Genomic DNA, 260941 nt, shown 5'->3' with positions numbered 1-260941 from the left:
TTGGATATAGGTAACTTATTTAAAAAGAATAACAAAGAATCAAGGGGAAGGCCTGGGGAGCCGGTAGAGGTATAGATGAGAGATGGATTTGGATTGGCAGAAGGGTGGATACTGCTGAAGCTGGGTGATGGGTATAGGAGGGATTTATACTTTTCTGTTTACTTTGTATATATTTGAAATTTTCTGTAATAAAAAGTTAAAGAAACGGGTGGCCACCAGATGTCTCCCTACCCTAGCCAAATGGAGCTAGAATAAACACCTGCTCTCTAAAGTGGAAAGTAATGCATTTTGATCAAAGAATAGTTTAGTGATTCCAATATTCCCATTTAAAAGGATTTTTCTTTCTTTTTTTTTTTTTTGCATTTGTCTTGCATAAGATTGCATAAGAGGCAGGATAGCATACAGATTAAGCACAACTTGGAACACGAGCCATCCAAGTTCAAATCCCATCTCTGTCTCTTCCTGGCAGTACAACCTTGAGAAAGCCTCTTAATCTCTCCGAGTCCCCGTCTGTTTCATGTCTGTAAAATGGAATAATCACTGTACCTACTCCATGGGGCTGTTGGTTTGGACAGACCCATGGAGAGCCCTTGGAACAGTGCCAGACGCAATGTCAGCGCTGTGAATACTTGCTTGTATCCACCGTTAGAAACAAGAACAAGAGAAAAAAAAATCTGCTGGGCAGTCGTCAGAGAGGCCCTGTGAAGTTGGGAGCAGGCGCGAATCCTAAATAATGTCTGGAGCTGTACCCACAAATACGACTGCAGTCAGATCTCTGCAGGTGGAGGTGCAGAGCATTACAGAGCTCCCTTCTAGCCCCATCCCCATGGGTCTATCAGCAGCCCAGCGAGGCTTCTGCCTTCCCTAATCAGAAAGTCTCTGCTTTCTTAATTTCATATATTGAGGTTTCTTATGATTTCCCTCAAAGAAAGGGTTATGAGGCATAAAATAAAATTCAAAAGCTACGACTCTTAAGACTTAACTTCTCTTAAAAAAAAAAAAATCCCTTTTCTCATCTTGCCTGCTTTAGAGAAGTAGCCGAAACAGCTTGCTGCGTCTAACGTTCAAGAACCATGATCCAAGTTCAAATGGTCTTTCTCCCAGTGGAAATCCCGTGTGAGCATCTGTTTGGAGACTAGGCATCCATCTGCCACTGTAACAAACAGTCCCAACTCTCGGGAGCTTGCCATACAGGAGTTCACGTCTTGCTTATACAAAGTCTACTGTGAGTCTGGATGATTCTTTAGGACATCGTCCCTCGATGTGATGGCTCAGGAACCTAGGCTGCTTTGATCTTGTGGCTCATCCATCCAACAGGAGAAATTTTCAGTCACTGCAGCGTTGAAGGGGTCCTAATGACCCACTGGAAGGTGCTGGCACAAATGTCAGTCTATTTACATAGCGGTGACAATGACACCACCTAACTCACTGCAAGGAGAAATGTGGGGGAGCCCATGGAATATTAGTGTCTCTGCCACATTACATAACTTGTACTCCCTCCCCCCACCCCTACACTAGGTCAAGCTCTAGGTTATCTAGAAGGTGGTACGGTCATGTCATCATTGAGTGTACAGTGCTTCCAAAATAATGGTCCTGATGGGAGCATCTTGTGGAATTCCTTGTTATTAGATGAGTGAATTAGCTAAGCCATCCACGACAAGCAGTGACTTGCTTTATTTTGGAGTGTCTGCTGCAAAGGTTGTATTTCAACTAATGTTTGAAAAGGCTAAATATATGGTCTACAAGACTTCATATAAAACCCCAAATTTCTGATTTTTCTTAAATGGGGAGGTCTGGCAACATAGGTCCCATGTTGCCTGGTGTATTCATGCCTGGTGTCAACTGGCTGGAGCCAAGTAGTGGCTACACCTCTTAGATAGTCATTCATACCCTAGTCTAAATGAGCTCCTACCATTCAGCAGTTTGACTCTATTCCAGTCCCTCCCAGGAACCCTGTAGGGGCAGAGTTTGTGATTCTTGCTCTACCCATGTGCCTTGTGGTATCTTATCACCCCACAAGTGTCATTCTTTCTTAGGAGTAGTAAAGACATCTCTCTAATTCCCCCCCCTTTTATTTGGTCATCTCTGAATTTCTTTTGATGACACTGTCTCTAAATCATCTTTTTAGTCAAAATGGAGCCATTTCAATGTATTACTCTCTTCCCTTCTGTTCCCACATTCATCCCTTTGACATTGTCAGTGTCATTAAGACACTAGTTTTCCCATGTCCTTTCAAAGATATTTTGAGGCGCTTCTAGGGTGCTGAACAGGTGGAGATTTGGGGGAAAGTGGTGTGCCTGGGGAAAGTGTGGAAACTATGTCCTTTGCCCCTCCCTTGCCCGGTGCATCTCTTCCACCTGGCTGTTCCTGAGTCCTAGCCTTTTAGAACCTGTAATCCAATCTAAAAAACACATTGTGAAATGAACGATATAAGGAAAAACAGATGTTAGAATTGGGATATCGCTACAAATAAAACCCTACTCTGAAGTACACAGAGCTTACTTTGGCCTTTGCAAGTTAAAAATCGTAGTCATTTTGCTTCATCTGCAAGATTTTGTCAAATCTCTTTAGGCTGCAAGTTGACTGTGGGGGGTCAGCCCTCTAAGCTCTCACCCGCTCAGACCAAGCAGCTTCATTCCCGAGTTGACTTGCACTGGCCGACAGACACAAGGGGCTCATGTGCACACACTCCTGGTAACACCCTCCAGTCCCACCAATTCAGAGCACACCCCCATCACCCTCCCACAGGGGTGTCACATGCCAGTTCCACAGATCTGACAGGGCACCAAGCACAAGCCTCAGTGCATCTCATCGATGAGGTCATCGAGCCTATGAGGTAAGAGGCATTTTACTTCCAACTTTACAGATGGGGAAACTGAGGCACAAGGAGGTTAAATAACATCATGTGTGAACCAGTGTTCAAAGGGAAACATTCTGACTCTGGAATCACTGCTGTTTATTTGTTTAACTCTAGAAGGACATAAAAGAAGACTTCAAGAAATGAGATACATGCGGAACCAGGCTAGGAAGATTCAACAAATAGGTTTCACTCAACCAACATTTTGGGCCCAAGAGGGTTTTTCTTTTTCCTACTGTGATGCCAGATACCTGCTCTTACCCTCCCAACATCACACCTCCTCCGCTGAGCCCCCGGGGTGTGCTCTCTCTCCTGAGGTCTCAGCTGGGACAGTCCAGCTGGATGCTCCCACCAACTCCAGCAAGTGGTGGCCGGAAGACATAGCTCAGCCTTGCAGACGTCTCCCGTGGGGAACTTAGATCTCGAGTGTATGGGTAGAAAGAAGGAAGAGGGCCACTGCTTACAACTCAATTTGGAGGCAGTTGGGTAGTCCTTGGGGGACTGAGTGAGTATAGGAGACTTGCCCTGGGGTCTGGGGGATGTTCTTATTGCATCGTGGAAAAATCCTAAGTGCATTATGAAAAGAGAAACATGTACCATGTAACTAACGCGTGGAGCACAGCTACATGCTATCCATGGAGGTGACCAATCTAAGGCTGCATACCCAATGCACTAACAGGGGAAAGTGCTCCTAACTGGGGAGGTGGACGGGAGGGAGATGAAGGGACCAAGTGGAGCGCAGAGAGAAGGTTTACAGGAACCAAAACGCTGGGCCGAGCAGCCTGGGAGAAGAACTCCCTCCCACGGCCTGCATCTGCAGGCCCAAGAGAAGAACCATAATTCTTACTGGGCGTAAGGGCAGGGCTGGTTATATTGCTTGCACCAATGAAACAAAACAAGACATACCGGACAGATTTAAGATAATAAATCTTACATTCAGGAGAGCAGCTTTGGGGTCCCACTGGCGCTCAGAATGCAAAAGCATTCACGGAGCACAGAGCTATGTCCTTCCCCTCAACCTCACAGTCGGTGGAGGCCCGCCCTTCCTCAACACAATAATACGGTCCCATAGTGCGCCTCAATATCCCCCAATAATTATTTGGGGACTTTATTTTAGGAATAAAAACTCATTTTTGCTGACAGGACCACAGAGCCTTTGGCGGTTGGGCAATAAACACTGTTGGGTGTCTACTTTGTCTTTCCAATCTCAGACAGAGGCACTCCCTCCCATCCCGAAAGACAGTCATGAATGAGTCCCATGGCGCCCTATTTCAGCTGTGATTTTTGCCTGTCCCTGTCTCAGCTTTCCTGCTCGTCACTTTCCTTGCATTGAGGCAGGATTAACAAGAGCATCTACTTTCACCTAGTTCTAAGTAACAGTATCAGGAGAGTGGCGCATTGGATTTGCCAGTTATTTTTCCTGATACACACTAAGACATATCTCCATGCTAATGTGTGGACGAGCTAAACTCATCTAGATGTTTCCACTTTGTGAAATTAGTGTAATTTTTTTTAAAAAAGACTACTTTTTGTTGGCAAATGCTCAGGAAGTGATCAAAACCAGATCATGAAAATCCAAATAAAGGTTATCTGAGGTGGGTATGAAGATGTTGCATGAAAGAGGCACTATAAAGGGTTTCTGGAGCACCAGTATGTTATATGCCCCCAGCTAGATGATGGTTACAGACTGTGAGGTTTATGGCTGCAGCATTTCCATCCGGACCAAAGACACCTTTTTCAGGGAAAAAAATCACATCTACCCCCCTACTGCACAAAAGCGGAAGACCAGAGAGTTGGAAAGTTAGGTCTTTTATGAAAGTTTAGCCTACAAACCTCAGCAAACCACAGCTATTCTTGTCTCCAGCTCCCTAATATTAATGGGGGTGGAGGAGGAGGAAAGAGAGCAGGAAGAGAAAGAGACAGACACACGCACACACACTCTTGGTTGTGGCAGGTGTCAAATCAGCAGCAAAACAGCATTGACACCTCAAAGCCACACTAATTCAAGAAACACAGAAAGTCTCATTAGTTTTGTCATAAACCTATGTGAGCTGGTGCGCAAACCACGGGGCCTTGGTCCTTAGAGAAACACTGAACAGCCTCTCAAATCCCAACAGTTCCATGAAGCCCATTGGAAAATTCTTAAGTTCACTACACGGTGACAGTGGAAAATCCCCGCCATTTCATCTTCACCCACACACACCCAGAGTAAACGTGAAGTTTAGCCAAGAGAAAATGCCCACCGTCTACTCCTGGGACCTCTTGCTTCTTGCTAAGAAATAGACGCCAAGAGTCTTGTAGAGGCGACCGTCCGGCCGCCAGGACAGGACAGGGGTCGGGGGGAGCTGCTTCACTTTCCCAAATCAAAAGGGGGGAAAGTAAGTGAGAAAATCTCCCGGGTTCAAACATTCCTTTAAGACCCACAACTCTAAATACTAAATGTGTTTCATGGCTGCCATCTTGAAAAACATTCGTTTGCCAAAGGCGCCCTTTGATTCCCATTTGGGATGGAAACGCTTGCAGATAATCCATTGAAACAGGCCCTGCACAAAGGCTTTCTTGCAACAATCATGGCGCTTGTGAAGGACAACATTTTTGTGCGCAAAATAAAACATTTTAACGCGCTACAATCCATTACACATATAGTCCTCCATTTCCTTTCAGTAATTATTCATTAGAAAACATTTAACGTCACTGTGGATTTCACACTGGGCAGTCTGGACACAAAGAACAAGAGATGGCCCATTTATAAGGGGCTGGGGGCCTTCTTTTCTAATCTGAGAAACTCCAAGGAGGTGGGGCCCACAGGACACAACAGGCTGGCTAAATTGTGCGGTTAACGGTCAAAGGCCCCCTGCCTACTTTGACACTCATTTAAAGATGACAGGGAACAAAAGAGATTTGTTCTGTGCGACCCTTTCTTGTTACACAGTCCACACCAGCTCCGCACATGAAACTGCCCGATATTTATTCCACCTGCCATCTCCCTTGGGCCTTCACCGACTCTCTCCTCTGCTACTCTGCTTGTCCCCACTTTAACACAAAGAGACAGGTAAAGAATATCGTGAAAAGGGGCCCATTCAGCATGTCAGCTTTCATAATACAATTGCCTGTCAGGTTCCCTATGCGCTCCGAGCCGCTCAAACTTTTGGGCTCAGGCCAGAAATCCGGCCCGCAGTTCGGTTAGTGAGGGGGCAGCTTCCCAGCCACCTCCCAGCCTCCTGGAGCAAAAGGCCATCTCCCGGGCCCAGACACCAAAAACCATCTTTCAGAACAACAGCTTGGGACATCTGCTACATCGGCAAGGGACCACATGCCGACACCGCCCCCGGCCCGCCCCGCTACGGCTGGTCCCTTCAAGCCTGCACGTTAAAATTTAGATGAACACTCAGGCCAAAGACCCAGGAGGCCTAAGAGGAAAATTTCTCATAGCCATTTTCTAAGACGTTCTCAATGGGGTAAAATGTTCGACACCAGAGGCTTCTTCATATACTGGTGGGGGAAAAAAATCTTGAAAGTCTCCCCAGCTGGACACACGGAGCTGATCACACACAGACAGGTGCAGACCTAAAACACTTCCAGGGTGCTCTCTACCTTGCACAGTGTGCAGGGCACATACGGCTAGCGATGCTCCCAGAAGACACGGATACGAAGCCAGTGAGCACAAACGGGCGCTGGTGTTCACCGATCCTCAAAGATGTGTCACGTCCCTAGGACGGCTATTGTTTCTGTCACAGCGATTCTCAAGTTCACATGTGAACTAATTATCATGATGAGTCACAGAAAATGGCCTGGGTCTTGGAGCAAAGCCACAGAAACATACTAGATGAGAGCAGTAGGCACTTAAGGAGAAAGCAAGATTTTTAATAAAGCCAGTGGAAGCAGCTTGGCCAGCGCTCAGTGAAGTCCTAAAAGCAAGTGTTAATGCTCAACCAGGGCTGCAAATCGTGACCAGGGACCAGTCTGAGTCTGCAGGTTTTTGTCTCATGCTAAGGATGGCTTTTACATTTTTCAGTGGGGGTGGGGTGGGGTGGAGGGGCGAGGCAAAGAATTAATATCTCATCATGCATGCAAAAATTAAATGAGATTCAAATTTCCATGTCCAGACTAAAGTTTTACAGGATCGTAGCCACACGGCTTGTTTAGGGACGTCTGTGGCTGCCCACGCTCCACAGCAGAAACAAGTGGTGGAAACAGGCTGGAGGGTCCACAAGGCCTAAAATATCAACCATCTGGTCCGTTCCAGAAAAATTGTGCTGATCCCTGCTCTGTCTCTTGTTTAGCACACGTTTCTCTTTTCCTGAGAAAGCAGATTTCTGAATGACTGGTATTTCAGAACTGCATGCAGCAAGCGAAGCAGAGTGCCGTTTCAAACATTACCCTTGCCTAGTAAACACTGACGGGTTATGATCCATCCCTCAAAGAAGGAGTTGCTGTCGTCCTTAATTAAGATTTTCCTTATTGCCATCCACTCAACATTATGTCATAAAATAATGTCTGCAGTGGAGATGTCCTCTCCCTAGCGCCACTGTTGCTCGCTCGCCTGCAAAACGCAAACTAAAAATTAGCTAACGGCAGGGTGCAGTTTCTCACATAGAATGTAATCTATGTTTGTTCCAGGAACAGACGGGCATGTCCAGCTCTCAAGAAGCCACATTTTAAATTTTTTTTTAAGATTTATTTATTTATACAAGAACCGGGGTACAGGCCAGATGTGCGGGAGGGCGAGAGGATTCACCAGAGACAGAGCAGGGAACAGAACAGGCAGACTGACGAAATACACTGCTGAGGGGAGCAGTGGGTGAGACAGGAGAGGTCTGCTGAGCCATGTAGGTTTCTCCTGGCAGGCTGGGATTGAACCCATGCTGCAGAGGCTGTGGACAACTTCACAGTGCAGCGCTCAACTGCCTGCACCACCCGGGAGGCCCACACACATTTTAAATTTTAACTGAGGTGCTGTCCCCAATTCAGAATGGAGTACTCTGCAGCAGCTAAAATTTAAGCCAAATAGCAAGCCAGACAGCCTGTCTTGTATGTTGGTTCAAGGAGGTCTTATCTGAGGAATTGGCAAGGATCAAATCTGAGTGATGAAAGAATTGTAACACTGCACGTTTTCATGCGTTCGATTTGCTCGATACTGATGGCCCAACCATTCAAATGAAGGATGATCTTTTCAGCTAACGACAAGAAAGCTGTTGGTGTTTTATTATCCACTGCAGCCTTTTAATCACTGCTGAATGAGAATAATTATAAAAATCAGCAAACAGAATAATGCCTCTAAATTACCTTAGGGATTAGATGGTCTCCTGGTAAAAATTAGAACAGTTCAGAGTCTTAATTGACCCATGGGAGTTACAGGTAGAGAAAAATATGCAATTACAAGGCCATAGTCTTCAGTATACAGGATTAAAACACATCAGCTCAGGCCTGGACTTCCCAACAATAAATACCATTAGAAAAAAGATCTTTGGTGTTTATAGATTTTCTTCTTCATACCTTCTTTTTAAAAAAAGCTCAAATATAATTGAAATAAATTTTTTTTAGTTTCAGGTATACAACAGTTCAAACCGTCTATATCGTGAAATGATCAACATATTAAATCTAGTTCACATCCATCACTACTCACATTTTTTGTGTGTGATGAGAGCTCTTTGAGGTCTACTCTTGCAACTTTCTAGTATGTAACATGGTATTAACTACAGTCATCATGCTATTTATCACATCCCTTTAACTTATCACTGAATGTTTGTCCTTCTGGCCCACCCCCCCCGTCATTTCACTCACCCCTCGCCTCACAGCCCTCCCCCTGGTCATTTGAATTCCCAGAGTTGGTCATTTGAACAGTGACTGCACTGACCACCAATCTGTTCTTTTTAAACAATGATCTGGGCCTTTTTTTTTTTTTTAAAGAATCCACACATGAGATTATACAGTATTTGTCTTTCTCTAACTTATTTCACTTAGCATAATACTTTCAAGGGCCATCCCATGTTGCTGAATAATAGCTTTTTCATAGCTGAATAATACTCCACAACACATATACCATTGACCACATTCATCCATTGACCACTACTTCAGTTGCATGCACGTATTGTCTCAGGTAAACGATACTGCAATGAACACAGGGGTGCAATATAGCAGTAGTAAATGGAGGGTATCTAGTCTAACTTTCAGCCTCTCATCAAATCCATGAAAATTCCCTGAAATCCTGTTTCCCTGAGTTTGCAAATGAATTTATAAAAGAGGCATTTTCTTGCCTTAATGGGAAATCTCATGGGCATCCTCAGCTTTCTGTCCCTAGAACAAAAGACATTTCATGGTCTGGGAGCCTAGCAAAACACCCAGTATACATTGGATATACCATGGATTATACGAAAACCTCTTTGGATCAACAAATGCAAAATGTGGCTTGGAATCTTCCCAGCATTTCCACCACACTTCTGTCCAGCCCATGCCCTTCTGGGGCAGGAAAGAAATTAACAGACTGCACACAACAGACAAGTTTCAACATGACTTTTTAACTCTTCCCCATCCTCAAAGGCATGTTTAAATAACTGACTTCTGGCACATTTAGAAATTACTTAACCTAAGACTCTGGTTCTCAAACTTTCACCTGGAGAAGAATCACGTGTGACACCTGGGAAAATGCAGAGGGTGGGCCCAGGAAGCTGGGGATCATGCTGATGAGGGCAACTCAGGGCCTGATTGCTAATCCTGCTCCTCAAAGTGTGATCCATGCTCCTGCAGGGTGAGCATCACCCAGGAGCTGGTTATAAATGCAGAGTCTCAGGCCCAGCCCCAGAATTGCTGATCTAGAACCCACACTTTTTTTTTAACAAGGTCCTCAGGTGATTGGTATACACTTTATTGTTTGAAGAACACAAATACAGGTAAGGTCTTACCTAGTGATTTTGGGGAAATTTTAAAGTTAGGTTATGGAAAGGTCAATATTAGCAGGGAAATGTCACTCCCCAGAAGCAGGATGCAAATAAGAATAGGACAGAAAGCTCCATCAAACACCATTAGGTTGAAAAAGGGGTTCACAGAGGCTGTAAGAGAAGACTACCAGGGTTGGTTCCACCAAGCCCACCAGCCAGGGGCTCAGCCCCTGCTGGTTATACAACTGGCAAGACCAACTTTTCTTTCTTTTCCTCTAACAAATTCTAGTTACAGATTTTCCAACCTCTTTTCCTCCATCTCAAATGCTAGACACACTATTTGTCTTTTGTGACATTGAAGCTTAGGACAGGCCCTCTTTTTTTTTTTTCTTCTGGGGACATGGGCCCAAAATGCCTAGTCTCTGATCAATAAAAGCCAAGATGTTACAGATTTTTGGAGACATCAAAATCAAAAAGATACTGACAGTCTTCATGACTTCTTCCTATAAAAACATGTTTTCTGTCCCAATTTTTCATTGAAGGGCAAAATGTAGGGGCCTCCCTGATGGCCTGGGGGTTAATTCTCAGCACTGTCACTGCCATGACCCGAGTTCAATCCCTAGCCAGGGAGGTGACCCACATGGCACAGCAGACCTCTCCTGTCTCGCCCACTGCTCCCCTCAGCAGTGTATTTCAGTCAATCTGCCTGTTCTGTTCCCTACTCTGCCTCTGGTGAATCCTCTCACCCCCCACACCTCTGACCTATACCTCATTTCTTGGATGCATAAATAAATCTTTAAAAAAAAAAAATCCCACAGGTGACCCTGCTTGGGACAGGCTTGTTGCATTTGCTCTAAATGATCTGTTCCACAGTGACTACTTCTTCCTACCAATTAACCAAATTATTTCTCCCACTGAATGTTGCTTCTGAGAGATTTCAGACACAAAGCAGGAATGACATTAAGACCTCAGGGTAATCAAAACATTTTTGGTTACCAGTTGTCATTCTGCGTTACCAGTTGCCAACACAGGGTATTAGGTGCTGTAGAAATGGATAACTAATGGATCGATGACAGGGGGTAGCTAGAGTTTCCCCATTGTGCTTGAGGCTTCTGTGACAGCTACTAAATTATTCTCACTGCAGACATAAATGCTTCTGTGACTCTTTTGGCCATCTAGAGGAGAAATAATACTTTAACAAATAAGGTTTTCCAGCTAGACAACATACGAGATGGCTATTTAAAAGAGATAGGAAAATTTGCCCTAAATCTTTAAACCTTCTATTAACTCCAAGAAAAAGGCAACAAGTTTGATAGGCAAGTTCAATCTCTCATGTCTTCAGGAGAATTTTCCTGTTATCTATGTGCTGATAGAAAAAACCCTCAGTTTTATCTTCTTAAGGTGAGCTTTACGTGGGCAATTTAGTGTTACCATCTTTAAAGGTAAACACAACACATGTGGGATAACAAAAGAAAATGTATGCATAGTCTTCCAGGGATGGGTAATTATTATCTAGGATATTCAGCAGGAAGTCACCATCTATTATGCAGTGATAATTACCTGTGTTGCCCATGGTCCACATGTGGCTATTTAAATTGGCAATTCAGTGCCCCAGTCACACAAGTCACAGGTGCCCACACAAGCTACCGCACTGGACACGGAGGACGCAAAGCATTTCTATAATCACAGGACGCGTGACCGACAGCACTGTTCTAGAACAGCCTACATGATTCGGCAACACCCCCCACATCAGTTGAAGTGATCACACCTCCCCCAACCAACAAAGCGGGTGTGTAGGAGGTGGATCTTATATCAAATCTTTACCAAACAAATTCAAAATCTTATCGGGGGCCCAGAGTATTGGCCTTTAGCTGGCTCCTGGCAGAAGAGAGTGCCAGGCTGAAGCCCCCTCTGTCACTTTACCTTGGATTCCATCCTGCACCGAGGAGGAGCTGGCTGTTATTCCACCTGAGCCCTTCACACCTGCTTCCCTCTGGCTTATGATCCTGGGGCACGCAGGGCCCTCAGCAGCATGGTCAGAGGCTCTGGCCCAGTGGGTGGAGCGGCATTAATCATTCATGATGCCAGCAGGGACTGTACCCTATGGCCACTCACCTGTGGGTGCGAGGGACGCTGGGGACCGATAAGAACTGGAAACCCAACCTCCCTGGAGATTACCTTACAGCCACTGCTGATCTCTGATTAGTCGCTTACATTCCTAACCAGTTGCTGACTGTTACACAGTCAGGACCCTCTCTGAGCTCCGCTGGAAAAAATGTAAATTCTCCCCACTTCTCTGCCTAGATCCTGCTGAATGGAAATCCTCTTGGAGTCTCTTGACTGTTTGGAAAACTTTATATCCTCAAACTTCAGGGGAGCAAGTGGACAGGACACCACAGGTTTAGAATATGGAGGCTCTCGCCTTTCCCAGGCCTTTATTTTATTTTTAGGTGTTTAACATTTAGGTGCAACAATGGCAGGTGTGCCTTCCCATTAAAAAAATGATAGTATGAAGGCGACTGGAGGCTATAAAATTGTAGGTGGTTTTACAGTGAGGCTTCTGTGCCAGCTTGTTTCTAAAGCAAAGGACAAAATAATGAGAGTGTCATGAGAGATAGAATATACAAGTGGACAATGGCCAGACAACATGTAAAAAACAGAACCGTGACCCAGAACCTGAGTAATCTGTCCAGGAACCAATGTCTTAATCATAACACCACAACGAACAGCCCAGGAAGTCAGCCTGCTATCAATCTCCAGACACACTCCAGTAAAGTCAAAGAGTAACCTCTACAGTAATTAGCTCAAATGGCAAGGAACTGACTAGCAACCACCAACTTCCCTAACTTTTGTCCCCACTCCCAACTTTGGGCCAGTTTGAGAATACCAAAGCAGCTTGCCTGACCACACACCGTGCTCTGCTTCTAGATGGCTCCCTCATGCCAACAGTCTCAAATTAGGGCAAGCTGAAGTCCTTCCTCCTCACCCGACCCCCGCCCCCCAACGCTAACGTTTTCCACTTCTCTGCCTGTCTGAGTTTCTGCCAAAATGCAAGTGACTGTGCTGACTCCCTTGTGAAATCACATTCTGGAGAAATGACCTTTCACTGTTCTTACGCCGTCTTCATGTATTTCCACAGTCAATGTCATTCAAGCATTCTCTGACTTTTGCAGAAGAAAAACAACAGAAGTTATTAGGAAAAAATTTAATGAATTATGTAGTGAAATTGCTGTAGTAGGAATTTTCAACTCTGGAGACACTGGAAAGCTGCAAGAGCTAATCTGAACAAATAAGATGCGGATGATATTGCCATTTCTGGGATATATTATGAAAGGGCATGTTTATGAATCTATCAAACTTACCCTTATGCTTAAGACTTTTAAAAAGTGCTATTTAAAAAACAGACACACAGCCCAATAGAATCAAACTGAAAACCCAGACGTAAAGCAGCACATATATGGATTACTAATCTATGACAAAGCAGCAAAGAATATACATTGGAGCATGGACAGTCTCTTCAGTGAATGGTGCTGGGAGATCTGGAACGGCTATATACAAAAGAATGAAACTGGACCATTACCTCACACCGTACACAACGATCAACTCAAAATGGATGAAAGATCTGAATGTGAGACCTGAAACCACACAATACACAGAAAAAAACCCAGTCCAAACACTCCATCACATACATCTCAGAAACATCTTTAAAGACTCATCCCCCGAAAGAAAATGAAGGGAAAGATAAACAGCTGGGACATGTGATGTCGTGTTATTGCAGAAAGTGCTGGGAGTGTGAGCACAGGGTGTGCAGACTCCTGGGCCCAGAAGCCAGGGAGATGGCTGGGCTGGGAGCCTTGGTGGCTGCCTGCCTGTGGATCCAGCCCCCTGCTTCAGCATTAAGGGCTTGTCGGAGATACAGAAGGGTCCAAGTTCTCTTCCACTTGCCAGAATCAACAATGAACCTGCCCAGCCTGGGATGGCTGCACAACAGTGCCATTAAGGGTCCTGGCACCCCCTCAAGCACACGCTCCTCCTCAACATCCACGAGACAGGTCACCTCTTCACAGACACCCAGGGCCTTGCTCGAATATCGAGCCATGAATACAGCGGACGTGCGTGGTGACCCATCCATGTCCCATCTCCCTCTTCCTCACCCTAACAATGTCCCAAGAGGGAGGCGGGTCCGTTCCTCCTGCTCTTGGACTAGATTCTGTCCCTGCACTTGACTCTCTCATGGGGAGATGACTCAAACAGGGCCAATCAGGAATAAGGGAATGTTATTACATACTTTTAGAAAGGAAAAATTCCATCTCTTCCACAGAAACAGGGAGCAGTGATTCCTTCCTTCTTTTGGTTAATAGGGACTCAGGGGCACCCCTGCAGCCACTAATGCCACCATGAGGGGAAACAGCCTGAGAGCAGAGCAGAGACAACCACCTTGGAACTGGACAAGGGGACTTGCCACACTATGATATGCTGAGTCAAACTGTGCCTGAAGTCCATCCCATCGCTGAATTTTCAATTACATAAACCTGACAGCAACCAAAAGACTTCTGATAAAATGGGCCGTATCTCATGCTCCTGATAAACTGATTTCATCTCAGCTGAAACTTGATTTCAATAGATCTATTTAAGAATAGAGAAGACACTGTGTCTTGGACTATGAAAATTAAACCACCTTTGCAGCTTGAGGACAGAGAAACCTAAGTACAAGAGGGTGAAGTACGGCACGGGAACCAAGGGATTGGCCCCAGCCACACCCACAGAAAGCCTGCCCAGCATTTTCCCTTTCCTGAAAGGTCCAATAAGTATCCCTAGGGAGAAGCAGCAAAGCACGTAAAAGCTGCTCTAAACATTCTCCTTCCAGGGGTCTGCCTTCCTCTCAGGAAGCATTTGGCTCTGAGGGAGCCCAGATGATGTGCCTGCATGCTTGGCAAGGCTTCTGGGGTCTCCCCCACCCAATGTGCCCACCAGCCCACGTCCCCACCGGCCCATGTCCATGCTGTCGCAAGGGGTAGAACCCAGGCCGAGCCTCAGAACCTCTCCCTACGGAGGAACAAGGCCTCGGGAAGCCTTTGGAAGCCATTTGAACTTGTCAGAGAAGGAAGTCTTAGCATTTTGGATTGCTAAACCATTATGAAGGCTGGAAGAACTGAAAGTTAAAAAATAAATGGTGGCGGCAGATGCTCCTGTGAATTTTCTGCAGTGCATTTCCAGTTTCAAGAAAGTAGGAAATTGATTGATGATTTAGCAACAGGGTAACAATCAAGAAGCACAGCAGCACGTGATATGTGAAGTTATCTATTTTATAGTGACTTAGAGGAATTAGCAAAAAGGGGTCCCTTTAAATAAGGAAAATGGAGCCAAGGCATCATGCCATGCCCAAAGCAGCATTTAAATGATCCTAAAATGAGCAGTCAAATTATTTCCAGTATTGTAATATTCATTAATTTTGAAAGAAAAACTTATACCCCTACTACCCAGATGCTGAAAAAAAAAAAATCTTTGACATCAATGTGGATGGTTCCAAGTCAATTGTTGTCTTTAGTTTAGCAACCCAAGACTACAACTATAAAGCTAGGTGAAGCAAAAGGATAAATATAATGTGATTTCCTGGAAATCCTGCAATGCAATTTCACTTTGAACTTGCAAATATCAAGGCATGATCTGCATGAAGCTGGTGTGTTTCATTCTAGAGTGATGGGCCCCAATTAAAAATAATGAGGCCTGTCTCTGGCCGCCAGACCCAATTAGAGATAATGAGGACTGATAGCTCCTGAAATAGATTCATTTTTCTCTGATAGACGAATTGGGACAGGGGTCTCGGTAGGGTCACAGGGATAGGCCCGGCCACAAAGATGGGTCATTCAGGCTGAAGAAGCCCTTACGAATCCAGCTATTAAATAAGGAAGTAGAACTAACCCTGTTAGACATTCTTCCGTCAGCCACTTACCCTGCCAACTCAAATCCACATCGTTAGCCAAATGATGCCTCGACATTCAAAACTTTTCAGTAATGCTCATACGACTTAAATGACTGTTTAAAATATACTGAAAACGGGCCTCCCTGGTGGCACAGCAGGTTGAGCTCAGCGCTGTAACGATGTCCACAATCTCTGCAGCGTGGGTTCAATTCCTGGCTGGCCAGGGAGATACCCACACGGCACAGCAGACCTCTCCTGTCTCTCCCGCTGCTCCCCTCAGCGGTGCTTTCGGTCCTTCTGCCTGTTCTGCTCCCTGCTCTGTCTCTGGTGAATTCTCTCACCCTCCTGTGCCTCTGGCCTGTACCCCAGCTCTTGTATAAATAAATCTTTTTAAAAAAAAAAACTGAAAATGTTGTGTGACTGATCTCATGCATGTACACACACGTGTTTATATGTCCGTGTATAAACACATGGGCATGTAGAAATATGCAAGCAGAACACCATTTGGAATAATCTCAGATGCACAGAAAAGTTGCAGACAGTACAGAGTCTCCATATATCTCTTCCCCAGTTTCCCCAACATTAGCATCCTACATAATCTGGCCCATTTGTCACAGCTCAGAAGGGAAATTAACGTTCTGTCAACCAGACTCATTAGCCTGAGATTGGAAGAAAAGCAATGGCGCTAGCGTGATGGGACTGAGGGTGGGGTGGAGGGGGACTCAGCAGGAAGGAATCCAGAAACCCAAACTGCTGAGGCCCTGAGAAACTGGGCTAATGATGGCGTCAACAACTCACTGTTGTTATTATAGAGGAGAACACCTGGACAGGTTCAGACAGGCCAGCGCGTGTGTCCAACAAGTCTGATTAGTCTCCTCAGCAAGGGCCCTGGTAAACTGACAGGACCTTGGACAATGCAGAAATGCTCCCTAGACGGTGCCTTTAGCCAGGAGAGAAGAATCCTTACGATGCAGTTGTCTCTCATGTAAGCCTTCAAGAAAGGAGAGCCGAGTTTCTCGAATAGGGCAGTAAATTTGATCTGCTCCCTAGATCCTACTGGGGAGTGGTGGGGACTGACCAGGAGGTCCAGAATCGGAAGGTAGAGCTAACCAGGACTGTTTTCAGCTGAAAGGGGCGCTTATAATTTCCAAGAAAGGAGCTCTCCGGCTGACGTTTGCTAGGACTGTTGACAGTGGGTAAGATGAGCTCACATGTTCTCTAACTTTTGGTTCTCAGTCCCTCTGCCCAGAGCGGTGAGGTTGGTCACAGTTACCGGCGTGGCTGTTGGGCAACCCGCTCTATTGCTCACCATCAACAACCCACACGGGGACAGGCTGGAAGGCGCACACCCCCCAAAAATGAGAAATACAGGGAAGAGCTAAGCGTGTAGATGGGGGCTGCCCATCGAACTTTCTGCCATGGTCGGAAACCTTCTCAATCCCATTAGTGTGGAATGTGTCTACTAACTAGACTCCAGGCTTGATTCAGGTTTTACCTATTTTCCCATCAATGTCCTTTCTTCTCCCAGGATCCTACCCCAGGACACCACACTGCCTCCAGCGAGCATGCCCTGCCCAGCCCCCTCTCGGCTGAGACACTTTCTCACTGTGTCCTTGCTCTTCATTAACCTTGAGAGTTTGGGAGGGTATTTTGTGGGATGCCTCAATCTGGATTTCTCCAGTGTTCTTACAAGCAGACTGGGGGGTGGTCTTTTGGAAGGAATACCACAGAGGTGGGGTGCTTGGGACAGAGTCCCAAGCACACACTGGCTGCTCTGCTATAAAGTTAGACGCCCCCCTCGCTATACTATTATTTGAGTCATTAAAACCAGCCCAACTGTGAAGGGGGAGGGAGGCGGGGACCAGATTTAAATTCTGCCTCCCGGAGGAGAAAATATGGACACGTTATTTGGGATTGGTGGGTAAGGAATATTTGTCTCTTCTCTCCCACTTGTCTCTCTCCAGTCATTTATATCAGGATTTAGGTTCTAATCCTAAATAAACTTAGATACCTATACACTTTAGGTTGTGATCCATTTTCAGCTTTGGCCATTTTCTGGCCTTTATTTTTTTAAACAGGGTCTCAACAAGCATGTGTTTTGCATTTGACACTTTAGTGCACGTTTCAAGCCAGACAGAAGCAGACTTTTTCCAAGAAATGAACCTAGACTCAGTCATTGATAAGTGCCAGTAAAGGTCCCTTGTGGTCATTCTGAGTAAGATGCTATCCAACTTAGCACCCAAAGGGCAGGGTTGTGATAAGAACCAGTTGCAAAGTACTTCTAGAATAATCCTGAGAAGCTTGCAAACATCCCTTCAAGATAGGACGATAAAGTCCCATTTGGGAAGGTAATTAATAAACTGCTCCCAGAGAGAAGACGTGCCCACAATCACTCAGTAGGCCCATCGCTGTCGAGAGTCCCTGTGCCAAGGCAAAGCAGTCAAACCAGCGTGGGGTGTATATGCCTAAAATCAAAACATAGCAGTTTCCACAGTCTGTCCTACACAGCACCCATTTATACTTCTATTTTGCTCTGAGCTCTATAAATAAAACAGAGTTTGGAAAAAGAACATCTAGGATAAACAACAGCTCATTTGGACAATGAGTTCATTCGATGGCACTATATTCTTTTCAGCATTCCGGCTCTTCGGTTTTCTTCTGACACAACTTTTTCTCCTGATAGGGAAGTTATTCCTCACCTTATCAGCTGAAGTCAAACCAGAGCTTCAGGGAGAGTACGGATTTGGCTATTGCATGCGAGTATGAAACCATCAAAATGGTCATTCTCCGATTTTTAAAAATTGTGAACAATGCTTTTCAAATACAAATGGCTTAATTCAGAGTCCCAAGCACACACTGGCTGGCCACTGGAATGTGGCCTATACTCCAGACTGTGTCCAAGTATGTTATTTTCACCCTAAATGTCAAGCACGTCAGTAGGTTTTCAGTGTGGGGATCAGCCAGATGAGTTTCAAAACCAGGAGTATTATACTTACAAGTCCTTTTTGTGTCAGATGCAGATTAATTTCTGAAGCTTTGTATCATCCCAAGTGTCTAGCGCATGCAGGATGCGAGGACTTTCTTCCCGGAAATTAGCAACCAGCAGGTATTGGTTTTGATAATGAGCACATCTGGGCACATCTGCCAAATTCCCACTGCATGCCCCACGGTGAAGATGCCCTTTAAACAAATTCTAGTGGAACTGAGGCTTCAAGTCAAGCACCCCGAGCACACATCAGCACACATGCCACAGGCTTCAAGGCACACAGGCAGCACTACCCACTCTCCTACAGGCTAGGTGAGGTATCACAGGCGTGCTTGGACCCGAGTGTCCCAAACAAGTCAGGCACTAGGACCTCCACTGTCTGCTCCCAGCTGAAGTTGGAGGTCTTTTTGTCCGTTACACCCATGCATGTAATCAGCGATTGTTCCTATTGTAAATCCCAGATTCACCATCTGTATGCCGCAAAGAGCTGGGTGATTGTTAATACCCCGTCCCCATGGGATTAATCTGCAATTTCACACTAAATGATTTTTAAGTATAATTTGTTACAATGATACAACATTACCATTTCTAAAACAAACAGCCTGGATTGTTATCTTGCCATAAAAAGCTGAAAGTGCCCACCGACTGCTGTATTAGAACGTGTGTATGTGCCGCACCTAGTTTACAATCACTTCACTTTAAGCATAGATGGAAAATAACCTCAGTTCCAGAACCTTGAGATGGGGTTTTTAGTAAATGAATTCACTGCTTTTTGTTACTGGGGAAAAGGATCTGAATGTGCAGTAGTGATAAGACTGAAGGAGTCCTCCAAGCAGTCTCTTCAAGTCACTCTGGGCTGTCTGGCATCTGCAGGATAAAGCTGCTCATGGTAGAAGAAAAATAATCTGAGTTTGGATTCTCATTGAGCAAAGAACTGTTAAAGGCTTTTTTTTTTTTTTTGCCCTGTGGACAAAGGGGGACCCCCTAAATCAGCCTGTGATAGCAAAGAGAGCAGCTTGAAGCATGCAGAGTTTTTATTCCCTTTTCACTTTTTTTTCCATGTCTTAAACTAAGACTTAGCCATAAACTATTACAAAAAAGGTATTACTCCAATCAAAAGTTGCAACTTATTTCAAAATACATGATTCAAAAATATGTATTTATTTGAAATCAAGCCGGAGAGTTTTGTCTATTTACTGAGAATGAAGCCTTTCCATTAGATTGAGACAAACACAGCTCCTTTACTTCCTTGCATGTTTGATGATGGGTTCAAATGCGCTAGGTTTTTTGTTGTTTTGGTTTTAATTGAGGTAATGTTGTTTTCCACATTATATGATTTCGGGGTACAGGTTCACAGCTGCTCAGATGTGTGCCCACACTCTCAGCCACGGTCTGTGGGAATGTAGACTAGTCCTGTCTGCTCCAGTAAGGAAGTTCTCTGCATATCCAATGTTCCTTTTTTTATGGATTAGGTGGTTATACATGGCCTGCACATTTCTATTTTTTAATCCTAATTTATCCCATCAACTAAATGTTTGACCTCTAAGGAGTTATTGGGGAAGGGGCAGCAATCCCCTAGGAGATGGTCACACCCCCCAAAAGTGGGACCTGCCTCTCCTAAGCTACGTATCATAAAATCTCTCAAATATGCTGCTCATGGGAAACCACGTGGTTCAGGAAAGTAGGAGGGAGGGGATCCTGCATATCACTTTCCCCTCCACCAACGTGGTCAGGTAGAACAGAAAAGGCAAGCCAAATGCTTTCCTCACCTGTCCTCTGGTGCCACAACACCCACCTGACACCGCTGGAAGGACTGAGCAAGATGTGCAAAGCGCTTAGCATGTTGTGGAACAGAATAAGCTGTTCAAAAAGGATAGTTTGTTATTTTTATTAGCTGCTGACAATCTGAGGTTTTGATAGCAACATTGGCACAAAAAAAAAAACTGTCTTCACTCTAAGAAAAATAAAGACTGATGTCGGGTGCTTTCAATGACAAATGGCAAAGACCTAGGCATCGAGGTGGGGTAATAAGGAAAGGTGGAGCCTGTGGCAAACTGGAAAGCATCCGATGACCATTCCACTAACTAGGGGCAGCCAGCATTCAGTACCCGCTGATGGCAACATCTTTGGATTGTAGGGCTAGTATGGCCAATGTTTCAGATTTTTTCAAGGAAAGCTGGAAATCACCTTGAGGGATTTTAAAATGCTGGGTTCTCATTCAAGTTTGTAGAAAGGAAACCTCTGACCCATCCAGAGGCTGCCTGTGGCTGACTGTGGCCTGTGGACCTCTGGTTCTGGGTCCCTGATAGAAATCAACAGAAAATGGCACACAAAGAAATCAGCAAGCCACAGCGTGACAGTCACTCTTCCGTCTAAGGCAGACTCCATTAGACGTGGAGCTGCAGTGGTGTCTGTCACACAGAGAGAGGCAGGGGCCATATACTCTGTGCGATAGGAACAAACAATTCTACGAGAGAGACACAAGATGCCAGATTAAATCAATTCTAGAATTCAGGTGCAATGCAGCCTTTCCCAAATGATGGGGGCTTAATGGAACATTCTAGGGAACAAATGAAGATAAAGGCTTAGGTAGGATAAGGTTATGGGTGGGGAGCAGAAGGACCTTGACTATAATATTGAGGCATTATCTGGAGCAAGTATAAGCAGACTTCTCCCCGGATGTCAAAAGGTGGTATTACACCTTTTAGGTCACTGGAGACCCATGGTAAATCCAAACTATTGGTTTAGAAAGTGGAGTTCGGGGCCTCCCTGGTGGCCCACGGGTTAAGTCTCAGCTATCACCGCCTGAGTTTGATGCCCAGCCAGGGAGCTGACCCACATATGGCATAGCAGACCTCTCCTGTCTCGCCCCTTGGCAGTGTGTTTCAATAGATCTGCCTGCTCTGCTCCCCACGCTGTCTCTGGTGAATCCTCTCACCCCCAAACCTCCGGCCTACACCCTAGTTCTTCTATGCAAGGGAAAAAAAATGCATTAAAAAAAAAAGCAGAGTTCACTTCCCAAAATAACTGGACTGATTCCTTACTTTCTCCAGGAAAATCTAGCTAGAGAATAAGAGCCTTCTGAAAATCCTAAGCACCTGGAGACACAGTCTTTGGCAGGTGAGGACTTGGTACGCACCAGGTACAATCTCCTAGCCTCACACGCCCTGAAAGAGCAGTGTTGTTGTTCCATCTTTACAGATGGGAAAGCAAAAGCTCGAGGACTAACTCACCCAAGGTCACTCAGCCAGGAGGGAGGGTCAGCGGGGACTTGAACTCTGGTGGGTCTCACTGCTCAGCCACCACGAGTTCCTCTACCTAGCGGTCACCTCATTTGAAGAGTCACCTCATGTGGCAGGTGAAGGGTGGTCCTGAGGAAATAGTCTTTCATCTGGAATTGCTATGTTTACATGCCAGATTATCCACTTTCCAAAAATAAAATATGCTTAGGGTTAAGATGGTGCCTAACAATTTAATATTTCTTGATTCAGAATGAAGCGAGTAAATGTCAGCATTATAACAACGATGCAGCTATTGGGTAATGCTGCCAAGAGACAGCCCAGCTTTGTAAGCATTTTTACAGTAGGAAAAATGTTTTACTCTCTCAATTATTTGCTTTGTGCTTTTAAACGTAAGTCAAATAGAATGATAACTGCCCGGCAGTTTCAGTGTGGTCACTATCAAGATACATGAAATTGATACATTATTATTTTATGTTTTTCCCTCAAAGCATTTATTTTTGTCTGCCTCTGCATTATCACAATTTGATGTAAATATCTTAAAGCAGCAGAAATTTAACCACATTCAATACAGTTTGCTATTTATGTGCACTGACTTGGCATTGAACTTCCAGGATGAGGTTTAGACGAGCACGGAATGTCAGCACTGGCTGGACCTCGGAGATCTAATTCTACTCAAGCTTGGGCCGGGAATACTCCTCCACCTGTTCCCCATCAACAGCATCAGCGGAACCAAGCGGCCTGGGTCCGTTATTGTTAGAAAGTGACCCCTTACATTGATTAAAATAAGCTTATAACCTGGTGCTCTTAATTCTGTTTTGTGGAGCCACTGAGGCAAGAGTCTGAGTTTCTATTCTTTTTGACACACAAATTCTCAAAAGTGAAAAGAAAAACACTCCCCAAAAAGTCACTTTTTCATAACAGAGTCCCTGGGTATATTGCAAAAATGACAACATGAGATTATTACAGTGGGAAAGAGGAAAACAAATTGATAAAAAAAAAATATGCTCTTGCCACTTCCTGGAGCAAGACAGGCGTGACTTAGTAAGGACTGAACACCTTCCTCAGGAGTAAGACTGGCCAGTGGTTGAACTGGCTGGGGGGATCAGCGGGGGTGGGGTGGGGTGGGTTCCCTTTCTGGAAACAACCAAGGGCTTAGCATCTTTGTATTCAATAAGACCTGTGACAGCAATTGTTGTCATAGGGCCACAGCACACACAGGACCACAGCACACCCAGGGCCACAGCACACCCAAGGGCCACAGCACACACAGGACAGTGTATCACAGCGATAGAGAATCAGGCAGTCTTAAGAGATCAGAGTCAATCACTTGTCGAGGTGGCGTACACCATGGAAAGCGAACCTGAGATCTTTCTTATAAGAAAATATCATCCAATTCATTTTTAGCAATGGACAAATTTTTTTTTTTAAATAGAGGCATGTTTTATTTATTTATTTGCTTTGTTTGTTTTTTGTTTATACATGCACTGGGTACAGTCAGAAGTGCGGGAGGGTGAGAGAATTCACCAGAGCCAGAGCGGGGAGCAGAGCAGGCAGAGGGACCGAAGTACACTGCTGAGGGGAGCAGCGGGCGGCAGGAGAGGTCTGCGCGCCATTCGGGACCCTCCTCTGGTGGCTGGGGAGCAGCCGGGGATCGAACCGGTGCCACAGAGGCCGTGGGCAGCTTTGCAACCCAGCGCTCAACCGCTGCGCCACCGGGGAGGCCCAATGGACAAATTTTTTTTTTGGAGGACTATCTCTCCACAGCACCTAATACGTGCCGGACATGGCCTGAGGTGCTGTGGCCTGGGGGTTGTTCTAGCACCATATTTAGTGGAAAACACTTTGAGATTGCTGCTTCACAGACACACCTGCAGTCCACCACCCCAGCCTATGGTCAGAATGAAGAGACGGATTATTTTTTGCTAGAAATTAAGGGTTCCTGACCACGCTTCCTCTTCCCTCCTAGCAGAAAATCAGGTGGGGGAGGGGAGAAACAGTGATGACTTGTAATAAAATTGAGCTGCTTTCTGATAAGCTAAAACCTGCACCGAACTTGCTAAGTTTTTTACCCTTCAAGACAAACCCTGCACCCACACAGGGCACGCGAGGAACTGGCTTTCCCAGGGATGACCAAGGCAGCTCCCCATTAACATGATGACCTAGTGTTTCTTCCACAGCTCTGAAAACCAAGCAGAAACCGCGACTGCTCCACTACCAAAACTTGAAAAACCCAGATAAGAACATTTCCCACCGCAGCAAACCAGAGAATAAGCAGAAAAGCCAAATACCTGTTGTTTTCTCTCCTTCTACGGATTCCCGTGTGATCGGAGGTCTGGTGAACAGGATTCTCTGTCGAGCCTTGTGGCGCTCTTGCTGGCAGTGAAGCAGGTATGTCAGCAAACTCAGGAACCAAACTCAGACTGTTCCTACAGAGGCAAATACAGCCCTTGCAGAGCTGTGGACACAGGTGAGACTGCTTGTGATTGGAAAACGAAATCCTATTGGCCACTCTCTGAAGAAGGGCCTCATGGGATACAGGTGCCCATCCTTAGTGATCACAGACTCACCCAAAACACTTGTGGATAAATAAGAGTTCTCGTGCCCTGGAGGGTTCCAGTTCACTCCAGGTGACTGCTATTGACCAGGCTCGAGAAACGCCAGGCATTTGTAAAAGGGGAAAAAATACTTTCATCTAACAGAAAGAAGGGTTTCTGCTAAGTTACCTTGGTTTTTGGAATAACTCTAACAGTAGGTGTTCGGGCACAGTATTTTCAGCAGCCATTCCTAAAGCAAGGCACTCAAGATCACAGTTCTTGAGTAAAGTGACCACTGCCGCCAGCCAAAAATCCAGGGGCGCGTGCGCTCACACACACACACACACACACACACACACACACACACACACACGTTTTGTGTATGTTTAATGAAAAGGTTCTTGTTCTTTTTCCACAGCGCCTGAGTCTACAGAAGTCATGGACTAGATACCTTTTACTTAAAACCCTGTACTGAGGGCACCAGCTCTCAGGAGAGATTTTCTTTTCAAAGTTGCTGAAGACATAAATGATACCTTAATGCAAATGACTGGCACCTCAAAAGGCAGTTGTCAAGTCACCCTGTTCCTTACAACTCCATTAAGGATGAACCGACACAAACCCACATGCATTGACTTCGAAACACTTAACCTGTAATTTCATTGCAGGTCATTGGGGACATTCCGCGCAACCTAAACTACTTTCAGAACCGGCCATAATACAAAATTTACCTAGATGCAGATTGGAGAGATGAGAACTGACCGAGGTTTATGTCCATAACCTTAACCAACATCTGTAAACTACCTCCCCCACCCCTAGAGACTGCAAGCTGATCTATTTACTCCTGGCAGAGAAGAAAGAACACGGGCGCCCAGGTGCTGACAAGGAAACCACTCAGGAGGACGTGGACGAGCGCCAAGGTCACAACCCACCTGGATGGAAAATAAAATGCAGGTACATCCAGCCCAAGGAGTCCGGGCTCCTCCCTGAACTTCAGCAGGGGCTATGAAAGGCCTCCCCTCCCCGCAGGTGCGGACATGCAGCACCTGAGCGGCTGCGGGGTGCACAGCGCGAGCAGGGCCTCGAGAAACCCAAGACGCGCAGGATGGCGGCGCGGCCGCCCCGCGGGGGCCTGGAGGAGCCTGGAGGAGCCTGGAGGAGCCTGGAGGAGCCTGGAGGAGCCTGGCGCGCGGGCGGGGGCTGCGAGCTGCGCGGCCTGGGGGCCTGGGCTCGAACCCGGTGCCCTGGGGCCGCGCGTCACCGCTCAGAGCTTCAGTACCCCCCGGGCCCAAAGGGGCCCCCAAATCCTAAAGGCTCGTGTTTAGGACCAACGCGGAGGTGGAAATAAAAACTCATGGGTCGCTGTGACTATTATTGCTGCTCCGGGCAGGGGAGGTTCAAGAGATGGGGCGCCGGAGACCCGACTTTGTCGGGGGGACGAGCTAACCCGAGTCCCCTGGAGGGGCTGGGGAGACCTTTGTCCGCCCGGGCCGCGCGCCGCCCGCGGGCCGCGCCACCTTTCCCGCGGCGGGCGCAGGGCGGGCCGGGCGGCGGGCGGGCGGGAGCGCGGGCGCACGGGCGGGCCCGGCCCCCAACGGCCGCGCGGGGGGACCCCGAGCGCCGCCGCCCGCGCAGCCCCGGCCGGCCCGGGCGACCCCACCGCGCCCCGCGCTCGCCCCGGGCGGCTCCCCCTGCACGCGGGACGGGGGCGCGCGGCCCCGGGGCGCCCCCCGCACCCCCCGCCCCGCCCCACCCGCGGCCCGGCAGGTGGAGGCGCCCGGCGCGGGGCTCCCCGCCCCGCAGCCCCCCCAGCCGCGCGCCAGCCCGCGCGGGAGCAACTTTCTTAAAGGGACAGGTGGCCGGCCCCGGGTCCACCTGGGGGCGCGACTCGGCCTCCTGGCCCGCCCCCTCTTTGGGGAGCCAGGGGGTTGCCACAGATCCCTCCACCCGCCCACCTCCTCCCCCCCGGGCGCGGACGGGGCTGCACGTTTTCATGCACCCAGTTTCCTTCTGCAACTTAATTCTTCAGGCCCCACCACCCGCCCCTGCTGCTCCACGCAGGCCCGCGAGCGCGCAGCTCCCGCCGCTGCGGGCGAAGTTTAAAGCGGGGTGCGCGCCCCCCCCCCCCCGAGCCCCGGGGCCGGCCGGGCGCGCGGCGCGGGGAGCGCCCCGCAGTCCCCTTGACCTGCCCCGCGGCTGACCCTGGGGACGAGCCCGCACCGCTCTCTGCGCATGCTCCGGGCTGGACAGCTCCGGGAGGGAAATTTAAAAACGGTTCGAGCAGCGACAGCGGCCAAATTGCGGAGCGCGAGGGGTGAGCGCGAGGGAGCCCCCCTGCGAGCCCCCCGCGCCCCAGGAGCGCCCGCGGCGGCCCCGGCGAGAATCGGCTCCAGGTACCGCCTTGCGGGGTCGGCGCGGCTCCAGGGTCTCCAGGGGAGCCCCGGCTCGGGGTCTGGGGTGCCTCTCTCGGGGCCCCCCTTTTCTCCCTCCCGGGAATCCTTAAATGACTTTTGGGGCAGATCTGAGAGTCTTCGGGGGGCCTCTGTGTTCGCTTCGGACCTGGAGTTTGAGAAATTCAGCAAAGTTTTGTTTTGTTTTTGTTTTAAGGCTGTGTCTGGGGTGGGGTGGGGTGGGGTGCGGTGGGGTGGGGTGGGGTGGGGTGGGGTGATTTTCCAGCCAGGGGATGTGGCATTTCTCATTTCTAGGACGGGGATTATTCCCTTTGCAAGTGGAATTTGGCTTCCCAGAGAAACATGTGACCCATCAAGCTGTCCTTTTTTGTTTTCTATTTTCAAAGTGATGCTATCAGAACTGCAGTTGGAAACGTAAGCGTTGGAAGTGAATAAGATTTTTTTCTGATTCCTATTTTGTGAGTCTACATTTCCCAAGACTTGACATTTGGATTCTAGAGCCTTCCTCGACCCTTCCCCCATTCATTCGGAAGAACCTGGAATGTCATTCCGTTCTCTTCATTTGCTTCTAAAACCCTGTAGAATTGCCCTGGGAGGGTGACCTGGGATGCCCAGGAATCCTCTAGTATTTTCCCCCCTTCTTTTTTAAAAAGTGTTGTCAGTTGTTTGAGCTCCCTCCTTCCGAGCTGTGGGAAAACTGTGGGTTTCTGCCCTGGCCACATTGATACTGATGGGTGCTTTGTTTTCTGCTTGTCTTTCCCCCAAGGAGATGCTAGAAAGTGACATCCCATCTATAATGTCAGGAATTATTCGAAACTCAGGGCCAACTCACCACCCCTCGCCACGGGAATACAGGTGAGGGCCTCAACAATAACAAACAATACTTTTTTTTTTTTTTTAACTGTTTCGAGTGTCAATGCGCTGTTTGTGGTATCTGAAACTGCCTGAGAACTCTTGTTGTTCCATTATATTCTGTGATTTTGCAGGAGAGCTAGAAGATCTTGATTTCAAAGTTGATCTTTCTGAGGGTGTGGGGTTCATGACCTGGGGCAACTCTGTGCCTGCAGCCTCTTGTCCTGTCCAAAAGACCCCACCTGGGCTGGAGACTGGGCATCCTGATGAATGTAAAGATGACAATAGCAGCTCTTGTTTCCCCTCCAGTGACCCTAACGGGTTCCAGAAAACGCCCCCAAAAGCTTTCTGGGGGTGGGGAGTGGGGGTGGGGGCGGAATTAACTTCCATCCTCCTTGGATGTTGGGCAATGTGTGAGCTCAAACTTCTGGGTTCTTATCTGGGTGACTTTCAGCAAGCCCCTTGTCCTCTCTGCGCCTCATTTCCTCATCACTGAAATGATGTTCTAGAATGAGAGGGCTTCAAGGTCTCTTCCAGGTCTCACATGTCTGAGGGATACATTAGATAGAGACTGAGGCCAAAATAATTTCTTGAGGCAGGATGAAGGGAGAGACAAGTAGGGAGAGACAACGTCAAACGGCAGAGCTGGGAAGACCCTGGTGGGAGAGGTCAACTAGTCCAGCCCCTTCCTTTACAGATGGGGAAACTGAGGCCAAGAAAGAGAAGGGGTTTGTTCAAGGTCACACAGGAAACTGGGAAAAGACCTGGAGACCCTTCCGCTCTGTGCCTTGAACCCAGGGAAGCCTGATCTGGTTTTCAGTGCCCCAGCCCCAAAGGCCCCCAAGGCAACTGCAAGCTGGTGGATTAAGGGGGCACAGCCAGATTATGGAGTGGGGACAGGATGGGGCTGGCCTGGGAAGAGCTGTCTGTCACCTTAGATCAGCCCTGTTTACACGGGGACTCTCTGCTCACCCCCCTTCCTGGGACAAACCACGGTCCCCAATTAGCAGGGGGCTGGTGGCTCCTCCTGCGACCCAGTGAGACCACATTTCCAATAGATATTTGATGAGAACGTGCTGGTTTTTTTTTGGGGGGTGGCCTAGATGTGGACTAGGTGGCAGTATGCAGGCACCCTCCCCAACCACTCACCTCTGTTGGGGGGCGGTGCTTGCTCTTAGGAGCCTCATTGCACAGGTGAGGAAACCAAGGTTCAGAGAAACAAAATGGCTTTTCCCAGGACTGCACAGCCAAAGACCCCGGGGTTTCCTTCATCTCTAAAAGGGCTCCAGTAATGGCCAGTGGAGCAAGAGCTCTGGAGCCCAGAACCTGCCCAGCTTCTCTGGCTGTGTGCACCTCCCTGAGCCTCAGTTTCCTCATCCATAAAATGGGGATAGAAGTGCACACCGTGGAGCTGTCCTAAAGATGAACAATTGTATGCACCTTGGAACCTTCATTGGTGCCACTGAGACAATAACAACCGCCTTATGAGGATTAATGACATCTCCATGAGACGGTCCGGCCCCCAGCAGACCCTGTTTGTTCTGGTTACCCCTCCGCCCTCCCAGCTGGAAACCTGTGGCAGATCTGGCCCTCCCCTGGGCCTGTTGGAAGAGTTCAAAGCCAGGGATTCTTGTACCCCCTTGCTGCCCACAGTTCTCCATAAAGCCCCTAAAAGCACGGGGGCCAAGGGAGGCCAGTGGTTAGACGAGCTCCATGGAGTCAAGCGCTGGCGGGCTCCAAGCCCAGCTCTGGACGAGCTGCGAGCCTCGCGGCAGTTTCCTCATCTTTAAAATGGGCACAGCCGGTCGTGGCCCCGTGGTTGCCGGGAGCGCTGTGTCAATACAGCTGGTGCAGCAAGAGCCGCAGGACCAGTAATTGCTGTTGCTTGACCACGATTACACTGCAGAGGCCAGCTTCCTGGAGGGCTTGGATGGGGGGTGGGGGGCGCGGTGGGAGAGCGTGGTGGGAACAGGCCCCTGAGTCCAGACACCCAGGTGCTGCCCCGCCAGGGCTCCCACCAGCTCCAAGGGGTCTTGTTCGGCCCAGTTCACACACTCCTGGGGGTGCTGGGAAGCTCCTTTCCAGAAACAGGGCAGGGTTGCTGGTGAGCTCACTTGGGGGGCCTGGCAATACCTAACCAGCTCCCCCCACAGCTGTAGGGACAGGGGGTGTGGGGGAGCGCCGCATCAACGTGGATCCAGAGTTGCTTAGATGCCTGGCCTTTCTTACGCTCGTGGATTTGGGGCTGCCTTGCTGTGATAAACGCGTCCTATCCGGGAGGCAGAATGCCGTCCTCACCCTCCCCATGGCAGCCGGGGACTTCTTAACTCTCTGCCACCTGCCTGCGCCACAGCCACCCGGGAGAGTAGAGCTCTTGTGCCCGTTTGGTGGAGGAGGAAATCGAGGCTCAGATGAAACGACTTAACAAAACAAAGTGCTGGTTATGGGTGAAGCGGGGGTTCGAGGGAAGCTGCCCCACCACGGGCGAAGGGCCGAGTCACTGGCCCCACCACCTGGCAGCTGTGTGACCCTAGACAAGTCACTGTCCCTCTCTGTGCTTCACTTTCTTCACCTACGAAGTGGCGCAATAAGAGAACAACTTGCAGTTACTGGGAGATTCTGTGCTTTCATCTAGAGGCGGTTTCCAGCCAGACCGGGGGGCGGCGCGCATTCTGATGCAGGGGGGGCTTCTGGGGTTGTGCAGCGACTCCCCACCCCTGCTGCCAACCACTCCCATTTTTCTGCTCGCATGAGAGCCCCAGAGAAGTTTATGGGCTTCTCTTTCTCCGTCCCATGTCTCCGGAGAAAGACACTCGGGCAGCTGGCCCAGCCTGGTTCCAGGCCCCAGACCGCCCCCCACAGCAAGCTGCCCCTCCATTCCCAGGGGCCGAGTTTGGCCGTTAACTTTCTATGGCTGTGCGCTGGGAGGGCAGGGGGGGGCGGCAGCTGGAGGCGGCTGCCGGGTCCTCCTCCCCAGGGAGCTGTCAGGAGTCAGCGGCCCAGCCTAGAGAGCAAATTGGCAGCAACCTCCCTGCCGGCATTGCTGAGGCCAGGGCCCGGGGTGGGGGCAGCCTGACCTCCTGGGCAACGGCAAACAGAGCTCAGGCTCAGCACAGGCAGCCCGTGGGTTGGCCGTTCCCTGGGCCCGGAGGCGGGGAGGGAAGCCCGCGCTGACAGGTGCTGAGGACCCTTATGATGCAGCTCCATGCGCCAGGCACCTGCTAGCTCCTTAGCAAAAGCACGACCCGTCCCATCTGCCTAGTGACAAGGTGAGCAAGGGGCTGGTGGTGTCTCGATTGCCCCTGAGCCCTAGGGGCAAGGCTTGGAAGGCAAGAACTGCCGCTTGTAACCACTGGCCCCAACTTTTACAACTTATTCTAGAGATCAGCTCCAACAGAGAAGCTGTTGGAGAAGCTTTTTCAGGGAAACTGAGGCCCCAGTGAGAGAAGGCAGACTGCTGGCTCCTTGGACCCAGCCCTTCTCCTGGGGCCACGTGGCTCATTGGTTCTCTTTTGGGATTCTTGAGCTGGGCATTCACCCCCCAAGCCCTCAGTTCCTCCTTCAAGACACGAGGTGACCTTGAGCAAAATCATTCCCTTTCTGGATGGTTTTCTCATCTGGGAACCACAGAGCCATGTGCTCAGTAGATACCGAATAGATACGCATTGAGTGGCCAGCTGGCTGGCTCAGCGTCACAGCCCTGAAAACCCAGCAGGCTTCCTGCTCTAGTTGGGCAGATTGCGCTGTGTGGGCAAACACCGCCTGCTGGGCACGGCTCCATCTTTCACGGGCAATGACCATTTGAACATCTTTGTACCCCTTCACCCTCAGGGTGGCAGGAGCAGCCTCTCGGGCTACCTTTTGGGGAAGGAAGCCTTCCTGGGGTACAGTCCTCCTGTGGGGTCTTGCACCTCCGTTGCACCACCACGTAGGCACACACACACACATCCCAGGTCATGCATCTCATTCTAGAAAAGAAAAATTCTCTTTTCCAAATTCCTAACCCAATCATTTTACATTACACTCACTCCTGGCCCTACTAGGAACTTCTATTTGCTAAATTGCCCTTGATTGGATTTTCTTTTTCCTGTAAACGGTTACAAAAGATATTACAAAAGGTATGTTAGCTAAATAAACACCTCCATGAAATGCTTAATCCCTTTTGTGTAAAGGTTGTTTGGAAACAAGAAGGGTTTGTAGCAATGAAGAGTTTCTTACTAACCACATCTCCAGAAGGCAGGTGAAAGTTTCTGGTTGTGATCAGAGTGGAAGTGACGTCCCAGGTAGGGCCGGACATGCCCCTGCCTCCCTTGGGTGGTGACCTGACCCTCAGGGACAATACTGTCTGGGCAGACCCATCCCAGAGGCCACATAAGCACGAGGACAGAAGGCAGTGGGCAGGAGGAGAGAAAAGTAGTTTGAGCACCTGTCTTACAGGTTATTTGATCTTAGCTCCACAGCTGCCCTCTGGGCTGGGATTGTTTTATTTTGCAGATGGGAAAACTGAGGCACAGAAAGGTAAAGTGACTTGACCAAGGTCGCACAGCTCCAAGGGGATTGATAGGGGATTTGACCCCAACATGGACATTCTTTCCACTGCACAGTTGCTGTATTAACTTTAAAGAAACTTAAGATAGGAAATAAAGGGTTAAATGTGGACTCTCGACTTCATGTCCGTAGGCAAAGATCCTCACAGATAATCTATCCAGAAATGTGTGTGGCTCGGTACAGGAGCCTCCCAAGCTCCCTATCAAGAGCAAAATTACATTTCTCCTTTATAGCAACAAAGGGCAGTGGTCATGGGCTCCAAATCACTTTGGGTGGACAAATATTGGTTAAGTAAAAGAATAAAAGCCTGAATTTGTTGCTCTGGGTTTATAATCAAGTGTAAGACAAAGTCAAGTCATCTTCCATCCAGTAGTTCAGCATTTAGAAGGCAGGAATAGATAAGAGAGTCCCAAGTGAAATTAGTCTCAGGAGATGCTGGACTGGTCTGGGAGGGCTTCCTGGAGGAGGAGGTATCTAAGCTAGGCAGGAAATGGATAGTGACTGGGGAAGCAAGGCATGCTGGATCTGGGTTGGGCTGGGAGATGGCTCTTCATTTTCCTATTTCAGCAGGTATGTAATAAATGCCCACAGAGTACCAGCCCCTATGTGGGTGCTGAACAAAATAGAAGTCCTCTCAGGCCTTGCCCTTCTAGAGTGGGAAGACTAGAAACAAGTGTAAATGAATATCTCATTACAAAATGCTTCATGTTCTTCAGACTCACACAGGAAGGACCACCAGAAATTAGGATGGCCAGGGATAGCCTATCAGAGAAGGGAACATTTAGCCTGAAACCAGAAACATGGGGGAAAAACAAACATGAATGAGTGCATGGAACAGCATTCCAGGAAGAGGGAATAGCATGTGCAAAGAGAACTTAGAATATTTGAATAACTTGGAAGATGTACAGGTCTGCTAGAGCAGAGGGGGTGGGCGGTAAAGAGGCAAAGGGCTAAAGCCCAGAATAAGGAGCTGGATTCTTAGTTTCCTAATGGGTTTTAAGAACAGTCCCTTTGAAAGGGTCATTTTGGCTGCTGGGTGTTAAATCTATTCATTCCACAAACACTAACACTTGAGCCAAACACCACAACACTCTCCCTGTAGGTTACCCACTTTGAACCAAGCGGTAGGCTCTGTTATCTTCTCTATTCAACACATGGAACAGAGGCTTAAAGGCATTGAGCCACCTGCCCAAGAACCCCCATTATGAATGGAGCCACTGGGATCCAGGACTCCCTGGGCTCACCCCTTCAGGGCCCTGCTCTGCAGCCCCCCCTTCCATCCCTCCGGCCACTGATTAAGTATTTGCTAACTAATGCTGGCCATGCCGGCCCCGTAGTCAGTGGAGGGCGGCAGCCATGGGCTTCAGGGGTGTCTCACTTTGCCCAGGGCACAGCAGGGTCCGGCGCCCAGTGGCCTTGTCACCATGGAGACACCTAGAGGTCCTTCCAAAACCCATACGACGGTGGTCTGCTCTTCCTCCCACAGCTTCATTTATTTTGGCCACGCTGGCAGAATAGCTGAGCGAAGAGGCTCCAGGGTGGTGGTTTAAATCCCGGCCCCTTTGCTGATGTGCTGTGTGGTTCAGGGGCTTTGCTCCCCGTCTTGGGGCCTCACTTGTCCATCTTGGGGTGATGAATCACCACCCCACAGGCTGTCGCGAGACTGGGGGGGTGCAGATCTAAGAGGGCTGTTTGAAAGGGAGCCCACCTTGGGGCAGATCTCCCTCTGCCTCCTTTGTAAAGCTCACAGGGGCACGAGGTTAACAGCTAGAAAATGATCAGCACATAGTAGGCGTTCAGAAAATAGTGGCCGATGATCACACAGATGACAGTGCAGTCCTGATCCTCATTTTCTCAGGGGACTGCCTTGCCCCTAACTAGGTGTGTCCTCCTCAGACCCCCCATGCTCCCATCCCCCAGAATGAGACCGCACCCTACAGCACCCCCCCCCCACTTCCTGGCAGAGCTGGGCTGCCCATCTCCTCTCCTTTCCTTCCCCTCCCCGCGACCCCTTGGGGTGTCCCAGTGGCAACCTGAGAGGTAGAAAGGGCTCAGATTCCTTTTGTTCTAGATGGGGAAATTGAGGCGCAGGAGCTCAGGCAGGAGGTGCCAGGAAGGGACCTTAGGCTACTGTCAGGAGGCTGCTGAGGTGGGTGCAAATTTCTATGAAATCAGGTCCTGCAGTTTCCAAACCTAAATTAATTTCCAGTTATTTTAGGGCAATGTAAAAAACACTCCAGATTTTCCCAGCAAGAGGGAAAAGAATGCTCCAGACCACCGCTGCCCAGTGGAATTTACTGCGACCACAGGTGGCCATGGAGCATTTCGATGTGGCTGGTGTGGCAGAGCAGCTCAACCTGTCATTTACCTTTAGGGGATTAAACTGAACTAGGCACGTGCGGCTAGTGACTGGGCCTATTGGACAGCCCGGGGCTGAGTTTCCAGAAGACACAGAACACATTTTTTCCAAGAGTTCCTTGTCAGGCAGGAGAAAGGGGCAGTGGAGCTGGAACCAACCCCATCTCTGACTGGGGCGCTCTAAACAGGCCCCTCTCTCCCCGGCCTCAGTGTCCCCATCTAGCAAAGGGGAGGAAACACAAGTGTTCGCCCGCCCCAAGCTGTGTCCACAGCTTTGATGTAATTAACTTATTTAAGTATAAAATTAAGCTGGGCCTCTTACCCCTGCTTGGCCCAGGGAGGGAGGGGCCGGGACATCTGGAAAGTTCGTTTGTTTGTTCACTTGTCCAATCTGTATTTATTGAGTACCTACTGTGTGCCCGGCCCTTTGCTAGCTCTGGGGTGCAGCACCTCCCTCAGGGGTGCAGGTCTCCCTGCTTCAGAGTCAAAGTGCCCTGCACCCACCAGTGGACGCAGTCTCTGTCCTGGCCTCCTCCTTGCCAGACCTTGGGGCCCCCGAGACCGGAGGTTGCAGCCCCTGCCTTCCCTGTAACACCAGCTTGACTCAAAAGGTGGAGGATTGTGGCCAACTGGGGGGCTGCCTGAGGCTCAGGTGTGGGGGGAGCTGCAAGGGGCAGAGAGGGAGAAGGCACCCTTTGTGAGGGCACAGAGGTGGCCAGCTGCTGGTACCCCGCCTCATGCCCAGAAAGCCTGACTCGGTGGCTCTGGCCAGCCCTGGCGGGGGTGATGCAAACACAGTGAAGTGATGGGCATGTGGGGAGGGGACAGGTCTGGGGGATATTGAGGGGCCCCGGATCCCACGTCAGAACGAGAAGGGAAGAGGAGATGGAGCACCACTAAGAGCCTCTTGGGGGTGCTCTGCCTCCATCTTCATTACCCCTGTTCTGCAGCTGAGGCAACTGAGGCTCAGGAAGTGTTGGAAGCACATCTGGTGTCACCAGGAGAAGAGGGGGGTCAGGACCTCACCTCAGGGCCCCGCCGTCCCGGCGGCCGGAACAGAGCCCCCACACCGGGCAGACACAGACACGGTCCCAGGGCACAGAGGAGACAGTCCCGGGAAGGGGGAGAATGGGAGATGCCGAGCAGAGGAAGAAATGGGGGCCTGGGGGAGAAAGTGGGGGGACAGGGGAAGGAGCTGGGTCTTTGAAATGTGATTCTTCTTGTAGCTCCTGTGAGGTGACCCCAGGCTGGTGGGGGGAGCGCGTCTCCCCCTCACCTCCTCAGAGATTGCTGGGAAACAGGACAGGTCTTGGGGGACCCCAGGGCCATGGCTTGGATTTTGCCTTTTCCTCTGAGTTGCCAATGCGCCGTCATTTTCTGGCAGAGAAACCGCTGGGGGCGCTGAGAGGGACACACTCCCCAGGTAGCTCCGGGGGTAACTCCGGACAGCCCTGGGGGTGGAGCGCGGTGCTGCTGCTTATCATTCCTGCCCACTGTCCAGGTGGGCAAGCTGAGGAGGGGTTTGAGTGCCCTTGTGAGAGCCACGGCCGGCAGGGGGGGACTCTGGTTCACACCACCCGGGATGCAGTGCTAGGGGGGAGCAAGAATGGGCCCCCGAGGGCAGACCTAGTGAGGGCCCATCCTGGTGAGGGGGAGGGTTAGGGGTTCACACGCCACCAGGGACAGGGCTGCGTGCACGCGCCTCTTTGCAGGGAGGCAGAGCAGAGAGAAGGAGAGAGAAGGTCAAGGGTCCAGACTGGACAGCGGGGATGAGCCGCTCCCATTAGGCCCTGGGCATCACTGGGTCCCCACGATGTGTGGTGAAGGGGTGTCTGAAAGCCAGAGGACCCTCTGAGGTCATGGGAGGGCAGCCAGGTCCTCCACGGAGCTCCTGGGCACCCCCATGCGCCACAGGAGACCCGCCCCGCTGAGGCGGGCAGGCACAGCTGTAGGGACCAGACACATCTGGGATGCCTGAGGCAGCAAAGCAGCAGGGCCGTGCCCCCAGAGGAGCAGCAAATCCCCGAGAAGGGAAAATGGGGTGAGGCCTGTGCCAAAAGCTGAATATACACTGGCTCACTGGGTCCTCACAATGCGGACAGATACAGTCTCCCAGTTTCCAGAGCAGATAGTGGAGGTTCAAGGTCCTGAACTGACTGGTCTGAGGTTACCCAGTCACAGGGGACCTGACGCAGCTCTGTCCAGTCAAAGCCTGGGGCCTGCTCTCCCCCCAGAACTTTGCCGGAAGGCTCCAGAGCGGCTGCTGGAATCCGCTGCCTGAGGGCGGGACTCAAGGGTCTGGGCTGGGTCTTGGTCTCTGCACTTGACCCTGCTCCTGGGAGCTGCTAGTGCATGCAGCTCCCCCCCCCCCCGCCCCCCGAGAGCCCTGGACTCAAGCGGGGCCCTCTGCCCCCAAGTGCTGGTGCCGCAAGGGCAGCTGAGACCAGAGCCGACAGCCGGCTCCAGTCCCAGTCGCCTCACGTACAGGCGAAGGGATTTTGCCTTCACTGGTGTGGCCTTGGCGTCCCCATCCCTGTCCCGAGCTGCTGCGGAACAAGGAGGCAGAGGACCCCTGACTCTGACGAGACAGGCTTTGTCAGTCCTTCCTTGTGCTGCTGGCCCGGCGGGTGTTGGAGGGACACCTCTGTGCACGAGACAGGTGTGTGGTGGGGCTCGGAGCCAGCCCTACGGAGCCCCAGGCAGGGCGAGGGCGGAGAGGTGACGTGAGGACTCACTGCCCTGGTGACAAGCCCGGCCCAGGCAGAGGCGGCCCTGAGTTTGGGGCATGGGTGGCAGAGTCCTCCCAGCAGGGGGAGCCCACCCCAGAGCCAGCAGCCCCAGCCCTGGTCCTTTCCTGGACTATGAAATGGGGACCCAACTGCTTCCCTTCTTGCAGCCACAGTTTCCCCCCTGGGTAAAATGGGGGGTGCTGTCTGAGGGGACTTTGGTGTTAAGAGGCCAGAAGTCAGAAGAGAAAAAAATCATGAAGACACACCCTGTCCTCAGCCCCCGCGACCTCCTGTGCACTTTCTCGCTCTGCCGGGAAGTGACTCCAGGCCGGATTCTCCACCCGCACGGCGGAGCTAGCGTGTTGCCCCGGGCCTGCGTATAAGCAGCTCTCAGTGCTCGGAAGCTGCTCGTGGTTGCAGCTGCAGGGGCTGTGTGGCCCCAGAGTCCAAAGCGTCCAAGCGCTTCCCCTGGGGTGTGGCTGAGATCATCGTGCAGATTAACATTGTCCGCTCAGACACTGTTCCAAAGGCTTTGTGTGCGAGAACATTTATTCCCTTGCCACATGCTCGGAGGTAGGAACTGTTATTATTCCCATTTTACAGAGGAAGAGCTGAGGTTCAGAGAGGTTTAGTGGCCCAAGGGCACACGGGTGAGTGCAGATTAGGATTAGAACCCAGAGCCCAAGTTATAACCAACTGTACCGCCCTACCAGGCTCGCCCACCCCAGGGGTGCTGTGCACTGTGGAGGCCAGGAAGCTGGCTGGTTTTCAAGCCCCCTCACCACCCCCACTGAGGAGCTCTGCTGGGGTCCTCTGCCTGGGAAACATTCCCCCAGAGGCTGCCTCTCTCCTCCCGCAGCCCTAGGACAGGCAGAGGCGGGGCAGTGGGGAGCTACAGCAGGCTGCTGAGCAGGAGTGGAGCTGGCACCGCCAGATGTGGGGAGCTGGGTCAGTCATGGATGGGGTGAGGAAGCAGGTACCCCCAACAGGGGGCAGCACACCCGGCCCTGCCCTAGGCCTCACCCCATGGTCTCCAAGGGCCGAGAAGACAGATGGGGTGGGGGGCCAGGGCGGGCATGGCTCTCACTCAGGCAGATGAGTCATGAGCGGCCCGGGGCGGCCTGGGGCGGCCTGGGGAGGCGGGGCTGCAGAAACAATTGAGTGGAGACCCCGGGACAAAGGGGGCCACGTGCCACGGGGGCAACAGTCGGTTATCACACAAAGGGCCACAGAGGGACAGCAGCCGGGCCAACCGCTGCCTCTGATGAGGCCGAGTTTTCAAATCGTTTCCAGGCTGTTTTCCTACAAGGCAGCCAATCGCGGGGCAGTCGGGTGTCACCTGATGCCAGCTTGGTGGGCCCAGGCCGGGCCCTGCTACAAGGAGCCGTGGCCATGGCAACGCTAATTGTGGCCCTAAAACACAAGGAAAGAGAGGGCAGCAGAGAGGGGAGGGCGGGCAGGAGAAAGATGCCTGGCTTGAGGTGGCCACACCATGGCCAAGTGTGGAGGCCAGTGTCCCACCTGGATCCCCTGTCAGCTGCGAGGGAAAACCACGTCCCCCTGCCCGCCTCCCCCTCCCATGAGGCCCGAGACACCTGATTGTGAACTTGGAGTTTGGGGTCTGGATGGGTGACCCCTGGGCGGCAAAGCAGAAAGGCCCGCAGGGTGGGGGCGCTGCAGGTGCAGCATGGCCCTTACAGCGGGGAGGAGCCTCTGCGGTAGGGTCCCGTGCCCTTGGAGCCACCCATAGAGAGCAAGACTTTGGGGGTGCCTGGGAACCATGGTGACCCCCTCATTGGGGCACTGCCTGCTCTAGTGATGGTGACCTTTCTCCTTCCACATGTAGGGGCACGGCACCCGTGCCTTCCATGGTAAGGGGCTCCAGCTTCAGGCCACAGACTGGGGTTCCAGCCCTGTGCCTTCTGTTCCTTGGAGCCTTGGGCAAGTGACTTAGTGCTCAGAGCTTCAGTTTCCCCTTCTGTAAAAGGGGGAGGGGGCATATCCTATACTTCAGGGCTGCTGTGGGGATTAAATGGAACTGTGCCTATTGAGCACTGAGCCTAGTGCCTCAGTTACCCCATCTGTAAATTGGGAATAGTAACGATTATGGTAATAAATAACAGGGGTGATGTGGGAGTGTTAAATGGGTTTTTAAAAACCTGTGAAGGATGTGGTATGGTGCCCAACACATAGTAAGTGCTCAGCAAACATCAGCGTTCATTGCCCTGGTCAGGGCTACGTAAGATATGCTAAATGTCAGGGAAGGAATAATTTGAGGGTGGATGACCTGGGACCTGGTTGCCATGCCTAGGCCTGTGGATGGACAGATTGCAGGGTTGGGTAGCTTGTACAGGTGAGGGCATCAGGGAGTGATTCTGGACATAGGGGAACTCCCCAGGAAAGGGCCTGAGCTCCCCACCCTGCCTGAGCCCCCACCCCTCCCTGCAGGCTCTTAAGCTCCTCCAGCGATGCGGACATCCTCGGGGACCTGCAGTCTCTGTCCTGGCTCACGGCCGTGGATGTGCCACGGCTGCAGCAGATGGCGAGTGGCCGTCTGGACCTGGGTGGCCCCAGCGCACCACCCCCACACCCAGGTAGCGTCAGAGGCAAAGTGGGGGGCATGTGGGATGGGAGGCAGGGCTTGCCACCCAGCTCCTGACTGTTGTGGCTAGGTCACTCTCTCTGGATCTTTGATTTTGCCATTACACGTCTGTAAAATGTGACTGATCCTACTTTCCTTGGAGGGACTGGTTCATTCTCTGGTCCTCCACGGCACCAGGCCGGGTGTGACCAAGGTTTCAACAAAGAGTCAACAGTCGGGCACATCCTGAACATTTTGGGCAGTCTGTGGGCACAGTGCAGCCTTGGCTTGTCTTGCTGCATTCTTCATGTTAAGAATAATTTTTATCTTTTTCAAGGGTTATAAAAACACAGAGACTTTGCAGCTAGTGTAACCTAAAATATTTGCAACCTCGCCCTTTGCAGAAAGTTTGCTGACCCTAATCTTCAAGAGATAATAATACATGGGAAGTGCTGGCACATAGTAAATGCCCAATAAAAAGCAGCTAGTTGTAGTCATGGCAGTGGATTCAGAGCTAGGGATGCGGAAAGCACTGAAGAAAAACAGTCAACAAAAACCACTACTGTGCACTGCAGTAGATTAAAAGCACCAGTAGTTGAAACTTAGTATTTAGGAGTATTTCTTTCATTGGACAAATTGCTCTTGGCAGATACAGCTATTGCAGGAATCAGCAAACTCTGTAAAATGATAGGTAGTAAATATGTCAGAAACTGTTGAACTATTCATCTAAAGTTAAAGCAGCCTTAAATATATAAACAATGGGTGTGGTTTTGTGCCAATAAAACTTTATTTACAAAAAAAGCCGTCTGTGGGCCAGATTTGGCCTGCTGACCGGAATTTGCCAGGCCCTGATCTAACACTGCCCAGGGGACAACTGTGTGACCTTGCAGAAGAACATTCCCTCTGAGCTATTTCACCTGCAATGAAAGATAATAGAACTATCCTCATGGGATATTACGAGGCTTTGATGCAGAAAGTACATTGCACGTAGTATGTGTTCAATAAATGGTTCCTGTGCAATAAAGTAGCTCCTTTTTTCTCCACTGTCATCACACACGTCCTATGTGCCTGTCACTATGCCAGGTACTTGAAGCCCTAAGCCATTTGTGGTTGTAGCTCTCAGGGAGTTGAGGATCTGATCAGAGAGAGAAGGACAAGACAGACCAAGACACAAAGGCTGAGCCCACGTGGGAGCCAGAAGGCTTTCTGGAAAACATGAGTTCAGGGCAGGCTCATCTTGCAGGTCACCTAGGCTAGATTAGAGGTGGCTGCCTGCAATCAGGTGGTGCAGATTCTATGATAGATTAGTAATGTCTGTTACAGGCCCAGTGTAAGGTAAGGTGGACATGTGTGCACCTGCTATTCCCAAGATAATTCTTGGCAGAGGGGTAGGACTTGGCAAAGGGGAGAGGAGGCACGAAGGCAATTGGACCTAAACTCAAAGCAGAGGGGAATTAGGGCCTATTTTCAAGGAGGAGAGATGGACAATGAATTTTAGTTTCATGAAGGATAGGAACCAAGGCATTAATGTCATCATCATTACTTATTATTGACTCCTATTTATCAGGATAACATCATGTGCCCAGCTATGTGCTAAGTCCTTGATACACGTGATTTCACTTAACTCTCACAACAAATTTATAGGCAGGTAATATCAGTAACTTCATTGTACAGGTGAGAAAACTGAGGCCAATGGGAGCCCACACTTTAAGGGGCCTCACATGTGGGGGGGCCTCTCTATACCCCAGGGAGGTGACTTGCCCCCAACAGCAGTAGGTGACTCCATCCTCTGGACAGGCCCACCGTCACCCTGTGCTTCCTCCTGCAGGTGCTGTGGCTGGCGCTGCTGACCTGCATGTGGGAGCCACTCCAGGCCCCGTGCTCCACAGCCCAGCTGGCCTGGCCCCCCCAGGAGTGCTGGGCCTGGGCCGCATGGCCACCCACGGAACCAGTGTAAGTGCCCCGCTTGGGTCAGGGCATAGGAGGTGTATCCCCCAGCCTGGGGTGCCCTGTCCTCACCCTGACCTGTGTCTCCTCCTCTCCTGCCATCAGCAGATGAACCAGTTCCCTGTAGGGGGGAAGCCCACGTCTGGCCTGCAGGATCCGCCACAGCTGTATTCTCCCACCTCTCAACCCCAGTTCCCGCTGCCCCCAGGGGTCCAGCAGGTACTGGGGGCGAAGCAACCCTGCACTCAGAGGCAGACACCCCTGGCTTGGGCTGGCCAGGGGGCTCTCTGAGCCTCAGTTTATTTACCCAGAGCATGGGGATAACATTCCACACCATGCGCCCATCACGGTCATTCAGTTCCCCCCAAATCCATGGGGTAGAGATGAGATTGTCTCCTGGAGTTACAAACCCCCATCTTGCTTTCCAGACTGGGGTGGGAATGGAGTTTTTGTGAGTCACTTATGCTCTCTCTCTCTCTCTCTCTCTCTCTCTCTCTCTCTGTGCCCCTGCCTGTGGGCAGTGCCCTCCTGTGGGCCTATATGGCTCCCCATTTGGGGCACGGCCTCCCTATCCCCAGCCCCACATGGCTGCACATTCATCTCAGGAACTGCACCCCAAACACTACCCCAAGCCCATCTACTCATACAGGTGAGGACTGGGCTGGGGTTGGCAGGCCTGAGGGGGGAGGAGGTTAAAGGCTCCCGGATATCATCTTGGACAATTGAGTGGGGTGGGCCAGACATTTAATGCTGAAGTTTTGGGGCTTGGAGAGATCCCAGGTAGATCCCACTCTCAGGAAATGCAGTCAGCAAGCACCAAGGTTGAGGACCCACTTCTACTCTGAGCCTAGCACCCCTCCATGCACCAGCTGTGTGGCCTTCAGTAGTGGCTTGAACTCTCTGAGCCTCAGTTCCCTCTAATGTAGAAAGTCATCAAAAAACTCGCAGGAGGCTGGGGAGGGAGGAAACAGCCTAAAGTCTCAAGCCCATAGACATTAATCATGGGGAGGTGATGAAGAGAAAAGGGGACAAGATTTCTCAGATCAGTACCCACGGATGAGTTCAGGGTCAAGAGCAAGGGCAGGGCGTGGGAAAGATGGAGGACTACATTAAGGAGTGGAGCTAACACCTGAGTCTGGCGGGCTGCTACTGGTGGGGTCAAGCAGGGCAGGCTTCCAGGTAGAGGGGACCTTGGGCGGAGACCCCCGCATGCCTGGCCTGCCCCCCTTCTTGCTGCAGCTGTCTGATCGCCATGGCCCTGAAGAACAGCAAGACAGGCAGCCTGCCTGTGAGTGAGATCTACAGCTTCATGAAGGAGCACTTCCCCTACTTCAAGGTGAGGGGCCCCGCCCACAGCAGAGAAACTCAGTTCCTGGGCCCCTTCCTGCGCTGCCCCTAGCCAGACTGGACCGCCAGTGTAGGTGGGCTGCAGACCTGGTAGTAAGGATACCACCCGTGTGCCTTTACTTAGACAGGGGCAAAAAAATAAACCCAGAAAGAGAAGGGGGCATTTGAGCTGGGCTCTGGCAGATGAAGAGAAGTTCATCAAGCATCCCAGGGAACAAAGGGGAAAAGAACCAACATCGCTGTTCAGGACAAGCTCAGTAAAACATGATACAACACAGCTGATGAGAACCTTCACCTCAGTTTCCACCTCTGTATGATGGGGAGAATAAAACCCAGCTGGCGAGCTTCGTAAGGACCCCATATGGAAAGGGCCTACCAGTTTCTGGCACATGGTTGTCCATTAGTAATGCTATCCTTATTGACTTTGTAGCCAAAAAAAACAATAGGAGGTCAGAGGGTACTGAGCTGTGGGATCCCTGGCCTGGACAGTATCCTTGGCACGTATTTAAAAATTTTCAGCATTTAGCAGTTGGCCAGTTACATATGTGTCAACATGATCTCAATTGCCTGCTTCCTCAGTGGGAGAGAAAGATGGACAGTCAGGCAGCCCTGGGCCTTATTTTCATATCTAATAGTTGGCAGCACCTGAAGTGCAGCTGCCCCTTTTAATCAGAGCACAGTCCCCAAGTTTGCCACAGTCCCCACCCCGCCCTTTTGTCCTTCAGGTTGAGGGCTGCATGCTGTCATTTTATCCCACCACCGGTGGGCAGTGAGTTTGAGATGCCCCTGAAGAGGGAGGTCTCGGGAAGTCTCTAAAGGGGTCTCCTGCCTGCCCATTTCTCCCCACAGACGGCTCCCGATGGCTGGAAGAACTCGGTGAGGCACAACCTGTCCTTGAACAAGTGCTTTGAAAAAGTGGAAAACAAGATGAGTGGCTCCTCGCGCAAGGGCTGCCTGTGGGCCCTGAACCTCGCCCGCATCGACAAGATGGAGGAGGAGATGCACAAGTGGAAGAGGAAGGACCTGGCCGCCATCCACCGGAGCATGGCCAACCCCGGTGAGGCCCGGACCTGCACCCACACACACCTGGGCCAGCCCACCAGCACTGCACCCGAGCCCTGTGGGGGGCCTGTGAACTTTCCTCCTTCCTTCCTGTAAAATCCACCTTGCCTCCTCCCCCTGGTAAATTGAGGGGCCTGGTCAGGAACATGACAAGCTGCTGAATCCTATGAGTGATCCCTGATTTCTTACACAGATGAGCCAAACCAAACCACCGTAGGATAACACTGCTTTCCTACTTGCTCTGCCACTCTGGTGCAGATTGTTAAAAAAAAATCACAAAACAATAACACCAGGTGTGGGCTAGGATGTAGAGAAATAGGCCCCTTCACATACAATTGATGGGAGATGGAAGAGGTTAAACTTTTCTGGGGCAAAGTAATAAACCCAAGCCCTGTGAACTCTACCCATTTGGACCAGTTTGACCCAAGTAGTCTACTTCTGGAATTTATGCTGAGGAAATCAAAGCTTTGATCAAACATTTAATGAACAAAGTTACCCATCACAACATTTCTTTTTTTAAGGGTTAAACATCCCACAAGAGTAGATTAAATAAATATAATAATACCATACTGTACAACTATTAGAGATAAAAGTATTTTTGAAATAAAAAGAAATGCTACCAATATAACAAGTGAAGAGACAGGTTATGACTCAATATACACAAAATGATCAGATTTAAAAATGCATATTCATCCCCATTCTTATATTTGTATATATATATGTATATTAGTAGAGTGGGAGAGTTAAAGGGGGAGAGAGAAATAGAACAAACTCCTTACTGTGAATGGAGAGTACATATAATTGTGATATGCTCAAGCTTCATGTTTCTGTATTTTCCAAATCTAAGCTGTTTGTGAAAAAAAAAAAAATTGCATCTGCCCCCTCCCCCCATTTTTTAATTAAGCGATGTGGAAGGGAGGGGCATATGAGAGGGGTAAACATGAAGTGGAGGTTAATCCCACCCAGCCTTAGGAATATTCTGCCTGGCCCTGTGGATATCATATGCTCCAGGTCTGATCTGGAAGGGACAGGGAGAGAGGAACGATTCAATAAAGGGCCATAGCAAGATTCAGCAGGCCCTCGGCTGAGAGCTGTCACATGATAAGAGGTAGCTGTGCCCGCCCCGCACAGAGCTCTGGGGTTTGCCTGGAAACCCAGGGCCAGGCCTCACACATACTTAGTGTGAGATCTTGGGCAGGTGATTTCACCTTCTAGATTCCAAATGTTCTCGTTTCTAAAATGGGTGCAACCCGGATAGAGATCAGGATCCTAGTGGTCCAGTCTTGAAATTGTCTTCCAGTCAATGAAACATTACTCAACAACCTAAAGTTACTTGAGTCATTTCAGTTTTGTGTCTATTTGAGCTTTTTAAGGAGGATCCAATTTTTAACCCATCGCTACACTTAATGTCACTTTAGTAGCAGGAACTGGTTAGGACCCTTGCATGTTAATTTTGTCCCAATTGATGGGATTTGTAACCTCTGCCTTCCATGCCTCTTTCAGGGCTGTTAGGAAATTCAAGAGAGGTTCCAGAGTTACAGGACTGCCCTATAAGCCTCTGTCCCAATGAGAGGATCTAAAGTTAGGGCCTCTCACCCCTCAGAGTCCCTACACAGTTCGTGATTCCATTGTTTCCACCACCGTGTGTGATGTGTGTGATGCTACCTTAAAAGCCATCTCTAAGAGACTTGCTAAAAAAGGTCACATGGGTAATGCTGGGATTTGAACCCAAGCCTGGGCTGGGTCCCCTGGAGCTGCAGGATGGCTTCTGAGTGACCTCTCCACTTGCCTACAGAAGAGCTGGACAAGCTGATCTCAGATCGACCGGAAAGCTGCCGGCGCCCTGGCAAAGTGCGGGAGTCTGAGGCCCCCGTGCTGACCACAGTGGCCATGGCCCACAGCTGCCTGGCTGTCTCTCAGCTCCCGCCCCAGCCACTGATGACCCTGTCCCTGCAGTCAGTGCCCCTGCACCACCAGGTCCAGCCCCAGGCACATCTCTCCCCAGACTCTCCTGCCCCAGCCCAGACCCCACCCCTGCATGCCCTCCCAGACCTGAGCCCCAGCCCCCTGCCCCACCCCGGCTTGGGAAGGGGTCCTGGGGACTTCATCAACATCAGCACTGACATGAACACCGAGGTGGATGCCCTGGACCCCAGCATCATGGATTTCGCTCTGCAGGGTGAGCCTGGAGGAATGGGGGAGGGGAGCAAGGGAAGGGGTGAGGCGGGGGGAGCAGAAAGACAGGGGAGGGCGAAGGAGAGGAGGGCTGCCTGTGCGTTCCCCGCAGCTTCCTTCGGCCAACACTTCCCTGCCACCTAGTAACAGTGAGTCGCAGTAAGCCACACATGTCCCTCGATGTCGGGCTCCATGCCAAGTGCTTCCTGCCACCCCGCACGGCCCAGGAGGCCACTGCCCTTGCACACCCCCCGTCTGCCCTTGAGGAAGCAGCAAAGAGAAGTGCAGTCACTGGCAGAGGCCACCTGCCAGGAAGTGGTGGAGCCGAGATCTCAACCCAGTTGGTCTGACCCCAGGCTTTTTGTGGATCATCACTGATACAAGTGGCAGGTGCCAAACGCACGCCAGGTCACTCCCTGACCCAGGCCTGCCGCGCGGGCACCCTGATGAGGGGTGGCTCTATGCATCAAAGAAGGTACCAACTAGCCCATGAAGTTCAGGCTTCAGGGGGAGCCCCTTCTTTGCCCGCTCGCCGCCGCGGGTGCTGCTGCCAGTCAGTGTCGCAGGCACGTGTGCCCTGAAGGGCCCCCATCTGGTGAAGCAAATGGGCAGGCTAGTGGGCTCGTTAGTGAGTTAGTTATAGCTGCGAACAGGGTCCATCTGAACCCCTGGCCTTTCCCCCGATGGCTGTGCAAGAAAAGTGTGAAGCAAAGAAACCACCACCCGTCCTGGCTTTGGCCACGATGGTTCCTCCTCGCAAGGGCTTCCATACTCCCCCTCAGATGTGGGTCCTCTGAGCTCCCCGCAGGATCTGGGGCTCCAGTGGGAGCGACATTCCCAAGCAGGTGCTGTGGGCTGTGAAGGCCGGGCCAGAGCACTGGCTCCTTCGTCCCCCTTTCCATAACGTAACACAGGGTCTTACGAGCCCCCCCAACCCCCAGCCACGTGTCCTGTCTCCTCCCTAAGGCGGGGCTGGAACTCGGGTCTGGCAGGAAGCCGGCCCACGACTCACGCAGACGTTCTTATCTTTGCAAGGAAACCTCTGGGAGGAAATGAAGGAGGAGGGCTTCAGCCTGGACACGCTGGGGGCCTTCGCAGACCCCCCGCTTGGCTGTGAGCTGGGCGCCTCCGGCCTCACCCCCATCTCCGGCGGCAGCGACCAGTCCTTCCCAGACTTGCAAGTGACGGGTCTCTACGCTGCCTACTCGACCCCGGACAGTGCGGCCTCATCGACCCCCAGCTCCTCCGCACAGTACCTGGGTGCCCCGGGGAACAAGCCCATAGCCCTGCTTTGAGCTGAGCTGAGCTGACGCCTCGCCGGCCCCAGACCCGGGCCAGGGCAGAGAGCAGGCTCTTAAGCCTTTGGAGGGGCGCTGGCTGACAGAGAAGCAGTTCCTCTCCACACCCCCTGGCCCTTTCACATCCACAGGAAGCCCTGGGCCTCCCCAAGTCCAAAGGACACAGGAGAATGGACAAGCGTCCCGGCCTCCGCCACTCCCTGACGTTCCTTCAAGACCGGCGATGGGCGAGCTGATGGTGGCAAGAGCGAGCTTCTCCAGCCCGGACCCTCCTCGGGACTCACTCCAGCCCGCTTGGGGACGCACCGGTGCGCCGTGGAAACACAGTGGCGGCCGGGCCTTTTAATTTATTCTTCTGGGATGAGACGTCTGGGTCAGCCTCCAGCAGACAGGCCCTGAGGCCCGCGTGGAGCCGGCCGCTGTCCCCCTGTTCCAGGACAGAACTCTGAAACGAGCGCCCGCCCTGGCGGCCTCAGACCCCTTTCTCCTATCGTGTTTAGGAGTCATGGAGCCGGTCCCTGGCCGCGCCAGGCACTCTCACTGTGTGTACATTTATTTATTTTTATTGGGGCGCACCTGCACCAACTCTTCCCATCCAGCCGAGACCCCTGTGACGAGACTCCCTGGATCCTCCCGCCATGGTCTCTCCCCGCGTCCTGGCCACACCGATGCCCAAATCATGCAAGAATCACCCCACCAACTGGCTTTTAGTCCCTCTGCAGCCTTGAGCAGTTTTTTTAGAACAAACAAGCACTTTTGAGACTGTGAAACATCCTATTTTTTTAAAGTAGAGACCAGCTATTTTTCTGTAGGGTCATGATTCAAAATTTCATGTGCCCCCAAGAGAGGAGGTGCCATAGTTTTGGGGGGCTTTCTGAAGGCACATCGGGATGGAGTTGGGGGGTTTGTACTGGAATTTAGCCATCCCTGATGGAGAGAAGCAAACGAGCCCGCATAGCGAGTGGGCTGAGATGCTGCAAATGCGCAATGTCTGAGGGCCCGTTTGCCTGCTTCATGGCCTAGAACAACTTGTTTCTATTTTCCCTCTTGTTGCTCTTGCTGACTTTCCAAGTACCGGGTTCTATAGACACTGGGCTAGAGGGGAGCCAGGGGAGGGGCCTGGGAGAAGAGAAGGTACCTAGGGGTCCCGGGTATGAGGCAGTGCAGCCACTGTCCCAACCGTCCCCTCCTGACCAACTGGAGGTTTGGCTCCTGTGTCTGGGAGCACCTCAACTCCAGAGCCAGAATTTTCCAATTAATCAACAGGTCAGCCAGGCACCTGAGAGGTCAAGTGTTCAGTCCTGTCCTGAAGGACCTTCTCTAAGTCGTTCCCAGTTCTGGAACTTTCCGCCAAGCCTCCACCATCTTTAGAGAGAGCGGCGCTGCCATCTGACCAGCACTGCTCCACTGCTTTGTTTGACATGAACCCTGATGAGTGGTGGTTAACAAGGACCCCGTGTTCAGACGACCCCAAGACCATGTTAGCCCCATGTTGAGTGACTCTTCTGTCAATAAAGGTGGAATGGCAGCCCTGAGGCCCGGGGAGGCGTGAACTGACAGTCGTTATTACAGGCAGGGATGTGAACCCTGTTTGCTGCTCAGAAAGCAGAGGCTCAGAGAGGTTGGTTGGGATCCTGGTCAACAGAGGAGGCAGGACTGGGTCTGTGTGTGCCAGAGCCTGGGGCTGGAGCTCAGCAGCGCTGCCCCCTGGTGCCTCCCTGGGGCTCAGGGGAGGTGGTGACGCAGAAGGAGACCACCCTCTGCAGCAGGCTCTGTGCTCATCGCTCCCATAGATTAGCTCCTTCACGCTTTATAGCCCCAGCAGGCAGGCAGATTCCTTATTACACCCATTGTGCAAAGGAAGAAACAGAGGCTCGGAGGGCTAGATAGCCCTCCAGCCAAGATAGCCACAACAGAGTACATTAACTAGGAGACTGACTCGTAAACCACCCAGAAGTGGCCTGCAGCCTCACTCAGGAGACAGCATTTGGGGGTGTGTGATGATTAGTAAGGAGGGGCAGGGTCGCAGGGCAGTGGCTGGGGCTGGACTGCCCCACTCGGTGAGAGCAGTAGGCGGGCAGCAGAGGCTGCGCAGCCCTCAGCAGTCCTGTCTCCATCACCCTCCTTCTGGACTTGGCTCCAGGGTGGCCTGGTGACCCAGGCCTGGCCAACTAGGGCATCCCAGCTCCCACTGATTGGTTAGTGTTGGGGGACAAGTGACGCAGTCATGTTGGTCACAGTCAATGTGCATCACCTGAGGGTGCCCCCTCCTGGGTGAGCATGTGGAGAGGGCTGGGGAGGCCCTGCTTGAGGCTGATGCCATTCCTTGCACAGTCAGGGCAAAGACACCGGGGTCACACACTTGGGGTATGACCCTACCAGAGACTCCCCGCGTGGCCCATGTGTCACCAGAGGGAGAGCAGAGGACTGGGGTCTTTGCTGAGGCTCTCTCTGGAGCTGGGCAGCTGAGGCACAGAAAGGCTGGCCACCACCATTTCAGCACCTGCCGGGAGCGGCCTCGAGTGCCACACTTGGGAGGCGGCATCTCCCCGAAACAGCACAACATCCCACACAGTGTGAGGGTCCCAATACCCAGATGAGAAACTGAGGCTCAGAGCTCACGGGGGTGGAGGCAGCTTTTCTTCCCTCCCCACAAGAAGTCAGCCACGTACTAACAGCAAAAACAGTGACCACACTGGCCAGCGGGCATAGGGGCGTCCTCCACTGCACCCACCCGGCCTGGACTCACTCACCGTCCCCTTGCCCCCCAGGGGAGAGCTGTTACCTCCTGACTGCAGGCAAAGCGCAGCCACCACTGCAGACCATGCGCAACCGCGGCACCTGGGACCACGTTAGATTCCTGGCGAGGGGTGAGAAGTCTACGGGTGGAACGAAGTTTGCTCATCAGCTGCCCTTGGAGAGCGAGAGTCGCCTGGGTGAGCCAGGTGGGCCCAATGTAATCACAGGAAGAGGGGTGCAGGGAGGTTAGCGTCGGCTCTGAAGATGGAATGGGGCTCCCCCAAGGGCCACAGCCCTGCCAACACCTTAACTTTAGCCCAGAGAGGCCCATTTAGGACTCCTGACCTCTGGCGCTATAATATTTTGTTGCCTTAAAATGTATTAAATGTGTGGTCACTGTCACAGCCACACTGGAAAACAAACATTCCCATTTCACCAAAAACCACGGCTCCGAGAGGCTGAGCAGCTTACCTGTGGCGAGTCGGGGTGGACACATGTTTGCAACCATCCCAGGCCGGGTAGGTTCATCGTCGGTTCTGGAGATTTGAAGAATTTTGGCGCCCTTGGCATCATTTTCACAGGTTTTAACGGTAAGCAGGGGAAACAAGCCAGCAGGAAGATAATACCTTCAGCCCCCTGTGAAACTCTTTTCCCCGGGCTTTCTCTGGCGTCGTTCGTCCTCTCCTAACCGCGCCATCCCTGAGTATCGCCGCCGCTAATATCCCTGACTTCTAGGCGCAGGTGTGCACACTCGCACATGCGCACACACCCACGCTCAGGTGTCTAGAGCCAGGCACACGTGCCCTCCACAGGAACAGGATCAAGGCCACAGGCGATAGCCACAGAGGCCAATGGCGTAAAAGCCTGATCAACTTCGTTTACCCTGCAACAAAGGACTCCAGTGTCACCGTGTCTTCCTGCCATCTTTTCTCAACTTTAGAGGGCCTGGCTCACACCCTCTAAAGCCTGCTGGTTTAAAGAGGAGCAAAAATTCCCTGAGTTTACACAGCTGGGATTCACTGTTGATCTGCGGGTGCTCCTTCTATGCTAGACACCACCAGCCTCGCTCCTGAAGAGCAGTTGGTGGAGGTTTAGGGGAAGGAATACAAGGTCTGGTCAGAATTAGGAGATGAGGTGGTGGGGTCAGAGGTCACCTCCCGTGGACACTGCAAGTCATGCCAACTCTGCTTTTCCTGTGGGAATGCGTGCTGGAACTTCCACCTCACAAGTCACAGCCCCGAGTCCAGCTGGAACAGGACAAAAGCCAAACTGGCAGTGGAAACACAGACAACTTCTAAGCCAAAAGGAGGAAGGCTTGGCCACCAGGGCAGGAACAGCAGGGCGGGCAAGGTGGAGGTGGAGGAATCACCCACCATGTTGGAAGGATGCAAGTCAAAATGTTCAATGACTTTTGAGTTAAAGTTACTTCTAGGCTCCACCCATTAGCTATTATAAAAGAATAAAATAAAAACAAATGTTGGTAAGAATGTAAAGTCAGAATGCTTGTGTACTGTTGGTGGGATGTATAATGGCACAGCCACCGTGGACATTATAGAACTTCCTTGAAAATCAAAACAGAAATGCCATATGACCCAGCAAACCCACTTCCAAAATTAGTACGGCAGGGACTTCAACAGATATCTGTACACCCATGTTCATAGCAGCACTACTCATAATATCAAAATGTAGACACAACCCAAGTGCCACTGACAGATGAATGGATCAATAAAAAGTAGTATATCCACACAGTGGAATATTATGCAGCCTTACAAAGGAAGGAAATTCTGACACATGCTATTACGTGTATGAACCTTAAGAACCTGAGTGAAATATGCCTGTCACAGAAAGACAAACACTTATTATTCCCCTTACATGAGCTACTTTGAGCAGTCAAATCCATAGAGACAGAGAGTAGGTGGTGTTATCAGGGGCTAATGAAAGGGAGAAATGGGGAATGTTTCGTGGGCCCAGAGTTTCAGCTTGAGGTGATGAAAATGCTCTGCAGATGGTGGTGACAGCTGCTCACTGTAAATGCACTTAATGCCGTTGAACTGTACACTTCACAATGGTTAAAATGGTCAATTTTATGTATATTTTACCATAATAAAAAAACCTAAAAATTACTCCTAGGCCCTTGGCTTGTCTTCTGCAAAAGGCTGGAGACATACCACAGCATTAGTGCCTCATAAGGCAGAGAACATCATTAGAAGTGACCCTCACCTCACCTTCCAGAAAGGGGCCTCCTCTGCCAGATGGTTGCTCTCCAACTCCCTGCTTGGCTCAGCAACCAGAGGGATGGAGGGATCCCTAGGAATATAAGTGCTTATGACTGTATATATGCACAAAAGGGGGGAACACTGGGACTATGGAACCACAGAGGGGCATCCTCCAACCCACCAGAGGCAGCCAGGGAAGGTTGCCCAGAGGACGAACCATTTAAGCTGTGTTTTTTTGTTTTTCTTTTAAATATTTTATGTTTCCACTTTTTTTTTTAAGATTTATTTATTTATTTATACAAGCACTGGGTACAGTCAGAAGTGCGGGAGGGTGAGAGAATTCACCAGAGCCAGAACAGAACAGGCAGACTGACGAAGTACACAGCTGAGGGGAGCAGCGGGCGGCAGGAGAGGTCTGAGCGCCATGTGGGACCCTCGCCGGCAGCCGGGGATCGAACCGGCACTGCAGAGGCTGTGGGCAGCTTCGCAACCCAGGGGTCAACCGCTGCGCCACCAGGGAGACCCGTAAACTGTGCTTTGAGGGGTGTGTAGGAGTCAGCTAGGCAAAGGCCTGGGGCAGCATGGTTCTGGCAGAATAGCCTGTGCTCATCGAGAGGTGAGAGATGAATGGATAGTTCAGTCTGGCTGGTGTGTGATGATAACAGACTGGGTAGGAGATGGGTGGGGGTAAGTTCTGGAATCACATGTCAAAATAAGATGGATTGACAGCTTGAGAGAGGGCTGGATGGACAGATGGACAGATAAGAGGTATGGGTTTCCCCTGCTCCATGAAAGTGGACTGTTCCTACTTGGTATGATTTGGTAGGTTATTTTTGGGGAGTTTGAGAGCGCTCAAAAATGTTTCCAAATAAATGGTAATAGTGTTCCCAGACCCAAAAATAATCTACCAAATCATAGCAAATGGGAACAGTCCACTGTTGGAGAACAGAGAAAATCTGGGAAGCAGCTGTACACGCAGGCAAGCATGCATGATGACACCAAGTGTGGGTAGCTGGGAGTTTTCTGTGAATTAACTTTTTGGTGTTTGGAAATTTTTCATAACAAAAAGTCACCCCAAAAATGACCCTGGAGGGAAAAAGATCCATTGGCTTTTCGAACTGAGGCAGAAATAAAGTGTGTGTGCAGGGGAAAGGGAGAGAAGCTGGAAGGAGTCAAACAGAATGCCAGGTTTGGGCACCTCACATTCATAAGGTGGATAAGCCTGAGGTTTCATGCAGGAAGACAGGGTTCATCCAGAGGTTTTAGAAGTCCCCAGAATCTACCCATCCTGTGAGGGATTGGTTTCAATGATGATGTGAGGACTGGGGTTCATGAGTATCCTCGTGATGCCCTTTGGCTGAATTAGCCAGGGAAGGAAAAAAGGAGCCCATTTGGGGCAGTGTTTTCACCTTGCAGGAGAAAATCCACACAGGGGTTCCGGAAGCAAGAAGGAATACACAGTGGACTGGGTGAGGTCAGACTTCCTGGCTGTGTGACCTCTGCTCAGCTGTTAGCTCCTCTCTGAGCTAGGCTTTCTCATCTATAAAAATGAGAGCGGAGCCACATCTCAAAGGCTCATGGGAGCTGCATGGGTGAGGCCAGCATGGCAAGGAGCCAGGGACCACCATCTTGAGCCTTCCGCTTGCACCTGCCCTGCCTACGTGGGCCTCCATCTACAGTCAGTCCTCCCCAGAGTAGGGATATGCCAAGTCCCCAGAGAGAGGAAAGCTGGTGGCACAGGGAAGCTACTTCCAGCTGACTGTCAATGGGCAGAGCTTGGCCTTGGCTACCCACCCATAGCAGCCCGTGTCCATTTTGGAAATCTAGGGGAAAAGACTCTGCACCCCACCTGCAGCCTTGGGGATAATACTCCAATCAGAGCTGTGTCCGCCTGCGAGGGGAGCTGGCTTGGGAAGATGAGAACTCCAGGGAATGGTCCAGGGAGGCAGCCTGCCTCTTCGGGTCCCAGTAATAAGTCAAGGCCAAAGTGCTTCCTTCAAAAAATAATTTATTCCACATATTTCCTGGTAGGTTCCTCTGCCCCCATTCCTGGGGAGCAGTTAGTCATCAAACTGTCTCGCCCTTCAAAACCAAGGGGGCCTCCCCCACCCAGGAAACACTCAGTTCCCAAAGCAATGTGGATCCTGTCCACCCACCTTGAGGGGTCAACGGACAGTTTGTCCTGCTCCCGCCCTCCGCGGCCCCGGCACCACCTGCACTTCCAGGGCCGTCACTGCTGGTGGCAGACGAGGAGACATTCTCAGGCAACCCCGCGGTGGGGCTTCCCCGGTCGTTGGCCTCCAAGTTGGCATAACATTTGCTCTCCTCAAACTGCCCAACACAGGAGTGGGGGTAGCCAACTCCTTCCTTGGCCAACACCCTGGGGCACAGCGATGGGCCAGACCGAACGTGGGCCCGGGTGTTGCGCCGCCTTCAGAGCCCAGTTCTTGCGGGCTCTGTGCAGAGACCCCCCTGTGCAATGGTGTGGTCCCTGTGATCCAGTGCTTGGGGTCCAAAAGCTCTGCCCCCTCCGGCTTGATCCCGCCAGAGACTTCATGGCAACTGGTGAGGGGGTGACAGTGACTTCCAGGGGCTGTCCGAGGAGGGCGGCAGCAATCACAGTGGTGACACTGGTGAGCAAGCTGGCTTCCCAGGGCCTCTGTCCTCCCGGCCCTGGCCAGGGGGTCAGGCCAGGGGTCCCGGCTAGTCCTGTAGTTGGGGAGGGACTAGTCCTTGTTCTTTCTGGAGGGGACAGGCAGGCAAATGCCCCAGAGCAGTGGCCACACAGCTCTTTTGCTTTCCCGGCTCAAAAAAAGGTCTGCTAGTAAGCAAGGCCGGCCAATGGGGAGTGCCTGGGACTCATAGGTGCCCTTTGGGGAACAAAATACCATTTTCTTCTCAATATAAAATCACCCCTACTCTTTCCTGGGCAACTTGATAGAAGTGGAATAAGCATCGTTACAAAAATAGATTTTCTCCTGTCTTGTCTTTACATTTCTTTCCTTCATATACTTATTCTGCTGGGATACAGAAGATGCTAATACCAGGAGCTGGTCTCAGATTAAAAAAATAAAAGATTCCATGATCTGATATAAAAGGAGCCTAAAAGAACACCTGGGTCCCACCTGCCAGGTCCCAGAAAGCAAAAGGAAGCTGGGGTGTTTGGGTTCAATTCATTGATGCAGCAAAAATTTTGTCTCAAGAGACAAAACAAAGAGAACTTTCTGACACGGAGCAGAGGCTACTTCTGCTTGGAAGGGACACTCCTGAGCCTTTTATTGAGATAGGAGTGAGTTTTGGGCTCACAGCCCTGCAGAAATGCCCAGGATTGTTTTAAAGCAAACCCCCAAATTCCTGGGGAGAGCCTGTAGTTGGTGGATCAGCCTGTGGTCCTGGGAGAGGCGGCTGGGCTGGGGTCAGGTGGAGGCCGGGTTATCCATGGTGGACAGGAGGTGGGCCACCTGGGCCCGCTCGGCCGGGCTGATGTGCTGGCTCATGTGCATCATGCAGTCGACGGCCACGTCAGGGTTTTCTTGAATCAGGCTGCAGGGGAGGGGCAGGAGGGGGGATTCATTCCCGTCATGTAGTTCAGTGAGCCCCAGGCAGTGAGTGCCTGGAGTTACTGGGCAGGGCTGGGCCACGTGGCTGAGCAGGGACAACCCAGGGCTCCCATGTCACTTCCCAACGTGGTCACCATGCGAAGGACAGACCCCTGGGGCAGGAGGGAATGGGGCTTGGGGGCTGGGGTGCCTGGAGGAGCAACAGCTGACCTAGCTGTTACGAGCTGTGTGACCTGAGCCGTGGCACTTGCCCTGAAACTCAGCTTCATCCTCCAAAGGGGGATGTACTCCACTACCTACTTCACAGGGGACCCCAGGGGACTAGGGGGAAGCAAATCCTCCAGAAAGACTGGCAGAGAATGGGACCCAGCAGCCCAAGGCCTAGTAGTTCAGAATGTGGGTTTCCTACCAAACATGCTCTCGCTGTGACCCTGGACTAGTCACCCTACATATGCCAGCAAGAATCCTGAATCACAACCATCCCACACCCTCCTCATAGCATCCCAGGCCCTATGCTGGGGAGCAGCCGCCTCAGCACCTGTGGTTGTGCCGAGGCCGGGGAACCATGGGGTGCAGTGGATCCAGCAGCTACTCTGGGGTCAGGCAGCTGGTGGCCTATCCTGGCCCCAGCCTTGGAGGTGCCCAGCGGATGGGTAGGCACGGGTGGGCAGCCACTCACCTGCGGATGGTCTTGAGGACAGAGTCACGCTTCAGGTACTTGATATTCTCGTGGATGGCGGAGCGCAGGCCGTCCTCCACCTGCCAGTGCTGCTCCAGCCACTGCACCACCATCTGGTTGTTGTCCCACAGGTAGGCCTGGGGAGTGGCAGACGCTGCTTCAGAGAGGGACCCGCTGCTGGGTGGGCTGGCACCCTGTCCCACGGTCCCTGCTGCCCCCCACCCCCGCCCTGTCCCGGGCCCACCTTGACGGCACCCTCTGTCTCCACAAACCAGCGACGCAGCATGGACTGGATGTGCACGTGGCTCAGGTCGCTGCTGACCCGCAGGATCTCCTGCTTGACCTGGTCCTCTAGCAGGAGGCGGCGCAGGCGCCAGTACAGGAAGGTGCGGGCTGTCTTCCACTCCAGGATGTCCTGCGGACACACCCAGGTCTGAGTCTGAGTCCCTCGGGAAGGGCCAGCAGGGTGGCCCTCTGCTGGACATAGACTTTGTGATCATCCCATCTGACAGCCAGGAAGCTGTGGTTCAGGGAGGTGGGGGCACCTGCCCAGGGGAGGCAGGGCCAGGATTCACCAGGGCTCTGGACTGGCTGGCCAGAGGCAGCTGAGGCAGGCTGAGGCCAACTGGGAAGCAGCACAGGACACAGGCAGGGGTGGGAGTGGGGGAGTAGGTGACTGTGGGGTGTCTTTTTGGGGGAAGGGTTGATAGAGTGGGGATGCAATGGTCAGTGGTGGGTGAATACTGGTTCCCAAATCTGCCCTAGCAGTTAAAAACACATGCAGAGATTAGACTGCTGGTCCCCGACCTTCCCTGCTTATAGGACTCTCCTGGGGATGTGAAAAAACACCGATGCCTGCCATTTACCCCAGATATTCTGATTTAATTGGTCTGGAGAGCCACCAGGGCACTGGGGTCTTTTGAAGCTCCCCAGCTGATTCGACCCATCCTGAGGCCACATCCCCCCACTTGTTGGAAACCTGGCGACCTCAGGGTGGGTCATTCACACCCAGGTGGGCAGCTGCAGGCACTTACAGAGATGACACCCTTCTCCAGCATCCGGCCTGGGGTGTCGTGCAGGTCGGCAAACTGCACCGCCACCTGGTGGTAGATGGGCAGCAGCAGCTCCTCCCGGGCCTTCACCCGGCCCTCCAGGTCCTTGCGGTCCATGTCTGAGAGCTCCGATGATGATGCTGATCCTGCGGGCAGCATACAAGCAGGTCAGGCCTTTGCGAGGGTGGAAGTAGGGGTGCTTTTTTTTAAAGGGGGCACAAAGCACAGTTTTCAGGACAGCCTCGGCTTCAACTCTAATAGTACCCCTGAATCAAGCTGCAATTTCAGCAAGAAACTGTGCTCACAGTTGCAAGACAGCATTCAACATGCGACTTTAAATCTTCCCCCTTTGGCTAGACCCCCGCCTGTGCCAGTAGACGACCGGTTACTATTGTCAATACGTATTTTGAAATATAATGAGGGAGACTGAGACCAAATATAAGTGTGCCTCATTTTAGTGCGTGTGGCAGATACTGCTTTTTTTTTTTTTTTTTTTAAACTGAAGGTTTGAGGCAGCCCTGCCTTGAACAGGGGATAGGCTTCACTTTCCAACAGCACACGCTCACTCTGTCTCTGTGCCTCATTTAAAGTCTGTGCATTGTTGTTCTTTTTATTCACATAATGCTACTGCGCGCTTAGACTACACAACAGTGTAAACACAATATTTATATGCACTGGAAGCCAGAAACTTCACATGACTCTCTTTATTGCAGGGCTCTTCAACCGAACTTGCAATCTCTGTTGTGCTGATAGACAAATTCATTCAAATACGCAAACTAGCAAAGCTCACCCAAGAGGAAGCAGATAGCTTGAATAGTCCTATATATATTAAAGACTAGATATTATTTGGTCCTGTATGCACTATTTGTAGTTAGGAACCTTCTATCAAAGATTCAGAGAAATCAGGCATTATCTTGACACCAAATGAGGTAAAGAAATTGCACACCTACACCCACCCACCCATCCCCTCCACAGACATAGTAATAAATCTAGTGAATGATATAGTAACAAAGACTTTGCTACCTAATATGGACATTTAAAGAGAATTACATCTAAGGTCATAATCGTGAAACAAAGCCATCCCTCAAAATTGATAAAATAAAAAAAAAACTTATCTCTGGAAACTCTAAAGTGACATTTTGCTACCAAGATTTTGAAGTTCCTTATCAGCCCTAAATACCTCAATTGTCATGCCTTGTGTGTGCTGAGAGGAATTCACTGTTGTATAAATATTTTAATGCTAACGGGGTGAACGTTTAAAATATCTCACAGTTCTTACAGCTGTGTTTGCTTGGTATGCATTTATTTTTTATTTATTTTTTTTTTAAGTATTTTTTTTTAAATTTTTTTTTTTTTATAGAGGCATGCTTTATTTATTTGTTTGCTGGTTTGTTTGTTTGTTTTGTTCATACATGCACTGGGTACAGTCAGAAGCGCGGGAGGGTGAGAGAATTCACCAGAGCCAGAGCGGGGAGCAGAGCAGGCAGAAGGACCAAAGTACACTGCTGAGGGGAGCAGCGGGCGGCAGGAGAGGTCTGCACGCCATGCGGGACCCTCCTCTGGTGGCCGGGGAGCAGCCGGGGATCGAACCGGCGCCGCAGAGGCCGCGCGCAGTTTCGCAACCCAGCGCTCAACCGCTGCGCCACCGGGGAGGCCCTTGGTATGCATTTATTTGTAACACACTGGAGCTCCCCAGGATGGAGAGGCTGGTCTCATTTGACCCCTGAGAGGTGATACTATTTGGACCTTCTCACCTAGCTGTTCCACGAGCTTCTTGTAAACTGGGTCGATCCTTCTCATGGCCTTCATCAGGTCTTTCTTTCGGAACTTAATCTCCACTGTTCCCTCAGGCTCCAGAACACCCCCCCTAAAACAAAGAAGAGGCAGGGGTGGGGTTGGTGAGGTATCTCCCAACAAGCAATAGCCAGGAAATGTGGGGTAGAGGCAAGAGAGCCAGGAAATCTGGGATTCAGTTATCAGCTCTTTCACAGACTCACTGTGTAACCTTGGACAAGTCACTGGCCCTCTAGTCATCTGGTTCTGTATACATCACGAGAGGGACTGAATCAACTTTTTAAAAGTGGATGCTCATCTCAGATTAGTAAAACTGTAGGCTCTCTATCCTTCACCACACCCCTATAACCCCGGTCAGTGGCTCAAAGTTGAGGGGGCCTCAGGATTGGGAGTGAGAACAAGAAAGGCTAAGCCAGATGAGGGGGAGACACACACCTGCTCTCTTTGTCTGCATACATCTCGATGCACAGGGGGTTGATGGTGGAGTCCACCACCACCCAGGAGCCACCCCGGAGCTCCGCATAGGGTGGGATATAGATCAGGATGGGTTGCTTGTACTGCCTCAGGCCATCCACAATGTAGGCTCCGAACTTCAGCACCTGGTCGTACATGTCTGAAAAGCAAAGCAGCCACCAGAGAGTCCACCAGTGACTTTATACCCAGCACGCGCCCATGCAAACCCCACAGTCTTCATGTCCTGGGTCCCGAGAGCGTGCTCAGCTGGGAGCCTTCCCAGCACCGAGGAAAGAGGACTGGGCTGTGAGGCAGGAGCCAGTCTGGGCTCCGACCATTCCCTAAGTGTCTGTGTGACCTTGGACAAGTGACCGTCCCTGCCTGGGCCTCAGCGTCATAGCGCACAAGCAATCTCAAAGATTCCTTCCAGCTCTGACTCTGAGATGCCATCACTCATGACTGCACCCACCCTACTGTTCCTACCTCACAAACCTTCCCCTCCCAGCAACACCACGGCCCTTCCCTCCGGCCCAGAGGCAGTGTGCCCCTCATTTTCCACCAAGACGCAACCCTCCAAGCACCGGACACCCTTGGTGGTAACAATAAAGGAAAATCAACCACGATCACACGAGAGCTAATGCCAGCAGCACACGAATGGCTCATAGAATCCTTCCCTCGGTCCTCTGAGGCCTGTTTGGTAGCCTTAATCCCTTCACAAAGGAGGGAAACTGAGGCTGGGAGAGGTCACCTGGCTAACAAGGGTCCCCACAGAGGGCCAGCCTCTTGAAATGTGCTAGGCAGCTTGAGTAGCACTTGGACGAGGTCAGGTCACAGCAGCCTCTAGGAAGGCAGGGCACGTGCGCCCTCTCGTCTCACCATAGGGAGGTGGCCACATGGGAACCGGCTGTGTCCTGGGGTGCCCCTGCTCTCCCTGCCCCTTGTGATGTGACCTCCAGCAAGTCACCCCAGGAGCCCTCAGTTCCTCTTTTATAAAATGTGCCATTACCTGAACTCCTGGCTGTTGGGAGCTCAGCTAAGACAGTGGGATCCTATATTTGCCTGAAGCTTCAGGCACCATGGAGAGGTGGCCTTACCTTTCATGCCACCAGAGAAGCCCCTCCAGTTGGCAAAGATCATCAAGGGTAACTTCTCGCGGTTGAAATCCTTAATGGCCTGGGCTGTCTTGTAGGCTGAATCTGGGAACCACACCTGGCCTGCCTGCTGGATTATCTGGAACACAGAGCCACCCGGGTCAGATCCTCTCTGCAAAGTGGCTCAGGACACGAGGGCAGTTTCCCGAGTCCAGCACTGGCATTGGCACCAACATGGAGCCAGGGCTCGGCTACTACTCGCCTTGCTGGACCTCGCACAGCAGCCCCCGGAGGTTCCAGTTGCCCCATGTACAGGTTCATGGTGCCAATGGTGGAATCAGCCACAAAGCCAGGCCTAGGAACTGCCCTAGGACTTCTGAGCTCCTCTCAGCATGCGTCATGTTCCCCCCCACAACAGTGACAGGGCCCAGGGCATGAGATGGGAGGCATTTCCAGGAACCTCTATCATCCTCTGAGGAAGAAGCATTCCACAGAGAGTGCTGCAAAATGGGTACCGAGCCCATAGAGCCAAGGACCCCCTGACTCTGCATCTAAGGCAGTCAGGCAGCCACCAAGGCACACTCTCGAGAGCTGAGTCTGCTGAAACAGCAGCCCAGAAACCCTTCCTCTCACCTTGGCCTCAGAATCCAGGTTGGCAGGGTCTGCGGGCACAGCCACCTCCACTGTCCGTGTCTCCACAGCGATCACTCCAACAGGGATCCCCCCCAGCCTGCAAGGTGGGGCACAGGTGAGCCAAGTGCTGACAGCACCACCAGGTGGATTTGGGTCCAGTAGAGGCCACTTAGCCCTGGCTGACATTCTATGGGTTTTCTGGGAATGGGTAGCCATGGCTGGACTGGGGGTATACAGAGGACACCCCACTTTCACTCTGGCAGGTAATTTTACTAGAAGGCAAAGAAGCAGCTCCAAAGCATTTAGGCCTCACACATTACAGGCTGGAAAGGTACTGTCAGTGCTCTTGTTGGGGTGCTAGATTTTGTGGGTGGGGAGGGTTAAGCCAGGTCAGTCCACTAGAACTTTCCATGATAGTCATGTTCTACAACTACATTGGCCAATATGACAGCCCTGAACAGTATGTGCCTGTTGAGCACTTGAAACATGGTGAGTATGTCTAAGGAACTGAACATGTATCCTCTCATTTTAATTCATTAACATTCAATTGTCATATGCAGCCAGCAGCTACCACAATGGACAGCACAGATCTAGAGGCCAAGTCACAGCTGGAAAGGGTCAAGGGATGTGAAAGCTGAAAGAGATTTAGCTTAGGGGAAGCCATGATGGCAGAAACCACCCCTGCTTGCTATGGGCTGGCCCATGTTGTGTGCATCAGTGGATTATTCTCATTTAGTCATTCAACAACCCTACAGAACTGGGGGATACGGAAGAGCAGACTTTACATAAAGAAAAGGCTGCTATGTGAAAGAAGGAATAGATTTAATCTCAGTTTTATTTTTTTCTTATAAAATGATTCTTTCTTTTTTTTTTAAATAATAAATTTTATTTTTATATTCCCCATACAATTGCAACCCCCCCATTCTGACCCCAATCCCTCCCCTCCCGCCCCCCACCCCCTAAAAAGTGTCTCTGGTTCATAGTTTTTTGTTGATTTTGATTTTCACTTTCTTATAGTTATTCATTTTCCTGGTCCCTTATTTAAGTTTTCTAGATTCCTGCTATGAGTGAGACCTTCCGGTATTTTTCTTTTTCTTTCTGGCTTATCTCGCTGAGCATGATCCCTTCCAGCGCCATCCATGTTGCTGCATCTTACAGCAGTGAGAATGGCACATATTAAAAAAAACTAGCAACAACAAATGTTGGTGAGGTTGTGGAGAAAAAGGAACTCTCCTGCACTGTTGGTGGGAGTGCAAACTGGTCCAACCACTGTGGAGAGCTGTGTGGAGATTCCTCGACCTGCTAAACATAGAGCTTCCATAGGATCCAGCAATTCCACTCCTAGGTATTTACCCAAAGGACACAGAAACATCAATTCCAAAGAACACCTGCACCCCTATGTTTATAGCAGCTCTATTTACAATAGCTAAGCTTTGGAAACAGCCCAAATGCCCAAAAATAGATGACTGGATCAAGAAGATGTGGTACATATATACCATGGACTATTACTCAGCATTCAAAAAAGATAATCTCAGTTTTAAAATAGCTTTTATTTATTTTTTACCCAGTTTCTCGGTTTATTGTAGCCTAGAGTGCTGCTGTGCCGCTTTCTCAGTTCATCCGTCTCTGATGCAAAAAGTGCCTTTAAGTGACAACGCTGGGACACACATCTTTAATGACCCCATTTTTCTAAATTATGCTTACAAATTAAGCACAAGTGTGGATTTCAGAATCATCCCTCCAAGAGTCTCTTTATTCTGTGATGAGAGAGCTGTATAGAGCCTATGACTTGGCTCTAACGTGCTCCACCCTCTTGCTGTCAGTTTGGATCTCACAGAAAGTGGGATGCTTATATTATATTATCTGTACTTCTACAGAAAATATGTTTTAAAAACTAATGCTTGAGGAGAAATGGCTCAGGGCAGACAGAGGCTCAGCTGCACTGAGGTTCCTAACAATAGTGACAGTGACAATCGCCTTAACCACATGTCAACACTCATCACCTTGTAAGTGTCTGACATATATTATCACTTCTACTCCTCACAACAATCCCTTGGGGATAAATCATCACCCCTACTTTACACATGAGGATGCGAAGGTCCAGAGCACACTTGACCTCAGGTTTGATGTGGCAGCTAGGACTTGCAGCAATTACCTCATGCCAGGACTCTGAGGGGTCAACTCTGAGGCTGCTGCTGTGACCTTCACAACAGGAGGAACTTTCGGGCAGAAGGAGCTGTCCACAGAGGTGGAGGAGTGAGCTGCTCGGCTCTGAAAGCTTTGAGCATCTGAGCATCCCGCCCATTGTGCACACACCAGCTTCCACTGCTTGCACCCCTGCTGAAATGGGGGTCACAGTTGTATGTGCAGTTTTTTGGGGTGACACACAAATTCTGATCCCCAAAGAGATACAAGGCTGCTGGGGCTAGGAAGCCCTGCCACAGGAGTGGACACCAGGGGTAGGGGTGCCAGCCCCCAGCCAGAAGTTGGTTGAGGGGGCTTCTATGGCCACAGACGCATCTAGGTTTTATGACGTTCATCTTCCAGAAAACCATGTCCCAAATTGCTTTTCCTTTCAGAAAATCCTGAGGCCAAGAAGAAAGTGTTCCTAGGGGTGATCTGGAAGGAAAGACTTTCCAGCCCAGTACCTGGGGGTCCCAAGATCTGGTAGGTCAGGTGCATGCAGCAGGCCCCGTCCTCAGGCTTACCTTGCTCGCCCTGTCACCACGGTCTGGGCCCAGGGTGCCATGATTTCCTTGAAGCTGCCCTGGTCAAAGAACCCGCTCTGCCAGGATCCCTTCAGAGCTGTGGGCAGAAGGACAGAAGGCCAGGTCAGGGGGCTGGGTTGATGAGGGTTTCTGGGCCACCTGGGAGGGCATATTGCCCCATAGTCTAAGATAACCTGACCTGTCAGCTCAAAAGCCGCTTTCCTGGGAAAATTGCACTACCCTACACCCCAGTCAAAACAACCATACCAAAAACAAAGAAGAAAAGGCAAAACCCAGGGCAGCAAGAAACACACCAAGTCAGGAACTCAATCCACATGGAACCTCCAAATACATGGGTTCCCATCAAACACACCAGAATCCTGACAAGAGCCTCTGCCTCCCTTGGTGGCAAGGGGAGCAGATGGACACCTGGGAAGGTGGGGCTGCAGGAAGAGGTGGCCCGCCTGGGGAAAGTCATTCCTGACCTGGCTGGCTGCCTGCCACTTAACAGCCACTTAATTTCATTTCCCAGAGAGAAAGAGAGAATATGAGGACGTCAGCTGCAGCTGTCCCTGGAGGAAATGGAGCCTTCAGTTCCTAGCATGGTGGAAGCGACCATCCTGCAGACAAGAAGGGCCAGGCCGCCTGAGGGTCTCAAGTTGCAGGAGCGGCTGGCTCCTGGGACTGAAGCAGCCCAACTTCAATGTCAGGGCTGGTCCGACAAGATGGAGAAAACTGTCAAGATCAAACCAGCACCTTCATGGTCACAGGCAAGAAAGCCCACGAGAAATGGGAGACAGAGAAGCCACAGGGCCACCCTGGAGGGCAGAGTCTGGCATGGTCCTGGCAGCCACCTCTACTGCACCATGTGGCTGGATGAAAAGGCTGAGGCTAACGGTGGTTGGTAGCACGTGAAATTCTAGCCTAGGGATTACAGTAACAGGGGTAGCTCAGCTTTCCTGTTCTGTTTGCTCAGAATATAACCATACACCTCCAGGAGGCAAGCCAGCCCCTTTCAGAGAGAGACAGAGGGGAGATACTGCCAGTGTGTGGATGTGCATGTGTGCGTGGATGTAGAACAAGCTAACCTGCCCATCCCAGGTGAACTCACTTATGATTTACACGAGCACCCTTGAAAAGGGTTAGCCAGATAGAAAAGGATGAAGGAAACAGAGAGGCAGTCTTCCATGTGAAGTTTCGACACTGGATTTTCCACATATGCAATCATGGTGTACTTTAGAAAAGGAAGCCGTGGGGCCTCCCTGGTGGCGCAGGCGGTTGAACGCAGCACTGTGAAGCTGTCCAGTCTCTGCAGTGCGGGTTTGATCCTGGTCGGCCAGGGAGATACATACATGGCGTGGCAGATCTCTCCTGTCTCACCCGCTGTTCCCCTCAGCAGAATATTTCTGTCGGTCTGCCTGTTCTGTTCCTCGCTCTGTCTCTGATGAATCCTCTCACCTTCCCACACCTCTGGCCTGTACCCTGGTTCTTATATAAATAAAAATAAATCTTTTTTAAAAAAAAGAGGAAGCCATGGCCTCTGCTGCACCTCTGTCAACTCCAGACCAGAGGCTGTTTCCATCCTTTCTTGTCAATAGTTCAGGAAAAGCAAAGAGTTACTGCCCCTGAAATTTATCTCAAGTGTACCTGTCTGAGATGAGTGACCATCAGCACTTCCACCTAATGTTCTTCTGTCCAGGACCAGACAAGAAACCCAAGACCCAAGCATCAGGCAAAATGCATTACAACTTACTTGGGTGAGGTCTTCCTGAAAGCATCCATCGGGGGTCGTAGGGAGCTCTGGATGGGATGAATTCAATTTCTCTGTCAATGGGGTCAGTGGGTGTGGTGATAGGGACTGGACTGTGGTTATCCTAGGAAAGAAAAACCAGGTCTCCAACTCAGTCTCCCTTGCCATCAATAGTGCCTGTGATCTGCTCCTTGCCCAGCCTCTTCTGACTACTATGCCTGGATACAGCAGTAACCCCTCTCTAGGATTTCTAAAGCCACCGTTCTGGTTGAAAAATGTCAGACAAGGACTGGCCATCCCAGAGAGTCTCTTGAAATCTAGTTTATGGACTCCTGGACTCACTTCAGGGTGCAGATAGACTCCATGATGCTAGGAAGTAAAAAGAAGGCACAAAGGCATTGTTACAGCTACACAAAGCCAGATTAAGAGGGAAAGTGGGGGAAAGAGGCTGGCTGCAGACAGTGATGAGCTGGCAGGCAATGGGAAAACCCACCGCAAGGGAGTGGGAACGGACATTTATGATATTTAGACTTGGGGTTCTTTTTTTTTTTAATATTTATTTATTTATTTATACAAGCACTGGGTACAGTCAGAAGCGCAGGAGGGTGAGAGAATTCACCAGAGCCGGAGCAGGGAACAGAGCAGGCAGACCAACGAAGTACACTGCTGAGCGGAGCAGCGGGCGGCAGGAGAGGTCTGCGCACCATGTAGGACCCTCCTCCGGTGGCCGGGGAGCAGCCAGGGATTGAACCGGCGCTGCAGAGGCTGCGGACAGCTTCGCAGCCCAGCGCTCAACCACTGCGCCACCAGGGGAGGCCCTGGACTTGGGGTTCTTGACAGAGATGTAAGATAATCTGGTCTCTGGAAACTACCTTTTAGAAATAATTATCATGAAGACCGACAGCCTCTCTCACTGCACAGACCGTGTGAGTCAAGTTAATCAAGAACCATGTTCGTTAGTTTCTCTTCTTAAGCTGCTGGTCAGTAGATGCCCCGTGAGCCAGAGAGGATGAGCATCACCCTCACTGAGCAGTCAAAAAAAGGACTCAAGCATCACGTAGGTGACACCTTGTTAAAGAAGCCCGGCCCGAGGCAGCTAACGTCCACATTCATGAGTAGCATCCGGACTATCACTCCACTTGCTCATAATGAAAACACCACAGGGGAGTGCCAGTTATGTCACCTTACAGATGAGAAACCAAGGCTCAAAAGATTAAGAGACTCCCTAGGAGACACTGCTACTGAGGAGGAAGCCAGAGATCAAAGCCAGGCCAACCACAAAGCTTGAGGGATCACTATGGTCAAGAGGCAAATCACCCCTTCCTAAAGGCTCCACCAATCATATCCTGATGACTGAATTTTCTAAAAAGTAAAGTACAGCTGTGCGGGGCTGGGTGTCAGTAAGAGACGAGGAAAGAAAAATGAACCCCAGCGACCTATGCATTGCTCCCTGCTCCCTACCCTACCAGCCCACACTGCAAATGAACTTGGTGGCAGAAGTTGCTGGGATTGTGTGCGTTGGGGGGGGGGCAATGCACCTTTGGCATGTAGGACAGCCACTCCAGGATGGTGTAGACGCCCTCGAAGTCATCTGGTACGGTGATGTGGGAGACGCCGTTGTAATGCATGATCTGCACTCCACCCAGCTGGTTGTTGGACGTGTAGACCTCTCTGCCCAGGACCTGCTCTGACACAGCATGGTTAGCAAGGTCCTGCCTGGCCCGGGCCTTCTGCCACTTGGAAATCACCTCCTGGGTGCTGCTCAGCCCAGGTGGCGCATAAGCGTGGCTGGGGAGCTTTCAGAAACCCTGCGGTTGGGCTGCACCCAGACCCATGACATTAGGATCTTTGCTTTCTTTTGCTATTATAGATAATTCCAATGTGCAGCCCAATTTGAAAATCAGTGATCCAGCAAAGTCCCCCAGGTGTTTCTGATGCAGCAGGTCTGCAGTGGGGCCTGAGAACATACACTGCTGGCAAGTTCCCAGGTGCCGCTGCTGCGGCTGGCTCAGACTTTTGAGACCCTGGGTGGGGTGGGGGTGGGGGGAAGATCTTAGCAGATATCATATGACACAAGCTTTAGAACACATTTCCATACAGTGAAAAAGAACACCAAGTAGCACATTCACTAAGTGTCTACCACGAAAAGACAGGAGAGGGAAACAGTAGACCAAATTACATTCGGAGCAACAGTCCTTTTTCTTTGGTCTTTTTAAAATTTTCTGCAATGTGCAATGCCATCTTAATACATTTGTAATTGAATGATTTAAATTTACTTAAAAAATGTAATGCAGAAAGTTAGTTCTATCAAAAGAGCTTAACATATAGATAGATGTATATACACACACATGCTGCAAACTGGATAAATAGTTCTCACATAGTAGGACTGAAACAGGTTTTCTGTTGAGGAACCCACCCCCGCCAATCAGGAGACAATGGGAATGTTAAATGACCCCTGGCCCGCACCTTGTTGAGAGCACTGGCTCCTGTGAGGATGATGTGGGAGTTTTCCACCTGGATCACCCGCTGGCCCAGCCTCACCAGGTAGGCCCCGATCCCAAGGGCTCGGCAGGTCACCTGGGGAGACAGGATCCTTTCTGAATTCCCGAGGATAGCCCAGGAACCCGCTGGGCACACATGGAAGTCAGAGCTTGGCCATGGCAATTGATTCGGGGCCAAACAACAAAGGCAAAAAGCCTGATCCTCAGGCTCGCCTGGCCTTGGCCTCCTGTCCAAGAAGTGTTTCGAAGAAGTGTTTAAAGATAGAGCAGACAATGGCTCATTACAAAGGGCTCATTATCTCTTTACTTTTGTAACTATTTTGAAGTTTCATAATATAAAAGGTTGAGGTATAAAAGAAAAACTAGGGGAAACTCACCAAGCTGATAGTGACGATCTCTTCATACGCCAGGGAAGACTCCCCCGCAATCATGCCTGAGCCCCTCAGATTCTCCACGCCCAGGCCATCATCCTTCCCAATGATATCCGTGACCACATACCTTCAAGAACCAAAGACTGAGGTCTAGTCGAGAAAAATCCAAGAGGGATGCATAGCCCAAGACCAAAGGCAGAAGGAAGAGAAAGGTGAGGGTAGGAAGGTGACAGCAGGTAGAGGCAAAAGGAAAGCAGGGGTCTAGGGCTTTCATGATTGGCCCAAAAGTTGCCAGAAAGGCAGGTATGGCACCCCCATTTGTCACCTTCCAACCACAGACGTCTGTTTGGAGGCTGTCTTATTGAAATGTCACCCCACCTAGCATTCCTCCAAAGCAACCTAGGATCCTGTTAGATCACATTAAACACAGTGTTTCTCAAGCTAACTTGGTCATGGAAAATTTTCTCTCTACCTCTCACTCCTCATATCACCAAGTAACCAGAAAACTTAGCCTAGGAAATTCTGATTTACTCACTAAAAAAAACAAAAACAAAAACAAAAAAAAGGCAATATTCCCTGGAAAAGATAATCTTTGGCATTCTTACCAGGCAGAGCCCTCACCCTGCCCACACCTGCACAGCTTGCCAAATGACAGTGGCATCACTTTGGCTAATTCGGAGATAGGCTGTGAGCCTGCAGCTTCTGGGACATGGTGGGGGGAGAACCTAACTCTGGTTTTGTGCAAGGGGTGACTCATTATGGACTGACAAGGATGGGCTCACCCTGGCCAACACCCCAGGTGTCTAAGTCACCTGTGCCCACCATGGAGGGCCACAGGGCAGCGCCACCATCCCACTTAAAAAGATCATCCCAAGCCCAGAGACAGAGACCATTCCCCATTCACTGCTGAAATTCCCTGCAGGGGAAATGAGTTCCCCCGCCCGGTGAGTTCTTTACCTGGACTCTCCTCCTTCCTCGATGTGTGTACAGTGGATGGAGTTCAGAGAGCTGATTTTGGTGTAGTCTTGAGGGGTCAGGTAGAGGTATTTAAATCCCTTAAGAAAAAAACAGACTTCAGTGAGGTTCTGAGTCTAACCCCTGCTTTTTAAAAATGTCATGTTAGCAAACGGCATGTTTACCACAGCATGTTAGGAACCTGTTACCTTGATGGATGTTAACACCGCTGAGTCACAGGTGGAAACTGGAGGTTTGTGCTGTGGGAAACGCTAGCCACTCGTCCTCACCACACAACCTCACGGGTTTGCCCTGACCCAGGGTTTCTCAATTAGTTTCCTAATTACCACCCTCTCCTAGGATGCCCGTTTATGTGCTGTATGTGTATCTGTGTTGAAGAAATAAAACGTAGGATTCTTTCTACCCCCACCCCAAAATACAATGCTAGGTAAGGGGAATCACACCCCTCCCTGGTGCTGTGACGTACTTTGAGGGGGTCTTCTGGGTCCACCCAGGCCACCTGGAACATGTGTTTGATCTCCTCCGCGAGGCCAATGCGGGCCCCACTGTTGGCTGCGAGGTAGATTCTGGGGATGCCCTCTGCCCGGGCCATCTGCGATGCCCGCACATACAGAAGGTCTTCCCCGGGGCCGAAGGACCCGATGCGGAAGGTGATGTCGTTGCTGATGACGATCACGTCTCGCCCTTCTGGATATTCTTGGGTCTTAAACCTCATTTTGAAGGCCACCATGCCCACCTGGGGAGGAGGCGGGCACACGGGAGAAGGGGTTCGTTCTCTCAGGTGGGGAGTTTGGGGAAGGGCCATTCCAGCTCGGCTGGCTGTGTTCTCACCTCATTTCCTCCGGGAAGCCGGTTCATCTCCACCAGCTGGCCCTGTGGGTCCAGCACCAGCTCTGTGTACGTCAAGATGTCTTTGGGGTACTGGTCTGGGGAGCCCCACAGTTTAAAGAGAGCCTGGAGAGAGGGAAGGAAAGAAAAACCTGAAGTCATCAGTAGGGAGGTATATTTTCTAGTTCTGTTTCTTTTATCAATTATTAAAAGTGCACAAAAATTCAGGATAATAAATATATGAGCTCTCATCTCATGTTTTTGTCAAATCACAATTTTTTTTCATAGATGCTTAAGTGTGGTGAAGCTCCTGGTGTACCCCTCCCAACCCACTCCCAGCCTCCTTCCCACCAACCCCCAGGTACCCATCTTCCTGAATTTGCTCTCTCTGCATGCTGCTGTGTTTTAATTTCACCCTATATACATCCATTAAAAAAATAAAATGTTGGGGCCTCCCTGGTGGCGCAGGGGTTAAAGTCAGCACTATCAGGCTATCTGCAGCCACTGCAGCATAGTTTGATCCCTGGCCAGGGAGCGACATGGCACAGCAGATCTCTCCTGTCTCACCCGATGCTCCCCTCAGCAGTGCATTTCAGTAAGGGAATTCTTATAGGGGAATTCTCTGTTCCTTGAAAGTTTACAAAAACTGTTATAAAGTCACCAGAACCCAATTTTAGTGGTTAGATTTTTTTAAATTATTATTTCAATACTTATAATGCTTATAATCTATTTAGATGTTTCACTTATGCTTGTGTCAGCTTTGATAAGATATGCTTTTCTAGGAAATTTTCCATTTTAAGTTTTCAGATTATGGGTTTCCTAAAATATTCTGCTTCCTTATCTAAATGAAAGGGGACAAGCAGCTCTTTCTGAGACAAGCAGCGCTTGTGTCTATGCAAATGTCCTTTATTCGTCTCTCCCTTTTTTTTAAATAATAAACCTGCCCTTTCGGATGTTAAAAAAAAAAAAAGAAAAGAAAAGAAAGGAAACGAACTTACTCCTAATTTGTCTGTTTCTTGTCCTGTGGCCCTTGAGTTCAGAGGACACAGACAATGACGTTCTTAGTCATAAAAGCTCCCATTTATTAAGCACCGACTAAATACATATATTTCTTATAACAACTTGCAAGATGAGTATTATTATTATCCTCGCTTTACAGAAGAGAAACTGAGACCCAGAGAGGTGAAGGGACTTGCCCAGGGACAGATATAAAGCACAGGGAGACCCAGGAGACAAGCCCAGGTCTGGGGGACCCTAGACAGCAGCTTTTCCTACTATTCTGCAGCTCCTATGCTGAAGCCCACTGTCACCTTCTTGTCTACAGTGGAAGGTCCACGACCTGTTTCATAAACATCATTCACCAGCAAGGGACAGGGATGTAAACAGCCCTCCAATGCCAGTGTGTTCAGTCTCCTTCAAAGGCCCTACCATGTTTGAAAAACAAACAAACAAACAAACAAACAAACAGCTGGCCTCCCCTGGTGGCGCAGCAGTTGAGCGCTGGGCTGTGAAGCTGCCCGCAGCCTCTGCAGCACCGGTTCGATCCCCGGCCACCAGCAAGGGTCCCACATGGCGCGGCAGACCTCTCCTGCTGTGTCCACTGCTCCCCTTAGCAGTGTACTTCATCAGTCTACCTGTTCTGTTCCCCGCTCTGGCTCTGGTGAATTCTCTCACCCTCCCACGCTTCTGACTGTACCCAGTGCTTGTATAAATAAATTAATTAATTTTTAAAAAAAACAACCAAAGGCATAGAAAAGGCAGTTGAAGGAAATATACTAAACTGTTATTGTAGTCATCAATGGCAGAGAGATTAATTACACATGGGAGAAATTTCATTTGCTTACTCCTACTTTTTTGTATTTCCCAAGTCTACCTTAATAATCTTCCCAATTTTCTTTATTTTCCTATATTTCTATACCATTATTGGAATAAAATCTGGTTTGTTTAGAAAAAAATACCAGGAACTCATCCCCAGTATTAATTTCTCTCTTGACGAGGACCTAGTTCTGTAGCCGGGGCCGGGGGGCGGGGGCGTGCAGTGCTGGCGGCCCCCAGAGAGGACCCAGGTGGTGGTGCACCTGAGCTGCTGGACTTGCCTGCCTGAACATCTCCGGGAAGTCGTACACGTAGGTGGTCCCCAAGGACTGGGCCTGGAACCGCTTGGCCTGCAGCAGGTCCTTGGTGACGTAGGGAGTGTTGATCAACATCCCGTGCTGGGGCCCCTGCTTGTTGCCAAAGGAGTGAAACATGATCTGGACCAGAAGGAAAGAAAGACAGACAGTAAGGAAGACCAGCCTCAGAGAAGCAGTCTCCAGCCCCAGTGATTTCTCCCCTCGCCTCAGTGAAAACGCCACGGTGGCGGGTGGGGGAGGCAAGCAGGTCTCATCACACAGCCGAGTGCCAATCTCTTCCCCTTTGCCACGGTGGTCCACCAGCACCAGGGGCGAGTGTGGTGACGTGGCTCCAAAAATGTATTAGAGTACAACACACCCAAACAAGACTGGGCGTGAAAGTTGACGAAATCTGAATGAAGTCTGCATTTGAGTGAGCGCGACTGTACCAGTGTAAAATTTCCTGTTTCCACAAGGTCCTGAGTTATGTAAGATGCAATCACTGCACACTGTTACTATTTTTTTTTTCTCTCTACTATTTTTGCAGCTTCTAGAGAGTCTTTCAAAATAAAACGACATGTGACTGCCAGTAGGAAATTTAATTCTCTTTTTCAAAGTCTGTTCTTAAAACCTGATTGGGGTAAATATCCATTTCCCTCAGTGAACCAATCTGAGAAATTGATTATAATCAACCACGCTACTCCACATTTTATCTCAAATGTAGTCCTAGAATGGATTAAACTTTGCATGCATCCTCCCTGGGAGATTGCGCTGGGATTTGGAAGCTAACATGTTTATCATAAAACGCAGAGGAGCGACCCCACCCCAACACAGCAGGTGACATGGGCACCGTCATCCCTTAAACCTATGGCTTGCTCTCCCCAGCAGCGGGCCTCCCTTGGACCTGTGCTTGGGGGCCCGCCCCGCCTTACATTTCCGGATCTGGGGTCAGTCACTTCTTCGTAGAGGCTGATGTCCAGGTAGTAGCCTGACTCGTTGGTGATGAAGAGGCGGATGGGGATAGCATTGCCGGCTGTGGACTGGCGGATGTTGATCTTGACCTCGGCCTGCAGCACACGGAGCTTCCACAAGCGGCTGCCGTAGCGCATGACCATGGAGCGCACTGACTCCTCGATCTGCCCCATCACAGCGAATGCAATTTCAGAGCCTGCTCTGCACATACCTGCTGTCATCCTGGCACTTAGAATAGTGACACAAGCTACCTACTGCATACAAAATGGCTGGGACAGGGCCTCCCTGGTGGCGCAGGGGTTAAAGACAGCACTATCAAGCTGTCGCCAGCCACTACAGCAGGAGTTGGATCCCCGGCTGGCCAGGGAGGTGACCTACATGGCATAGCAGACCTCTCCTGTCTCCCCGCTGCTCCCCTCAGCAATGTATTTCAGTAGATCTGCCTGTTCTGCTCCCCACTCTGTCTCTGGTGAATCCTCTCACTCCGCCCCCACCCCACCTCTAGCTTATACCCCAGTTCTTGCATGCATAAATAAATAAATCTTAAAAACAAAAAACAAAAAACAAAATGCCTGGGACATAGTATGTATCCCACAACTATTCTCTAATGATAACCAAAGGCATCTAAAGCTCACTGTGTCATTCCAGCCTCAGTTTCTCGGAGAGGTGAGGTTCATATCTCTCTTTACAGATGAGGGAAGTGAGGCTGGTATATGAGAGCGAGTGCCTCCACGTAACACCATTTCTCTCTCCCACACATCTTAAGCATTTTCATCTCTGGGAACTACATGCTCTGGTGGAGTTGGGGTATCCACATGGGGCATCTGCACCCACAGACGCCAAGCTGATGTACCAGGACTTTATCCCAGAATCACTACCATGCACTCTCTCTCTCTTGTGAAGACCCAGCCAATGGAGAAGGCCCAGGTTCTCACTCCCCTTCCACCCACACACCCAGGTTCTCACTCCCCTCCCACCCACCCACAGGGCCTAGAATCAGGAGGGGACATTTTGTTTTGCAGCATCTGCACTGCCCTGAGGGCAGCGTGGCTGTGAAGGGTGAATACCAGAGCACTGTCTCATGGGCAGTGGCTAAAACGTGCTCTGGAAATAAACCATGGAAGGTTATTCTCCACCTGAGCACCTGGGCTCCAACAGGCACATGCCCGTCCTGTAAGTCAGGTCGCGGGTGCCAGGAGGTACAGCCCACAGCAGCAGGTCACAGAGTGCCCCGGGGCCCTGTGAAGTGACACCCAGAGCCCGGCAAGAGCCCTGGTGAGACCTTGGAGGGGTCCATGATGACGGTGGGCACGAAGTTGAGGAAGATGTGGTTGCAGTCGGTGCGCACGCTGGTGTTGTTGAACGCCACTTCCAGCTCATCCATGGCTTCCAGCAGTAGCCGCTCACCCTCGTTCTGCAGGTACTCAAAGGACGCTTCCTGCCAAGGAGGAAGAGCAGCCGCTGAGGCGGGAGGCAGAACCCACCCCCTCTGTTCAGTGTCTCTCCCCACCCCACCACCCGCCTGGGCATGCCAGCCGAGGATGGTAGAGCCTGCCAGAGGCAAAGGGACAGCAAAGGCTGTCTGGGGTATTCACCGTGTCCTCTACTTTCCATGTTACGCTTTGACATCTGTAGCCCGGTGGACCCTGGAGGGGCGGCCCCTCCCAGAAACAGTAAGTGACCCTCCCATGAACACACTTTCCAATGCAAACTGGCCACCCCAGAGCACACGTCTTCTGTCTAAGGCTTACAGGCTCTAGGCCCTATCCGCACAATCCGCCCACCTGCCCTAAGCACCGCAGTGCCAAGTACCAGCCAACTAGAGATGGCACCTGTGCTCCAGAGCTGGCTGGAATCGCTCCAGCCACCCCTCCTAAGCCTGCTTACCCTGCCTCATCCATTCCTTCCCACAGAAGCCACAATAAAGGCTCTTGTCCAGTGTCCCCCTCTTCCTTTGCTTCTGGGGGCACCCTGGTGCTTCCTCTGTGATAGGGCATGTGCCCTCCTCTTGGGCACTGTGCGTACTGACCTCTCCTTTCAATGATAACTGTCTCTCATGTGTCGGCCTCCCCCTACCTGAATAATTTTTTAAAAAACCTATTAAGGTATCTAGTAGACTGAGGCAGCAAAAAGCTGAGATCAGCTTAACATCCACCCACAGGGCGTTAAAGCTTTCCACCCATGCTACGTCCACGCCAGGAAATAGCCTGGACCATCTGCATTAGCATGGAAAGTAGCCTGAGAGTAACTGGACAGCAAAAATCAAGTCTTCAAATGATCCACCCACCCTGAGCTCCCAACAGTAATGTGACGTCTACAGTTCCTCATATAGAATTAGGTCTAGAAGAGTCTCCACCAAGGCTGACCCCTGACAGCCAGGCTTCTGGATCCTTCTTGATTTTTAAAATTACTACTTAAAACCACTTTTACATACCAAGTATTGCTTGAGATTTTCACAATGTAATCATGGCTTATTTTTTTAATGCAAGAAATAATAAAAATGATCACACAACCAGCAAACAGAAGAAAGCCCCTGAACAGTATCTCTCAATCCTCTTGCACTGAGATACACATGACACCAGCAGGGACTTGAAAATAACAACCAAAGGCACAGTCTGACTCCCCCCTACCCCCTTGTGGGTACAAGGGGAGGATGGTGTATATCCAGAACATCCTGCCTGCAGCCCAGGGCATGGCACAAAGTGGAGGGGGAAGGCCAGTGCAGGAGAGGACAGCCCTCCCTGGGACATTTTACCTTCGTTATCAGGTCCGAGTGCCTGATGATGGCGCGGATGAAGAATCTGTGGTCCGTGACTTCAGTACCTTCCTTCACCCTGGCAGCACCCAGATAAAGGTGCATCTTGTGGTTGGCACAGGGCACAGCGGTCAGATCGAAGTTCCGCATCCGGTTGAGCTCCAGCTGGAACGCCAGGGCTGGCTCCAAGTGGCGGTAAATACGATCTTCTGCAAACTGCAGGCCAACCAGAGAGTGGAGACACAGGACACATGTGAGATTTGATGTTGAGGCCACCCGCATGCCTGCCTGACCCTCGCCCCGTCCTGCAGACCCTTGGAGGTCTCGGGTATAGCACCTGATTGTGAGCAAGCCCCAGGGCTCAAGAGCTTCAGGGGTTTGCTAATGTAGGGCAGTCCTGAGCACTGCAATTTGGGGGTACAGCCTAATGCTCCGAGCTCATCCTCAGCACCTGCCAGCACTGCCAGCCTGTTCTGGAACAGCTCAGAGTATTTCTTGAGCAGTCACTCAAGCCTATATCTCTTTGTGGAAGAGGAAGCAACTGACAGTGCTGGAGACGTGAAGAGAAAATGAAGCATCTAGAGAAAGGATGGGTCTTAGCTACACATCAGGCATTGGAGGAATTAAAATCCCAATCTCTGAATTTGGTGAAGGCTTGAATCTATGTTGGGAATAAGCCCTCTGATTCCAGAAGAGGGGTCAGAAAATTCTTAAAGGGCTAGAGAGGAGATGTGTTAGGCAGATGGACCACATGCTCTCCTCAGTCATGTTGATGGTGCAACAAAGCCCCCCAGATGATCGGTGATCAAATGGGGCAGTCGAGTTCTGATAAAATTTGGATTATAGAAACAGGTGGCCAGTCTACAAGCCCTAGTTTGCCAACCAGTGTTTGAGAAGAACCTAAGAAAGAGAGGTTGGGAGCACCATCTTACTGAATACACCAGCAAGTAAAAAGTGGTCCGTTTAGCTATTCCCTGAACGAGAGAGAAACCTGTAGTAAAGGCTGAAAGTTTGGGAAGCACAAGGTCCTGAGGTCCAGGGAAGAAACAAGAGGTTGTCATTGGAAACGTAGTCCCAGAGGAAGGCTGGAGTCCACACAAACATTGCTGTGTTCTAGAATGTGGGGGTTCCCAAAGGACCAGAAACTCTGTTCCTCGTGAACATCAAAGATAGCAGGAAAGAGGGAGCAATACTCCAGCATCTGCTCATACCTCGTCTCGTGCTCTGAATGTGAAAAACTTGGGAAATTCTTTCTGTAAAAAAGATATTCATACAAAAGACAATTAGAGCAAGCAAGACTCACTTAAATATCTGTGTACTTGTTCTGCGATTTCTAAGGCTAACCCTAGGTGCTTCTAGATGAAGCCTTTGAAAGCCTTCTCTTCTCCAGCCACTGATCTCTTCCACCCCAAGCTGCAGGACAGACATCAAATCAGTGGCATGGAAGCTGGGGAATGGAAAAGCCTCGCAGAGATGGGCTGAGATTTGGACTGACCTCTTGGGCAATCAGGAATGTGAGTCTCCGGAGTCCATAATCCACGAGGATGTTTTTCTGCATTAAAAATGAAACACACAAAATAATAGTCATCCGTGTAAAGGAGGGACATTCTGATATGTATTCCCCATGGACAAACTTTGAAAATATGCCGGGTGAAAAGATCTCAGGCTGTAGGATTCCATTTGTGTGATATAATGAGCAAATTCATAGAAAGTGGATTAGTGGTAGTCCGGGTTGGCAAGGTGAGGGAGGCGAGAGAGGACACAAAGGTTCTTTTGTGGGTCAGGGGTGGTGAAAATGTCCTAAATATAATCCTCACAGTGATGGTGACACAACTCTGGGAATACACCAAAAAGCAGTGAATCATATATTTTAAATGGGGGAACAGTGTGGTATGTGAATCATAGTTAATAAAGCTGCATTTATTAACTATGATTTAATATAATTAATATATGTACACTCAACCTATATTTAATATATAATATCTATTTAATATATACATTAATATATTTAATAAATATAACTACACTTAATAACTTATATACACCATGTTTTTAAAACTATTTCATACCATCTTCAATCAAACTTGGAGAATGGAAACTATTAAGTATTTTTTTAAAAGACAAGTTGAACCAAAAAAAGCCAAGAGATTACAGACCTGATGATTTCATTCTTAGGGAATTTAACAACAGAGGAAACGAACCCATGTTATTAGAAGTCAGGACAATGGTCAGTTATTGCTGGGGGTAAGGAAAAATATCAGGGGAAGTAAATGGTCTTGGCCCATTTCAGAATGAGGCTCAACGACACACAGAAGACTCCTGAGAGACTGCAGGCTGGAAAGAGAGCAGGGTCAAGGGCACGGTGAAGTGGGGTCTGATGGGGGACAACCAGCCTGCTCACCGGAGCCTGATTTTTGGTTCTCAACTATCAAAGGATGTGTGTGTGAATGTAAGTGTATGTGCAAATGTGGATGTATGTGTTTGTGCAAATGTGTACACACAGATCTGCTTTAAGTAAAAAATGTTAAATCATATAGAAATGTATAATGTAAAAAAATATCTCATTAGACAGGGGCCAAGCTGCAGATCCAGTAGGGACACCAGCCGTGTCCAGGAGAAACAGGATGAAGGGACGCAGGCCAAGGCCTCCACAGTGGGTGCTGTGGCTATGGGTTTTGTTTTAAAACCTACTTTTAAGCTTCATCTGTTCCTTAAATATTTTTCAGAATGAATATCATTACATAGTTGATTAAGGAAATGCTAAGTTACAGACAGCAATGTCCTAAGCTTTCAAGACATTACTTGTGACTGGGCATCATTCTCCTAACATCTTCTATCCAGAGAGCACCAGGCCAGGTCCTCTGAGGGATGCAAAGGGGTGTCCCTTCCATGGTAGGAACACACAAAGAAGCAACTGAAAATTCCTACATGTTCTTGAAGTTCAGACCAAGAGAGGCTGGTAAAGGCAGGTAAAGGACTAAGAGCTAGACAGGAATCCCACAGATTTGATTAACTTATGAGCTACAAATGTCAGTATTTCATTTTACAGATGGGAAAACTCACAATCAGAGAGGTCAAGTAACCTGCCCAAAGTCTCACAGCATCTGTTTCTACTACCCACGAAGCTGCTCCACATCTATTTGTAGCTGAGGTCCTGGAGCACACATAATAGCTGCCCCACTGCCAGGGTGAGAATATGCTGGCAGTGGTCACCACGTGTTTATACAAGCAACTTGTGGTTATTTGCATACATGATTGGTTGTTAATAAACTCAGTTAATAAAACTGAGTTTTCTGGGTTAGTAAAACAAAAAACTCCCCCTAAATCTAAAACCATTTATTGAGTGTCTGATGTATTGATGGTGTGTTCATCCTTTTAATCCATTTAATCCATTTAATCACTGCAACACCCTGGGGGAGAGAAATGCCATCCTGTTAGTGGGAAGACGTGGGGGCCTGCCAGTGGGCCAGCTCTGCCCACCGTCACCGTGACGAGTGGCAGCAGCTCGAGGATGGGAAGCCAGGGCTGCACACGGAAGAACTCAGCAGGACTGCCTCCCCAAGACCACTTGGGGGCATGGGACACCTCTCTTTTCAAGAGGCACCCCTTCCTCCAGGGGCCAAACCAGGCCACATGAACCTACCTTGGACTGCACGAAGGTCCGCAAAATCGGCACCAGCTTTTCATCCTCTAGGTGGTCTGAGCACTGGATGGCGACGTTCAGAATGTGAATCGGCTCCTCTCTGAGGTTCTGGGAGAAAAAAACAGGGGCGGGCAGTAGAAAGGTTTGGGGGTACCAGCCCATGCCCATCCCCTCCTAGGCTTGCTTCCTGCTCAGATACTTACCTTGTTGTCATCCTCAGAAAAGAGGGAATTGCGGACCTTGCTGAAGAGGGGAGTGTCCCTGGGCACGTTGGCGAAGCAGGAGATGACCTCATCAAAGTTTCTGGGGGTAGAGGGCAGAAGGGAGGGTGAGGGAGACTGCCCCACATGGTTGCAGGTCAGCCCCATCCCTCCCTCTTCCCCAGCTACCCTCTGGGGGCTCATCCAGCTCTGCAGAGCTGTGTGGCTCCAGACTAGGTCCCAGGTTCTCTGATGGCACATCCCCAAGAGTCAAGAAGATGGCACAGCTGGACACTCCCCTTTACTGGCTGGGAGACCCTCACTATGTCACCTCATCTCCCAGTCAAAAGAGGAGACTAAAAGTAACCGCTGCACCTCCTAGGGCTGCTGCGAAGTGGCACAGGTAGGAAGCATGTGGCCAGGATCCAAATGCAGGGAGGCTCATACAAGAGCCTGCCTGCGTGGGAAGGCTGACTATTCACTAGCTTCCCCACCCATGTCAGCCGCTCTGCTCCGGGTATTTGGGAGACTCAGTACCTGGTGAAATCCTCAAATCTCCTGAAGGCAACCATGGCCCCCATCCGTTGGCACAGGGGGGAGAAGCCGCTGTCCATGAAAAGCTCGGTGCTGTGCCTCACCAGGTCAGGGTTGGTGATGCTGATGGGCACAGCCATCCTGCAGGGGATGGAAGGGGGGACGAAGCCTGTTCACACATGTGGCTCCAGGAATGATCCTGTCCCAGAAGCTTCCAGGATTCACACCAGCATAAGAGACCCCCCGCAAAGGGGTTTAAAGTGGGGGATGGAGGTGCCTGGGGTCAGGGCCAGGGACTGAGGAGCCTCATCTGATTCCTCAGGACCTGTTGTGGACTCCACAGTGAAAGATGCATACAAACACGGTCCCCCAACATGGTCCCCCAACAGTGCCAAGGTGTGATGTTGTGAGGTCTAGTGAGAAATATGTATCTGACCATGTATCTGACCTCCGTCCCCATTCCTGGCACAGAGCTCCTACGCCCCTTGGGATTTCCTAAACGATGAGAGGACTAAAGGTGTCTTCTGTTAGATGGATGAGGGGATTTCTGCAAATCACTTAAGGATGGGGGTTGGTTGCCAAGGGAACTGATGGTGATTTGAGGCTAGAACTTTCAGCCCAACTCCTGATTTCTAGGAAGGGGAGAGGGCTGGAGGTTGAATCAGTCACCATCCCTTGGCGCTGGACCTAAGTCCCAACTACCCAAAACCTGGCTGGCCTCTCATCTGACCTCCCCTGGCCAAATTCACCATATGCCTGGCTCTACAGGCATGGGTGGTACAGCCTATGGTGTGGCCCAGCCAGGCTCTCCCAGAAGGGAATACTTCCCTCTGTGTGGCCCTTCCAAAGGGCGGGGTGGTGGAGTCAGATGCAGGCAGAGTCCCGTCTGAGGCACTGGCCCTGACTATGCTTCTGATGCTCCCTGACACTCCCACCGGGAAGACCCAAGGTGGTCAGGAAAACCCTCCAGGATGTTCCCCTGGGTGAAACAGGATGCTGTGTCCACTCTGAGGGACACAATCAACAACCTGCTACACATGTGGGTCTTCCTAACCAATCAGGCAGGGCCCACAGGCTGGGCAGATGCCAACTGACAGCTGAGAAAGGAAAGGAATTCTTCCTCAGGGGCAATTTCAAGAATCTTTACAGTGCCCCTCCCACAGCACCCAAAATGGTTCCAGGCCACAAGCGTCCACTCTTCTCTCAATTGGGCAAAATGTAATAATTCTTTTGTGGCTAGAAAATAGGGTAGAAATCGATGATGAGCAGGAAAAGAATCGACTGATCAGAAAGCTCTCCTCTTCCTCATCCTTAACAGAATCCCTTCTTTCTTCTTAAAACCAATGGAGAGAGAAACAGAGTTTTTAAATCCCAACAGACCAGAAAATTCCCTGTTGCCCGAGTAGGTGTAAGTTTTGATCAACTAAATGCCCAAATCACAATAAGACTGTTTTAGTCACAAGCAAGGCCTTTGAGACACCCGGGAGAACCAGAAACAGGGACAAGAAAGAGGAAGAGCAGGCTCCAAACCCCAGGGAGACAGAATTACTCCAGGAGGCGGTATTGCACTCTACCTGACCAGATAGGGACTTCGGGCCCTGGAATAAAATGGGTTAAAAAAAAAAGTGAGTGAGCATGGAGACACACCAGGGCGTCCCCAGCTGAGAATATCATGGGGATTCGATTTTGGATGTGGAGAGGCCAATGCGTGCCCCTGCTACTGGCTGTCGGGTTCTCTCCCTGCTGTGGAAAGAACTCTGGGGTGAAAGAGGTAACTGCCCTTGTGAATTTCCCCATGCCCATTCCTTATACTTTGATATTCATGTATAACTCAAAAATAGATAGTGAAGCTTCTAAGCAGTGTTTGTGAGCTCATATTTATGAATTCTTCTACCAGATTTTTCACTCAATATTGTACGGGTCACTCTTGTATACTGAGCAGCTGAGGTTTGTTTCTTTTCATGGCAGTAGGGTATTCCATTACCTGACCATATCACAATTACTGATTCATTATCTTTCTGAAGAATAATGAGGTCCTTTCCAGTTTTTGATACTACAAACAATAGTGTAGTGAACAATCTTGTATGTGCCTCCTCGTGCTAGTGTATGAGTTTCTTGAAGGTAAAGAGCGAGGAATAAAACTGCTCAGTCATGAGGGAGAAAAAAGAATTCGGCAGTGAAGGTATCACCAGGGATCAAGTGGGCAGCTCAGCCCATGTCAAATAAAAGGCCCCAGGGCTCCTCATCTGTGAAACAGAGATGAGAACAGTTTTGGCTGATACATAGTGAGGGCTGAATCAAGCAGTGGAATGTGGAGGCACTTATCACAGCACCCAACCAACAGCGTGCTGATGGACAGCAGTAAGAGTACCAGTCACACTGTTCACAGAGCTCCCCAATACTCATCAATAACTTTCTGTGTGCCAGCCACTGCCCTAAACACAGGGAATGGCTTATCTCATTCACTGGTCCTAATGGTCTAGGACTATACCCGCCAATCGAACTGTCTGTGGTGATGGAATATTCTAGAACTGCACTGTTCAACACAGCAGCCACTGCACACTTTAAATGTAGCTGGTATGACCGAGGAGCTGTATTTTTTCATTTAATTTTTGCTTGCATTCATAGTCCGCATGCTGGTAGTGCTTACCACACTGGACAGTGAGGTGTATGAGGCAGGCACTAGTTTCTCTTTACTTTATAGATGAGAGACTAAAAATGTGGGGAGACCCTACATGGGGAGTATAGTATCCCTGATGTCCCCCCATCAGTGTAGCGCTAGGTCCCTCCAGAGACAGGAGCACAGCAGTCGGGGGAGAAAAAACACAAGCCGCCTCCGCCGTGTGCCACTTCCTACCGGTTTGGGTGGGAGGACGGCAGCATGAACTGGAATTCCACCACGCAGGTGCCGTCCGGGAGCTGCCGGTGCTGCAGGCTGTTCAGCTCATAGGCGATGTAGGCCCTCCGCACATAAACCTAAGGAAGCAGCACAACGAACACACTCTTAGGGGCAGTGTCCTCAAAACTGGAGGGAATCAGACAGAAGGGATCCCAGGAAGGACCCCAAGGTCTCTATGCAGAAGTTAACAGTAAATGTGCCTGCTGAACGAGGACCAGATCGTGAAGATGTGGTCCATCCCCCCCAGGGACACTATTCGCCACAGGAAAGACCAAGTGTCACCACTTACAGCAAAATGGAAGGTGCTCAAGGGGATTAGGTGGAGGAAGGCAAGTCCGAAAGGTAAAGATGAATTTTAGATGTTTTCGAATGTAAGAGTACAAGGGATCACAGCAGATAAATTAACAAAGCAAACTAAAAACTAGTGGACACTCAGAAATGAACTGAGGTTTCTGAGGCTAAAAGGGAGGAAGAAGGAGAAAGGGTCAGAGGGTTATAAGGGATGGTGGTTGGGAAAAGAAGAACGTAATTATAGATGTTAAAAACATAAATTTAAAAGTTTAAAATATTTTTAAAAAGCAAATTTGCTCCCATTTCAGAATGTTACTGTCTCTGCAAAGGGCTAGATGGTAAGTATTTTAAGCTTTGTGGCATTTATCATTTCTATTGCCACTATTCCTTTCTACTGTTGCAGCACAGAAGCAGCCACAGACAACATGGAAATGAAATTGGAACACAGCTGTGTTCCAATAAAACTTTATTTACAAAAGCAGTGGGCCAGATGTAGCCTGCAGCTATAGTTTGCTGAGTCCTGCAAGGCTGTCCAATAGAAATGGAACAGAAGCGGGCACCCTGGTGGTGCAGTGGGTTGAGTGCAGGGCTGTGAAACTGTCCGCAGCCTCTGCAGTGCAGGTTCGATTCCCGGCCGGCCAGGGCGATTCCCAAGGGGGAAAACTGCAGGCTCACAGGCCCAAAATGGTCTCCATGGAGACACAGTCAGGATGGGTGACTCACAGGGTCTACAAGACAGCAGGAGAGTGAGTGGGGGACACAAGGGAACAGAGACCCTAAAGTCAGAGGGTGAAGAGATAGAAAAACCACCAGAGTCAGTCAAGTTGAAAGCACCAGACGTGACCCCATATTTTCCTGAAAGGTTTCTGAAAGTGCAGATTAAACACTCTTGACTCCTGAAACTAACTCACCTCTCTGGCTTGAATTCAGCAAGACTGCCTAGCTCTACTCTGGGTTTGGCTGCTGGTGCCAGCCTACCCTGCCCCTGGCACGAACTCACCAAGGCTCCACCCAGCTCCCTAGTGCCAAGCAGAAAAGGTCAATCAAAGGTCTCTAGGACAGGTGAGCAGGAACGCATGGACAAGGTGCCTCAGACTTGGCTCCCGGGGGTTAGTATTTAACTGGGCCCTGCCGCATGAGACTGGAACACCACATGAGATAGCAGTGCTTACTGGCAAAGACTCTGCCCTAGACAGACCTATTGTGAACACTGGCGCTGCCACTTCCTGGCTGTGTGACCTTGAGCAAGTGGCTTCACCTCTCTGAGCCTCAGTTCCCTCCTCTGGAAAACAAGGACAGTGACAGTCCCTGTCTCATGGAGAGAATGAGATCACGTTGGCAGGGCATGTGGGCCGGGGTCAGGCGGCATCAAACAGCAGGGGATGCTGGAACTGGCCTGCGCAGTCCTGGTGCTATCCTGTGGGCTTCTCCTGCTTACCTCCAAGGATGCCATGCACACGACTTTGTTAGTGTGATAGAAGAATGTGGGCAGGACGTCAAATATGGTTGTTTCCGAAAGGATTAATTTCTACAGGAAATGAAAAGGGAAAAATATATGGCAGAGAATTTTAACCAGAAGAGTAGAGGGCTGGGGGCAGGTAGGAAAGCCCCAGGCCCAGCAACTTGGAAGTGGGAACAGCTCTGAGAGACAACACCTGGGCCTGGCAGCTTGTCAATGAGCCAGAGTCAGGCCCGGTTAGACTGGAGGCTTTGGTTAGACTGGGCCAGGTGAAAGCACAAAGCTTCCCAATATGCTCCATCACACCCGAATGTTTTAAATTGTACCCACCAGACGAGCCTTGCTGCCTGGCATCTGTCCAGCCTGCAGGCTGAGTTCCCCACCCACCTCTCTGGGGGCCTCCCTGGAAGTGCCCCTCGGGTAGCCCTGACCATCCTGGGTTCTGTGGCTGCACCAAGTGTGAGCACACGAGGGCATGGGCACCTGCCCCCAATCTATGCTCCGTGGAAGGTGGAGCGGAGGGGATGGCCTCACCTTGAGGTTTTCTGGGCAGAACTGGTGGCCGTACATGTCGATGGCAGACAGGAAAATGGACTCCACCTGGTTGTGCCTCAGCTCGTAGGAGGGGAGATGGGAGGCGATCAGGACCTGCAGGGATGGGGGGAGGGAGGGGTCAGGTGAGCCAAACTCACAGGGGAAGCCAAGGGCCTGGGATGACCACAGGGTGCTGCGTGTGCTGTGGGATGTTCACAGGTGAAGGATGGCCCCCCAGGCTCCCCTCATGCACAGTGGGGACACAGCCCCATGCCCCTACCTGTCTGGCTCTCAGGGCCACTTTGCAGTGCTCACTTTTGCTCAGCTGTGTGAGCTCATTGAGGATGGAGGTCAGCTCGTCCGACAGGGAAGGGTCTGGGCCACAGAGTTCATCCTTTGGGGGACAAAAAGTGACCCCAAATGGCTTTTCTCCACCAGATGGAAACAAGCCAGCATTCAGCCTCGGCCAGGGCACCTCACACACTGGGCACGGCCTAATACACATTCCCTTACAGATGTTCTCATTCATTCATTCAAGCACCCAGTCACCCACCCCAAACACACCCTGAAGCCCTGGTAAGAAGAAAGACACAACTAAGCCTCTGCCTGCAACACTCTAAACAGTGCTATTAGGTGCCTCCTATGTGATACCCAGTTCTCCCAACCCTCTGAGGAGTAAGAGTGCATGATCCCCATTTTACAGATGTGGAAACTGAGGATCAGAGAGGCAACACACTTTGCCCCAAGGCCACCTAGCAAGTGCAAGGCAGAGCCAGGTTCCAGCCAGGGTTATTCTGTCCCCTAGGCCTGTGCTCTTTGCCTCATACGCTGCTGCCTGACTTAAGGGTTCACAGCTTCAGAGAAACTGTTTAGTCAAATCCCAACAGAATAAGGACCACACAGGAGGCTCAGGGTAAGATGCTCAGAGGGGAAGCCACTCCCTGGCAGCCCCAGGCTGCAGGGAGCATCTGGGTCTGAAGGGGTCAAGGGTGGTTTTTTGTGGGAGAAGCGGAATCTGCCAGAAGTAAAATGATGGCTTCTATGTGTGTCCTCTATCTCTGCTTCTGAACCAGGCAGGGACTTTGCTGCTGGAGACCAGGGCTCTGTGCCACCAGCCTCTGCATCTCCCCTTACGCCCAAATGCAAGAGGGGCTCAGGACTGAGTGGCTGGGACCTAGGATGCCCGAGCACCAGGCCTGCTGCCCTCACCCCCGCCCCATGTCAGTTGGGACAGGAATTCTCCAGGTGGCGGGGCTGTGAGTCATTTATTCCACACTTGCTTCTGCCTTTCCCTGATTAGAAGGAGCCCACCCTGTTCTTATGCTCACAGACTTTTCAACATATCATCTGGCCTGTACCCCAGTTCTTGTGTAAATGAATAAATTAATCTTTAAAAAACAAAACAAAACAAAACAAACTTCATCCAAAGGAGGAATTTTGCAAAAGGTTATATTATTTTCACAATGAAATTCCCTCCCAAGCCACTATCTCCTTGGGTCTAAGTTTCTGATCCTGGATGTGTACTGCCATCACTTGGAGAGGATTTCACAACTACAGAAGAATTCAAAGTCAGTACCTTGAAAACCCCTACAGTAATCATTCCAATTCACCAACCAATTGTTAAACTTTTGCCATGTTACCATGTTTGATTTTATGCATATGTGCACACACACATATACGCACACTGTTTCTGAATGTCAGTGACAGACACCAGGGTCCTTCCCACTATTTTAGAAGTTACCTCCTTGAGAAAACAGATCTCCTAGCTAAGTAGAGAACCATTAAAACACCCAAGAACCTGAACAATAATGTAATAATATTATCAAATATACAGACCACATTTAAGTTTCCCGTTGGGGATGCTGTCAGGCACTGTGAGTCCCTGGGCCACACCCCCAGAGACCCTGATTTAAATGACCAAGGGGGGGGCCTGGTGTTTGTAAACTACCCCCCTCCCCCAACCCCAGGGGATTCTCAAGGCAGCTGGGATCCAGAGTAGCTGCAACAGAGATTTTAAAATGCTTCTTTATAAAATACACTATTTATGAATCCACTGTATTAGAGTGTTAACTGTCCTATGAGCCAGGCCCAAATTCGGTCCAAGTCTGTTGTTATAAACATTGTTTCAGAGGACACAGCCATCCTTACTGGTTTGCCAGTTGTCCACTGCCACTGCCAAGCTGCCCAGGCAGAGCTGAGAAACTGTGCCAGACATGTGGCTACAAGCCCTGATGCTTACTGTCTAAGCCTTGACAGAAAAAACATCTGCCAACCCCTTCCTGCTAAAAGGCAAGGCCAAGTCTCTCCCACTAGCTGCTGATCCTACATTTTCCAAGCCACATATCTGACCCCAGATCAAGAGGAAAACTCTTTAGCTGTGAAAGTCTGTTAATTGAGGAGGAGAAAAAAGAGCAAAGAAATTCCACACCTGTCCAAGAAGGCCAAATGGTAGCCCCACCACAAGACTGAGACTCCAACATCCAGACTAATAGCTGTGCCAGTCTGTGGGCTCAAACTGCAGCTCTGCCTTTACAAGCTGCCAAAGGGAGGTGAGAGCTGAAACCACCTCCCAGGGTTGCTGTGAGACTTAAATGAGTTAATATTTGTAAAGCAAATCAGGAGCACCTGGCACACAGTAGTTGCTCTGTGAATGGTACACATGATCTCCTAGACAGCAGGCAAGCCATTGAGGGTAGCTAAAACAGCCTGGACCAAATTTGGGCCTGGCTCATACCACTCACACCTTGGTACTAGTAACAATTTTTTCTTTTTTAATACAAGAACTGGGGTACAGGCCAGACTCACAGGATGGTGAGAGGATTCACCAGAGACAGAGCAGGGAGCAGAACAGGCAGAAGGCCCAAAAACACTACTGGGGGGAGCAGCAGGTGAGACAGGAGAGGTCTGCCGTGCCTGCCGTGCCATGTGGGACCACCCTGGCCAGCCAGGAATCGAAACAGTGCTGCAGAGGCTGTGGACAGCTTCACAGCGCTGCGCTCAACATGCTGCAACACCGGGGAGGCCCTCTAGTAAAATTTTATTGGGACGCTTGCTGACATTGTACAAGGGCTATGTAAATAGCTATAAAACCACCCAAGAACCTAGTAATAGTGTAATATTATCTAATATACAGACCTAATTTAAGCTTCCATTGGAGATGCTTTCAGAACGTGCAGTTGGTCAGAGATTTATGATGGACAAATACTAAAATATTTACTCTCTGGGCCTTTTCAGAATAAGTATGCTGGCCCCTGAGCACCCCACGCCCTGGGTCAAGGGGCCCCTTTCTGCTTACGATCAACATGATGACCAGCTGGTTCTTCTTGGCCACCTGCGCGTGGGAGAAGATGCAGTCCAGCACCTGGGACATGTCCGGCTTCAGCTGCTCCCTGAGGTTAATCACACACTTGTCGTAGTGGGCTGGAGGAAGACAAAAGGCAGGCCATGCAGGGGTGAGGTCTGGGTCCCCTCCTGCCCGGTGGGCTGGTTACCAGTGCCAATGGTGACCCTCACCTTGTTGGAAATGGTGCTCGACGTGGAGATACCTCCTCAGGAGATCCAACACCACTGCCTTCATGTAGCCGCGGGTCCCGCTGCGGTACCTGGAGAGGGAGGGAAGGGACCTAGTGATCAACCTGCTGCCCAGCACACCCCAACATCTCCAGCCAAGGTTTTCATGATTTCCAAGTGGAGAAAACAGTAAGAAAGGGCTTGGGGGCTGCACCCGCTTGTCCTTGGCCAAGGGAGGAAGGTGCTAGGGAGCTCATGGGCAGCAACTCTGCAGGCCAAAGAGGGCAGTGACCTGCCCGAGTCAGGCACCAACCACAGGTCAAGCCTGAGCCTCCGGGTGGGCCTGGCAACCCCAGAGAGCAGGGCGGCGCTGGCTGGGGTGCTCACGGTGGGGCTGCCTGCACACAAGGTCACAGATAGCTTTCGGCTAACCGTGCAATGCAGACAATTTGGGAACAAGGCAAAACATGAAAGACATTTACCAAAAGATTCCTGTCTGAGTTTCACTTCCCTTTTAAAACCAGATTCTAAGGCGGTCTGTTGCCCCTGCCAGCAACATAGGGGGAGCCGGAGGGGCTGGTGTGTAGCGAAGCAGGTCAGAATGACAAAGACGAGTATCTGACATCTACAGAGCCTTGGGCACGACAACGCAAAATACTTACAAAAACTAGCGGACACTGATGAATGAAGTCAGGTTTCCGAGGCCCAGGGGGCGGGGGTAAGGGAGAGAGGGACAGAGGGATGGTGGTGGGAAAAGCTGAACCAACCATGATAAAAAATAAAATGAAAATAAAACCAAATTTTCTATCCTGGATGTTCCCCCAAGCATTTCCTCTTTCAAATCACTGCTGAACCCACAGGCGTGAATTTCGTGGGCGATGTGACACCAAGTTTTAGGGACACAGAAACCGGCTTACCCCACCATCACTAAGTGACGACAGGGAAGAATAGGAACCTAAAACACTCAGGTCCTCAAATGTGACTTCAATTTAATAAAACCACAACACAGAACTCAGATATCTGAATTTGATGCATGACTCATTTGTTCATTTCTCCTAGGCGTTTCTCTGAAGCCACAGATGGGTTTAAGGTGAGCCACTGTGTGTTCTGGGGAGGGGCACCCTTCCCAACCATGAGCTGTGAAACTCTCTTTGTGGGGAACCCTCACAAAAATCTCCCCCTGCAGAGGTGGGCCTTGTGCCAGTCCCCATGAGCTAGAGGAGCCCCCACTCCCTGCGCCTCTGATCCTGGCACCTGGCAGAGTCCACCTGTCTCCATCCAGAAGGTCTCCGTCCTGTCTTTATAAGCACAGCTTCCTCGCTAGGTGCGATTTGCACACAGAGTGGCTGTTCTTTTTATCATCAGAGTAAATGTCCTGCCTACTTGCTACTTAAGATACAGTACCAATCCCTTATCAGCTTTCCGCAATGACCCCCCCCCAAAGCCACCATGGAAACCCACAGAGTCCCTGGGACAGACAAAGCCCTTTCCTCCATAGTCTCACTTCTCACTGCATCAGCACTTAACAAGGAGCCCGCTCCAGCTCAGGACAACCTGTGTGTGGCAAGTGCCTTTATTTCTAGTTTTAAAACAGGCAAAATGAGATTCTCAGACATTCGGTGCCTTGCTGGGGATCTGCTCTTAGGAACAGTCATGGTGGGACACTCATAGGGGTCTTTGGATCCCATGCCCTGTCTCTTGTCCTGCTCTGAGAGCCCCAGGGTGCCACCTGGCCCAGCACAGGGAATAGTTCAGTGTGAGAACCCCACCCCACCCCCAAGGGCCCAGGACTGGTACCTCTGGACCAGCTGCACGATGCTCTGGGTGTTCATGAAGAAGGCCTCCCGGTCAGCCTTGCGCTGCAGCGTGGCTGCATGGCAGTCCAGGATGGTGGCTATCTGGACAGGAGGACAGGACAGGTATGGTCACACACACCCCCTCCCCGTACAGTTCAGCTGCCACACACCGTCACCGGGAGGCCTCACCACGGGCTCCCATCCAAGAGGCTCATTCAAAGACCAAAATTCCCAGCCTGCAGTCCTCTAAGCCACCCAGAATAGCCCTGGTCACCCCACTCGACAAATTGCTTGAGGAATTCAAGAGCTCAGAATGATAACAATCACATTAAAATGCACAGAACTCTTTTTATCATCGCAAATTACAATGATACCTCTTCACAGATCTGGATTCTTTGGGAAAAGAGCAGGGAATTTCCAACCCCAGTGAGAATGAAGACATTGAGTAGGGAAGGTCCTATTTTTATGTCATTTTAATGTCATTAACATGCTGTTTATGACAACAAAAGTATTTAAAATCTTTTTTGTTTAATTTTTTTAAAGATTTATTAATTTATTTATACAAGCACTGGGTACAGTCAGAAGTGTGGGAGGGTGAGAGAATTCACCAGAGCCAGAGCGGGGAACAGAACAGGCAGAATGACGAAATACACTGCTGAGGGGAGCAGCGGGCACGGCAGGAGAGGTCTGCGTGCCATGTGGGACCCTCGCTGGTGGCTGGGGATCAAACCGGCGCTGCAGAGGCTGCGGGCAGCTTCACAGCCCAGCACTCAACTGCTGTGCCACCAGGGGAGGCCCTAGTTTAATATTTTTAAAGAAAAAACATGTGTCGGTGTAAGTTCCTGGAAGGTACTTTTCTCAAACTGGGGTCCTGGAGAGATTTGTTCTTAGTACTTTAAAGTTGAAATATAATTCACATACCATAATATTCTCGCCATTTTCAAGTATACAATCAATTCAGTGGTTTTCTGTATCTCTACAGACCTGTGCAATCACCACTATCTAACTTAGGAGACTTTTTATCACCCCAGAAAGAAACCCTATTACCAGGTGCAGCCACTCCCCCATCTCTCCCAACCCCCAGTTGCTGGCAACTACCCATCTACTTTCTTTCTCATGGATTTGCCTGTTCAGGACATTTCATGGCAATGGAATCCACAAGGTTCCACTGCTGTCAGGCTTCATTCACTCAGCTTCCTGCCTTCGAGGTTCTTCCACGTGGCACACAGATCAGTACCATTGTCTGGAGTGGCTGACCTCTGGGAACAATCTGACCTCCACTGACCACTGACCCCCAAATCACTCACATGTGGGAGGCGTGAGAGCATGGTGGCAGCCTTTCCACCCAGACAGAACAGGAAGTGAGCGGCAGAGGGGGCACTTCCAAATGCCCGACACCTTTAAAATGCTTGCTAACTTTCTTTTCACAAACCCTTCCCTTTTGCAAAGCAGCAGCGGCAGCTCTTCTGCCCGCCTGTGACTATGCAGGCGCCTCTCTTTTTCTTTCTCCTTTTCCTAATAAACCTATTCTTTTAAAATGTAAAAAATAAAATAAAATGCTTGATGAAAAGCAAGCCACCTCCCCCCAAAAGAACAAGTCAATGTCGAATGACTAGAGATACTTTCTACTACCCTGGAATGACTCCTGTTTGTAAAAATATTACCTAGACCTTATGGGTGCAAGTGATCACCTATAAAATCAGGAGAGGACCAAAGCTACCAGTTAGAAAGAAAAACTCACGATGGTTTCCGATTATTTTGGCCAGTACGTGTTTGGGAAACGCTTGCTGTCTTGCACCAATGGCTCACTCCTCTTCCAAACCTGAGTTTGATGCAGTGAGGAACAGCAGCTGTGTTCATCTAGGCAACTGCTGTTGCGGGGATGTGATTCTCCAGAAAAGGAGGGAAAGAAAGCTCCTGACCCCCAACCATCTCTGGCTGTAAGTGGTCTCACAAAGGCTGACTGGACTGGTGGCCGAAAGTAGGGACTGATGGGTGCTGAGCACCCAGCAAGGCACCCGGCCCAACGGGCTGGGGGGGCACCTACCTGCTGGCTGGGGAACTGGCACAGCACCGAGGTGATGTTGCTGGCATACTGGGCCATCACCCTGCGGACCGCCTTCTCAACAGGGGCGGGGATGCGGCCCGACACGCTGGTCATGATCTCCTGCAGCTCCAGCAGTGGCAGTGATGGGTGCCGGAGGGTCATCATGAGCTTCTGCACCCACTCCTTCAGCTGCAGCAGGGACCAGAGCGTCAGCCTGAGGGTTTAGCACCTAGCCTGATAGCTGCTGGAGACTCAGGGGGTGGGTACGGCCACCCACTGCTGGCATCTGACCAACACATTCAAGCTACCCAAGCCCTATGTGCTCAAGCAGTCCGAGATCTACCCCCCAGCAGCCTTGGGAACTATCCAGAGTGGAACAGCCCCCTGACCACCTGGGGATGCCCAACTACCCCACCCATCTCCCTTTCCATGCATTCAGAGAGCCTGTGTGCTGTGAGGGTGTAACAGGAGGGCTGGTGAAGAGCTAAGCTTTGTAGGGCTGTTGGCTTACTGCTACACCCTGTTCTAAGACCTTTACATGTTCATATTGGAGCCTCAAACCCCATGAAGTAGATATAAATATGACCTCATTTTGTCGAGGAATACAGAAAGGTTACTTAAGTGACCCAAAGTCATCCAACTGGCAAGAAGCAAAACCAGAAAGCAAACCCCGGCTATTTTGCTCCAGAGACACTTAACAGCTGTGCCACACGGCTTCTGGGCACTCAGATGGCCGACATGCTGGCCTTTGAATGAGGAGGATAATGTGCCAACTCCATAGGGTGGTTGTGAGGTTAAAAGTGAAATGATGCAACACTAGCAAGTGCAAAGACTAACTCCATATTGCCACTAGAGCAATCACACTTAGGCAACACAGCATAGGGGTTATGAGCAAACTCTGAAGACAAATGGTTATGATTCAAATCCTATCTTTCTCTCTCCTTGTGTGAAATAAGGCAAATTTCTTAGCTGCCCTCTGCCTCCATTTCATCAACTATAAAATGAAAATATCAGCTCCTATTCCATAGGTTGTTGGGAGCATTAAATGAGTTAATGATTGTTTAGTGTTTAGAGCAGTACTTGGCACACAGCAGGCACTAGACAAAGGGCGGCCATTACCATCAGCACCATCACTGTGATTTGCTATTCTGAGATGGAATGTGATGCCACAGTATTATCCATATTGGTGTCAGGTTTGAGGTCACAGGTCTTTGGCAGGTGTCTGCAAATTTGAGAACTTACAGGTTTCCCCCAAAGACAGATTATCAGGATTGTAGCTGATGTGATTACCAATTTGAAGTACTTATTTGGTAAGATTTAGTAGGCACTATTTTAGGGTCTGCTCAAAACTTTTCCATCTAAGTGGACTGACTGTTCCTGACACAGACCTCTGATCGCTCAGAGTTAACCCTTCTGGCTCTTCACAAGGGCCTACACATGTGTGTGGAGGACACCCCCACCCTGCACAGGAACCTACCTTTATGCTAAAAATAGGCTCCGGCAGACAGTAGCCACTCATGATGTTGGTCAGGTTTTCCAAGACATTGTGGAAGACCTGGTGCAGTTTCTGCCCAAGGATGGGCAGGGTCTGCTGGGGAGGGAGCTCTCCTGTGAATGGTTTGGCCTGAGGAGACAGAACAAGAGACCTATACAATCTTCTCAAATTTTTCCATAAATCTAAAACTGCCCTAAAATAAAATCTAGTAAAAAATTTTAAAAGGTCAAAGAAGACCTGCTAGGTCAGATGACATGAGTCAAAGCTCGCAGGAGGTAAGGTAGGAGGCTGATAAATGTCCACGGGAAGGTCCTTCCAGGGAGAGGGAACAGGCTGTGGAGTGGAAGATTCTGGAATATTCAGTTAAGCAGGAGAGAGGATGAAGCCAGAGAAGGAAATGGGAGACAGCCCATCTGGGGTCTTGTCAGTGATCAGAAGAGCTTAGTTTTACTCTAAGTGGGATGGAGTGCTGCTGAGAGCTGAGCTGGGCGCATTTCTGCACCCATCCCGCTAGCTGCTGGAGCCTCAGGTCGGCTCAGCTCACTGCACAGGTGGAGGCCCTGAGCTCACCTGAGCAGTTGGGGAGGCTGTGCCTGGTGCTACGTACCGAGTGCACTTTAGAAGGGTCATCAAGTTCCAGCCGGGCCACCATGCAGCCAGCTTCTAGCACGGCCCCCGGGCGCTTGATGTACTGCAACCGGCCACTTTCCTGCACATTCAGAGTCATGATCATCTTCATCACCTGTTTTGCAGAAAGAAGCAATAAGAAAGAGCCTACTAGGGCTGGCCTGTGTATGTGATACCCAGAGTGACCCAGAACTAGCCGCTCTGGAGCACAGACTGTCATTTAGATAGAATGACTCCCCAGGCAGAGTCCAAGCAGGAGTTGGAGGGAACTGGCAATTGCTGGAAGCCTGCTGTGTGCCAGGCACAGTACTTGTCACAAATCAGCTCCACCTGCACTACCAGCCAGGGAGGGAGGGGTTTATCGTGCCCATTCTAAAGACATGAAAACTGATGTTTATTTCTAAAGAAAGGGCCCTGTCTGAGAAATACACACTGGCCTAAAGGGTAGTGCATTTTGAGAATGGCTCCTTTTTTTTTTTTTAAAGAATTATTTATTTAGGGCCTCCCCTGGTGGTGCAGCGGTTGAGCGCTGGGCTGCTAGGCTGCCCGCAGCCTCTGCAGTGCCGGTTCATTCACCAGCCACCAGTGAGGGTCCCACCAAAAAAAAAAAAAAAAGAATTATTTATTTATACAAGCACTGGGGTACAGGCCAGAGGCATGGGAGGGTGAGAGAATTCACCAGAGACAGAGCAGGGAGCAGAACAGGCAGAAGGACCAAAAATACACTGCTGAGGGGAGCAGCAGGCGAGACAGGAGAGGTCTGCCGCATCATGTGGGAATCTCCCTGGCTGGCCGGAAATCAAACCGGCGCTGCAGAGGCTGAGTGGACAGCTTCACATCATGGCTTTCAACCCACTGCACCACCAGGGAGGCCCGAGAATGGCTCCTTTTTTAAAGGCAGACTGCAAACCCTCTGAGGGTGCTTGGTGAAATGAACAGGCTCTGGGTACAGCCATCAGTCCCTCCCTGGCCGGAGCCTGTATATGGATGTGTGAGTGTGGACTGCAGACAGGACAGTGTTCCTTTTGTTCAGAAGCCCACAGCTTTGGTACACAAGGCAGCCAGGCCTGGGCTGGGACCCCAGGAACACCCCCGCCCCTATCACTCTGTGATCTCCAGAAAATGCCTTTCCCTCTCTGAGCTTCAGTCTACCTCTCTTGTAAAGTGGGGAATAAGAGCAGGAAGCAGAAGACTAACAAGCATTAGCTCCTGCTCTTGCTGTATTTTTACTGCCTGTATCATTATGGTGTTCCTGGGCAGCATGGAAAGGCAGGCTTAGCCCTGGCTTTATGTGACCTGCAGAGAATTCTTGGCCTGCCTGGGGATCACATCTATGCCTGTCTCCTGTGGTTACCTGGAAGATAAAAGGAGGCAAGACATAAAATGCTTCCATCAGAGTCTGCCACAAGGTGTTGGCAAAAACACTTTTTAATCTTTGCTATCACTGTTATTTTATCAGTGCTTATTCATCCTGCAGGAAGTATATAGACTTTTGAAGTTTTCTATTTAAATACTGCAGGGAATTTGAGCTGAACCCCACATCTGGCTCCCTTAGGGATTTGCAGGCAGTGGCCCAGGTGAAGGGTCAGGCCCATTTGCTTAGGTGCAGAAGCAATGCCAAAGGCCCTCCTTGGGGAGCGGCGCTGAAGGAGGCCCGGCCCCAGCCCCACCCCCATGAGCAGTCACCTCCATCTCAGCATAGCTTTGCCCCGCCTCCACATGGCCTCCGTCCTCCACCATGTACTGCATCAGCTTCCCAGCCGAGGGGGCTCTCAGAACTGTGGGGTCGTTCTCCTTCTCAAACACGCATGTCCTGTTGCCGATGGTAATTCGGTAACTGGGAGAGAGGAAGAGCAGGGAGGAAGGGAGATTGGAGAACCCAGCGGGCCCGAGTCAGGCTTTTGACAGTACTTTCCCTTCCTAAAGGTGGCCGTGAGTGTGCCCCTGCGTGAGGTTTGAGGGTCTCCATCTCCCAAAACGTGGCACTTGACTGTCATCACAGAGATTGGGAATAAGTCAGATGAACCAATGGTTGGACACTTTTCTGGAGGAAAACTAGCACTGGGAAAGCAATCAATAAATCTTATTCAATAAATACTGCAGGGAGGGGTCTGTACTAGGGATGAGCAGCAAGAGGGGGACAGATGACTCTGCGAACAGACACAGGAAAGCTGTTAAAAAGCTGAGAAAACGCCCAGGGGTTCTCATCAAAGGAGCAATGTTTTTCCCTTTCTCTTGTCTTCTTACGGCATCTATCTGAGGAGACAGGTCTCAGCTGGACCTCCTGTGGCCATCACTGCACCACACATGGGAATCAAACCTTCACACTGTCCTAACTTAGTGCATGTTAATTATTTCTTAGTAAATCTGGGAGGAGGTGGAAAGGGGAACCTTCAAAAAATAAAAAAAACATACAAATTTACTGACTGAAAGTCTGCACCTTAACATTGAACTGGGGAGAGCTTGTCCCATGCCTGAGCCTATAAGGATCTTGCATGTTCTTACCAACAGAAAATGGCTTCCAAGGAGGCCATAAAACCCTGTCCTGGGATGCTCTAGTCCACCTTCTTCAAAAGATCAAGGACTGGGCAGGGACTAGCCACTCCCCAACTGCAGTTTTCTCAGGCCTGGGGCCTCTGAGTAACCCCAGGCCCACCCTCCCTGCCGTCTCCTTGGTGGGGGTCTGCACTGCCTGCTCAGCCAGATGCTCTACATTTTTCTTGTTTAAGCTCCGTGTGTCAGATACACTCCAGTGGGGCTTTCGGGTCTTTCTGGTGAAGCCTCTGTGCTAAGACCATCCTGTGTCTCTCCCATCCAAGCACATGGCAGCGTTCCTGCCCCTGTCCACTTGTTTGCTGTGACATCTTCCCTGATAGGCCTCATGGTCCTGACCAGAGTTCTAGCCCAACACCTAGCCCAGCGCTGGGATAAGCAGATGCTCAATAAATAGAGACAGGAAGGTCTCTCCTGAGCCTTGCTCAGATGACTCAGACACCAAGCAGCTGGCACCTCACCACAGCCTGGCAGGCTGCAGAGCCGGGAGCCAGGCCCCATTCAGCTCCATATATTCCCTGGTTTCTAGAAAAGGGCCTCCTGGAGCCTCCTGTGGCTGCCTGCCAGCTGCATGAAATCCCAGCCAAGAGTGTCTCCCTGAAAAGCAGTGGGATTTACAGGTGCCTTGGACTGCAAACAGACCCCCAAGGGCTAGCCGGCCCTGCACCCACATACCTGTCCACCTCTTCTTTGATGTAGGTGGTGTAGCTGTTCCCGTTGTAGGACAGCAGCAGCCCACCATCCGTTAGCCGATGCGCGTCGATCTCAATGTGACAGCCATTCATGATGAGGACGAACATGGTCAGGGACTGCCGGGCCACCTGGGGGGACAGCCTTCATGTCCCCACCTGAATTCAGGAAGCCAGTTTGTCCCTGTGCCCCTGGGCCCCCCAACCATGAACAAGGTCAGTGTCGTGCATGTTAGGAGTGCCTGGGTGGACACCTCGCCTCTCCAGTGCCAGCCTTCGCTCACCCAAGGGAGCAGCTGACAACAGAGAGAGTCTAGAGTCAGCGCCACACCAGCCCTGGGGAGGCTAGTGGTCTCTGGCCCCAGCCTGCCCATCTCCTGCCATGGCATGCCCTCAGGTGCTGGAGGCTCACTTCTGATTCCCTTCTCCAAGCATCAGCCCCAAGCAGGGTCATCCTCGGGTACAAGAAGTGGTGTCTCACACCAGGCAAGGCAGCCCTGTTCTACACCAGTGCCCTGGATATGGACTAGGGCTCTTTCCAAGGGCAGAAAAAAGCCCTCAACATTAGAGACAGACATGCGGGCTGAACCCCAACCTGGACTCTGCATTTCAGCGGGAAGTACTGGCAGCATCTGGCCCTCAGTTCAGTCTATGTTCTCACTCATAAAAATAACACCCTAAAGAGCCCTCACCTTCATGAATACATATATTGTGACAAAAGATGGCAAGATAGTTTCAATTAATGCAACATTATTTATGGTAACATATGTCAAGGTAACTTCGCTTCTAAAGTAACACTTAGGACCAATCTAGTGCTCCAATAACCTTACAATAGAATACTCTAGACCTGCCCCCATCAAATATGGGAGTGCCCAGCGGCATGTGGCTATTTAAATGTAAATTCACTAAAGTTCAATAAACTGTGAAATTCATCTCCTCAGTTACACTTGCCACATGTCAAGTACTCAACAGCCACAGGTGGTCCCATACTGGACAGCAAGACACAGCACATTTCCATGGAACGTTCTAGAGGCAGTGCTACAGACCAATCTGAAGTTGAAGAAAATTTGTTAATAACATGAGAAACTTTATGCCACAATAATATCAAAGCATTTGTACCAGAACCTCAACTTCGTCAAGGTTGAGGCATCAGGAAAAATGAGTAGCTGGTGGGCCTCCCTGGTGGCGCAGGGGTTAAGTCTGAGCTATCACCACCATTGCCTGAATTTGGTCCCCAGCCAGGGAGCTACCCACATGGCACAGCAGACCTCTCCCGTCTCGCCCGCTGCTCCCCTCAGCAGTGTATTTCAGTAGATCTACCTGTTCTGCTCTCCACTCTGGTGAATCCTCTCACCCCCCTGCGCCTTTGGTTACACTCCAGTTCTTGTATGCATAAATAAATAAATCTTTTTAAAAATGTAACCCTGAAGTTACATGGTTATGTAAATAACTGGCAAAGTTTGAAAAAGGAAACCTGCCTCAGAAGCAAACTTGAGCTCTCCTCCCTCCACAGAACATGAGATTAGGAAAGTGACCCAGCGGATGGAGGCTTGCTGGGGAGACTGCCCCACAGGCCACCCTGACTGCACCCATCCTCCCTCTATGCCCACACAGCTCAGATACTCCCTGACATGCTCTGCTAAATTGACACTGGATGCTCAGGAAGAGTAACCACCCACTTCTGATGGAGAAAGTGACCCTGGGTCAGCTCCAGGGGCACCAGCAGAGGACCAGGAAGAGGTCAGAAACCTACACATTGATTCCTGGTGCAGACAGGGCAAACCAAGCTCATGGCCCTGGGAAGCTGGCCCAGACACTCCGCCAGTTCAGCATCCTGCTGACCTCTGTGCTGGATCAGTGTCCCCTCAAATTCATGTCCTTTCCAGAACTCCAGAGCATGACCCTGTTCGGCAGTAGGGTCCTTGCAGATGTAAATAGTGAGATGAGTCACACTGGACTAGGTGGGCCCTAAATCTACTGACTGGTGTCCTTCTAAGAGGAGAAGAGACCACAGACACAGTCACAGAAGGAAGACCACGTGAAGACATATCCAGAGAGGTGGCCACATGAAGTGATAGTCCACAAGCCAGGGGACGCCAGGACTGCCCACAAGCACCAGGAGTCAGGAAAGCATGGAGCAGATTCTTCCCTGAGCCTGCAAGAGACCAGGCCCAGCCCGCACCTTGCTTTTGGACTTCTGGCCTCCAGAACTGGGAGGATAAAATGCTGTTGCTGGAAACCAGCAGTGGGTGGGGACTTGGTTACAGCAGCACAGGAAACCCACATATGCCTTGTGTGAACTGTATGTTCGGGTCTACATGCTGTGCGACCCCAAGGGTTTAGTCTCAAGGTCACAATGGAAACGCATGGGGAGGGCTGGGACCCACGCACAGAAAACGCCTTCCAGGGATGGCTCACTTCAGAAATTAAAACCCCCTCACCCTGCAGAACGTCGGAGACATCCTAAAATCACCAGGCCTTACCTTGAGAATATACTTAATGCCTCCGTAAATTAACTCCACGTCCACAATGTTCAGCAGAGAGTCTGCGGGGAGGACTTGGCCCCTGAAACAGAAGACAGGGCTGCAGTCAGCCTTGGGAGAAATAGAGGACTCCATGGCTATACCCTGGACTTTAACACTCGTCCTTCCTAAGCACTATCACACCTGGCTGGGCTGAAAAAACTCAATCTAATGAAAAGGCAGGAAATATGGACAATGCCAAGAAACTGACATTCTTTGGAATCCCTGGTGAGGGATGGGAAACCTTCAAAGGACGTCTCAGGAGGCAAAATCTACAATGGGTTCATCTCAGAAATAAGTCATGGGAGAATCCTGCTACCCGCTTAAGAACTAAGCCAGCATGCAGGCTGCCCTTCCATGCACCCAAAAGCTTGACAGTCAAGTGCCAAAAGCTTTGATCCTGTTATTTCTTTTTGGTAGTTCTTTTGCCTACCCCAATGGTGCTCAACTGGGGGTGATTCTGCCCCCACCCCAAGACATTTGGCAATGTGTGGAGATAGATTTCGTTGTGAAGACTTCTGGGGAGGAGAGAGGGTGCTGTGGATGGGGTCCCAAAATGCACAGGACGGGCCCCACAAATAATTATGCTGCCAAAGACGTCAGTGTGCTGAAGCTGAGAAAGCCTGCCCTGATCTCAGAGTGTTCTGGTCCAGCTCACCAGTCACTCTGATTCAGGTGAGGGTTTTGGGAAAGGAAAATTTGTAGGCAGGACCTATGACGTCCATCGCCTCCTCTCAGAAGGACTGATGTCAGGACGGACCTCACGCTCACTGGCACAAGCACACGACTGTGTCTGTATGTTGACTGCTGCCTTGGTCTTCAAATGCCTCCCCAGGGATCTTCCTAGCCAGCTGGGATTAACCCAAGAAATTTCACAGGCAAGCACATATAGGATTCACTAACTACCTGGGGACTGATTTGCCCCCAAATAAAGCACTTTCTGCCTTGCCCGCCACTGACACACACCCCGAGAGGGAAGAAGCAGCACCTGCCCACCTACCTTTCCAGCGAGTGTAAGAAATCCGTCATGCAGGTTCTGAACATGGCATCGGCCACGTTCAAGGCTCCACACACCACCCCGAGCATGATATCTGGCTTCTCGGCCTAGGAAAGACTCTGAGCTTCAGCATCCACGCTGGCCAAGCCCAAGGGGAGCTGGGAGCCCCCACCACCCCAAAGGGAGACATGCAGCTCCCCACCTGCACTTTCTGGGCGATGAGGTGATCCAACCACCCAGTGTCGATGTCGTTGCTCTGGAAGCTCTCAGTCTCCAGGAGGTTGATGAGATACTCCACCGTGGTCCTGAAGTCGCCTCGGATGGACAGCTCCTTCAGAGCCACCACCATGTTCCTGGGGAGAAGGCAATGGATTAATTTCCAGTTCAACAGAGGTATCAACACAACATGATTAAAAAGAATTATTTGAAGCAGGCAAAGAAAGTCCACTCATCAAAATCACCAAGCTCACTTTAGTTCATCGCCAAGGGCCCCGGCTCAGACAGACTTTAATGACTTTTATTTATTTTTTTAAATTTTTTTTTTTATAGAGGCATGTTTTTATTTATTTGTTTGTTTGTTTGTTTATACAAGCCCTGGGTACAGTCAGAAGCGCGGGAGGGTGAGAGAATTCACCAGAGCCAGAGCAGGGAGCAGAGCAGGCAGAAGGACCGAAGTCCACTGCTGAGGGGAGCAGCAGGCGGCAGGAGAGGTCTGCGCGCCATTTGGGACCCTCCTCCGGTGGCCGGGGAGCAGCCGGGGATTGAACCGGTGCCGCAGAGGCTGCGGGCAGCTTCGCAACCCAGCTCTCAACCGCTGCGCCACCGGGGAGGCCCCTTTAATGCCTTTTAAAGGCAGTGTTCTCAACATCCTTGGGCTTTTTTCATTCCAAAGGACAGTTAACTACCCATACAGGAATGTTTCATGACAAGGTGAACTGGCTTTTACCTTTCTATGCCCAAGTTCAGGCAGGAGAAATGGAAGAAATGGGTGTTTTGGAATTTAGGCACCCCTTTGTCAGTGTGGGTTTCTCCAGGAACTATATATGAGGTTCAAATTTATTTATTTATTTATTTATTTATTTTAAGATTTATTTAATTTATACAAGAGCTGGGGTACAGGCCAGATGCACAGGAGGGTAAGAGGATTCACCAGAGACAGAGTGGGGACCCGAAAGGCAAACTGATGAAATACACTGCTGAGGGGAGCAGCAGGCGAGACAGGAGAGGTCTGCCCACCACGTGGGTTGCTCCAAGGCCGGCGGGGATCAAATCGGCACTGCAGAGGCCGCAGACAGCTTCACAGTGCCATGCTCAACCTCCTGCACCGACAGGGAGGCCCCTCAAATTTATTTATTTGAAGATTTATTTATACAAGAACTGGGGTACAGACCAGATGTGCGGGAGGGTGAGAGGATTCACCAGAGACAGAGTGGGGAACAGAACAGGCAGACTGACCGAAATACACTGCTGAGGGGAGCAGTGGGCGAGACAGGAGAGGTCTGCTGAGCCATGTGGGTATCTCCATGGCTGGCGGGGATCGAGCCGGCACTGTGGAGGCTGTGGACAACTTCACAGTGCTGCACTCAACCACCTGCGCCACCAGAGAGGCCCTGAGGTTCAAATTTAAAGGAGTACCCTGAGCACATACCTTTTTATTTTTAAAGCTATGATACTCTATATCTTTATTTATTTATTTTAAATTTTATTTTTATATTCCCCATATAATTACAACCCCCTTATTTTGACCCCAAGCCCTCCTTTCCCCGCTCCCCCACTCCCCCATGGAGTGTCTCTGGTTCATAGTTGTTTGTTGATTTTGATATTTTCTTTCTTACAGTTATTCTTTTTCCTGGTCCCTTATTTAAGTTTTCTAGATTCCTGCTATGAGTGAGACCATCCGGTATTTTTCTTTTTCTTTCTGGCTTATTTTGCTGAACATGATCCCTTCCAGCTCCATCCATGTTGCTGCAAATTGCATGTGTTTATCTTTTTTGAATGCTGGATACTCTATATCTTTAAACCTTTGTAATCAACTGGAACATTCTTTGGAGCTACTTTGGTTGACCTATAATAAGCTCAGAACCAAATAGCTTTAGTGAGCTCATTCTAACTCATGGCTCTCATACAGGGGGAAAGGGCAGAATGTTCTTGGACTTCAGCATCGAGTGTTTATAACAGGGTCTGCTCTGTGATTCACCTCCTGTGAGCTCCTCTGCTGCTGCATCCGAAGCCGCAGGCTTCAGGAGGGAGAGAGGGAGGAGAGGAGGAAGACAGACAGGAGGAAGAGAGGAAAGAGGCTGAGATACTAACGAAATGGCCTCTTCCCGGTTCTCTCCCCAGGAGAAGCAGTGCCCAAACTGGGAATCAGCAAATTCGTGTAAGCCACCAGTAGCAGCCACGCTAAAATAACCCCACACATTCTTGTTGCTGCGGAAATTCAGTTCTTGGACCGTTCCAGAGCTTGGCTTAAACCCCTGGAAGTGGAGACAGAAAATGCAACATGCAAGAAATTGTTAGCCCAGATATATTTTCATCAGAATTAAGTTCCAGGAACCCCCACAAACAAAAGTTTTGCATGATCAATAAAAGCTTGACACTTCTCATTAGTGTGGGTGTATCTCTCGGTGAGTGTGGCCATGTGAGCATGTCAGTTTCTATAATTTGTACTAAAACAAACTTTAAAGAAACCACCACCGAGTTGGGGTGGGGTGTACAGACAAAATATGGGCAAGTGTTGATCACTTTTGAACGGGGTGAAGGTATACATTCTGACTTTATATGCTTGCTATTTTCAATTATAAAATGTATACATAAAAGGGCACAGAGGCTGGATTTCCAATTGTGGATTATGAGAAGCAGGTCAAGACATCCGTGTCAGTGCCTGCTGCTGCTAACGCACACCTGACTCCCTTTTTTTGGCCAGGGAAGTGACCTCCTGTTAGCCTCGAAGCATAATTTTGTGAAAGGAGAGGTGGGTAAAGACCCCCTCTCTGGAATTAGGTTCTTTTTTTTTTTGTGGGACCCTCGCTGATGGCCGGGGAATGAACTGGCACTGCAGAGGCTGTGGGCAGCTTCGTAGCCCAGAGCTCAACTGCTGTGCCACCAGGGGAGGCCCTGGAATGAGGTTCTGAAAGTGAGTGATGGAGGTATTTGTTTGACAGAGGCGCCTAGAGAGATGGAAGGTTCCAAGTGCCCAGTTCATGTCCACACCTGGTCCTCTGTCCTCCCAGGCATGGGTGAATGAATCATTATCCCTTCGAGAAATTGCTATTTTGCTTGTCCACCAACCACAGCTGGCTGATTGTTTGCAACCAAACATCCCAAACTAATACAGATCCCACAGCTCACAATTCTTTCATTAAAAGGGGGAGGGAAAAAACAACCAAGCTCTCTTATCCCCAGTTTCTTGATGGTAATCATGAAATAATTAAATTATGCCAGTCGATGGTGATTATATGATAACCACCCACTAGTAAGCATGTAAGCTGTGATCAAAGCCTATTGGATGGGTTTTGAGACACAAATAAGAATAAGTCCCAAAGAGATACCTGATAAGAGACCAGACTGCATTAATGTTGCAGCAAAACATTCCTGAGGCCAGATTTTTAAGGACCTGGACTCTGGACCCTGTAGCTCATCCCAAAGATCAATGCGACCTTTACAACCCACCAATGAGGGGGCAGCAGGTCCCAGGGGGAAGGCAGGCAGGTAACCCCAACATCCTGACCTCTCACATGGGGTGGTGTGGCCATATAAGTAACTGAGGAGGTGTGCGGGGACTGGCCTGGTGCCTGGCACACACGACTCATCAGTAAGCTCCAGGTTCCCATGCAAGCTTAACACTGGGGGTCTGTCCCACACTGGGGAGACTGGAGATGGCTGAAGCCCAGGGACCCCCACAACTTGCCTCATCTGGGTTTTCACTGGTGATTCTGGCTGCGATGACATGTCCTCGGGCGAGGGGAGGGTTGGCAGGGCTTTCAAAAGAAATGGGCGTCACCCCCCACGGTGACTCTCCATACAGGAGCCGTATGTCCTTCAGCCGGTGCAGTGGCACCCCCATGGCGATCTGGAATCAAGAAAGCCGTCCCCGTGTCAGTCCCACAAGAACCCGGCCTCGACCCCCAGGACAACGCCACGTGCTGTGAAGGAAGGGGTGCAGCACGTGATGTCAGACACACTGGGCCCCTAATGTGCATGCAACTGTGCCATATGGTAGAGGGAGAGACAAAGAAAGAAAAAGGCAGGAGGCTCGACTCTGCCCCACAAATAGTGTCACTGGGAAAAGAAGTGACATTTGCAAAACATCAAAGGACAAGCAGACATAGTCAAGCACCCACAACAATGACTGGGTCAAGAACGGCCCAATTATGCAACAGTGGTCCTGCCACCAGGGAGCCTGGCATGCAGTGCGCTGTGCCATGGAGGCCCGTGCAGCTACTCCATGGTGTTCCATGACAAGATCGCCCAAGCACGCACATCACAGAGCACAGGCTCCTTGTGTGTCAATCAAGAACCAAGATTCTTAGTGCTTAGAAGGTAAGGAGGAACCCCAGGCACCTGCATAATAATCGTGGCTTTGTGAAGGATGCAGGGCAAGATGGGCTTGAGGCATAAGTGAGAAAAATGATGAGCACCAGCTTGGCCACAGGCTCAGATTTGACAAGCAGCGTTGTCTTATGTGGCCCACTGGAAGGACCCAGCATCCCTGGGTGATGGCCAAAATGCTGGAGTGACACTAATCAGGAGGAAACAACCAGATCAATCCACACAGAAGGACATGCTGTCTGAACTTTTACAAATGCCAAGGTCAGGGATGAAAGAACAAGACTGAGGAACTGTTGCCAAAGAAAGACTAAGGTGTCAAGACTGTGAAATGGAAGATGCCTGCAGTCCTGGATTTACCAAGCAAACAGCCTGAGCTGACCGGTCTCAAAGCACTCACACACCACCAGGCCTCCCTAGGGACAGCCACCACGAGATGGGCAGGACAGGGGACCCCACCCTGAATGGAAGAAGCCCTGGGGCCTGGAGCCCGTCTCCTCGCCTGAAGCTGGGCGGCCGGCAGATTGACGTCTGCGATCATCTCTGTGCAGGGATGTTCCACCTGCAGGCGGGGGTTGAGCTCCAAGAAGTGGAAGCTGCCATCCTCGCTATAGAGGTATTCCACGGTCCCCGCGCTCACATAGCCCACGGTCTTGGCCAGGCGAACGGCACACTGCAAAGGAACAGAGATGGAGGGTTTCCGCTGGTTTTCTCAGGCAGTGGTGATGGCTTATGAGTTTCCTAGCCAGATACAGACTGAGGACAAGTGGGTGTCAGTTACCTTAGGACCACAGAGATCATACGCGGATAAACCATGACAGCAAAAACTGTCTCTGTGAAAGGCCTCCAGAAGCTTCTTGGTCACCCACCCCATGTTGGCAAGGCAAGACCGCAGAAGCACTTGCTGGCCCTGAGCTGAGATGTCCTCTCGTCTGAAAGCTGCCTGCCCCTTACCCCTGATTCCTGGCTCTGCAGGACCCACCTGCTCCATGAACTCGAACACGGCTGGCGTGGCAATGGTGGCCGGAGCCTCCTCGATGATCTTCTGATGCCGCCGCTGGATGGAACAGTCTCGTCCAAACAGGGATACGGCATTCCCGTACTGGTCGGCGAGGATCTGGACCTCCAGGTGGCGGGCGTGCTGGGCCAGCTTCATGAGAAAGACAGGGGAGCCCGGGATCTCGCTCTGCACCTGGAGGGAGGCAGAGTGGCTACTTGCCTGGGAACCAGGGCTGGGCAGGAGCAAAGTGATGACATCCACAAACTCACTGTCCTTTTAGTTTTTTGTCCCTCTCTCGTGACATTATATTCTCATTGTTGTTTTAGGTCAGTATTGTGAATATACATAATGCAGAAAGTGAATCTCCCCCGTAACCCCATCTCATAAAGATAATGCATCATTAAGAGTTGGGGATAAACTAGTTTTCTAACAATATACAGCTTCCTTCTACATTTTTTGTAGAAGAAAATATAGAAGAAACAAAGTGTGTAGCCTGAATGCAAGTCTTTAAAATATATATGTGAACAATACATATATGGGAGAAAACCTAGACATAGTAAAATAGATGGATTAAGAATGGGAAACTAGCCAGTGTAAATTTTTTTTAGACATGGCTAATAATAGATCCAATGTTTTTAAAGTGAAAAATCAGCTACAAATAAGTGGGTATAAATTATTTCCTACAATAAAAAAACTGATCTTCTAGAAATGTTAAAAATACCAAGGTTATTAAAATTACAAAATATTTTATCTCTTGGGGTGTCCCTGGTAGCCCAGGGGTTAAGTCTCAGTGCTGTCACCACTATGGCATGAGTTCAATGCCTGGCCAGGGAACTAACCCACATATGGTATAACAGATCTTTCCTGTGTTACCCACTGCTCAGCTTAGCAGTGTCTTTCAGTAGATCCCCCTATTCTGCTCCCCAATCTGTCTCTGGTGAATCCTCTCACACACCCCTGCCCCGCACCTCTGGCCTACACCCCAATTCTTCCAAGCAAAAATAAATAAAATTTTTAAAAAATTTCATCTCTTGATTGGCAAAGAGAGATGCTGGCCCTTCTACCTGTGAGATCAGTTAGAGCCAGAATGATTCAGAGAACTGACCATCTAAGGATGTGTTGTCCATATCAATACAAACAATGGAATTCTCAGAGTGAAAATGCACATTTACGACAGCAACATTCCAACTCCCACAAATGTCCTCTCGATTCTGATAGAATCATGCTGATGGAAATAATCTGGTGGCCAACAACTGAAGAAAAAGAATTTCCAGAGACAAAGGGAGAAACAGACAACAAGAATGGCTCACTTGTCTGAAAAGGATTGGGAAGTCCTCAGCACTCTTGGCCTTCCGGATTCCTTTTCCTCCACCACCCTCAGAAGCTTTGATCATCAATGGAAAGCCAATTTTTTCCGCTGCCTGTGGAGCAAAGGACACAGAGATCTCATTAGAGGGGAGACAGCTTCCGCTCAGACCAGGACAATGAAAGCTTCTGGCACCCTGCCCCCCACTACCACCCACCCCAGAGTACATTTACCTCCAAGCCCTCATCTATGTCTTTCACACAACCCTGGTCATAAACATCTTCTGGGACACTGATTATTTTCCCCTGCTTCAGATCATCTTCTGACCACTCCACAATCAGACCTAGAGAGTCAAAAAGAGAGCTGAATCCTCCCAGGGAAGGCACAGACACATTACAGAGCCATCAGGCCTCTCCTCAACCAGGCTGCCCTTGCAAGACCCAGCCGCCACACCGACAGAACACAGCATACAGACACCACCCTTCAGTTTCCTGCTGCAGCTTTTAATTTTGGGGACTAAACTTTGAATCGGAAATCAAGCTTAAGAAATTCAGAGTTTACAAAAAAATTGGATTCTACCCTAAGAAGTCATTTATATATGAAACATTATTTTCTAAGACCCTGTGAAGAGTCAAAAAATAACCTTTCCATTCCAAATTTAAAATTCACTCTTTAGAGGAAAAAAAAATCAAAATGAATAAGAAATTCCTAAATCTTTTTCCCATTTACTTTAAAATTTATCCTGGAAATTCTACTCTTTGAAATTTATCCTAAGAAAATGATTAAAATATACATAGAAATTTAGCTATAAGATTATTAAGGCTCAGTTACTTTCAATGTTTTAAAAATTAGAACAAAATTAATGGAAACAACCTAAATGTATAACTGCAGAGAACTGGTAAATAAATCATGGTACATCCATATAACCTTTCCATTCCAATCATATGTAGGTACTGTAAATGCGGTAAACTATACTTATTGACAAAGGAAGATTAGAGAGAAAAAAAAGCACAAACAATTCAATAGTAAATATAAGATCTCTGATTTTTTTAAAGGGTGTGCCCAGAGAAAAGGCTAGAAAGGCAAGGCGCCTAAAATATAACAAACATTGAACACCTGGTCATAGGATTATGGATGATTTCTATCTCTTTTTTTAATTCTCATATTTTCTAAGTTGACTACAGCAACATTCTATTACTTTTCCAATAATTAAAAAGAATTTAAATGAAAGAATAAAAAAGCATGTTCCCCCCTACCCCCCACATTAAGCAAGAGTAGGCTGAATAGTTCCCCCAGACCAAAGCTCAGGGTCCCTTACCACTCCCACTCCAGGGCAGCGTTGGAATCTGCAGCGTCTGAGCCACGATGGTGGAGGCGATTTTATCTCCCAGGGCCCACATGGCTTCACTGGGAGGGCCTGAGATGGCAGGGACATGGCAGGAAGCAGAATCAAGTGAGCAAGAAGACCCTCACAGTCAAAGAAAGTACTCAGGTCCCAGCTCTCAAGGCATTTAACATTAGGTTGGGGAAGAAAAGAATCTGCCTGTCTGTTACTTCATCTCTGTCAACTCCCAATACATGTGGATTGTAAACAGGGCCTGAGTTAAAACCTAAGCTACTGTGGTATACACAAAATTTACTTTAAGGGAGAAGGCAAAAGGTTAGACCAAGGAGTCAAACTATCTCCTCAAAAAACTACACCACAGGTTAGCAAGTTTTCTAGAACAACCCAGACAGGAAATATTTTCAACACCACGATCTTACTCTCATTGATACTTAGCTTTGCCAGTATAGGGAGAAGCAGCCATTGGCATTACATAAGTGAATGATCAGGACCATGTTTCAATAAAACTTTATTTATAAAAGCAGGTAGTGAGTAGGATATGGCCTGTGGGCTGTAGTTTATCAGTTCCTGGGCTAGACCCTCAACCTCCCCAGGAGTTAAAAACAAGAATTATGAGAGTCCATATCACAGCCAATCAGTGAATATTAACAGAGACATCAGCAGGCCCAGGTAACTACAGTAAGGTGAGTACTGGGTGTTGAATTGCACTGAGCTACTTCACACATGTGTGTATTGTGGCCCAGAGGTAAGGAACAACAGGATTTACTATGGTAAATGATGTCCCTAAACTATGCAAGGATGTCAGATAGCACAACTGCACCAAGTTTATAAATACAAAGACAAATCCCGAAACAGATATCGTAGACAATGAGTATCACTTTACCAAATAAGTAGCAGAGATGAGGGTCTCTTGTCCCAAGGGGTTAGGATATCCTACAGGTCTGAGACACCCCAAACACAGCTATGACCTTATCAGAAATATGACCTCTGATCCTGGTTAGAAATCTGAACATGGCTGGCATTTCATGCTGGGGGGTTCTACTTATCCCAGCATCATTCCACCATGGGACCATGGCAATGGCTCCTATTTCCCTGAGCTGACAGACCGACTTGTGCCCTCCCACTCCTAGATTTGCTCTTCTGACCATGAAACTGTGAGGTGGGAATATCAAACTGACCCCCACTTTACAGGGCTGCTAAAGGAAGAGAATCTGACCCAGCAGAGTGTCCCATCAACACCCCAACCCCCACATATCTGATAAAGATGCACTCTACCTAAGAAAGCAATCTCATGCTTGTGCAGGAGCTCTGGCAGCTTGGGGTTCTCGGAAGCGTGGCCCCAGCCAGCCCACACTGCCTGCAAACACAGAGAGGTGTGAACAGAGGTCTTCCTTCCAGCATCACCTCCCAACACACACTGGGAGCTCTTCACTGGGTCATGTCAGTTCTGGACTTTCCAGTCTCAGAGGATCCAGCACCCCACCCCTCTGAACTGGGTGCTCAAGTTGCTTCAGAGCTCAGGGCATCAGGTGACCGGGGAGTCCCATCCAACATGCCTGCACTGGGATTCGCTTGGCGATGTCCACAATCAGCTCCACATTGGCATAGTTGTTGTTGTTAGGTCCTCCTGGGACGGGGACGTACTGATCTGCCATCTTGATATACTCTGGTATGAAACAGGAGAGGAAGGAAAAGGGAGGCCTGAGAGCCCGAAGTGGATGGCAGGGTGTCTGCAGGGTGCAACTGTGTAGCGCCACGGAAAGGCTAGCGAGGAAGATTCTATGGCAGCAATGGACACAAGCACAATAATCGAAGAAAACCGAATGTGACTTTAATTATGTGAAAATACACATGCATCTGGACTAGACCTAGGAGGGACAAAAAGAGAAAGCAAACTCACGGGGTAGTGGGATTAGCGGTGGGTTTTTGTTTTCAACTCCTATCTCAAGTCTATCTTCATACCGTTTTGCCATTAAAAGAATATAATGTTGGGCCTCCTCGGTGGCGCAGCGGTTGAGCGCTGGGTTGCGAAACTGCGCGCGGCCTCTGCGGCGCCGGTTCAATCCCCGGCTGCTCCCCGGCCAACGGAGGAGGGTCCCACATGGCGCGCAGACCTCTCCTGCCGCCCGCTGCTCCCCTCAGCAGTGTACTTCGGTCCTTCTGCCTGCTCTGCTCCCCGCTCTGGCTCTGGTGAATTCTCTCACCCTCCCTCCCGCACTTCTGACTGTACCCAGTGCATGTATAAACAAAACAAGCAAACAAACCAGCAAACAAGTAAATAAAGCATGCCTCTATTAAAAAAAAAAAAAAAAAAAAAAAAAAAAAGAATATAATGTTACCTGTCGAGGTGTGAATCTGTATGCTCAAAATTTTATAGTTTTGTTAACGAATGGTAAATCAACCAAATTTGATTTTAAAAATATAAAATTTGAAAAATATGCTGTGGGGAAAAAAACCATAAATGTTTTTGAATTGTGAAAAATACCTAACCTAAGAGTTACCATCTAAATTATTTCCTGAGGGTATAGTTCAACAGTGTGAATCATATCCTGTTGTGAAACAAGAAATTTTCATCTCGTGAATCTGAAACTCTCTATCCACGAAACAACTCCTCGCCCTCTCCATAAGGTCCTGTGATTTCTCTCCAGCACCCTGACTGCCCTGGGTTACCCCCAGACAGGGAATCACACAGAATTTGTCTTTTTATCATATCTTCAAGGTCCCCCAGGTGGCAGCAGGTGACAGAACTTCCTTCCTTTTTAAGGCTGAATGCAATACAATGTTTTATTTTTAAATATTCAAGCTGGGCCCTCCTGGTGGCACAGGGGTTGAGTCTCAGCACCATCAAGCTATCAGCAGCCACTGGGGCCTAAGTTTGATCCCCAGCCAGGGAGCTAACCCACATGGTGCAGCAGACCTCTGTCTTGTCTGCTGCTCCCCTCAGCAGTGCACATCAGTCAGTCCACCTATTCTGCTCCATACTCTGTCTCTAGTGAGTCCTCTCTCACCCCCCACACCTCTGGCCTGCACCCCAGTTCTTTTTTTTTAAACATTTTATTTATTCATGTATGCAAAAACCCGGGGTACAGGCCAGATGCACAGGAGGGTGAGAGGATTCACCAGAGACAGAGCGGGGAACAGAACAGGCAGACTGACTGAAATCCACTGCTGAGGGGAGCAGCAGGAGAGACAGGAGACGTCTGTCCCCGACGTGGGATTCTCACCGATCAGCCGGGATCAAACCCGTGCTGCAGAAGGTGTGGACAGCTTCACAGCGCTGTGCTCAACCGCCTGCGCCACCAGGGGAGGCCCACCCCAGTTCTTGTATGCATAAAAATAAATCTTTAAAAAAAAAACAAATAAATAAAAAATAAAGCAAAATATTCATGCTCCTCAAGGCAGACATTCGGCATCAGCTAGGCAAAGCGTGAAAGGTTCCCGGGACAGTGTATGGGCCTGTGAATCCTTTGGCTCAATCCCAGGTCGAGTGTGGGTGCCTCTGTACCATGGAATCCTCTAAGGTCCCGAGAAGGAACAATGAGGGGTTTTGTGTGAGGACCTGGACAGAAACCCAAGGGTGACTTATCCCCCGCCCGCCTGCCTCTGGTGTTTCTGTACCACATGCTGGCAACAGGGGAGATGTGCGATTATATTACAAAGTGAGGAGTCAGAGGAACTCCTTCTCTTTAATGTTGGATTAATAAGAAAGCAGACGTGCTAACACGGACTACATCATGCCAGGACTCAGAGAGATGTACAGGAGTGGAGACCTAGAGTTTGGGGTGAGGCCTGCTCTGCAGAGTTCAGAGATGGTAACAGGGGTGCAGGAGCACTATCAGTAGAAAGTCCAGCACATTCCAAGCCTCTGTGACAAGCCCAGGAGCCACGGAGGCCAGTGTGACCCAGACCCAGGATGGAGCGTGAGAGACACAAGGTGGGAGAAGGAGGTCAGCAGGGCCTGAGTAGGGGTCTGGAATTTCAGCTGAGCATGATGGGGGACGCCAAGGGATAACTAAGGCTGTGGACTCAGGACAGAGTTCTATACTTACCTAGGCCCCAGATGGGTGGTAAGACCCCTGTCCTGTTTGTCTTGAATGAAAAGACAGAATGACTTTTGTCCCCATGCCTCAACAACCTCACCTATAAAGCCTGTCCTGATTGTCTTGAATGAAAAGGAGGCCAAGGCTGAGCACGGCAGTGCCCAGGGCCTGCACACCAGAAGGATTCAGGGAATAGGGCTGGAGGCAGAACTGCAGCTCTGACACGTTTAAGGAAGGGCTGACGGGACCTGAGTTGTGTTTTATAAGATCATGTTGGCTGCTATGTAGACACAGTCTGTGAAGGGACAAGGCTGCTCAGTGGGTAGGGGCCGGGAAGGAAAGCATTTATAGAATGATCTATGTCAATACCCACAGATAAGTACATGAATGAATGATTGATATACAGTATATATAGTTGTGAGAAAAAACAGCTGGAGGCAAAGACACCCATCTGCTGTAATACAGACATTTCTCAAAGGGGGATTTTCACTTTTCACATTAACCATCTGCATTTTTCTAAGGCACATAGGTTGTTCCCGTATCAGCAGACATTTTGATTAAACAAAGAAGCAAAGGCAAATAAACATGGGCTCATAAGAGAACCCTGGGACTATGTCTGGAGTCCAGGATGGACTTGCCCAGGTGGTGTGGAGGAGGTGAGGCCTGGTAAGGATGGGGTGCGGGGGGTCAGGGGGACGGGAACCAATGTACGTACCTGCGTTGGCCTTGAGGTCCTCGGGAGTCACCATGACCACAAACCGGACAGCCCTCTCATTCCGGAACATCTCATAGGCCCACCTGCGGATGGACCGCATGCACTTCACAGCAGCAATGCCATTGTTGGCGATGAGCACCTGGGCAGGGAAAGTGAAAAGGGGCGGGGGCTGCACATCTGCCTGTACTGGAGGCTGAGTGCTGTGACCCATATCACTGATGCAGAGCCTCCTTTGATACCTGAAGCACATCATTTTTCTTTGTATTCCTACAGCACATAGCCCTGCACAGGGCAGGTATTCAATGCTGGTTACATAATGAGTGACTGGATGGACAGATGGATGGATGGAAGCATGGATGGATGGACGCAAAAATGGGAAAGATGGATGATGGCTGGATGGGATGGGATGGGATGGATGGATGGGTGATTGGGATTGATGTATGGATGATGGGAATGGATGGATGGATGGAAGGGTGGGTGGGTGGGTGGATGGATTATAGGGGTTGATGGATGGATGGATGATGGATGGATGAATGGATGGATGGATGGATGGATGGATGATTGATGGATGGATGGATGGATGGATGGATGGATGGATGGATGAATGGATGGATGGATTATAGGGGTTGATGTATGGAAGATGGGAATAGATGGATGGCAGGGGTGGATGGATGAGCAACTGTTTATTCCTTTGTTGATGACATGATATATCTATAACTGTACCAATCTGCAGTATAATGTATTTTACCACCATAATTTCAGTTCATCCTCATAACAGCCCTTTAAAAGAGGTTCTATTATTATTCCTACTTGGGGTTAAAGACATTAAAACTCCAAGGAGTTAATGTCCTTGGAGAATGTGGCAGAGCTGAGCCTCTTCCATGTTCTTGCCTGTTTTCTGATCTGCCCCTGTGGCTGCCTCCACATCCTATAAGTTAAAGGTCCCAGATTTGGTATGGAGGAACAAAGAAGCAACAAAGAAGAAGGGACGCTGGCATTAATTCTCATTCTGTCATGAGACAGTATGACTTCGGGCACATCCCTTCCCACAAGCTTCATCTTCACATGAGGGGCTCACACTGGCCAATCTCCTGGCTTAGTCTCTAAGAAACAAAACCAAGCTCTACTTTTCTTGCTTAAAAAAAAAAAGCTTCTGAGGCCTCCCTGGTGGTGCAAGGGGTTAAGCTCTCCTCAAAGGAGCTATACACCCCAGACATCAGGGCTGGATTTTATGATTCCCTCCAACTACCTAGAAAGGTTCCTTGGGGTCCTTGCAGGAGGCTCCCGGGCTCTCTGAGGTACCTCTGTGAAACAGAGGGAAGAACTTGCTGCTCCCTTAGGGTGACACGCTCATGAGATCAAGCACCCAACTCGCAGCAGGTGTTCACAAAAGTGCTCGCAGCAGGTGCTCACTCAGCTGGTGCTCACAGGACCTTCTTCTGCAGCATGAAGATTGAATCTGAAGCTGCGCCTGCACCTCCAGCTGGGAGGAGGGACCCACCCCACCTAGAACCCCAGGACCTCATCTATACCTTCTCGATGACCCGATCCCCGCCAAAGCGCGTGACAAACTCAGCTGGGGAGGCCACGGTAAAGTCTCTGTGCAGGTCCAGCTTCTTCTGTTCTCGGCCCCTCTTCACCAGGTGGAGTCCTGACATGCTGGGCCTGTAGAGGGAACAGGACAGAACTTGAGTGAGGAAGCCTGGGGCGCTCGAGGGTCTAGAGCTGGACAGCTAGGAAATCGACACCCTAGAGAAGCCAAGGCCTGTCAGAGCCCTTCGGTTCTGCCCTCCCATCCAGAGACCCCAAGGCATCTCACAGGGAGACTCAAGAGGCCAAAGCAGGAATGAAGCAGGGGCCAGCCCAACATGCCCCATGTCCCAGATTCTTAATCTTAAATTCACACTCATTTTATACACCCATGATTCAGGATCTCAAATAAAACTAAAAGGCTGTAACAGGAAGTTTCAAACCAGGGAGGAAGTTCACATGTTCCAGTACTTTAGACTTGTTATACAGTATTAGTATCTTTCATGAACTTTTCTGTATGCCTATATGAAATACTTTTTAAAAACTGTAAACAAACCAATGTATAACAGTAAATAGAAAAGTTCTTGCTCCACTCCTCTCCAGAAACCCACACCAGAGGACACCCCTGGGTCTCTCTCTGGCACTCACACACCTCCACGGTTCTGAACAATGTGTGAATTATCTTGGGAGTCTTCCACCCAAGACACTGTGGTGTCCTTCCCATCTGGAGAGGTGAGGAACTAGCAATCTCATGCAGCCATCCCATCCACTCCCTCCCCCGACTGTTCAATAGAGGGAGAGCTGATCCTGGACAACACAGCTTTCAATCTGCAGAGTCTATTTATATGTGGATTCATCTTATAAACAGATGACATAAATTTACAGTTAATCAATACCCTCCAGCACTGTATTTTCTCTCCCTTCTGAGACTATTAATAACATTTCCTTTTCTCTAAATTGCTTTATTATAAAAATACAGTGTATACATACGACATACCCAGTACTTGTCAATCAACTGTTTATCAATAAGACTTTTAGTCAACAGCATGCTATTGTTTTTGGATCATCAAAAATTATACATAGGGCCTCCCTGGTGGCGCAAGGGATTAAGCACAGGACCGTGAAGGAGCTACCCACATGGTGCAGCAGACCTCTCCTGTCTCACCCGCTGCTCCCCTCAGCAGTGTATTTCGTCAGTCTGCCTGTTCTGCTCCCCACTCTGTCTGTGGTGAATCCTCTCACCCCCCACACCTCTGGCCTGTACCCCAGTTCTTGTATGCATAAATAAATAAATATTTTTTAAAATTACACACAGGTTTTTCACTATGGATGGCAGGGAGAGTTGATCGGCATCTCAATTCCTGCGTTGTTCAAGAGTTAATTGTATACTGCAATTTGGTATTGTTAGTAAATGGGTGCTTTGTTCATTTGTGATCAGTATTCACATAAGAGTTATAATATACATGATTTTCTTCTTTCTTAGTGTTTTTTCCTGGAATTAATGATTTTTTTCATTTGCTTGGTTTTCCTCAAATCTATTAGTAACTCATCCCACTCCTAATAGCCTCCCAGTACACATCAGACAATCAATGATTTCCATTATTTCTCCATCAACAACACCCCTCCTGAAGACCTTAGTTCTCCTTGAACCCGACTAGCTGTCATTCTCTAGACCTCATATCCAACCATTATTCTGGGGTTTCCCCTTACTGACATCCTTAGGGTTCCCCTTTGCCTTTTCCTGGGGCTTGATCCCTAATTTGGGAAATCACCTCGCTCTCTTTCTTGGTGGACTCCCTTGTTTTGCTGGGGCATATTCTCTGGTGGTTTCATCTGGCTAAGAGGTGGTACAGTGGCAGTGGAAGAAAAGGTCACAATGATGCCCTCAACACACCTGCCCTGGTCCTGGCAGTACTGGGCTCCCTCATCACTATCACCCTGGAGATTCTCTTTCATTCTATTTTGGATTTCTGTTTCCTGTCTTCCACATGTTGTTGTTCTTTGGTTTATTCTCTTGTTTCAGTGGAAGACATCCTCTAGTAGCTTTCTAAGAAAAGGTATGGGGAGGTGGGGAGGAGGCAGAGGGTAAATGTTTTTTAGCCTTACATGTTTTAAAACTGTCTTTCTTCTGGCCTCACATTTGACCCTGTCATTGTGTATGGAATTCTAGAAGCGAAAACCTTCTCCTTCAGAGTGTTAGAAGACTTGCATCATTTTGTTGTGGCTGCAAAGACCCTCTGATCTTGATCCTTTGTGGGTAATCCCCTTTCTAATATCCTGAAGCTTACAGGATCTTTTGTCTTCTACAATTTCACAGGAGTGTGGCAGGTAGGTGTCTGCTTCCATCAAAGAGCCTGGGAACCTGTCAGACTCCTTCAATTGTAAACATACTCAGGAATTTGTCTTCAAATATCTCCTTGGTGGCAGGGACTTGGTCCCAGGTCTTGCAGGTATGTTCTCTCCTTCCCGGCCAAGGCCTCTCAAGCAACTGTGCATTGTCGGATCCTCAGTCTGGCCAAAAGGCATCCTCGCTTGAGTCCCCTCTTTGTATTTATCAGAGCTGGAGGTGCTGGAGCTGCTCTCTGTATCACGTGTCTGGCTTTGTTCAATTCCGGTGTCAGCTGGATAGAAAGAATAACCCAGAACCCTGGCACAGACTGGGTCCCAATGATCACCAGCAGTTCTACTCAGTGAATATAGATGACAGCAAACTAGAGAATTGTTTGAGAAGCCTCAGTTACTTCCTCGTGACCAAGAGCAGGAACTAAGAGCTGATAAGCAGCTGGTAAGGCTGGCTGGCCCTCAACTCCACTCGGGGTGACCTGGGAGGGTTGTGTGTTAGGGGATCCCCAAGCATCACTAGAGTCTCCTCCCTTGCTGGTTCAGTTCCCCTGAGAGAAGTCTCTGGGTTTCTGCCTGGTGATAAAGATTGGCTGGAGCCTGGGGAGGGGAAGGAGGAAGAGAAACTGGGTGGGATGGGTATGGGGGGCAGGGCAGGCTTCAGGATTCAGCAGCCTCACAGACCTTTTTCCTCCTCTTACCCTCCACCAAGGCTTGCCTCTCTTCTGAGAATAAACTGCCTGCTTTCCTTTGGGGCAGAAATGGGCAGCCTCCAGAGTGGGTGAGAAATCTGGGAGCGTCTTACCCAATCCTTCTCATTTTGGCACCCCCACTTTCAAGGCTGCCACTCCCCACATCTCTTGGGTGCATATCCAGCAGGTTCTCACTCTCTTCATCGGTCCTCTTGGTCCTGTTAAGCCAGTTATTTCCTGTCCATCTGCTCTTTGGCTTCCAAAATGCTATTGCTGATCTTCCTTCCTGTTCTGGGGTTTTATTTCTTAAAAAAAAAAATCTCTTGTCTGTCATTTGGTGTGGCTTAAACAGGAGCAGAACCAGGTATGCACATTCAGTCCACTCTCAATCTGGCAATGGGGTATGAACCTGCCAGGGCCACCTGCCAGCAATTAGCCTAGAGCGCCTCTGTCCAGCAACTGTGTGATCAGGCACCTTGGAAAGCCGGAATGGCTTTGAATGGCTTGTGACCCTTGAATGGCTCAAGGGGTCAGAAGTTTCAATGAGAGGGACCTCCCTGGTGGTACAGGGGTTAAGTCTCAGCAATATGAAGCGATCTGCAGCCAAAGAAGCATGAGTTCTATCCCTGGCCAGGGAGCTACCCACATGGCACAGCAGACCTCTCCTGTCTCGCCTGCTGCTCCCCTCAGCAGTGTACTTCAGTGGATCTGCCTGTTCTGCTCCCCACTCTGTCTCCTCACACCCCCACACCTCTGGCTGTACCCCAGTTCTTGTATGCATAAATAAATAAATCTTTAAAATGTTAACAGCAATTATCTTAGGGTGGTTGAATTATGGGTGGTCTCTGTTTTCTTTCTTTGTTTGTATTTGTTAAATTTTCTGCAATGATATAGTATTTTCAAGAAGTAAAAAACAATCACTAATTTTGCAATGAGCATGCTGAAAGCTGCGGTCATTCTGGTCTCCACTGGGCATTCAGTAGCCTCATCTAGAAAACGGAGACGGTGACATGACACTGGGTTGTGAGGATTAAATAAGCTAGTACATGGAAAGTTTTCTGGAACACAGCAAACTCTATGTTGTTGTTTCAATGCAGTGTTACCAGGATGACCAGGCTGCTGATCTCCCAACTCAACCAAGAAAGTCATCAGGCCAGTCCTCTGCTCAGGGCCTGCTCCCTGTCGTCCACCATCCCCACCTTGTCCAGGCCTTCCCCCAATGGCTGGCTTGATCCTTAGGCTTCAAAAAGTATAAGATGTCTCATTCCATATACACAAATGTTAAAACTTTAGCAAACACAAAAAAGCCACAACAGAAAACTCAACCATTCAGGGGGCCTCCCTGGTGGCGCAAGAGGTTAAGACGCAGCACTGTGGAACTGTCCGCAGCCACTGTAGCATGAGTTCGATTCCCTGATTGGCCAGGGAGCTGCCCACATGGTGTAGCAGACCTCTCCTGTCTCACCCGCTGCTCCCCTCAGCAGTGTATTTCAGTACATCTGCCTGTTCTGCTCCCCACTCTGTCTCTGGTGAATCCTCTCACCCCCCACAACACTGGCCTGCACCCCAGCTCTTGTATGCATAAATAAATCTTAAAAAAAAAAAAAAAAAGAAAACTCAACCATTCAAAACGTACCATTACTTGACCTGGGAAATACCATTCATGGCCACCATTTTAATTCCCGAACCAGTGATGGAGACCCAGCAACGGGAGGGTCACAAACCCTCAACAAGGTAGGAGGATGACACACAAGCTGCTGCAATGACCCGTTTTGTCCCTGGGCTAGTGGCTATTTTTATTTGTTTTTGACAAGGTTGGAGGCCAGCCAACATCGGCTCTTGAGGTCTGACCTTCTGCCAGCATTTGCTGCAAGGTAAGTGTGGAGGCTGAATGTTCCATCGTGACATTGTGAGTATGGTATGATGTTAGCCAAACACCAAACGTGTCTGTTGTCCAGGCACGAGATCAGGCAGAGCGGCACTGGGAAGGAGGGAGGGTCAGGATTCTCCCACGTTCCTAGGGATGGGGCACGGAGGACTTCTCACTGAATCCCCACAGCCCTGTGCAGGGGAGGTCATAGCCTCCAACTCATGATGAGGAAACCGAGTCTCGGAGAGGCAAAAAGATAACTGAGATAAATGGAAGAACCTCTTTAAAAAACAAGTGCTAACTTTTGAGAGACAATATGTATAATGGGGGGAGAGAAGATTTTGCTCCCCAAGGAACAGACAACAATATTTACAGGCATTTTTGAGTCATCATATGGGCGGGGGGTGGGGGTGGGGAACAGGGATGCTACTAGCATTCAGTGGGTACAGGCCAGAGCTGCTGCTGCTAAACATCCCACAATATGCAGGACGGGCCCCACCACAAAACATCAGAGGGTCCCAAAAGTCAACAGTGCCAAATGTCAACCAGCTGAGAAACCCTCAGAGATGAGACTCATCCTTCTAGGCTCTGAATGCACAATTTACTACTTATGACCTGTGTATTCTTGGGAAAGGTGCTTCACTACTCTGTGCCCTACCTTCCACATATGGAAGGCATATGGAAATCATATTAACAGGATCTGCCTCATAGAGCACATGTCCAGGCTTCTGCATGGGGCCTGGTCCGCAGAGCTCTGGACACTCTAGAGCCACTGGAGAGCTGTTATAAGAGCCCCAGAGTGGGGCACTGGGCTATGGCCCTGGCATTAACCCACCCTCAGGTCCCTTAGCCTCCCCTTTCTTTGGTAAGGCTGAGAGCCAATGAGCTGCTGGAAACGGAGGCTGTACTGTCACCCCAAGCACGTGAGCAAGAAAGGACATTGCACAGTCTAGGAAAAGGTGGTAACCTAGAACTCATCTTTGGGCTCCAAATAAATGGACCGCTGGAAATTTCTCAGGCCACCATGTCCTTGGTGCCTCTTGAGATGGCCACTTTGGCGAGGCTGGGTGTCAGCAAACCAGGTCCACGGGCCTGATCCAGCCTGCCATTTACTTTCATACCACCCAGAAGGAAATAATGGTTTTCCCATTTTTTAATGGTTGAAAAAAAATCCAAAGAATGTTATTTTGTGACACTTGAGAATTATATGAAATTCAAATTTCAGGGTCAGTAAATAAAGTGTGGTTGGAAGAGAGGCCCATTCAATCACATACCAACAGTGGCTGCCAGTGCAGTTGACAGCAGAGCTGAGTCATGGTGACAGAAACCATAGCCATAAGCTGAAAACACCGTCTACCTGGCCAGTTAAGCAATGAGCGTGTGGACTTCAAGTTAGGCAGTGGTTTCCAAGTCTGACAGTACACTCCATTGCACGCAGAGCTGTAAAAGACACTGAGGCCTGGGACCTACCTGAACTAATTAATCAGCATCTCTAAGGGGGAGGGGACCAGGCATCCACATTTTTGAAAAGCCCTCCAGGAAATTCAAAGGTGCTGCAGGACTGAACCACCCAGAGAATCAACGACCAGGATTTCCACACAAACAGCAAAATTCCCACTCAAATGGGGCATCCAGGGCTCCCTGAAAACCAGGTTCTCCACTGCCTCTTCCTTCCTAAATTGATTCCTCCCCATTCAACTCAAGTATCTTCAGAGAAGCTCTTCTCCAGTTCCGACCCCCCTTTCTTTCTCCCTTCTCTTAACCCAAGTCCAGTGTGCACTCCGAGGGATGTGGGCATCATGTGACCTTGCCTTTCTATGCATTCTGGCTCCTCAGGAGACTGTCCAGGCTTTTAGGACCAGAAGGCAAATGTGTCTTGACTCTGGAGGTTTCGTTTGCAACAGAAATTTGTCATCACCGTAATCAGCTTTGAGAATGTTTATGCTGACCCAGGACAGTGCTCAAGGCCAGTACCTGCTGAGTGCTAGAGTCTGGCGCTGAACCTGTTAGGACCCTGCTAGGACCAGCCCCACTAACAGATGGGGAAACCAAGATTCAGAAATTGATGCACTTGCCCAAGGTCAGGCACATGGCTGGGTTACAGAGTGGAGCTAATTCCATCTGTGTGACAACTTTCAGCTAAAAGAAGCAGCATGTGGTCACCCAATCAAGCATCTTCATAAATATGGTGGCTGCCAGACCTCAACTTGCTCAGAAAATTGCAATTTTTTGAAAGTTTATTCTTTGGGATTAAAATGGTTTGGGAAAAGTATTCTCGTGGAGGAAAATGTATGATTAAATGTGATTCAAGATTTATATGCTAAACTTTTTGTGTAAATAGCTTTATAGATGAGGAAACCCTGTACTCTTTGTCAGCCCCTTGGACTACTGTGGGCATACCCTATGACTTCGCCTGTTTTTGCCAGGGGAGTTAGATTAGGGATCCACACATGGAAGAAATGTGACCTCTACGCTCCATGAAAAACACCACACATAAGAAAGACTGATTCAGACATGGGAGTCCTGCCCCCTGCACACCATGGAGGGCCCCCCATCAGCTGTCAGTCTCCTCTGCAGAAGAACCAAATAAGTGGAAGGTCAGCCTTCCTCCTGGCGGTCTGCCTGCATGTCTAGGACTTGTCCCTTGCCTTCTGTGAACCCCCATTTATGGAATGAAACAACCAGTGAGGCCCTTCCAGTCCCAAGAGTCCTCACCTTTCTGGCATGTTCATGAGCCTCAGTAACTAGTGACCAGCCGAGTCCTTTTGTCTTTCGACTAGTCCTACATTAGGAGAGGCCTCTTATTTTTGAAGGAGTCTATTGGAGCAGGTTGTGCTCCTAAAGTAGAGAGTCTGCATATGAATTCTGGACCCGCTTTCACCAGCACTTTCCTCATCTGCCAAGGAAAACACCCACTTAGTGCCCCATGGTGGTGATGCAAAGGTGGCATGAATTCCCCCACAAAATATTCAGCCTGGCATACTGAAAGTATCCCACCAATGGTAGCAATTATTGCTGTTACCACCTATGGGCTTTGAATTGGAATTACCAAGAAAACACGTAGCTCTCCCACTGGATCAAGAGTTGCCGAAGGCCAGAGGTCATGTTTCCCAAAATTTTGCATGTGCCTTCCTGCTACAGATTCAGGTCATATACATGGGAGGTGTGCAGGAAATGTTTATGGACCAGGTGAATATATCCTGACAGGAGAAAAACAGATGGAGACAGAGACTTAGCTACAAGGCTGCTCTTCACTGTGCTATTGTATTAGCAAAGGGGGAGAAACAACCCAAATATCCACTATTTATAGGGGGTTACTTCTACATTTTAAGGTGTATCCTGTCATAGGAACACTGTGGGCTCAGTGAAAACCATGTTGTAGAACCAAATGTTTTCTATAAAGAATCAGGAATTTAAAACTTTAGGCTTTACAGCTAGGACAGTCTCTGTCCCACTACTTTATTCTGCCACTGAAGCCTGAAGGCAGCCAGAGATAATACATAAGTGATGAGCATGGCTATGTTCCAATAAAACTTTATTTGTGATAGACAATGACATTTTGTGTCATTTTCATGCCACCATATAGTACTCTTCTTTTGCTTTTCCCCCAACCATTTAGAAGGAAAATCCAGGCTTTACTCACAGGTCATATATAAACAGGCAACAGGCCTTTGAGCCAGATGGTGAAAAATGTTGAGTCAAAATAGAAGTTACAAAGTGTTCCCTATGCAGCAGGTCTGTAAATTAAAACACCACGCTCACAAGGCTGCAAGGATATACAGCAAGAGTTCAAGATCACACAGGTGGGGCGATTACGGGAGATTGCTGTTGCTTTTTGATTATCTAAAATTGTCTGCATTTTCTACAACAAACTTTGCATCATTTTGGCAACTTTTTTTCCATGCAGTAAAATGAAGACCAAAAAGAAAATGAGCAAAATTACACAGGTGGGGCCAAGAAGCGCTGGGGCAGGGAAATGCCTACACACTACCCTGCTCAGAACATAACCTTAAGTTTGTTGCCTGCTCAGATCCACACTGATTCGACCCCCTCTTCTCAATCACTAGACTTCAGACACTTGCCTTCCAGGACGATCACTTTTATCAAGGGGGAGTAAGAGTGGCAAAGAGGGTCCCCCTTCAACCCTGAGGTACCTGCATGCTCCTGCTTCTTCCTCCCATCAACACCACAGCCTAATCCAGTCTCCTCTTCCACCGCCTAGGGTTTGCAAGGCGCGGGCTCCATGCCCCCAAAAGGCTGCATTTCTTTGGGTGCGAGCGGAAAGAGAGAGGTTGGTGCTAAAAGGACAGAGAATTTGCGCTGCCAAAGTTTGTAAGATAACTGTAACGGTCATTAAAACTGCAGGCTTACTTACTTTACGATCAGGGAAACAGACCTTGCACTTGGCAGGACTCATGTTGACCGTCCCGCCGGCCCATCCCAGCAGACTCCTGCTGGGGTACAGAGCATGCACCACCCGAGACCCCTGGAGCAGCCCCGGGGCCTGCGGCCCAGCGGGACCGCCAGGGAGCCGCCAGCTCCGCGCTGCGCTTCCTCCATCCCGAAACACGGCCTGCGCACAAGTGTCCAGGAGGGCGCGCCCGCCCAGGCCCCGCCCAGGCCCCCAGGCCCCGCCCCTGGTATCGCTCCGCCCCTGTCCTGGTCCCGCCCCCTCGCATTGCCCGCCCCTGTCCGGGCCCCGCCCCGCCCCCTCGTATCGTCCCGCCCCTGTCCGGGCCCCGCCCCGTCCCCTCGTATGGCCCCGCCCCTGCCCGGGCCCCGCCCCGCCTCCTTGCATGGCCCCGCCCCTCTTGGCCCCGCCCCTATCCGGGCCCCGCCCCTTGCCTGTCCCGCCTCCTGCCCCAGCGCTGGCTCCGGACCCGGCGAACTCCGACCCGATCCCGCCCCGCGGACCCACCAATTGCGGCTGACTTTGAGCACCCGGCAGTAGTGGCCCGACTTAAAAAAACAAACAAACAAAACCCCCTTTTCGCTCCCCCCCGCCGGGTGCCGCCTCCCTGGGCGCAGGAGAAGGTCCTGGGTGCCGCACCCCATATATTGGCCGCTGGAAGAAACTCGCCATTAATTTGCTTGAACACACACAGTGTGAGGCGAGGGAAAACACGGGTTACAGTGTGAGTCGGGTATCAGCACCGTGCCTGGTGCAAAGCCCCGTAGTCGAGTTAACGTTTGTTTTGCACTTTCCAAGGTCCTGTTTGGGCTCGGCCTTTGGCCTGGGCTGCCAGAGAAAGGCTCGTTCCCTGCGCCCGGAGCGCACGGCTGAGCAGCTCAGGGCCTCTCGTCACGGGAGCGCCTCCACGGCCCTTGTCACCCTAAATAAACTTTTTTCTGGTACGGCTAACAGTTACTGTTCTTTTGTGCCTTTGTCTCAATACTCAGGACAACCCTATTGGTTTTCTCCCCATAATACAGGTAAGGGACCAGGATCCAGAAATGTGTGTTGTTGAAGGTGACAGGATGAATGAATAAATGCTTCTCGGTGTAGTTAAATTAAAAAGATTCAAAGAGGGCCTCCCCGGTGGCGCAAGGGGTGAAGATACAACCTATGACGCTATCCGCAGCCACTGCAGCACCAGTTTTGATCCCCGGCCAGGGAGATACCCACATGGCGCAGCAGACTCTCCTGTCTGGCCCGCTGCTCCCCTCAGCAGTGTGTTTCAGTAGACCAGCCTGTTCTGCTCCCTACTCTATCTCTGGTAAATTCTCTCACCTCCCCACACCTCTGGCCCTCAAATTCTGTGCAAAAATAAGTAAATAAAATTTTATTTTAAAAAGAGAAATAAAATAATCTCTTTCAATATAAGATGGGGAAATGCTACATTAAGTATAAAGCAGAAGAGGATGGTTTTCTAAAACAGGATACTGATGCTTGGAGGGGGGTAGTAGGAAGAATGTTTGGTCAGTCTTTACCCTGTATTCATTAAATAGCCAACCTCCCCCAAATCTCAACATTTAATCTCAAATGGAACATGGCAAAAGCAGGGACACCTCTCTTCCCAGCTCCCAGAAAACATCTTAGGAGTTAAGGAGATTTGAAAATGGGGTTTCTGCCAGTTCCTTCTTAAATTAATAAATGAATAAATAAAAGAAACCTTTATAAAAAGATTTGTGGCATTCCATTTAGGGACAAATAAAAATATAGCAGATTAAAGTTTTATCACCTGCTCACTATTTGGAACTGATGAGAATGGAACAGGAAGAAGCTGGGAGGTGGCCACTGAAAGTCATTACCAGGAAAGGGAGGGAGAGGCAATGTCCCAGGTGTCAGTTGGCTTTCCTGGTGTTCCATCCCCCAAGGCAGGGCCTCTCCTTCATGCCCAGCCCCTCATCAGCCTCTGAGGGCCAGGAGGAGGAGAGGCCCCTTTGAAGATTGCTACCAAAGAGCTTCCTCCCAAACCACAAAATTAAGCATGTGCATTTTCCATCAGTGCCCAGCTAGTCTCCCAGTTGGTGGCCTGGCAGGAAGAGGCCAGTGTGGGCCACAAGGTGACCTTGCAGGTAGCACAGAGGTACGTGGCTCCCAAGGAAACTGCCAAGGGCAGGGAAGAGTCACAGACCAACATCCCATCTTTGCTGTGGTGAGCATGGGGCCTTGGAACAAACATACCCAGGCCTTAGTTTTCTGTCTATGAAAAGGGGAAGGAGTTAGATCAGGGCAGCAGGAACATCCCAAACCCCAACTCCCTGCTTCTATTTTATAGAAACTTGGCCTCAAAATGTAGGCGATTTGCCCGAGGATACAACCCTTCAGCAATATATCAGGAAAGAAAATAAGAACAAAGGAACTTCCTAGATTCTCAAAGGGACTCTTTCACCACATGTTTCCTTGTGGCCAGGTGGCAGGCACCTGGCCAGCCTGCCCCCTGGTATTCTATGACCCAAATCTGCAACTGGCATTCCCCAAGGGCCCAGGATAAAGCAATGTCACCTTGCTTAAAAGAAAAAGCCCTCCTTAGTGTCCTCCTCAGTGACCTAGGGATTAAGTCTCAGCACTATCACCACCATGACCTGAGTTCGATCCCCAGCCAGGGAGCTGACCCACATATGGTGCAGTAGTTCTCTCCTGTCTCGCCCACTGCTCCCCTCAGCAGTGTATTTCAGTAGATCCACCTGTTCTGCTCCCCACTCTTGTCTCTGGTGAATCCTCTCACCTCTCTCCTACACCCCAGTTTTTCTACTAAAAAAACAAAACAAAACCCAGTAGTGGTGCTTCACAAAGCAACACTCAGAAGGGTCCTATTTTTGGGGGGGGGGGGTACACAGAGGGGTCTCCCTAAACATCCCTTCAGAGAGGCGTCTCAAGTCTCTCCAGTGGGTGTGAGCAGAAGGCCCATGGGGGCCACAAAATACAAGGCAACTGAGACTCCCCAAAATGCTGAAAACTCAACAAGTTAAAAGAAGAGCACCCCACCTAGTTTTGATATCATGAGTCCCTCAGGCTGGAAAGCATAGCTTTTGACATCATTTTTATTTAGGTACCACCAGAGGCACGGGCCTGAGAGTAAACATGTAAGCCTTGACTCCCTGGAGCTGTTTCTGCATGAGATTATCATTCTGAATCATTGAGAAACAACAAACACATGTAGGTCCCGGAGAATCTGAGATCTCTGGTGTCTAGTAGTTTAAGTGTATTAAGTGCATTTTTGATTTACGATATTTTAAATTTAGTATGGGTTTATCAGGACATATCCCATCCTAAGTCAAGGAGCAATTATAGTCGCTGTGCCTAGTAGCTACCATATTGGACAACACAGTTCTAGAACATCCCATTCTAGAATATTCCATCATGGCAGAAAGTTTTGTTGGTCAGCTATGGTCTGGCTTAAAAGTTGCCTCTTTCAAGAAGAGTTTTTCCATGACCTGACCATATCTTTCTAAAATTGATCCCCTCAAGAAAAAAAAAAATTAATCAAAAGAAAAAGAAGCAAATTTAAGCCCCAAAATAAAAAGAAACAAAACAAAATTAATAGATGCCCTCAGATATGTCCTCTCCTATACCATATCTCCTCCCTGGCATTGAACAAACTCAGAAACTATCCGATGCATTTACCCTGTTGATCTGTACATTTCCCGCCTCCCTGCTAGACCATGGGACTTACTTTCTGCTGCAGTAATTGTGCTAAATGTATCTCATTATCCCTCCTGTTAGAGACCACTCAGCAGCCCCACCTTAAACATCCATTTCAACACAACCTCTGATGGTCATCAATTTGGGTAAATTGGTTTAATAAGCTGCTTTTCCCTAATTCCTGCCAAAACTGCCACATTGAAAGAAAGCTGTTAGGAGGGGAGAGGATGTTTGTGGTCACTGGAGGGAGGACACTGTGGGGACTGCAGATATGGCCTTAAAACTGGGCTCCGCCACTTCCTTGCTGTGTGATCTTGGGAAAGGAACTTCACCTCTCTGAGCTGTGGTTTTCTCATCTATCTGCGGAGATCCACCATTATTCTGTGGTGCCTTCTGCCATTATTATAAGGAATAAATGTATGTAGAAGGGGGATGGAAAAGTGCTGAGTGACTTCGAGTGCTGGGTGAAGTGGGTGCTAGTGGGTGAAGGACAGGCCCAGGAAAGGAGCTGGGGAGGAGTCTGCTATTATTAGGCACCTACTATGTACCACGCCTACTTTACAAGAACATTATCCCATTTCATCCCTTTACTGTTTTACAGATGAGGGCTTGAGGCGGGGAGAGGTGAGTGCCATGGCCAAAGTCACACAGCAGGGGGTGGCAGAGCCTGGACTGAACCCAACTCTGCCTGACTCCAAAGACTCTCTGTACCAGAGTCTGAAGCCTTCTTGTACATTAACCCTTCTAGAAACTCAAAGGATGAGTTTGATGGTAGTCAGTATACAGAATACTTGGCTGTTCTTTCGACCCTCTCTCCTACTTCTGCTCAGAAGGGTTAAGATTAAGCTCACCTGGAACATGTGTCTACAGAAGAACCCACCTCCCAGTCCAGGTTTTCCTCACTTTGGCAGCCAAAGAGGTGCTTAAAAGAATAGCCAGTAAGATTCAGCCCCCAGGGAGGAAGATCAGTCAGGAAGGCTGGGAGCAGAGTTCTCTCTGGCTGGCAAAGTTCTGGTAGGTGGCTCCCTCCCTCTCTCTGCTCTCCTGTATTCCCCAAGTTTTCTACCTTTCCCTGTAACACAGGAGTACATGTGGGAAAGGTGATAACAAACAAAGCCAACATCTGCATCCCTGGGACAGTCCCACCAGTAGGTATTTGCTCCCAATAATGAAATTGATAGAAGTGGTTACAGTGCGTTTCTCCTTTTTTAGGCATTCCTGGGGCAGGGGTGCCTTTCAATTGTTAATTACCTATTGAATAAATGCATAAAAGAATGAGTGAATGAATGAATAAAGGAATGTCCCTTCAGAAGGCAGGAAAAGTATCCTCTAGGCTCCCACCATCCCTACAGCTCTTGCCAGCCTTAGCTCATTTGGCTTAAATTATCACTAGTTACATGCAGGGTCATCTCCCCCAAGTAGACAGTGATCTCCTGGAAAGGTGGGTTTCTGGCAAGGGACCCTGTAGATGCAGTAGATGCTCAATAATTGATTCTGAAAGCGGGGGAGGAGGGTATGTGTTCTGCTTTTCACATGGTTACCTTCAAAGTGTTGGCATAAGCTGAAGGCTTGACGGCATGGGGAAGGGTGCAGACCCCACCTAAACCCTGTGCCTCCCCATTACTACAAAGGATGTGTTACCTTATAGAGGGCGTGGGCGTCTCAGACTCTCCTGGGGCTGGAGTGACCTCTATGGACAGGGCACCCAGGCTGGCCCGGCTGCTCTTCCGGGAAGACACTCGAAAAGAGCCTGTACCAGGGTCCTCATCAGAGGAGTTCTCTTCAAAGGATCCCAGGATGAAGTTGGTCATCAGCTGCCTCTTGATGTGTGCCTGCTTCTCATCTTCTTTGGAGAGGGATTTGGCTCGTTGGCCCTGGGGTCTGGCTGGGGAGGCCAGGCCATTGGTGTCTGGAACCTCCAGGCCTTCTGTCCCTGTGCCATTGGAGTGGCATGCTGGGGAGGCATCATCAGGGGAAAGGGAGTTTCGTGGGGGCTTCTGGCGTGGGGGTGGCCGGGAGGGTCTTTGCCGACGGGCATCCTTAGGATCCTTGTGGGAGGTTAGCTCAGCCAGGTCAGGAGTCTTTGACAGAGACCTGTTGTCCTCATTTTTCTGCAGCGGCTCCCCTGAGTTTTCTGAGACAACAGAGGGCTCCTGGCTTGGGATAAAGTTCATTTCCGATTTACTCTTGGCAACTGGCGTGGAGTCTGTCATTTTTCCCCAGATTTTTAACCAGGAAATGGTCAGGCAGCAGAAAATCAGACAAGACAGAAAAAGCAGGATCATTCAAAAATTCTGTAAGGAGGAGAAGAGTGACATTTTAGAGTCTATGTGATAGAGTGATTTTTGTCTTGAAGGAGATACTGAGGTGAGGGGCGGTCGGGGCTGTGTGTATTCAGCTAAGAGAGCTGGGGGGTGAGCACTGGACAGAGTAGAGAAGGGATTCTCCTCCTGGTCCTGCCCATGACATGCTCTGTGGTCTTGTGCATTTTCCTTAACTTTTCTGAATCTAAATTTCTCACCTCTAATTTAGGTATACTAACAGATGCTCAGGAGAAATCATAAACATGCATGTGAGAGAAGTGAAATTATGTATTTAAAGAACTCTGGCATGGCATCATCATTCAAAATATCCAAAAAATGGGGTGTCCCTGGTGGCCTAGGGGTTAAGTCTCAGAGCTATCACCATGACAACCTCAGTTCAATCCCCAGCTCTCTTAGCTGAATACACACAATCCTGACCGCCCCTCACCTCAGTATTTCCTTCAAGACAAAAATCATGTGGGAGCTGACCCACATGGCGTGGCCGACCTCTCCTGTCTAGCATGCTGCTACCCTCAGCAGTGTATTTCAGTGGCTCTGCCTGTTCTGCTGCCCACTCTATCTGTCTCTGGTGAATCTTCTCACCCCCCCACACACACACACCTCTGGCCTGCACCCCAGTTCTTCCACACAAAGTTAAATAAATAAAATCTTAAAAAGAAAACCCAAAATATTCAAAAAATGGCAATAATCCAAAAGTCCATTAACTGATGAATGGGTCAACAAAATGTAGTACATCTGTACAATGGAATATTATTCAGCCATAAAAAGGGACCAAAGTACTGATCCATGCTACCACATGGAGGAATCTTGAATACATGATGCTGAGTGAAAAAAGTCAAACAAAAGATCACATACCATATGAGGCCACACCATGGATTCCATGAAATATCCACAATGGGCAAATTCATTGAAATAGAATGGTTGCCTTGGGCTATGGGATGTGGGTGATGGCTAAAGGATACAGAATTTCTTTTGGGGGTGATGAAAACATGTTCATGATCCTGTAATGCTGTCACTATACTAAAAACCATTTAATTGTACACTTTACATGAGTGAATTCCATGGAATGTGAATTATATCTTTAAAAATCTGCCATGTATAAAGACTAATCTCAGGGCCTCCCTGGTGGTACAGGGATTAAAGATGGCATTATCAAGCTATCGCCAGCCACTGCAGCACGAGTTCGATCCCCGGCCGGCCAGGGAGCTGACCCACACGGCACAGCAGCCCTTTCCTGTCTCGCCCGCTGCTCCCCTCAGCAGTGTATTTCAGTAGATCCTCCTGTTCTGCTCCCCACTCTCTCTGGTGAATCCTCTCACACATACACCCCCACACCTCTGGCCTACCTAGACCCCAGTTCTTGTATAAACAAATAAATCTTTAAAAAATAAAAGACTAATCTCTCACCAAATTTATATGAATAAAGGATCTGTTGCTTCTGTTATGATCTTCATCATTATCACCAGCATCATTGTATTATAGAATTATTATCATGATCTATTATCATAACCCTCATTGTGGACTATGACAGGAGAAGGGGTGCCTTAGGTTACTTTCTCCACAGAGCTGGCACAGCCGACGACGGGCATACCGACACCTAAGCTCAACAAGACCAAAGAAAGTATTTTGATCCAGGGTCTACAGCAGTGCCTACTCGAGTAAGAGTATAACCATGGACAAAATTCTTTTTTTTTTTTTAAGATTTATTTATTTATACAAGAACCGGGGTACAGGCCAGATGTGTGGAAGGGTGAGAGGATTCACCAGAGACAGAGCGGGGAACAGAACAGGCAGACTGACTAAAATACACTGCTGAGGGGAGCAACAGGCGAGACAGGAGAGGTCTGCTGCGCCATGTGGGTTGTGCCAGGGCTGGCAGGGATCTAACGGGCACAGCAGAGGCTGCAGACAGCTTCACAGCGCTGCACTCAACCTCCTGTGCCACCAAGGAGGCCCCCAAAATTCTTTTTTTGGATAAGTAAGTCCAGATTGATTTCTAACCCATGCCTCTTCCCTATTAATGAATAAATAATTGTTATTTAAAGAAAATATTATTATAAAGCAAACAAACAAAAATACAATCGTGTATATGAAAATTTCTGAACAAACTTTGCATAAATATATTCTAGAAACATTGAAAAAGCAGGGCCACAAAGCCAAAGCATGTTAATTTAGTATCTTAAAGGTATTTTTGTTTAAAATTTCAACACAATGCTCTTATGGGAAGTTGGAAAGTCCTCAAGATTTCCCAGAACTACAGGATCCAAGTACTTCTTGCACAGTTTGGGCAACAGAATTTGCTGGAATGTTATCAAGAGTATTTTCTAGGTAATACACAGTGTCAGGAAGATTTTTTTCCTTTTAATGTCATCGAGTTTATTTTTAAAGGAAAGCAGTCAGTCAGGGGTGGTTCAATGTCAATCAATTAACCAAACCACATTAATAAAGAGGAAAAAGCCATATGATCATCTCAACAGATACAAAAAAAGCCATTTGATAAAAATCCAATATCCTTTCATGAGTAAAAAGAAATTCAGAAAACTAGGAATTGAAAGTAACTTTAACATAAATCATTATGTTATGAAATTTATGAAAAATCTACAGGGGCTTCCCTGGTGGCCTAGGGGTTAAGTCTCAGTGCTATCACCACCATGACCTGAGTTCGATCCCTGGCCAGGGAGCTACCCACATAATGGCACAGCAGACCTCTCTGTCTCGCCTGCTGCTCCCCTCAGCAGTGTATTTCAGTAGATATGCCTGTTCTACTCCCCACTCTGTCTCTGGTGAATCCTTTCAACCCCCCACACCTCAGGCCTACACACCAGATCTTCTACACACACACACATATACACACAATCTACAGCTCACATATATTCAATTGTGAAAGACTGAATGCTTTTCCCCTAAGATCAGGAACAAGACAAAAGTGCCCGCTTTCATCACTGCTATTTAGCACTGCAAGTTCTAGCCAGGGCAATTAGGCAAGAAAAAGAAATAAAGGGCATCCAAACTGGAAAAGAAGAGGTAAAATCATCCCTATCTGCAGATGACATGATTCTATATATAGAAAATTCAAATAATAAACAAAAAGAAGCCCACTAGAAGTAATAGACAAATTAAGCAAAATTGTAGGGTACTCAACCAATTTGCAAAAGCAGTTTTGTTTCTATACACCAGCAATACACAATCTGAAGAAGCAGTTAGGGAAACAATTGCATCCAAAAGCATAAAGGAATTAATCTAGGAATAAATTTAACCAAGGGAGGTGAAAGACCTGTACACTCAATACAAAACATTGCTGAAATAAATTAAAGAAGACCTAAATGAACAGAAAGGCCTTCCATATTCATGAATAGGAAGACTGACTATTGCTAAGAAGGTCATACTACCCAAAGTGATTCACAGATCCATATGGAACTGTAAGGGATCCTAAAAAGCCAAAATTTTTTAAAAAGAAAAACAAAGACATACCCTCCAGTTTCAAAACTTACTTGAAACTGCAGTAATCAAGACAGTGTGATACTAACATATATACATAAAGATATAAAAATATACGTACACACCCAAAGAACAGAATTTGCAGAAAGGAAGAAAATACCTGCAAGGCACATATCTGATAAAGGCCTAGTATTCTACATATATAAAGAACACTTACAACTCAACAACAAAAAGACAACTGGATTTTAAAATGACACAGGTCTGGCATAGATATTTCTCCAAATAAAATACACAAATGGCTAATAGTTTATGATAAAATACTCGACATCCTTAGTCACTATGAAAATGCAAATCAGGGGCCTCCCCGGTGGCACAGCAGTTGAGCGCTGGGTTGCGAAGCTCCCCGCGGCCTCTGCGGCGCCGGTTTGATCCCCGGCTGCTCCCCGGCCACCGGAGGAGGGTCCCACATGGCACGCAGACCTCTCCTGCCGCCCGCTGCTCCCCTCAGCAGTGTACTTCGGTCCTTCTGCCTGCTCTGCTCCCCGCTCTGGCTCTGGTGAATTCTCTCACCCTCCCGCGCTTCTGACTGTACCCAGTGCATGTATAAACAAACAAATAAATAAACAAAAAAATAAATAAATAAAAATACGTGCCTCTTAAAAAAAAAAAAAGAAAATGCAAATCAAAATGACAAAATACCACCTCACACTCAGTCAGATGACTATAATCAGAGAGAGAGGGAAGAAGGGAGAAAGAAGAAAAGTAGAGAGAGGGGGGCAGAGAAGGGGAAGCAGAAGAGGACGGAAAAGAAGAAGGGTTGAAGTAGTGATCAGAGGGAAGGGAAGGAAGGAGAAAAAGGCAGGAGGGAGGGAAGGAGAGTAGGAGGGAGGGTGAGTATATCTCAAAGGAACCCAAAAAAGAGATGAACACATGTTCATAGCAGCACCTCAACTTTCTAATGCTTAAGCCTTGTTCTTGATGTTTGGGGTTCAAGAATTCTTGGGGGGGGGCTGTTCCTGGCGCTGTGGGATGTTGAGCAGCATCCCTGACCTCCCCCACTGATGGCAGCAGTACACGCCCCAGCCCCACCCTCAGTTGGGACAAGCCATCATCTCTCCAACATTGCCAAATGTCTCTGGGAGACAAAACTGCCCTGGAGTGGGAACCACTGGTCTTAATTCTTATATCTATTTCTCCTGCTCTTCCCGCTCCTACCTGCTTCTAGATGGTGAAGTGGGAGTATTGGGGGACAGGGTCTTTTTCTTACTCTTCTCTTGCACGGAAAATCCTCAAGAAACATTTTTTAAAATAGCAAGAAAGGTTAGAGTCTTGACACTGCTGGCTTATATATGGCTTCAGGACAAATTTTGAAATTAGTAATTGGCAGATAGCAATGCTAAAAATGTTGCAAAGGCAACCCTGGCTTCCACGGAGATGCCAACAGGTCACAGAAAATGGCCTATTCACTGTTCCCCCCGGGATTCAGAGACCCTGGAGACATACACCAAGTGCCATTCATTTCTGGATCCACGTGTCCAACTTGGTGTCTGCAACATGTAGGCATTCAAATGTGTGCATCAAATGAGTGAAGAATCCATGCACATGCCTTGAGCACCCACTGACAGCTTGAGCCAAAGTGGAATTTTGAGTTCAGGCCTCATTTATGAATCTGCAGTCAGCAAGGCGAGGGGAACAAGCAGTGTATCCATGGCCGTTCTGAAGTAGGCCCAGCAGAGCGCCTTGCATGAATGTGGTAGTTTTAGGCTAGTCTTTTTTTTTTTTTTAAATATTTATTCATTCATGCATACAAGACTGGGGTACAGGCCAAAAGTACGGAGGGTGAGAGGATTCACCAGAGACAGAGCAGGGAGCAGAACAGGCAGACAGACTGAAATACACTGCTGAGGGGAGCAGCAGGGAGACAGGAGAGGTCTGCTGTGCCATGTGGGTAGCTCCCTGGCCAGCCGGGGATCAAACTCATGCTGCAGAGGCTGCGGACAGCTTCACAGTGCTGTGCTTAACCCTTTGCTCCACTAGGCAGGCTCTAGGCTAGTCTTAAATACGCACATTTGAGATTGTAAGATATGTGAAAGAGTAAATGCATAAAATTGGAATGCTGGGCATCACTCTATCCCAACTTGAGCCCCTACTGCTGAGAGAATAAAAGAACATCAAGGCAAAAACATGCTACCATGGATTGGGGTATAAGAAACCAATTGAACTAATCAATTTTTGCATTATGGTGACTTGCTTAGGAAACCCCAGCAGGCTGGGGCAACGATGGCTGATTGGAACTGTGGACAGGAGAGACAAGCGGTGCATGGAGAGGGATCAGAGGCACGCAAGGCGGATGGGAGACCTTTAGGCTGGTGGAGGAAGCTCTCATTAGATGTCCTATGAAAGCGGTAACCAGCAATCCTCTCTGATTTGGCCCCCTCTGGATCTCTGCAGATTCTCTAAGATCTGCTATTATTCTGATAGGGCCAGTGGCTCTAACACCCAAACCTGACCTAGCAGGGGTCACTGGCACAGAAAACCTCAGGTTTGCAGAGTAATGACCTCGGACTCAAAGACATTAGATGAGAACTTCTCCCAAGTACGTAGGGACAAAGAGGAAGTGCTTGAAAAAGCTCCCCAAAAAACTCTGGGCCTGTGTCCTCATCTGTAAAATGGGGATACTAACTCTTGACCCGGGTACCTTCCTTGAGGTTGCTCTTAGAATAACTTACATACATATATAGCACGTGCATTCACAAATCACCCAGAGAGCAGACTGCCTTCAAGTTTCCAATCCTCACCAATCCTCAGAACCACTTGGCAGTTATTATTATTGTTGTCGTCTTTATTTTACTCCCACTTCATTGTTTGGTACTGAGGCTCAGTGATAGTTTTCAATAGATTTCATTCAAATCCAGGCCCAACAGCTTTCCCCACCACTGAAACGGAGCATAAACACATTCTGTAAAGCAGAAGGCATCACAACGAGCATGTGGATACAATCTCTCAACGGGACACCTGACCAACAGAGCAGCAGAACAAGGTGTCAACTGCAAAGGCAGACACGCAGGAACACTGGGCATGAGGCTCCATGCCGTGAGCAGAAAAGACCAGAGAAGCCCTTCCTGTGACCCTCTGGGACCATGTCATGCTGAGCTGTTGCCCTTTGCTCAAATAACCCAGCTGACCCAAAAACCAAGTGCCGGCCAAAACTATTTTTATTTCTTGCAAACCGAACCCAAGCAGCAGCTGCCTGGTGCCAGAGCAATCTTGGTCCAGGCCATAAAGAATACAGGAAACTGCAGGGCTCCACAAGTGCTGGCGAGCGGCCAATCGAATGCTAGAGAAGGAGGGGGCCACGAGTTGGTTTCTAGCTCCCCCGCCCCACCTCATGCCTGGCAAGGTCTTCTAGGGACAAGGGGGCAGAATGTCAATGTTAAACCAGCAACCCCATTCCACACTCAGATTTCCCCCCACCAAGAGCAGCTCACAGTTGCCTGAGCCACTTACCGTCACTGGAGATACCGGCACCGGCTCCATTCTCATGTGGGTCTGACAGGCACCCACAGGGTGACTAAGGGAACCCAGCCCACGGAGTGTCACCTTTCAGTAGGAGGCTGGTGTCATGCATCAGGCCACGGGAGGAGGAGTTTGGACGGGACTGTGCTCCAATACGGGTGAGTGAGTTCTCCCTCAAGCTGGCAAGCAACACGCCCTTATCTGTCACCCGCAAACATAAGTTATTCCCAAAGGTCCTCGCTTGGCCCTCCCCTGACCTCAAGTTCAGGTCCTTAAGAGCCTACCCACACTCTCAGGGACTCACTGGCCCACAGGGCGGCCTCCCCCAACTTGCCACATGCTTGTACTTAGGTCTACTTGGCTGCTCAAGCAATCTTCCCCTTGCCCAATGTTATGCTTCCAGAATATGTTTTAAATGCTCCTGAATCACAACAGCCTCCTGTTCCTCTGTGTAAATCTGGCAGGTGCCTGCCTGCAGGGGAGAGGAGATCCCCTTAGAACCTGGAGGCAGGACAGAAACAGAAGCAAAAGTATCAGCACAAAGAATGGGTGGCCAAGGACCCACCAGCTGGCAGGTGGATGATGCAATATCTTTTTGCAAGTTCAGAAATCTTAAGTATGATAGAAGCAGCCACCTGTGCCTGCCAGGACATCCAAAGCTATCTGGTAGACATGTTTAAAAAAAAAAGATTTATTTTTATTTATTTATGCATACAAGAACTGGGGGTATAGGCCAGAGGTATGGGGGTGAGAGGATTCACCAGAGACAGAGCGGGGAACAGAACAGGCAGATTGACTGAAATACACTGCTGAGGGGAGCAGCGGGTGAGACAGGAGAGGTCTGCTGTGCCACGTGGGTCAGCTCCCTGGCCGGGGATTGAACTTGTGCTGCAGTGGCTGCCCATAGCTTCATAGTACTGAAACTTAACCCCTTGTGCCATCAAGGAGGCCAGTCTGGTAGACATCTTAACTTGTACTCCAGGAGACGGGGCTGGGGTTATCACAGGTCACAGTGTTCCCCCAAAAGTCTTCTGCTCCCACTGCTAGACTAAGGGGTGTGGGGACACTTGGGGATAGGCAAATCCCATGTCTCTGTTTTATAGGTAAGCAGAGGTCAGGGGTCCCATGTGAAATCAGTGACCCAGTCATGACTAACACCAACGACCCCAGCTCCTGCCCAGGGTAACTTCTGTACTGAGGCATCATTCACGGCAACCCTCCTGTTCTTGAACACCTACCTGGGGGACTCTGAAATTAGCTGGGTTCACATCTTGGCTCTGCCACCTACAAATGGAGTGAGTCTTAGGCAAGTCCAATGTCCCCTCTGGACCTCACACTGCTCATCTGCAGAGCAGGGCAAGGTTATATCTACAGGAAAGAGTTGTCGAGAGTCCAGTGTACCCAGGCGGGGCATGGAGCACAGAGCTGGGTGCAATTCACATGCTCATCACCTTAGAGATCGCCAACGGTGATCTGCGTAAGGGTATCAGAGTCAGAAAAAGCCCCGTCTGGAAGGCAGTTCAGGGAGAACTCCCGGAGAGAGCTAAGAACAGGAGATGTCTGCTCTGGGCTTTTGAAAGTTGAGGAGTAGTTGACCAGGCCCCTAAGGGGCAAAACAGCTCAAGCTGAATTTGCTCTTTGTACTCTTAGATAGTGAGTGTATAAAGCTACTGGCTGCAGATGGGAGTCCTGCCAGTCGCTAAGCCAGGAGCAGAGATAAGCAAATTGGTTGTATTATGAAAGATAATCACTTGTTTTCTTCAATATTTTTACATCTGAAGACATGTAGCAACCCTCATATAATGGGGTAGGAGGTGCAGCCTCCCCCGCTGGGAATGCTTGAAAAGCAAGCGCATACCTTGGTGTCACCCAAGTACCTGCCTTCCATGGTGGCTGTGACTGGGGATGCAGGTGCCAAGTCAAGCTTTCTTGTCCCAGAGGAAAGAAAGTTCAAGGAGAGCACAGGAATGGCAACTCACAGCTCTCAGGAAGGCCCTGCTCTGTTATGCTACTACTGACTGACTGATTATACTAACTAAGCGCCTTATGCTAATAAGAGCAACACCACCGCCTCCTGTTTTAACATCTCAGCTTCAAGCTCTCAGAACTCACAGCAGCCCTATGAGTGAAGTGTTATCCTTATTCCACTTCACAGTATTATTAGCCCATTTTGCAGATTGAGGTGCAAAGCCTTTGTCCCTGCCTGCCTGAATCCAGACCCCAGCTTTGCGAGATGAGCAGGCTGTTGATTCAATGCCTTGATTGGCCACCCTCGTGGGTGGGTGAAATCAGAAGCCCCGAAGGGAGGTCAGCAGTTCTCAAACTTTGCACATGTCAGAACACCTAGACTTTCAAAGGTCCCAGCAATCCAGCCGGAGTAAGCACAAAATAGCTGTTTCTGTGATTTTGTGCCAAATCCCACCACCTGACTCTAGTGTGGAGGAGGTGTGCATATCAGGGGCTGCGATTTGGGAACTTTTTAAGAAAAGTTTGTGGACTTCGGTTTTTTTCCCCTAGTCAGGAAAAGGCACAGATGATGCAAAGTCACAGGGTCTCCATCGACTGCATCTGCAGTGGACTGAAATACATCAAATATATTTTAAAATATCATGAGGTCATGATGTTATTCAAAGCAAAGCCAAACAACCTGGTCAACACCTTGGGAGATTGTTACCTGGTCAACAACCTGGTAACACTCATTATTCTGCACAGTGACTTTCCAAAAAGAAAAAGAAAAAGAAAAAGACTATAATGGAGCATTTACTCTGCCTTTCCTGTATTTCAAAGTCACCAAATGGTTGAAGAAAAACCTTTTTTTCTCTAAAGAAAGTCATCTATTAAAGAACAGTGACAACTAAAAAGATGCAGAAAGATAGTGGAAGTAGAAAACGACCTTAGCAACTGTGACGAAATAATAACCATCTAGGCGCAGATCAATGGCTCGGAAAACCATTTAGTGGCAGTTGTCAGGGAACTTACAATGGAGTGCATGCTGACACCCCCAAACTCACTGAAAAGTCAGCATGGCCATGGGTGGAATAACCTGACAAATTCTTGTTCTCGAGGGGAGCGTAGAAAGCACACAGCAACACCTTCAGTGTTCTTGACAAGGATTTGCAGCAGGATTAACTCAAGTCTCTGGACCTAAATTGGTGGCCTAGGGGGTTGAGTCTCAGCACTATCACTGCTATGACCTGAGTCATAGCACAATCCCTGACCAGAGTTATACACATGGCGCAGCAGATCTCTCCTGTCCCCTTAGATTGTATTTCAGTAAAAAAAATAAATAAAAATGAAAAAAGCAAAGTGCTAAATTATTTATTTTATGGAGCAGGAAATGGGTACTAGATTAAGGACTCATCAGTAACTGTGTTGGTGATAATCGTGGCAGTGGTTTTTTCGTTTGTTTGTTTTTAAGTTCTCAACATTTTTTAGAGATAGGCACTAAAGTCTTTATCTTGCTCTGGGATTTGTTTGAAAAATACTCCAAAAACCCAGAATTCTAGTTTAGGGGGAAGTCTTTAGGGGGAACAGGGACAGATGTCTACAATTTATATGAAGTACATTAAAAAAAAAAACTAAGATAGCTAAGAGAACAGACAGATGACAGAGCAAATGCAATAAAATGGTAGAGCCCAAGGGGTAAATATAGGTGCACTTGCTGTAAAATTCTTTCAACTTTGTTGTATATTTGAAAGTTTTTATAATAAAATGTTGTGGTAAAACACTGGATAAAGGGGTGTGTGGGTAACTGAAAATAGAAGAGCAAAGTTATTGAAGGTGGGGAGTGATTACATAGGGGTCAGTGCTAGTCATTCTCCCTCTGAATTGTTTTTTAGGTTAGCCTTTTTTAATATACAGTTGTTTTTTTTAAATACAAAAGGCAAAATGTAAGGCACCCTGCCTGCTGATGAAAACCTCAATGTTAATAGTAAATATTCATTAGTTACTATCTTCCAGGCAGGCTCTGTATTATACAATTTATAATCATTATCTCATCCCACTCTATGAGATCAGTATCATCAGAAGTCTAACTTTATTGAAGACGCTTAGGGTTTGAAAAGTTAAACTTGAGCCCTCCCTTGTGGCACAAGGGGTTAAGACACAGCATTATGAAGCTGTTCTCAGCAGCATGAGTTCGATCCCCGCCCAGGGAGCTATCCACATGGTGCAGCAGACCTCTCCTGCCTCGCCCGCTGCTCCCCTCAGCAGTGTGTTTCAGTACATCCGCCTGTTCTGTTTCCTACTCAGTCTCTGGTGAATCCTGTCACTCCCCCGCATCTCTGGCCTGCACCCCAGCTCTTGTATGCATAAGTAAATTTTTAAAAAAAGTTAAACTTGCCCCAAGCCACCCTTGCAGTGAGCATTTGGCGTCTCGCTGTACTCCTTCCTGAAGCCCGCGTGGCTGAGGTGATGTGGCCCGTTCTTTTTCTGGTCATCTAAGACCCTTCAGTCCTTCTGCACTTGCTGCCCCATGTTCTGGAATGTTCCTCTCATCTCTAGCACTTACACACTCTGCCCCCAAGCATGATTATCTTTTGCTCCTCTGTCTTTGGCTCCCATATTCCCAGCTCTCATCCACCCGACACCCTTTGGGAGGCATCTCTATGACACGTCCTTCCCTTCATGGGGCTTATACATGCTGCTACCACGCCGTTTTCTCCCCACTCTGCTCACCCATCTCCCCCGAGGGAATGTAAGCTAGCTGAGGGCCGGGGCTGGCTCCACCTTGCTCTTGGCTCCCCAATACAGTGTCTAGCACACAGCAGTGTATCTGATGGATACACTGAGGTCAGCGCTGAGCTCAGGTGCACCTGACTGCCCAGTCCAACGCCCCTATCTCTCAGGAGTGTCCTCCTACCCCAAAGAAGTGTCAAGGTGAGGCACCGGGCAAGCACCTGTATGGGCAGTTAAACCCATCAATGTCCTACTCCCCCTACGGTGATATAAGGGGTATCTGGAGATGTCACCCAGAAGGCCTGGGTTCCTGCTCTGTGCCGTCATGGCTCCCTGTTTCATCCCTCCCAGGGCTCATCACAGGGTGTCAAGTGCGAGGTCGTTATCACAGGCATCCATGTCTCCTCTGCCGAAAGTAAAGTCTGTGAGGGTAGATGGGGCTTAAAACCCAGTTCCACCCAGATTGGTCCCCCCCCCCTTCCCAACAAGTAGATGTAGCTTAAACCCTGGTAATTGACTTTTCCTAATGAAAAGCAACGTGCCTGACTGAGGGTTCGTCGCAAAGGCAGTCACTTCAGAGAAGGCAGCTGGGATAAACAACTACGCAGCTAAGAGCCAGGCAGCTTCCACCACTGAGGTTCCATTGTTTTAATTGATTTTGATAACCATTTGGGGACTAGCTTCCCCCCCCCCTTTTTCTATTCTTTCTCTTCCCCACTGTTTATTTCTGTTCTAATGCTTTTAAATTCACCAGTAAAGTGATCCCCTAAAGCCCTAGGCCCCAACCCTCAACTCCAATAAAAAAGGAAGCCAAGCAAGGGCTTTCTCTGGAACTCACTGTGGCCCAGGTGTGCTGTGTAATTTCCAGATCTTACTTCCAGTTAAATAAGCTTTTTTTGGTTCAAAGTTTCCTTCTGGTTATTGCTGAAGGACATCTTGTAATCATAACAAGAACCACAAGGACCAGTTCAACTACAACATCGGTTGCTGATAGGCTGAGACCTGAATTAAAGAGCAGGCTTTTGAAAACAAATGACTCTGGAAATAGGGGTCTTTTGTAAATCCAGTTCAGACAGTGGGAGATATGTGGCAATCTTCTAACAAACCAAGGAGATTACTGAATAATAAAGATTAATTTTATTGAGTACTCACTACACATCAGTCTTCGCTGTGTGTTTTATGTCCATTATCCCTTTAATTGTTCACAAAACTATTAAGCATGTGATCCCATTCTGCAAATGAGAGATAAGGTGAAGGGGAATTCTGTTGCCCAAGGGAAGTGACAAGGCAAGGAGGTCAGTTGGGATGGCTAAGGGGTGTGCTTGTGTGCACACACATGTGCACCTAATTTCCTTACCTCTTCTATATACACCACCTCCAAGGCTGAGTTAGTGCAATTTTCTAAGTTAGTGGGTCTCCCTCCTCTAGAACCCTCTGCTACTCACTCTTCTGCTACAATCCACCCAGAAGCCTGGAAACCTGAGCCCTATTTTACGTGTTTATGCACGAGTGTGTGGGCAGAAATACACACACACCTAGAGTCCTGCTTCTTCCAAGATTCAGCCTCCCTAGATTCTTAAGGGAAATGAGGATGACACAAAGTGAAAAAAATTGTTCCATATTTCCCAGTAGTGTCTGGAGGATTCCAGTCCGAGAGATGGTCCCCATCCTTGCCACATTCCAAAATCACATCTCGGAGTCCCACTGCAAGTTAGCACATCAGCACCTGGGAAATCCTTCTGGAAAGGGTCATTTTCTCACCATGCAGCTAATGTCTCCCTAACTAATGGGTGCCAGAGCCCACGCCCACCTCCCATGGCTGGGATTGTGAAAAGGTCACCTCCTTGCTTGTAATAGAGAAGGAAATACCTGCCAACAGGGTCTTTCCAGCAACTCTACTCTATTGAGCCCAAGAGATCAAAGTTGTCTTCTGATCTCCCTCTGACTCAGGATTTAATTTGATTTGAAAAGGCAGAGTTGTAGTTAGTTCACAGAAGGGCACAAACCCCAGGCTGTTTGAGTGTGGTTGTTTTCTGGGACCCCAGCAGGGAAGGGAGCTGTTTGGCCCAGGTCTTCATCCTGGGACTGACTTGGATGGAGGCTCTGCCATTTATCTTTGACCCTGGAAATTCTCCAAGCCTTGGTTTCCTGGTCTGTGAAATGGAGTAATAACAGTTCCCTCCACAGACTGTTCTGGGGTGGAATCAAACATCTGGAGCATGCCAACTACTCAATAACCCATATTCTCCAGTGCAAGGAGCCCAAAAACCCTAGAAACGAGCACAGCCTGCCTTCTGGAGAACTGCCTTTCTCTATGCAATATGCGTACTATTAGCACAGAGAGAGCAATTAGAATAGAATGTGAAACAGGCACAAACATTTAAGTAAAATGCTAGATTTCTGCCTGTGCTTCCAACCTTCTCCAGGTCAGATGCACACTCCTCTGAAATAATGAGTCTCTGAGTCAAAGTTCAGAGGGAGTTTTAGAATAAGTTATGCCAAAGTTTCCACAAAGATAACACTGAAACCTCCATTTCAAAAGATTTAAAATATTTCCCTATAGAGAAAGCACATCTCATGTGATACTCTAATTTGTCTCAGCTCTAAAGGTGATACAAGTACCAGTTTACCCAACCTCTGAGCAGGAGCACAGCCACCTCCTTTGTATAAACATTAAATACCTCACCTGACTCCTCAAATAAAGACCAACATTAGGGATATTTCCAGCATTGGGTACGGGCTTTAGGAATTGACCGGCTCTTTCCATGTAAAACTTGAGAAGTTGCTGAAGAAATGTTTTGAAAAATCTCGTAAGAAACTGTCAGAGGGAGGAAAAGTCCATTTATAAAACTTTGTTTTTAAATGGAAAGTGCAGGTACTCCCTTAGTCCTAGGCACACCTGGGTGGTCAGTCACTTTAGCTACAGAATAGTCCCCTCATAGTCAAATAACACTAATGACCGTCATGAGAGATAGAACTATGTCTCCGGTGAATGCACAGAATAAACGGTCTTGGAAGAGCAAGGGTCTGGGAATTTTTACACCAATGTGTGCCCAGCAGCTCCTCAAGGAGGGGGGATCAACAAATGGCTGATGCAGGGAGACTCAACCCTATTTTCTGCTATTGACTTCTACTTTTTAAAAGTTGAAAATCACATCTTCCTAGAATGCAGGATCACTATCAAGGCTGTAGTCCTGGAGTCTGCTTATAAAACATGAACAATGGTTTCAGAGCTCGGACAGTTAAGGTATTTTTCTGTAAGACAAGTTTGGAGGGAGAAAATCACAGAACTGCTTTTAAGTAAACTGAAAAATTCAATCTACCATTTCGGTTTATGTAACTGAGGAAAGAGCTCGCACAGGGATTCCTAGCAACATAACCATTCATAGAAGCAGACAGGCCTTCTCCTTCATCTACAGCATATTCCCAGCCTTTGGATCAGCTTCTCTCAAACAACTAGGAGCTGTTGTTCCCCTGGAGACCCAGCCAGCAGCCTTTGCGCCAGTGCCATTCTCTGCATTAAATGTCCATTCACAGGACTCCTGTTTCTATTGACCCCAGGCAGGGGCGGGCTCACTTACCACCGTCTCTCCACTTTGTTTTTTCCATGTCCTCCGGGTTACATTTTCCAGGTTCCTTGTTTTGCTAAAGGCCAGAATCTAAGCCGGCTAACTGCTCACTCCTGTGGTTTGTAAATGTCACTTTTAGATTAACTGGCCTCTGCTGTTTAAAAATATCCCAGCGCACTTAACCTTCCAGGCTCTGCAGAACAGCAGGGAGGAAGCCAGCGCCAAGCCAGTGGCCCGGCCCTGTCCCACCAGGAAGGGCTCTGCTTCTCACGGGCAACCCCGTAACTCACTTCATTTCAAAATTCTTAGATATCTAAGCCATGAGGTGTTTAAAGTCCACGTTGTCGTGAGCAACAAAAACAAAGTTGTTTTGGTATTCCTATGTACATGCTGGAAATTAACTGCATATGGAATGTTGGGCTGTTTGAGAAATGGCTCCTGGAACCAGCCCACAGTTTAGGTTTGGATGGTTTAAGTTGATTGCTATCAGATTATCTGGCTTTCTTTCTTTTTTTTAAAAAGATTTATTTATTTATTTATATAAGCACTGGGCACAGTCAGAAGCGCGGGAGGGTGAGAGAATTCACCAGAGCCAGAGCGGGGAGCAGAGCAGGCAGAAGGACCAAAGTACACTGCTGAGGGGAGCAGCAGGAGGTCTGCGCACCAGGTGGGACCCTCCTCCGGTGGCTGGGGAGCAGCCGGGGATCGAACCGGCACTGCAGAGGCTGCGGGCAGCTTCGCAACCCAGTGCTTAACCGCTGCGCCACTGGGGAGGCCCTATCTGGCTTCTTTCTGCAGAAAGGGTTTGGTAGAAACCTCTCAGTGGAAAGGCTACTCCAAGAATGCTTCCTAGTTCTTGTGACTGGGGGGAGGGGAGTTGTTTGATGCCCATTCTGGGCTGCTGGCTCTTGCTAGAGCTGAGTGGAGACCAACGGAAACCAGTACACCCAGCCGTTACAGTGTGTTCTGCCACTGGGGAGGGTTGGAGCATATAGGACAAAGGTCACCTCCAGGTCCAAACAGGAGCTGGTGTTGGCTGCAGGAAAGCAGAGGCCACACAAAAGGGCATTGTGTGCTCAGACAAAAGGTAAGAGTTTCAGCAACTTGGTGGCCCCATTTTGCTAAGCCAGAAAGCGCCTTACAAAATAGCCAGAGCACTGAATCTGTGCAAAAGTGGTTTAAATGGCAGCCATGACAGGTGTGGCCTTCCCCTGCCTACACCTCCACATCTGCCAGCTTGTCGCCAGTCTGCTTCTTGGAAATTTTCCCACTGGACTTGCAAGCAGAACACACACTCACTACCTGTTCCCTGTGGCCCCTGGAGGCCTCGGTATCATCGGCTGTAACCTGAGATATTCAAGTATTTTACATAGGAGTTGGAGGATGAAATAACCCAGGTGGAGCGCTCAGCACAATATCTGCCCTCTAAATTGTCGACAAGCCACAGCCCCATGCAGATGTTGACTGTTACATGCTTCTACCCAGAGTAGCATGAGCCATTCTCCTTTAAATGGGGCCTCTTTCAGAGACAGACCTGGCCTTCCATGTTTCTGGGAACTTATAAAATCCTTCCTTGATGACTACAATTAATTCTGATCCTGGCGGACTGTCAACTATTGGGCTTTGAAATCAGGTTGACATGAGTTCAAATTCTAGCTGTTTCCTGTGGTTTTGGGCAAGTGGTTGTTTCCTCATCTAACTTCATCATATGGTAGAGAAAATCCAATGATATGGCATATACTGAGCTCCTAACATAGTGGTATGGGGGAAGAGGCATTTAATAATATCTTTCTCATAAAATTCATTAGTTTCAACGAGACCACACACACACACATGGAGAATTTCTGGTGGCTTAATTTCTACTGACACACTCTTATTTTTACAAGTGTTTTCTAGAGGTCAATGGAAGGCTTGAAACTATTCATAAACTTTTCCCACCAAACACCAGAATAGAAAAATACATTTCTTCACACAGATTGAGAAAGTCATCCATGTCAAGATAACCTCCTCCTTCCCCCATTAAGTGACCACGTGGCCTAAGGAGTGCTAACTTGTTAAGGAAACCTGAACCCCCCCCCCCCCCAAATAGTGACATGAGGACACAGGAAAACACTCCACAGAGAAGCAAAGAATGCAAAGCACTGCCCTCCTGGTCTGCCCTCCTGACCAGTATTTGCATTCCCAAACATACTTCAAAAATTTAAAAACTGCTTCCAGCTGAGATCATCATCATAGTCACTTCAGGTTGTGAGACCCAGATTAAGTGTCAGAAGAACTCTAAATGGGAAGAGGCTGTCTCCAGCAGGCACAAGTTCCAGTCTCTTCTTAGCTTGAGTTACTGCCAGCTCTCACACCAGGACCCTCTAACATAGCCCAGAGCCTCTATCTATGTTTTCTTGCTCATTGCTATGGTCTGACAAGGATGAAAAGGCAGTCTCGCACGTACACCACAAAGCTTGCTTCTTCAGCCCCAAACCCTAAGACTTTTTATGCCAGGAGTAAAGCATGGCAGGAAGCAAATTTTAAGAGAATTTAGTCTAATGGTAGCTCGTCTGACCTCGCCCCCCTGGATTCAGACCAAAAACAGATAGTGACTTTCATGCGATTAATTATTTAACAACTTGAGGTCTCTGGGACATTTTGCGTAACTGACTTCCTTGTGTTATCATTTCCGAGAGTCCTCAGCAGATGCCCTCCCTGACAAGGAAGGAGACAGGAATTATTTTTGGCTGGATTCTCACAGGTTCCCACAGGGAGAACTGCCCAGTGAGGAAAGATGGGCAGTCAGAGTTGACTTCTGGGTGGAAGAACCTAGAACAGGGGTCCACATAGTGGCTCCCAGGCTGGGAGAGGTTTTTACATGTTAAAAGCTTGAAAAAAAATTCAAGGATTTCATGACACATGACAATCTTACTAAGTTCCAACTTCAGTTCTCAGTTTCAATGAACACAGCTATTCTGCTTATTTACATTTTGCATGCAGCTGTTTCCTCTACACTGCAGAGTTGAGTAGTTCCCACAGACAGAATGACTGCAAAGCCTAAAATATTTACTATCTGAGCCTTTATAGAAAAAGGTCAGGGTTAGAATCATAGCAAACTTTAGTGTTAAGAAAATGACAACTACATAACCAAGAGTCCATCAAAACAAGGGGTCCCTTTTAGAAATGTGGTGATTAAGTTTGCTTCTTTCTTGGGGGTGGCTCATGGGCCATGAGATGCTGTTCCGTGTCCTCTGCACTTCTGAAGTTCTATATATGACTCAAAAAACACACATTAGTTTGCTTTTGGCATTATTTAAGGCAATTCAGAGCTGTTTCCTAGAAGTGGCAAAGCCTGACAAATATTTCCTCATTTCTCCCTGGAATGTGTCCATTCTCCCCAAACTCACCTGAGGGCAATTAAGGATAGATTTTTGTCTGCATCTTCACTTGGTGAGAGCCTGCCTGCTGATGGCACAATGTGACCCCCTTTTCAAACCTAAGAACATTAGGGCCTGGAGAAGCAACATCTCAAGTCAAAAGTTTTCATCTTGACAGTCCACCCCAGCTCTAGAGCCGAGTGCCTCGCCATTGGGCACCTATCTTCCCAGTGTCCTTGCCCCATACATAGTCTGGAAACACCAGCAGTAGAAACAGGGTCTGGCAGGCAGGACACACAGCCACAAAGGACATGCAAAGATCCCGATACTTCCTAGTTCAAAGTGGCCCCTTTAGGGTCTCAGCAGACCCTGACCCCATCTAGACACCTTGTAGCCTTTGGGAATCAGAGCCACCCCATCATGCCCTGTAGGTGCCTCTCCCAGGGAACAGGCTCAGGGCTTACCAAGGTAGAGGGGTGGGTGGTTCCATCAAAGGGAAAGGCAAGGAAGACCTGGGGCTGGTTCTTTCCCATACAATGGTTACCAGGCAACCCCTGACCCATGGGGGGCGTCCAGGGCAGCCCAAACACTTCTGCAGACGCCAGGGCCCAGAGAGGAAGCCCAGGAAGAGCACTTGGCACAAAGTGAAACACCAACAATCTTTATTACCAAACAGGCAGGTTTAACTCTCACTCAGCTAAGAGCAAAAACTATTACTACCAGGATCTAGGAGAGGTACAGAATAAAGATTGTCTCTTAAACAAGGGACTAAACAAATATATACATCTAATTAAAGGAAAAAATTCTCCAGTGTTCCAAAAGCGATTTCAGTTTATAAAACATTTCGCAGTCAATCAACGCTGCCTTAAAAACCCCAAGTCAGGATAAACCTAAGAGAAAACATTTCCTCTTTAAAAAAAACAATAAAACCCTTTCTCATTCCTGTTAAACTTTCACAAATTATTCCTAGAAACACCCACAGTAAAGCGTAAACATGAGCCAGCTCACCTCCGCCTGCTCATCCTTTAGGATCATTCCTCGGGAATGTTCTTCTCAACTACAACCAGGTGGCTGATCCCCCAATTTCAGGGCTAGATTTTTTGAAGCTTTCAAAAAAAAAAAAAAAAGTCCCCATGATGCTTCCTTCTGGAGGCCTGTGGCTGTGTGGAAGACCAAGGGAAGCTGTGGACTTGGCTGGCTTCAAAGACCATCCTGGGGCCAAGGGAGGCCTTTCCAAATAAAAAAACTTAGCCCCTTATAATCTAAGTCTGATCTAACAGGTAAAAATGAGTAGCAACAGGCACCAAAAGGGGCTCCCCTCATCCCACTTTTGCTATTATGCAGGCTAACAGAGGGGAGAAAGAGTATCTGACCTCATCTCCTTTCTGAGGAGCTCAACTGACGGCTTGTGTAGGCCAAAGCCATGCTGCACAGACACAGGCGCGTGCTGCCATCTTTGTTTTTTTTGGCTGGATGAAGCCGCTGCTGCTGGGCAGCCTGGCTCACGGCTGCGGAACTAAAGCTTTCCCTTTTATACAAGAGTGCTTAAGAATTACCAGGGAAATCATTTTTTTCAACTCAACATGTTAACTGGCAAATACTTCAACACCAGTGGAGGCCCCGACTTGGTGCAGGGTCACAGATCCTTCCAGTTGATGGGTTCCTTGCCAGACTTCCGCAGCAGCTCATTGGTCTTAGAGAAATGTCTACACCCAAAGAACCCCCTGTACACAGACAACGGGGAGGGGTGAGCTGTCTGCAGCACGTGGTGCCGCTTCTGAAAGAGAACAAAAGAGAAAGGTGACATATTTGGAATTTTTTTTTAAAGATTTATTTATACAAGAACTGGGGTACAGGCCAGATGTACAGGAGGCTGAGAGGATTCACCAGAGACAGAGTGGGGAACGGAACAGGCTGACCGATGATATACACTGCTAAGGGGAGCAGCAGGCGAGACAGGAGAGGTCTGCTGCGCCATGTGGTTTCTCCCCAGCCGGCCAGGATCGAACCCACACAGAGGCTGCGGACAGCTTCACAGTGAGGTGCTCAACCACACTTGTATTTTAAAGAGTAGCTACCTCTGCTGGGTTCTGAGGATGCAGAGCCCCAGGCTCAGCTTCAACTGGGCACCACTTAAGCAATTTTTAAGAGTTCGTATGTTATAACTCAGCACCAAGCTGGCATTTGCTACAGGATGCAGGCAGATAAGGGGTTCACTGTTGTACCACTTTCGTCTTAAAGTCCCGGGCTATAGAAACCACCTAACAAATCCGTTTTCCAAAACATCCCTGCCTTCAAGGAGTTTAGTCCAGGAGGGACCCTGATTGAAGCCAGCAGCGCAGTGTGGTGAATATCATAGTCTAGCATTTGAGTCCTGACCCTGCCACTCAGCTGTGTAGCTGCCACTCAGCTACCAAGGGGAAGTCACTGAACCTCAGCAAGCTGCACTTCATTTCTCATTGGGAAACCGGGAACCTCAGTAGAGCCTCACTGGTGTCACTTGTGAATTACTGTTCAAGAATCAATGATGCAGTGTCTGAGAAATGGCAGTCTGGCAGGCAGTACAGGCCCCTGGAGATGTGAGCTGTGCTGAGCTCTGAAGGATGTTAGTCACCTCTGAAGGAGGAAAGGACCTCCACCCACTGGGCAGAGGAAGCAGGATGTTCAAAGGCAGGCAGGGGTGACATCTGGGGGTTCTGCCAGTCTGGAGTTAAGGGTAGAGAGAAGGAACTGTGGCTTTCCTTAGTCCAAGCTTGTCAGCCTCAGCCATGGCCTTCCAGGGAGAAGGATGAACGCTTTGGGCCAGATGAGATGATGGAATGAAGCAGGCAAAAGCAGCCAGGCGGGGGTTGGTCTGAGAAGACTACGGATGAGTGACTGGGGGAGTGGGGGACGGAACAAGGTGGGAAGGATAAAGGAAGAGCAGAGGTGTAGAATGACATCTTCTTTCTGGTTGGACAACTGGTAGACAGTGGTACAGAGGAACAAGTTTAGGGGGCAATGGAGGAGGAAAGGTGACTTTCACTGGAGAAATGTTAGGTCTAATGTACTTATGTGTTACCAGGGGGCTGAATACCCAGATCCTGTGCACAGGCAACGCACTGGGCTGAACGCGTCGCTTGTTTTAACCATCAAGATAGTTTAATGGCTGTTGACTTTCAGCCCAAACCATGTTGAGAATAATAATAAAGATTATGAATATACTAACTAGGAGCTATGAATATACCGAATATGACCATGACCCGTAAGGCAGAGACCTGCGATTACTCCTGCACAGACTTCTTAGATAATCGGCTCTCCGCATATGTGCATTCACGCCAGACCTTCTTTCTCTTTTTCTCTTCTTTGGGAAAAGAAAAACACCTGGAATTACCTTGTCCATTCACACAGTACATTCAACTCAACGGAGAAAGCTGAATTTGACCAACACACTACACTGCTGTTTGCTTGTATGAGCATAAAAAAGCAGTATTTTAGCATAGACATCATGCCTTGTTTTTGAACAAGTGAATCTACTACCTTAAGAAAAAATACCCAAGTTAAAAAAATGAAGACAACTCCATCTAAGAGAGTGAGTCAAGTCTGTAGACCTGAACTGCATCACTGGCTTAGAGGCCTTATACTCCTGGGGGCCAACCTGGCAGGCAAGTTCTATCCCATCTCCACTATCACTGTAGCTTTGGGCAAGGAACTTCATCTCCAGGAGGTCCAGTAGAAAAGGGGGTCCGTTGCGTGCCTACTCTTACTGTCTTTGCAAATATGAACCAGATGCTTGCATGCAAAATGCTTAACTGGGTGCATGAGTCAGGCGAGAGCCTCACTATACTTGCATTTTCCGATACACTAGTTACCTCCTGCTGATACACAAGAACCTGCCAGCCCACTTCAGTCCATCCCTTCAACTCCACTTAGTGAAGGGCTTCCTCTGGAGTTCCCCCCAACCCCCCTTCACTCTACCATTCTCCACCAAACCACCACCATCTCTAACCTGTCCCTGTCACCCAGAGAGAAAGGACAGTGGTTCACCCCAGAGTGGCAGCAGCTAACTGTGAAGAGGACTGGGATTTTTTAGGAGGCAAGGTGACAAGATTTACTGGTGACTTTTTGGTCCTTCACAAAGCAACCAGCTATGTAAATGCTTTTCAGTACATGAATGGAGGAGGTGGGAGGAGGTTGGGGGAGGACACAGGGAGGGCAGTTATGAAGGTGAAGGAATTGGTTCGGTGGTGCTGGGCATAGGCCGGCAGAGCTCACTGCCAGCATTCTTGTGGGCACGTCACTTTTGTGATTAAACTAAATACTCCGTGTTTTCTATATACCCCCAAATTTCTGAGAAACCATTAATTTTGTTCATTACTTATTGCACAGTTTGCTAAATGAATGGTACCTGGGGCCTGTGCATCTTACTAAGTGGGGCAAGTTTATCTCCCCCTTACTAATAGCATTAAATCAGAAAACAGCTGTTTTCTTACACAACTAGTCATTCTTGTTATCTGTCTGAATTTTGCTCAATTTTCAATGGGAATTCTAACCCTAACTGCAGTATTCTTAAAGGAAACTAAGATTCATTTAATGATATGGATTTTCCAGGACCACATAGTCAAGAATTCCTAGAATTCTCTTAGCTGGTTTCAAGTGTCAAAAAACAAACCTACCCTATCGATGGCACTGCCCTTCTTCTGAGCATATGAGCCCCAGAGCAAAAAGACGAGGCCACTGGAGTTCTGATTCAGCCAGGACACAACTGCATCAGTAAACTGCTCCCAGCCTCTCTCCTTATGAGAGTTGGCTTGATGTGCCCGGACAGTGAGGACAGCGTTGAGCAGGAGAACACCTACGAACACACACAAAGAAACAGGTTAAAGGTAAGCGGAAATTAGTAGGTCCAAACACCTGACGGCGGGCGGGTGTCACCATGTGACGAAACCACGCTGGTGTAGGCAACTGAAATTAGGTCAGAAAGAAAAAGCCTGACAACACGACCAGCGGTTCACCTCTGGGTGAGATTAGTGGGCTTTTTATGTTCACCTCTGCCCTTTTAGCATGTTCTGGAATTACAACAGCGATATACATTCTATGCATAGTCAGAAAAAATTTTCCTTAAGCGGTATTAAATAACCTCAGAAAATAACAAAAGGAGGCCATAAAAGTCTCACTGACACAAAAACCTGACAGCAAGAAACTGAAGAGTAAATACTCTTCCTCTATCCTGGCATAGTTTACTTGCTAAAGAATATTCTGCAGGTAGGTATTAAGCACATAAACCTCTTGTGTGTTGAAATGAACAGAATGAGGCCACTGTACGAATGGCCCGGAGTTCAGGGAAGTGAATAAACATGAAAGAGTAACAACGAATCATGAGAGAGCACTGGCTGCAGGATAAAAAAAATCCGATGTTTTCTGACTCGCATAAATCCAGCCTTTTTATTGGTGCTCTCAAATTCTTTATGACCATCTTTTACAAATAGGAGGCTGGAAAAGACAAAACTGTTGACAACCCACCCAAAACGTACCCAACCACATGGTGGTTTACCTTGCTTGGCCCACCCAGATAAATCTCCGTGACCAGGATGAACGAAACCATCTATGTCTGTAGACAGCTCTTTATAAATGTTTTCCAGACTGAAAGCAAACAGGGAGAATAATACAAAAAATAATTTAAAGCACAATTGTGGAAGCAGTAACCTCCAACACGATGTGAACCACAGCCTGTAAAGACGGTCTGAGAGAGGGCACTAATTCATGAGCAAGTGCCGTGTTCCTCCCCACAGGTAAACCTGCCCAAGACCTTGACAGCTACTGGCATGGAGTGGGCAGGGGTCAGGTATGCTGACCCCTACCTACAGTGCACAGGACAAGCCCTTTCCCCCACAAAGATCCAGCCCCAAATATCTATAGTGCCAACATTGAGAATCTTGTTCCAAAGGCTATCGGAAGTTCCCCTAAGTTGTACTTATAATCTGTAAAGTCTGCATCTGAAAGTAATCACAATTGGCACTGAGCCATGTGTAAAGCAATCATACCTGGGTGGAGGTGGAACAGGTCTTTGAACACTAAAGCAAAGCCCATGAGCTTGACTGGGTCCATGATAGGGATCCTGTCCCAGGATGACAACTTTTACCTGTGAATACCAGGTGGCAAGAAATTAAAACAATTCCATGGTGTAAGCTGTTTAAACGAACACCTGGCTTACCCTAACCTTGATAGGCTATACAAAGGGACATGCTAAGGGCAGCCCCCACCCCCCCAAGGGAGCGACTCAGGCATCATTTGTAATTATCTTTCACTCAAGCAACCTGTGGCACAGCCCTAACACATAACACAGGTGTTTGAAACAGGCTGGGGCCGACTTTGCTTTTACCCTCTTCATTTTCCAAATTCCCGAAGTGCAGCCACCAGCAAGATACAAAATGGTTAATCGCTTCCCAGGCACCCCATTCCATTCAGGCTCAACCATTTTAATTACCTACACATTTGCTCATCACCCTACTTTTGCTTTTTTTTTTTTAAAGATTTGTTTATACAAGAACTGGGGTACAGACAAGAACTGGGGTATAGGTCAGAAGCACGTGGAAAGGTGTGAGAATTCACTAGAGACAGTGGGGAGCAGAATAGGCAGATGGACCGAAGACACTGCTGAGGGGAGCAGCGGGTGAGGCAGTAGAGGCCTGCCACGCCATATGGGTTTCTCCCTGGCCGGCCAGGAATCGAACCCGCATTGCAGAGGTTGCGGACAGCCTCAAAGCACAGCGCTCAACCTGCTGCGCCACTGGGGAGGCCCTACTTTTGCTTTTCATGTTATATATTTGGCACATCCTTCACACCACTCACTGCAGCTTAAGTACTGATGGGCAGTCACCTTGTTTCCCAATTTTTTCCAGTACAAAAAACAATGCTGTCAACACCCTATTTCATATGCCCTCATATATGGTTGTTTTTATTTCTGTGAAAGACATCATAGTGGGGTTGCTGGTCAAGAATAAGTGCATCTTACATTTTCACATGCATGTGCCAAGTTACTTTTCAATGCATTGAAGCAATTCAAATTCCTAACCAGGAGCATATATAGATGCCTACTTCCCCTTAGGGCTGAAACTAGAAGAGAATGAGGTCAGGTCAAAGGGCCGTGGGAGTAGGTGGCAGTGAAAATTAATGAGGTGCTATCATGGCAACCTTAAGCAAGTTCTTTAGACCTATGCCAGCCACCTCTTGTTCATTCTCCTGCTTCTGTCCATGGTGCTCCTTCTTAAGATGTTCTCTCATACACATTATCCTTCAAAATCCAGCTTCAGGGGACATCTATTCAGTTGTGGGTGCTCACACCACCCCCAGCACACTGTCTACTGTCCCAGCAGGGAAGCTTTTGGGCTCAGGGTCAGGTTCCCTGGTCCTGGACAAGCCTCCAACGGCTCACTTGCAAATAAGTCTCACTGGGCCATCTGTCCTCAGAAGTTTGACGTCCCTTTCTTATTCTTCCCGGTTATGTGGATTATGGGCAAGTTCAAAGCAGAACATACTATTCAAGTAGGGCACAAAATAGTACTGAGTTTAATCGGAGTCAGTTTTGTTTTTTTCCCCGTTAACATTGAAAACAAAGCCATATTCAAAGTTCTGGCTCTAAAATGAAAAATTGAGGTTTTGCTATATGTTATCCTTTTCAAGATGGCTTACTCACCTATTTAATTTCTATTTGATTCAACAGATATTTATTACGTTGCAGGACTCCTACCTTCAGGTTAGAAAACAGGTGAGGGAAAAGGCTAAGAACAAATGCGAAAACCTCCAGTGCAAGCAGAGGCCAAACTCATCAAGGGTTTTAGAGGAAAACCAGATCACAATGGTGTGGGGATCAGGCTTCAGGGTGCTGGATGGTTTTCAAAAAGACAGAAGTGAGGACAGAGCACTGCCCTTCTGCCCAACTCTGAGGTGGGAGAAGGGGAGGGAGGCAGGGAAGTATGATGTGGCCATACAGTTCACACAGCCTGAGCCGTCAACAAGCTTCCGGACATGCCCAGCTGCCAGTCAGCAGCCAGGGTGTGGAGTGAACCAAAGCAAAGGGATCTGGCCACAGGAGAACAAAACTGTTCAGGCCAGGTCAAGAGCCTGAAAACTCAATAAGTCAGATAGAAAGAATAAAAAATGACAAGAATAAAAAGAACAAAAAACAACTACTTGCGGTAGATACCCGCAAGGTAAAAAGACTCAATAGCTGCATACTCATCACCACCACCCCCTCCAAGCCTGGCATGTAACTGGTTTCAGGACTGACTAGAAATGGGGACAGAGACACATGGTCTGTGTACACAACTTTCTTTCTAGCTGCCTAAACAGTGCATAGTAATGGTTTGAAAGAGTAAAGATAGGCCCAGCCAAACTTTGCAATGAATTTTATTCATTCCTGAATTATGGACAGTGGCCCTCACTAAGGAATGACTCCAGTGTCCCTAATTAAGAAATACTATTTGATCCTCTCCTCCTCCTTTAATGAAACCCATCCACAACCTGTACTTACATCTCTTATGTCACACATCTGAGTCCAGGTGAAGACTTGGTGAGGGGGTGGATACACAGTGTGGTGCTTTCTTTCTTCTGCAACAAATCCCATGAGCTGATTTAAAGATAAACCAGATTTAAAATCAGATACTCAGTAGGTCTAAGAATCCAGCCTTTTAATAGCACACTCTACTTGCAAGCCAAAGAATTCTGTCTGAAGTGTGAGCCAGAGCTAGGACTTCGCGGTTTTATATCCATATTCTTTTGAAATAAAAAACAACAAACAAAAACTACCTGCGCCCCACCCAGATGGATCAACCCCTTCAATTCCCTGCCCCCCTCTTTGGGCGGGGTCAAAGTTGATGGGCCCTTTGGTATCCGGTTGGCGCCAGCCCCTCCCTCCCTCCTTTCTCAGGCTCGGCCTGGCTTCCTCCAGTCGGGCTTGCGGGGGGGGCCCCCCAGGCCAGTCTTCCCCCGCAGCAGTCTAACAACAAGGGCTCAGGGGAGTCGCGACGTCTTCCAGGCCTTTTATAAAGTTCAGCAAATATAAAGGTGCGAATTTAAAGCACCGAGGAGCTGCCCCCGGAAGCAAGGAGAGCATGGAAGCCATCGCCTGCAAGCATGAACGCGGGCTCGGCCTGCCGTGCTCACAAACACGGGGCTCGGAGCCTTACCTTGATGAAGTACGGCTTCCCGAACTCCCCGCTGAGCTGCTGCTTCCAGCTCTCGCCCAGCCCCACGGGCACGTTGCGCGCGGCGAGCCTCAGCAGGGCGGCGGCCTTGTTCCTCTGGATGCGCACCAGCTGCTCGGGGCTGAGCGGCGACGAGGGCGGCGTGCCGGGGTCCTCCTGCGCGGCCCGGGGCCTCTTGGCCGGGCTGGCCTGCAAGGGGCCCCCGCAGAAGAGGGTCGCGGGCTGCAGCGGGGCTCCCGCGGGCGCCCGCAGCTTCCCGGCCCAGCGCCCCAGCGCGCGGCCCAGCACCCCCATCCCCGCGGCTTCGGGCCCGTCGGGCGGGCCTCCGCACGGCCGCGCTCCAGGAGCCAGGGGCGGAGCCCCGGCCCGGGACTCGCGGCCCCCGAGTCCGCGTTTGCGGCTCGCAGGGCGGGGGGCGCGGGCTCGCGGGAGAGGCGGCCGCGGCCCCAGCGCCCCGCCCCGGACGCGCCGCAGCTGCGGCCCCACGAGGCCTTTTCGCGGCAAAACCCTCCCCTGAGGCCCCGCCCCTCCCTCCGCTGATTGGCTCCGCCGGGCCCGAGGCGCGTCCCCATTGGCCGGCGGCGCAGCATGGCCGCCGATGGCGCGCCGAGGCGCCTGTTTTGAACACGTGTGGGCATCACGCCGCCGGCGCGCCGTCCCCCCGGCTGAGGCGCGGCCCGCCGTCCCCCAGACGCGCGGGGCGCGGGGCCCGCCGCCCTCGCCCGCCCCCCTGCCCTCACCCCGGCCCCGCCAACGGCCCCCGCCGCGCCTCACCGCCGCATCCCCGCTCTCCTCAGTTACCGCCGCCACGCCGGCCCCCGGCTCGGGGCTGCGGGAGCACCGCTTCCTGACGGGCCCCGGGGAGAAGAAGGAGTACAGCGTCTTCTGGCCGATCATCCCGGTGCCGAGGAGGGAGCGCCGCCCGGGACCCGCAAGGCTGGCAGCCGCTGCCAGTCAGGTATTGGCGCGAAACGCCCCGCGCATGCTCCGACGCGGGGTCTGGGCGGGGGGCGGCGGGGGCCTAGTGCGCATGTGCGGGAGGGGCCGCCGGGCGACGCCCCCCGCGCCAGGTGGGGCTTGGGGGCTGAGGGGGCGGGCGGGGGACGCTCATCTGTTGACTTTCATTCATTTTACGTGTCAGGTCTCAGCCTGGGAGCTACCCCCCCCCCCACCTCTCCGCTGTACAGGGAAGATTAAAATACCAACCCCCCCGGGAGGCTGTGGGGGTGAAATTAGCGTTAGGCTGGTATTTGTTGCTTAGATGATCTCATCTAATTTTCACTACCTGTTTCACTGAAGGCAAACTAACAGGAGGAGCAGTCGGACATTTTGTCTAACCTGTGAAGTCTGAGGAAGACTTGAAATGCCGCCATGAAGGTTAAACTCTCAACTACTGATCCTGCAAAAGACAGCTCCGCACCCCGAGTACGTCCACCCAGGATCCCCCCACCTTGAACCCCACATCCAAAGCATCAGTAGGTCCCCTAGGTCCTGGCCCCAAAGGGAAACCCCCGTTCAACTGGTGCTCTCCATCTCCCGGCCACAATCCCAACTCGTCTTTTTCCTATATAGTCAATTTTTTTGAACTGTGAATTATATCCTACAGCTGAAGTCCAGGTTTCCTAACCCCCAGCTTCTTGCCATGCCCTCCGGCCGCTTTCCTCTCTGCCAAGCCCCTACTCTATTGCTTTGACTCAGCCTGGGCCTCAGCTCGACACTGGATGCGTCTGTATGTCCCTCCTCATGTCTCTGCATCGTTGCTCGATTGTCTCCCTGCCTGGGAAACTTCTCAGCCCCAGACTCTTCCTCTCAAAGGCCTTCCTCTCCTGCCCCACTTTCTGGCCGGTCATTCTATAGCTTATGTACTACTTAAAATTATCTGTTTATTCTTGTCTATTTCGGTCTCCATCTCCAGAATGTAACCTGGGTGAGAGCAGGGACTTCATCCTTCTTGTTACTGTTGCATTAGCACCTAGGACAAGGAGCTTGTTGTGTAAGGGGAAAAGCTCATAATTTAAAATCATTTGCCCTTCCAGCCACTTTGAAAAACATTTCAGTTTTGTAGAAAGTGAAACGTGCACTTACCATGTGCCCCAGCAGGCCCACTCCTAGGTATTTTCTCAAGTGAATGAAAATTTGTAATCACAAAAGCTTGTAGATGAATGGCTACAGTGACTTTTTTTCAATGAATTTTTAAAAAAAATTTTAATTTTTAAAATTTTTTTTACTGGATACAGTGACTTTATTTGTGATTGCTCAACACTTGAAACAACCCAAATCCATGGGTGGAATACTACTCGGCCATAAAAAGTAACAAACCACTGGGCCTCTCCTGGTGGCGCAGCGGTTGAGTGCTGGGCTGCGAAGCTGCCCTCAGCCTCTGCAGCGCCGGTTCGATCCCCAGCTGGCGAGGGTCCCACAAGGCGGGCAGACCACTCCTGCTGTGCCCGCTGTTCCCCTCAGCAGTGTGTTTCCTGGGTCTTCCTGTTCTGTTCCCCGCTCTGGCTCTGGTGAATTCTCTCACCCTCCTGCGCTTCTGACTGTACCCAGTGCTTGTATAAATAAATAAAAAAAAAACTTAAAAAAAAAGTAACAAACCATTGATACAAAAAACATGGATACATGCCAAAAGCATTATGCTAAGTGAAAGAAGCTAGACACAAAATAAATACCCGACGATTTCATTGATAAGAAATTCTGGAAAAAGCAAAACTTTAAGGGGAAAAAAAAAAATCAGTGGTTGCCAGGGACACCATACCAGAGAATTGTTAATAGCTAAGAGGCTTGGGGGAATTTTGTGGGGTGGTAGAGCTTTTGCATCTTGATTGTAGTGGTCACACAGCTGGATACATTTGTCAAAATTCTCAGAATTTTACACTAAGAGGATTCAGCACAAAGCCCTCTATCTCAGAGCTTTCATTCCGTCGAGGGTAACAGACAAAACATTATGAATAATAATATAACTCAACATGTATTTGCAGCATATACACACTTCACATGAATCCTCTGGTTTAGCCCTCATGGAGCTCCCTGGGGTGAAAGTTTTGTAAATGCTCACTGTAGAGATGGGTATGTCAAGCCCTGCGAGGTTAGCTGACCTTCAGGAGATCACACAGGGGGAAGAGGAGACAGAGATGGAAGCCAGGGAGTTTGACGACAGGACTTATGCTCCACCTGAGATGATATGCAGGTGGCTCAACTCCCTGTCAAAAGACACCAAGTTAATTCTCAGGGAGACACGACACCAAGCAGCAGGTGAAATTGAACACACCTGCTGCTTGCCATGCGCCCAGAGGGCGGAAGGTGGCGCCCGCGGCCGCCCAGAGCTGGCTGTGCGCGGGGCCTGCTCCCCGGCGGGCGGGCGGGAGGCCCCGGAAGCAGAGCCGCCTGCAGGGGCGTGTTTCCCTCCGCCCCTTCCCGGGGTGTAGCGGGGTTCAGAGCAGAGCAGGTGCTGAGATTTGAAAGGGAACCTTCTCCACCCCGACCCCCTGCTCGTTACGGGTCTTATTTTCTGCCAGTCCATTCGTGCGTATGTATGAGCGCGTGTATATTTAGCTTTTGACTCAAGCCCGCCTGCAGGTTGCTGTACTTCACCTATTTTAATGCTGGCGTGAAAAGGCGCTGCAGACACGGATCCTTCTTCACGGGGTGAAAGGTAGAGACGCCGCCTTTCTGCGTGACTTTGGGCAAACCCTTGCCTCTCTCCGGCTTCGGTTTCGCCATCTGTAGAGTAAGGGTTTGGGTTGTAGTTTCCAAATTTGCTCTGGCACGCGAAATCCCGGGGGGGGGGGGTGTTCTTTAAAAATTCAATTGCTGGGGGTGGAAGGTAGGCATTTGGGGTTTTTTGGCGCCAGCAGTTGATTCTGATGCAAAGCCACCCTGGGAGCAGGACCAGACCTACCTTCCGAGGGGCACTTCCAGTTTAACTTCTACTTCCGTCCTAGGACGTGGGGTCAAACTTTTAAAAGGAAACTTAAAAGAGTGAAAAGGAGTTTTGCTGTTGAACACTGTGCTGAACAGAGATCTTTGCAACTGGAAGCTTCGCATCGACCTGAGCAGCCTCTCTCCTGCCCCCTCACTGGCTCCCAGGTCTTTGTTTTGTGGAGACAGAATGGACAGATTCCTGGTGAAGGGGGCTCTTGGGGGCCCTTTGGGAAAAAAGGAGCAAGAGCAGAGGGCAGAAGGCCCAGGTGAGTTGGCAGGCGGCGAAGAGTGTGGCAGGAAGAGGCCCAGGAGAGAAGCCCCTGGGAGTGGAGCTGACGGGGCAGCGCCCAGCTGGCGGCACATTCGAGCCCAGGGTCTGGACTGTGACTATACTGTCCTGTTTGGCAAAACCCAAGCCGATGAGATTTTCCGAGAGTTGGAGAAAGAAGTGGAGTATTTCACAGGTAAGGGATGGGGGTGTGTGTGTGGAGACTGGGCAGGAATGTTGGAAGTTTATTTGATAAAACCAGTGGGAGAAATCTGACTCGGGAGCCTTTAGATACTGATGATCTGGTTCATGGAGTTACCTCAAATTATCTGGGCCAAGCACGTTACTAGGTGCTTAGGATATGACCTTGGGAAAAAACCATATGATAACCTCCGGGAGTTGACAGATAGCTGGAGTGCATCACTACCAGGCTACTGATTAGACTCATCTGGAATGGTTGGGGAAAAAAAGAGACTGGATTCTACCCAAGACCAGTTGAATCAAATTAGAAAGGGGGTGCAGGCTGGGTATCTGTGTTTTTTAGAAAGCTTCCAGGTAATTCTAACGTGCAGTCAGGGCTGAGATTACTAGACTAGCAGGAGAGATGGCAAATAACCAGCGAATTCCTCCAGAGGGTGTTCTGGGCATCACCAGCCTGGAGGACTGGTGTGAGAACTCAGACTGCTGGGCCCCGCTTGTCCCCATAGCCAAGTATCTGAGGAATTTGAGTGACATTGATGATGCAGGTCCAGGAACCACGAGAGGGGGCAGGGCACTTGAGGGCATACAGAATCACCCGAGACTCAGCCTGTAGCCTGAGTGGCTCACTCCACCTTGCAGCCCTGTGCCGAGTCCCCTAAGTTGGCAAAGTCACCCTGGTATACGACTCACGATCTTGTTGGCACTTCAGTCTTTTTATTTTGCTCCTGCTGTACTTAAGACAATTACAGTGTTAAACACACATATACACTCGCATACACACACACACACACACTTGACCCAGAACCTGCTTTCTCTAAGTGTGAGATGGGAATCCCTGTTTTCACATGGAAATTTGAGGTGGCCGCATTGATTTTTGAGGAAGAGGTTCTCAGGGCATCAAATACTATTCCCGTTTTACTTCCCTCTGGCCCCCAATCCCCGGGATGTTGCGCACTCACCCACCTGCTTTTCTGAGCAGCCGTGTCTCCTGTGCACAGGTGCGCTGACCAGGGTGCAGGTGTTTGGGAAGTGGCACCCCGTGCCCAGGAAGCAGGCCACATATGGCGATGCCGGGCTGACCTACACGTTTTCTGGACTTACTCTGTCTCCCAAGCCCTGGATCCCAGTTCTGGAGCGAGTCCGGGATCGTGTTTCTTTGGTGACTGGACGGACCTTCAACTTTGTGCTTGTCAACAGGTGATACCCTACCTACTTTTGACTTTTTTCCCTAGGCCATGGACTGTCTTTGACACATCATCTGTCTGCCCCCAAAGGAAGAGTAGGAGTCCACCCAGTTTTATTCATTTGTACGATGAGACGTCTTTAAGCACTGGGGAAGTTGTGGTGGAGCAGCAGGGTCTTCAGGGAGTTCATGGTGATCGACTGGTGAACAAGCAATTGAACAAGATAATTGACATTGATCAGTGACTTGGAGAAAATTAGACAGGTTGATTTGACTAAGAATGGCCAGGAGGAAAGGATCTGGGTTTTGGGCAGGATTACTACTGACATGTTGGGTTGGTTGACGGTTTTCAGGGCTGCCCTGAGCATTGTAGGGTTTGAAGCAGCATCCCTGACTGCCACCCCCTGGATGCCAGCAGCAGCCCCTCCTCTAGTCATAGCAGCCCAAATGATACCAGACATCACCCAGGCCCCTGGGGAGAACTCTGGGTTTAGGGGAAGGTGGGTAGAAGAGGGCTGACTGAGGTGGTGACACAGGAGCTGGTAATCGAATGGAGAGAGTGAGCCATGCAGACACGTGGAGGGAGAGGAGCAAGAGCTGAGAGTATCTGTGGAGTAGAAATCCCACTGAAATCGTTGGAAAGCAGCCAACGAGGAAAAGGGGGGGTATGGGATGAGCTCAGAGGTGGGCATGGTAGGACTGTGCATGAGTATGGATTTTATTCTAGATGTAAGGAGAAACTATGTGCTAAAGGTTTGCATATGCAAACCAGGACTAGATGTTTTTGGCTTCCTTTGGTGTGTTAGGCTTTAAAATATATATTCAGACAGGGCTTGATTAAGTGAATTGCTTCAGGCCCAGCTCATCTGTAGAGCTAGAAGGTCCCTCCAGTCCAGGCAGCAGCACAGCAGGGACGGCGCACCTGGAGCCCCACATCATACGGTGAGAAAGCGGGGATTCTGGGTGTTGGTGCATCTCAGGAGCTGTGCTCGCTCTCTTGTTGCAGGTATAAAGACGGTTGTGACCACATTGGTGAGCACCGAGATGATGAAAGAGAACTAGCCCCCGGAAGCTCCATCGCCTCGGTCTCCTTTGGGGCCTGCAGAGACTTCTTCTTCCGGCACAAGGATTCTCGAGGGAAGAGCCCCTCCCAGAAGATGGAGGCTGTCAGGCTTCAGCTGGCCCACGGAAGTCTACTTATGATGAACCCCCCAACCAACACCCATTGGTACCACAGTCTGCCCATCCGAAAGAAGATTCTGGCTCCGCGGGTCAACTTGACATTTCGTAAAATTTTGCCTAATAAAAAGTAAAAACATTTTAAGTGTTTGCATTTTTCATCTCTTCCTTCTCTGCTTGGAGGAGCTGGCATTTACGTTGCCAACAGGGCACACAAAATAGGTTTAATCAAGATTCAGGGCTTATTGTATAGCTGTGCAGAACTTGGGAGAATGTATCAAATAGGTAAATGATGAAAGAATACCAGTTGATTTTTTTCCTAACAAAATGATTCTTTTATTGCTATGTTACACGGCAGATACAAAAGGGAGCTTTAGCAAATACATAAATCAGCAGTTATTATGGCATAAACTACTAACCGGTTTTTGTCAAAAAAAAAACCAAAACCCTACTTTGCAAATAACTTAAAACCAGAAATAAGATTATCTGGCTATATATAATGTCTAATAATTTACAAAATGAGGAAGTCAGCTTTAAGGTCAGGTTAAGAGACTTTACACATCATTCACATTTACAACCTTGACCCAGACCCTGGCCCCCTGACCAAAAATCTGCTTACAGGGAGACACTCGCGCTCCTTTCACGCTGGCATCTGTCTTTCATGGGGATTTCAAAGAGCAAGCAGTGGCCGAACAGCAATCATTCAAAGCTACAGCTTTGTGATGCAGTTTACAGTCACGGGACTGGACATTAGCTCCACCAGTCTCAGGCAAAGCGGGTATACTCGCTCCAACATCAAAGCCAGGCTCTGCAACGGAATCCGAAGGGCGTCAGCCAGGACTGGCTCGGACAGTTCCGCTGCTCCTTGCATTCTGACACCCAGCCTTGTGCAGAACCTTCCCAGCACATCCTGGGGCGGATGATGCGGGCTCAGGACACAAGCTGGGAGTGGCTGCCACCTGGGCCTCTGCACTTTTTGCTGCCACCAAGGAGCTGTCAAGAAGTGTCCATGGGCTCACCCCACCAGAGGAAGCGCGGCTCCCCACTCCCTCCGGCGACTTTTTGGATTAGTGTGATTCCAAATCTCTCTGAAGAGTCTTTGAATTTGATATCTTTTAATTAAAAATCTAGCTAATAGATGCTACAGTGTCATCAAAATTCTTTGACCTCGGGCTGTGTTATGCAACTGATCTGAAGAGGGAAGAGACTGCTCAGTACTGTCTTTGTATCAGGCTGCTGGAAACCAGTACATTGAGAATATGGACCCACAGCAAAATGAATTAGAAGTCAGCAGTAGTTTTATGTTTTAAAAAAAAATCAAAAACTTTCTTTTGGTAGAAAGGGTTGGACTTTGATGGTCATCAAATCTAACCCTTTCCTTTATACAAATGAGGAAATTGGTCCAGAGAGACAGCAGCCCTGAGGTCCCACCATCCTTCTGAATCAGCTCTCACAGCAGGGCAGGGATCATCTGCGTCGCCCCCTGCTCCAACCTGTAAACCTTAAGAGCTCTGCACAGGCAATAAATAAATAGCTGAGAATAACCGTTATGATGGATCTTAGTGTAAGAAAGGGGTGTCTAAGAGCAGAGGTGTTGTGGGCATTGCAGATCTGTTCAATTCTGGCGACTCACAGTTTTTATAATAAATTATAATCACATCAGCCCAGTACACAAAAGAGAAAAGCGACAAGCCGCGTGTCACAAATGACAGAGTGGTGAAAGAATTTCCCAAAGGGGCAGATTTGGCAGGATAGCTTTTACCGCCTACAAAGAATTAAAAGGTTAGAAAAAGACATATAAAAAGGGAAGGCGTGTTCTTCAGGCATCTTGTAACTGTACTTTGCCACTCATTGAGTAATGTGGAAGGAACAGAGCTTCTGAAAAACTGTTTCTATGACAGTCAGGTCATGTAATATTCCAGAATGTAGGTGCTATAAAAGCAATCAAAAGTGAAAGGCACTTTTTCTTCTAAATTGTTGCCTTTAATAATTTCATTCTTTTTATGGATCTGCTTATTCAAAATAAAACATCTATGCTGAAACATCAGGATTAGATGGCTAACTCCCCTTTAAGAACACCTAACATTAGAATGTAAAAAAAAGTGGCTTCTGGAGACTGATTTAATTTCCTGTATCAGGTGATTAAAAAGACACTCCAGACATAGTAAATGCTTTTCTAAGAGGACGCTGATACTCTCCAAAGCATGCTAGCAGAGCTGCTCAGGGAGCCTGATTTGGTTTGCGTTGGGGCCATGGGCTCCTGTGTGGGGTCTGCTCTTAGAACACACCAGAAGGCTGCAGGATTCTAGTGGGGCTGCTTGCACACACACACATGAGATCTGAGTTTGCCTTTTTCCGGCCAGTTTTGACAGTGCCATCATCTCTAGCTTTGGGGCCACAGCAGTCATTCTTCAGACTTGTACTCCCGACTCTGGTGCTGCATCTTGGAGAGAACTCGCTCGTAGAACAGCAGGTATGCGCTGGAGGACAGCACCTCCTGCAGGCTAGCCTTGCGGACAGTGTCATCGGAAACCCACAGCCACTGGTTGCTGGTCGAGAGAGGGTTCTTTGCTGAAGGTGGGGACCGTCGGTAAGTCACAAAGTGTCCAGAGTGCATGTCTCCGTGGTGGACGACAACCGCCATCAACCGAAAGAGGTACATGGAGGAGCTGAACGGGAGGAGCAAAGGCCAGTGGCTTACAAATAAGACAAAGGTTTGTAGGCAAAAACAAAAAGAATCACAGCTGTCCAAAGATGGATGGTAAATGGTATGTCCATACAAATCAGGACTTGATAAACCAATAGAATACAGGCCTATATCTACTGGCATGGCAAGATGTCCTGTGTGTCCTGTGCATATGTGTATACTTGTGCGCTGGCGCACACACGCCTTTACAGAGTAGACCTGAGAGACTGAACTGGAAATCTCCAAGTAGTATCCCCAGAAATTTAAAACTTTCTTCTTCATTCTTGATATAGACATCAATACATGTGTACACACATATGCATTACACATATGTATATTTATGTACTTTTATAGTTGTTTTTAAGATGATGTCCATTTTAGACAAAAATAAACAGGAATGCATAATGGTGAAATCCCACCTTAAACCAAAACGAAAAAAAATGAGATCTAGATTTCCATTCATTTCTGAAAAAAAGCTAATTTTGGAAACCAAGAGAAACAGCAGCCAACAACGCAAATAAGCTTCTAAAGAGCCTCACCTGTGGTCTGGAACAACAGGGAGGCGGAAGGGCATCGGGGTTGGCAGGGTAGGCAATAAAGATGGGGAACAGGAACCATTCATAAAAATTTGTGTTTTGGGCGCCCCCGGCTGATTCAGAACTGCAAGAGAAAAAAACAATTAAAATTAGCAGTGGCTTTGGGTAAACAAAACTTTGAAATTTAACTCCCCAGAAAGGCTAGAAAGGGAAGACAAATGGTTTGTTGCTGGCCCTTAACCACAGCCCACATACTCCCAACACGAACAGACCTGCACCCCAGCCTAGAAACTTGGGGCAAGGGCAAAGGTCCTTGATTTAAAACAGTGGCCAAGGACTGAACCCGCTCCTGACCCCAGCTGTTGCCAGTGTTAATCTAGTGACCTGGTGAAAAAGGGCAAAAGTCTCCCCGTGAATAATGTCCCGCCAGGCCCTAACGGTGGATGCCAAGTTGGGAAAACCATGAAGACAGTACTGACTTGACTGGGAGCAGCTGAAGGTGGTGAGTTTAGTTTTGGAAATCTTCAAGTCAAGTGGGTGATCCTCATTCATTCAGAAGACACCTTTACAAAACTGTTCCGACGCTACAGCCCAGAGTTTTTCTCCCATGGGCTGTTTGCCCCTGGACTAGTCATTTAACCTCTTGGGGCCTATGTTTTCTCATCAGTGGGACTGAGGGTGGTGGTAGCTACCTTGCTTCACTGGGCTTAACCTCACATGAGGACAGTAATGGAATTAGGTACATAAGTAATTCTGTGCAGAAGTATAGGCACAAATAAGATGCTCAGTGACCTTTGTTCAGTGATAATTAGCCCAGACATTTCCTCCCCACCTTTCCTATATAAAGAGATGACTATTGGGAGCCAGGGGGAAGGAGAAAGAGAAGAAACTCAGGGGAATGGCGGGAGCCAGCTGCTGAGTCAACAGACCGGAAAACAAGACTGTTTGCTATCTTAAGCTTTTCTTCCTATATATTTGCATCTGTTTTTGAAAACGATATATACTTTCGTTTTTAACTATGTAAGCAATAGTTTTTAAAACTATACATCTCATTACTAAATGATTTTATAACTTCCTTTAAGAAATCATCCCTCTCCTGCCCCCAATTCTGTTCTCCGGAACAAATGTGACTCCTGAACAGGCCTCGCTCTTGTGGCCTGAGGGACCGGAGGTAGTGGCGTCCCGTTCCATCTCCCTGTGTGTGTCCTCCCGCCTCAATCCTGGGGGGCACACACCTGACTTGGGGGCTGCGGGCCGCTCCTGCAGTCCCAGCGCAGGGCCCGTGTTCTCGTTTAGCTTAGGGCTGTGTTGCCCGGGCTTGTGCCCGAGGAGGTGATACTTGTAGATGTCCATCATCAGGAATTCATTAAACTGCACGTGTTCATGCCGCTTCAGCGGCGTGCCGTGGCTGGACCAGCTCAGCCGCTGCAGATGGATGCATAAGCACTGAGGGAGCTGTGAGGGCCGGGGTGGGGGGGAAGACCAGAAAGAGCCGTGTGTCAGGAGTGGGACACTTGGGGTCCTCAAAAGCCAAACCGCCCCGGGATGTGCTGGGACTCACCTTCCCTAGTTTTAACTGTTTAACAAAAGTGGTCCGCTGGTGTTCCACCTTCTCCCCATTCAATGTCCCTCTGGCTTCAATCTGAAATAGAAGAAATGACATCTCTCTGTAGCAATTCTTAAACAGGGACAGCTATGGAGAGCTGCAGGTCAGGCTGGGGTTACACCTGTATTCACCTGGCACTTGACTTCTACCTGCTGAAATGAACAGAGCTGCCCAATTATTTATGAGTTGTTTCCATTCATTCCTTTTAGTCATTAACATAAGCAGTAGAAGGAAGACAAATGAAGATTCACTGAAACTTTGGCACTGGCATGTAACCTATTCTGTGTCTTTAAAAATTCTGTTGCACACAGTTCCTTTGATTCAGAGGGTGAAATCCATTTGCTGCAGGGAGTCAGGCAGGCAGTGTAGGCAAAAAGGCAGGATGTGAGCAGGTGGGCACAGAGGGGATTGTAGCAAAGCCTCCAAATTTTTTCTTCAAACACTCTGTGGATCAAAGAAGTTCATCTGGGAAAGACACTGGATGGCTGGGTTCTCAGCCAAGTTAGGCAGAGGTGGCTGTGGCTGAAATGACCCTCCAGGTACAGTCAGAAGAGCATAGGGCCGCGGTATGGGAAGCACTATGTCAGGAGACACAGGTAAGCTGGGGGTGGAGGGGCGGGGTGAAAGCATACCTTTGTACAGTTGTCACAAACAACATCCCGCACTGACTCTGATGAGATGAAGTGGTGAAGGCAGTGGTCCAGGGTCAGTGGATGACCCTACGGCACCAAAGAAGAAAGTTCACGATGACAAAGGAGCAGCAGACCCAAGCTATTCAACGACGGCAGTGAGAATCAGAGTTTTATTTTTGCTTACACAGCTTATAAAGTTTCACACACACAATTGAATGTTTCCTGAACAAACGGGAGCTCCAGAAACCCTAGCCTTGCCACTGGGGACAGATTCAAGAGTATGAGCACATAACACTGCAGAAAATAATGGACTTCCATACTGTTTTAGATAGTTTTGAGTGTGAGATTTGTGTGTGTTCAAAAAAGTCAAAATTCTGCAGCAGAGAAAAACCTTCCACCTTCCTTTCAACCCCCAAATCAGGCCATGGCATCCCACATTAAAACTAAGATGGGCTAGCTATGTCTGAGTACCATAAAATGCCTCCAAGCCCTTTCAAGCTCAAATGTTCCCAAACAGACCCCAAACAAGACCTCAGTCAGTACGTACCCACGTGGCAGCCGGGATACTGAGTGACAGGCTATCAAAGGTATCAAATCGAACTGGACTCTGAAACAGATATTGCAGAAAATCCAGAAAGGAACTTAGTTTCAATTCAAAACTTTGTAGATGGGAAGATATATGCCTATGAAACAGCTTGAGTATTTAGATGCTTGACATTAACACAATGACATGATATACTTACCTAGAAGCAAATTCTATTAAAAACAACTTTGTACAGGGCATCCCTGGTGGCCTAAGGATTACGTCTCAGCACTATCACCTCAACAGCCCACCACCATGGCCTGAATTTGATCCCCAGCCAGGGAGCTAACCACATGGTGCGGCAGACCTCTCCTGTCTCTCCTGCTGCTCCCCTCAGCAGTGTATTTCAGTCAGTCCACCTGTTCATTTCCCTACTCTGTCTCTGGTGAGCCCTTTCACCCCCACCCCCACACCTCTGGCCTACACTCTAGTTCTTCTACACAAAAAATTAATAAAATCTTAAAAAAAAAAAGTTAAAATAAATAAAAACAACCTGGTAAACCTAAGAGGCACAATAACACTAAGGGGTGCAGAGCCCAGGCAGTCACAAACCCGACACCCATCTACTCTTTCTAGATCTCTTTCATGAAACTCAAAAGGAAACCTCACTAGAAAATCGCCAGTATTGGTATTGTGTTTACCTGGTGTTCACAGTGTTTGCAGACCATATTACTAGTAAGTCTTCCATGGAAAGGATGCTGAGACTTCCAGTGATTGGACGTGGGATGAGGTGAACCTGGAATACAAAGCATCTTTTGATGTGCCACCAACCTCAAAAGTTACCCTCCTTCTTAGTAGGTGTAGAAACTCCCTCTTCACACAAAAAAAAAGTTCCTGAAAAGTAAACTGAAATAGCTTTCCTTACTGACTTCCACACAAAAACACAACTCATTCCCTCCACATAAGTATTTACACAGGTCCTTAAGTGCGTTTTTTTGTATCATGGGTGGTGAAGCCACATTTTGAAAAGAAATTAGTGCTTAATAATGTCTTTTTTTAAAAATTCCCCATCCACCTTATAAACATAAGCTTAAAATGTTTGAGATGTGAAAGGAAGGATATCATGAGTGACTATTTCTTCAAGATAAACTCCTGGAAAAATCAGAATAAACAAGTTCTAGAAAATGGGATTTTCTTTGGAGGGTGATATGCTAGTTAGAAACAAGGCCCTTGAGTGGGGCAGTGAAGGGCTCCAACTCGGTTTTGCTGCTTCTTAGCGATGTGCCCTCGGAAGTCTTCCTCTTCCTAAGGCTTGGCTGCTGGGAATGGGGAGAATTATCCCATTGTCCCCAAAGCCACCAACTTCATAGAATTGTCATGAAGCTTAAATGCAATATTACGGTGCCTCGCACAGAGCATAGGTTGCAAAGGTAAGTGTTCTTATCACTAGTGATACACAAAGGATGTATCCTTTTGTAATGCGTTAAGTCTTAAGAAAACAGTTATTCCCTTTCAAGGAAGACTGTGACCATTGGTGGTGAAAGTGGGCCAGAGTGGAAATGCTGAGGACGCGAGAGAGTTTCGGCTTAAGTTCCTCACAGGATCACTTCAAGGTGGCAAGAAGAAAGCCCTTGTTTGAAGTATAAATAAGACCATTTAGGGAAAACTGAGCAAGGCTGTGGTGTGAGGGAACAACTGATGCTGTTTGCCAAGGGAATCATTTAAAGCTGTTTCTAAAACACAAGTTCCTTTGCAAGGACACACAGTTCAAGTGGGACTGGATGTCACTAGGAAAAAACCCTTTTAAACAAGCAAACTTGTCATATCTAAAGAGCATACGCTTATGTGTCCCAGTGCGTGGGAAGGGCTACCTCTTGTGCGGCAGGTTATTTCTTGGGGGGTGACTTCAGACTGCTGCTGTAGGGAAGAAAAGAAACAGACTAAAAACCCTACTGCAATTCCTTTTACCCCCCAAGCCCCAACCTGAACTCTGACAAGTTTCTGTGCTAATTGTGCCACTAAAAATTCACTTTAAACAGATTTCCAAAAGCAGCTTTAATGATCCCCTCTGGTTGGCTACTATGCCTGTTTCTTCATCAAATGCAACTGAAACACATTTCTCTCTCTGGAATACTCCCCCCTTCACTGGTTAATTAGTCAACTCTCAGATTTATACTGTTCCAAGGAAACAAGGATTCAGTTAGCATTCCTGAGGCTCCTTGCTCCCCTGTATTAAGCACGGGGGAAATGACATTCTTTCTTCTCAAAGCCAACACAAATTGCAGGAGTGAATCGTTTTCGAGAGCCTTGAGATCCACAACCCGAGTCACTTGCTACAAGGCATGGAATCTAAGCCACACCCCCTGCTCCGCTCCCACTACTGAATTTTATGGAACCCGTCTTTGGAGTTTACAGTTGTATAAAGATTCTACTTGCGCTTCCTAGACCTATGAGACATGCACAAACTACCTAAAATGTATTGGAAATATTAATGATTTACCTCCAGGAAATGCACATCAAACAAATGTGTAACCCGGGGCTGCCGGTCCCGCTCATCTTCCAGTGAGGAGGTGATGACGTGGAATAATTCATGAGCATCCTGTCAAAGGGCAAAGCATTCTTCAGAGAGGCCTGAAGAGGCCAGGGCAGCATCAGAACCCCTGGTAGGGACCCCTAGGCAGACCAGCATGGCTAATGGGGGCACCTCCTCAAGGCCCAGCTCATCATACAGAAACTGTCACGTCGTAGATGATTTCACAGTAAAGACCCTGGATTGAGAGTCCCGGGGAGAGAGCAGGTAAGAAAGCTGGGTGCACTGCCCCCTGCCAGCTGTTCTAAGCTGTTTTAATTTTACTGAGACGGCCCTGACCTTCACTCCACCTGCCTACTCTTTTGTGTGAGAAGATCTGCCATAGTAACTGTTTTGAAGGGCACAGTTCCAGCGTTAAATCCATTCAGGTTACTGTGCAGCCATCACATCATCTCCAGAACACTTTCATTGTCCTCAACTGAAACTCCAGGTCCCAGCTCCCTTCCCAGCCCTGGCAGCCATGTGCTCTTTCTGCCTCTAGCCTGACTCCCCAGGGTGGACTCAAGCCACTGGCTGACTGTCCTTGAGGTTTGTCCAAGTGTAGTAGGTAGCAACATTTCCTTCCCTTCCTCCTAGGCCAAATGTTATTTCATTGTGCGCGCGCATCCACACACACACACACACACACACACACACACACACCCCACATTTGCTTATCAGTTCATCTGTTGATGGACACTTGCATTGCCTCCATCTCCGGCTGCTGTGACTCGTGCTGCTGTGAACGTGGGGGTTCGCCTGCCTGCTCCCCGCTCTCTCAGGCATACACCCAGAGTGAAGCTGCTGCATCAGGTAGCGGGGGACTACTCTTCACAGACCCCTAAAATGCCCTCTCCAAAGAGCCAAAGCTACAGCTCACTTGCCTGCCATGGGCAGGTCTCTGAAGGTGTCCATCCTGGCCTGGTCTCCACCCAGGGTCACCAGGGTGACCTCTGATAAGGGAAATGACTACTCTTCTGCTCTCCACCCCTCTAAAGGCTTTCACACCTAGAGCAAGCCCCTCTGAGCTGGCCTACAAAGGCTGACCCCATCTTCCCTCAGTGCTTTCCCTCACACACTGGGCTGGGGCCCCACGCCTCTTGGCCCAGTGAACACAACAAGCCTTCCTGTCTCAGTATCTGAATCCTTTATGCACTCTTGGCCTGGGATGCTCTGCCTTCCTGGGGGCCTCTGCAGATCTCTGTGGAAAAAGCACCTGCTCCCTGAACCCCTCTCCTCCACTGTTCTCAGGCCAGGCCCAGCCAGGAGCCCTTCTTCCCGGCTTCCAAATGCTGCACCACTGTAGCTGTTTTAAGGCTGTTGCCTGGCTTGTTCCTCTGGAACACTCTTCATAGGCCTCCCTCCTTGTAGGTGTCACATCTCAGCTGACCCCTCACATTTCTAGAAGAGTTGTTCTTATCTAAAGTAGTGCCCCCTGCCCCCAGCTCTCTGACACTCACATCTGTCCCATCACCACATTTATTTTGTTAACACATCTTGAAATGACCTGCTTACATTGTCACAGGAATTCCAGTTCCGTAAGAGCAGAACTCTCAAGTCAAGTTTGCTGCCTCAACTCCAATGCCCTCGAGTGCCCAAGGCAAGCAGTAAACAAGTATTTGCTGCAAATATAAATGAATCTCCTCCTAGGCTATGAAAGGGGGTTGGCCGGAGAGAAATGGAGGTCTGAGGATAAACCAGGCAAGACTCTTACTCTCTAGGGACTCACAATGCAGGGGGTAGAAGAGGCAGCCCACCTATTATCTAGCAGCACAAGGCCACACCCTCTCGAGACCAGCAAGCCCTGGGGGTCCGGAAAGGGAGGCTGAAAGAGGAACAGCCCATCCTTGGAAGCTCTGGGAGCTTTCCCAGACAAGGCACCTGGGCCAATCCCAGAAACACAAGCAGGGTTTCACCAGGGAGAAAAATCCCAAAGAGAATAGAGTCAAATCCAAGCCCTATTCTGTCACAGTCAGCTAATTACTTGGCCTTGGAAAAAGGAACCGTCCAGCAGAAGGGGGTGTAGCTGGAGAGGGCACACTTTTCTCACTTGTAACCTGAAGGGGCATGTGAGGATTAGATGAGACCATTCACAGAAAGCAAGCATTCAGCCCGTGCGCTCCTGCCCTCCACAGCTAGACTCTCCGGAGTGGCTGAGAGTGGGACACTAAGGTCCATTGATTAGAACAATGGTAGTGAGTAACAGTGAAGACAGGGCTCCGGGCTAGATGCTCTGATGCCTTCACAGGGAAGAAGTTGAGACACCCCGTCTCTTTTGCACACACATTAGAGCACCAGGGGGCTCAGGGACAGCTGCCTCTGGACCAAAGACAATGGAAATACCTTCAAGGAGTAACTGGGGCTTAAGAGAGTCTTGGCTGAAAGACAGGAATTAGAAAAGGCATCTGATGGCCATGGGGACTTAGACCTCAGTCACTCAGTTTAGAGAAGAGCAAAATGCCACTAATTATTTCTGGTTCTAGAGGAGGATTTGAAAATGATTTTCTAAATGGAAAAATATTTCAACATACAATTGAGATTGTATAGATTTATCAAGATGCATTGTAATATGGTATAAATATGCTTAAAAAGTAACACATGCATGGCTTCAGATAGTGTGATAATAGGTAATTGTTTAAAATAAGGGGAGCGAGAAAGCCTTCCCCCTACACGTGCCAGTTTTTAAGTGCCTCACTTCAGCACCACAGTTTGGGGAGCCCAAGGGCTGTCTCCCACTGCTCTGATCCAGTGTCTGGATGGTGGAGGCAGAAGCAGCCCCCACAAGGCTGGAGGAGGCCTTCCTAGAAGTGCTGCTGGGGCAAATATACCATTAACCTATGGAAGATACATTGTTTGTCTCTAGAACTTCACTCTGGCCCCAGTCTCAGTCTTGCTGCTGGGCACAGCCACCTGAGGAGGATGGGCCAGTACCAAAGAGGGCAATGAAGCCAGAATTGTAGAAAATGGGGTGGTTGGGGGGCTGGAATAGAGCCCTGGAGTTGCACATGATGGCTGCTGGAGGTTTGAAGCCACTTTAAGCTAGCCTCTGATGGCTGTTTTTGCTTTTTTTTTTTTTAATCAGGGTGTGGTCCAAAAAAAGGGTCTCACCTGAATATCACTGCCTCTGAGGTGAAACCACCTGCCTCTCCCTCCAGAACAAGTGTCCCTATCATCCACTGAAATGCAGAATTGCCCTCTGGCAGCTATGAGTATGCTCTACCCTGCTAATCCTCCATCCACTGGGTGAAAAGGAGCTGTGTTTCACCTCTGACAAGAGTAGGAACTCAGTTCACGATCTGGTCCCAGAACACTCAGGCTATCCAGACATCTAGTAGTAGGAGTGAACACTCAGGTCAGGAAACTACAAGGTCAATCCTGGGGGTTATTCTTCCTGAGATGATAACAGGGTTGATTTTCAGCCATCACTGGAGGCCTGCGCCCCAAGTCATCAGCGGGAGAGGTTCTCCATACGAAGCCCGTTTTGAATATTGTGTTCACCTGTTCTTCAAATGAAGAGATCTGCCATCTGTACATTCTTAGAACATCCAATAAGCAGCTTGCATCCAAGACCTCATCATCAGTAACTTCTTGGCAGGACAAAGCTGGAAGCAAGAAACGTTAACAAGATTATTAAATTCACCAGCATAACAACCAGCCAGAAAGCCTGCACAGAGTGACATGCCACGCTGCATGAGGTGTGGGGATCTTTCAAACTGCTTACTACTAGTGTCACAAATGTCAGTGTGAAGAAAGGGAGTACTACTGGGTTCCACTGATGGTGTGTGTGCTTTTTAACTAATAACTTTCAGGCCCCCCTGGTGGCCCAGGAGTTAAGTCAGCATTATCAGTAAATCTGCCTGTTCTGCTCCCCACTCTGTCTCTGGTGAATCCTCTCACCCCTGCACCTCTGGCCTAAACCCTAGTTCTTTGCCCCCCCAAAAAACCAAACTAATTTCTTACAAGGAGTTCAAACATGAGCACGGGCACCACGGAGGAGGCCCAAGCCACGGAGGAGGCCCATGCAGCATTCCTGACTAGATGACCTTCCTCACCAGCACTCCTGAATCCTTCCGTAGCCTGCCCAAGAACACCTGATAAAAGGTGACCAGTGAACATTAAAAATTAAAAAAATGAAGTATGGTAGCGTGCATACTATCCAGACACGCAGTTTGTGACGTGGGGAACCCCTACTCTCACCTCAGAACTTGGTGATCAGGGCACTAGAAAGAGTGGTTATCAGGATCTGGGGGTAGTATTGAATGGGCAGTGTTTCAATACAGGATGGTGAGAATGTTCTGGAGATGAAGAGTGGGATGGTTACACAACAATGAGAAAATGCCCAGTTATTCAATGTTATAGAGCTGTACACTTAGTGACGAAAATGGTAAATTGTGTTATGGTTATTTTACCACAATTCTTAAAAAGAGGAAAGGGCTATGATCATGCAATTCACAGAAGACAAAATTCAGTAGACCAATAAGCTCTAAAAAAAGACAAAAAGGGGGCCTCCTTAATGGTGCAATGGGTTCAGTCACAGCACTATGAAGCTATCAGCAGTTACTGCGGCACCAGTTCAATCCCCAGCCAGGGAGCTACCCACATGGCACAGCAGACCTCTCCTGTCTCATCCACTGCTCCCCTCAGCACTGTATTTCAGCCTCTGGTGAATCCTCTCTCTCTTTCTTTCTTTCTCTCTCTCTCTCACACACGCACACACACACACACACACACACACACACACACACAAAACCCCACATCTCTGGTCTGTACCCCAGTTCTTGTATGCATAAATAAACAAAATCTTTAAAAAAAAAAAAAAGCGAAAGGGGTAGCGTTCTGTATACCAAAATGGGCATTTCTCGGTTACATATTATTATGTGGATATGAAAAAACAAACCAAACAACACAGAACTCCTCAGATATATACACTTAGAAACAGATTTAAGTGCACAGAAAACAGCCAGGAAGTCACTTACACCTGACTTTTGGGAAGGAAGGAGAGGACTTGGGGGCTGGGCACTCCAGCAAAGGACCTCCTGTAATACCCTTTTTTTTTAACAAGGAGAATGTATTCATGCATTACTTGCATAATTAAAAATTATTTCTACAAGCCAAATTAAAAGACAAGAAGCAGAAGCAGAGAGGGGAGCGCGTCCAGTCAGGGCAGCTTGGCTCTGCTGGGTCACAGAGGTGGGGTCAGTGAGGGGCTCGGCTGTGGTGGTGACAGCTCCCAAGCCTGCACCCCGACACCTGTGCATGCGGTCCAGCTTTTCACACAGCCCCTGGGATGCTATTATTTTTTACAGGGTAGTAAAAGAAATTATTTTCTAATTGCTTCATCCAGAAGAGCAGAAGTTGCTTGATAAAAATTCCTGGGTCAAGCTAAGATCACCTGGGAAACACCTCAGTGAAGCAATACATAACTGAGTATTTTTTTAATCCAAATTTCTTCTAACCTTGAGAGTAATGTATTCTTCATGGTGAAAGTTTCAGAAGTATAGTTTGTCTGTTTTTATTTATTTATTTATTTATTTATTTATTTTAAGATTTATTTATTTATGCATACAAGAACTGGGGTACAGGTCAGAGGAGTGGGGCGTAAGAGGACTCACCAGAGACAGAGTGGGGAACAGAACAGGGAGATTGACCGAAGCACACCACTGAGGGGAGCAGCGGGTGAGTCAGGAGAAGTCTGCTGGCAGGCTGGCTGGCTGGGGATTGAACTCGTGCTGCAGTGCCTGCGGACAGCTTCATAGGTTGCGTCTTAACCCCTTATGCTATCAGGAAGGTCCTGTTTCAGTTTTTTAATGTTCTTGAACTATCGACTATATAATACCTGAGTAGCAACTGCTAACATTCAGATCTTTCTCAGTCCAGCCTATATCTGTGGAAGTTTTTGCTTCGCTGTTGTCAAATTATATTATTCTGTGAATCCTGTTCTTTTAAGCTTAATATGACAGCCTATGCCCTCTTTCAAATGCAAACACATCACAAAGATGATTCTTAAGAGCTCTGCAATATTACCTTTGTTGCGTAAGCATTCTATTGCTGAACGACTTACATTCTTTCCATCTTTTCCTGATTAGAACTAGCCATCTGGGCCGCCCTGGTGGCCTAGGGGTTAAGTCTCAGCGCTATCACCTCCATGGCCTGCGTTCGATGCCCAGCCAGGGAGCTATCCACATAGGATGCAGCAGATCTCTCCTGCCTCGCCCGCTGCTCCCCTCAGCAGTGTATTTCAGTACATAAGCCTGTTCTGCTTCCCACTCTGTCTCTGGTGAATCCTCTCATCCTCCACATCTCTGGCCTGTACCCCAGTTCTTCTACTAAAAAAAAAACTAGGCATCAGAGATCTTTGTGCACCCAATACTGTTTCTCAAATCTTGTTTTGTGGTATGGTGTTGGGTTATTAACAATGTTATGGAGGGGAAAAAACAGTTCTGTGGTCCAAAAATGTGGTTAATAAAGCTAGGTGACTTCTTAAAACCTTATCAACCTCTCCAGGTTGTGCCTCTCCAGGTTGAGAGGCAGGCTTCCGCCACTCCTGGACTTGTTTGTAGAACTTGTATTTCAGGCCAGTAAAATGACCATACACATTTCTAACTATTTCCATAAGACAGGCTGACACACACGGAATTTCTAGGTCAAATAGGACTGAACATTTTGCAAGCTATTATGATGTTGCTCCAAACTGCTCTCCAGAAAAAGTGGCCTAAGTTACACCCCAGCAGCAGTGACAATCACAGCCTATGATCAGGTCAGGATTGTGGATTTGATTGTCAACCTTTACTGACAGGCCAAAAAAAAAAAAAAAAAAAATTCTACTATGTTACCTATAGTTCTTTGACTATGGTCATACTGAGTACTTGAATTATCTCAAAATCATTTGTATTATTTCTTTTGTAAATTACTTTATTCCCTAAACGAGGACACTTTTTAATGTTTTTGAACCCAAAGTACCGCAATCAAAATGCTTAAGAGACATATTTTTTTTTGTCCCTAAAAAGTTGTTACTGGGGCCACCCTGGTGGTGCAAGGGATTAAGTCTCAGCATTATGGAGCTATAGGCAGCCACTGCAGCATGAGTTCGATCCCCAGCCAGGGAGCCAACCCAAGGGCGCAGCAGACCACTGCTGTCTCGCCCACTGCTCCCTTCAGCAGTGTTCTTCAGTGGAACCACCTGTTCTGCTCCCTACTCTACCTCTGGTGAATCCTCTCACCGCCCCTGCACCTCTGGCCTACACCCCAGCTCTTCTACAGAAAAATAAATCAAATCTTAAAAAACAACAAAAAGAAATAAAAGAAAATACGTGCACAATCCCCTTTAAGTTCCCAACCAGATACCTTTCAGGAGGTGCAGCAGTGTTAAGGATAAATACTGGTGTGGCGGAGGCTCCTTCTGATCCTTGCTGTACTGTGTGGTAAACTCTTCCAGCCACTTGATGAAAGCTGGGCAGGCAGACAAGCCTTGCAGGAGGGAGTTCATGAAGCAGGTGTTCCCTAAGTTGACGAGGCCAGGCACAAGCCCTAAATAAAAGCAGGGGTGGGGAGGACAGAGGAAGAGAACAGCACATCACATTGGACCAGCTCTCTCTAATTTCAGACCCAGAAGTTTCACATGGGAGCCTTGAATCTGAAATCCCAGTGTGAAAGGTCCTTCTCCACAGGGACGGGGCCAGGCACTCTGCCCACGCAGGGCCGGTCCTACTGCTGCTCCTTCAGGAGACTGTAAGGACAGGGCCCTGTCGTGGGTTAAGTTTGAAACCCAGCACAGTGCCTGCCAGCGTGGTTTGCAGTGAATGTGCAGAAACACTTAGTAACACTGCTCTCTCATTCTCTTTCTCTCCTTTGATAAAAAAGCACTGTTTTTCAGGAGCAAGGAAAACAATTGTTCTTTTGTTGCTCCCTGTGACAGCAAGTTTGTTTTTATAATCGGTGGGAAAGCCACCATGATAGCAATTCTGCAGAGATCAACAGAGTCTGACAGACTTTCTACTTTCTTTTTTTTTTTTTTTTATGTTTTTTTTTATTTATTTATTTGTTTATTTGTTTGTTTTTGTTTACACATGCACTGGGTACAGTCAGAAGCGCGGGAGGGTGAGAGAATTCACCAGAGCCAGAGCGGGGAGCAGAGCAGGCAGAAGGACCGAAGTACACTGCTGAGGGGAGCAGCGGGCGGCAGGAGAGGTCTGCGCGCCATGTGGGACCCTCCTCCGGTGGCCGGGGAGCAGCCGGGGATCCAGCCGGGGATCGAACCGTCACCGCAGAGGCCGCGGGCAGCTTCGCAACCCAGCGCTCAACCGCTGCGCTACCGGGGAGGCCCTTCTTCTTCTACTTTCTTATAACTGTTTACCATTAAGTTGTCAACCATGTGCAAAAGAAGAGAGGCTATAAATGAATCCCGATCACAAACATTGCCAGATTTTACTATGATCAACATTTATTACATTTATTTCCCCCCATCTTTGTTATGGAATTTTAATCAATATAAATAGAGAAACATTTAGAAAAGGGAGTTTTTTTAAAAAGAAGGAACTAGGGGGCCTCCCTGGTGGCCTAGGAGTTAAGTCTCCATGCTAGCACTGCTGCTGTGGCCTGAGTTCAATCCCTGGCCAGGGAGCTGACCCACATGGCACAGCAGACCTCTCTTGACTCTCCCACTGCTCCCCTCAGCAGTGTATCTCAGTAGATAAGCAGTGTATCTCAGTAGATAAGTCTCTAGTGAATCCCCTCACCACCCACACCTCTGGCCTACACCCCAGCTCTTCTATGCAAAAATAAATATGTAAAATCTTCAAACAAAAAGAAATAGATTTTTGTGTTAATGAAGAAACTAACCTGAAACTTACTAGTGACTAGTAGCTAGTCAGGAAAACCACAATGTAACAGTCAAGCTGCCCCACTTTCCTAATAAGACACAACTGTCATATTAATGACAGCACTCAGACAATAAAAATAACAAGTCATTAAAATTAACTTATGTTTAAAATAAAGTACTACTTCAAAAACTGAGGAATAAGAAACAAAAAATTCTCCCTCCCCCCTTGTACTGTTTTGGGATGACAGGGTTTGTGTCAAGTCTGCAGACTGTGATGCCATGGCTCATTCTTACCTTTTCTCCGCTTCTTTCTTTCCGTGATGGGGCCCCAAATAACATATATCCCTGCTGCAAGAGCAGCAGCAATTCCACCTATAACACCCCAGTTCTTCATGACTTTGTATCTGAAAAAGAAAGTGAGTTTACTGTCATCCCTCATCCAAACACAGCATGTGTATAAACAGACAGGGGGAGAGAAGTGCCATTTTGTCCAAGTAACCCAATGACCCACCAAATACCTAAGCTCCAAGTTAGAGTAATCAGCAGTAACAGGATTATGTCTTGAAAATCAGCATCTTATAGACATTAGGTTTCACTGAGTCAGGGCACAACCTTCCAATGCCCCTCGTGCTCAGAGAAGAAGCCAGAGTTTTCCTCCTGCTCTGCCATGCACAGTGCTGCCACACTTGCCACCACCGTGGCTGCTCTCTCTGCTTGGAATGCTCTTCTTCCAGGTCACCACTTGGCTCCCTCCCTCATCAAGGAGACCTGCTCTAAATGGATTAGTAGAACCTGCACTTTATCCCCTTTAACCATGGCATCTGCCAACTTCTAACACGACACTTACTCACAGCGCTTGCCTGTCTCCCTCAACTAGAACGCAAAGTCCCAGATGGCATGGATCTTGGTTTTGCTGACATATCCCAAGTATCTAGATGATGCCTGGCACGTAGTTTCCTCAATAGTATTTACTGAATGATAGGATACCAATGAAAACATATAAAAATTGATTTATCCTTTAGAATATTAAACAGGGAGGGGGCATATGATAGTATAAAATGTCTACTATTTGAAAATGTTTGAATTTCTTAATTTTAGACTTGATGAACACTGAATTTAATTTTTTACTACAAAAGAAATTTCACCGGCAATTAAAACACCAATTTTATACAAAATTAATGTATTTCCACTGAATAGGGCCAACCATGTATGTGTTGATGTGTGATATATTCCTGTACAGACATGTTACATGTATATGTATGCAATATTCTTATTTGGATCATGTTAATATGTGATCTTAGCTCAGTCAACATTAACTCAGCAAAGAGTCACTGATGATGACTCAACCAACATTTGAGGGTCTTACAACAACCAACATTTTCATAACTGATATGCTACCTAACTGGTAATGAATTTCAAATAAACCTTTGTTCTCCTAAGACAGAGACAATAAAATGTGAACATAACTTGGTTAAGAGATTGGAATCACATCCAACTTGTTTAATACTGGCTTTGCTAGCCCCTAGGGCATCATTTCAGCAACTAAGCCTCAGTTTCCTCATCTGTGTAACAGGAACTATCACAAGTCCTGTCCCAAAGGGTTGTCGTGAGGATGAAGTAAGTGCTACTGGACAAAGAGCATAGTGCTAGTTGCTATGATTATAAGTTTCATCTTAGTGTCACTCATGAAAGTTATTCTTGAAGTTTCTCAATGCACCCTTGTATAGATGTATACACAACAGGATAGCCACAAAAGTGCCTGGAAAGACAGAAAAGAACCATCACTGAAATGCTTAGCACTTTATAAGTGCTTTAAAATCCCCCCATCAAACACTAATATTTAAAGAGCATGACTCTATGCCAGGCACTGTGATAATCTGATCTCACCCTCAAATCAATCCTAGGGACATACATCCTACAGTCATTTTTTTTTTTTTTTATGGGTTAGGAAATCAGGAGACACAGCCAACAAGGTCAAAGTGCACAAGGCAGCGTGGATCTGAACTCATGCCTACTGAGCTGCCAAGTCTGTGCTTAAATCCACAAAGCTCATGAGAGAAAGTGAAGGACAGAGTGTTGAAGGAATGGAAAAAAGGACCTACCTAGGTCCTGAGCAGGGTGTGGACAAAAGAATCCCAGGGCAAGTGGTTAATCTGGGAACCCCATTACTCTGCAAAATGACAACATAAGGAGAGCAGTGGGGCCTGGGAGTGAAAAGATCTGGCTTCTTTTCCCACTTCTGCTATCAGGTCAGGTGCAGCATTATGGGCAAGGATGACTTCAGGCCCATCTCTCATCTACAGATCAGGGCGTTGGACAGGAGCGCCACTGAAGACTTCCAGCCCTGCCTTAATAAGCTCTTTACACCTGCTCCAGTTCCAGAGGAAAGAAGCTGACACAAACAACAGGTCTGGGTCATTTAGGGTCAGTAATGAGGGGTGGGGGTGATGCTTAGCTGTGAAGCCTAGAACCCAGAGGGAAGGCACATAAGAGGATGGAAATATGGCCCCTCATCAGAATGGGGACCCACACAATAAGGGGTTCTAGCAGGAACAGGTGAGCCTTAGCAGGACTGGAGCCTTAACAGGTTAAGAGATCCTGACTGGTTTAGGGGCCCCTGCAAGGTAAGGAGTCACTAGTAAGATAGGGGACCCATAAAGAATAGGGGATCCCTGGCATTACTGGGGGTGGGGCTGACAGGAACAGGCATACTGGCAAAATGGGATGGGCAAGTGGAGGCAGTAGGCCCAGGGCACTCACAGCATTGTGAGAAACACTGCAGGATTAATTAAGCTTGGCAAGATGGGGGACCCCTGACAGGTCGGGAGCTGACGTGACTGGGGGATCCCAGAAGAACCTGGGGCATTCTAAAAGGATTAAGGAATCCTAGAAAGATTCTCCTGGAAGGTCTGCAAGGCACTAAGAGGAGGTGGGGGGGCCTTAAGTGGGAGGTGGGGGCTCTGAGGGAATTCGGGACACTGACACGCCTGAGGGTCCCGGGAAGTTCTGGGAACAATGCGAGGACTGGAGGCGGCACCGGCAGGCAGCGGGGGGCGGTCGGGTGCAGTGACAGAATTTGGGGAATGCAGACAGCATTGGCATTGCAGAAGAACTGGAGGCCCTAGAGGTCCGTCGCCCTCCCGCCTCACGCCCTGGGCCTCCACGCGCCCGGGACGCACAAGTCACGGGAACCTCCCTCCGGCCCTGGGGACGCCGACTGGGGCGCGAAGAGGCCGCCCCAGGCCCAGGTTGGGGCTCCTGGTCCTGGCCTCTCCGGCCGCCCCGCCCCCCAGAGCTCACCTGACGGCCGCTCCGGTCCGCAGGAAGCGCTGGATGGCCCTGTCTGCCGCGGTCACCGCCGCCTGGGCCCGGGAGCTCAGCATTGCGGCCGCGCGGGAAGCCCGCACCGCCCCGCCGCTGCCCTAGAGCACCGGCCCGGGCCCTGCAAGCTCCAGAGGCGGCGGAACCCACGGCCAGAGTCCCGGCTGCCAAGGGGAAGATAGGGCGAAGGACGGGCTCCCGGCGAGACCGGAAGCAGTCGCTGCCGGAGAGCAACAGCCGCCGGGCCACATCTTGTGTTTCCTGTTCCTCCTTAGCAATGGGCGCCAGCGTCAGTTGCTAAGGGTCGTCATGTGACCTGTGGCCGCTTAGTTTTCCTGTTTTTTTCCTGGGCTCTGTAAATACAGATACCCCGACTCCCAGGAGGGAACCTAGGTCATTTTAATTTTTCGGTGTGAGGAGGGCGGCCCCCCTCGAAAGAGTAATCAGGCGCTGGCTACCGTTTGTTATTATTGTCGTCAGAATGGAAATAGGTCGCAGAGGAAGGGCCTCTAATAACCAATGTTGCCCAGCGCTGACGGTATCAATAGAGAAACCGTGGCCTCCAGTAAATAGCAGGCACCATACTTACTGTCTATTTCAGTGCATTGCTAAGTAGTTACAAGAATTATTCACAATCTTCTCATCTACCCCAATACTACCCACATTTTACAATCCAGGAAACACGGACTTTTAGAAAAGCAGTAAGTCACCTGACGAGACTTGTAAATGGTGGAAACAAAAATTGGCAGTCAAGTTGTTATAGGACGGGGAGAGGGGCAGCCCAAAACCCCGCAACCCTGCCTATTCTAAATGGGTTCTGCCATCCGCCGCATCAACACAAAACACATGAGACTTTAATGGGAAGGAACTTTAATAAAACTAGGAAACGATACAGGTAAGGCAAAGAGTCTAGTTTCTAAATGAAGCACCCAAAGTTACCCGTCCCCTCGTGGGTAAAACTCCATCCATATGGGATCGGCCCAGAACAAGGCCCCAAAGCCTGCTACAAGTCTAAAGCATCTTCCAGTGGGGACCCACAAAAAAGGGTCACAAACAACTGGACAAGCCCGGAAGGAAAAGAGCAAAATCAACATCAAGATAAAAGCTGCCATTGTCACCTCCCCACAGGTCTCACCCACATCTGTGTCACCCAGTCCACGACCAAAAGACAAGCGCAGTTTCTTCACGTGTCTCTAGGCTCCATGTGCCTCCTCCAGGTCTCCTGGCTCCATCCTGCTTTCTTCCTCGTCTCTTCTGCAGCTTCTTCTCTTCCTGCTCAGCTCCACCCTCCCTTGGGTGGGGCAGGGAACCTCCCCCTTTCCTGGGGACCACCCTGTTACAAAGTCTGGTGTATCCAGAACAGTGCTGTCCGAACAGAAACATAATGGGAGCTACATTTAAACTTTTCTAGTAGCTACTGTGGAACCAAGCATAAGTATTCTTAGCCATTGCTTTGTGTAATTGCCATTTTAGAATTTTAGGTTTTGATGGGAAAAGACTGCATTCCAGAGATAGTTTGGACCCTCACTCCACCCTTACTCTCCGGTCACCAATGAGGGCAAGCTTGCTGTAATTGGAGCTGCAGGTTGGAGCTGCATCTTGGCATAGCCAGTCCGCTTAGAATGATAGCCTGGCAAAGTTGGAGAACGCATCCTTGTAGCCAATGAGTAACTGCCAGCACAATTTAACCTTATTAAAAGACCCCTGCTTCCTTTGTTCCGGGCTCTCAGTATCTGCCACTGTGTTGGTAGGTGCCTTGAATCCGGACTCGAGTCTGAAATAAACTCCCTTTTGTGTTTGCATCAGCTGTCTTTGGGTTCTTGGAAGCTATGCTCGCGGAGTCTGCTGACCTTGGGCACAACAGCTACCTTAAAATAAAAAGCAGGAAATGAAATCAATTTTAATATCTTTTGCTTGACTTTATCACTATCTCAACAATTGTCATTTCTATCTAAAATTCATTAATGAAATAATTTACTTTTTAAAAAATATTTATTTATGTATAGAAGAAATGGGGTGTAGGCGGGCGAGACAGGAGAAGTCTGCTGCGCCATGTGGTTTAGCTCTCTGGGCTGGGATGGAATTCAGACCTCAGTGGTGATAGCACTGAGACTAACCCCTAGGCCACCGGGATTTGAACCAGTGACTTTCTATGTGCTCAAAATTCACAGATGACCAGTTGTTACTGATGTCAGTTTGATGAGGTTTTGGGTATGATGGTTAAAAATATGCATTTAGTTACCTGGATACTTGGCCAGTGCCCAGATACTTGGTCAAACATTATTCTGAATGTGTCTGGGCGGATGGGTAAAGGAGAGTCCTGGAGCCCTGGGTGGATTTTACAGGACTTTAATGCTCTCTCTCACTTTAATGCAAATCTTTCCGGCCTCTCTCTGGCATTCTCTCAGTCTCCTGTCATCTCGTGGTCTTGCCTCAGAGTGGTCCTCCCTTGTGGGAGTAGTTTTCTGAGAGGTCCTTTTAGCCGTCTCTCTGGGCACAGGTGTGAGCATTTACACCTGTGCATACCCATGCTTTCTGGGTCCAAGTGCCCCAAGCCCATGCCTCTTGGCCTGGGCATCCACATAATGGTGAAAGGGTGGGGAAAAGCCCGATTTGTAACTCATTTACCCTACAAACAGTCTGTAGAAGTTGATGCGAAGTTTGAGCTGAGAAGGCTTCCCTCTTCCCTGGGGCATTCTAGAGATCTGGTGCTCCTCTCCTCAAATTTTCCTCTTACCCAACACCCTCCTCTCAAGCCCCGAGTGGAAGACTAGCCTGAACAACTGGCTCAGGTTGGCAACTCTCTCTCCACTTTGGGGAGCTCTTTGGGGCCTTTTGTAACCAGTGGCAACCCGTGGCTAAAGCCATAGACTATTATAGGTGGTGCCCCTTGAAGGGGGTTGCTGGTAAAGATAGATAGCCCCAAGGAAAATGCTGAAAATGGGTGGAGCTACTGGTAAGTGATATAAATGACTGCAGAAGGGGGCTCCTGAGCAGACTTGATGGGACAGTGTTTGTAGCATTTGGGGTTCAGGGATTTGGGCCCCCGCCCCGCGGATCTTTTAAAAGGCTGTTGTGGCTGGCAGAGAAGACAGGAGACCCGGAGCCAGGCTCTTGCTGAGATGTGTAAGTGTGGCCCCTTGTAGGGTGGTTCAGCTGCTATTGTTTGCGGTGTCGCGTGTCTGGTGCTGCACTGAGGCATCCCACCACCTCATGGAACATCTCCTGTTGTGTTGGCTGCTGACTTCATGAGTTGGAACCTAATGTAGTCTGGCTGCCACGTGTCTGCAGTGGCAGGAAGACGCCATCTTAGACACGTGGCCTATTGTTTGGGAGAGGAGCTCTGTGTCCTCAGTGGCGGGAAGATGCCATTTTCACTGCTTTTGTGCAGGACTGGGAAACACTGGACACAGTTTTAGGTGAGGTAAAGGCCATTATTGGCCTCAGGAACTCTTTGTTTTCCCCTGGTTTGTTAAATAAACCCCTTTGTTGCTGTGCCCAAGGCCTGAGTAGCCTTGCAATTGTGTGCCCAGGTGAAGAATTCAGACAGTGACCGGTAAACTATTTGGGCAGTGTCAGTGGCCAGTTTAGTGCCCCTTGCTTCCCTGTATCACTTTGTCCTTGGCTTTGGGTCTGAGTGTCCCTGCTGGAAAAACCAGAGGATCCTTTCACATGTCTGACATGCCTGCTTGTGTTCCCAGGTGGGGAGAATAAAAACAGGAGGATTCTAGCACCGGCAGAATTTTTTTCCTTTTGTGGTTGTTTCGGAGATGAAAACAAAAAAATAACAAAATGGCTCAAAAATGATAAATTCTGCCTCACACAGCATTTCAGAACTCTCCTGGGTCCTCAGTTGCCGGTGGATTTTCCCACATCTTTCCTCTGACATCACTGTTGACCCTAATCAACAACGTATTCTTGGCACAGGTTCACCCTCCTTCCCAGATAAAAGCTGGGATTGACCCCGGGACCAGAACAAAGTGAGGTGAAATGTTTAGAAATCTCTTCGATTTCTAAAGGTTGAGCAGTGGTGAGAAGGATTTCCTTGGTAAAAAAAAATGCCCACGTTCATTGTTCAAACTGGACCCTTTGGTGGAGTGAAAAGATGTGTTACTAATAATTGTTAGCTGGAACTACAGGACTGTCTCCACATATGGGGGTCACCCTGGTTACAGGGCTGAAATAAATAAATCCTTAGTTTTATATTGATATTAAACTTACAGCTGACTGGCCATTTAAATTTATGTAATTCATCTTTTTCCTTGGGCATGATGGTTAAAAATATGCATTTAGTTAACTGGGCCACAGTGCCCAGGTACTCAATCAAACATTATTCTGAATGTGTCTTTTAGGGTATTTTTAGATGAGATTAACATTTAAATAAATTTAATTGTTTAAATAAATGTAAAAGTTTAATTTTATCCAAACATGTTAAAATTTAACATTTAAATTGAAATTCCTTTTTTTTAAAAGTATTTATGTATTTATTTATATAAGCACTGGGTACAGTCAGAAGCGCGGGAGGGTGAGAGAATTCACCAGAGCCAGAGCGGGGAGCACAGCAGGCAGAAGGACCGAAGTACACTGCTGAGGGGAGCAGCGGGTGGCAGGAGAGGTCTGTGCGCCATGCAGGACCCTCCTCTGGTGGCCGGGGAGCAGCCGGGGATCGAACCAGCGCTGCAGAGGCTGCGGGCAGCTTCGCAACCCAGCGCTCAACCGCTGCGCCACTGTTGAGGCCATAAATTGAAATTCCTTTTGAGGAAAGCAGCTTGCTCTCCCTGGCGTGGGTGGGCCTTATCCAGTCAGTTGGAGACCTGAATTAAAAAGACTCACCTCCTCCAAGCACAGGAAATTCTGCTAGCAGGACAACATTTGTTCTGGAACTGTAACATCACCTCTTAGATCTCTGGCTTGCTAGTCTACCTGCACATTTTTGACTTGCTAGCTTCCAGAGTCACATGAGCCAATTCTTCATAATAAAATAGACATGTATAGATTATACAGAGAGAGAGACAAAGAAATTTTATATCTACACAGAATCAATAGGAATTTATGTATAATATATGTAGGATTTTATAGGATATATGTATGTACCCACACATGCACACACACACACACATCCTATAAAACCCTGGCCAGTTCACTGGATTTCACAATTGCCTTGCCTGCAGATAAAATAACAATTGCAACCACTTGTGAATTCTCTCACCCTCCCGCGCTTCTGACTGTACCCACTTGCTAAGTACTTGCTTGTGGCTAGACCCAGAGCCTGTGCCAAGGACCTATGCCCCATATTATCCTCCCAACAACCCCATCATGTAGGCTGTGTTAAATTTTCTATTTCACAGAAGAGGAAACTGAAGCCCAGGGAACTGAAATGACTTGGCCAAGGTCACACATTGGGTTTGTGACCAGGTTGGCTATCGGGCAAGTTCTAAGGTCTCTGGTGGTTATGAGGCCTGTGTTGTAAGCTGAACAATTATTGCCCCAGCTTGAGCCCATTGGGATGGGGCTATCACTTCTACCTTGGTCATCTCAGTTCACATTCCTCCCAGTTCAAGGGCTCACCTGGGCACATGGAGCAACCTAGCCCTGGCTCTAGTTGGGGTTCCGTTTATTCCAGAGAATGGACTAAAGGAGTAGTTGTTAAAAAGGCATAGAGACTCTTACAACTTTTGAAAAGATGCTCAAACTGTTAGAGGGCAGGGTGAGGCGCACCCCAGGACCCCCAAACCTGTATGCTCTAAATGGATTCTGCCATCGGCCACATCAGGACAAAATATACTCTAGTGCTCAAGACCTTCAATGCAAAAGAACTTGAATATAATTAGTGTGCTATAAAGAGATGAGAAAGGAAAGAATAGATAAAAGAGTTTTCACACAGAACACCCAAAGTTACCCATCCCCTTGTAGGTAAATGCCCAGTCAAACAGGGCTGGCCTGAATCAGGAGAGCTGAGGCCCAAAAGCTTGCCACAAGTCTAAGGCACCTCTGGTGAGAACCCATAGAAAAGCAGCAGAAGGGGCCAGGCAGGTCTCAGACGAAAGGCGCAAAATCAAAATCAAGATAAAGGCTGCCATTGTCAGTCTCCCCACGGGTCTATTACCCACGTCTTTTTAAGTGTCTCCTTCCATGTCCTCAAAGTCTGTGATATCAGTCTAAGGCTGAGAAGCAAGCGCGGCTTCTTAACATGTTTCTCTGCTCCATGTGCCTCTTCCAGGTCTCCTTGATCTTCTCCTTCCTCTCTTCTCCCAGTTTCCTCTCCAGCTTCTCCTCCTTGCTCAGCTGCACCCTTCCTTGGATGGGGCAGGGAACCTTGAACCTTCTCTTTCCCTGGGGACCACCCTGTTAAAAAGCTTCTTTGCAATGAGATCCATGCAAATCAAAACTCCAATGAGAAAATTGTTCTCCAGTGAAAAAATATGATCCTACATAGTGATGATGAATATATAAGGAAACAGGCCCCCTTAGGCATCCCTGAATAGGTGGGTACCATTTCCATTTTGGAAAATTTGAAATTTCTTCAAAAATTACAAATCTGCATGCTGTGGGACCTAAGTATTAATTGTGTATAAACAGATTCACTTCAGCACTGTTGCCAATACTGAAAGATTGGAAGCAATATAAATACCCAGCAAAATTATGGTAACTCTACTTAACAGAATACTATGTCCTTAATAATGAACCAGCTTTTTGTGTACCAATAAGGAAGATTCTAAGATGTATTATTAAGAGAAAACAGTAAGGTACAGGCTGATGGGACAGAATGTAATGGTTTGTGTGAGAGGATAAAAGATTAAAGGTTTATGACTAGAGAGATCATCAAGAGACTAGGAACACTGCATACCTCTAGTAAGGGGACTGTGTGAGGACAGGGAAAGGCATTCTTTTGTCCTTTGTGAATTTTGCACTGTGTGCATGCATTATTTATTTAAAAATAATTAAAAATTTAACACTTGGGAAACATGGCATCCAAATTGACATTCCTTCTGGTCAATGTGCTCATTAGAAGCTTATAAAAAGCGAAATCCGTGCCACCTATTAGGATAAATATGATCTCAGATTTGTAAAACAATACCTAAGTATGAGTATCCCTGCATCAAAAAAACAACTGTAAAGACGTATTTCCAAAGTGGTAATTCTTTATGGTAGATTAGTAGTGATTTTTATTTTCTTCTGAGTACTTTTCTAGATTATCTTAATTTCTGCAGTGATCATTTATTTCTTTTAAAATAAGAAAAGCCTGTTTTAAGAAAAGACTATATAAATTTGTTTTTCTTTATACAGTGGTTATAGTTTGTTACAACCTTTGGGGCCTCCCCGGTGGCGCAGCCGTTGAGCGCTAGGTTGCGAAGCTGCCCGCAGCCTCTGCAGCACCAGTTCGATCCCTGGCTGCTCCCTGGCCACCGGAGGCGGGTCCCACATGGTGCGCAGAACTCTCCTGCCGCCCGCTGCTCCCCTCAGCAGTGTACTTCGGTCCTTCTGCCTGCTCTGCTCCCCGCTCTGGCTCTGGTGAATTCTCTCACCCTCCTATGCTTCTGACTGTACCCAGTGCTTGTATAAATAAATAAATAAATCTTTAAAAAAAAATTGTTACAACCTTTGTAATTCAGATCCATGTTTTCTGGCTGATCTTCAGTTGACAGAGATATCCTAAAACGCAACTTTTCAACTCATCTTCTCTCAGATCCTCACAATAAGCCCAACTTTAGGCAGCTCTTCAATATAAATCCTTCTTAAAAGTAATTAATTTTCAATAAGTAATTGCAGTGTTTGTTACCTAAATTCCATGATTAATCTGTTCATACTTTGCATGTATTCACTTTCTTAAATCAGCAAGCTCTTACAGCTTTTCAGGAACTTAGTTATGGTTAATGGAGCGTGCTTCCTCCTATTTGATGTTAATCTATGTGTTGTCAGGCAGTGACCGAGTTTCTTTTCTTTTGCACTTTAAGAATGGCATTGGCTTCAAAGTCCTCCTCTGTTCAAACAAAAGTCTTTAGCACATTGCTTAACATATGGTCTTAAGGAATCACACAGTCTTGTAAGTCACAATTGTTTCCTTTTCTGATCAAGAAGGCTCTAAACTAAAGAGGACATCACAGGCCAATTCATTTGACTGATAAGGAAACAGACCCAGAGAAGTTAATTGAGGCAGAATTAATCTCTGTCATCAATCAAACAAGTAGTTCCATTTATTGGCAGAGACTCTGTGTTCTGTCTCTAACTTCTTTTTTGAGATTTTGACAGTGTGGAATGATATGGAAGAGAAGCTAAGTGTGGTAGCCAGCCTCAGGATATCCCCAAACACATCTCATATCCTGATGCCCATTCCATATAGAATAAGGTTGACATGTGTAACCAAAAGATTGTGAGAATGGTGATGTGTGAATTTCAAGTCTAGGTGATAAAAGACTATGTTGTTCCCACTTTGATTTTTCTTGGACAATTCATTCTGGGAAAAGTCAGGTGCCATGGTGTGGAGGTAGTCGGGTGACCCTATGGAGTAGTCCATTTGGCAAAGAATCTAGGCCTCTTGGCAACAGTCATCACCAACTTACCAACCATGTGAGTGTGCCATCTTGAAAGTGGATCCTCTTGGGGCCTCCCTGGTGGCATAGGAGTTAAGTCTCAGTGCTATCACTCCAACAGCCTGCGTTTGATCCCCAGCCAGGGAGCCAACCCACATATAGCACAGCAGCACTCTCCTGTCTTACTTGCTGCTCCCCTCAGCAGTGTATTTCAGTAAATCTGCCTGTTCTGCTCCCCGTTCTGTCTCTGGTGAATCCTCTGATCCCCTCCATCGTGCCTCTGGCTTACACCCCAATTCTATGCAAAAATAAATAAAAATTAGAAAAAAAGAAAGTGGATCCTCTGGTCCCATTCAAGCTTTCAGATGAGACTGCAACCCTGACTGTATCTGACAGCAACTTACTGCGAGACCCTGAGTCCAAACCACCTAGCTAAATTGCTCTTGGATTCCTGGTCCACAGAAATTGTGTGTGATGATATACATTTATTTTTTTTTTAAATGCTAAGAGTTGAAGTAACATATTGTGCAACATGAAATAATCAAAACAGTAGGAACAATGCTCCTCAGACTATAGACATTAGATTATCTACCTTAAAATACCCCAAGTTGCTATTTAAAGGTGCAGTTTCCTGGCCAAATGGAAGAGAATATATCAGCATGATGCATTTTGACATGCTTTCCTACTAGTTCTCATGGATTCTAAAGTTCTCCCAAATGTCAGCTATTTGGGTATTTAATACAACCTTAATATTTGTTGCCATATCCAGGTATCACCTTTACTATTTTAGTTTGTGTCATTTTAAAACCTACAACTTTTATTATCATTCACATATTTCAGGAAAAAGGAATGTAGCAAGACAAAGTTGCACTAACTTTTTTTGTTTGTTTTTGTTTTGCTTTTAACAATTTATGTGTACAAGAGCAAGGGTGTAGGCCAGAGGGGTATGTGGGGGGGAGAGGATTCACCAGAGACAGAGTGGGGAGCAGAACAGGTGGATCTATTGAAATACACTGCTGAAAGGAGCAGAGGGCAAGACAGGAGAGGTCTGCTGTGCCATGTGGGTCAGCTCCCTGGCCAGGCTGCCAGTAGCTTCATAGTGCTGCGTCTTAATCTCTTGTGCCACCACTTTTTTTTTTTAATGTACTAACTTTTTTTTTTAATGTAGGTTTGTACATGTCACTCTATTTACACTTGGGAGCAGACTCCTTGGGAGGATTTTTGCATCTATGTTCATCAGAGATATTGACCTGTAGTTTTTTTGTTTGTTTGGTGTGCATGTGTGTGTGCGTGTGCGCGGGTGTGTGCACGCGCACACTTGCACGCTCAATGTCCTTGTCTGGTTTCAGAATCAGGTAATGTTGGCTTCATGTGGAAGAGTTTGAGAAGGATAGATATTAATTCTTCTGTGAAGGTATGGTAGAATTCACTATCATATGTCCAACAAGGGGTTAATATTCAAAGTATACAAGGAACTCATAAAACTCAACAGTAAAAAAGGAAACAACTCAATTAAAAAAATGAGCAGATGATCTGAATCAACACTTTTCCAAAGAAAACATACAGATGGCCAATAAGAACACAAAAAGATGTTCATCATCTCTCATTATTACAGAAATGCAAATCAAAACAACACTGAGATATCATCTCACACTGTGAGAATGGCTGTTATCCAAAAGACAAGAAAGAACAAGTGTTGGAGAGGAGGTGGAGAGAAGGGACTCTTCTACACTGCTCCTGAGATTGTAAATTGGTGCAGTCATTAGGAAAAGCAGTATGGAGAGTCCTCAAAAAATTAAGAATAGAAATTTCATATGATCCAGTTATCCTCCTTCTGGGTGTTTAGCCACCCAATTTTAAAAACCGCTAATTCGAAGATATACATACACACACACACACACACTCATGTTTATTGCAACACTATAATAGCCAAGAGTTGTAAACAGGCTGGGTGCTCATCAACTGATGAATGGATAAAGAAGTTGTGGTACACACACACACACAATGGAATAAGAAAATAACTCACAAATATATAATAAAAAATGACAAGGGAGGGCCACCATTTGTGGCGCAGGCGGTTGAGCACAGCACTGTGAAGCTGTCCACAGCCTCTGCAGCACAGGTTCGATCCCGGCCAGCCGGCAAGAATCCCACATGGCACGCAGACCTCTCCTGTGTCACCTGCTGCTCCCCTCAGCAGTGTATTTCGGTCTGTCTGCCTGTTCTGTTCCCTGCTCTGTCTCTGGTGAATCTTCTCACCCTTCCATGCCTCTGGCCTGTACCCTGGTTCCTGTATGCATGAATAAATAAATCTTTAAAAAAAAATGACAAGGGAATGAAAAGGGCATACTATATATATTTAGCACCAAAGAAAGGAGTAATGAAATTTAAACAAGCATAAAACATACTGAAAACAAGGGAATATGGCAACAGTTTACAGGTGAAATGATGGCAGGAGAGCTATGGAAACTACAACAATGTAAGAAAAAAATTAATAATAAAAAAATAAATTGAAAACAATAAAATGGCAATGAAATTTCTATATGATCAATGATTATATTAAATTTAAATGGATTAAAACCTCTTATCAAAAGCCAGAGATTAGCAGAATAGATTAAAAAAACATAATCCAACTACATTCTGTCTGCAAGAGCTTCATTTTAGATTCAGAGACACAAATAGTTTGAAAGTAAAAGAATGGAAAACATAAAAAAAAATGGAAAACATTTTGCCATGCAAACTGTGACCTAAGAGAGCAGGGGGCAACCATCCTAACATTAGATAAAATAGAGTTTAAGACAAAAAAAGTTATTAAAGACAGAGAAGGGCATTTTATAATTATAAAAGGGTCAACTCATCAAGAAAATGTAGCAATACGTGTAAGCATACATGCACCTAAGAGGACCCCAAAATATACCAAGAAGACCCCAAAATACACTGTGTAATTAAAGGAAGAAATAGACAATTTGACAATAAAGTTGAAGACTTCAGTCTCCCACTCAATCATGGCTAGAACAACGAGACAGAAGATCAGCAAGGAAACAGAAGAATTGAGCAATACTGTAAACCAACTGGATTTAACAGACATCTATAGGACTTTCAACCCAACAGCAGAATACACTTTCTCCTCAAGTGCACATGGAACATTCTTCAAAACAGACCATATGTTAGATCCTAAAACAAATCTCAATAATTCTTAAAAGATTGAAATCACACAAAGTATGTTCTCTGATCACAATGAAATGGAATTAGAAATCAACAGAAGGAAATTTGGGAAATTCATAAATACATGGAAATTCAACACATTTCTTCATCATCAATTGATAAAAGAAAAATGAACAAGGAAATTGGAAAATACTTTGAATGAAAACACAAATATCGTGGCGGGAAGGCCATCCTTTTATCCATGACTGTTCAGACACCTTAAACTGATTCTTCTTGAGAACCGCTTCCCAAGGTCTGGCCAGGAATACTGGCTGCTGACTCACTAATCCCTCTTGTTTATTCCCCTGGAAACACATCATCTGAGAGATCACAGTTTGATGAAGAGAGTTTGTCTTTTGAGTCAACTGCATGGGTGTTCTCTCTGCCCTCTTCAGGACTCTCTAGTTGCAATGAAGACATCTTGCAATTCATGGCAGTAAAAGACATAGAACCAGGGGACTTGGAAGTTGGGCACCTTTGCATATTTTAACAAGGGCTTAACCTATTAACCACGTCTCCCCTTCCTGCCGGCTTCTCTGGCAACCAGGGGGTAATTAAGAGTTGCCAGCCCAATGCCAAGAACCTGGTAATGACTCGGGGGAGGTGTCATCCTATCAGCATGGATGGCAGAGCAAAGATCCACCACCCAAGATTAATCTTTCTCTTTTGGATTTTTATACAATTTCAGTTCCAAAGGAGAAAAGACACCCTTTAAAATTTCTTTATGGTCAGAACTAGCAAGCTGGCCATAGAACTGAGGCATACAGCAAAGGAGGGGGTGGGGAGAGGCAAAACAGGCGAGGGATGAACACAAGGGAATATGGTGATTATTCATGGGTGATATGGTGGTAGGAGAACTGTGGGGACTATAATGATGTAAGAAATAAATGTAATAAAAATTAATTTCTTTATGCATTTAAATCCTTGGGTTTCCTTTTTAAGTGAAGTGCCATTCTTTTAACTAGTAGAATATTGTCTGGATGAAAATAGGATTTAGACCACAGTTGATTGAAGTATGCTTATACATAACGCAAGCTTTTTGTATTAAGTCTTTCAGGTTAAAGGGCAGCTCGTTACTCTATTCCAGCCTCTATTTTAAAATATTAACTTTTGTTTTAAGAATCCAAGGGGGCATATCATGATGCATTGTTGTCATATGAAATAAAACCCATCTGTCTTTTGATGTGCCCCCATTTTCCAGACAGATGGATGATATTAGCTGGAAGCAACTGCCTTTGTAATAACAGTTCTAGCTGCTCAGGATGTTTCCCAGATCAGAGGTACAAATACGGGCCAAATCTTTCTTGGCTGATAATCCCATCCAGATAACTTTAGATCTGGGGTTTTCAGAGTGCACATTTACGGCAAACTGATTTTTGTCACAAGTACAAAGCATCTCAATAGAAAAAGGATAGGATTTTCAATTGGAGGGCATTCCTGGTGGCCCAGGGGTTAAAGTCTCAGAGCTAGCAAGCTATCACCAGCCATTGTGGCCTGAGTTCAATCCTGGCCAGGGAGCTGACCCCATGGCGCAGCAGACCTCTCCTGTCTCGCCCACTGTTCCCCTCAGCAGTGTATTTCAGTAGATCTGCCTGTTCTGCTCCCCACTTTGTCTCTGGTAAATCCTTTCACACACACCCCCTGCACCTCTGGCCTATACTCCAGTTCTTGTATGCATAAATGGACAAAATGAATCTTTAAAAACAAAAAAAGATTTTCAAGTGGAACTGGAATTATTGAATACTTGTAGTAATATTAACTTCAATTGGTACTCATACCTTATACCAAAATTGATGTAAGATGACTCATAGGCCAAAAATTTCAACCTAAAACTATAAAATTTACAAAAGAAAACAAGTTACAAAAATTTTTGTGACTTGGGTTGGGAAAGATTTCTTTCTATGCTACCAAAAGCATAATTCATAGAAGAAAAAAATGATAAAGGTGACTTCATCAAAATTAAGACCTTCTCTTTGAAAGAGATTAAGGAAATGAAAACAAAAGCATGGACTGAGAGACGGTATTTACAGATTACATATTTGACGAAGAATTTGCCTGTACTGTGTGCTTCATGCAAATGTGTGATGTGCATAGAAAGGGGAAGTTCCAGGTCCCCTCCCAACCCTAAGCAAGGGGTAGCTGAGCAGTGTAGAAGAAGCTGGAAAAGACTGGGAAAAGGACTAAGGAAGAGGAAGAAGAGAGAAGACCTAGAGGAGGCACATGGAGCAGAGAGACAGGTAAAGAAGCTGCACTTGCTTCTCAGCCTTGAACTTGTTACCAAGGACTTGGGGCACATGGAACACACATTGGTATGTAAGAGACCTGTGGGGAGGCTGACAATGGCAGTCTTTATCTTGGCTTGTATTTTAATTTTGTTCCTTTCCTTCCAGACATGCCTGGCCCTTTCTGCCCCTTCCCTAGAGTTCCCTACTAGAAGGTGCCTTAGACTTGTGGCATGATTTTGGGCCTCAGTGACCCTGCCGGGGCCATACCTCTTTAGCTGGGCATTTACCCATGAGGGGATAGGTAACTTCTAGTATTTAGGAAACTATTTTAATTATATTCTTTCTCTTTACTGCATACCAATTATGTTAAAGTGCTTTTCTATTGAAAGTCTTATTCACTAAGAGTATATTTGTCTTTATATGATAGATGGTGAACCCATTTAGAGCAGGTAGGTTTGAGGGTCCTGGTGTACCTCTCAGCCTGCCTGCTAACAAGTAGAATCATAGAATACTTGCCTTTTTGTGCTTGGTTCATTTTATTTAGCATGCATGATGCTTTCTTTCTTTTTAAAAAAAGATTTATTTTATTGGTTTATGCATTTAAGAGCTGGGGTGTAGGTCAGAGATGCAGGGAGGGTGAAAGAATTCACCAAAGACAGAGTGGAGAGCAGAACAGGTGGATCTACTGAAACACACTGCTGAGGGGAGCAGCAGGTGAGACAGGAGAGGTCTGCTGTGCCATATGAGTTAGCTCCCTGCCTGGTATCAAACTGGAGCTGCAGTAACTGTGGATAGCCTCATAATGCTGACACTTAACCCCTTGCACCACCAGGGAGGCCCTAGATTAATGTTTCAAAGCATGTTTTGTGTTGTGGCAGCTATCAGAATTTTACTCCCTTTCACGACTAAATTATATTCCATTGAATGGATATAGTACATTTATCCATTCTGTTAATGGACAAGTGGATTGTTCTCAGCTTTATGCTATTATGAATAATGCTACTATGAATATTGGTGTATAAGTATTTGAGTTCCCGTTTTCAATCCTTTTGGGTCACATACCAAGAAGTGGAATTACCAGATTATAGGGTAATTCTATGTTTAACTTTTTAAGAAACCCAAGGCGGTCAATTTTTTTTAAAGATTTATTTATCCATGTATACAAGAACTGGGGTACAGGCCAGAGATGTGGATGGTGAGAGGATTCACCGCAGACAGAACGGGGAACAGAACAGGCAGATTGAGCAAAGTACACTACTGAGGGGAGCAGCGGGCAAGCCAGGAGAGGTCTGCCGCACCATGTGGGTTGCTCCCCTGCCAGCTGGGGATTGAACTCGTGCTGCAGAGGCTGCAAACTGCATCATAGTGAGGCGCTTAAAGCCCCCCACCCCATGCCACCAGGGAGACCCCAAAGTGGTCAATTTTTAAAAAGTGTTTTGTCTCAAACAAGTGGAGAAAAAGTGAAGATGTCATGTTTTGGAAAAATCTTAGTTAAATGACTCAAAAAGATGGATGTAGGCATGACAAAGCCACTGCTTTTGAAGATGTCAGCCTAGAGTTTGGAAATACGTGATTCATAAATATAAGGGAGAAAAGTAACATTTTTAAATGAATTGTTTTGTGTAATATGATATAGACATTAGAACATTTTAATCTAGTTTTATAAAATAAACTATTAAATTGTCTCAAAAACTTATTTTTAAACCTTCTATTTAATATATTGCCTACACTGGGAGGTTGAGCATATATACAGATCATTGACCAAGCATAGGACTATCCATTATCTTGTTACAATATTGTGAATTATAGGAAAAAAACATTGGCCATTTAGAAGACCTAAATATATCTGTCAAATATACTTGATCTTTGTCCATAGTTCCTGGCTCACAGGTCTCAAAATTCTTGGAATTTCCTAAGTGTTGAGAAAAAGGTGTCTTTTATTATGTGGATGAGGAGACTTTTGGAAACATTTAAGGGGGGAAGGGTGGGGAGGGAGGTGGGCTGATGGCCAAGAGAACCAACCTACTTTCAGGTTCACCTTCCCTTCCCCGCCCACCCCACCTCCAGGGAGAGGAGAGGACCCAGCTCCTGAAGGTTTTGGGACCCAGCCCCGAAAGGATTGAAAACAGGACTCAGGCACTAAATGGCCAATGATTTAACTGATTGTGCCCATGTAATGAAGCTCCCTTAAGCCACCTAGAAGATGGAGTTCAGGAGATTTCCAGGTTGGGAAGCAGGTGGAACCACAGGACAGTACGGTGCCTGGAGAGGGCCTGCAAGCTCCACACCCTTCCCTCCCCTTATTCTGTGTAGCTCTTCTTCCATCTGGATGCCCCTCTGTATCCTTTAACATCCTTTGTGATCACTCAGTAGTCTAGGGAGTGAACTGGTTTTCTGAGTTCTCTGAACCATTCTAGCAAATTAATAGAACCCAAGGGAGATGGCAGAACCTCTGCTTATAGCCAGTTGGTAAGAAGCCTGGGTAACAGCCTGGGCTTGGGTCTGGAGTCCGAAGCAGAGGGCAGTCTTGGGAGAGTGATTCCTTTACTTGTGGAATCTGAGACTGTCTCAGGTTTGTGATTTGAGTCCTCTGACACCTTGCCGGTATCCAGGAATTGCTTGATGTTGGGGGGAAGAAGCCTCCACACACCTCAGCTGTGTTTTGGGTCGAGGTATCTATTTACTTGTTAAAGTCTCACAACAGTTGGGTATCATGGTCGCATTTTACAGATGCAGCAAATGAGTCTGAAACCAGTAAATAACTTGGCTAGTTGATACAGGTAGAAAGTTCAAGATCCAACTCTATCAGATTTCAAAGCTGGTGCTCATTGTATGGTGGCCAGGGTTTTGCCAGGGTGATAGGCACTTGGTAGGGTAGGGAAAAATACATACACTGGAAAAAGCCACTGCCTCCCCACTTCTTCCCCCCTCCACTTTTGCCACCTTCAGTTTTTTCAGCTACTGCTTTTGGTAGTTGGTGCCATCTTTTTAATTAAGTTGCTTATTTGGCTTTCTCAATTTTGGGTACTTTTCTGCAGATTTCCCTAAGTTTGATGATTATGTAGTTTTCTCCAATACCACTTCCCCTTCCTACCCTGCAAAGGCCAACTAATATATTGAGAGAGTACCAAAGGTATGAGTGGGGGAAGAGGAAAATCATGACAGTTAACACTGCTTACGCTTGGCCTAGATACTTATTCCTTTACCTATATTTTATCCTTTTCTCTCACTGCCACACCCCAAGAAGGCAGTTATTTATCCCTGTTCTGCTGATGGGGAGACTCAGGCATAGTCTCCTCTGGAGACTGTGGAGAGTAGGAAATCTACTCAGCGCCATCCAACTAGTGAGAGGAGCAGCTTGGAAAAGAACCCTTGGGGCTGATTCTGGCCTCACAAAGCTCCAGTTTCAGCTACAAACTTTCTTTTATCCAAGACAACTTGAATGGTCTGGAAAATCTGACTTGGCTAGAAGTATTGAGAAGTAAATGAGGGACAAGTAAAGTAAGAGCCTTCAGAGATATTTGTGTACCATCTGGATCCATAATGCCCACCGCCTCTTCCCAGCTAGGCAGCATCCAGTTACTGACAAGCATTTGGGCTGGATGTCTTCAGGTTAGTGCCCATCTTATGAGCCAATCAGCTGTGCCAAGGAATCATTTGATACCAAGTGTAGTACTTACACTGCAGGGGTGGGGCAGAGTGTGGAGGAGCAAGCTGTGATTGACTCCCCAGTATAAAGTCAGAAATATCCATGAATAAGTTGGTACTAAACTGTCATTGTCCCAGGCACATAGTTGTTGCTCAAATAATATTTTCTGGATGAATTATGGAGTTTTAGTATCATTGTATAGTTGGTTTTTTTGACATTCACATTGTTTCTAGTTATCCCATTGGATTATGTTTCAATCATTCAAATTACTCCTACTATTTCCACAATGGGTTGCTTTCTTTTGTGTATCTCCAAGAAAACCTAGCTCTTAAGAGTACGAGCTCTGGAGATAACACTGCTGGATTTTAATTCCAGGTCAACTCTTTGCTGTCTGAGTGACTCTGCATGTTATATGTCCTCTCTCTGAGCCACGTTTTTGTAACATGGGGATAATCTCACCTGCCTCATAGGGTTATTGCAAAGAGCAAGGGACAATGTTGGTGAAGCACTTTCCTGGGTGCCTAGCACACACTCAACCTTGGATTTTCAACAAATCCATTGGGTATCCATTCAGGGCCTATTAATCCCATGTATGCTTGACATGAGATTGTTTCCAGTCTGTTTTCTTGCACCCCCTCCTCTCACACACATCAACAATTAATTGAAGGGAATAAAAAAGTGTTCCCTCTTCTTTAACTGCCATGTGCCCTTGTAACCATTCTCACATTTCTTGCTGCTGCCATCACAGGTCATCTTTGTGGTTCTCTTTTCTCTGCCGCTGATGGATTTCTCTGCAATTCATTTGTTCACATGAGGCCAGAAATTCTCACTTTTGGCTGCTGGAGAGCTTTAAAAAAAAAATACCCAGGTCAGGCTCCCACCTTCAGATTATAGGTTAAGTTCATCTGGGGGTGGAGTCAGCTCATTCTTATGCGCACCCTGAATTTAGAACCATTCATTCAACAAATATGTTTGGAGCTCCTTCTTTGCGCCTGACTCTGTTCTAGGCCCTTAGGGATACATCAGCAAACTTTTATGAGGCTTAAATTCTGAAGGGCAGCAGGCATTCCAGTGGGAGAGGGGTGTGAGAACCACTGAAAGAGAGGGCTGGGTCTTGAAGGCAGGGATTTTGTTTTATTCATTTCTGATTCCCCAGAGTCAGGGCTCAATAAGGCGTGCTTTCAACCTTCTCATACTTTGTTTACGTTTCTTTATTCATCTCTCTTGATATTCAGCTCCATGATGACAATGACATGTCCAACTTATTCTCTGTCCAATGGCCCATGCCTGTTCCAGTGCCTGGCACACACTAAGTGCTCCAACAGTACTACAATGTAGGAATACATAGAATTCTTTTTTTTTCTCTATATTTGTTACAGCAGCCTGGGTCTCAAGAATGTTATAAGGAGAACAGCATTAATGAATCCCTACAAATAAACATTTAGAGAGGCGTCTTTAACCAAGGAGTACGTTACTGGTACCTCGACAGCCATTTCACAGGCGGCGTGCCCTATAGGCACCTCAGTAAAACACCACCAGCCACAGAGAGCCTGTAAATTCCTCTAACCAGAAGGGCTCTCCCCGCCCCCTCTCCCCGCGCAGCTTGCTCTGCCCTCCACCTCCTCCCTCCGCCCACTCTCCCCGCGGTCTCCTGGCGGCGGTGGCTTTGTCTCGTGGGCTGGTCCCTGACGGCTCCCTCCCCCGAACAGCTGCCACCCAAGGGAGGACGTGGTGCGGGAGCTGTCCAGCACCCCGGTGCTGAAACCCCAAGCGCTCGTCATCCACCAGCACCATGTAAGGGCCATGAAAAGGGCTCGTCCTGGCGCAGCGCGGACATGGAGGAGGACTTATTCCAGCTAAGGCAGCTGCCGTGAGTATCCTGGGGGCGAATGAGAGGCAGACAGGCTTTCCTTTAAAAAATGGAAAATCTGCAGGGGGGGCATCTCTGCATGGTTTCTTGAATTTAAAGGGGACCGTTTCAGAGGAGAGATTTAGGCCTGGAGGAGACAAGCCATTTTCCTACCCCAGCAGCCCAGCTTCTGTATCTCTGACTCAGTTCCATTTTTTCAGATCCGTCAGAATCTTATGGGGGAGCTACGGGTGTCAGGTTTTCCTTTTTAATTGCTCTCAATCCTGAAGGGATTTTGAGGTCTGTGTTTTAAGAAAGCCTTCGCTGCTGTTTTTGAAATGTGAACTGAATTGATGAGGCTGTGTGATGACATCGGTGCTTTCCAGCCTTTTTCCTGTGCTGTGAAATTCCTAATTTTTTGCAAGGTCTTTTGGAAGGTAAAGCTACTGATGTTGCAAACTGGTTTCTAAAAGCTTAGATTCCTTGCTAGAAGGGAAGCTTGGGCAAAGTCCTGTTGTTTATGAAGTGTGTGAATGAGAGGGCTGGGCACTGTCGCTGAAACCTCTTGCCTTCTTCTGAATGAAAGGTTTTTGTAACAGCTAGAGTGAAACGCGCTGTGGACAGCTCTCCTTGGGAAATGGGGACTATGCCGCTCAAAGGATGGGGATCTTTAAGGGATACTAAATTTGCTCCTAAAATCTTGGGAGAATACAACCCAGCGGTGGAAAGGACAGGGGCCTTAGAGAGAGGGGCTTATCAATTCCTCCTACCACAAGCCAATAGTGATTTGTTAAGCATATTCCAGTAGTATGAGATGGGGCATTAAAAGGAACATTTCTGGGGATTTTTTTGTTTCAGTTTTTAGAATCACTCACCATTTGGTTAATAAAAGTAGACACCATTTGGATTTGTTGGCAAGGATAAATTATTGTTAGTGTAAGTGTATTTCCTTGAATTACATTTTTATCGCCTCTCCAACCACTTAGGAATTCTCCCAAGCGACTTTTGGTGTGACTGATACAGCTCTCTGAGGCTGTGTGTACTGAAGGGTATTGTAATGTTTACTTCTCAATCAATGTAAAATGAATTTTCATTTAAAAATTTAATTAAAATTTATTTTTAAACTTTTATGAATTGGTCCACATGTAACATGGCTTATGTAATATAGCACTATTTCACAATGCTAAAGGATGCTCAGTTATCATATCCAGAGGTGAATGTTTAAATACATAAAACTATAAATATCTGAGTATAAATCTCTAAAAGAAAACATATCACCTTCATTGAAAATAAGTGTGTTGAAAAACCATCCTATTCAAAATAAAAAAATAACTTAGAAAAAAAATAGAATGCAAAATATGCAATTCAGGACTCAGAGAATATAGATCCTTATTGGAACTGCAGATTTACTGAGATAAAATTTCAAATAATATGAGTATATATGAACTTTGAAAGTTACTCAAAGATTCATGTATATCTAAACCACTAACATACAGCCAGGCCGTAATTGTGACAATTCCTTCTTTAATAAAATGGTAAAAATAATATGATTGCAATTTAAAAAATAGCTTCGTTAATATATAACATGTAGTAACATGTACATAGGTTAAAGTTTAAAAAAAAAAGCACAAGAATGAAAGTAGATGTCTCTCCAACCCCTAGTGTTAAGTTTCTTGATTATTCTCTGATATTTTAAACACATAACTATGTGTAATCTCTATCAGAGGAGCCAAATTGTTTACTGGTTAGGAACAGTGACTCTTGAGTAAAACCAATTTGGGCTCAAATCCTGACTGTGCCCTTCCTGTCTGTGTGACTTTGAGCAAATGACAAATCTTTCTGAGACTCAGTTTCTCTGGCCAAGAAATCGTAATAATATTAGATTCATAGAATTACATAAAGATTAAATGAGACAATGTGTGCGAAAGTCCCGGTCGATACAAAGTACTCAACACACACTAGCTAATATTAGGATTACACTGAAAAATCATTTATAAATACAAATTAAATAGGCTCCCTATCCTGGACTCCCCACAATTTTAATCTGTAAACCCCAGATTCTATTTGAATGAAGTCAAATTTAGCCTTGAAATGTGTTGACCTTGATTTATAAAAAAGAGTAAAGTGAAAGGAACAGCCATGAGAATCTGAGTGGGTTACAAATCACGACTTAGATGTTTTTTAAACCACACCCTGCGTATATATGCACAGATTGCAGGCAGCAGGTTTTCTGAGAGCAATATGGTTTTTCAAAAAGAGTGCCTTGTAGAGGGTTGGCAAGAATGGATGTTGGAACTGGCTCAGTCCCATGGGAGGCCAAGTGTTAATAGATTATAAGCCACTAAGTAGTTTACAGGGTCACAGGAGGGAGGAACGAGGATGAGGGTGACTAGGAAAACAATCCTCTCTTGAACTTGGGGGCATCTTCTCATAATTCTAGCACAGTTATTTGAGACCATAGGCAGCCTTTGCTTTTCACCTGCTGTCTACTCAGGCAAAGCACCATGTCCAGGAAATACGAAGATTTGGTATCTCATTCTGCCTTCTTATGTGACCTTGGGCAAGTCAGACTTCTGGGTCGCTTCTTTCTAGGATAATTTCTTCAAAGACTGTTGCAGACTACTTTGGTTGTTCATTCATTCATTCAACAATTTACTTGGGATATTCTAGGTATAAGGGAGACTCCAGTCGAATAAGATGGACATGATCCTTGACCTTGAGCAACTCACAATGTAGAGCTGCACTGGCCAATACAGCAGCTGCTCACCACATGTGGTTTATTTCAATGTAACCTTAAATGATGTAATTTGAATATGAAATAATTTATAGAAGATAAAATATAAAGTAGCTTTATAAATAAAATATGTGAAATTTGAAAAATTGTTCCCTTAGTGGCACTAATCACATTTCAAGTGCTCAATTGTTATATATGGGTAGTGTCTACCTTCTTGGATAGCACAGGTCTAAAACAGTTCCATCACACAGAAGGTTCTAGTGGACAGCACCGGTCTGGTGGAAGAGGCAGACATTGAACGCATAATTGCACAAATAATTATGAGAGTTGTCTTAAGTGCTGAGAAGCACAAGTGCATGGCACAGAGAGACTAGTTCTAGACGCGGAGGGTGGGTCAGAGGGTTCTTTGACGAAGTGACATTGGAGTTGAGCCTCCAGGGATGTGTAGGAGTCATCCAGGAAAAAAGATGGGCTGTGAAGACTTCCAGGCAACTGCATGGGCAAAAGCCCTGAAGTAGAAAAGAGCTTGGTGTGCATCAAAATCAGGCCAGTAGTGCATAATGAACAAGTTACTCAAGGGAAGGCTACAAAGATTGACAGGTACCAGGCCATGGAAGATCTTGTAGTTTGTCACAGAGTTGGAACTTCGTCCTGTGTTTGCTCAATTTACTCTGTCTCTCCTTTCTTACAAACCCTGAGCTTAAGTCTGTCACCTCCAAGAATCTTCCTCTGACTTCTGGCCTTAATCAGTAACAGGTGGAAAAAGTGTGGGTCCTTAGTCAAGCCGAGCTGGGTTGCAGCTCCACTCTGTCACTTACCATTTGAGTGACCTTGGACCTGAGGCTTCATCTCTGCAAGGCCCGGTGCTTCTCTGTGAAGTCAGGCCAGGGTCTGCATGGTGGCTGTTGTGAGGATCTGGGACACCATCACTGGGAAGCTCTCAGCACAGTGTCTGGGTTCTAGTAAGGGCTCAACTGGTGATGCCAGTGTTATTTGTCTTCCTCCACGCAGGCTTTGTTTCCCTTACCCTCCAACTTGTTCAGACAGCATCTGGAAGTCATGGTCTCCTTTTAGAACACTCAAATGTCCTAGGGAAAGGATGTGTTCAAGCTTCAGCTTCTGAACTTTCCCTTACCCAGCACCTCCTTCAGCCTCAGTCATCTCAGGCTATGGTAACTCCATCCATTGCATCTGCACCCAAAACTTTAGAGTCAACTTCTACTTGTCTTTCTCTTATATTTCACTTCAATCCATCAGGAAATCCTGACATGAAACCGCATCCAGACTCCCACCACTCTCCGCATCCTCTTTCACCTGGTTTGATTTCAGTGGTCATCTTGCTGGTCCCCTTGCACTATTAAGGTTTAGCAGCTTAACAACTGAGTTCACCTCGAAAGCTCAGACTGCTCTTGTTTCATCACCTTTGTCTTTCTGCTTCCTGATGCCCTTCCATGAAATCAGGGAGGCTGGGAGAATGCCATCTGACTTACTGCTTACCTGACTTTAAATTGTCCCAGGTGGGGCCTCCCCTGGTGGCGCAGCGGTTGAGCGCTGGGCTGCGAGGCTGCCCACAGCCTCTGTAGCGCCGGTTTGTTCCCCGGCCCTCGGCAAGGGTCCCACAAAAAAAAATTGTCCCAGGTAAACTCTTTGGGTCTCAGGTAACCCTGGGAAGGATTGATTTTTGAGTTCTCAAGAAGTTAGAAGCAGGTTTTGTTTCCTCCAATGAGATGACCTCTGCACGGAGATATAGGACCAGAGTAGGCGGCTAAGACACATAAGAATTCCTGGCCAAGGAGAAGGGATGGGGGTTGTTACCCTTTAGGGCAAAAAGTAGGACATTCTTGTAATAGCCCAGACTTCTGAGGGCTAAGTCATCAAAGCCTTTTAAACCCCAAACTCAATGTTCCTTATACTCTATTATTTCTTTTTTTAAAAGATTTATTTATGTATATTTATTTATTTATTTTATGCATACAAGAACTGGGGTACAGGCCAGAGGTGTGGGGGGTGGTGGTGAGAGGATTCACCAGAGAGAGCAGGGAACAGAACAGGCAGATTGACTGAAATACACTGCTGAGGGGAGCAGCGCGCAAGACAGGAGAGGTCTGCTGCACCATGTGGGTCAGCTCCCTAGCCAAGGATCGAACTCGTGCTGCAGTGGCTGGCAATAGCTTGATAGTGCTGTCTTTAACTCCTGCGCCATCAGGGAGGCCCATATTTTCTGTATTCTGATGTGTTGATGTTTTGGGGCCTTGCTGACCCTAAAGGGACTGCCATGCCCAGGGTTAACCAATCCTTAGAGATAGTAAAAGACCTGAGTGCTTTTCATGTGCAAACCAACACACCAGAGACATTGCACCTGCCCTCACACCCCAAGACCATGCCCCAGGGCCTCCTGAAATTATTCAAGTCTGCCCATCACCGCCTGCTTACTGTGCCTCACCTGTGCCTTCCGTGGACAGGAGAGGTGGAAGAGGAAATGTAGGCTCAGCTCTTCCCTACATCCCCCCCCCCCCATCTCTGCCTCCTGCTGACCTTGGTGCTCCCCCATATGGCCCAAGGTGTGGCGAGCCTCTCCCCTTGGGGTCTGTGAGTGGAGCGCAGCCTAACTTTTCAGCAGCAGGACAGTCATCTCCTGATCTTGCCAAGCCTAAATAATAATAAAGCCTATCTTTTGCTACACTCTCCTCAGTCTATTTCTCCTTTTATGAAAAAATATGCACGAGTGAGCTCCCAAAACTCAACCCTGATGGCCTTGCACCCTTCCATCCCTCCTGAAACATGTCCCTGGCATCCCTTGGTCTCAGGACAGCAGAAAGTCCTCACTGTGGTTGCCAGAGCTCCACATGGCCTAGCTGGTCCCTCTGAGTGCCAACCTTTGGTCTTACCTTTAGGTCTTGGCACTAGGTGTTTGCTCCACTCTTGGCCCCACATCTGCATGGGGTGCGCCTTGTCTTCTTGACCTCAGCCTCCCCAGGGAGGTCTGACTATGCCTTCCTCCAATTATTCTTTGTCTTGGCACCCTTCCAGGTGCCATTCATTTGCATATGTATAATGATTTCTTTGTTTATTTGTATTTTGGCATCTCACCAACTAAGGCATCCACTTCCTGAGGGCAAGGGTAGTGTCTTCTTTAGTTTCCCTTTGCATCTTAGCACTCAGAGCATAATCAACACTTACTGAAATGCTAAATGACTGTGCCAGGCTCTGCAAGGTCAGATGCTGTCTCTCTAAGAGCTCCTTTAATCTCCATGGCAACCGGTGAGGTAGGAATTCCCCTTTCCTTTCTACCTGGGAGGAAGCAGAGACTCAAAGAGGTAACGTAACCTACCTGCGGTCACATAGCTACTCAAAGGGCATGGGCAGGGAGATTCAAATCCAGGTCAGCCTGTTTTTTTTTTTTAATATTTATTTTTATTTACTTATGCATACGAGAACTAGGATGTAAGCTAGAGGTGGAGATAGGGGGTGAGAGTAATCACCAGAGAGAGTGGGGAGCAGAACAGGTGGATCTACTGAGATACACTGCTGAGGGGAGCAGCGGGCAGGATAGGAGAGGTCTGTTGTGCCATGTGAATTGTTAGCTCTCTGGCTGCTGTGCCATGTGAGTTGTTAGTTCCCTGGCCCAGGGATCCAACTCATGCTGCAGTGGCTGGTGATAGTTTGATAGCACTGAGACTTTAACCCCCGCACCACCAGGAAGGTCCCAGGTCAGTCTGTTTGCCAGAACTGGGCTGTATTCTTTGCTATGGCAGGTCTCCTCTGCGTGCTGGACACTAAATACCACTTTGCAAACATCACCATTAGATTTAAACTTCCTTTCAGTCTAACAGATTCATGAACTTGGGAGAAAAGTTCTAAAAACTTAGATGAAGTGAGAAAAAAGCTTTCTTATCTAAAATAACATGGTCAAGTCTCAGACCCTAATTGAAGGTACTAAGGTAAATTACATGATGGTGCAAACAAGATCTTTAAGTTGACAGCTATTTCCCTCAAGCTTTTCTCTCCTTTAAATAGCAAAATTATGTAAAATAAATGTTCCCTGCTATTTTGGTAAATTATAAGCTATATATACACAACAAATGCCAAGAAATTGTGAGCCAGCCTGCTTCGAAGCCCTCTTATATTTAACACATGTCACTGCTATTTTCTTTTTCTTTCATATCCATTTTTTGTGCTTGGGAAATTTTGGCTCATGTAGTTGATAAATACTTTTAGGAACCCGACTGATTCAAAATGTAGTCTGGCTTTCTGAGCATAATTTGATGTCAGAGGTCTCTCTTTATATCTGTTTTAAAACAAGCTCTAATGAATAAAGGTGCCCTGGCTTCTAGTGGTTGGCCAGTGAAGGAATGTGAACAGATCCTGATTTATAACTGCAGGGAGCTAAGCCACTTCCCTCAAAGTCACATTTCACAAAGGTCAGTGTACTCTGTGCTCAAGGCAGGCTTGAGTGAAGCTGAGTTGAAGGGAAGCTAATATTTACTCTGAACCCATGGTTTTCCTGTTCATCAACCCAGCTAATCTTCACCACAGTGCTGCAAACTATAGTTGTCTCCATTCATACACAGATGAGAGCCTGTATAACATGTTTGGCAGATGCTACAAGATCAGCTATCAATGCACATGTTAAAAACTGCAAACATTGCAGAAAGATCCAACTAGAAATGCAAAAAAAAAGAATACCTTCCCTTAAAACTTCTCAACCCCCCCTCCCAGAAGCAAACTTTCTTCTTTCTTTCTGGGCTTATTTCACTTATCATAATGTCTTCAAAGTCCATCCATGTTGTAGCTTGTGTCAAAATGTCTTTCCTTTTTAAGGCTGCATAGTATTCCGCTGCATGGACAGACCACATTTTGTTTATCCTTTCATCCACAATGAACACTTGGATTGTTTCCACCTCTGGCTAGTAGATGCAGATCAACAGATCAACTTCAAAAGATTTTTTTAAACATTTTCTTAAATGAATGTGCCATCATTAATTATTTCTTTCCTGATGATTATTTCTAGTTTTGTATTATTTCATGCAAAGTTGCTAAGAGTATGCCAGCACCAGAAGGTAATATAGCAGAGTGGCTAGGAATGGGGACTCTGAAGGCAGGTGACTTTGCCAGTTTGGCTACTGTGTGACATTGGACAAACTCCTAGCCCCTCTGTGCTTGAGTGTCCTCATCTGCAATATAGGGATAGTGACAGTGAAGATTAAATAAGATAATCGCTGTTAAGTGCAACCTAACAATCCATATTAGCTGTTATTTATAGGGTAAATCATTGCCTGCTTGTGTCTCTCCTTACAATGAGTTGTAGCAGAAGGCTTCAGGGTGGGAGCTCAAGACATTTAAAATTTTCAGATATGTCTTGATTACCTTCCAAAAAAGTTTGCAGTGGTTGCTATTAGGCACATAAAGAGGCATGCAGCCCTGGATGGTTGCTGAAGAGAGGTTATGATAAAAACAGAATTCAAGGAAGATTACCAGGCCACAGTCATTTCCTTCTATATTGTTTTGCTCAGAGTTAAGTGCAATCCATTGACCTTCTCTTCATCCCTGAAAATGAATTGATATTACAGATCTGTTCATTTCTTTTCTTCATGTAGGCATTTTTAAAAAACTTCTATGTATACTTTGGTGGGACTATTTGTGTTTTTAATTGAGGGGTGACTTCTGGGGGCCAGGGAGTCCTATTCCTTTCCAGTTCTCTCCCTTGAGCCCATTTTATACCACCCTTACTCAGTATGCTGTGGTTGAAATGTCACCACCCCTCTGGTTTCATTCACAGCATTTCCCGCACTGTTTGAGCCATCTAAATAGTGACACCCACAGGTGTCTCCCCTCCCAGTAGATACTGAGGTGCAGGAAGGAGCTGAATCTGTTCAACCCACCTTTGAAATCCTTCTGCATCCTTAGTCATGACACAAGTCAGGTGCTCAATAAATATTTGTTGAATAAATGAACAAACGGATTCCAGTATCATCTGTAGCAGAGCAAAAGGACTGGATGACAAAATACACATAACAAAAAATTTGCTATGTTAAGCAGGACTGTTCTGCGGCATTAAATACATTCACATCGATGTACATACATTCATCACCATTCATGCCTAGTTTTGTCATCTTTCCCAATGGAAACTCTCCCCATTCAACCCCCCAGTTCCCTCCTTCCCTCAATATCTGGCAACCACCATTCTACTTTCTATCTCTATGAATCTAAGTATCTCATACAAGTGGAATCCTACAGTAGGTGTCCTATTGCGATTGGCTTATATAACTTAGTACAATGTCTTCAAGTTTTATCAATGTTGTGGCGTGTGTCAGAATTTTCTTTTTTTTCAAGGCTGAGTAATATTCTGTTATATGGAATGATCACGTTTGTTTATCCTTTCATCCATGGATGGACATTGGGGTTGTTCCACTTTGGGGCTATTGTGAATAATATTGGTGCTGCTGTGAACATAGGGGTACATTCACTATAATATGTGTAACCATTAACCATTACCTCCATCTAGTTCCAGAGCATTTCATCTCCCTAAAAGGAAACCTTATACCCATTAGGTGGCCACTCTTCATTTGTCCCTCTCCCTGTCCTAGGCCACCACCAGCCTGCTTTCTGTCTCTATGACTTTGACTATTTTGGATGAATATGTGACTTTTGTGAGTGGCTTCTTTCACTCAGCATTGTGTTTCATCCCCATTCATGTGTTAGCATATGTCAGTGGCTTGAGAACTTTTTACAGTAGTGTGGAGATTCTCATACTAGATCTAGACAGCAGGTTGATTATTAAATATTCAGTAATTTTTGGAGCCTCTTATTTAACTGTTGATAGCTTGAAATCAGTCATGGTGGTAGTATTTACCCCCTGGCTTGGCAAATGCTACACTTCAGTATGGTTTGGAGGCTCTCATTTGAGAGTCAGTTTCTAAGCGCACCACTGGCTTTAAAGAACCCCCCAAATCTACCCAAAATAAACTCATACTCTGAGTAAGATGGTGTTCTTTGTGGAAAGTGCTCCTTAAATGAAGCTTCAGGTCCCATCTTCAACCAGATTTCCTGGTTTATGGGAGTCTGTCTTGCTCCCAGGTGGAATCTGCCTTCCAGCTGCAAGGACGACATGGCCATTTGTCAGAATCCTGCTTCATGGGGGTTTTGGTCTTCTTGAGTGAGGAGAATGAGCTTCAGGCATCTTGTTCAGCCAATATAGATAGCAGCCAGGGTCTGCTTCATGATGAGGAAATCATTTGTCTGACTCTGATGCTCTAATCAGTCTCCAGGTCAGCAGCAGCAGCAGCAGCAGCACCTAGGAACATGATAGAAATGCAAAATCTCACTTCCCCACTGAGTCCTTCTGAATCAGACTCTCTGGGAGGTGGGGCCCAACCTTGTGTGTTGTGGCTAGCTCTGTGGGGTTCTGAGGCTCCATCTAGTTCAAGACCCCCTGCACAACCACCCTGACCTGAAGAGTTGTCAGCCAGATTGGAAATGAGCTATGCTTTTTGATTCCTGCTCCAGAACACGCCACTTTCCACTGTCTGGCAAGGCCACCCACACAGCCAGTTCAGGCCTCACGTTCATTCCTCAGGCACATGTCAGTGCTGGGGAAGGAGAGGCACTGATGCCCAGTAACAAGGACTCAGAGTTCTAATACCAAAGAGTAGCAGGCCAAAGCCTCAGCTCTAGCTGAAGTGTGACCTTAGACAAATGTTTTAACCGCTCTGAACAAATGTTTCCTCATTGCAAAGTGGGGGTAAATGACAGTATCTAATTCGTAGGTTGATTATCAGAATAATAGGAGTTAATGTAAAAAGCTTATTGCATAACTCTTAGCAGATAGCAAGTGCTCAGCGAAGAACTATGTGTTTTAAAGGCTATTGTCTAAGGAGTTTAAGAGAATAATTCGATGATTAATCAATCACAGTGGACAGAGATTTAAAATGTTTGCATAACTCTTTTTTTGGTAGCAGGTATTATTGGTGCTCATCCTAAATCTCCTTTATCAGGTTGGTGCATCCCCTAGCTGTTGCCAGTCTTGGTTGCTTACAACTCAAAGCTGCAGTTGCCTCTAGAGGATTGCCCTTGGCTAAAGGAAGCTGCCTCACCTGGGGATGCCTAAAGATTATGCCTTTTACCCCTGTGATGATGCAGCCAGTGACTGACTAATGCAAGCTCAACCCCCAGACCTCTTAGGACAGTCTTGCTGGTACAATGCATACCCCAGAGTCCCCCATGGGATTAGATTTCTGCAGAAACCACATCCTTGCTTAGATTTTCCCCCTACCTTGTCCTGCTTCCCTCACTTCCCAACGGGTTTCTATAGAGAGTACTTCCTCAATAAATCACTGGCACAAGAACTCTCATCTAATATTTTGCAGAAGTAGAAAAATCCATCCTAAAATTCATATGTGGGGGGACCTCATATTGCCAAAACAACTTGAAAAATAAGAGTAAGATGGCAGATCTCATAGTTCTTGCGTTCAAAACTTATTACAAAGGTACAGTAGTGAAAGCAGTGTGGCACTGGCCTAAGGAAAGACCTAGACCAATAGAATAGAAGAGAGAGCCCAGAAATGAACCCTCATATATATGGTCAAGAGATTTTTGACAAGAATGCCAGAGTTTTTAATGGGGAGATGATAGTCTTTTCAAAGCAATGCTGGGAAAAATAGGATATCCACATGCAAAGACTGAAGTTGGAACCTTTCCTTATACCATATACAGAAATTAACTCAAAATGGGTCAAAGACCTAACTCTATAAAACTCCTAAAAGAAAACATAGGGGAAAAGCGTAATGACATTTAATTTGGCAGGTTTCTTGAATATGATACCAAAGCACAGGCAAAATTTAAAATAGATAAATGTCACTATATCAAAATTTAAGTTTTGTGCATCAAAGGACAATCAAAAGAATAAAATGGCAACCCACTGAATGGAAGAAAATGTTTGCAAACCATACATATGATAAGGGATGATAGTGAAAGTACAGAAAGTATTCCTAAAATTCAACAGCAAATAAAAAAAATCTGATTAAAATATGGACTTGAACAGATATTTCTCAAAGGAAGATATACAGATGGTAAACGAACATATATAAAGATTCTCATTGCTAGGGAAATGCAAATAGGAACCACCATGAGATACCATTTCATACCTGGTAGGATGACTGTTATCAAAAGTGGAAAATATTGTAATAAGTGTTTGTGAGGATGAAGAGAAATGGAAACCTTTGTGCATTATTGGTGGGAATATAAGATGTGGGATACTTATGAAGATTCCTAAAAACAAAAACAAAAACAAAACATAGAATTACCATATGATCCAGCAATTCCATTTCTGGGTATATACCCAGAACAAGTGAAAGCAGGACTCAAATAGATTTTTTAAAAGATTTTATTTATTTATTTTTGCGTAGAACTGGAGTATAGGCCAGGGGTGTGGGGGGTGAGAGAATTCACCAGAGACAGAGTGGGGAGCAGAGCAGGCAGACTGACTGAAATATACTGCTGAGGGGAGCAGCAGCCAACACAGGAGAGGTCTGCTGTGCCATGTGGGTTAGCTCCCTGACTGTGGATCAGACTCAGGCTGTAGCAACTGATAGCAGTGAAATTTAACCCTTAGGCCAACAGGGAGGCCCCTCAAGTAGATATTTGTACACTTATATTCATAAGAACATTATTCACAGTAACCAAAGGGCGGAAGCAACCCAAGTGACCCTCAGTAGATAAATGCATTAGACAAATGTGGTATAGCCATACAATGAAATATTATTTACCCCTAAAAGGAAGGAAATTCTGGTACTTGTTGCAACAAAAATGCCTTGAAGAGATTATATTAAGTGAAATAAGTCACAAAAGGGTAAATACTGTATGATTTCACTTTTATGATGTACCCAGTGTACTCTCAAGTTCATGGAGACAGAAAGTAGAATGATGATTTCCAGGGATTGGGTAAAGGCAGATGGAGAGTTAGTATCTACTGGGTACAACATTTCAGTTTAGGAAGACAAAAAAGTTCTGGAGATGATGGTGGTGATGGTAGTACATCAATGTGAGTGTAATTAATGCCCCAGAACTGCACACTTAAAAATGGCTAAAATGGTAAATTTTATGATATGTATATTTTTACAATAATTGGGCACAGGGCTGTCACGAGGGGAAATTTGCCATCATGACAGATGTGCTCTGTCCTCTAGGGTGGTGAAGTTCCGGCGCACAGGCGAGAGTGCGAGGTCAGAGGACGACACGGCTTCAGGAGAGCATGAGGTTCAGATTGAAGGGGTCCGCACTGGCCTAGAGGCTGTCGAGCTGGATGATGGAGCTGCTGTGCCCAAGGAGTTTGCCAATCCCACTGATGGTGAGGGCGCATTGCAGTGGGGCCATTAGCTTGGGACGCACTCAGGGGTTCTGAAGTTCCAGCATTTCTTTCCCAAGTGACTCTGTCAGAGGGAACTAGAGAGGCAGGTAGTAGACCTGGGAGGCTCAGGGGTGGCCCTGGAAGAGTGAGCTGCTATGTAGCTTACTTCAGCAGCTGAGGGTCTGTTGCAATCCCTGCCAGTCAGCATCATTGCTTAACAGTTGGCTGAGGATGGCAGCTACAGTGATGAGGACTATTACAATGGGGGTGGCAGTGGTGGTGGTGATGGTGGTGGTGGTGATGATGATGGTGGTGATGAAATGAGGATGGAGGTGGTGATGGGAATGATAATACTGATAGGAGCAGCTAACGGCTGAATACCTACCTGCTCTGTGTCAGACGCTGTGCTAGGCACTTTATACATATTACTCATTTATTCTTCACAACAATTGCAATAGCAGCTATTAGGATCACCCTCCCCAGTTTGCAAGAAAGGAAACTGAAGCACAAAATGCTGAAGTATCTTGCCCAGAGTCTCACAGTTAGAAATTAGCCAGACTGAACTTACACCCAGGCACTCTGGCTCAGAGTCCACAATATTGCCCAGTGCCTTGTGTGCACTGAAGTGGAGCTAGTCAAGCAAGAGACCTGCAGTGGTGCTCTGGGACCTGGTCTCCTCTCACCATCTGGTGCCAGTGGGCAAAAACATTCCATGATCCCTGAAAGACCCCGGATTCCCACCATGAGAGGGTTAGGACTTGAACTCAAGGCTGTGGTTGGCAGAGCTGAGGAAGCAATGGAGCTAGAGAGGTAAGTAGCTAGGAGCAATGGTTTTATTCTCAGGCCCTTCTGGGCTTAGCTCTGGAACCTTCAGCGTGCCAGCTGTGTGCCCCTGAGCAAGTCCATGCTCTCCTCTGCAAAAGGGGCTAAGGCTCGGCCTTAAATCACATGGCTGTGACAGACACTGAATGAGATAATGCCCATCAATCAGTGCAGTGCCCCAGTAAACCCTCACCCCAGTATTTTTGCTGGAAGAAGCCAGGCCCTTCGGCTGTGGTTAACACCAGCTCACACTTCCAGATTAAATAGGTCTGTGCTTGAAATTCCCAAGTGGTGGTGACTCCCAACAGGGCTAACGAGAGTCTCTGAGGCAGCCCACAGAAGCACCCCACAGGACGCTCCTTTAGATAAATCTTTATTTTTTAGTTGACTTTTTATCTTGGAATCCTTTTAGATTTACCAAAAAGTTGAGAAGATAGTTGAGAGCATTCCTCTGTGCCCTTCATGTAGCTTCCCCTAAAGTTAATATTTTACCTAACCCCAGGTCCATTTGTCAAAACTAAGAAATTCAGACGGCACAGTCCTGTTTACCAACTCCAGACTTGATTCAGACAACTGTTCCAGGACAAGTTCCAACATAGCACATTGTATTTAATCTTTTAGAATTTTTTCAAAAACTCATTAGCTTATAAATTATATCCTTATTTTTTTCTGTGTTCATTTGGAAAGTATATCGACATTATTAAAATGTACAAAGTCAGAAAGGAGGTGTTATCCTCAAAGAGGACACTCTTCACAGTTTGTGGACACTCCCTATTCCTGCATACGTGTATAGAAATTTATCAGGGATACTGATCTTACAGCACACACCTCTCCCTGAATGGCCCTGTTCACCTAGTAGAGCCTGGCCTCTTTCCATATGGTGTACATACAATTTTACCTTTTAAAAAGTAGCTACTTTTCACCCTGACTATGGAGATTATTGTTAAAAGGAACTAAGTTAAAATCTCACGAGATTGCTCCCTCTTGTCTCCAAAGGCAACAATAATGAAACTATCATTTTAAGTTCTGTTGGCATCCTGTGCGTATATACAAATCCATAGCCACACACACACACACACACACGTGCACACACACACGTTTTTAAGGATAGAACCATACAAAATATTTCGTTGTTCATCTTGCTTTGTTTTTGACATTTAATCAACAATATGCGGTGCACATCTTTCTATATCTGCAGATTCTTTGTAACACCTGAATTATATTTCATAATGTGGCTATATAACAAGTTATATATGAATATAATAATTTATTTAATCTGCTCCCTGCCGGCAGGCATTCTGGTCTTCCAGTTTTCTCAGTAAACAATGATGCAGTGGATTTTGTAGCAATATATCTCTTCACACTTGCTGGAATGTTTTTCTAGGCTAAGTTCTAGAAGCTGTATGTGCTGCCTTTTATGAGCTTGACTAGGGATATCCCCCCCCCACACACACACCCACTAGGACAAGTGCAAGATATACTCACTTCTCCATCCCTCCCCCTTTCTCCTTCCCAGATACTTTCATGGTGGAAGATGCGGTGGAAGCCATTGGGTTTGGAAAATTTCAGTGGAAGCTGTCTGTTCTCACTGGCTTGGCATGGGCAAGTATTTCTACGGGGCAGTGTGCTCACCTTCAGTTTCCGAGGAGCCTCCATGCTGCTTAGCCGGATTCCCATGGTCTAGAAGGAAGGACAGTTAGAGCTTTTGCTTAAATCAAATTCATGTTGAGTGATCCTGGTGATAGTGAAGATCTGTGCTGGGGGGTGTGGGAGGAAGAGGTACCGAGTATGGCTGGAGATTGCCCTCAAGAAGGAGCCGAAGCTTCTGGCTAATTAAGTGGTTCTTAACTCTTTGGGGGCTCAGGCTACTATGAGATTATTATACCATCAGTGCAGCTCTCCCTAAAAAACATGCATAGACAAAAACGTGCCTTCTGCTTTAAGGGGCTCGGCATCTCAGTAAATCCCCTAATCTTCCTATAGCAAATTACACATCTAGATCATTAACACAAATGAAATTGACTTTTGTGCATAGTGCCAATGGCGATGTAACACTTATTTTTACAAATGGCTCAACAATATCCCTATTTCATTTTCCTCACTGATTTGAAAAGCCATCTTAATCTCCTATCACATTCTCATGGCCTCTAGGATCTGCTTCTCAACTCTCGTTTCTGTTCCATTGTGTGTCTGTCTAGTCCCATAAAGGCCTTACTTACTGGGACTTCCTAATATGTCTTAACATATGAAAAGGTCTCACTTCTTAAATCTATTGGCAATTCTCCCTATAGAACCCTGACTTATAAACCAAAGACAAACTAGTCTTCAATGGAACTAAAGGGAAAAGATCATTGTCTCTATCAAAATGATTTTCTCAGATTTTAGAGATAAGATGTTTTTCCACTTTATTCAAGAGTGTGCTAATCTTTTAAACACAGGAACACACACACATACACACAAAGAACATTAAACACCTGTCAGTTGCCACATGGTCCCACACTATTTGAACTACAAGAGCTTTCTGTCTGTTTCGATGTGTGGGCAGGACACTCAGCAGGTGGTAGAAGAGGGGTTTCCTCTCTATGCTGTCTGGGGCCATGGGCTTGGCCATGATCCATCCCAGGCACTGGGCAGCATCCTAGCCTGATGATGTCTGCTTCCTCCCTGCAGATGGCCGATGCCATGGAAATGATGATCCTGAGCATCCTCGCGCCCCAGCTGCACTGCGAGTGGCGGCTGCCCAGCTGGCAGGTGGCATTGCTGACCTCGGTAGGCAGCGGGGAGCTTCTCCTGTTGTGCACAGTACTGGCCTCTGGGTTGTTCTGCTGGGTGTCTCCCTCTTCCTGTGGGTGCCAGGGGCTCAGCAGAAAAGAATTAAGCCCTGGATAGAAATACCATGACCTCAGCTTCCCTTTCTCCCCTCCCCACCAGCCTTGTAGCCAGCTCTGCTCCACACAGCGGGGGCAGCTACCTGGGGGTCCCAGCAATCCTGCTTAATCCTGGGGAGTTGGAACCCTTCTGTGCATACCACTGAATCTCACTTTCCTATTTGGAAGGACTGACGCCAGTCCTTCCACATGACAGTGCTTTGAGGTTTGAGGACAACACAGCAGCTGGCACACAGGTGGTCAATAAATAAGACTTGAAAGTGAGTGAGGCAGAACCTTCAATTTTTGTCAGGAGTTCAGCGGCAACTTTCTAAGGGAAGACAATGGCCAGGCTGGCGAAGGGGGTTCTAATGATGATGCACCCAAAAGCTAATGTGTATTGAGCACTTAAAGATTTATTTATTTATTTATTTATATAAGAACTGGGGTACAGGCCAGAGGCGTGGGAGGGTGAGAGAATTCACCAGAAACAGAGTGGGGAGCAGAACAGGTAGATGGATGGAAAACACTGCTGAGGGGAGCAGCTGGCGAGGCAGGAGAGGTCTGCCTTGCCATGTGGGTTGCTCCATGGTTGGTGGGGATCGAACCGGTGCTGCAGAGGCTGCAGACAGCATCACAGGGCTGCTCTCAACCCGCTGCACCACTGGGGAGGTCCAACCTGGTCACTTTTTAAGTGCACCTAACAGAGTTGAAATACTTTCTGATTCCCCTCCACCATATGTTTAAAAATAATATCTCAGCTCTTCAGGGGCATCTTTTTTTTAACATTTAAGTCACATGTGTGTGATTTTATTTATTTAATTTTTGCATTGAAGAACTGTGGTGTAGGCCAGAGATGCAGGGGGGTAAGAGCATTCACCAAAGACAGAGCTGGGAACAAAACAGGCAGACTGACTGAAATACACTGCTGAGGGGAGCAGCGGGCGAGACAGGAGAGGTCTGCTATGCCATGTGGGTTAGCTCCCTGACCAGGGATCGAACTCAGAAAGTAGTGGTGATAGTGCAAAGACTTAACCCATAGGCCACCAGGGAGGCCCTTTAGGGGCATTCGGAAACTTGCATTGTCTCATTTTCGTCTTGGAAAGAAAAGTTTCTATTCTGTTTCTCCATGTGATTTTATCTCGCAGTAATACTTCACTTTGCTGGAAAGCATTTCATTTGTCAGCTTGTGATATTTTTTTCTGTGTGACAAAGTGTATCTGTCACAATCATTTTAAGTTATTGTTTTTAATTTTCTGAGATCAGAAGGCTCTAAACATTAAAATTTTTCTCCTTTATTGAGTCACCATGATAATTTTTAGCAATATGCAGTAGATCAAAACAAGATGTAATTCATTTTGATAAATCGTCAAGCAAAAGTAAATTTGTTTGAGTGGTATGGTATGTTTCCCGGTTCCATCATGAATTTTGGATGATCACTTATTACTAAAATAAGACAGCGTTCAACAGCAATCTATTCCTAGTTTTCATTTGTACTGAATGGACAGGACTATGAAAAGCTTTGCTCACATACAAAAAGTTTGGAGGGGAACTGAAGGAGTTTTGCAACGACTCAGTAAATAATGCCACTTGATTTTTTGCAACAGTTGCCAGAGAGCACTCAGCAGTCGCCTAGGAAAAGTGATTTTTGGTGATGTGATTTGCCCATGGCTTGATTAGTCTTTCCTTCAATTTGCTTAAAAATAATCAAGTCCCAGTTTGGAGCCCACTTTTAGGCCGTGACTGCAGGAATGCACTGGGGCCAGGGTACTGTGTGTAAGTATTTAGAGTGATGTGGGCACGGGGTGGGTGCCCAGAGGAGGAGTGAGCACAGTAGTGGAAGCTCTAGGCTGCCTCCCTGGCTTACAACCTGACTCTGGCCTCTCTGCCCTGAAATACTGAGCAGTTCTCTTCACCCAGAGCCTCGGGCTCACCATATATAAAATGGGCATGATGAACCAATTGTTCAATGACTGTGCCTGGCACACAGTAGGCGCTGCAGGAATGCTTCCTCTCATGAAGTGCCCATCCCTACCTCCTGTCTGCCTCTTTTCTTACTCCCCAAACTCCCTTGCAAACTTTGGTATTTCCTTGATAAAGGGGCGGACATATCAGTATGGTGAGAAATTGCTAAAATACTAGCACTACAGCCAGACGGGCTGATTTCCGTCTTCTACCTATGTGCGCCTGGCCAGGTGACCTCACTGATACCCCGTTGGGAGTCTAGTTCCCTCATCAGAAAATGGGGATAATCACAGCCCCCGCCCCTTGGATTGCTGTGAGGTTTAAATGACTCTGAGAATAGCCCTGGCCCTTCAGCAGGACCTCAGCAAATGTTGCCTCATTGTCATTAGGAGGGTGTGACACCTCATGTCTGATTTGCTGCAGCCTTTCCCTCCGTGCCACTAATGGAAACTGTCTTTCCACACAGGTGGTCTTTGTCGGCATGATGTCCAGCTCCACCCTCTGGGGAAACATCTCGGATCAGTATGGCCGGAAAACAGTAAGGCTTCTCCCCCACCTGCACATCGTCTGGGGGCGCGCTGTGATGCCGCAAGTAGTAAAACCAGAGCTGCCTGAACATTTGGGAGGCTTTATTATGAGCTGTGTTGACGTGTGAGGGGAAGAGCATTTGTGGGCTCTTAAAATCACCCAGCCCCAGGGGGGCCATGTGACGTGCATCTCAGAATATAGAAAACTCTAGTGGTGCCCACGCAGTCTCCTTGACACTCCCCTCCCCCTATACAAGGCTGGGGGCTGTGAGGGTTAGTAGAGAGAGACATCAGCTTTCTTGCCCTAAAGTGGCTCATCTTTCAGTCCCAGCAGGACTGAGCTTGGGGGCGGGGGTGATGCCATTCCCAGCCGGCTCTCTTGTTCTCTTCCTTGGACTCTCCTCATCAGCCTGTGGTTCCTCCAGAGACAGGCGATGTAGTGGTTAAGGGCTTAGGCTCTGAAGTCAGGTGGCCCTGGATTCATTCCTGACTGTCATTCCTGGCTGAGTGACCTTGGGCAAGTGAACTGATCTCTCTGAGTATTCTTCTTCATATGTATAAAGAAAACAAAAATGATCTACTCCGGAGGAGTCACCAAGGTCAGGGGAGTAAAGGACTTTGGCAGTGCCAGGCACACCCCAGGCCCAGGACACGTGGCAGATGGCATTGCAACAATGGCGTCACTCACAAGTTCGCGGGTGATTCCTGTGCTGCTGGCCCAGGGGCCCCACTCTGGGAACTACTGGTTTATAGAGCTGAAACTCTACATTTGGAGCTGGGAATGGGGCAGATATCTAAGCAAACTTAGAATACTGTTAGGCAGGAAGAGGGAAGATGTGGCTACTGGTCAAGGTCCACTGCAAATAGCAAGCCATGGACTGAAATAAAGCAGTGCCAGGTGTGTCAGTCACTCTGTCCAGCACCACGCAGACATCCGCTCACCAAGCCTGTGGCCCCAACAGGGATGAATAGGCACCGTGGTCCCTCTGATGTCAGAGAAGAGGAAGCAGTCACAGCAAGGGGCGACTTGCTCAAGGCCACCCCGGTTGCATGAGTCTAGTCTAATCATGATGCCAGCAGCTTGCGTCGTAGAGGCCATCTCAATCAATGAATGAATATTTGACAGTGCCGTACAGGAAGTAGACTCCAGCTGCAGCTCATCCTCCTGGGATGGGACAGGAAACACATGGGCAGCAGGCCCTTGGGAGATGTTGACTAATAAGACGCCAAGAAGTGGCTATGGTGGGGCTGGAGGCCGCAAGTTTGGGAAACTCACCAGAGCTGTAGAACCCAGAGGATCTTGGTTAGTTTTAGGGGCTGGAGAGGTCAGTTGGGAAAGTCCTCTCTGGGCCTGGCAAAAAGGATGGAGCTGTTTCTCCTTCCTTCCTGTGAACCGAGAAGGGATTTCTCTGGTCTTAGGTCTTGAACTCTCTAAACTCTGCCCCCATCCACCTTCCCACTCACTTCCTGTTTCTGAAAGGTGTGAGTCACTGCTTTAGCAATTATCTGGTTTGAAGAAAGAGCAGAGTGAGAATTGGAGAGAGGGGGAAAATGGAAGGAAAGACAGAAGGAAGGAAGGAGGGTAAGATGGAAGGAGGGAGCATTTCTGCCTCTCACGTGGCTCCCTGTAGCCCAGGACAGAGGCCAGTGCCTAGCAAACAGCAGGCAATTAATGCATGAATGGAGGAATAAATGGCTAATACACATTAGTTTTGTGGTGGCTTTGAGTGAAGCTTGTGCACATATGGAGGTGTGAAAATATGCCCCGAAGTTATATAGACTTGTAAACAACTGACATATTAGTTAAAAAAAAAAGTATATATATATATATCAGGCATATAAAAAGTGCGCAATACATGCATATTGAACAAATGAATAAACAATATCAGTACCTCTAGAGCTGAACACACAGCGGGTGTTCAATGTTTAGAAAATGAATAAATGAATGAATAGTATCAGTGTATTTGGTGGCTGGCATACAGCAAACACTAAGTACATGCTTATTGTTAAATAAACAAGTCAATGAATATATAATGCCTATGCATCTGTCTCTAGAGTCTGGCATACAGGGGATGCTCTATAAATGAATGTAGACATGGAAGGGAGGGAGGAGACAAGAGAAGCAGGAGGAGAGGGAGGAAGAGGCTCACAACCTAAAAGGCAGAACAGGTGTTAGGCAGTATGACAAGTGTAGTTAATGAAAAGCCCAAAGGCTCGGGAGACATTTCTGGAGAGTCCCGGAGCTGTGTTTGGATGGGGCTTGCTGGCAGTGCGCGTGGCATTGTCATTGCCAGGCCAGTATGCTTACAGATGATTGCTGAGTCCTTGTTTTCTGGGCAGCTGGAGAGCCCTGGCATCAGCAGGCAAATGCAGAGCCAGCTGCAGTGTGCTGTGATGAATAGGACAGGTCAGTGCGTGCCTATCTGTGCTGCCTGGCGTGGGGTCACCCGGTGGTCTCACCGGGATAACTGACCTCCCTTGCGGGCCCCAGTCTGGGTATTCTCTCTCTCCCCTCTCCTCTTCTCCTGCTGTTTCCCTTCTTACCGTTTATTTTCTCTGCTGCTAATTATATCCTGTTTCTGATTCAAGACTCCTTGGGTTCCAAGGAAGAAAAATCTCTATTAAATTAAAAAAAAAACTATTAAATTAGCTAAATCTAATAGAAAGGATTTAAGTATATATGTGGCAGGTACTAATTTCCTTCCTTCCTCAGGGTGCAGAAATGTTGCTTTACTATTATTGCAGTATATCCTGTCCAGGGCTTCAAAATTTTTAATAATTCCTGCCCCAGCAGTTCTCTCATATACTTACTATCTTTCTTGATGTCAACCTGTTTGTTTTTTAATTTGCTAATTATTTTTCACTAGAATCTCTTCCTTGGCCCAAATATCCATGATTCACCATTCAGGGATATAGGTCAGTGACAAACTTCCATGGAGTCAAGCCAAAGAAAGTCTTTCTGTTCTAAAATCACTTTGCACTCTGAAAGATCCCAGCCTTCCTCATGTCTTCAACACCTTTCCCAGATTCATTGCTATAGAAATCCACCTTCTTCCTTGGTTCAGCTACAGCAGAGTTACAAAAAGCTGCCACCCCTAGGGATACCTCGAATGCATGAGTAATATGAAGTCGCAGGTGCCTGGCCAGAAGGTCTTGAATCTGAGGTTTCCTCAGGTCCAGGAAGGCCCTGGTCTCAAGATCTAAGTCATCATTCTCCTTAACACTGCCGCCCTTCCTCACTGAAGGAGAAGGGGATGGTGCATTGAACTATTTTTTTTTTAACTTAAATGCATGTTTTTTGAAAAGGAACTTTTAAACTCCAAAAAGGGAAATCAGTAGCAATTGCCCTATGTAGGAAATGTCTGCAAAAATAAGTGCAATGAAAACAAGGCGATGTCTCTGGGGCCCCCATGGCTGTGGTTGCTCCCTGCAGCCATTAGGAAAAGAGGTCAGCAGGTGGTTTTGAAAGGGTGAAGATAGAGTAGCACCCTGTGGACACTTTGTCTTGGACACCACCAGCAGAACCAAGGTTGACATGAAAGAGAAATCACTTTCTTGCAAGAGGATGCAAAGTCATTTAAAATATCCTCTCTCCCACCTAAGACCATGTCCCCAAAGACTCCATAATCATCCGCTTGACCACCAGTCTTCCTCTTAAGCCCCTCTTAATTCAGTTTAAGTTTTTAAAACTGAAGTCAATATGTTTCACAGTTTTTCTCCAAAGTGTCCCCAGTAGGGCAGCGGACCAAATCCACCCTGGAGACCTAGGAGGCGTGTTCTCAGGAGGCAGGTCTAGAGCTCCTCTAAGATTTGAGTTCTACCCTATGAAATATTGTAAAATGAAAATAATATCTTTAATTATGTGCACCCTTAACTTTTTCTCAGTCTCCATGGCAGTTCACACTCTGGGAATGGGCTCCATGCTTGTCCTGCAGGCTTGTGTCCCTATGGTTCAAATGCAATGTCTCCTTACTTAAAATATGTTATAAAAATGTTAGCAGTGGCCCCTCAGTATCCAAAAATGATTTCAAAGATATAATAAAATAACCACTCATGTAATAAAAAAAAAAAGAAACCCGTTATAATGTTCTAACTATGCTATGAGGGAGAAATTTTTAAAAGGAGGTAATGAATAAAATAAGATTTATTTTCAATATGCAAATGTTCATGCACAACAATTCCTAGATGATCAAAGGAAGGGATCAATATTGATCTCTGATTTTAAAAAGGTTTGGATTTAACGGAATATTTTGGATGCCTTTTCTTTACATTTGACATTTTGAAATGAGGTTTAGATCAGATTGTTCATACAGATCCATAGAAGCCCCTTGAATGGAAGGGTGTACTTAAGTGTCCCTTAGTGACTGAGACACAACACACAGGGTTTCACTGATGTGTTGAACAATTTTGTAAAGTTATGGGTAAAACAGTACAATCTTCCTTTGATTTCCCTGGAAGATGCATTATTGAATGTGCCAGTAGAATCCAGTTTTCTTGCAAAATAGTGTGAAGGTCAAGGTGCAGATAATCCTGAACAGGATTTTCAGGTGCGTGACAGGCAGGCAGGAAGTTTGTTTGGGGATGCTACAGGACACAGGGTAAGTCTATGGGGTTTCATGCCTTGTGGGACTGCTGGCATCTCTGGGCCTTGGTTATTAAGTGCCAACAAGAATGTCCCACAATACCCCCACACCCACCCTGGGGCTGGCATCAACCAGCGCGTTGCCCTTTCAGCACCACTGTATCAGTGGCTGTAACATGTGCAGGGGCCATGGGGCCTGGGGTGCTGAGAAGTCCTGTGACTTGCGTCTTTGCTTCTCTGCAGGGGTTGAAGATCAGCGTGCTCTGGACCCTATACTACGGCATCCTCAGTGCTTTTGCGCCCGTGTACAGCTGGATCTTGGTGCTCCGGGGCCTGGTGGGCTTCGGGATTGGAGGGGTCCCTCAGTCGTAAGTAAAAACCCAGCTCTGGCCATGCAGCCAGGCAGCCAGTCAAGTGTGTTCCCGGTCTTGGAGGGAAGCAGAGAACCTCTAGGGCTTTGGTATCAGGGAGCCCTCGCGTACCCAGGGAAGGCATTGTTGTCAATATTGTGATGATTCAACAGCCACCAAAGCAAATCCATAGCCGGAAGGTTGTAAGTGTGAAACAGTAAAAATAAGAGCTTTGGCATTGATCGGCCATTTCTCTTTGACACACGTGGGAGGTGTGTATCATTGTATTATTGGAATCTGTCTTTTACAGTTGAGGGAAGCTGAAACTCTGTGGGTGAAGTCATTGGCCCAGATCACACCATATGCAGCTGAAACTAAGAACCTGAGTTTCTCTGCCTGCAGCATCTGGGGGCTTAACCACTATATATGCTGCCTCGAACCCACCTCTGACCTGCGCATGAGGCAGGGGGTGGGGCTAACCCTGTGCCTTTTGGGTGTTATTTTGTTACTATTGTTGTTTCAGGTGCTGAGAGTAGTCAGAGTTGTAGGAAGAAGTAGCTCTGTCCTAGGAGATTGGGGACTCCTAAAGCAGGCATTGACAGGCTGTGGTATATGAAGCACTCCAACTTGCTGACTGGTTGTCTAAATAAAGTTTTATTGGCACCCAGCCAAAAAATAACCACTCATGTAATTAAAAACAAGTGTCCCTTAGTGACTGAGACACCACACACAGGGCTTCACTGACGTGTTGAACAATTTTGCAAAGTTATGGGTAAAACAGTACAATCTTCGTTTTTTCAGGCTCTAGTAATAGAGTTGAGTAGTCTCAGTCCAGAAAGGCTGAAATATTTATTATCGGACCCTTTCTAGAAAAAAGTGTGTTGAGCTCACGCTAAAGAATGATGATAATAACCAATACTTAGTGTTTATTAAGAAGCAGGTGCTATTTTTTAACTATTTACCCAGATTATTTCATTTAACTCTTGAAGTTTCCCTCTGAGGGAAATTTGAGTGTTAACCCTTATTATGTAGATAAAGAAACTGAGAGGTAAAGGAAACAGAGAGGGAAAGAAACTTACCCAACGAGGAAGAGACAGAGCTAGAAACTGCACCCAGGCCCTCCAGAGCCTGGTGCTTCTCATCATACATCTTGCTGCTACATCCGAATCCATGCATAGGCTTTGGAAAGACCCAGAAAGGGGGTTGAGGACGATGTAGGATATTTCACAGGATGGGAATTGCCTGTAAAAGGCAGGAAATGAGTGAGAGGGAGGCCAATGTTAGGCTGAGATACGTAAGAACTGAAAGCTGAGGTTGGATAGGTAAATCAGGTGCAAGCTTATCAGAGGCCTTGAATGCCAGACCAAAGGTGTGGTCTATGGGCAGTGGGGAGCCACTGAGAGTTCTTGAACAGGGGACATACTTTAGGAGTATTGATCTGACAGTGGTGGGTAGGATATGTTGGGGAGAAGGAATCCTATTGCAATAATTTAGGGAAATTTTGCACCAGGAGCAGGTAGTTGCCCTCTAGTATATTGAGCCTGTTGCGTGTCATGACTGGGCAGGACTGGCCGGGATGACCTAGGAGAGCAATGCAGGTAGTGAAGCACTGGGCTTCCGTGGTGGGCTCTGATACCACCTCACCTGGGCTTGAATCCTGGCTCTGTCATTAATCGCCAGATGACCTTGGGCAAGTCACTAGGCCTTTCCACACTTCAGTTTCTTCATCTCTAAAATTGGGGTGATAATATACCTACTTCGTGGGGTCACTTAGAATATTAAATGACCATGCATGTGAAGGACTCAGGCCCATGCCTGGCAGAGTGGTCAGTACGCGTCAGCACAGACCTGGTAAGAAGCTCAGATGGACAGCGGACCCAGTGTGCAGTCGTCGACAGAATGGATGAGAGGGAGGCGGGGAGGGAGCTGTGACAGGGATTTAATACACAAGCAAATCCCCAGACTTCTGCCATGCAGAGGATGGAAGGACCAGGAGTGGCTCTCAGTTCTAGGCCTCTCCTCCCTTATTCATCAGCAATTCCTCCAGGCTCTGCAGCGCAGGCATTTGACATGTTCTCCTTGATCAGGTATGAGCTGAAAAACCACTAGCGCTTGAAGCAGAGGCCATTAAGCCAAACCCATAAATCCAGGCTGGCAGGGGCTTGTGGCCAAGGCACTACCTTCTGGCCCGGCCCCAGGAATTCCTGCAGACACAGCCACTTCCCCATTCATGAGCCATTCATTGACCGGGGGCAGCTTTCCCTGGTGGCTGCAATTCAGTGAGCATCTGAATTCCTTCCCCAGGGCTGCTCAGGTAGAGGACAGCACAGCCAGCCTCCAAGCAGACACCTGGGCTGTCTTCCCCAGGCAGGGAGGGAAAGCAGCACAGTGTTGAGAATGTCCATGGTGATGCTTCTTGGAGATGGTGGAATGAGAAGTGTTATTTCCTATGACTCTTTCCTCCAATATTTTTTATGGAAATGACATTAAAAAGTAGAAGAAATAGAACACATCTTTAATGGTGCCGGAAAACAAGAAGAGGGTGCCATCAGCAGACCAGAAAATGTTGAGGGGCCTCTGCAAGATGATAAACAGATGGGATTGCAATGGCGGGGTAATAGAGGAGAAAAAAACCACCCCCTAACACAGCGAAAGGGAGAAGTCTCCAGGGAGAGAGGACAGGACCCTGAGAGCAGAGGAATAAAACACGAGTGACTGGGAGCAACACGAGGGTCCTTGGCTTGTCTACCTGCTCCCTTCTCCAGGCCCCCATGTCACACCTGTCCATTTAGCTGTCTTTTTATCAAACATTTACTGTAGCTTTCTGTTTATTTACTGAGATACTGCTCTACTCCAGGTGCGTTATACACAGGATCACTTAAAAACTCACAAAACCTTAAGACATAGACACTATTCTCTCCATCTTACAGATAAGAAAATTGGAATTTTAAAGAAGTTAAGTAACTTGCCCAAGGTCCCACAGCTAGTTATTGGCAAAGCTGGGATTTAAACATCACTTAATTCACTTAGTATAATCCCTTCCTGTTTCATCCATGTTGTTGTGAATGGCAAGATTTTTTTGAAACTAAATGGTGTTCCCTTGTGTATCTGTACAACATTTCTTTATCCAGTCATCTTTTGTTGGGCACTTGTGTTGTTTCCATAGCCTGGGTATTGCAAATTGTAGTGCAATGAACACAGGAGTGCAGAGGAGTTCTTCGAATTAGTGTTTTTGCATTCTTTGGGTAGATACCGAGGAGTGAAATTGCTGGATCATGTGGTACGTCTATTTTTAATATTTTAAGAAAACTCTATATTGTTTCCCATAGGGTCTGGACCAGTCTCCAGTCCGACCAACAATGTATGAGGGCTCTTTTTTCTCCAAACCCTTGCCAATACTTCTTTTTTCTGGCCTTTTGGGTACGGGTCATTCTTACAAGTAATTAAAAAAATTTTAAATTGCCAATAATTTAAAAATCAAAAAAAGCATCACTTAACCCTCCAAACCTAGTCTCTCACCTATTCTATAGTTCTTTAATCCATGAAGAGAGTAAGGCAAAACCAAAACGTCACAGAAATATGTAGCTACCCCAGAGACCCACTGGCTCCCAGCACTCCCAAGCCAGCCGTTACATGAAGATAATCGTATTTTCATCATGCCAGCTTATCATCTGGTTATAAAAATGACTCCCCTAAATGCATTGTTCAGAAACACTGAGTTGAAGATATTTTTATGTAATTAAAGGCAATGAAGAGTTTCTGTTCCTTTAGCAGAGCCCAGTCGCAGCACCTCATAAAACTAAACAAATAAGATTTTGCTGTATAATTTTTTTTTTTAAAAAATTGATCCTGTGTATAAAGCACACAATCCAGTACCTGGAGTAGAGCAGTATCTCAGTTAATAAACAGAAAGTTCTTTAAAAAAAGAACTTTTTTTTAAAAAAAGATTTTTCTTTTATACAAGAGCTGGGGTACAAACCAGAGGTGCAGGAGGGTGAGAGGATTCACCAGAGACAGAGTGGGGAACAGAACAGGCAGACGGACTGAAATACACTGCTGAGGGGAGCAGCGGTTGAGACAGGAGAGGTCTGCTCGCCATGTGGGTAGCTCCCTGGCCGGGGATCAAACTAGTGCTGCAGAGGCTGCAGACAGCTTCACAGCGCTGTGCTCAACCCGCTGCACCCCTGGGGAGGCCCTTGTATAATTTTTACAAGTTCAGCCATCAGACATCCTGGATTTTTAGTAGAAATATGCATTTATTTACTGATAAGGAGCCTCTCTCTCTGCCCTGACCTGTGCCTTCCTTCCTCTAGTGTAGGCATTCATGTTGGTTCATGGTGAGAATAAGCACCTCAAGAGTGGGGCACGCAGCTAAGTGCTCTCTTCTCACTACCTTGTTTTACCGACAGTCCCCCTTTTACATATGAAAAAAACCTGATCATAAATTACTAGCTCAAGGTCCTAAACGGGTCAGTAAGTACTATGTGGGGTTGCCTTTTGCTTTGTAACAAACCACCCTGACACCTGCCATTTAAAACAACAATGATTTCTTTAACTCATGATGCTGCTACTTGGTGGTTTGATTCTTCTTCTGGTTTGGGGAGCTTGCTCACATGTCTTCTGTCAACAGGTGAGTTGGATGGGGGCTGGCTAGTCTAGCATGAGCACAGACTCACTTCTGCTCCATAAGCCTCTCGTTGTCCAGCAGCCTAGCCTGAGCACTTGAGACCCCTGGGCAGGGGTCCAAGACACCACACAGAAACTCTAAGCCTCTTGAGGCCCAAGCTTGGAACTGGCACAAAATCACATTTGATTGCTCAAAGCAAGTCACAGGCCAGCCCAGAATCAAGGGACATGGAATAGACTCTTGATGGAGTGAGCTGCAAAATCGCATCGCAAGGGCCCATAGACATGGGAGGGGAACAAGGGGGCAACTTATCTATTGCATGGAGAAATTGGGTTTAAATCCAGGTCTGTCTAATGCAAAACGTTCTTACACTTGAACAAATATTGCAAAGGGGTTCTGAATATTTAGTCAGAAGGTCCTGATAAATTATTTTTCAAAGAATTATTTATTTATGCATACAAGAGCTGGGGTACAGGCCAGAGGTGTGGGGGGTGAGAGGATTCACCAGAGACAGAGCAGGGAGCAGAACAGGCAGAAGGACCGAAAGCACTGCTGAGGGGAGCAGCGGGGAGACAGGAGAGGTCTGCTGTGCCATGTGGGTATCTCCCTGGCCAGCCAGGGGATCGAACTCGTGCTGCAGAGGCTGTGGACGGCTTCATAGGTTGCATCTTAACCCCTTGAGCCACCAGGGAGGCCCAGGTCCTAATAAATTATTAACGTCCACTGGGACTGACTTGGAGAAGATTCTAGAAATGGGGAGTGGCATTCTGAGCAGGCTCTATTCCCTTTAGTTAAGGTAGGAAAGAGGCATCACAAATAGGATGCCAGATAATCAACTACATTTCTGTCTATGGAGGAGAGTCAAGAAGAAGAGACTTTCCTTCAAGCCAAGGAGTTAAATCTAACTCTGTTTTTATCATGAAAACAACACATTTTTTTAATTTAGAAAATGCAAATAAACACCCAAAAATTGTTGATTGCCTCTAATACAAGAATCAACTATCACCTTGCAAAAATGTGTAAGAGGCAGGTTCGCACCAGGGCTGATGATTTACTCTTGATATTTCCAGTAGAGGGCGCTATGTGCTTCAGCAGAAAAGCTCCTTACCCAGAGGCTGCATCATCTGGCACCCTAGTTGGGTTTTAGCTTCTCTTAATGATTAAAGTCCCAAGTAGCTCCCCACTTGTTCTACCCTGAAACCTGACTCAGAAGGTTCTTTAGATTGGTGTCTAGAATAAATTGCTCACAAGCCTGTTGTTGGCACTACCCTTTCCTCCAGGGGCCAAACAGAAATCCCAAATTGAGATCACAGGTCATTTCTGTGCAAGCCTATGATCCAAATGGCAAATCTCTAATTGCCAAGTTCTATAAATGCAATTATTTGCAGGGAGAATTTGTTTGTGCCAGAATCAGCTGCTTCTTGGCTGATTTCATCGCTCGTTCTTTTATTCTTCAATGTGATTGTAATAATCACCATCCTCTGGGTAAAGATCAAACAGCTCATTTTCATAATGAATTGCTATACATACTGGCCAAATGTAGGGCACCAGCAATTGTAGGAAAGAGGTTTCTCATGGCCTGGGATGCAAAAACAAGGAATCAAAAATTATCTAAATATTCATCAACAGGGTTACAGCTGTTAAAAAAAATAATGCAGTGGATCTACTTTTATTAACACGGGAAGATTTCCAAACTGTCTTAATGGAAGCAGATCCTGACACAGAGATTCAAGAGCAAGTGGTTTTTACTGGAGACTGCAGCTCACACCTCCGAATTACCCCACTAAGGAACGAGGGAACTGTCATTTCTTGGGAGTTACCCCTGGGAAGTTTAAATTCTTTGGCATTTTGGGTGTTACCTGGCTCAGTCAGCTAGGTTTTGTGACCAGAGAAGACTCGGAAAAGAGTTGCAGTTTTGGCCATGGGAAGTTGGATGGGCAGGTGGAGAAGTGGACAAGTCTGGGGGGTTTATGTGGGTGGAACATTGATAGGATGTTCATGTATTAAGAAAAGGAAGGAATAAGGCAAGGAGGGAGGAGGAGGGAAGATAAAGAGAGATATTTAAATTCAGTTATTTATTTACATAAAGAGCAAGTTGGAAATGGCTGGTAGTTATGACTTCTGGGGCAGGGAATGAAAGCAGGGGGTAGGGAATGGAAAAAAGAATCATGTATCTTGTCTGTTTGCATATTGTTGCGTTGTTTTACAATGTGAATGCATTTATGTGCTACTTCTGAACAAAAAAATTAAATAAATAAAACAGAACCAATCTTTGACATCTAAGGATAGGAATAGCTTTGCCAACTCAGAATGTGCTACTGTACAGTTTTGTGTCATTAGTAGTTTGACTTCAGTTTGGTGGAGGAAAGATTAACATGCTTCGTATTGTATTATGTTATTGTCATTGCTGATTTTTTAAAATAATAATAAGCACAACATGTGGAGGATATAATACAATTTTAAGAAATCACTATTACCTTGGTCCCCATTATCAGAGCTGAGTCAATAACATCATTAATGGTTTTTGTTGATGGTGGTGCTTATAGGAATGTAAATTAGAACTACATTTTTGGGAACTACATCAGTTATATTGCAAAAACCTTCAAAATATACATGCCTTTTGACTCAAATTCTACTTGAAGGAGTCTAGCATTAGGAAACCCTATACAGACAAAGACTTCAGCTTAAAGATTTTTGTTGAATTATTGTTTATAATTGTGAGGCCTTTCAAGTCGGATAGTGATTAATGGGCTGTATAATGTAGATAGACTGGGGTGAAAATGTTGGCTCTTCTACTCATTAACTAACTAGCTGTGTGATCCTGGCCAACTAATAAGTTATCTGTCATATAGATATAAATGTAGATGACTTGCAATGTTGATTTAGTAGAAAGTTCGAGTAACACATCTAGAACAATGTTTGGCACACAGTAGGTTCTCAATAAAAGGTAGCTATTATTAAGGAAAATATGGTTTGTGCATATGATGAATTTTATGTGTAAAAGAATGAAAATGGCATGGAAATACTTATTTGTAAATTGAATTTTTTAAATGGTGGTCAAAATCTTAAAATATGATCTCACGAGGGGTTCAAACAGAGAGAGATAAAGAGGGAGAGGGAGGAGGTTGGTGGGGGGAGGGAGAGAGTCAGACAGACACCAGGACAGAGAGGAAATATACTAAAATATTTATACTGTGTGGTAAGACTTTCCCTCCATTGCTCAGAGAGGGTTGCAGGTATGAGCCATTAGCTGCAGCCGGGAGGTGGGCACCCTGATCTAGTGAGGGGATCCCAGGAGATCTAGATGGGAAACCAGCATCATCTTCCTCTAGAGAGTTCATGGAAATCAGCCTCCTTCTCCCAACCTTCCATGAGGACCCTGGAGCGCACCATGAAGTCATCTAAGAGCTCAAATGCCCGGCGAAGGTGGTAGATGTGGAGAAAGCAAACCTCCTCTTCCCAGCAAAATGAAAGTCAGCATATGGGAGTGGACGACAAGTCCACTTTTCTTCCCAGCATGCTGCCCCAGTATGGGAGGAGGAGTCGGAGGGTGGAGACAGTGGACAGAGGGTAGAGCAAGTGTGGTCCACAGATCACACCCAGAGGAGTGTTGATCTCAAAATTCAGAAAACTGCAGCGGTCTTCCCACCAAGTCCTGTCCTTAACCTCCTTTCTGTCTCTCGGCTTCCCCAGGGTGACACTGTATGCCGAGTTCCTGCCCATGAAAGCCAGAGCCAAGTGCATTTTGCTAATTGAGGTAAGGAGGGGGTCTGGGCTCTAGAGACGGGTCACTCTCTGGTAGAAGATTCTCAGGTGTCTTGAGCGACAAGCAGACTCAGTATGCAAAGATCTCAAAGGATTGGTTCTGTTCATTTCAACATGGTTGCTTTGCAATCTGGATAAATTCAATCGGCCACGAAATTCAAGCTACCATCCTTTAAAAAAATGGTGGCGGGCAGGTGGCAGGTTGTACTTGAACTGGAAATGGCTCTTAGCTGATGCTTAATGGTATGGCTTGAGGGGACCAAATTCTTACATCCCCCTTCATCCCTGTTTGCACCAGGACTCACCTGTGTCTTTTGCGAGATCTCCATTCATGGGCACCTCTACCACCTTTGACTGTCTTAAAACTCTTGCTGCAGCCAGTCCCTCTCAAGCCCTTCTTCTGCCAGGGTCTTGTGACCCATTTTTCAACCACAACCTGGAAGATACTCATCATACATCAGCCCCTCTTCTATTCTGTAGCCAAAGAATTCACTTGCCCTGCTGGACACCGCTGTCCACAGTGATGACTGCGATGCCAGTCTTACCTCCCACGTTGCTATGTCCACATTGTCAATATCGACATTTTGATCCTATGACCCAACTTAACCATCCTGGATGCTTCTATCCCTGACCAATCGCTCTGGTAGTCACCTGGTCCACACAGGTCTGGATGAACCCATTGTCTAAATTTCAAAATGCATCTGTGCCAGCTGACCCTGGTCCCTGTCCTCTCTTAGGACCCCTAGAACTCTCCATGATCCAGAAACTAAAGTATTAACTTTTCTTAAAGTTGTGGGGGGCGAGTGGGTCAATGACATGTCCGTTCTGGTTGGCCCATACTGTACCAGTTGCTACATATGCTGATTGTCATCCTGCTTGCCAGCAACAGAATTATACTATAGTTAATTTAAACAAAATGGGATTTTAGCAAGGCTCTCGGGGCCTCCCAGAATGGATGGGGAGATGGAATAGACAGTAGTTACAGAATTTGGACCTGTAGGAATCAGCATACTCACACTAGGGTAATGTGACGTAGGTTGAATAAAGGAACTATTTATAAAGTCCCAGTCCTGAAGGGACAAAGGGAGAGAGTAATTAGCAGGCCAGGGGTCGGACGTGGTTGTTGGACAGGAGTTGTGACCTCCAGCTCAGGGATGCAACCAGCCATGACCACCCCAAGTGAGGAAGCCAGGTGAATAAACACCACAGTTTCTCCTGTCTCCTGGAGGGCTCCCACTGACCGCACCTGTGGAAGCCAGAGGATAGTCTGGATGTAATTCTTGCAAAGAACAATGTGGGAGGGATAGAAAGTGACTCCAAGAGACAAACAGAAGACATGAAGCTTGCAGAGAAGAGGCAATTCTGCTCAGATATTAAGGCATCTTTGGGCGGGGAGGTGGATGTCAGTAGACAAAAAATCAATGTGTTGTCTACCATATTGACCTCATACAATAAGGACCATATCGATCTCCTTAACCAGAGCTGCCTCACGACTCCAGGAGGCACCCTGCAAATACCGCACAGTGTGGATAGAATCCTTGGAGGTTGAACAGCTTGGTGGCCCTGGCCCCGTATGGACCCCAGGGAAAGTGATGGCCTTGTTGACTCTGTTGAACCCAAGGGCCCCTATCCACATTGATAGCTTTGCCTACAAGGACCCAGAAATCACTCACTGTGTTGGCTAGTACATCCCCCATCACTGACCCCCATTCTTTTCTGCCAGGTGTTCTGGGCCATCGGGACGGTGTTCGAGGTCATCCTGGCCGTGTTTGTGATGCCCAGCCTGGGCTGGCGCTGGCTGCTGCTCCTCTCGGCTGTCCCACTGCTTCTCTTTGCAGTCCTGTGTTTTGTAGGTATCCTTTCCTCGAGCTCACCTTCACTGCTTGGTCTCCTACTGTTCACTATATTTTGGTGGGGGGCTTCAGAGTCACCTTTTAAGATTATTTTTTAACATCAGGAAATAAAACAAAGGAACAGGAGTTGGGGAGGGCTCAGTATGGGCCACTGTGTTTCCTCCAGACAAATATTATTGGGATGTTCTTTAGGGAAATAGCAGGGCATGAGGGGGATGCCTTGAGCCCACTCCTACAAGACCTACCCTAAAGGTGACTGTATTAAAATAGTTTGGACTCTTAGGTTGCAAGTGACAGAAGCCCTATTCAAATGGCTTGAGTAAGAGGATTGAATATCTAGCTTCAGGTCTGTCTGGGTCCAGGGACTCAAATGATGTCTCTACCCCAGTTCTGTATAAACTGCATCCCCTAGCAAGATCACACCACAGTCTTATCACTTCATGTGTGTAAACCCACGCACAGCTAGTGGGCCCCAAAATAAGCCTTTAGGTGGGTAGGTCTCATGTAATTCCTGACAGTGATAGAAGGAATTAATAATTACTGAGTCTGTGTAATATTGAAGCTGACATTTTGAAGTGCCCACATTCAGTAACTCAACACAATAGGAGTTTATTTCTCAGCCACTTGACAGTCCAGAATGGCTACTCCTATTTGACAAGTGTGATTATAGGGCCCAGGTTCCCTCCAGCTTCTAGCTCTGCCATCCTAAAGAGTTTTAGGGCCTTCTGTATGTAGACTGGGGAAGGGTGTGGAAATACACACTCTCTTCTTAAGTCCATTGGCCAAGGATGCTCTGCTCATTTGCCATTGGTGAGAGCATGTCACGTGGCCTCATCTAGATGCAAGAAGGGCTAGGAAATGTAGTTCCTGGCTGGGAGCCCTATCCAAGGACAACTCTGCACCATGGGAAGGGAAGCATGAATTTCAGTGGACAATAGCAATATCTGCTACATTCTCGTTTCGCTAATTAGGAAACAGATCTGGAGAGGGTGACTGGCTGTCAAAGGCCACACAGCAAGCAAGGGTAGGGGTGATGGGAGCAAGAGAACTGACCTGACCCGATGTTCTGAGTCCAAGCCTCACGCGCTCTCTCTGACACCAGCTGTTCATTACCGTTGATTCATTGTACAGCAATTTATTATCTAGTCACTCGGGGTTGGGACCCCATTAGGCTTAAAGGGCTTTCTGATTTCTTTCTGTGTCTTGGACTGTGTTTGCAAGATGCTACTGCTGATCAGAGGCAGGATATCATTTCTTGAGAGATGGGGTGAGATTTCTGACGATGGTGGGATGAGAGCGGCAGTCTTGATTTAATTCAACCCTCTTCTGGAGCTGTGACAGTAGCAAATAACAGTAACAGCAACACTACAACGATCCATTCCAACACACACTAACACTTTGGGTTATCCCACCTAATACTTTCAGCAACCCTAACAGGTCCTCTCCCCATTTTACAGATGAGGAAATGGAGGCACAGAGAGGTCAAATAATTGCTCAAGGTCACACAACCAATATAATCAGTGGCAGAAACAGGATTTGAAGCCAGGCCTGTGGCTCCAGAGCCCCTGTTAGGGATAGAAAGTGATCTCGCACACGCTCCCCTCCCCCCCCAAAGCACAGCTGCCTGTCTGCCATCCCACAACCCACCTGGGACTATCGCTTGGTTTCAAGCACCAGATAAGGTCTGGCAGGTCTGGGAGGCCTGGGAAGAGTCTTTTAATTACAGATCCCACCCGATACACACTCAAAATGGAGGGAGGGGTGGCTACAATGTCGGAATCGGGGCAGTGATGGGAGCAAGGTAGGCATAACTAGGAGGGAGCCCTCCCCCTACTCAGCAAGGAAAAAGCCTTAAAACCCTGCTGCTCTACAGTTCAAGGCTGCTCCTTGCTCTGCTGAGGCTGCTCCTTGCTCCTGGCCCATGTCTTCCTAGTAAACTTTGCTGCTGCCTCATTCTGGTGCATGTGGCTGGGATCCTGTGCTCTGTTCTGCCCTCACTGGCCATGCCTGGCTCTCCTGTCCCCACAGTGGCTGCCGGAGAGTGCCAGGTATGACGTGCTGTCTGGGAACCAGGAAAAGGCCATCGCCACCTTAAAGAGGATAGCGACAGAAAATGGAGCCCCCATGCCACTGGGGAAGCTCATCATCTCCAGACAGGTTGGTGTATGGGCACCCGCGGGTTCAGGGTGTACACGGAGGGGGCGGGGCCCGTGGGCAGAACCGGCAAAGGGAATTGGTGACTCTTGTCTCTATCTTTTCAACACCAAGTCCTGAGAGTCCCTCCTGGGGAATTCAGCTAGTGATTAGAGAAATGGAATGTCTACTAATGGATCCCATAACCGTGCCTGCTTCGTTTCCCCTTCAGAGCCCGGTATTCTGATCAACAAAGGGGATTGATCAGCAAAAGCTGGGCAGCGAGACCTAGTTAGAAATTGCTGCCGTGGGTTTAGATCCAAGGCACATTGCTCCTGGTGGTAACACCACCTGGGAACCCACCACCCTGAACATTTATGAGCACCTACTGTATGCACAGGCACACAGCACATACCACCCTGAACATTTATGAGCGCCTACTGTATGCACAGGCACACAGCACACATAGACTTGGGTCCCTGCCCTCAAGAATTATACAAGGGCCTTGCAGGAACATGATGAATACCCTTAAGCAAGCAACAGACCCTATAAGGAAATCCTTTTTTAAAATAAAATGATATTTCTGATTATTTTTATATATGCTGCAAGAACTGAATGGCATTTCACCAGATTGAATGGAGGTGTTTAACATAGTCTGATAACATAACTGATCAAATCTTTTTTTACCATGTTCTTTTCAAAAGTATATCTTCTGACTGATTATAGTCTTAGATCTGAACATATTTTTCCCCATAGCGGCTTAAGAAGTGCTAACTGAAGCAAGCACGCCAAAAGTGAGACTTACCCTGAATCTCTTTGGAGAGGGCAGGTGCAGGACAGGGAACCATCTGAAGATCCTGTTTTTTAAAGAATTATCCTTTTTTAATATATTTAGTAAATAGGAATGTGTTGTTATGTATGTATTCATGCACCTATTCACATAATATATTCTCTTTATAACCATTCCAAAGTAATCAACAAATATAAACATTTGTTGTTTATAACCATTTTATAACCATTCCAAACTAGTCAACAAAATAGTCAACAAATATAAACATTCTCAGATATAGTCAATCAACGTATTTAATAAACACTGTGTTTTTATTTGTGGATATATTGCAAAACATTTTATTCATGAAGACAATACTCATAGATTGACAAGACCACCTACGGCCTGTCATCTTATTTTTTTTCATTTCTACATGCTTAAGTGAGCATTTCTTAAATGCTACTATGAAAAATACGCTCATATCTAAGAAGACTATAATCAGTCATAGGATATACTATTGAAAAGAACATTGTAAAGCAAAGATTTGATAGATTAGTAAATTATACTAAACTGGCCAATGGGTCATTAATCAATCTTTTGGAAAATTGACTTTTGGTGAATTAATTTTCAGCATACTCATTTTTATCACCATTGACCTGGAGTTGGTTTTGGGTGAGGTTGAAATGCTTGGATACTCCTCAGACTGGGTTTCTGCTCTCTTTGTCCAAGAATCAGCCAAATGCCTCAGGGGAGCAAGCCTGGGGTTGCTGTAATCAGATCCAGAATTCCCAGTTGGGGTGAGGGGTGTGGGATGACCCCCCCGCCCCCCACAATTGAGCCTCTGCACAGTACTTAGTCTTGGCAGGGGCAGGGGATCAGGGAGGCCTGAATGAACCTGGCTGGGATGAGTACTGTGGATTTGAGTCCTGGGTTCTCAAGCCTGATGTCCCGCCTGCCAGTGTCAGGCCAGAGCTGGTGCCCAAACATCTGGAAGGGGGAGAGTAAAGAGCTTGTACTTGTCTTGACACAGGAAGACCGAGGCAGAATGAGAGACCTTTTCTCGCCCCATTTTAGATGGACCACCTTGTTGCTGTGGTTTATATGGTAAGAGCTGTTTGTGGACCACTCGGACCCCCTTTTACTTCATTTTCTTTGGATTTTGTTTGAATGTAACACATGAGAACCTCTGATCTGGGGCAGAACTTGGGCATTGCTTTCCTGATGCTGGGTCCAGGCATCTACTGTACTGTTATTCTCTGGCTCATCTACAATTTAACTCACTTTTTATTCAGATAGATACCTTTTTAAAAGGAAACGTTATATGTCTGCTTTAAGGAGGAAAACAGCCTTAATTGTGGACCATAGATTAAAGGAACTTTTAAAGATAAATACTTAAAAAGTAGCTAGATGATTTGCTAAGACACTGAGCCATTGTATTTAAGAGATAGAGAGAAAGTGGGGGTCGGGGGCTTTTAGGGACTCGGCACATAAGGGAGCTGGACCTCCCGAAAGAATTGAAAGGAAACTTACAAGGGAATTTTTTTTATAACAGATTTAATACTTTTGCTATGTCAGCCTCTCTTCCCACCCATATCACCTTGGCACAGGGCCCAGATTTTAGGGACCACTGGTTTGGTCAACATGCCCATTCTTAGAACTTTCAGTTCCAATCTTGCTCAATTTTTCTTAATGAACAGCCATTGTCAGAGAGCCAGAGTGAGACATTGCGGAGAATAATTACCTTAAATTCCACAACTCATCAACTGTCAGCTTTTCTTTCAACTCTTTCTGCCAAATCATGCATATAGCATTAACCAGACACAAAGTAGTCTGGCTAAGCATTTGTGTTCTTTTTTAGCCAGTTCTCATTTTTTTATGTTTACCTTTGAGCAGAGGTGCTACTAGGGGAGAGGCCTGAAAAGGGTGACTTGCAGGGAAGAGGAGGGAAAGCTCTGAGAGTACACAGAACCAGGGTCAGGCTCTGCTCCTGTCTCCCTGAGAGCTGAAACCACTCACCAAGCATCTATTAAACACCTGCTGTGTGCCCAGTACAAGTGCGGAGTCTGCAGGATTTTTTAAAAGGAAGTAGTGGGTGTGGTAATGTGGGGGTGCTGTCAAGAGTACCTACCTTTGAGTGCATGGGGTTCAAATGGGCAGATCCTACTCAAATACAAAGCAATTAATTAGAAACTAATTTTAGCTCACTATTGAAAGCACATATTGTGACCCAAGAAAATCATCTGATTATAACTGAGCTCCCACATAACTGTGCCACAGGAGGAGAACATTCTGGTCATACAGAATTATGTATTTTGGTTCCTGGGACAGGCAGGAATTCATTAACTACCTCATTCAGATCAGAAATTCTAGTGAAGTCTGCCAGCTCCACACCAGCACTAGGCACACAACACGTGTTTAATACATGCTTGGTGAGTTGGGGCAAGAATATGGGGCAGAACTGGAGCCCAGTTCTGTATCTCTCAAAGCTTTCCCTCTTTCCCTACCCAAACTGACCAGTGAGATCTAAAAGCCCCAACAGATGTCAACGCTGTTTTCTTCCAAATTTTGGTCTCCCCAACTTTCTTCCCCTTGTTGCCACTTGAGTAGACACCCCTGGGGTGGCATGTCTGTATTATTGTACAGGTTTTGGTCTTCCAGATGATAGATGATCACTTCCTTGATCTCATTGCTATGCTTTGCACCTGGCATCTTCCCAGTCAAGGGCCCTAGGAATGTCCCCGAAGTCCCAGTGTGAGTCATAGGCCCAGAGACTGGTCTCCACTGCTGTAAATGCCAATCCTTCCCAAGTGGATGGGGTCAGGGGACTGGCATTTCTCTTTTCATTTCCTCACCATTCTTGCTTGCTTCCTGGCAGGTTTTCCAATGCATTTTCTTACTACGGATTAGTTCTGCTCACCACCGAGCTCTTTCAGGCAGGAGACGTCTGCAGCAGTGAGTATACAAGTCCTCTTTCTCAGTTAACTACCTCACCCCAACACACACCGTCCTACACACATTCCCACCCCAGTTCTACCCTTCTAGGACTTAGCCTGGTAAGCACTCCGGTGATTTTCTCCCTAAAACTCCAGAGAGGCACGTCCTGAAAAATCTGCACATAGGAGATCTGAGCTGTGACTTCCAAGATGCCTTGTAAAAACCTGGACAACTCCATCATGATGAAGTTGGCACTTCCACGGTCACATCTACAGGCCATGGTCCCCTACAGGCTCCAAGCAGCACAGCACTGAGTTTATGGCCCTGGCCCTGGGCTGCTATTCTAAGTGCACCCTGCCTTGAGAACCCAAGAACGCTGGCCAACCACAGAAGCACCTGGGGGAACTTTTTAACAATGCCAGCACCATTTAAACAATGCCCAGACCAGTTTAATTAGCATCTCTGTGGGTGGAGTCCAGGCATTAATGCATCTGGAAAGTTCCCTAGGTGACTCTATTGTGCAGTTGGAGGTGGGACCCACTGAACAAAAGGAGTGAATAAAAAGGGAGGTTGATGGACAGGGATCTGGCCTTGCAGGACAAGAATAGGTGCCTAATAGTAAACCAAGATGGGGGGATGAAGGGATCAAGTTCTTGCTTATTTGCAGAACTGGCCCAATTATCTGTTTTGCATTAAGTGTCTAAAGTCTTAGTTAATAGTTTTGGTGACTGGTATAAGGATTTCATGAGCTAGAGGAATCACATCTCCCTGGAGGGTGATAGAGCATCTAAATTAACTGCTTGAGGAAGCAACTCAATTATAGATTGGGGTTTGGTATTGATTGAGCATAAATCTCATCCCCTAACAGTGGAACTGCTTAAGGAAAGCAGAGGCTCCAGTAGAATGTTACGAAGCAGGGGCTCACCAGATTTTTCTATCAAGGGCCAGATAGTAAATATTTTAGGTTTTGTAGCAGAAAAGCAGTTTTGGAGAATAAGTAAACAATCAAGTGTTGCTTGTGTTCCAATAAAACATTATCTATCAATGCCAATTTCAATTTCATATAATTTTTACCATGAAATATGATTCTTTTTATTTTAAAAATCACTGAAAATATGAAACTCATTCTTACCATTTGAGCCAAGAAGAAGCAGGGAGGAGACTAGTTTTGACCCATAGGCAATTGTTTGCCAACTCCCGTTGAAAGCTCTCTCACTCCTGGGTGGGAAAGTGATACCATTCAACAAGCCCACAGCTGGAAGTCAAGGAGCCTGGGTTTTACAGCAAGCAGCTGAGTGACCTTGGGCAGATCATTCATGCAATAATTATTTTCTATGTGCCAGGCACTTGTTGAAGTGTTAGGATACATCAGTGAAAACAGAAAAAATCCACAAATGTCTGCCCTATAACCTTATTTTTTCATGGGACCTGGGGGTGGGGTGTGGGGGAGAAAGAGAGCGAGAGAATAGGACACTAAGTAAGGAAATTATATAGTATGATAAAAGGTGATCGATGTATTTAAAAAATTAAGAAAAAGTAAAATATCTCTCATACAAAGATAAAATGAACACATGTGAAAGATTTTATTCTGTTGAACTCATTAATGAATGAATGAAAGCATTGTTAAGAACTGTGAAAAGTATGACATTTTATTTATTTTCAAGCTAACAAGTTATCCTTTCACAGTTTCCACAGATGTTGGCAAAAGTCACGACACTCTTGGGTCAGAGACAAAGGACTTGATCACTCACAATAACACTAATAGCTATAATATCAGCATTTTCTTACACCAGTTTCTTGAGCCCCAATTCCCACAGGGTGATATGAAGAGGGCAGATGATACTTGCAAAAGCAGTGGGTTATGTTACAAAGGCAGAACCCCAAACTTAGAGTCCCCAGATCTTTTATACTGGATTGTCCATGCTTTGCCATCGTGGGAGGCACTATATCTTCAAAGGCCATAAGCAAACCAGCCCTTTGCTCCAAAAAGAGAAACTCTGCATCTTTCAAGTCTGTTTAATAAATAAAAGTCCTTGAGGAGATAGTCTCAAACAAGGACAGCCCCTGCCACGCCGCTTCTCTTAAGATGTGAGGAAACCTGAGAGACCCATGGAGAGGTTACTAATACCAGTAAGAGGTTCCATCTGATTTCAAAGGAGAATTCCAAACACACATGTATATGGACAATCAGAAATGCTGAGATGGATTTACAATTAGAGGTAAACTTGTTAGTATGCATAAGGCAATAATTGCATCACCACCAGACACAATTTGCATTTTGATGGACAAGACTCATTTGCATTAACATCAGTATTCTATAATGTGCAGAGTTATAAAATAGCTCAAAGACAACAAAAGGTATGAAAATCTATGAGGGTGTAGTAGATAGGACATTTTTCCCATTTCAAAGGCTCTCATGCTATTTCCTAACAAATAAGATGGAATAGGGGGTGGGGTGTGTATCTAAGACAGCAAAGCAGGATAAGGTATGTGGGATAGAGCAAGAGGCTGTGGGAAGGCTGAAGTTTAAAATAGGGTGGTCAGAGTGGCTTCAATGAGAAGATGAGATATAAAGAAAGACAAGAAGGTAAAAAATTCATCATGGAGGTATATAAAGTGCAATCTAGGAAGAGGGAGCAGCCAGTGCAAAGGTCCTGGGGTAGAAGCATGCCTTGTTGAAGGCCACTGTGACTAGAGTTGAGTGAGCAGAGCAAGGGACAGAGAAGCAGAAGGCGGATAAAGGAAGCATTGAGGGCCAGATAACAAAGGTGGAGATTCTTGGGACCACCCTAAAGTCTGTCTGCCACAGAGCACCTGGTATGTGCCAATTCCTGGCCCAGCATATTCAGATACATAGCTGCTTCCCTTCTTCCCACCACATTGCCCAGTGGTTTTATTGGCCCAGTTTTATGGGGAAACTGAGCCTCAGGGGATGAATCTATAGCACTGCTTTTTGGTGTTCTAACCTGAACTTTTCTGACTCCTGAGCAGACGTACTCTGTTAGTATGTGACCAAGGGCTACCCAGGACCCCTCCAAAACAGGGTGCACACTCTAAAACAGTCTTGCCACCTGCTACACAAAGACAAGGGATGCGCACTCTTAATGTAGTAGATCTTTAATAGAACCAATAGGCATAGAGTAAGAAGAGAAGGCAGGATATTTTTCTCAATAAATCACCCCAAATTACCCATCCCCTCATGGTCAAATACCCAGCCAAACAGGGTCACCCCAAGGGGCCTGCTCTTGAGGCTCACAAGATTGCCATAAATCTCAGGTACCTTCTGGCAGGGAACAACGCAAGATGGGGCCAAAGAGGCCAGGAAAGTCTGGGACAAAGGGAGAGATGCAAAACTACAAATCAATGTAATGGCTGCCATTGTCAGCCTCCCCATGTGTCCCTCACCCACACAGCTCTTTCAAGTCCCCTTGCAACAGCACCAGGGTGGAAGTTGGGACTGCAAAAGCAAGAACACACAGAGCCAACCTGCCTCCTGTGTTATGTAACTTCACCTGGCTGCTTAGCTCTGCCCTTGTTCCCAGTAGCTAGTCCAAGGCAACTGCTTGAAAGTGGGGGCAGGGAACCTGGTACCTCCCCTAGTATTTCTTGGCACCCCAGCTGGATCATACCCGGGGAAGGAGGTTTAGGGCACAGGCAGGTGTGATCAGGCTCTGTGTGCTTCCTCTCTTTCTCTCTGTCTCCCACTTCCCAGTCTCCAGCCGGAAGAAGGCAGTGGAGGCAAAATGCAGCCTAGCCTGTGAGTACCTGAGTGAGGAGGATTACATGGACCTGCTGTGGACGACCCTATCTGAGTTCCCAGGTGAGGGCCCTGCACAGTGGGGCTGGGGCTGGGGAGCCTGAGAATGTGGCAGCTGTTCAGCTGGTACCACCTAGAAGCAAATCCCATTTCTAGGGATTTGCTAGGTTATTTCCCCAGCCCTTAGCTATAACTGTCAAGACTTGTGATGGGACTGAGATTTTATTCTACCAGAAAACTAATAAATTAAGCTGCCTGGTTTTATGCCTGCTGGCAGAAGATACAAGATTCCCCGGGTCACAGACGAAAGACTATTATTCACGGTGCAGTGATTGCCTCCACACTCACTCAGGTGGTTGTTGACAGGATTCAATTCCTTGAGGAACTTTGGAACAAGGGGCCTCCATTTCTCACTGGCTATTGGCCAGAAGTCACCTTCAGTTCCTTGCCAGGTGGCCTTCTCCATCAAGGCAAGAACAGGAGAGGAGCCCGGGGAGAGAGAATGCTAGCACGACAGAAGTCACAGTCCCTTGTAACCTTATCCCGTCACTTTTGCTGTATTCTAGTCTCTAGAAGCGAGTTACCCGGCCAGCCCATCTCAAGCGGAGAGGGCTAGACAGAGTGTGAATGCCAGGAGGTAGGGAGGCCCCCGGGAGTCATGTGAGAAGCTGCCCATCACAGTGTCCCCATCCCCTTGCAGGTGTCCTTGTGACTCTGTGGATCATTGACCGCCTGGGTCGCAAGAAGACCATGGCACTCTGCTTCATCGTCTTCTCCCTCTGCAGCCTCCTGCTGTTTATCTGTGTTGGAAGGTGGGTGTGACACCAGCGCTCTCTGGCCCGCAGGCCCATTTCTCAGGTCATAGTCAGTGGCTCTCTGGACTTGCAGGCTGTGTACTATACCCCCTGGGATCATCTAAAGGACCCTCCCCAACCCCAGCCCCTCACTAGGATGGAGGCTCCTGGTTGCCTGGCAACTAACCAAAAGATGAGGCTCAGAGATGTGGGGTTGCGGGGGGCGGGGGGACACTTGGGTTCAGGATTTGCTCTAACAATCCTTTTGACATCCTCACCCAGCCATATCATGCAGGTAACTGTTTAATTTGTGTCTGGATTAAAAGAGTTCATTTGTTCGATGAGATATTTCAAACAGAACGTGTTCTGGGACCCCTTTTGGCATTTCTCCATTTTCCCCTCTCTCGAGGGTCTCAAAATACAGAAGTGGCCTTTGAGAGGCCTCAGACCAAACCTGATGAAGAATCTGTGGAAGGTCCATGATGTAGCTTAGACCCTGAAATGTTGGCATTCTGGGACACTGACAGCAACAATGGAACTGAGGTTTTGGGGCCAGGATGACCCTCAAAATACTACAGAATAGAACTTCCCTTTCCCTAGCTGAGTTGGCTTCTGACTCAATTTCCATCCCTACAAGGTCCTAAACTTGGTTTTATTTATATCACTTGTCGCCATTTGGGGGAACCACAGATGTCCCCATCTCTTGGCCTCGTGCCCTGGGGATGAGCTTGTAAAGCAGGCCTTTATAGTGGGCCTGGGACATGCTGGCTGTGTGCCTCTGTGCGTTGCGTGGGGTGGACTTTGCAATTTCTAGGGTGTAAATTCTGTCTGGGCAGTTAGGACTTTGCTGATAAAAGCTGGCAGAAAAAATACCTACTCATCTGCTTTTTTATCTCTTTCTTAGAAATATGCTTACTCTGTTACTCTTCATTGCAAGAGCCTTTATTTCTGGTGGCTTCCAGGCGGCTTATGTTTACACACCTGAGGTAGGAGGGGTGTCTGGGACCTGGTGGGGCAAGGAGGGTGGTGCTCTGCCTGCAGAAACTCCCCAGCTGGACCCCACGTGTGAGTGCAACTGGGAATCTTCTCATTCTTTCAGACTATGTTGCAATGATTCCCCTTCCCCCCACCCCACTTATAAGAGCTTATGTTCACTGTAAAAGTTCCAAATGTACAGAGCTGTATAAAGCCGAAAAGTAAAGAGCCCCCCACTCCCTCTTCCTGGAGACAACCTTCTTAATTAATTTAGTATATTTTCTTCTGGAGTTTTCTCTAAGCATATACCAATATATGTTAGTGCATGAGTCAAATCAAGTAACTGAGTAACTGGGAAGAGTTTAATGAAGGGATGAATTACATGGTGTGGGGCAGGCTTTAGGGAAACTAATAAGTGATAAACAGCACCCCAGAGCTTAGGATGGAGTGCGGGGGAGGTGCCTGGGAACACTGCTGCTACGGAAGGTCAGTGGGATAAGGGAGGGGTGCTGGGCAGGTTCCTAGCAGAGAAGAGTGTGGAGAGGGTCACCTTGAGAGAAGCTTGACCTTCAGTTGAGCAGCACAGGTCGCCTGAGGCAACCTGGAGGGGAAGGAGTAGGAGGGTAAATACCTGTCCTCTCCCACCTCATCCATCTCCCTGGGGGGCTTCCATTGACTGGTCCAAAAGCCAGAGGAGGAGGAACCCTTTGTGGTTCTGGAGGAAGAGATGAGGGACAATGAGCAGCGGACAGATGGAGCTGCTTTGTACTTTGTAAACAGCTGCTATACTATACTCTAATTAGTCTGTCACAGGTGGTATATGTGTTATATCCATCCTTTACTATGCTGTGTAGTAAATATAAATACTAGATATGCATATACTGGGCAATGTATAGTGTGTGAGTTACAGTATATGCACTCTAGATATCATATACTATTCTATATATCTGTGGTACAGACAAATCATAATTTTGTCATAGTTCTCCCATGTGTGGATATTTGGATTGCTTTCCAACTTCTCACTAGCACAAGCAATGCCGAGGTGAACAGCTTTCTGTGTTCTTGTGCAATTTGTACTTCCTTTAGATGCAGAATAGCTGAGTTAAAGCCTGTAAACATTATCAAAGGGTGAAAGAAATGGAAAAAATCATCCTCTAAGATGTTGCACCAACTTATACTGCACACAGTAGAGTCTGAGCCCTCCATTCTCCCACATTCAGGGATTGTGTGTTATTTCCTTTATTCTGTCTTATGATGTTACATATCATAAAGAAGGAGGAAAATATCATGCAGCAGATGCTGTGTAGGGAAGGAATAGGTCTGCACTGTCCCTCAGGCCCTCGGGTCTGCATGACACTCGAGAGCCCTCACTCTGAGTTATGGGCTGGAAACCCATCTCCCCCACTTTCCCTTCCAGGTCCAGCTCCAATCCTGCCTCCTCCAGGAAGCCCTCCCAGATCTCCCCCTCTTGACTTCTTTTCATCCTTCATGTCTGCACCCCATTTTGGTATTTTCAGTCATGTCAGATAGCCTCTCCCCCAAAGGAGACTTCTCTAAGGCTCCATGTGAGCAGGACCTGGGCCTCCTGGTCTTCAGTCATCTCGTGGCCTTGTGTCCCCTCCACAAAGGTTTGTGGATTAATAGTTGGAGTCCTCCAAAGGGCATCAGGAGACATTAGGAGGCTGCCCAGCCTGCATGGATGGGCTCATGGTTCATAGTGGCCTGAGGCTACAACAGGAAGGAAATAAGGGAGGAACTGAGACAAACACAGGCTTTGAGCTGGGTAGCAGAGAATTCATTCTACCAGCCATACCGTCTCAGTCCACGCTCAAAATTCTCCACAGCGAAAGAACAAAAATCGAATTCTATCTAATTCATTATTCTACTTTAGGAGGAGTGTCAACCATATGTTGGACAATTACATGTATATAACAGTATATAATTATACATATATACATATGTATTGCATACATGCAAGTGCATATATTACATATCATAAGTGTACATGCAAATATATTTATATGCATTCTTATATACACACACATGTCTATAGATGCGTGTATTACTGTTTATATATATATGGAATTGCCAAACTCATTATAACTTTTTAACCAAATTATGCATATATTTGTATATGTATAACATATACAAATATGTATAACATAGTGTCTATAATATATATTGTGTATTGTGTGTTATCTATATAGTACATAGTATATATTATATTTATTTATAATTGCATTTGAATTTAACTCCTGCTAAGGGATATTTGAATTATTCTCCAACTCTCAACTATCACGTATAGTGCTAACATGACTATTTTCACAAATTATTGAGGATGTGCTTCCTTTAGAATAAATCTCAAACTCAGCATGGCCATTGACTGTTGAGTTTGGGGTAGTCTGGTAATGATTTGTTCACTTTAATAAAGACAGATTTTGATAAAGTAGGGGGAAAACAATCTCAACATGTATAATTGCTGAGTTATATTTATTGTATATGATATATATAGTTATATATCAATATAATATCAATATATAACATGTGCAATATGTTATTATATATTGATATCAATGTGTTAATTATTAGTTGAAGTACTAGCGTGTGTAACTATATGAATATACACTTACATTCTATTACTACATAATAGAACATATATAAAATACACACATCCATATATATCATGTCCATAGTCTGTATTGAATTATAAACTGTGGCATATCCACTGTGGAATATATCACAGCTGTAGATGTCTATATACTGATGTGGGTACGACTGTAAGACATGTTGCCGAATGGAAAAAGCTGGTTACCAGCTGATCATGTATGGTGTGATCCCATTTGTATTTATTTTTAAAGCTCTGTCTTTTCCATGTGCATATTTTGGACCCATTTACTGTGGGGGGGGTACATTTCAAACTTCATAATAATCAGATTGTATGAGGAGACTGTGGGAGAAGGAGTAAATCAAAGGGAATTTAGATGTTTTGATTTTTTTACAGGGGAAATACATGTCTCTATTGCTGTACCATTGAGTGAATTAAAATATCATATACAAATATATATGATATACACTCAAAAGGTATTAGATGAACAGATCAATAAATGAACACATGTATACACACGTGTGTATACAATCATAGAAAAACCTAGAAGAATATGCATGAAAGTGTGATGATGGTTTTTGCTAAGTGTTGGGGTCAAGCATGATTTAAGCCTTTCATTCTTTCCAAGCTTTCTGAGCAGTGTCCTTGTTAGAGATATGCCAGCTGCTATAACAAATAACCCCCAAATGGAATGCAATGACACCACAGAAGCTCTTTTCTTAGGAAACAGCCCAATAAAGTATTCCAGGTTGGCAGACAACTTCCATCCCCACAGTGATTAGGGACGCTGCGGCTTCCTCCAGTGCTGACTATTAAACAAGGGTAATTTTGTCCCCCAGGGACATTTGGCAACTCTGGAGATAGCTTGGATTGTCACAACTTGGGTGGGAGGTACAGAAGTGGTGGGAGGTGAGCCTCCCTGGTGGTGCAAGGGGTTAAGACACAACCTATGAGGCTGTCCACAGCCACTGCAGCACGGGTTCGATCCCTGGCCAGGGAACAACCCACATGGCGCAGCAGACCTCTCCTGACTTGCCTGCTACTCCCCTCAGCAGTGTATTTCAGTCAGTCTGCCTGTTCTGTTCCCCACTCTGTCTCTAGTGAATCCTCTCACCCCCCCATGCCTCCGGCCTGTTCCCCAGTTCTTGTATGCATAAATAAATAAATCTTAAGAAAAAAAAGAAGTGGAGGGAGGTACAGAAATGCTACTGGCATCTCGAGGTCGAGGTGCTGCTAAACATCCTACAGGGCCCAGGACAGCCCCCTGCTCTGGAGAATGACCCGTCCCAACATGTCCATAGTCTGGGATGGAGAAGCCCTGCGCAGGGCCTCCAAGTCCTCCTCCCAGCTACAGCCTGTGAGGGGATAGAGATGTGCCCACTTCTAAGTCCCTTGCCCAGTCCCATCTCATTTTGCCCAGGGGAGAAGTAGGCATCAGGCTCCTCCTGGGTATAAACCATGAAACTAAGTAAACATTTTCATCTCTTTTTATGAAATTCCTTGACAATCTATGGCCAGTGCTTCGAGGCGGCCAGTGGGACGGTGCCTGGACCCTGAATGTGTACCAGTTGCAAGCAGGGTCTTAGAGACTACCCCTTCTTGGGTTCTCACCCAGAACCTGTCCTCTTGCCCTTTCTCAGCAGAACTTCTTATCCCCTTTGGGGTGAGCATACCCATCCTGGTCTCCCAACCCCTTCGTGTTATTTCACTCACACTCGAGGAACTCACCCTAACTTCAGGCCCACTGATGAGGGCCTAGCCTGTTACCTTGGAGCTGGAGAGAAGGGGTGGGGGGCCCTGTGTTTTCTCAAGCCCATGCAGGTGTGTGGCTGTGTTTCAGGTCTACCCCACGGCGACGCGCGCACTGGGCCTGGGTACCTGCAGCGGCATGGCCAGAGTAGGTGCGCTCATCACTCCGTTCATTGCTCAGGTAGGTGCCACCCCCAAACATGGAGGGGGTGACCGTGATAAAAGCCAGTGTATGGTAAGCAGTGACTCTCTGCTGAGCCTTGCACCGAGTCCTCTTATTTGAGCCTGATGACCCATCCTATGAAAGAAATAGCTTCACTCGCAATAGTATTACTTGCAGGCTTAGAAGGGTGAAGGGACTTGCCCAAGGTCACACATCTGGAAGCAGAGAAGCTGGTAATCAAACCCAAGTCTGTCCTGTGCAGAAGGCCGCGGGGGTACCATATGACTTGGCCAAAACTGATTTGGATGGAAACAGATAGGCCAACATGATTTAGTGGAACGCAAACGCCCTAGCCCCTGGTTTCTGAATTGGATAATTAGGGGTTGTTGCAAAATTTTGCAATTCTTTGTGTGTCTTGAAGCATTTCTATTTTTAGAGGCAGGAGAGGTATTGCTGTATCAGTTCCAGAACATTTTCATCTCCCCCAAAAGAACTCCACCTCCATTACTCCCTCCCCCATCCCTAGAAAACTTCAACCGGATTCTGTCTGTGTGCATTTACTGCTTATTGGTAGTTTGTATAAAAAGAATTCCAACACATGTTTAAACAAAGTATTTCTGCCCTGTGCGTTCCTGTTTGGCCGTTGTATATTGCTACTAATACTGGTTGAGAGCTGACCATGTGCCTGCATGGTGCCAAGTGTTCCTGAGAAATCCTCTCTGCCCTGTGCCCATTCACAGAAGAGGAAATGAGGTTCAGCATTGCTGTCTGATCTGTCCAGGCAATAAAGCCAGGAAATCAGCAGAAAAACTGCTCTAGGAAAATCCAGCCCCTTGAGCCTGATTCCTTATCTGTCTGAACTTGGGCATGTTACTTAATCCTCTTTGAGCCCCCATTTTTCCATCTGTAAAATGGGGACAAAGCATCTCGCTTCTAGAGCTGTCAAGAGGACTAAGCATCTCACGTTGCAAACAAAAGGGGCTCACGTTCTTGGCATTACCCAGCTGGTGGGGGTACCTGTGCTCCAGAAGGGCGGCTCTCACCTGCATGTGTCTCCCTCCCCAGGTGATGCTGGAATCCTCTGTGTACCTGTCGCTGGCAGTTTACAGTGGCTGCTGCCTCCTGGCGGCTGTGGCCTCCTGCTTTTTGCCCATAGAGACCAAAGGCCGCGGCCTGCAGGAGTCCAGCCACCGGGAGTGGGGCCAGGAGATGGTCGGCCGAGGCACGCACGGCGCCGGCGTCACCAGGTCGAACTCGGGCTCTCAAGAGTAGTGACCAGTGAGGGCAGAACTGGTCTTTGAGGCTGTAGAGCGCGGGGAGCTGGTGGAAGCCCAGCCGGGGCACCGACGTCACTGCCGACACCCAGAACTCACCCAAGGGTGCAACTGGATCAACAGGGTTTTGTGTCGTGACTCTGTTTGCTCATATTCATCGCGATCCACCCGGAGAGGGGGAGGTGTTTGCTCCGGGGGGTTCTTTCTATGTGGGGGGAGGTTTGTTCATAACCTGGGGTTCTGCATGGGAAAACTGCCACATTAGGAGTGTCTGGTGACCGGTCGCCAACCGGATGCCACCCAGAGATAGCGGCCACACCCTCCATGAATGACCACCAAAAGATCTGTGTAGATACTGTCCAGACCCAGACCCCTGCAAGTGGGCGCCTGACCCCCAGCTCCGGACCTCTTCAGAAGGTGCCTCCCACGGCTCCAGCCCAGGCTTTGAAATTGTGGGTGACCCAGGTATGGCCTAAAGAGTTTTTCCTTGGGCCTAAGAGATGCTTGCAAAAGAGGCCCCTCGGTTTGCCTCCCCAGGACCTAACTAGTGGAGACTGGCAGGTGGACATACATTTGAACTTGAGCCACATGCCCCCCAACCTCCTATAAAGCTGCTGTCCCTAGTTGCAGGGGATCCAGATGTATCCATGATGAGAGCTGGGTTTGCACCAGATGATACCTTCAGGAGGCTGTTACCCCTGGGGACTGAGGCAGAAGGGAGGTGAGAACCAAGCTCAGCGCCAAAGCGGGGTCTCCCCTGTGGAAGCAGTAAAGGCCCTACTGGGGCTTCTTTTCTGGCCCCTCCTAGGTCAGGCTGACGGGCGACTCTCTGGGAAAGAACACAGTTAACTCAGGGTTTCCGTTCAGTGTTTGGTGCGTTGTGGATTTTGCACGTGGGTAGGTGGCTAACGGGGCAGAGAAAACAAGAGGACGTAATGTGAACCACCACCTCCTGCGGCGTCAGGGAGCGGGGACCCTGCCTCCCCGATTTCTCTGACACACTTGCTGTCAGGGGCAGGCTGGGTCTTTACACAGAGGCAGCTCCAGGGGCTTCTACTCAGGGCCCCATGGCAGGAGCGTCGCGGGGTGGGCCGGAACGGGAGGGCCCAGACGTGTGACCTGTGTCCATTTTCAAGGGAGGAGAAAGGAGGTCAGTGGGTTTGGGGTTGGCCTCTGTAAGAAGGGCTGGCGCTACGACCTCACAGGCAACTTCCACCTCAGGATTTGGTTTACACGAGGCCTCTTTCCCATCATGAAGGCAGGAGCCTAGAGAGGAGGAAGGAAGCTGCCAGGTCCCTTCAAAGGCCAGAGAAGACTGACCCTCTGCTTGAAGCAAACTTTTTCAGGAAGCCAAATGTGTATGTTCATCTCTTATTAAACATGTTGGTGATGGACATTGCAAGGTTGAAGTAAGTTCGTTTGTCATAACGTCTGTGAGAGTTCGCGTAACGGCCAACACTGTTCATGGGGTCATCTCGATGCTGGATTCTGCGTTAATTTGATCACCTTCCCAACATGGGGAGAAAGTCGCGCAGCTGACCGCCAGCACTGTGAGTTTGAGTCGTTGGCAGCACTTTTTGCTTATGGCATTGAGGTCCCTGCTTCTATGTGACTTCTTCAGCTTCAAGTTCTAGGTCAATGGTAGATAGACCCACATCCCTGAAATATGGGCTACAGCCCCCCTGAGCCAGGCAATCAGAGAGGAAGTGGCATGGTAGATCTGTTTCTCCTGGACACCAGCCTTTCCTTGAACCCAGAGTGGCTATCCCCTTCATTATTTCTGGGCTGCTAAACGCTCCTGGGTGACACAGAACCTTTGCTGTCTTTTTTTGCCTTCCAGCTGGTCAGACACTGCTGGGTGAGCAAATCTACTCCTGCGCCCTCAAATAATGGGGAGGAGTATCTGATGGGCAGGAACATTTCCCAGGAGCTCAAGGGGCTTGCAGCTGAGGGTTTTTCTTCTTGAGAAAATAAAAGTTAAAAATTCTTTGCCTTCTAAATTGCCTGCCCTTTAAAGAGAATCAATATTATTGAATGATACAAGAGCTGCCCCAAGAGTTGGCCAAGCCTTTGAAATACGTGGGGACTTTCCTTGGAGACAGTTGTAGCTAATTTTGAACTTCCCCAAAGCTCCTGTTCCCATTAATGGGAATGTCATCTGTTTCCCTCAGTGTTAGGGAAGATTTCAGAAAATGGCA

General features: G+C 47.8%; 6 protein-coding genes across 10 annotated transcripts; 3 read left to right on the top strand and 3 right to left on the bottom strand.

Annotated features, from left to right (window-relative positions):
- Positions 1–27558: 27558 nt before the first annotated feature.
- FOXN4 (forkhead box N4) lies at positions 27559–47722 on the top strand (the record flags this gene model as incomplete). Of its 3 annotated transcripts, none has more annotated exons than XM_084253094.1 (9): positions 27559–27683; positions 39764–39909; positions 41725–41849; positions 41949–42062; positions 42365–42492; positions 43083–43179; positions 44040–44247; positions 46048–46431; positions 47463–47722. In XM_084253094.1, the coding sequence occupies 9 exons, from the start codon at positions 27559–27561 to the stop codon at positions 47720–47722; spliced, it is 1587 nt and encodes a 528-aa protein (XP_084109220.1). The 3 variants fall into 3 exon arrangements, with proteins under 3 accessions (XP_084109220.1, XP_084109221.1, XP_084109219.1); XM_084253095.1 differs by having other exon boundaries at positions 27598–27683; positions 41952–42062; XM_084253093.1 differs by having other exon boundaries at positions 27598–27683; positions 41725–42062.
- An 8374-nt stretch (positions 47723–56096) lies between these two features.
- On the bottom strand, positions 56097–132466 carry ACACB (acetyl-CoA carboxylase beta; the record flags this gene model as incomplete). Of its 2 annotated transcripts, none has more annotated exons than XM_084253860.1 (52): positions 56097–56223; positions 56920–57056; positions 57164–57334; positions 57954–58117; positions 59726–59838; positions 60201–60378; positions 61313–61448; positions 61943–62039; positions 64651–64747; positions 66404–66524; positions 67939–68082; positions 68867–68977; positions 69279–69399; positions 70230–70327; positions 70714–70983; positions 71079–71201; positions 73172–73327; positions 74119–74322; positions 75441–75596; positions 76914–77129; positions 78125–78166; positions 78409–78465; positions 80557–80664; positions 80760–80859; positions 81294–81431; positions 84148–84266; positions 85919–86008; positions 86474–86587; positions 86754–86867; positions 89769–89893; positions 89987–90075; positions 91781–91881; positions 93827–94015; positions 95304–95450; positions 95929–96063; positions 97635–97785; positions 99177–99322; positions 101674–101755; positions 102713–102816; positions 102912–103062; positions 105020–105183; positions 106617–106778; positions 107757–107927; positions 108237–108446; positions 109565–109675; positions 109794–109903; positions 110879–110977; positions 112181–112258; positions 112458–112571; positions 115661–115799; positions 117193–117325; positions 131823–132466. In XM_084253860.1, 52 exons carry the CDS (start codon positions 132464–132466, stop codon positions 56097–56099), a joined length of 7377 nt encoding a protein of 2458 aa, XP_084109986.1. The 2 variants fall into 2 exon arrangements, with proteins under 2 accessions (XP_084109986.1, XP_084109987.1); XM_084253861.1 differs by having other exon boundaries at positions 57954–58111.
- Positions 132467–152700: 20234 nt separating this feature from the next.
- UNG (uracil DNA glycosylase) lies at positions 152701–161146 on the bottom strand (the record flags this gene model as incomplete). Its single annotated transcript, XM_084253614.1, has 7 exons — positions 152701–152841; positions 155720–155898; positions 156598–156686; positions 157088–157185; positions 159577–159672; positions 160232–160438; positions 161024–161146. The coding sequence occupies 7 exons, from the start codon at positions 161144–161146 to the stop codon at positions 152701–152703; spliced, it is 933 nt and encodes a 310-aa protein (XP_084109740.1).
- A 3184-nt stretch (positions 161147–164330) lies between these two features.
- On the top strand, positions 164331–167138 carry ALKBH2 (alkB homolog 2, alpha-ketoglutarate dependent dioxygenase; the record flags this gene model as incomplete). Its single annotated transcript, XM_084253254.1, has 3 exons — positions 164331–164637; positions 165641–165839; positions 166832–167138. Exons 1-3 carry the CDS (start codon positions 164361–164363, stop codon positions 167136–167138), a joined length of 783 nt encoding a protein of 260 aa, XP_084109380.1. The 5' UTR covers positions 164331–164360.
- Positions 167139–169296: 2158 nt separating this feature from the next.
- On the bottom strand, positions 169297–187757 carry USP30 (ubiquitin specific peptidase 30; the record flags this gene model as incomplete). Of its 2 annotated transcripts, none has more annotated exons than XM_084253091.1 (13): positions 169297–169673; positions 170230–170350; positions 171462–171681; positions 171788–171868; positions 172465–172551; positions 173012–173071; positions 173689–173783; positions 174859–174904; positions 175488–175586; positions 179055–179158; positions 182901–183083; positions 184669–184778; positions 187675–187757. In XM_084253091.1, 13 exons carry the CDS (start codon positions 187755–187757, stop codon positions 169409–169411), a joined length of 1554 nt encoding a protein of 517 aa, XP_084109217.1. In that variant the 3' UTR covers positions 169297–169408. The 2 variants fall into 2 exon arrangements, with proteins under 2 accessions (XP_084109217.1, XP_084109218.1); XM_084253092.1 differs by having other exon boundaries at positions 174859–174901.
- Positions 187758–207139: 19382 nt separating this feature from the next.
- Positions 207140–258741, top strand: SVOP (SV2 related protein; the record flags this gene model as incomplete). The annotated part of the gene is made up of 16 exons (XM_084253473.1): positions 207140–207174; positions 220072–220232; positions 222571–222656; positions 223725–223823; positions 226353–226424; positions 231239–231363; positions 239666–239729; positions 241461–241586; positions 243619–243747; positions 245523–245596; positions 247368–247444; positions 251139–251246; positions 251884–251995; positions 252882–252963; positions 257398–257487; positions 258535–258741. 16 exons carry the CDS (start codon positions 207140–207142, stop codon positions 258739–258741), a joined length of 1647 nt encoding a protein of 548 aa, XP_084109599.1.
- Between the last annotated feature and the right edge of the window lie 2200 nt (positions 258742–260941).

This window comes from Talpa europaea (genome assembly GCF_964194135.1).
Source record: "Talpa europaea genome assembly, chromosome: 14".
NCBI lineage: Eukaryota > Metazoa > Chordata > Mammalia > Eulipotyphla > Talpidae > Talpa > Talpa europaea.
The sequence above is the reverse complement of the archived record's forward strand: the minus strand, read 5'-3'. Positions and strand labels throughout refer to the sequence as shown.